General features: G+C 40.8%; 2 protein-coding genes and 1 long non-coding RNA gene across 6 annotated transcripts; 2 read left to right on the top strand and 1 right to left on the bottom strand.

Annotated features, from left to right (window-relative positions):
* Window positions 1-5,273: 5,273 nt before the first annotated feature.
* On the top strand, window positions 5,274-51,588 carry Fbxo38 (F-box protein 38). The gene is given in 23 exon segments (XM_028890130.2): window positions 5,274-5,377; window positions 12,283-12,461; window positions 15,379-15,512; window positions 18,149-18,312; window positions 18,517-18,682; window positions 21,871-22,008; window positions 23,039-23,176; window positions 25,457-25,550; window positions 26,787-26,917; window positions 31,009-31,179; window positions 32,759-32,901; window positions 33,736-33,949; window positions 36,751-36,870; window positions 38,257-38,436; window positions 39,392-39,690; window positions 39,692-40,124; window positions 44,383-44,483; window positions 44,619-44,721; window positions 47,417-47,583; window positions 48,620-48,765; window positions 49,357-49,460; window positions 49,773-49,886; window positions 50,771-51,588. Coding segments are annotated over 22 exon segments (3,567 nt in total). The 5' UTR covers window positions 5,274-5,377; window positions 12,283-12,333; the 3' UTR covers window positions 50,950-51,588.
* LOC119086283 lies at window positions 34,490-35,661 on the top strand. Its single transcript, XR_005089532.1, has 2 exons — window positions 34,490-34,673; window positions 34,865-35,661. It is a non-coding gene; the product is annotated as an uncharacterized LOC119086283 (long non-coding RNA).
* A 5,878-nt stretch (window positions 51,589-57,466) lies between the features above and the next one.
* Htr4 (5-hydroxytryptamine receptor 4) lies at window positions 57,467-262,326 on the bottom strand. Of its 4 annotated transcripts, none has more exons than XM_028890136.2 (7): window positions 261,459-261,603; window positions 239,738-239,810; window positions 153,664-153,789; window positions 152,209-152,409; window positions 136,745-136,898; window positions 124,737-125,302; window positions 57,467-59,131 (listed from the first exon to the last, which is right to left on the bottom strand). In XM_028890136.2, exons 2-7 carry the CDS (start codon window positions 239,761-239,763, stop codon window positions 59,044-59,046), a joined length of 1,161 nt encoding a protein of 386 aa, XP_028745969.1. In that variant the 5' UTR covers window positions 239,764-239,810; window positions 261,459-261,603; the 3' UTR covers window positions 57,467-59,043. The 4 variants fall into 4 exon arrangements, with proteins under 4 accessions (XP_028745969.1, XP_028745967.1, XP_028745966.1 ...); XM_028890134.2 differs by lacking the exons at window positions 57,467-59,131; window positions 261,459-261,603 and adding exons at window positions 89,939-93,714; window positions 261,746-262,326; XM_028890133.2 differs by lacking the exon at window positions 57,467-59,131 and adding an exon at window positions 89,939-93,714.
* Between the last annotated feature and the right edge of the window lie 26,032 nt (window positions 262,327-288,358).

Raw genomic sequence — 288,358 nt, 5'->3', positions numbered from 1 at the left:
AGGCCAGTTGGGACTACTTGACAAGTCCTTACAAAAAATAATTGCTGGCTGCAATGGGAGTAGATTAAGGCACAGTCACTGTGGTGAAGTCTAAACAATAGGACACCTTGCAGGAGTCAGTTCTGTCCTTCTATTATGTGGGCCCTGGAGACTGAACTAGGTTATCAGAGTTGGAGTCACATGCCTTTACCCACTGAGCCATCCTGCCAGCCCTTTTCATAATAGGTTTTTCACAGTAATGAGAAAAGTAACTACGACATAATTTGTATTTCTATTTTTTCCCCTTAGAAATTCCAGCTTAATATACATCTTGCCAATTTGCTTTCAAGTAATCCAGACGGACCCAGTGACCTTCCTGTCGGTTTTCCCCCTCATCTTTTTGTGATTGCTTTAGCACTGTATGAACATGATTTACATGTCAGTCAAAAGCATTCAGATCTGCCTGAATCTCTCTTACCTTGTAAACATTATGTCCCAACCATAGGGCTCAGCACACCACTAAAGCGCCACGCCAGCCCTAAGATCCCCGTAAAGTGAATCGGCCCTTTAACTCTTCTGTGAAAATGGTCTTATCTGGCCTGGTGAACTGTCCCTCATGGCTGAGGTCCAGACAAACATCAGAGGCTTGTGGAAGATACTAGAGGAAGGGCGGGCGTTGCTGAGACCTCAGCCAGTGATAACCAAGTGTAGCTAATGGCTCACTTAAGTCAGTCTTCCAGAGAATAATTTCCCTCATGGGTATTTAGATTATACAGCGTTGGTCTCAAGGGGTTCTGAGTATTTACTTTCTCTGCTTCCACAGTACTCAGACTGAACTCAACTGCCTCTATGTGCCACAGCCTCATAAGTCAAGCTGTGAGAAGCTGTCACACTTCTTGTTTAGAAGTGTTTCCCTACTCAAAAGCACAATTCAAAGGCAGAGTACTCTCTGACCATCATCGTTTCCTGTATTGGCTATTACTAGGGTCCCCATCTGCATTCTGTACCATGTGTTTTCTCTTCTTTTATTAAACTTAAGTCCTGATGGTTTTCTATCAGTTGAATGTAACTCCCAATCTTTCCTTCTTTGCAGCTTAGTCTTCCCATGTGTTCCAAATTTTGGATCCCAGGAGGGCTGTTTAGCTAATCATTGTTTCTTTTACCCTGCCTCCCCATGCTCACCATAAGAAATGGCAAGCCAAAGCTTGAGTGCTCCACAGTTCACCCTGGGGTCACAATGAGTTTATTAGGCTTATATACACACCAGGGATGAGGGATATGGACAGAAGCGTGAGTGAGCCTAAAGCAATGAAAGTCAGCATCCAGCACAGATGATCATTCCTCCATGGATACATAAAGCCATCTTTCCCCAGCCTGTATACTCTAGCATTTCTGAAAACCCTGAGGCTAGGTGCAAGAATGGCTGAAAGAGGTGTCTGGATACCCAGGTGACGGTTCAATGTCCTTTCCCACACCCTATACGAAAAAGGAGTATCAACAGTAAAGAAGCCTGCATGTGGTGACTGCAAGTAGAAACAGCTGGTTGCATGAGGGTGGCATCTGTTTTGGTAAAATAATAGTACAGAGCAAGGCTAGTGCAGAGGACAGCATCCACATGCTGTCCTTGTAATTCTGCCTCTCCATTGCCTCTGTGAACAAGAGTTCCAGGGAGTAAGCTAGGTCCGCAAGGCTGGCTGACTGATTCAAACTTCAGTGATGTGGAGAAGCTGGAATGTTGCAGATCTTAGACCCTAGTTACAGTTTATCTGGGGCTATCTTTATGTTGCTAAATAGTTATTTCTTGCTCCTTTCTGTATCAGACCTAACATTTTAACAGACAAAACAAAAACAAAAACAAAACAAAACAAAACAAAACAAAACAAAAAAACAAACCTTTTGGAATCTATTAACAAAACCCTAGTTTTCCACCAATCAAAGAGCTAAAAGTGTTGTCAGATAGCATCTAAGACCTATAGCGAAGTCTCCCCTGTCTTGCTTTAGCCAACCATCCTGTGTACCCACCAATGTATTTGAAAGGTGCCTTGATTTATGGCTTTTCTTTTTCATGTTACTGTAAAAAAATTCACGAAATGTCTTCCTATTGGAACAGAGAATCTGGGACAACCAAAATCTATGTTCTCTGGGCCAGCCATCACCACTCATATTTGGCTCCAGAATAAATTCTCGCTTTTCTTTGAGGTGAGGACCGTCTTTGTATTGGTAGTTATGACTCCCAGTGTGGGCCTCCAAAGGTACACTTTTCACAGCAGGAGTAACCTATTGGAAACAAAGTATCTGCTACTGCTTGGAAGACACTGGGTGCTCTTTCCTCAGATAGACTGTGGTTGAGTGTTCTCTGGGGGCTTTCTCAGCTCTTGATTTGTACTAACGTCAATTTGATTATTCTGAGTTGGTTATTTAAAGAACTTGTTTAGTAGACTTTTTTTTTAAAAAAAAATTGCTTCCAAAGTATTTGGTTTAAGGCATCTATTTTGCTTTGAAAGAATTTTGACTCAACATTCAGTTTTTTGTTTGCTTTCAGATCTCTGAGGTTATTTTGAATGTTTATTTGTGAAACTGGCTAATAGCCTCCTCCTTCTTGTCCCCCTCCTCTTCTCTTTTTTCATTTCCTCTGGACACTTTTCCCATGTGGAATCTAAGCAATGAGGGCATGTTTGGGGTGATTTTGTGTTTGATTGGTATGTTAATTCAACTTGCAATTTTAAAAAAAGTAGAAAAATATGGTTAAAAGTACAATTCCTCTCAATGGGAAACATCTAGTACCTCCAAATTGGTTTATTTTGTACACAATTAAAAATCCTGGGCAATATTTTTTTCCAACCACAAATTGCGGCCTCCTTTAATTGGAATGTAAAATGATCTTTAAAAGAAATGATATAATTACTAATTCATCATAATAGCTCGAAAAACTACAAGTGTAAAGGAGAAATTAAAAATTAGAAAATTTAGATATTAAAACTATAGATGCATACATATGTAAGTTCTGAAAGTAATAATGCTTTACTCTCATCTTCTCTGACTTTATTTCTTCTTTCTTCATTTCCTAACAGCAAATTATATATGAAAGGAAAGGACTATGGCCCATTTTAAGATACTAAAAATCCCCATTGTAAAGGCCACACTACTTTGGTAAGCTATACTCACACTTGGATCTGTCTTATATTTTTCCTTGAGTGGGTTTTTCTTTTAATCCTCATCCTTAAGCCTCCATTTAAAATGTCTTTATTATTTAAGCTAATCCTAAAATTCCTATCATCATTGAAGTCACAAATCCTGGTTTGGCCTGCACTAAGTTCTCTAGTGTTGAGAGGAACTCCTCAGGCTGCTAAGGATGACCACATAAAGCTACGTCTCTGCCCCCTCATTGCTAACATCCCTGAGGGTTTATGCTGAGATCCATCTTCAAACATCATTTGCGAGTTTCTGTCTGATGCTCAGCTGATCTACCCTGCTAAGAATGGCTGCATATTACCTTGTGTTTCTTTGTTTCTGTTTTCCTGACTATTAAATATATACTAATATTTGGTTAAAAATAAAATTCTGATTTCTAACAGGTCTAATGTCATTTCTGCTGGTGTTATTAACAGTTGGTACATAAAAAGACACTCATTAAAGTTTTGAAAAATAGTACATTGTCATCCATTTTCTTTCATAATGTGGCTTTCCATTTGGTTTTTCAAACTAAATCAGGTATAATACCAATATAATAAAACAGATGAAGATAATGTCCACAGATGGGAGCTATTAAAGGCTCATCTTTCCTAGAGTTAGAACTAGCCATTCTACATGAAGTAATAGCTATATTATCAAATCACTTTGGAATGTACATACACACCACTGTCTTCCACCAACCAAAGGGTAAAAATGTCATGAGCTAACATCTGAGGTTTATAAAAGCTTTATTCTAACTCACCTACCTAATGTTTCTGCCAGTGTATTTTAAAAGTTTCAATTTATGATTTTCTTTTTTCTGTTACTACAAAAACTTCATGAAACCATTACACATTGTCATGTTGCTTGGGGATGACCTGGATATGTGTTCCCAGGTCATGGTCACTACCACTTGGCTCCAGAATAAACTATCATTTATTTCCTATGAAGTGATAGCTGTGTTTTTGGAGGCACAGAAAGGCCATCAAATGAAAGAATATATCCAACTGAATTAAAGATGCAACTCAAGTTGTATAAAATAAACTTTACTGTCTTCAGTAGTATGCCAGGCCCTATATGCTTTATTATCTCATTCCTATTTATTATTCAGAACAACCTGAGAAATGAGGGCAGGAGGAGCTTACTCTTATTTACTAGAAGTCCAAATATATTGACAAGAAATAAGTAACATGAGTATACATATTTATTCACTGAGAGGAAGCATGAAAGTTACCATGAACATATATGAAGCTTTGTTTTTTTCTACCAGAGCTCCAAATTGGGATACATAGAATCCTGAGTGTGAAAGAAAAGCTACAGCTCAGGGTGCTAATCCTTAGTAAGGGAAAGAGAAGATCTAAGACGGTGTCCCATAAGCCATATTTAGTTCTCTAACAACACAGATACCTCATTCCCTCCACCCCCGTATCTTATCAAATTAAGTGTTAAAATGTTCCTGTGTACATGAACTCTGTACCCATGGAGTACCTAGAGAGAGCTAGGTGCCATTCATGTTAGTTACAGGCGTGTAAGCGCATTGACAAAGGGATCTATCTGTACGTTAAAAATCGATTTCAGTCCAGTTTTGTGATATTGCCACAGCTATCCTCTCTGAAGACAATTTAGCTATAAAACAAACAAACAAACAAAAACATTGATCAAGCTGACTTCTGCTCATAAGTCAAAGGCCCAGTGTCTCGTTTATTAATGAAAACACTGATCGAAAACCTTTATACACGCAAAGACAATGCTCAAAAATCACACAAGCAGTAATAGTATCTTGCGCTCCTCCACTCATCCAACCCCTCGAAAACGAGGGTCCTATTTTAGTTAAATAAGTTTGGGCGGGAAATATCTTTATTGCACCTATTCATTTTGCAGATGACGACGAGAGGACCCAGAGCATAGCTAGGATCCCGGGGTATCAGCTCCACAGAAGCGAAGTCCAAAGATCGCCGGCATTTCCGGCGAGGAACTTCTACGTCACCGGAAGAAGGGCCGGTTGATCCGCTTCAGGAAATGCCACATTGAACATGGCTGCCCCGCCGGGACGTCGCCACACTCAATAGGGACACAGTGGGTCCCGCCCAGGCCCATCCCCCCGACGACACTATTTCCGAAGGCTCTAGAGCCGGCGGAAGCGGAAGCGCTGCAGAGGTGGGGGCGGCAGGAAGAGTCTGTCGCGTTTCTGGTCCCTCTCAACCACAAAAACAGACGGAGGGCCGGCGTAAGTGAGCCGCGGCCAGGGAGGCTGTCGCGAAGGTGGAGGTGCGCGGTTGTGGGCAGGTGGAGGGGTCCGGGGCTCCCACCGCCCAGACCCTCACTCTCGGGCTCTGGAGCTCTTGGGGCCTAGAGCGACTGAGGAAGGAGCGTCTGAATATGCAGTTCTGGCCTTGCAGGCCTTACTTGTAAGGCGTCCAGCCCTCTATTCCGCCATGCAGAACCTTCTCTGGGTCTCGGTGTCATCAACCAAGTGGGAGGTTTGCCCGGGCTTTGGGCCCCCTCCCCCAGCGCACACTCTGGGCGTCACAAATTCAACGATTTTAATGTTGAGTCGTTTAGGCCAGTAAACTGAGGGACGCCTGCTCTCAGCCCGCTGAGGAAGTTGCTCTTAGTTTGATGCGGTTAATTCATCGTGTCACAGATGGGAGACGCTGGGTTTTTTGTTTGTTTGTTTGTTTGTTTTGTTTTGTTTTGTTTTGTCCCAATGTTGCGGTTTACTTGGTGGATATTTTAGGCAGATCCCCTCATTGTTTTGAACCTGGAATCTTCTCATCTGTCAGAGCAAAATGTTGGCTGAGACACTGGCTTGCAATCGCCTTTCCCACCCCCACCTCCCCACCCCCCGTCACAAATGGGAGATGAGATAGGGCTTCTGTAAAGCTAAGATTTTTTTCTGGAGTTGGGAGAAATTGGGAACATGGAAAGCACATACTATGCAGTACAGACTGAGAAATATCTGTTCTTGTAATTTTAACTTTTGTTTGAGAATTCCATTTTTTAGGTGACTGGAAAGACTCCATCCCTCTCCTCAGAATTTGTCATGTTGCAGTTGTACTGTGTTTGGGAGAAGGGTGTTGTAGTGCCTGTTGTAGAGCGCTGTCCTCTAAGCTAAACAGCCTCCAGTCCTTGTCAGGGCAGCTAGGGCTTCCTGCAGAAGACCCTGCAATTGGGCCTGCTGTCTGTTGACATGCCTTCACGATGGGGGTCCTCATCTGAGATTCAGGACTCTGCCTCCTGTACCTCGTGGCCATTTGTATGTAATTCTGCCCTAATCAATCGCACACGGTCTCTTAGTAGGGAGGAACTAAAGTATATAGTCTGGAAAGGTTAGCTGTGAGAAAGCTGTCATCCATGCCCGGTGAAGACTTGCCAGTCTGGCTGCTTTTGAGTATACCAGGCTTCTGTAAGTAGCACCTCAGTCATGCTCTGTATGTAAGCCTAATAAATACATTAGTTCCCTAGGGTAAACTTCGGTGGAATGGTATCTTAGTGTGTCACTGGGGCCTCCTAAGAGAGATTTATGTCTCCCCAGGGGCAGAATTCAGACAACACTGTGTGTGTTTAAATGGTTGTGTGCCTGAGGTACACATTTTATCTTTTGAGAAAGGGACATAACAGAAGAGAAAAACTAGTTTTCATTAAAGTTAGGTGATATAAAAATTGGTCTTGAATTGAAATTGAAGGCCTAGATCTGTGCTTCAGAAATGGTACATTCTGCCTCAGTGACAAGACAGTATATCATAATTTTCATTATTTGTAGAATAAAGGGTTGAACTAGATAGATTCCTTGCCCTTTTCATTAGTGTAGGTTTGTCCCCCCCCCCTCTTTTAGATCAGACAAGTATGGTGGATGGATGACACTTTTGTGGCAAGAAAGTATATCCTAGATATATAAAATGCTCTGTGAATATTAATTAGGTGATTTGCAAGGTAATGTAAACTGAAGCCAACAGAAAATAAAGAGGCATTAGAAACCTCACAGGCAGGAAAGACCTTGGCAATGTAAGACCATTGGGATGTTGAAAGGAGATCATTGTTCTGTGTTTATGTTTGTTTTTTAGGGCGATGATCTGTCATTTGATCTTAGTAAATGGGAATGATTGAAGTAAGAATTATCTCTGAGGGTAAGCCACTCAGGAAGACTTTGCTGCCACCTTGTACTTACCAAACAGTAAATAAATGAGGGGATGGAGGAGTAGGTAGATGCTAGTAATCAAGAGAAAGGATTCATTTCAAGAGAATTACCATCGATTAGATACAGACCGAGATGTTGATTCAGATCCCTCCATTTTTGGCTAATTTCATGATAAGTTACTTTAGCCCTCCTCTGTGAAGTACTAGTATGAAACGACTATGTGTTTCAGAGTCCTTGAGTGAGATGAGGAAAAGGAGTAATTACTCCTTCCTGATTAGTAGCCTGTGATAAAGATGCTGACAAGATAGATCAGGTAGAGGAAGATTGTCAGTTCAAAGGGCTTGAAGGAGTCCAGGAGGTAAGATATTTGTAGGCACAGGTGATTTCAGAATTATGCACCATAGTTTTCAGTAAAATTTATGATGGGAATACACATTTAAAAGAACTTAATTACAGGCATAGAACTGTTTGAATATTAAAGCTTAAGCCAGGCACAATTTGGGGAGCAACCCAAACGAATCTGTCAGGTTATTATAGTGTCCTTTTAGCTGAGGACATGGCTGAAGGCCTTAGAGAAAATATATTCTAGAAAGAACTGGTTTCAAGGGCACTGGCAAAGAACTCAGGCTTAAGACTGTGCTTGGGGTGCCCAAACAATATGGAAGCTTCCTGTGCTTAAGCTCTGGTAAACAGGTTTCTGTGGCATGCTAATGGACTACCCAGGTGGCAGTGGGCTACTGTGTGGAAGCCTAGCTTTGTGAAGGGTGGTATGGTCAGAATTCTAATAGGAGCATCCTGAAGCCCAATCTTTAGGCAATGGTGTAGTTCTGGAATGTGGAGAGACAGCTGTAGTGGCTGAGGACTGCCAATCACAAGGTATATTATGTAGGCTGGGAAGTTTGAGTCTTCTGTGCTGTGACAAGTGACTTCCCGATTGACACTCTGGTTCTTTATTCATCTGAAAGAGCCTCTGGAATTTTATTTGTAACTCTCTTGCATGGGAGTGGAAGAGAAGTGCCACTGCTTGGTATTTCAAAATACCATCTCCACATATTTCTGTTTATGTGTTGTTAATAGTCACCTGTCCCTCACCCTCATGACTCGGCTAGGTCTCCTCCAACTCATCTCTTCTGCTGCTGGTAACTAGACTCTCTCTTTTAACCTGCTATTCCTTAAGGAAAATAAAGGCTGGTCATGGCTAGTTTCCTTCCTTCTTTACTTGCTTTTTAATCCCTCTTACCGTGAAGGCAAAAACATGATAGTCTGCTTTTGTATCATGAATTGCTTGTTTTCTTCACATGCAGGAGATGCTCAGCATAGCTCAGCCTGATATTTGATGTAAATGAGACAATGCCCAGTTGAGTTCAACGATTCTGTTATCTTTTGTCAATATGCATTGGGCTAAGGAAAAATAGAGGAGTCCTTTAGTGAGGAAGATTTTTTTTTTTCTCACGAATGTTTCCAGAGGTACCTGCTTGTATTGGAGAGGGCTTCCCCTTGGCTATGGGCCCTCCCCTCTTAACCTCCTGATGTAAAGATGTCCCTTATCCTGGCATCATCTCAAGTCTTCCCTTCACCAAAGGCTTACAGCCTTTCTTACCTGAAAAGTATGTAATTAGAAGAACACATGTTTAATTGTAGGCCTAATGTCAGAGCTGTGAATACCCTGTGAGTCTTGATAATTTGGATATTTTTTTCTTTTGTGTCACTAGTTTTTGGTTTTGATACAGATTATAGACTAAGTAGACTTTCATCGGCTTGTCAGACACACCTATCTTCCGTATGATATATCTCTGTAGTTTTGAGTTCTAAACAAATGAATTTTGTAAACTTCAAGATGAATTGATTTAAAATTTTAAGCATACATGGGACAAATATGTAGTCGAATCCTAATTGGTCTTAATAATAAAAACCTGGAATCGGGGTGAAAGCTGAAAGATCAGAGATGCAGAGCAGCCAGCCACTAGAGAGACTTCTCACCTCTATGGAATTCTCAGCCTGAAGGGAGCTGGGCTCCTGCTTCCTCCCCCCTTATAGTCCTCTCTCTGCCCTGCCATATTCCTTCCTGTCTCCACCTCTCTAGTGTGGATTTTAAAGACCTGAGATCCCAAGTGCTGGGATCAAAGGTGTGAGCCACTACTGCCCGGCTCTGTTTCTCTTTTAGACTGGATCAATCTTGTGTAGCCCAAGTGGCCTTGAACTTCTGATCTTTCTGCTTCCTCCTCCCAAGTGCTGGGATTAAAGATGTGAGCCACCACTGCCTGGCCTCTATGGTTAACTAGTGGCTAGCTCTGCCTTCTGATCTCCAGGCAAGCTTTATTTGTGAGAGCACAAACAAAATATTACCACACAAATATCTGGGACACTGGGGATTACTAAATATGGCTCAGAAAGAGCACTGCAAAATAAGAGTGCACAATCAGAGATACAGTCTTAAGAGGAAGGGGCTATTAAGTGCCGGATGCAGTGGGGGAAAGGAGGAAGGGCCGGAGCGTGTCATCTGAGGGCTGTCAAAACACTTCAACCTAGAGCATGTGTTCAGTACCTGGAGGATTGTTCTGAACATCTGGGCAGCCCCCAGGTAAACTGGGCTCTGCAAGTTAACAGTATTTTAGAGCTTTTGAATGCTGGAGATAGGTGTTACATGTATTTTTATTGGGCTAACCTCTAGTAGTATTTACTGATGTCATTCTTGGATGTTGTGGTAACAAGCTGCTCATAGGAGTGTGAAATGATTAGTGGATGCATATGGAATAGTGGATTTATTATGAGTGAAGACTTGTTGCCTGGAGGTGAGATAAAGACTCTTTCCTGGCAAAACAACAAGTGTGATCATTAGATCATTACACAAGTAGCTGTGGAGTTTTGTTATGTTCCATAGAGTGCAGATGAAAGGAGACGTTTTCACAAAACCACTAAAATTTAAATTGGATTTTGAAGGCTAATTAATGGTTTTCTAGACTAGGAAGAAGGGGTAATAGGAAGGGCTGGGGGAGGCTAAAGGAATATTAACATACAAAGAAAATTCCATGTTTAGAAAGCTGTCTAGATGGATGACGGTCTTACTGAAGTGTACCAGGGGTCACAGGTAAGGGTTGGAAGATGAGATTAGACAAGTAGCTGAGGCTGGATTCAAAAGATCCTTACTCTTTAGGAGCCACGGTTCCTTGGACACTGATTCTTTCCTTTTCTTTTTTCTTTTTTAAAGAACTTCCATAAGCACAGTGAATCTGAAAATCTGAAATAATTGAGGTGAATATGAGATAAAAAATAAGTTCCTTTTTCATGTTCAAATCAGCTCTCATTTCCTAGAAGTAACCATTGTTAATATTTTGTCAAAACAGGCATATATGTCATTTACTCTTATCTAGATAAAATTACACTTGAGACTTAGTCTACACCTTGCTTTTGATTTTAATTTTTAACTTAGTAAGAAATGAGAAATGTATTGAAAAGGTAGCTGTAGCTTTGGTGTTAAATGTGGTATGATAAGCATTTATTCAACGAATTGCCCACTGCAAGCCTGAGCTGTGGTTGGCTTTTTGCTGTAGGCTCTGATGGTACAGTGCTGGGTCCCCATAGAAAGCTGTTAGTCACCGTAGCCTAGATGAGGATTGCTAGAGTCCCAGAAGCCAGTGGGAATGCATGTAAGAATAGTATTGTGGAACAATGGGTGATAGCTCATGAGTAGTCAGGGAACATGAGAGATCTGGGTGTGTTTAGGATGGTCAAGGTTTATAATTTAGGAATTTAGTGGCCCACAGTAAAGGACAATGTGTCTTGTATGTTGTGTTTGCTTTGTGGTAGCTGAAGCCTTAGGAATGGGTACAGTTGGTCAGTGAGAAGCTGGCTTCCAGGGCAACTGGCAGAGGAGACAAGAGTGGTCATAGAAGAGAAGGACACTTGTGGAAATTAGACAAGAGTGATCATAGAGCAGAGGATCTCTTCAGAACCCAAGGAGGAGAAGCAGGTTCAGGAGCTACGGTGAATGGGAAGTTTCAATTGGGGAGGAGAGACAGTAAGCAGGAAAATAATGGGTGTGATATAGTTAGAAACTGGTTTGTATAATTTTTAAGGTGGTTATAGGTTCTATCACCAGTGGTCAGGTAGCCATAATAAAGTGGATAACATAAATCAGCCATCAAGAAGCCAACATAGATGTCACAGACTCACTGTACTCTAGCTTTTAAAATAAAGCAAAATGTATATGCTTTATAGAAGTGAATTTTCCCTTCAGAATTACAAGTTCTGTATGTTTTTTTTTTTTTTTTTTTTTTTTTTTATGAGAGTGTCGATAGTTTGATGTTATTCTATTCACAGAAGGTACAGTTTCATTTCCTCACTTTGTATGTAGGAGAATGAAGAATTCAAAAGGCTGAATCCTGTTCTGAAAATAATGATTTGTGGCAGTCAAAAATGAGAGTCAGAGTCTCTGCTGTGTTGTGGGTAGCCTATATGAAATGTTGAATTCCTCGGAGTTAATGGCACACAGATGAGGGACAACTTAAGTTGATAGCTGAAAAGTTCACTTCTCTGACTTCAGACATCCCTTTACACATTAATTTTGGATTTGTGTTTAGAATCATAAGCTCTTAGCCAGAAGCAGTTTGTTACCTAGTTTAATTATCTTACTTTACAAACTGAGGAAATTGATGCCTGAAGAAACAGAGTGAACCAGTTGGGTAGGAAGTCCCAGAATACAAATGAGAAAATAGAACTTTATTCTGTTAAATGTTAAATAATTAAATAATGTTAAATAATTCATATGTATAATCTCAACTGTTCTTTGGGAAAGATATTCTGTGTCTTTAGAATAGAACAAATTAATACTTTTCTAACTTTGAACATGGTGTGTGTTGTAGCAACATCAGTACTCAAATCCTTTGGTCATCAGTAGTTCTAAGTGAGCGTGGTCTTGACTCACTTGTAATAGGGACGGTTGGGCTGGAGTCTGGTGTGCATCCTTAGACTCCTCTACTCTGTTTGCCTTTCAGGTCTTGTGAACTAAAATCAGGAGAGATTTGTTCCTGGGCACTCAGGGCATCATGGGGCCACGGAAGAAAAGCGTTAAAATGTGTCCGATGGACAGTGAGGTCCCAGAGGAAACGATAGCAGATGAAATGAAGGACTATATGAATCAGCTGTCACATGAAGTGCTTTGTCATATTTTTAGGTGAGATTTTTATTTGGTTCACTTTTATGTACCTAAAATGTAAAAACCAAGAGCAAACTTGTTTTATAAAGCTTTTGCTTTTCCTTTAGATTTATTTATTTTTACTGTATATGTATTAGTGTTTTGTTGGCATGTCTCTCTGTGTGCTATGTGGCATGTGTGTCTGTGTAGCACATGTGTGCCTGGTGCCCAGGAAATCTGAAGAGATTGTTGGATCCTCTAAGTCAAACCTGGGTCTTGCAAGAACAGCAGGTACTCTTAACTGTTGAGTCATTTCCCAGCCTCCAAATAATTTTTAAATTGTATTTTTTACTAAGCTGCATTATTAAAACCATTAATTAATGCAAGAAAAAAAATGTTTTCTTTTCTTTTCACTCTTTGTCCTTTCTTTTCATTCTTTTCTTTGATTCATTATCTTTATCCATACCACTCAGAGACAGAGTGGAGACCCAAGTCAGCATCCTTGGTCCACCAGTCTCTACCTATGGACCAATGATGGGAACAGAGGTGTTTTAGGATTCAGTGGAGAAACAGTGCTTTCAGAGCATTCATTACATTGTAAGGCATAGGTATGTGGTTTAATGATCATGTACTCTGTTCTCCCCTTTTTATATCACAACATATTTTCATAGTTACGTGTTGGTCTTTGTTTTCTAGTCTGTTAATGGTACACATGGCTCATTTTTGGGTTTTTTCTTTCTTCTGTACTTATAATTGTAATTAAATTTCCTAAGCCCCTAGGTTTTCCATTATTTTAGATTGTTTACCTAGAAAAAATTCCTACCTATAAAGTTTTCAGAAGTGTGTTGAATAACTAGTTAAGTTTTATTTGTAGGCTTCTAGAATTTTTCTCTGAGGACTCCTGTGATGTTGTAGTGATTCCTTCACGTGATTCCTTCACGTATCCTTGAGACAAAAAAAAAGTTGGTCTCCCTTAAAAGAAACCTTTGTTGATGCAAAATGTACTTACATACTTTTATAATACGGTTTTTATTAACTTATGAAAAATTAGGTTCCATTATGCTATTTTTCAAATAAATGTTTTTGGTATGCACCCATTCCTTTCCTCTCCCCGCCCTACTTTCTGTGTGCCCCTTCAACTCTAGACTTTAACCACATCTATCACAGAAAAACATACATTTCTTCTTCCTAGGGAAAGTTTGATAAACAATAATCTTGATTTATTTTTTTAAAGTTACTCAGAGCTTATAAAACTAACTCAGGAAAATACTTTGGATAACAGTAAAAATATTGGAATGGTGTAAGACTTGATTTAAAAAGCAAATTCAGTGTTTTTCATTGTATATATAATGTGTAGTCATGTATTGTCTGAAAATTGTTGGAGTTCTAGAGAGTTAATTAGGTTATGGCTAGCAAGAATGGTTTTGGGTGGAAATTTAATTTGATTTTATTCTCTTTATTTAAATAGCTTTGAAGAAGGGCCAGTGGTAGGAGAACAGTACAATGGAAGAATATTCAACATACACACATCGACTTTTCGTAGAATAGCATGGTTCTTTGGAATTAGAGTCAGCTGTGATGTGTTGTGATTGTTATTCTTCCCACCAGACTGGCTGTAGGGATTTTTGTAGCCTTAGCTTTTCTGAGGCAGTTTGACTACTTTTAAAATGGCATGATGGTAGCACCTAGCGGATGAGTGAGGAGTCCAGCAGAGAAGGGAAGATACGCTCAGCTGGACTTGGAGGATAATTTAGTTAGGGAGCTTGTTACATAGGCGGAGGTGAAGGAACCAGCGAAGGATGTTGAGGATTCATCTAGGAGATGGTGGCAGCAGAAAGCAGCCCTGCAGCTGGTGCCTCCTTGGCACAGCAGCTGTTAGCTAGAGGACCAGGGACAGGGTGGCGGCGGCGAAGGAAGAAACGGCAAGGGCTGCATGGCAGAAAGAGCGCCAGGCACATACCTTTGGTGCAGTTGTGACTGCACGGTCTCCACTGAGGACAAGGAAGCTCTCTCCAGTCCCGGGTGTGTGTGTGTATGTGTGTGTGTGTGTGTGTAGGCTTTAGGAGACAAAGTGAGCATCGCTGCTCTTTAAAGGTGCCTGTTGGTGTTACTGGAAACGAGCGAGAAGCAGGCTGGCTGTGAGTTCCAGGAAGGAGCTGAGAAGATTGGGAAGAGAGAGGACATCACAGGAGAGACTCCAACTGCACTGTTGTAACGCAGTGCATATGTGCTTGTGGGCGGAGAGGAAGGCGTTTGAAGGAGCAGGCATGGTTGGGCGGGCTCCAGGACCAGATGCTGGGACAGTGACACCCCATGTGGCTGTGTTCAAGGCTCCATCTCTGTTGTCACCTCTCTTTCCTCGGTGGTGTGCCTTGACACGCGCTGAGCTTTCTTCTGTTCGTCCTCTCTCTTCTTTGCCTCGTTTTTGCCTTTTGGGATGTTCATTTCTAAATTTTCTTTTGTTCATGAAAACTTACAGACAAAAGTGTTGCAGGTTTTCTCCGCTATCTCATGGAAAGAGCTCAGCACTTTACTTGGGTACTTGAGTATTTGCTGACTTGCCTATATTTACTCAAAAGCCAAACGGGGACTGCAGAGTTGATTCAGTGGTCAAGAGCACTTGTGGCTCTTGCAGAGGGTGCAGATTTGATTCCGAGCACCCATATGGTATCTCACAACCATCTGTAAGTCCAGTCCCAAGAGATCTAATACCCTCTTCTGAACTCCAAGGTCACCAGGGTGCATGCTGTGCACATATATACATGCAGGCAAACATTTATACACATAAAATAATAAAATAAATAATCTAAAAATTTATAAGCTGAATGACCTTACATACGTTTGCTTTAAAGTGCTGCGGATTGTTCCTAATACCTTGCATCATTTGAAGGGTGGGACATGGTAGAGGGAGAGGAACTGCATGCATCCTTGATTAATATTTCTTTCCATTACAAAGGTACCTCCCCCTGCAGGATATCATGTGCATGGAATGTCTCTCTCGGAAGCTAAAGGAAGCAGTTACTCTGTACCTGAGAGTTGTCAGAGTTGTGGATCTTTGTGCAGGGCGGTGGTGGGAATATATGCCAAGTGGTAAGTAGAGAGAGCTTCGAGGGACATTTGCACCCTATCAGAATGTAATAAAAATGGTCCCATAGAATGTGATTCCTTTATTTATTTATTTATTTGGTAACCAATTTATGACATGAAAACATGAGGGACTGTTCGGAGGGAGAGCATGAGTAGGTGTACCTGGAGAAAGAGGACACAGATGATGGGGAAATCTATGATATACATGGATGAATATGTCGTAAAGAAGTCCTTAGTTTGTATCCTTAGTAAAATAACAATAAAAAGGGCTGCCTTTCATTTAGCAGGAGTCTGTTAATTACTATGCTCTGCTATTGCTACTTATTAGAGCCTTTTAAAATCATGCTTTTAAAAAATAATATTCAGACTATAAGACTTTGAACCAGGGATTGAGTCTGAGGCAGACAAACTCATTAACACAAGGAAGTCTTACCAAAAGCACAGAAATGGAAGGCTGCAGGTACTGTGTTGCATTCTCCTGGACAGACAGAACAGCTTCATCTAGAGTGCCTTCGCGTCGATGTGGTGTTGTCCTTTGAGGAGTCTCGGAACTCATCCATATACAGTAGTTGCCAACATGTACATTCTTGAAAAGAACGTTGTAATGCCAGGCTAAAACTCAGCTTAACGGAAACGAAACACAGTTGTCTGTAGTTCCTTAGGAAGCAGTATGAAGGGAAAGTGTTCATCTAATTCTAGACAGTGGTGGTTTGTAGTAGGCAGGAAATCAGTCAAGGCAGCATGAGAATAGTTAGGTCATTCTGTGTTAGATCTGCTTTACCAGATCTGAAAGCAGGATTCTGGAGGACAGCACAGCTCCTGCGTGCTCCAAGCTTAGCATTAAATTAACATCATGGCTCTCACCATATTAGGGAAGAATCTGTGTGCACATGGCCAATTTTCAAACTGTAATAAATACCTGAGAGCCCAAAGCTTTTCATTTCTGCAGCGAATATAAAAGAAAATGGAAGCGTACAATCTGTAGCCTAGGAGAAGATCACATTAAATGTGTGTAATGCTACACTGGCCTATTCTTTGGAGTTTAAGCCCTGAATCCTGGTTTTAAGACTGGCTCTCACTGTGTAGCCTTGGCTAGTAGGACTCACTGTATAGATGACTGACCTTAAATTCAGAGATTCAGCTATGTCTGCCCCAGGTGCTGAGATTAAAAGCATGTGCTACCATGCCCAACCAAAGCCCTGAATCTTGCTAGAAGTACCCCAATGGCTCATATATGTGATCTCTTTGGAGTCACATCCCATCTCAGTCAACTTTCCTCCCCATTTATGGTATAGTCTGTGTAAAAAGAGGCTAACATTTGTAGTGCTCACATTAGATTTTGAATTCTAGCATTGCTAGTTACTTCTTTAGTTTTTCCATTTGTACATGAGGTGATAACCTACCTTATCCATTATGTTGATAGAAAATGAGAAAACATATAAAATAGTTAACTTTTAATGGTTCATCCAGTAAACACTACAAGAGAATAATAGGACCCATTGTAATAATAGAGAGCAAGGAATATCTGTGGTCATGTCTTATTATTCACTTTGTTGTTGAAACAGGCTTGCTTGTAGGCCAGGCTGACTTTAAACTTACTAGTACGTGGGCTGAAGTTAGCCTTGAATTCTTGACCCTTCTGTCTCTACCTCCCAAGTGCTGAGGGTTGCAGGCTTCACCACCATGCCTGCCTCTTACTATTTACCTTTGTGATTCTATAGTCAGCCACTCCAGATTAGCCCCATACAAATAGAACATTTTTGTTTTTTAAATCTTCAGTACTTTGGTTTAGTTGGAAAGTTAATCTTTTGTTATCAGTGAGCAGACTGTTGACATTGTCACATACCTTCCAAGGCTCCAGTAATAGAAAATATGTCATGCCTGTGACTTGTCTCCATATGTTCATCCAATAGCTCCTGCCCGTCTCTGTTTGCATCTTGTTAATTCCTGCTACAAGGTACAACTGGCCTCCCAGATACACAGTTTCTCACCATCTCAGCATCTGCTCACATTTGATTGTTCTTGTTTTCTTAGCCAGTTCCTCTGTCTTTTTTTTTTTTTTTTTTTTAATCAACTGTCTGAAATAATGGAAAGTAACCTAAACATAGAAGAGGGTGATTGCAAGGAAATGGTTAGAATGAGTGAACTTAGTTTGGGATGGTAATTAGGTGAAATGTTGAATTTCTTAAAAATGAGGACCGTATCCTCTTTGTACTTTTAGTGTTCTGCAGAACCCTGGAGGTTTTCGGATAGGAGACTGTGTGGTAATGTGATTAGTAGTCCCTTCCCATCCTCTAGTCCATAAAGCCACATTATCTAGGTTAAATATATGTTGTTAGGTGAAGGTTGAAATGCCCTGACAGTACCCAGAACTTAAAAGGACATAGTAGATGAACAACCTTAGTTGTGGAGTATGCTAAACATGCAGTGGAATCTTGAGCAAGCAGTAGATGTGACACATTTTCCATGTAATGAGACTAGCATGTCATCTGTCGTGCCGCTTATGCAGCTGTAGCATTTGCTTTATAGAACTTTCAAAGGGACCCTTTTCTGTTTGAGTTTTATTAAATCTTACAAGTACTTAGTAAATATTTATAAATGAACAATGTCCCTGTTCTAAATGCTTCTGATCTTCTCAGGCTTCACAGATTCCAGTTTCCTCACACTTTTGAAGAAGATGCCAGATGTTGAACAGCTGTATGGCCTTCACCCTAGATATCTCGAGAGGCGAAGAGTGAGGGGCCATGAGGCTTTCAGCATTCCAGGAGTCCTGGAAGCTTTGCAAGCATGCCCAAACTTGGTGGTAAGTGCACCGGGTGGGGCATTTTAACATCAGCTGGTTGATGAACTAGTGGATCAGAGGACCATGAGGCTTACTCACATGCAGACTGCACACTTAACAAACTTTTCTTGAGTTCTACTGCATGGTCAGCATCTTGTACAGAAAGATACACGTTGGATACGAAATGAAAGCCTTCCTTATGCTTGCCATGGTGCTATTTTCTAGGGTGTAGAAACATCTCATTTGGAATTGGTAGAATCCATTTGGACATATATGCCGCATGTTCATATTTTGGGGAAATTTCGTAATCGTAACGGAGCATTTCCAATTCCTCCTGAAAATAAACTGAAAATCCCCATAGGAGCCAAAATCCAAACTTTGCATTTAGTTGGTGAGTACCTGCTTTCTGGTTCACTTATCATACATTAAAACACTGTGTAAGTGAATATTCACTGAAACAGGAAATTTTAAGGATCATGTTATTGACTGGTTGTAGAAAAAGTCGTGCTTGTGAGATTTGTATGAAAGCTCAGATTTTCCATTAGCTGAAGATCTCTCAAGGGGAAATGTTGCTTTTCAAGCAGTCTGTTGCCACGTGGAAGGAAGGCAGTTTGGAAGGTTTTTTTGTGTGTGTGTGATTTTCCAAGAAGCTAGAATCCTGCCCTTACTCTGATTTTGCCTTTTAGAGGAGGAATCTCCAATTCAACTTTCTGAGAGGAGGAATTTTATTTAGTTGTGTTTGTATGTGTTGTGTGTGTGCCATGGTGCGCACATGGAGGTTAAAGGACAAGTGTATGTAGTTAGTTCTGTCTTCCCATCTGGACCTTAGGTCACCAAGTCTGCATGGCAAGTGCGTTTACAGCAAGACAAGTGCCTTTCCACTCTACACCATGGGCTGTGTTTACTCTGCTGCTCGCACTCATCCTCGCTACTGAAACTAAGAAACTACACTTCCAAATTTATTTCAGTTCCTTCTGATTAATCGAGTCAGGATCTTCTATGTAGCTCAGGTTGGCCAGGAGCGCTCTACCCATCTTTGTCTTTTCAGGTCCTGAGTGTTGGCATTACAGGGGCACACCACCATGCCCAGTTAACTTACTTAAATTTAAACAGGCAGACATAGCTAGTGCCTTGAAACCTCAATCTAGAACATTATAAAACCCTAGATACTTGTTAGAAATTACCATGTTCTTCAGTCTAGAGTCATTAGAGTGAACATTCTGCCTCTTACCTTTTTCCTCTAAAAAATGGTGATGGAAGCCGGGCAGTAGTAGCACACACCTTTAATCTCAGCACTCGGGAGGCAGAGGCAGGTGGATCTCTGAGAGTTCGAGGCCAGCCTGGTCTACAGAGTGAGTTCCAGGACAGCAGCCAGGGCTGTTACACAAAGAAACCCTGTCTTGAGATGAATGAATGAATGAATGAATGAATGAATGAATGAATGAATGAATGAATGTGATGGAGTGGTCTTTTTCAGAAATTCTTTATTTGCATCATTGCGTTGTGCTTTCTCCATGTGCATGCTCTTTAAAATTAATTCACCTTATTTTCAACAAGGGCAGGTATTTTATCAAGTTTAACTTTTCATCTTTGACTTCGTCTGCTAAGAGACTTTTGAGGGCTCTTTATTAATACTGTCTGACATTTTTTTTTTATTATTTTTTTATTTTATTTTGAGACAGAGTGTTATGTAACTCAAGCTGGCCTCAAACTCATTAGATAGCTAAGGGTAACCCTGAATTATGATCCTCCTGCCTCTACTTCCCAATTACTTGGATTATGCATACACTAATCCTCAGTTTTATGTGGTGTCGGACAAAGATGAAATCTGGTTAGGTCTTTGTGCATGCTAGGCAAGTACTTTTATCAGCTGAGCCATATCCTCAGCCAAAATATTTTGTTTCATATTTTATGAATATTTTAAGTTTATATTTTACTTTCTAAGTTTATATTTTATTATTAATGTTTGTATTGAATATATGCTATATTCCAAAAATAACTCCAGATATTGGGGATCTTCTGAGGATATAGAAATTTCTAAAATCGGGTTAGATAATCGCAGGAGGACCTGAGGGATGATATGAGATAGACTGAAGTCTGTGTGCATGAGTAGAGAAGGACAGTAGAGACCCTCTTCATTGTAATATTGTTGAGTGAGTCTGAGGAAGGATTTGAATATTTGGATTTTTAGGTGGTAAAGAGGTTCTGCTTCTGTAATTTCCGAAGCTTACCATATAACTGTTAGGTGGTACATTTTTATATCTTCACATTCTCCATAGTGCCTGCACCAGTTAACTGCTAATATAAGTATGTGGCAAGTTTCACTGAAATGAATGAACGATGTGATTGACTCTTAGCTTTGTACTAACTGTATGGTGGGAATGTGAAGAAGTACACATTATCCTTTGTTTATACGCTAAATTTGGTGGGAAATAGGACTGAACATCAGATAACTGTCTTTGGATCTCGGTGGCCTTGCCATTGACTCTCATCACAGCCAGCAGTGGTGCCTTTGGTGGACACTGAGTTTAATTGTGGATTCTTTGCTTCGTGGTCTGAGTTTCTTCATTTGGTCTTATCCCCATTTTTATTTCCCATTCGTTGCTGTATAGTGTGTTTACATAGTCAAAACTAAAGTACTCTGCAGTTTGGAGAAGACAGCTTAAGAAGTAATCCATGGAAGTGTTAGTAGGGGCATTCTTCAGAATTATCTTTTAAAGAGCCAACCGGCTTGAAATTCTGTGATTTCGCTTTCTTTAGCTGTTCTTATTAGCAGTCTTGAGAAGAACAGTGGCATCATGTTCATTTTTCAGCTACTGGTTAAGTACCATCCCCATGGACCCTTAGGTTTTTCTCAGGCTTTGTCTAACACACAGGGTTTTGATGGTGGGAGCACATTTCTGAAGCCACCTCCTTCCATTTAGGATTCATGAGTTATCAGTCTTTTTCTTCCACAGCTGCTGACACCTCCCCATTGCATACCCTTCCCCTCTTCCAAATTGAGTTCTCTGTGGATATGATTCATCAGAGGCATAAAATATCCTTAACATTTTGTGGTATTAAAATAAATAGCTGTCAGATTTTGTTCTCAAAGCCGTGCTGGCTTATTCCACATATTTACAAATGCTCAAGAGTCATATAATTGTAGAAATGACTTCAAGGTATATCTTGAATGTGTTGTCTACTACAGACCATAATATTAAAACAGCTGGCATTAGCCGAGAAATTCATCTTTCTTACGGATGGGGCAGTAGTGGCCAGTGGCGGCCGTGCAGTATTTGTGCCACTCATCTCCATCTTCACAATTGCGCTTTCAGAAACTTACTTTTACTTCGCATCCTATAAGATATGGCTATGAGTTGTGTGTTTTAAATACAGAAATAGATTGGAGGTCCCATTCTTTATAATATGGTTTCCATAAAAGTTCTTTACTAGCCTGTTTACTTAAACCAAACTTGGTGGATTTTAATTATGTCATAGATCTCCTTGAAGGATAGATTGTCAATTGAAAACTAGACTCTTGGACATACTATATAGAAAGTGCTGAGTGTTTTTGTCATGATCTGTTCTTTTGTTCAGGGGTCAATGTTCCTGAAATCCCCTGCATCCCGATGCTAAGGCACCTATACATGAAGTGGGTGAGACTCACTAAGCCACAGCCGTTTAAAGATTTCCTTTGCATCAGCTTGAGAACCTTTGTCATGAGGAACTGTGCAGGTAATGCTATATAGTTGTGCTTGAATTAAGCATCCGCTGTTCTGAAAATGTCCTGGCAAGCTCTGCATTTGTACTGAAAATATGTTGTTGCTGTCTACATTTGTGAATGAAGCATATCTTTTGTTTTGTGGACAGTAGAAACTAAATCAACCTTAGCGAAAAACAAAAAACCATAGACTAGCTTTTATGAAAGCTCAGGTTTCAGTCCATTGGATTGTTTTAACAGATTTCAGTTTTTTTAGTCTGTGGTTTCCTAAGCATTGGTAAAGTTATTCCACCTTAAGCTGTTTTTTATGATGTTACTCAACTGAACAGAGCCCTTAGTAGTACCCAGTCTGCTGTTGGCATTTGAGGTGTGTTTACCCTTCCACAGACTCCTTTCTGACCCTCTTTGCGGGTTTACTGCCTCCACAGACATGCAGTTTCCTCTGAGGTCACCTTATATTACTCTTTTCTTACCTCAAGACACATGTGTCTTTTCGGCTTATGCATGTTCTTCAGGGTCCACTTTTCCTGACATACCTCTCTTCTCTTTCTTCCTTTTTATTGAGTGTAGTATGCCTTACTTTGGTACTTTATATCTTTAACCTTTTCATTCTTTTGGAATTATTTATTTGCTGTCTCTCCTTTGGAAATCTTTTAATAGATAAGTCTGTTGCTTTTGGGGGTCTTTCCTAGGGTCCAACACACTACTGGACACAAAGAGATGCTGAAATGATAGACGCTCATTTGAGTGAAGGAACAAATTTTCCTCTTGAAATTTTTTCCCATTTTTTATTTTGAAATGAAAATTGAGAATTAAGTGTATTTACAAAACATACTGTAGATCTTCACATTGTTTTTGAAAGATTCTTGTGCTCGATAAGTGTATGGTTAGCAGACTAGCCCTTTAGTAAAGCATGGAGCACTGACAGCCACCAATAGTCTGTTTATCACTTTTTAACATAGAAGGCTTATAGGTTACTCATTTTACTTGCTGGTTTGAAAAGAATTTATTACATTAAGATTTGCTGTTGTTTACTTTTTCCAGGACCGACAAATTCCTTGAAATATGTGCCCTTGGTAACAGGTCTGGCATCTGCCCGGAACTTGGAACACTTGGAAATGGTTCGAGTTCCTTTCCTAGGTGGTCTCATCCAACATGTGGTTGAAGACAGTTGGAGATCAGGTATTCATTTCCCTTAGTTAGAAAGCAGTTTTGAAAATTAGCTTTTATTTCTTTTAGGCTTTATTTAGTACCCTCTTAGTTTAAAAAAAAGTAATGCTTACATAATTGTCTTTGCTTTCTTTATGGTATGTTTGATGGTGATACATGTCTATGAGCATAGGCTAATATTCTTTGCCTTTTTATGCATGTTAAACCCTGAGAGAAAGAGAAGGGTGATAAGGCTGGTTTTCTGGTTTGTTATTTGTTACTTGGTAACTAGATATTTGAGCCCTTTCTTAGAACTGCTGACCCAATTCCAGTGCCCTTTGAGGAGAGATACTCTAGGATGTGGACATCTCAGGCCTCTAAAAGAGCTCAGGCTATGTGATGCTGGTGTGTCTGGTATTTATTATTTAGTGTATAGAAGTTTTCATGTCGGGACCTGGACATTAGATTCATCTGTCAGATGACAAGTCTTGAAAGCAGAAATACTTGCTCTTAACATCCCTTAGCTGCAGGACAGAAGGAACTAACAGAATGCTAACCATTTCACTGCTAAGGAAAAAATTGACCTAGATAATTAGTAACTAAAAGTAGAAATGTAGTTAATATAAATTATTAATAAAGATGGAAAAGAAGGTAAAATGAAAAAAATACTAAAGTGGAAAATCCTCCAGTAACATTGATAACATATAGAAGTGGTTAATACTGCTAAAGCATATTGAAGACATTTTGTCACCTAGTCAAGTCTGTGATGAGTTCCCTGCATTGCAATAAATCCTAGATGGGAATAGGCTCCCTCCAGTTCACCATCATTGCTTTCTTTTTATTTATTTTAATGAGTAAAGAAGATCACAGTGTCCATCCATTAGAGAGAAGGCCTGAAGAGTGGACAGGCATGATCTCAAAAGGCTTGATTAAGAGTGAAAAGGCAATCTGTATGCAGAGTGGAAAGAACTCTTGAGTATAGATCTCTAACAGTTTGCTTCCAGTAAGAATACATAAGGAATTCTTGAAATTAAGAAAAAAGCAGGCATTCTAGTTGAAAAAATAGGAAAGGACTAATAACAAAAGCTTCCACATAGGAGTTTATGCATTCGACTGATCAACATGAAAAAAAGGATAAAATTTCACAAGACTTAGGATGCACAAATTAAAGCTATAGTGTGACATGGCACACAAGCACTGAGATGACTAATATGGAACACAGTAGTATTGGTCAGGTTGTGCTCCAGCAAGACAGTGCTGAGAGTGGAAGTTAATCGAAGCACGTAGAAATGTTGATAGACATCATCTGTTAACATTGACCATACCTATAAGCTTTAAACCCAAGAGAAAAGAATACATGTTACTCAGAAATACATGTGAGATTGTTTATAGAAGCACTGTTGCTAATAGACCCCCAAATGGGATAGCCCAGACACTGATCATCCATAGGATAGATAATTAAAATATGACAGTCACATACTGTTCTGTACAATGCAAAGGAGCAAACTGAGAGCCACCAACAGCAATGTGGATGAGTCACATGGCAGAGTCAAAGAGGCCAGATGCAAAAGTGTATATGCTTGGTGATTTCGTGTTCAAGAAAAATTCATTATCTACACATTAATAATTTTTGTCTGCAGCCCTTACCTTTTGGTATGTAATAAACCTTTTAGAAACAAAATATAGGAGAGCTGTCTCTGTGGGTAAAGTGTTTGCTACGTGAACAAGCTGGACCTGCCCCAATATGCAGGCTTATGTCACACAAGCAACATGTATCTGTAACCCCACTACTAGGAGGCAGAGTGGATGGCCAGCCCATTGAGCCACAATGGTAAATTGTAGTTTCACTGAGAGATTTTTGTCTTAAAGCATAAGATGAGGAGAAATAAAGGAATCTCTGGCTACCACATGGCTGTGTGCACCAGTGCAAACACATACACAATTAATTAACTACAACAAAATTTGAAAAGACATGAAAATGAATTGAAGTAGTGCTGTCATATTCCATGATACCCTGGAGGTTCAGGATTTGGCCAGGAAACATCAGTCCTTCTTTACTTCTGTCATGGGTTTCCAGCATTTTCTTTGTCTTAAGGCTTGAATTGTCAGATGCTCAAAGTGTGTTTTCAGAATGAGTATCTGTTTGGGGGAAATAGCTACTAGGAATAATTCACCTTGAGGTGATTTGGTTGCAGAAACAAAGCATTTACTTTTATAAACAAGTAATTATTTTTAAGGCATGTATAAGTCCTTTACCAAAAGTACTGAGGTAAAAGAGAAATGCTCATTTTTGTTCTTTTTTTCTTTACCCAGGTGGTTTTAGGAATCTTCACACTATTGTTTTAGGGGCGTGCAAGAATGCCCTTGAAGTGGACCTCGGTTACCTCATCATCACGGCCGCCCGTAGGTGTGTTTTGTCTTCATCTTAGGGTTGCTGTTCTAGAATTAGAAGCTTTAGAAAGCTTCGGGGCTAATGTAGCTGTGAATAGTCGTATATAAAATTCAATCATGCTCATTTAGATTTAAAATACAAAGGGACCACTTATGTAGCAGATGGTTTGTCTTCCCGTTTGTCTGATTTTAGAACTGGAGACATTTGAACTGCATTCTAGGGAGGTCAGCCCTAGAAGGGCATATGATAACATTGGGCAGGAGAGCAGTGCCTGAGTGTAGCATCAATAAAAGTTGGTGACCCTCTCTGGAACCATTCCCCATTTGTACTTGGTTTCCCGAATTGTTTAGTTGATGATTAACTTTCTATTCAGAAACCTCTCTTAGCTTTTGCAATGTTGAACCACCATAACTTTTAATGGGTCTTCATATCACTTCATATCACCTTTGCTATTTCCCACCTCTCAGAGGTCTACCTCTACTAACATTTTTATATTTTCCTTGAGTTTCAGCTTATTAAAAGTTGTTTTTACCAGTAGAATGTTAATTATGAATAAAATAAAACAAAGCTGTTTAAGTTAGTTTTTTTATGTACCACAGAAGTGTATCTTTATTAAAATGAAGCATTAACACTAGCATAAGATATTTTTGTCTGATGCCAAATATATTCTATAATACTTTTGTTTTTATTACACTCGTGTGTGTGTGTATGTGTGTGTGTGTGTGTGTGTGTGTGTGTGTGTGAGAGAGAGAGAGAGAGAGAGAGAGAGAGAGAGAGAGAGAGAGAGAGAGAGAGAGAGATGTGAAAGTCAGAGGACAAAAGGATAGTCAGTTCCTACCTTCCATTATGGGTTCTTGAGATTTTAACTCGGGTAACTCAGGTCTTTATGGGGCCTGCATAACAAATGCTCCCCACTGAGCCATCCACCAGCTCGATATTCTCTCCAGGAAGTTCTCAGGGAAGAAATGAAAGGTTCTTGGGCAGGTTCTAGGATTCTTACTATATGGTTTATTGTTACTAATCCCATAGCTATATTGTACTGCCTAATGTAAGGCTGCACTTGAAAAGAGAAATCTCAGGGGCTTTGTTTGGTTGATTTTTGTTTGTTTTTGTCATCGTTTATTTTTTTAATGGAAGGGGGGAAAAGCTCTTAATATCTACAATAACTTTAGTAAAATTATAAACTTGTTTCCAAGCTCTGTTATCAGGAGGAATCTAATTTGGTGTTTTAACATGTTTTTCTGTTTGTAGGTTGCATGAAGTTCGCATCCAGCCTTCTTTAACCAAAGATGGTGTCTTTTCTGCCCTAAAAATGGCAGAATTGGAGTTCCCCCAGTTTGAAACCCTTCATCTGGGATACGTAGACGAGTTCTTGCTGCAGAGTAAGCCATCCTGTTTTCTTCCTGGATTTGCTGTGGAAACATGCTTGATAGACTGAGCTCGGAGTATTGTGTGCCTTTGTTCTCTTGTGTAAGCTAACCTGATGTCTAAGTGCCTGCATGTCCCGGAGCAGAAGTGTCTCATTTAGACTTCGGTTTATTGACTTCCTCTCCCCTATGGCCTCTTGGGTTAGCATGCTGTTGGGAATGCAGTGGTTAACACTAAGCCAAGAAAATCATTATCTGGGTTTGCAGTTGATTCCACTCCACTGTCCACATTTCTTCTCTACTTCCGCTTCATTTTTTCACAGATTGTCACTCTTAGTTCTATTTGTTGAATGTGATCTATCACATTTCTTGAAGCTTTTGATGGTCTCCTCAGATGAGGTCCCATTCTTTGCTCATATTGTTCATTTCCATGATAAGCCTGCTGAGATTCTGAACTTTGCAGATACTGTGAGCACATAGTGGTTAGTATCCATTTGATGGTAATTGCTGCTGGCTTGATAACATTTGGGTATGCATTTACAATTAGGAACTCATCTCTTGGGGTTGAATTTAAGTCAGTCAGATTCATTTTTCAAACTGTTTTCCCATGAGACATTTGTAAGATAGTGAAGAAAATTTCCACCAACATATTTTTATTTTATTAAGAATTAATTTGGCCGGGCGGTGGTGGCGCACACCTTTAATCCCAGCACTCGGGAGGCAGAGGCAGAGCGAGATCGTTTGTGAGTTCGAGTGCGCAGAGCCTGGACTACAGAGCGAGATCCAGGACAGGCATCAAAACTGCACAGAGAAGCCTTGTTTTGAACCCCCCCCCCAAAAAAAAAAAGAATTAATTTGTTTCTCATTTTTGAACATCTTGCACTAGATGGGTTTTTTTGTTTGTTTGTTTATTTGTTTCCTTTGGATCTACTTTTCATTGCAGAACATAGTTATAAATACTGTGGATCAAGACAGCCTAGGTCAAACCATAGGACAGCCCTGGGCAAAAAAAAAAACCAAAAACGTGACTCCCTTCCTTGTTCATTTCAGTGTATGTGAAATGTGGACAGTGGAGTGGAATCAACTGCAATCACAGCAGTACCAGTTGAGCTTTTGATTATTTCTTTTCTTTCTTCATCATTGAGGTTCGTTCTCACTAGTATGAGTGCAAGGTTCTTTTTAAAAAATCAAAACACCCATTTCTAGACAATGCTGGAACTGCTTTTAATCTGTGTAGCTTGGAAACTCGCAGGTTTTATCAGCATAGCATTAGAAGGTTAAGAATGGTTTCATAGAAAATGAATTCTTTCCTTGTCCAGCTTTTCTGGTTATGAAAGAGGCTGCTATCCTCTATTTTTGCAGCATCTGTATCCAGATGCCCTCACCTCAGAATCTGGTCTTTTTAAAAGCCCGTAACTTAGCAGCTTCCCTGCCTTCCAGTGGCCACTTTTAGCTCTACTGAAGGATTGGGTTAAAATCCCCTCACCAGGGATATGCGGGTATTTCCTGTGGCTATACCAGTTACTCTCCTCTGTGTTTCTCCCCCCCCACACACACATTTTCAGTAGGATGTAAATATGACTTCACTACCATTAGTTCATACTTTCAAAGCAATTTGTTTCAGTTTTTTTCATATTTAATAGGCTCTTGGTGTTGGCCTTTTCACAAGGCAATCCCTTGGACTGTTCAACCTGTCCATATATGGACTCTGCTTCTCCAAAGATTGCTAGGGATTCTGTTTCAGGATAAGTGTTAGGTTCCCTTTGAGAGACCATCTTAAAGTGGGATCAAAACTAGTCAGGCATGAGGACTTGAGTTCAGATTCCGAGAACCCACATAAAGCTGGATGTGGTAACACGCATCTTGGAATCCCTGCTATAATGCCAGCTTTGCTTTGGCAAGGTGGGAGCTGAAGACAGGAGAGTCCCTGGATGTTCTTAGAACAGCTCCCTGACCCTGCATCAGGGAACAAGAGACCTGTCTTAAATAATGTGGAAGACAAGGACCTAGAGCAGGGATTGAGCACATGAGCACATGGCACACAAGGGTCACTGCCTTTTTTTTTTTTTTTTTTTTTTGGTTTTTCGAGACAGGGTTTCTCTGTGTAGCTTTGCGCTTTTCCTGGAACTCACTTGGTAGCCTAGGCTGGCCTCGAACTCACAGAGATCCGCTTGGCTCTGCCTCCCGAGTGCTGGGATTAAAGGCGTGCGCAACCAACACCCGGCTTGGTCTGCCTTTTTAATAATTCACATCTGGAAGCAGGAAGGTGAAGGAGTAGTACCCTCGTGGAAAACCGGAGTTATTTTCTTTGGCAAAATAGATTAATAGAAACATCACCTTTGTCCTCTCTCACTTATTAAAATTGGTAGTACCAGATCTGGGTGATGAATGTACTAAAAAGCTGATGTTGTGTATTAGGAATAAAGATGGCTGGATCCAGTGACCCAAGGAATACTCGGAGAAGGATTCTTTGTTTACATGGATTTGTTATCTCAGAGCTTTATGCGAAGGTGATCAGGATGTAACAGTCAGTAATATAGACTTAAATTTTAGAACTCTAGCGAGAGATGCAATTGAGAATTGCCTGTTGTTAGCCATGAAATTTTATAGGATACTTAAATACCTCCCCTACTTTTCTCTTGAATGGCTCTGAGGAGATGTTGAAAAAAATGATAGATACAGCCAAGTTTGGTGGTACACACCTGTAATCCTTGCATTTGGAAGCTGGAGGAAGGATAATCAGGAATTTAAGGTCATCCTTGCTACATTCAAGTTAGACACCACCCTAGGCAACATGAGACTGTCTCAAAAAAAAAAAAAAGCAAAAAGTTAAATACATTTATAGCAATCTCTAATACTTGAGGTGTTTATTTAGAAAGTAGTTTTTAACCTTTAGCTGCCCTGTAAGCTTAAAAGAAGAAGAAGAAGAGGAGGAGGAGGAGAAAAGGGACAGAAATTAATTCCTGGTGATGTCATGAGGATTTTAAGAATCTTGGCTAGTAGAAAAACTTAAGAGTAATAGGTTGCACTAAAGGCCGAACATGCATTTGTCACTATGTGGACAGCACTTAGAAACAGGATGAGTTCAAGATTTCGTTCGTCATACAAGAATAAGCAGTCTTGAAAAAGTCCAAAGAGCAGCAAGGAGGTTGAAGTTTAGGATGGTGTAAGATGACTTCTGCAAGAAAGAGCAGCAGGTCCTCAAGTTGCACAGTAATAGAAACTGTGAAGTATATGGAAAATAAAGTTGGTAGAAGTTGAGTAGATTGATTGGTTAACACACATTCCAAGCAAAATAATATACATTGCACTATTGTTCAAAACCAGTTTGACCAAGAGCAACTGATTTTTTTTTTTATTTTTTTGTAGGGTTGTTCAGTTAATTTAAAAGACTATAGGGTATGTGTCTGTGTGTCTGTTGTCTGTGTATGTGTCTCTTAGATCCCTAGTACTACCTTACACACTGATGATACAATTTAATTAACCAGAACATCCTTCAGAGAGCTCTTATGTTTAAGTTAACTGTCCTGGAGAGTGAGGACCAGCTATATGGAGGAGAGAATGATGATATGCAAGAGATGGAGTGTGGTTGCCAGTGGCATGATGTAGGATAACTTAACAACCCCCAAACCCCACCTCAGATTGTGACCTGGCCAGTGGCATGTGTCTGAGTTAGAATCCAATTCTGGGTAGACATCTCTTCACCTATGTTATGGGCTCCAAAGTAAAATCTGATCCTAGTTTTCCATGGCCACACCAGACTTCAAAAACTTGTTCCTTATACCACAAGAGTTCCGTTTTGTGATTTTTCATTGTAAAAAAGTAAAATGTTATAATTGTATGAATCAATACATCTCTTAAGTTAGTCTATTTCCTCTTTCTAAACAGTTGAATATTATTTACTTCCTATCAGCTGTCCCTTGACTTTTAACATAAATTTTTGTTTGGATGAGAATGTTCCCATACATTCAGAACACTGACTTTGAACTTGAAGCCAGCTTGCTGATGACCATAGATGGAACAGAACAATTTAATCACACAGAATGATACAGAATTGGCAACTCTCTGTGACACTGAGACTTTCTTTGAAATTGATTTCTTTCTAGGCAGAATGGCTAATGCAGATTTGGTGAAGTATGGTTTGGCTGACGTGGTAGAAAATCCTGGTATCATCACTGATATAGGAATGAAGGCAGTCAATGAAGTTTTTTCCTGTATCAAATATCTAGCAATTTATAACTGTCCTCATCTACACAACCCATACAATTGGATCTCAGGTACTATAAACTTGGAAATAGCACTGTGTTTTCTGGTAGTAAAATATGTCTTTTTATGTGATATTATATTCTTAATGTAGATATTTTATATACATAGATTTTTAGGTGGATTGTTCATACAAGTTTTGAGAACCGTTAATTCAATGTGAGTTGGAAATATATTCAGTCCCTCTTTCAATTTTTAAAGCTCTTAGCTTAGAAATTTGCACTGTCCCAGTTAGAGATTTAAGTGCCCTGCTCTTCACATGTACTAAGAGTCACTGCCCAGAACCTAGGATATTACTGTTATTTCCTCTGAGAATTTCCTTCTAGGTGCACATCATCTGAAAGGGAAAAATGGGGGCATAGTTCTAAAAGCCTTGCTTATGTGACTCATTAGACACTAAACCTGAAGTGAAAGCTTTTGTTGCCCAGAAGTCCTATTCTGTTTCAACCTCTCCTGCCTACTACCCCATTTCAAACATAGAAGTGACTTTGTACTTGGTGTTTGTCCTTACGGCACAAGTTCATCTTCTCCTCTGAAAAAGTAATGCTGCTTGTGTATTTGAAAAGCCTTTCTCTGTCTGTATTCATGAGGCTTTAGTAGAGTACCAGTTAGAGGATGAGTTTTGTTTGTGATATCTGCTTTGACCAAACACCCTTGCAAATACCTACTGAACCCTTGACCTCTACTGTCAGAACAGTTGCCAAGGATCTGTACCTCCTTGCAGAACTGCCCTCAGGATTGTTCAGTGCTCTCGAGCCTCTTCTGAGATGGCTTGCCAGAATGGCCATACCTCACCTATCAGTGGCCCAGATGAACCAACGTGTTACTGGAAATTAGGAATTTTAGGATATAGCAGGTATAGCTCACTTTTAAAAAATAACATTTATTGGGTTTTTGGTTTGTTTTTCTTAAATACAGAAGAGTATAAAGAAGAAAACAAAAAATGGCTTATAATCCCATCACTCAGAACTCCTGTTAACACTTAAATTAAAGTAATACATGCACTTGATAAATTTCAGACAGTACAGAAAGGTACAAAATGAAAAGTCTCCTCTTCTCAAGGTAACCATCATCAACAGTTTCTTATATATTCTTCTGGACAAATTATTTTGTGCATATTACAGCCTATACCTATATAGCATTTAAAGTAATTTCTATTCGGAAGGATCTTCCTATGTGTACACTGTCCTGTGCCTACTAGTTTTCATACTAAGTATGTTCAGGAGAGCGCTCCATCTCAGTAAACCTTAGTTCTCCTCATTCTGTCAAAGTAGGTGCATCTGTTTGGCTAAGTGAATGTGCCATGCTTGCTCCCAGTGTCCTGTTGCTGAAAGGCATGTAGGCTAATGAGAGACATTTCCATCAGGGCCACCTTAGTGTGACATCAGTGTTTCCTGGGCCATGTGTTTCTCACAGGGAAATCGGCTGTGGAAGCATCATAATAGGGAGTCGTCAAGTCTTAAAGATCATGAAATAAAGGAAAAGTTACTCAAAGAAAAAGGATTGGAAAGACTTTTGTCATCTGTAGCAGAAATTCATCAGTTACATGGTGGACAGTGCTGAATAAACACTCTGCCGTGTCCTTTTCAACAGACCACTCTAGATGGACCCGACTAGTTGATATCAACCTCGTTCGGTGCCATGCTTTGAAGCTGGATTCTTTTGGCCAGTTTGTTGAATTATTGCCCAGCCTGGAGTTCATTTCCCTGGACCAGATGTTCCGTGAGCCACCCAAGGTAAACCACAGTTGAGAGAAATTTTTAGGTGTTTTTTGTTTTGTTGTTTTTTTCAATCTGTCTTGATACGGGGAAGAAAGCAAAACAAGCTGTGATGTTTCTTTCTTCTTAGTGAATATGCCTTTATGCTGTTAGAGTTGTAGTTTTACAACTTCATCTTCATCGAAGGCATAACATTTGTAACTGTGGGTGGCCTCTTGTTTTTATCGGTGAGGAGTAAGGGTCTTCAGAGAAGGGAAGGGAAAACCAAGGATGCTTCCTGTTTTGTAGAGTAAAGGTAAGGCGGAGGAGAAGCTAGCTAGACCAGAGGCTAGCTTTCCCAGAGCACTTAGAAATTGGTCTGCAGGAGCTCAAGTCTAAGGAGTAGGAATTCACTTTGGAAATGTTTTCCTTGTTGCCATCTCCTAATAAGTTATATCATGAACAATCTGAGATTGCCCAGTTGTACAAAATGTTGTTTTAAAACTGCCTCACCAGTCGAAGTCTCCTCAGGGCAGTCTGCTGCTGTGCTTTTCTTCTCACTGTTGAAACAGTCGTTACAGTGGGTAAAACTTAGGACTTGAGGTCACAGACTCTGTTTTCAGTCCCAGCTAACCCACTTAGCAGTCATGTGCTGTCACACATCCCCAGAATGCCCCACACGTGTAAATCGGGCTAGTGATGCTTTATCTTGCTTGAAGTGTTGTGAGCCTTGAATGAGATCTTTTATACGTATTTGAAAGCATTTCTTAAGGTGCACTTCTAAATATCAGTCCTTATGTAAAGATGAAATGAAAGGTTATTAATGAGGTATTCTTTACCAACCCAAATAACATATGGTTTGTTTTTGCCTAGGGCTGTGCTCGAGTTGGTCTGAGTGCAGGAACTGGAATTGGGGTTTCCTCAGCACTTGTTAGCAACCAGAATTCCAACAATGACAATGACAATAATGCTCAAAACAATAATGCCAACATCCATGACAATAATCACCATCCCGCAGACGACTCGGATGAGGAGAATGACTTCCGTCCAGATCTGCAGCCAGGAGAGCAGCAGTTTGCCGCTGATGGTAACGCAGACCTCTCATGAGCTCCAGACACAAAGGAGTTTGCTCTGCTCTCTCTGATCCTGTCCTGTTCTTTTTGTCTTGTTTGAGCTTGTCACTCCTTGTCCACACAGAATTCAGAGTCGGGGAAGGATTGGTAGATACTGGGAATTAGGGCACATTGATAGTATTAGAGGATTTATCTCTGAAACTTCTAGCAAAATAGCCTCTCAAACTACTTAAATTAAAAAGGAAATGAGTACCAAGTACATGCATGGACAAGTTTCACATACTTTTAATCTGTAAATCAATCTTGACAACTTTCTAGCAGATAAAGTACATGAGCTAATTTCAACCTTTGAAATTTCAGCTCTGTAATTACCCGCAAAGTTCTTTACTAGTTGTTGAACCCATGTACTAACAGGGTCCACTCCGTACCCTCTGCTAACCCATGTACTAACAGGGTCCACTCCATACCCTCTGCTAACCCATGTACTAACAGGGTCCACTCCGTACCCTCTGCTACCCCCCCCCCCCCCCCCATGTACTAACAGTCCACTCCATACCCTCTGCTAACCCATGTACTAACAGGGTCCACTCTGTACCCTCTGCTAACCCATGTACTAACAGGGTCCACTCCATACCCTCTGCTAACCCATGTACTAACAGGGTCCACTCCATACCCTCTGCTAACCCATGTACTAACAGGGTCCACTCCGTACCCTCTGCTAACCCATGTACTAACAGGGTCCACTCCATACCCTCTGCTAACCCATGTACTAACAGGCCACTCCGTACCCTCTGCTAACCCATGTACTAACAGGGTCCACTCCGTACCCTCTGCTAACCCATGTACTAACAGGGTCCACTCCGTACCCTCTGCTAACCCATGTACTAACAGGGTCCACTCCGTACCCTCTGCTAACCCATTACTAACAGGTCCACTCCGTACCCTCTGCTAACCCATGTACTAACAGGGTCCACTCCGTACCCTCTGCTAACCCATGTACTAACAGGTTCCACTCCGTACCCTCTGCTAACCCATGTACTAACAGGGTCCACTCCGTACCCTCTGCTACTGAGTAAGAAGGAGCTGAGGTGCTTTCCTTACCAGGTTCTCTAGTTTCTCAGTTGATCCCTCAAAACTAGAAAAACAATTCCTCTAGCCATCTTCATTGTCATTGTTTGGTCTACTCCCTTCAACGTTGTAACTGATAAGAAATAGGCTGTCCTGATCCAGTGGACTGTAATTAAAGGCATGCTGTGAACATAGGTGTCCTGAACAGAGTCACCTCTAAGCTTTTTTTTTTTTTTTTTTTGTCTCAGCAGAGTCAGCAGACCGACTCTGAATCCTGGTGGTCATCTTACTTGACAGCTCAGCTGTACTTGATAGTTGTCTACCTTCTTGAGATACTTTCTTCTCTTGGTGACTCTGTAGCCATTTTCCTGGTTTGACCCTAACCTCAGAGCATTCCTCCTCAGTTTCTTCTCTCCTTCTTTCCCTCCCTCTCTCCTCCACCCTTCCCTCCTATCTTTCCTTATTCATTGTCATTTAGAATAATGGCACTAGTACCAACTATATTTTGAGCTCTAGATTTTTTCCTAGGCTTGAACTTTGCACTTTTTAAAGTAAATGAGACAATATATGGCTCTAAACTTTGTTACTGTCATATACAAACTCCTAGACACTGCAAACTTAGAATCCAATCCGTCCCCTGAACCCCAAAAGATACAAAGAAGTGTAGAGCCGCAGATAGTGTAGATGAAGAAAGGAAGTGTGAAGTCGAATATTGTCGCTTTGATGTGGCCAAGAGAGGAGTCGCGTTCCAGGAGTCATACCATGTACAGGTCACAGGCATCATGAAAACACAGACTGGAAAGACATAAACCATGTCTGGGAAGTTATCACGACCACTGTAACACAAAACACTGCAAACCCTGTAAACCCAGTGGTGACAGATGGATTGAGTGAATGGAAGATTAAGTGCCACAGCTCAGTACAAAGGAGAGAATGCCTTTTGTTGCAAAATCTCATTCGATGTATTCAGTACTGGTACTGTTCTGACTCAAACTGAGATCAGTCAATGATTTGGGGGAAGTAGAATGTTGCTTGATTAAATTTCTTGAATATTGCCTTGAGAGATTTTGCACTTAATTTTGTAAACATCTAATGAAGTCAGCTATTAGTAGCAGTAAGTTGAAGCTTACTGGTCTTTAAGTTTTCACGGGCCTTATCCTTTGGAATAATGTGACAATAAAACCACATGTTCTCATTCATTGTTAGGCACTGGGTATAGTAAATACTGAAAAACATCAGGCATTTAAATGTCATTAAAGACTTATAAACTGTGCAGCTTATTAATGGTCCTTGCCATATATTAGCCAGTAAATGACAACCTAACCTCTAGAAAGTACATGAAAAAGGTGGAATTTGAGTTTGCATGCTCAATACAGCCTGGTTAAGATAGCAGGTACCACAAGGCTCATTGTTCATAAGATGACCGTCATCATCCAGCAAATAGTGTAGAGGGGCGTCATCTAGCCATCCTTGGGAATACTTTAGGGATGAAAAGGGCTTTCTCTCAACCATGACCATTCCCCCGCTTTTGTCTTACACTGATTGATGAAATAATCTTTTCTTGTCTGTGTTTTCCTTTTCTGTGGATTAACTGGACCCTTCTTTGTCTCTCTACTGAAGCGGTTACAAGCTACTCTTCTAAGAGTGGGCCTCACAGTGACTGAGTGTTCTGTTCTCAGAACTGCCAGTTTTCCATGCATTGTAGATTTTTGTGTTTCCTTTAGTTTTCACTTTATTTTTATTTAAGCACTGAATGAGATGGAAGACATGGTGCAGGAAGATGGAGAGGTGGGAGCGGAGAGTGGAAGTGATATGCCGGCTCCCAATCAGGGAATCCTTCCTATGGATGCTGATGAGGAACAAGCAGGTAATCATGTCATGTCCACATCCATCATTCTGGAAATTAGCCTGGGGGTAAGGGATAATAGAAAGTACTGAGAACAAGTACTGATGTGTTATCTGCTACTCCCTATGAGACTTGTTATAAATCATCAATATTTTCCTTGCCTCCTGCGTCTGTATCTTAAGAGGTTTTTGTTTTGTTTGTAGCTGCAGCCAACAACTGCTTTTTTTATTTCACGGTATGTCTTGTGTATGGATATAGAAAAAGAAAGCACTCAGACTTTGATGGAAAATAACCTGATTAAATACTCTTATGTTTGTATGGCAATGTTCAGTGGACACAGCAAGGTGTGTGTGTGTGTGTGTGTGTGTGTGTGTGTGTGTGTGTGTGTGTAACAGTAATTAAGAGGTCATAAATGTGAGAGGTCAGAAGAGAGGAGTGTAAATGAAGTGTAATGGAGTGTAAATAAAGTGCTCATTTATGAAAGTCTCAAAACTTTTTATTTAAATTAAGAAAAATGTATTTGTACTCTGAGTTCACTTCAGAGGGGAAGAGGAACAAAACAGAGGCTGTTCTAGGTTAGTAAGTAGACCAAAACCTAGTCTCTGACACCAGTGGCAGGCTAGTGTCATCGGCCTTGAAATGACCTTGACTGGCTCTTTGCTTTGTGATGGGAGACAGTTTTTCCGAGGTGAGTGACGTGCTCAGCACTACTTGAGAGTGACAGCAGCAGCTTGAGATTAGAACATAGCACTGTCCTTCCTGGCTCACCTGAACGATGCCTTGTTCGAAGTGTCTTCCGAATGCAGTCACTTACGCAGCAGACTTACTGAGTGGCAGCTTGGCCAGGTTCTGAACAGGGTGACAGACAAGGGCAGGCAAAATGCCTTGCAGCTTGTGTTTTGTCAGGATCGATGGGAAGAACTGAAGGGCTGGAGCTGTTCTCTGAGCAAGTGATCCCGCCTTACACAAGTGCCCGTTCTCTACCCAAGTACAGCGTGTGGTCCTCCAGAGAGGCTGCACGGCCCCTGAGCTGCATCTTCTTTGCTTTGGCTTATAGATTTGCAAAATTGAGAAATTGTGTAGCTTAATTTTGAAAATATTAGAACTGTTACTTTGATTACTTTAGGATGATTTCTTGTGCTTTTGAAATAGTGGAATTGAGAAAGGTGTTTTAATTTGCCTCTAGATATGATAGCAGTTGCCATTCCCATCACACTTAATGTTATCATAGTGACTTTAGCTTGCTTAAATGCTTTCACAGAGTCTCATACAGTATTTGTTTCGCTAAAGTAAGTGACCGAAGCTGCTTTCCCAAAAGCATGTCTCTGAGCCTAGATCTCGGAAATAGTACTTTTTGTGAGTTCATCTTGAGCAACAGGTGTCCTTTGTCTTGTGGTTTTGTTTTAGGACCTAGTGGTCTACAGCGAGTGGTCAAACCGACCCCAATTACAGTTCACGATTCAGAGAGTGATGACGAAGAAGATAGTCTAGAACTCCAAGAAGTCTGGATTCCTAAGAACGGTGCCCGGCGTTATTCGGAACGGGAAGACAAAAACGGAGAGCCAGTACAATCCAGGGAGCTGGCAGGTGAGCGAGCAGCCAGCTCTGGATCGTCAGTGGGAGGGGTCACAGCTGCTTCCCTCGGTCTTCATGGTGTGTCGTACTGCAGTGTGCAGGGCACCTTACACCTCAGGACGTGTCCTGGGGAGCAGGAGAGTGGGCGGTACTGTGTGGGTGAGCAGCAGAGCAGACGTGGGAGGAATCTTTGAGTGGGGCTTTAGGGAGCTGTGCTATCAGCTGGTCAGTGGTCAGCGAGAGGCTGTGGTTTACGTGCATGGCATGGGCGGTGAGTATCCAGTGGAGAGAGAGGAAACACTCAAACACCGACTGTTCATTCAGTTTTTACCTCTCTCCTTTTTAAATTCAGGTATATACTGGGGTTGAAAAGAAGCTTCATGGAAATTAAAATTTAAGAAAAATGTGACCAGCTGACTAACCTATAATTTTTCCTAGAAAATTCAGTTTCATGATCAGGCAGCTAAATCTGTGCTGGCCGGAAACCAGCCTTATTTCTTTATTCTGTTCTCTATCATTGAGCCTTGCTGTGCCGTAGGGGCTTTTGTGAGGTGCTGTGAAGGATCATGGGATGCATTAAGTTATGCTCTGTCCTTACAGAACGTGTAGTGCAGCTGAAGTCAGATAGACACCATGGCTTCCAGTGTTGCAGGTGCTACTATAGTGGCTCTAGGCTGGGGCCATATCCAGGGACTGCCCAGAGCTCCAGGCCCTGGGTGGTGAGGTGGTTGTTGAGGGAAACGTTGGGGCTGAAGGGAAAGGGAGTTTAGGATCTGATCATGATGGGCTTACTGGACCAGCTGGAGAGAGCTCATGAGGGAGGCGCTAGGGATGCTTGCTGAGTGAAGTCTACAGTTAGGAAACCGAGGGAACGTTATCTCCTGTCCAGACTTACTCTTGCCTTCATCCAGAATCTGTACTGAAATCTCTTCTTTCCCTCGGGCCATTCTTCTTTTTCTTTAAACAGTAAGTGGAAAGGGCAAGACTCCACTTCGAAAGAGGCACACCTCCCACCAGCTGGGCCCACCGAAACAGTGTCCCCTCGAGGAGAGCAGCTGTGAGAAAGGCTGCCAGGTCACCAGTGAGCAGATCAAAGCTGATATGAAAGCAGCTCGGGAGATTCCTGAAAAGAAGAAGAACAAGGATGTTTATCCCAGCTCCAGCAGCACCTCCGCCAGCACAGTGGGAAACTCGAGCTCATCCAGCACTGCTTCTCAGAGCCCCGACTTCAGAAGGACGGTGACCAGCGGTGGCTCTCCGAGCCTAGCCCTCAGAGGTGGATGTGTCGAGGCAGTGCGTCTGCTCCCCCAGTGGGTCAGAGGACTCTGAGGCCATGGAGGAGGGAGACGCAGAGAGTTCTGTCTGCCCCAGATGCTGCTGTCACAGGCCCCAGGAGTCCCAAAGGAGAACTAGCAGGTGTTCTGATGAGGAACGGCCTTCAACCAGCCGAGCCTGTGTTGTGAATGGCCCGGATGGTACGAGATCCGCCTTTTCCTTTAGGACTCTGCCACAAGGGGGGTCTTCAGGCCCAGCACATGCTGAGAGGACTAATGGGAGTGGCTGTGGGGCTACAGGTGAGGACAGGAGGGGGAGCCCCCAGCCTGAGAGTTGTGACGTGCAGTCTAATGAAGACTACCCTCGGAGGCCCCTTACCAGGGCCCGGAGCAGACTGTCCCATGTACCGCTGATATCTGAGTCAGGTATGACAAATGCTCCCAGGATTAGCCACTGCAGGCCAGGGCTGGAGAGTGGCCCGAGCTGGTTTCATGAGTTTTCTTAGAAAAAGCTAACTTACGGTAAATTATACTCTATTTGGGAGTTCTGTGGATCATAGAAACTTAAATAATTTTCGAGAATGTTTTGGTGGAAGGGGGTGTAAACCGGTTTCGATCCAGAAAACTCAGAATCATTTCACCTTTAGAAAAGTTAAACTGTGTGTATTTGCCCTGAATGCAATCCTGATTCTGATGCCCCATAGATGAATGCTGCTCCCACCCCACACTTAGTGGAAATGCTCGGGGACAGGCAGGAGTGTGGGCTGGTACAGTTCCCTGTGTGTTCCTGGTTCTGCTTCTGTGACTTGTAGTGATACTTTTTGCTTTTTTGTGTTTTTGTTTTGTTTTTCCTGAAATTTATTTTGTTTCCAGCTAGGTTTGGCAGGAGATAAGCAGGTAAGTAATTAGTTTTCCTCGGATTATTTGGATGAAGGTGTACACACACACACTCAATTTCATTGATATTTGTAGTGTATACGCTTGTCATTGGGTTGAACTGAACTGAACTGGTCTTTTAACCTTAATTATATTTCAGTTCTAAGGTGAGCCCTTTATTAAATTACTAATATTTATCAGTAGATAGTAATGGATTTCAATGTTCTCTAAGCATCTCAGTCTTAGAATCTTAAAACAAGTCCCACAACGGGCAGAGTCCTCTTTTTCATGTACTAAATGAGCTTTAGTAAGTGCGAGACTCAGCTGTGCAGACAGTCGTGAGACGTCATACTCATAAAAGTGAGCTTTTGTAAGTGCAAGACTCAGCTGTGCAGACAGTCGTGGTGACATTAGTCATGGAGTGTCAATTGTGTTGAAGATGCACTGTGTTTTGTAAACTCTAGTTCTGTTGCATAAAAAATACTTTTCCCAGCTTGAATTCTAAAGGGTTTGTGATTTTCAAAACCTGTGGAAAGGTACATATAACATGAGACGGTATCGTTTTGAAGTATGCAGCTCAGTAACGTTAAGAATAGTCCCGTTTGCACCTGCCGCCAACATTCAGCTTCTCTATCGTCTTGCCCTGGGCTCGCTGTGAGACTTTCGGTTGCCTAGTCCTCATCTCTTCACAGTCCTCATGAGACTTTCGGTTGCCTAGTCCTCATCTCTTCACAGTCGGTGGACACGGTTTCCTTACGTGCTTTAGAGAAACGTTCTCATCCTCTCATTTTATTAAATGCCTGTTTATTTCCTCTTTAGTTCTGTCAGAGTTGGGACTAACTTGAAGTTGACTGATGGAAACATTGTCTTTCCAGCTCTGAGTCCTATTTAAGAACTATTATGTATGTCCAGGTATTTGGCGTCTGTCTTGGTGAAATTTTACAAGTTGGTTTTAGATGGTTTTTTTAAACATGAGCCGTTTATATTTGCTGCTTGCTTTTGAGGTTCTTCATTGTTGCCTTGAGTTCTCCTGATCCCTTTCACTGTTTCAATCTTACTGTCCCACGGCCTGAGTTTTTCATAGGTAAAGTAATTCCCTGGAATAAACACAAGAAAACCTCAGTAAACTGTCCACTATTATGCCTGTTGCTTCCCTTTTTTCCTTTTTCAGTTGGAGATAACTTTATGTTTTAGTGCATAAATTAGTTCCCAATATATTTATAACATCATGCAAATGTCCATTTACTTTCAGTAAATTTTTCTAGGGGAAATGCCAAAGTATTGATTTCAGTATTATCTATGTCTCTTGGCAAGAACAAATTATTTGAATGGTTTACAGATTATTTGAAAGCTAACATGTTTTTTTTTTTTTAATCTGTTAAAGCCATTCTGTTTTAACAGTATTAAAGAAATACACCTAATACAGGAATAAATATGGTTTATTTACCTTTTTAATCAGTTGAGAAGTAACATGTGAATTGTTTAGTTTTTACCTTAGGGTCTTGTGGCATATTAAAGCCATGTTAGAAGTTCACAGAGTTAACTTTTGTGTGATATCCCGTTTTTTGAAATTAATACATTTAAGGTTTTTTTATGCTCACTTTATTTATGAAGCAAGTATCACAGCCGCCTAATGTGGTTGTGGAAGACTGGCATTGGTTAAAGGAGCGCTCTCAGTCGCAGGGCTTTCCCGGGCACTGAGGCTGCTCCGCTCTGCTTTCATTTCTGCGGTGCCCTTGATGTCCACCCCTGTAATGCTGTGTTCCATCACCTGTCTGCCCACCAGACCAGGAGCCCACACGGCAGGGACGGCCCGGTGCTTTTGCCCTTCCGTTCCCAGCCTCTGGCACCAGGTCTTATGCACAGTGTGAGACTTAGTGGATGCCGTGAACTTAGGAAGTGTAGCCACCATAAGGTATGTTGATGCGAGAGGGTGTACAAGATCATTAGAAATTGTCCCTGGACAGGGAGGAGACGTGAAAGAATAACAAAAGAGGTAGCAAATTCCCTTTTCCGTGTACATCTGGAAACATCTATTCAAGATCATCAACAAACAATTCGTTGTTTCATTGTATAGCTTTTTGTAGAAAACACAAACCAGTTTAGACCCAGTGGAGAGCAGGGAACATAATCCAAACCCCATGTTAGAGAGAGTAAAGAGGAGGGAGAGAGCAGCCTAAGAAGGGAGAAGTTTGAAATCAGACTATAGGAGAATGCTGAAGACCCTTACAGATGTTGCTGGAGCAGTGGAACAGATGTTCGCTGTTTTCATGTTGAAGGTGTGGTGAGGGAGGAAATTCAAACAGCTGTGTGAACCTTGGTGGCAGAGTAAACGTGCTGCCTTTGGCTCTTGGGCACGGAGACAGATTTGCGAGAATTCCTTCAAGAAACTGTTTGATGAATAGACTAGAACTCCCCCTTGTCTGCCTTCAGCCAAAGCAGCTACTTGCAGTTGTTTGGCGTAGTAGAATTTCACAGGTTCCCACCCAGGCAAACATTCTGGTGGGTTAAAAAGAATGTGTTGACTAATTCTAAGCTGTCAAATCCTGAGCCTTTTGCTATTGGCAGGATCTGTACCTCATTTCCTTTTGTAGTCTTGTTGGAGGTTACAAAATTCTGCAGTGGAATGTTGGCACTTAACAGTAATCTAGGAGTGCAAGTTCAGGAGTTCACACAGCTGGCCTGTATCCACTGGTATGCTGCGATCATGCCGTGATGTGTCAAAAATGAGGGCACGACTTTGAATAGCTTAATAGATTGTGTGAGTTTCAGCCTAGATACAAATTTAGAACTTGTTTTTTAAATAAAATCCTACTTGTTCTTATTATTAAATTGTAACATTCTAATAAAGTACTAGTAAATTCAGTTAAAACCTTACTGGAAAATATATAGGCCTGGTAACCTAGTGACGAGAGCCAAGTCGAGTATGTTTAACTCTTGGTACCAGTTAACATCTTTGCAAGTTATTTTACCTTTCTGTGACTCAGTTTCCTAGTATATTTGGTGAGGAAAATTTTAAAAATAACCCATATTAGAGTGCTGTTATAAGGATTAAATGAGTTAATACAAATAAAACCCTTAGCAGTGTACGACACACAATAAGCACTCAGTGAATATTTATTTTGGGCATGTACCTGCAGTGTTGAATGCCAGGTTTTTCAGTCAATATTCATTTTAATACATAGTGGCTAACACTGAAAGAAAAATTGTTGCCTTGAAGGAACTTTTAGTTTAAATATGGAGACAGGTATACAGGGAATTACAGAACAATAAGTATTTTAGAGGTCTAAATAAATTTGTTAGAATCAAATGATGATTGAGTAGGGCCGAGATGGGTCATCTTTCAAACCCGGAAGGCATAAAGATGTTCTGAGCAGAAAGAGCTCGAGTGATTAATGACTTCAGACATAGGTACTGGGAGATAATTGAGGTCTACAGAATGGAATGATACTGAGAACCGGTGCAGTGGAGGCCTTTACCCACAGGGTCAGGAATGGAAACGTGCACACTAAGCAGCAGTCATTGAAAGATTTTTTTAGTAGGGGAGTCTTCAGTTAATCCACCAAGTGTACCTAGAATGAGCTTAAAGCCAGGAATATGGATGAGATTTGTGAGTCGCTTGCAGGGTGGGCTGCTTCAGGTGGGAGGGTGATTGTGACTTGGAGTGGTCTTTGAGAAACACCACCTGACGATTTCACCAGCTGAGTTGAGATTTTGGAGTTGTGATGGACTTTTCATATGTGACTGAATATTCTGTGGGAGGAAACAAAGAAGGATACAATTTGAGGTTTTATTTTTCCTTTTATAGAAGTTGCCAAAACAAAGCCATGTCATGCCATGAAGCGCAAGCGAACTGCAGATAAGTCTACCAGTACCAGTGATCCTGTGATTGAGGATGACCACGTACAGGTGAAGAAGAAAGCTCTCCTTTTCAATGCCCAGCCCAGCTCCGGAAAGAAACTAAAGTTAACAGCTGCTAGGTTCTAACAATGAAAGCTCTGGGGAAGGTACTCTCACTTGTAACTTTAACTTTTATCATTGTAGGTTCTTGTGTTAAAATCCAAAAATCTTGTTGGCGTCACAATGACCAATTGTGGAATCACAGATCTAGTGCTGAAAGACTGCCCCAAGATGATGTTCATCCATGGTATGTATTTGGGGTTGTATCATAGAAGAGCATTTTGCATCCTTTATAGAATTAAAGCAGACCAGTTGGCACTGGCTGCAACCCCAGCTACTCAAACTGAGGCTGGAGGATTGTAAATTTAAGGTGAACTTGTGCCACACGGTGAGATGTAATCACAAAATAAAAAGATGAATAGTTTAAGAAGAATTAAAATGAGAGAGAGAGAAAGAGAGAGAATGCAGCAGTTGGGGTTATAGCTCAGTTTAGAATCCTTGCTAGCACTTGACATCCTAGATTCAGATCTCAGTAGTGCCAAAGTTAATTCCCATATGCAACAGTCACATTATTATTTTTCACAGGAATGTTTTGGGCTGTCTCTAATTTTGTCTCAGTTGTATGATCTTATATAATTAATTACTCCATAGTGAGGGTCCACTTGCTGAAGCTTGATTCCTTTTGTAAGGAGCCTCTCCTTGAAGGTTAATTGCTCCCTGACTTGGGTGGCTTCACAGCGTGATCAGGCTGCCGTCAGTTACCCCTCAGCTTAACTGGGGGCATGAGTGCTGCGTGAAGGTGTGGGGAGAGTCGTAACTGGGTCTCCAGTGCTTTGCTGCTCCGTGCTTGGTTAGGTGCCCAAGCATACCCTTAGTTCCTAGCACACTGTCACTAGTCCAAGCCCATTCTCTAGCCCCACTGCACATGCCTTCTCTGTCATCTCCACTCGCTTATTTAGTACACTCTGTATACCTTCCGTGTCCTTCCTTCCATGTCTGTCTAAAGTACAGGCTGTTCTCTGTAAGGTCTTAAAGTTTTAAGTGTATATTTATACCCATTTGTAGTGGGTTTTGTTTCCTATTATATTTTGCTTCCCATTATATTCCTATTTGAAGGGGAAAAAAATCTAGGTTGTATGTGGTGTCATACACCTTTGATCCAAAACACCCAGGATGCAAAAGTAGGCAGTACTCTGAGTTTGAAGCCAGCCTAGTCTACATAGCAAGCTCTAGGCCAGCCAAGGCTACATAATGAGACCCTGTATTAAAAAAAAAAAATCAAAATCAATATCTGCCTTGTTCTTGCCCTGAGCGAGTTACATGTTGTGTGTTCATTTTCTTCAGTGTGTAAAATGTACATAATTTTGATTAAGTCATGGCATTTGGCCTTTGTTGTAGTTAAATGCAGTGGGGTGTGTATGTGTGTTGTGTGTGTGTGCATGTGCATGCCTATATACATGCATGTAGGTACACGGTACAGGGTATGATTGCTACAAGACACCTCATACAACTGAGCACTTAAGAGGCTGCAGCAGGAGGATTGCCATGAAACCAATGCCAGGCTGGGCCAAGATGTCAGACTCTGTTCATGCTGCAAAAATGTAAATGTTTTGCTATTATAACAGCCAACAAGGTTTATGCCATAAAATATCTGATCAAGTCACTGCCTCCTCTTGGAGTTTCTTCTTGAAACAGGAAGCCCTGAGGCATACAGCAGGGCTGACCTTCCTAACTTCCTCTGGGCATCTAAAACAACCCCAGATGCTCCCCTTTGCGATCTATCTTCTCACAGCAATGCAGCACTTCTTAGAGAGTGCCACTGGCTTTCCTGCTGTGCTTTACCCCGTGGCTCCCCTGTGTTGTCCTCAGCCTGCTGATAGAGCCTACGGCCTCGGTTCACCTTCTGTGAACCAAGCCGTTTAGTTCAGCATGTCCTAGACAACAGCTAAGTTAATGACAGGTGGGATGTCTAGAGGAGATGAGAGCTAGCCTTAACTACGTCTGATTTTATAGCAGAGAGCCATCAGGTTCATATCACCATCTGATTCTCTTTTCTTTATTTCTGTCCAATTCCTCCTCTTCCTATGTGACAGAGGAGAGAGTGAGCCTGAAGGCAGGCAGAGTGCTGGCAGTGTTTAAACATGGAAGTTAGTTACAGGGCAGAGCACTCTGGAAGATGATGGTGCTTGTGTTGAAAATCTCATAGAAGATTTCTTTATGAAAGGTTTAAAAAGTCAGGCAAATCAGCTTTGTGGTGTTATAATTGTATCCATATAATTGCATCCATTTCATCCTTTCTACAGTTGAACTAGGTGAGTTAGAACAAGGAAGGATGTTGCTGGGACGTAGTTGCTATACCAGTGTAGTGAAGTTTGTGTCGTGAGTAGCAGATACCGCTCTCTCTGACTTCATGTTTGCCGTGTCGAACAAGAAGAATCATGTTGTAGGTAACGTCAGTAGATCTTTCCACAGTGCTAAAATGCCTAGCCAAAGACTTCAGAATCCACAGATACTGTGCCTTATCACAAGATCTGTTTCTGTATTTGTGGCAGGAATTAAAATTAACTCAGTTCCATTTCTATCATTAAATTCAAGGTAATATTTGTGAATTAATCCAGGTATGACCTTTAACTGTATAGTTATGTCATTCAATAATTCTTTAGTGTTAAATGTATCCCCTAGACAGGTCAACTTCTAGGATTTAATTTCTTTCACAGGCGACATTAGAAGGAAGGGCCTTGATATCTCTCTGGCATGAGAACAGCCGGCTTCTGAACTCAGTCATGTTGTCAACTCTTACCTGTTATTTGTGCTTGACCAGTGTGGTGCCTCTATTCATAAACACAGTGCCTGTGCCAGAGTTTTCCAGAAAAGGTTCCAGGACTCTATAGTTTGCACTCTTGTATAAACTGTTTGTAGAGCTTATTGTTTTTATTTTATAGCTACCAGGTGCAGGGTACTGAAACATTTAAAGGTAGAAAATGCACCAATTGTAAACCGATTTGACTATGCACAGTGCAAGAAACTAAATATGGATCAGGTACTAGACCAAATCCTGAAGATGCCGCCAGAGAGGAACCGCATCATCTACCTGCGTCCAATGCAGCAGGTACGGAGCTCTGCTTTTTTGTGATCACATACACATTGTGCTAATATTTGTTTATTTAATCTGTTTTGTTCAACCCTCGATAATGATTCTTTAAAATCTGTGGAGTTTTTTATAACCAAGCGAGATTGTCTTGCCAGTATTGCTTGATAATGCTTTTCTCCCAGCTCTTAGGGATTCTTAGCAGTTACAGTGAACTCCTTCCACAGGCTAGAAGTTGCCTGTTGACTAAGAACATGCACTCAGATCACAGCCTTCCTGTTCAGAGTCTCCTTTAACAAAGAGCAAGCTCTTTTTCCTCTTAATTTCTTAAGTGTAAAATTAGAATCATAGTATACTTAAATTTTTGTGCTGTTTTAACTAATATGTATGATATACTAGGACAGTTGCTGGTATACCTTAAGCAATAGTAGGATAGCTGTAATTATTATTGAAAGTTAAGTGCATATGTAGGATGATGCTTGTTGCTAAAACAAAATATTAAATAATACCTGGACTCTGAAGTAAGTTCATCAAATTCGTAAATGTATTAATACTCAAAACTGGCTACATGCTTAAAACTAGACAATGTTTTTCTTCCTTAAGGAAGTTCTCCTTTTCATGAAGGAGTTAAACTCATGTTCCCCTGAAAGCAGGAAGACCTGCAAAGCTCGAGATGGGGAAGGGCACCCACGAGAATGTACTCTCAATCCAGAATCTACAAGGAGGAGAGAAACGCATTGCACATAAAACTTAGCAACTGTTCTCATACAACAGTTCTGGGCACTCAGTTCTGTAGTGCAGCCTGTAGCGAACGAAACCTCTGAGGGACATCCTCGGAGAAGTGGAGTTGACGGAGATCCTGAATCAACCTGAACCCTCTGACTTAACGGGAGCTTGGAGAGCAGTGCGGAGAAAATGCTGAGTCTGCTGTGCTCTGGGACAGAGCTAGAATTTGATTTCCAAATCAGCCAAGCATTTCAAAACTGAAGCTTTCTAAGGTCCTCAGATGTCTCAGACCTGCTATAGTCCAAAGATGTTTTTCTGATGTCTTCCACAGGTAGATACACTAACTCTGGAGCAGAAGCTGTTTAGTGGCCCCTACCCCTATCACATTTGTATCATCCACGAGTTCAGTAATCCTCCCAATGTTCGGAACAAGGTGCGCATTCGGAACTGGATGGACACAATAGCCAATATCAATCAGTAAGTAACTCCGTGGCCCCGAAAGTCCTTTGTCATATTCCTCCTATTGAGTGCTCCTAGGAGCAAATCCTAATTATTTTAAATGATTCCAATTGAGCTTTTAGGTAGACTTAACTTGTCATGACATAAACATGTAAAAAAAAAAAATGATGAAAGAACATTTCAAACTTAAGATCACACATGGATTTATGTAGCATTTTATTCAAACTTAGAGAAAAAAAATCACAAAGAATTGCATAAGTGTGTTACTTCTTCAGACATGGAAGATGGAAACACAATGACAGTCTTGAGGCTATTGCTTCACTTTACAGAAAATTATGTTTGTTTTTAATCTTACAAACACTGTACTAATTACCCTCAATATAGAAGATATTTGCTCAGAGATTTCCTTTTTCTTCCCTCAGCATGATTTGAAAGCTACTAAAGAATGTAGCTTAGACCAGGTTAGACTCTGATGGAGTGACTGGTGAAGTCAGAGTTGTCGCTCTGCTTGAGATGGTCGCTGCACTCTAAGCTTGAGTAGTCACGGTTGCTTTCTGCCCAGCAGTCCTTTCCATTGTGTATTTATTTGAGTTTTCCTCTTGCCCCCAGAGAACTCATTAAATATGAATTCTTCCTGGAAGCCACTCGAACTGAAGAGGATTTAAAGAAGTACCCTAAGTACCCCTGGGGGAGAGAAATCTACACGTTAGAGGGTAAGAATTGACCTAGATGAGGGCGGGGCATGCCTTAGGGGAGATATGGGGATCATCAGATTAGTGAGAGGTTTGAATCTCCACAAGAGGCAGAAGCTGGGTGAATAGTGGTCTGGCTGTCTTTACCATCCCTACAATAATCACAACTGTTGACACACAGAAGGTAGATAACAATGGAGACTTGGGGTGGTTAGAGGTGACTCCGAAGGCCGCTGGCCCCGTCCCTGTACCCAGCTGGGAGTGCTTAGGTAGAGTGTGCTGCTGCCAGCTTCTCCACACTAACAGGACTGTCCCACGGCCCGCTTATTTCAGGTGTTGTGGATGGAGCACCGTATTCCATGATTTCTGACTTCCCCTGGCTGAGGTCACTGCGGGCAGCAGAGCCCAACAGCTTCGCCAGATACGATTTTGAAGACGACGAAGAGAGTAATTATGACCTGATTTGACTTGATTTTCTAGCCTGAGTCTGCCTTACGACGTTAGATCGTTAATATCTTGTTTGCAAATTAGGGACACTACAGAGTTTGGTTTGTTTCCCATAAATGTTTTTAGCACCTCTTCTGAAAAGGTCGTAGCTCTGAGTTGGTGCAGCAGATGCACAGTGCACCTAATGTGTCCACACGATGGGAATTCCTTCCGTTTCCTACTCATCTGATTGTTTTGTTTTCTGGTACATATGTATATATGCTGGAGATTTAACTCAGGACCTAATGGAAAACGTGACAGCCAGTTACAAAACCATTTCGAATTTTGCTTTTTGAGAAAGATTCTCATGGAGCCCAGCTTGCCTCCAGATGTCTATGTAGCAAGTCTGGCCCTGCGTGCCTAATCCAAGTTGCCAGGATTCCATTTGGCATGTGCCACCATGCCTGGCAAACCCATGCATCTTTACTGAAGAATTTCCAGACATGTATGCCAGTTTAGACTCGTTCAGTTGTACCACTTAGTTGCCTGCTTCTTAGAAGTATTGTTGTGAGACTGTAGCTTAATTGTGATTTAAGTGTAGAAATTTCAGGGGAAGTTTTTAATGAAAGTTTTCTAAGTTTTAGCATATTTGTATGTTCACTTATAAGTAAAACTGAAATATTTATAAAGAAGTGAATTTTCTTAACTACTTATACTTAGCATAATTTACTCCTTGGTACATTATTTTCACCTGGGGATTTTGATCTTGTCTGCTATCTTAGACATCATATCTGATATAAAACGAAGACAGATTCTAGGAGCCGTCCTTGCATCGGCTACATTGTGGTCTAGGAAATGGACCACGTGGTTCATTCTAAGTATCTCTGGTCTCTCTCCTTTCCCAGGTACCATCTATGCTCCTCGAAGGAAAGGACAGCTGTCTGCAGACATTTGTATGGAAACAATAGGAGAGGAGATCTCAGAGATGCGCCAGATGAAAAGGGGTGTGTTTCAGCGAGTGGTGGCGATTTTTATCCACTACTGCGATGTCAACGGAGAGCCAGTAGAAGACGACTACATTTAAAGAGACCTTCCCTGGCTCTTCTGGCCCAGAGCGGCCAAGAGGCTACACAGGAACTTTGGGCTTAGAATTGGGAGGCCCTGGCTCAGTTTGTTATATAGGAAATAAATAAGGAACATGGAAATTGTATACAAAGATTTATATATAGAAGAAATATACAAAGACACTTCCAAAAGCAACGTCTTTATATCCTATGTTTGTACATCTTAATTTAAAGAAGTCATTTGAATGAAGGCAAATCATTCGAGCATCGATTTTGTTCACTTTTCCTCAGTTCTCAGTGTCATGTGACTGAGCCCATTTACTCTGCTACTCACCTTGTCCCTTCGGTCTGTGCCTTTTTCTTCCCCAGCAGAGCTGTCCGAGTCAGTGCTAAAGAGTGCTGTGTCTTGTGTGTGTGTGTTAGTATAGTGCCAGCTAACCCTCAGTCAGAGAAGACTGGTCTGTACTGTGACGGGCCTCTTGTTTGCTTAGTGTCATTATTTGGCGTATTTCTTTAAATGAAAAGATTCACAAACTTAAGAAAATGAATTTGAAGGGCAAATAGAAAGTTTTCAGAGCATTTCTAGTTATTTATTTCCTCACTCAATTGTGTATATGCTTTATCTTGAACATAAAAATAAACATTTAGTAAAAACTTTATTCTTGCCATGGACTCAACCATATTTTACAGCGGCACGTACTTCACAGACAAGCAGTGCGTGGCTGCGTCTGACTTAGCGCCAGTGTCCACTTGCTGATCCCTTTTGAAAATGAGGCCAGGAGATTCATGCCTAGTGCATGCAGACTGCAACAGGGTGCTGGGAAGATGAGTGTGGGCTATTTCAGAGGAGCTGCCTTTCTCTCAGGGCTAAAGCTGCCCGACGTGATCGTGACGGTGCTCTTCACTCTTGGGGGCATCACCAAATGGCTCTGCTGTGTGGTAAATAAGTGACCTTAACAGGCTTCGGAAGCCAGTCTAAAGACAAAAGGAATTATGGTCTGTAGAAAGTGTCAGGTCGTTAAGGATTTATACAGCCCCTTCCCTTTTCTGGGAATTAATAGAGGCCGAGAAAAGAAACACCAGTCATCCTTGATGAGGACTTGGTATTCACTGGGTAGGACATGAATTTGTGGCTTTGATCCCAGCTGTATTGACTTAGTAAAGACAGGCAGGCAGGGGTGCCCGCGAGGTTCCCTAGCACCGGACTCTTGGATGATAGGTCCCTGTATCTACCGTCTTTACTTCACAGCTTTTAAAATTCTTGACACATAAGAGTTTTAAAAATCTTAAATATGATGAGTTCATTTTTTCCTTGTATTATTTTTAGTTTACTGTCCAGGTTATAACTGCTCAGTAACAGGCGGAAACAAATGCAGAATAATAACCTCCAGTTCTCAGCAAGAATCAGCCTGTCTGTAGTCTTCCCCTGTCACTCCAGCAAGGACCTCATCTAAATAATGCTCATACTGGCCACAGGAGGCCACTGCTCTTTAACTTTACTCAGTTTACCGACCTTAGTCATTAAATAGAACGGGGGCCCTCAGATCATTTGTAAAGGTGCTGGAGGTAGACAGCCAAAGACACAAGGGGGAAGCCGCGCACTCTCCTGGACACTTAGTAAATGTAGATGAAAAAGCCAGGAGTGGTGCCTTAGAGCAAGGCCAGCAGCCTGTGTGGGCTGTAAATAATTCGTGCTCAGTGGGCCATAGACATCCTCGGATGTGTGAAAGCCATGAACAGTACACAAAGATGGCCATATTACGACAAAACTTTATTGATAGACGGAAACTTGAATTCCACATAGTATTCACATCACAAAATAATACTCTTGGATTTCAACCCAGACATTAAAAAAGCAGAAACCATTTTGAAGGCGTACAGACCACATCTTGGCCAGTTGAGTAACGCCTGATGGAGAATGGAGTTTTCCATCCATTCTGTTATGCCAACAGCTGTGTGTACAATGGCCTGTTTCTACAAGGCCTTAAATAGTTCACAGACGACCTCTGACTGAGTGTCAGAATCAGAAAGAACCATGTATCACATGCTGCCAGGCATACGGGGCTGATAGCTGACACTATGATTCTTGAAGTGACTCTGTACATGGAGGCAGAAGTCCTGGGTTCAAATCTAACTTCCTCAGACAACAGCTCTGACCAGGAGACAGTGGTCTGTGGTGGAGGGCCCTGTGCTGGAGCCTCAACTTTCCTCATTTGTAAGGTGGTAACAGTTACCCACCCCCACCAGGCAGTGGTGAGGGTCCAGTGGGAGCACCCAGTATAAAACCCAGGTTTATTATAGAAGTGTTTGGTTTGGTTTTCTGGTTGTTTGTGTGTGTGTGTGTGTGTGTGTGTGTGTGTGTGTGTGTGTGTGTGTGTGTGTGTGTTGTAATTTATTTTCCTGTTTTTTTTTTCTTAATATTTCCATAATGTCCCTTAGACTATATCCTAGGGCAGCGATCTTTGAGAACTAACCAGGCCTTGGAAAGGAGGTCACACTTGACATTATCGTTTGGAGGAGTTGCTTATCATACCTCCTAAGCTTGCTAAACATCCAGTTTAGCAGTTTAGGTAACTTGGTCAAAGGCAGGTGTTTGGGGATTACTGGAAGCAGAGTTTTATCAGTCTGACTCCAAACAGTCCCTCAAGGCGGAAGGAAGTCAGGTGAGACCCACTTTGGGGCGGGCTCCTGCCAACAGGACAACCCCTACATCTGAGCTGCCACTTCATCCTGAAACCAGTCCCGCTGACCTTGTGGAAGACACAGGATACGCTCAGCTATTGAATTGCCTGCTCTCCCAGGCTGACAGCATGAAGCACACATGAATTGATGTGAGGTGATGTGCGGGGTTGACAATTGCAAGGCCAGTAGCAGAGTACATACAGCATCACCTTAGTCATAAACAACAGCAAACAAAACCACAAGTTACTGAACCACATATGCCAAGTGATAACCTCCACCCCCCACCTGCCTTGGGAATGGAGTGGGACTAAGCTGGGGTCAAGAGTATTTACTTTTATCTGTGTTGTGGGACTTTTTATAATGGGAATAGTTGCATAAATGCATCATTTATATAAACCATAATTTATGTAGGAGGGAAAAAAATCACTGTGCTAGGTTAGGAAACCTAATATGTTTTCCATCCATCTTCTGCCACACGTCCTTGGGCAAGTCACGTGCTGTGACAAAGTCTTGTCTATAAAATTGAACCGATAATCTCTCACCGCTAGCTATTGTGAGGCTGAGACCTTGTGAAAGGGCAGATCAGTTGTAAAGTGCCTATGGTGGTGGATAGATACCAGGAAAATCGGACTGGTGCCAAATAGTTTAAATTCAACCAAGAAGTATGGCAATTTCAGATTGCCTTCTGCAGGGCGCCTTGATGGTGGTTTGCAATATTCAGGGATCATCCACTTGCCTGTCAGTCTGCTGCTGACTATCAGTAGCCTCAGGCTCCCCTGGTACTAGAGAGCCTTCCTGCTGGACCATCCACGGACCAGAATACCCCCATCATTGAATTAATGGAAATGACATTCAGAGGAAAAAAAAAAAAAACAAGAGGGCAAGTGAATGACAGAGCTCAGACCAGAACAGGCACAGCTCCGGCTTCCAAGGTGGTAAGAGAGGGGAAATGCTTAGGCCATGTAATCGAGGGGCCTGGGCCTACATCCCACATCCATACTTGTCAGGTCAGTCACCAGATGATGTCTCTGCTGAGGTCTGCTCATTTTTAGTGGGAGTAATTTTGCCACTCGTGAAGGTTTTTTTTTTATGAGAAAATCCACGGAAAGCACTTAACCGAATGTCCAGCGGAAAGGCGTTTGTTAGTTAGCTTCTCGTTCTATTACTGCTCACGAAGTTCAGAAGGAGCTAAAGTAAAAGGCAGCAGAGGAGACACAATCTGGATTAAGTATAATACTAATAAAAATAGTAAGCAGTTTGTTTCCCTTCTTTGTTTCCAAAAACATGGAACGTAACTTGTATTAAATTGATGAATTCCTATAGTTTGGAATTCATTCTCTAAATTCTCCCAGAGAGGAGATAGGGGGACTCCACTGACATGTTTGTCTTCCTGGGACATGCAGAGGCAGGGGACACGCTCTGAGTGTTGACATCTGGTTAGAATTTAGTAGTTTGGTTTTATTTTTTATTAGTTTATCTCTATGGCTGCTTTCTATTTACAGCAAATAAAACTCATTTTTCCATTTGGGATCTGATAAACCGTTTCCTTCTAAACTGAATTTCTGTAAGTGAAATGAAGATATTATGTAAATAACAGTGCAGGCAAAGCATGTATTTAGCCAAACTTGTAACAGTGGCCCTTGGCTATCCATGTTGGAACAGTCACACAGATCCAGCCAGCTCAGTGACCATCTGCATTTTGTAGAAGAATAGAGTGAGGCAAGTTCTGCTCAGGGCCAGAGCAAGAGTGAGCCTTGAACCCAGCTCTTCAAGTTCATCCCTGCATTGTTCACATTCAAATCAATACTTAGTTTTCTAGACTGTGTGCAAAGAGGACACTTTTGGCCAAAAGGGGCAAATGCACTGATTTTTGATTTCCTCCTAGACCACCCTGTATTTTGGGGCAGATTTTGACCACAGCCAATCGAAGTAATAGAGGAAAAGAAAAGCACTTTCCATCTCTCACCTAAGAGAGCCAAAATACCAAAGAGAAATAGCTAGATTGCACAGCACCAAGAAGACACTTTCTCCTCACTTGAAGACTGTATTACAGATGATTTGGTTGTCTCTATTCTCTGGCATCTCAGTGAGTCTCCTCTGTCACCTACCCACAATGCCCTACCCTACCCCATTTCCCAGATGGTTCTTTGTTTCAGGACAGAGCAAGTTGACAGCAGGAAGTGGAAATGTTAGTGAGTGGCGAAGCTGAAATCTCCGAGTTGGCTTTGTTAGTTTGTTTTAACCAATACCTTGTAGGTTTTTATTTCTTTTACTCTCTAGTTGCTAATGGAAAGTGTTCGTGACCTGGACCAGCAGTTGTTCTTCAGTTCCAGCATTCTAAGAGGGATGGCCAGAGGAGGAGGTAGGAAGCTGGGGTTGACAGGTCTTGCACAAGCTACGTCTTATGCCGAGCAAGCTTATTAAGAAGTAGAGCATTTTATATATCCTATTTGCTGAGGGAGAATGGCCAAGGTCAGCAGAAAGCTAAATCAGACAATGTTGGCAAGAGAACACAGGATATCTCAGACACAGCTGCCTTAGGACTGATAACCACAGCCCTTCAGAGGGGAAAGCTGGGTTCCCAGGAACTGAAACCTTAATCCTTTGATGCCCAGGCCAAGACTGGCCCTTGCCAAGTCTGCCCCTCGGCAAGGGCAAAGAACTAGCATTCCCTTTTTTCTTTCATTGGGACCTCTGAGCCTTGGATCATTCTGGCTTCCAGCAAGATGAGGTGGGATCCTCAGAACTGGGCATTCCTATGGACTGCAAAGTCAAATGGAGAGAAAGCACAGTGAATCCTTTATCCCTGGCATGGAAACAGACTTCATTAAGCATCCAAGTGGTTGCCAGTGTTCATCTGGCCAGATTAGCTGGACCACAGCCTCCTCTTCCCTAGTAACATCTCATCTTAACACAGCAGGCTTCCTGACAGAGGAGCTTCTTAGGAAGAAGTTTAGGTCTCCTTGAAGCCGGGACTGCTGTGTATCTTCCACACTCAAGCTGTGTTGTCTGGATTCCTGGAAGCCATGGGTGGAACTAATGCTGTGTAGCAGCTCTCCAGATAGAATGAATCCACTCTTGTCTCATGGATTTGTATTTGGCTTATCACCATGTCTTCTTGTCCCTAGCCCCTTTCTTGAGTTTTTCATGAAAAGACAGAAAGGGACTCAGATCCAAGGAGTTTACTGGTTTTCAATAGAGAAGGGTCCCGTAAGTATGGTGAGTCCTTAATTTGCCAAGGGCTGCGGACTGCCTTGGGATATGAGACTTTCAATGTTAAACCTAGACGGTTGGTCACTTCATTCCTTTGTGGGGGATGATCATTCCTTCTCACCGTATCTGAAGATGGGGAAAAGGAGGATGGCCAGTGAGTTCTTCCTTCAGAGATTAAACAGGGACAAAGAGGCCAGTGTGACCTGTCATCAGAGGAGAAGAAGGAACGACGCAGGGAGTAGAAAGGTAAGGGAAACTTGTAGGGTGACTCAAGCCTGTGGCCCCAACACTTGGAAGATGGAGGTAGGAGGATCAGGAGCTCAGTTCAGCCTCAGCTACACAGTGAGTTTGAGGCCAGCCTGGGCTATGAAAAACCCTGTCTCAAAAAAGCATAAGAGGGAGAAGAAGGGAGGAGGGTGGAAGAGCAGGAGAGAGAAGAAGGAGAAAGATGAGGAGTTAAAACAGGGCAGGGATGCTGGGCCATGTCCTGCTTTCCTGCTCCCTCTGTTTCACAGCAGTGAACTGAACTGGTCTTTGTCAACAGAAAAAAAGAAAATGCTTGTGAGTCTCAAGTCTCTCTCTCTCTCTCTCTCTCTCTCTCTCTCTCTCTCTCTCTCTCTCTCTCTCTCCTCTCCCTCTCCCTCTCCCTCTCCCTCTCTCTCTCTCTCTCTCTCTCTCTCACCCAAGACAAAGAAGGTGGTGACAGCTTTAGCATAGGAGAGAAAACATATCTTGGGGTTTGGAACAAACGACACTCTACAAAAATGTGTGTAAAATGGAACCATAGTAGCTTCAAGGCAGGGTTCAATAATGACAGTTCCCAGTACAGAAAGATGGATTTGTTCTCTGCTCAAAACAGAAAATGGCCTAGGACTAGACCATTGGCTTGTTCAACACAGGACCCTGCTCATCCTTAAAAGGCAGTCTCCGTGGGAGCAAGTCAGTTTCCCTCCTTAACGTTTTATTTTATTTTATTTTAGTCTGTGAGTGTGTATGTGTGTGTGTGCCTAAGTGTGTGTGTATGTGCACCGTGTGTGTGCAGGAGCCTGTGGCAGTCAGAAGTGGTGCCGGATCCCTTGGAACTGGAGTAACAAATGGTTGTGAGCCACCACGTGGATGCTGGGAGCCAAACCTGGGTCTTCTGCCCGAGCAACAAGTGTGCTTCCCTTAAACACCGAGCCATTTCTCTAGCTCCTCCCCGACTTCCACTCCTGAATTCTTGAGTTGTGAGACTGTTCTCTGTCAACGTTCATAGCAATCAGGGTCCCAGTCCACTGTCCTGGAGGGGAAGCAATCACTAGTATGCCAGTGGGAAAATGGCAACTTTACACACACATGCATGCACGTGTGAACACACACACAAACACACACACACACACACACACACACACACACAACTAACTGTATAGAGGTCTCTTAGTAATGGGTCCAAAGGCAAAACCTAAGCAGAATCTTTAAAATTTATCCTCAAGGGGGAACTGATACCTCAAGTAGTATGCTTTGATCAAGAAAGAAAAAAGGAAGGAAGGAAAGAAGGAAGGGAGGGAAGGAGGGAAAGAGGGAAGGAAGGAAACGAAAATGTTCATGGCTGTAAGCTAAAATTCCTGACGCCTTCCATGTCAGTACTTGAGAGCTTCTAGACAGACATCCGGAGCCCACCAAAGCATGTCCAGAAGATGGCCAGAGCGAAGAGGAAACTGGAGATGCTCCATTGAGAGAGAAGACTGAGAGGGGTGGGCAGGTGGCAGGTCATTTTCTTCCAATGTCTAAGGCTTTCTGAGAGGAAGAGGAGACCAACATCGCTGCCCTGACAGAGGCTAGAGCAACCACAGACTTGGGTGCTGATGAACGACAGAACTTCCACACAATTAGCTCATTCCCACCACAGAAGGGGCTGTGTTCAGAGGTAGTGAGCTCCTGTCCCTGGAGAGGTGTGAGCAGAGACCGACCTTGTGTCAGTAGGCAATGAGTGGTGACACTTGGGCTCTGGGTAGGACGCTGGGTCTGATGATATCTGAAGTCCCCACACAATTCTGAAATCTTTGATGTGCTGGGTCCAGGTTCCACTGAACACCGTCTTCTGTGTACCTTCACTGGGCCCTGGTGCCTCATACTTCAAGCTTCACTGGTGATGACCAGGGTCAGGAGTGTTTCCAGGGTGTCCTGTTCATGCAGACATGAATGGGAATGAATGGCTAAATGGCAAGCCAGGTCTTCAATTAAAAGCATGATTCCAGGGACTCTGGGTCATTGTGTATGGGCAATTTCTCCAGTTCCTGGTGATGCCCACTGTGCAAAACTGTATACCTAAGGAGGAAGAAAAGAAGGCATGAGAATTCAACAGGCATCCTTCAAAGGCTTCAGAAGCACTCTGTCTATTCTCTACTCCCCTTTCTTGAATGTATTTGAGGGCATAGAGAGGTGGGAGTGGAATGGGATGGAACTTCACAGAGAAGATAAAGCAAAGGACTCACCTAGATTGTCTAAGTTAAAGGTGGGAAAATTGCATCTTTGGGGAACCAGGCTAGGGTACAGAGAGTGAACGACAGAGCTGGGGCGAGAACCCAGATTCCTTTTTCCAAAGCAGTTCCTGTGCACTTGTCAGAACAACTCCAAACTGGACGTGAATAAGCCCTTCCAGTAGCTTTCTGGTGACGCACTAACATGCTGTTCAACTTTCTACTGTGGTTTCTAATTCCAGACTACACCCTGTGACCTAGATAGAGGAAGGAAGATGGATACAGCCGGTGTTGTGAGTGACTGTCCTCCACAGCAAGCAACTGCCATTCATTTGTGCCCCCTTTGGAAAAAAAATCATCCCATGTGGGATTGTTTATAACTTACACCACCTCCTGAGTATCCAACTGCCTCCATACCAACGGACAACTCTGCCCATAGTCTGGAGGAGGAACTAGTGTGTGTGTGTGTGTGTGTGTGTGTGTGTGTGTGTGTGTGTGTGTGTGTGTTTTGTATATATGTATACTGCATTTTTGTGGTCATGGGGAAGCCCTCATGCCTGCTGGGCAAAGACCTCCAGTTGTGGCCAGTTGGGGGACACTTGCCCACACTCCTGTAAGTAACTCCTCACCTATGCTCTGTAAGGAAATCCAATATATTCATTGGTTCCCCAGAATGAACTCTGGTAGAATTCTGCCTCAGTTTGTCATTGGGACCTTAGGAGAAGAGGTAGACATTGCTATGTCTCCCACTGGGAAGTAATTTTAGCAACTACTGGAAGGGAGCCATTTCAGGTAGAGGAGGCAGCCACACATATGGTGTCAGTGGTCCTATAGTAGACTACAATCAGCTGAGCATTCCTCCCATGTATGTAGCTAGAGTTTTTCTCTCCGGTCCTGCCAAGCCCCAGCAGTCCAGTAGCCCACTTATAAAATAAACATGCAAACGCTTATATTATTTAAACTGTTTGGCCATTAGCTCAGGCCTACCATTGTCTAGCTCTTACTCTTACACTCAGCACATTTCTGTTAATCTGTATGTCACCACGTGTCCCATGGCTTTATCTGCTGCCTCTACATGATGCTCCCTGGACGGCAGGCTGGTGTCTCCTCTACCTTCCTGTTCTCTTAATTCTCCTCTCTGCTAGTCCCACCTATACTTTCTGCCTGGCTACTGGACAATCAGTGTTTTATTTATCAATTAATCATCCACAGCAAATGTACTCACTATTGTGCTACAACGCCATGCCCTGCAGTATTCAGAGCCTGCTGTTGTGCAGATTTATGCAAATGTTCCTAAGCTAGATCTTGGCTGGAATTTGGAAGAATAGCAAGGATTAGGGCAGGGGTGGGACAAGGGAACAGAAAGAATAGGAGAAGTGGAAGGAGTAGATATCTGCAAGATATCCAGGACCAATGTTGGCATGAGGCAATCTTGAAGATCCCTATGGTATTCTTTGGCTTTTTACTGCCCAGGAGGAGTTTGAGCAAAGCAATGGTCCGAATGACCTTGAAATAAGCTTCCTCTGGCTGGATGCTCTGTTGAGAGGATAGTCATACTTTGCTTAATGACAAGAATGCATCCTGGAAAATGTAACATTAAGCGGTGCAATCATTGTACAAACATCATAGAGGGCATCCATTTAAGCTAGAGAGTGTATCCCACTACACTCCAAGTTCTGTGATACAGCCATTGACTAGGCTAAAATCCTGTGTAGAATGCAGTGAACACTATCGCACACAGGAAATACAAGGTCATCAGGAAACGAGAATTTTCCAGTTTCAGTCAAATCTGTGGGAGTACTGTGTCATATATGACTCATCGGTAACTGAAATGCCATCATACAGCTCATGACAACTGATAAAAAGGGGGTGGGCAAGAGAGCGAGATGACTGATGTTTTCCATCAGTGACTCGGGGGAGAGAAGAAAGTTGGTGCTATGGCCCAGGCAACAATAAGCATTCAGATTCTCCATAGAAAGTCATCGCCCTCGGTCGTACGTTATTTTCCACTTTATGAGATTTACCCTTGAAGCTTCGCTCAGGCCGCCCTGTGTTTGTGCCTCTCATTATCTAGAATACTGTGCTGTGCAACAGGCTGACTAAGACCTTCCAGTGGATCCTGACAGACTTGGCATCCCATCCGGCTCTGCCAGTCACTGACGATGTGATAGTTGGTGAATTGTTCCACCTCGCTATGCCTTTCCTTTCTCTTGTGCAGCCGAGGGCACGAAGTATTCCTCACAGTACCACTGCACAGAGAAGGAAGCACAGAGCAAGCACAGGAGTGGCCTGTTTCAGAGGCTCAACATGCACAGCTTACGCTGTTCCAGATCTATCTTCTCCATGGCTCCTAGAGTGAAGAGTGAGTTGTGTTGATGATCATACAGGCAGAGCTCTGAACTGCTAAAGTATTTTCTTCTTTTATTTATTTATTTTTTGGTTGGGAACACCTAGAAGACCCCAAGGCCTAGAAGATTCCTTATTTTCTCTCCCTGCTTTGCGAGCACACACTCCTGTAAGGACACTGCCTACCTGTTCCTTTCACAATCACTGCAGCTTGGCAGGTCATGCCAGGCAACCAAAAAGACCAAAGCTATACACAGAAGAAAAGTGAGGTCCAGAGATGCTGAGAGAGGATCCAGAGATGAATGGTAAGTAAGACATGGGCCTGGACTAGACTCATGTCAGACCTACACCTGTTGGCCTAGCTCCTGAGCAACATTGCTTACTGGGCTAACCTGCCCATAGCTCAGAACCAAGCAGTCCTGAAAACTGGGCTGTGCTGCTACCCAAGGCATAAGGATCTCCCTGACATAGATTCATGTGCAGAAAAAGAAAAACCTAATAGTAATAAGAAGAAATCATCTACAGCTCAATTTATTGAAGGATGAAGGTGACAGGGACCATTTTTAGTCATGACATAACTGACTTCATTTTTATAATTATTTTTCCCAATTGTAAGTGTTGGCTACTCAGATTTATTTCACAGATGAAAAGACTGAAGCTCAGAGCTACTGATCTGGCTGTCACAGTGTGTGCAATGCCCCCTGCACTAAACCCAAAGCACAGTCCCAAATTCTGCCAAGCTCTACAGTAATAAAACATTCACATTGGCAATAAATGGCACTTCCTCTATGGAGCTCATATAAAAAACATGTCCTGATGAGAAGGAGAACCAGTATTTTGATCATGTGAAAAGTCATGTGTTGGGGAATATTATTTTAAGATGTGTTACTTTTGTTTATGTTGCATTTGTTTAACTCTGTGAAGCTGTGTTACTGTGCCTGTCTAACACACCTGATGGTCTAATAAAGAGCTGAATGGCCAATAGCAAGGCAGGAGAAAGAGATAGGTAGGGCTGGCAGGCAGAGAGGATGAATAAAAGGAGAAATCCAGGAGGAGAGGAGAAGGAGAAAGGAGGAAGTAGGAAGTAGCCAGAGAAGAAGGAGGACTCCAGGGGCCATTCACCCAACTACACAGCAAGCTATGGAGTAAGATTTATAGAAGTAAGAGAACAGGAAAATCCCAGAAGCAAAAGGTAGATGGGATAATTTAAGTTAAGGAAAGTTGGCAAGAAATAAGCCAAGCTAAGGATGGGCAATCATAATTAAGAATAAGCCTCCATGTGTGATTTATTTGGGAGCTGGGTGGCAGGCCCCTTAAAAGAGCAAAAACAACCAACAATAGTTGTGTCATGAAGTGGAAATAGGTTCATGAACCCCCATCCCTAACTGTGGAGATATGAACAACTTAATACAGCTGCCTTACCAGACTATGGTGGGTTATAAGCACTGAGAGAAGGGAGGAGAGTTAGCTTCCTTGGCCAACCAGGAACAAGGTCTCCTATGCATTTTAGCCTATAGAGGTCCTGGCTTGCAAATTCCCAAGTCTCTGTGATTTACACCTTTTTAATTTAGGAGTTTTCATTTTGATGGAAAGGAAACAGTATGAACACATTTACAACACTTTGAATGGCTACCCTGCAAACAATCACCCTGCCTGAATTCAAGAATCCTATTTGTGTATAGATCCATAAGGATGTCACAGAGTCCATGACGTTTCTACAGTGTTTCTCTAAATAGAGGGCCCAAATGGTAGCTGCCTGCAGACATACTTGTGAACATCCATACATCCTCAAATTTAACAAGTATTGAGAGAAAAAGAAACCTGCCACCTACTAGTTGTGTGTGAGCTGACCAAGTAAGCTATTCCTGTGTATCTGAAACTTTTGAATTAAGAGTCCAATTAACATCTTTCAAGATGCTGGGCACATCCCGGATGGGAGAATCTTCACTGGTAAAGAAAACCGAGCTCAGGAAATGTGGCTTTCCTAAGGTTCAAGTAGGATATGGGGTAGTTAAGAAGTTGATATATGGGACTGGAAAGATAGCTCAGTGGTTAAGAACACTAACTGCTCTTCCAGAGGACCCGGGTTCAATTCCTAGCACCCACGTGGCAGCTCACAACTGTCTGTAACTCCAAGATCTGACACCCTCACACAGATCACACAGACATGCATGCAGGCAAAACACCAATGTACATAAAATAAGAATAAATGAATTATAAATAAAAAAGAAGAAGTTGATATGTGTGGGATAGTTAAGAATTCTTGGGGCAGAATGCTTCGGTCCAAATCCTGATTGTGCCTCTTCCTTGCTGTGTGAATTGTTGCAAGTTTCCTGGAGAGTTACAGCCATTAAATGACATAATTCCTATCAAGCTCTTATTAATAACAGCCAGATACTGAATAATAAGTAACAATGATATCCTGCTTATAAGATATCTAAGGGCAGGGCTTGAACCTCTTGACCTCAGTACTTAATTCCTGGTTTAGTGCAGAATCCATTCCTTAGTAATTAATGCGTGTTTGCCTGATGCCTGCTGTAAACTAATCACATGGATGAAAGAAACCTTCAAGATGTCACAACAGCTACAGGAGCACACTGAGGGAGGGGTCTTCATCCCTCAGCATGACCAAGGCCTCCAAGCTCTGCTGTGAGATCTAACCACCAGGCTGAACCACCAGGTCCAACCCTGTGAGAGAGTGGTTGTATCTGATAAGTTTCATGACCTGGGAGAAGTCACTGCTGTTTCTCAAGCAACACAGAAGCAGCTGTCTGCTTTGATTTAATTAATTCAAGCATGACAGGAGCCACATTAAGTCTGGTGATTACCTGAATCTCCAATTTGTTCACTCAGCAATTAGTATCAAACTTGGAGCAGCCTGGAAAGAGCAATAATTAATAGCATATCAGTGCCGCGTCTCCCTGCCTAGAGCTGGCATCACTGGGAACTGCATAGACTTTAGAACATAGGGCCTCAGGCCTCCTCTGGGCAACACCACTTGCTCGCTCTCACTGAAGATGCTGGCAAAATAAGAGGCAGCTCCATCTATATAGATCAAACCCTCAAGCAGATTGGAGCCCTGTCACTTGGTATCCGAGATGCCTCGGGGGCAAGCGGGGTATTTTTTTTTTTCCCCAGTGTTTATGAAGGAACAAGATTTCCAAATGCTAGGCAAGTATGAATCCAGCTACTCATCATTTTAACATGCACACCTGCTGTGGCTCAGGCCCCGTGCCAGGCCTGGAAGAACCTGGAGTGGAGAACTGGTACAGCTGTTGCCCAGCAGAGCTCCCAGGATCCCGTGAGACCCGCCAACAGGTGGAAATTTGTAAACGTGTGAAGCATTAGGGGTAGGGAGTAACTGGGGGTGCTGAGAACACAGGAGGAGGATATGAACCCAGTTAGTGCACCAGGGCAGTGTGGCCGAGAACGTGGCAGGAGATGAAAACTGAAGGGGTGGAGGTGGGGTTAAGGGGTCACCAGGCCAAGGGGAAGAGAATGCAGATCCAAACAACAGCAAGTGGCAAACCCCACAGTGATGGAGCAGGGGAGGGGCATTCATTGACTGAGGGTGTGCTGTTGGCATCGTCCCACGATGCTAACGACCGTCGTCCTCATTCTAAGAGCAATCAGGAGACAGACCAGGGTGTAAGTAGAGAGGAGGACCTCATGTCTTGTAGGATAATTAGGCTGTGGGATAAGGGAGGCTGGACTGGGACACAATAGCACATTGGGAGCTCTATTAGCTTTCTGTTGCGGCTGTAACAAATTACCCCAAACACAGACGCTTCAAATAATATAAACGTAAAGTCTTACAGTTCTAGAGCTCATCAATCCAAAATGGGTCTTAATGGGGCTAAAAAGAAGGTGTCGGCAGATCTGCCTCCTTTCAGAAGGCTCTTTGAAATAATTCATTCCTTGACATTTCCATCTTCCAGAAGCTGCCCACATTCCTGGGCTTACAGTGCCACTTTTCTAATTTGTTAATTTTTATGCGCTCCTTCTCTGGTTGGGTCACCTTGCCCCTTTTCTTTTATTTTTATTAAGAAATTTTTTATTCATTTTACATACCAATGACAGATATCATTCTTCCCTCCTGTAAGAAGATAAGGCCTCCCATGGGGAGTTAGCAGAGCCTGGTACTAAGAAAACTTGTACCTAGTGAGTTCATCCACACTGTCTTGAGAACCTTGCCCATCTCAAGACAACACAGAGCTCAAACATGTCATAATCAGCCTCTTGTCACATGATAAAACATATTCACAGGCACTGGGGAACAGGATGTGGACCTCATTGGATGACATTATTTTACCCAACACAGGTGATTTTGAACTGTCCCCAGACCAGTCTGTGGCTCAAGAGATGTAGAGTGGCTATCGTAGAGGGTTAGGAAGAATTCTCATTCTGGATATGCAGTGAGAAAAAAAATCTATAGGTCCTGATAATGATTTGCCGTTGAAACAGTGGGGGCACTCTAGACCCAGGAGCAGGCAGGAAAAAAGACATGGAAGCAAGGACTTTCACAGAGCACAGGCTTCAGGTAAGGAGATGTGAGTGTCCCAAGAGCACCCTCTACAATGAGGCTGGGAGTGCTGATGTGTCCACTCTATAAACTCAGATTCACCTTAGACACTCAACTCAGCCCCTTCCTGGAACCAATGACGGCATCTGGCCGCATCGTCCTGTGAAAGTTCTTTTCTCTGTCATCACCTCTGCTGATCTTATTGCTCATGTCCTTGTCTTTCAAGAGACTGGTCTGAGCTTCTGATGTCAGCCCCCCTCCCTTCCCAAGGCAGCTACTGCTCAGTTCACTGTCCATCACCTAAGCATTCCATCCAGCCTCAGTCCAGCTTTGAAGGCTCTTCGTGCTCTTGCTGGACGTTGAGCCTCACATCTCAGTCACTCTTCCTCACCATTTCCTGTCTGCTTTATCTTATCTGCTTTATCTGCATTATTGGATGTTTATTCCAGTATATACATGGCCTCCTGAGGTTCTTGAGGGATGGAATAAACATCTCATCATGTCCTAAGAGATAACCCGCATCCACTCTTCCCTTGACCCTGCACTAAATTCTCTCTATATTGCATTTCTTATATTGACCATAATGTCAGGGATATTTTTAAATGTCCACATTTTGAAGACTTCAACTCGAGGAGGGAAAGATGTACCAAAGGTCACCCAATTGATTAATCAATGAGCCACAGAGCCAAGAGTTAGATGTAGGCCTTCTGGAATTCAGACCACTTTGCATTTAATAGCGTGCCCCAACCTCATTCTCAACATTTAGTATACAGCTCTTGATACCTCGTGAAGTATGAAAACTCTTAGAATCTATGGAAATATTTACTAGATGCATAATAGCATTGCCTGGCATTTTAACTGGTTACAAAGGGTAGTGGCAATTAGTCCTACTGGTCCTCCCCCAGGCTTTAGGTGCTGCACCATCCCCACAGTTCCACATCTGGAGCATCTGCATCAGTTCCTCTATGGGCAGTTCTGTGTGGTTCTGGGTTGGGGCTGGGTAGAACAATCTATTTTCATGCCTGTCTCCTTCAGAAATACTTTCGGATGTGCTATTTCTGGGTTTTGGCCTTTCTCTGAAAAGAAACTGGAAAATCTTCTTAGCACCAAGAATCAACCTATTCCATATTTGTAGGATATGCCTTTGGAAAACTTCTAAAAGAAATTCTGGGGAGTGTGTTCTGTAGATTTCTACCCATCATTTACTACCTATGATCCCTATAGACAAAGGTGAGTTATCTGGGATGTAACTGAGTGGTAGAGTCTTGCCTAGCTTGAAGAAGGCTCTAGTGTCAACCCCCAGTCCTGAAAAACAACAACAAAAACCAACAATTAGTGATTTCTGCTATCCAGAAACTAGAACCGACTGGACAATCAGAGTAGTTCTCAAAAAGTTGTAGAATTTTCCTGCCTTCCTCAGCTTTTCCCCTCTGGAAGTACATAGGCTTGGTTTGCATGCTCCTTTAGAAATCCTTAACACACCATAACAGAGAGTGAAGACTCTCCTCGGGAAGGGGGTGTGCAGTGGTGGAAGTCGCTGCGTTGACTGCATGAAATAATGGCCGATGTGACAAAAATATAAACTTCAAGCCAACAGTAAACCAACTCGGGCCAATTAGCACATTTCAGAAAAACATTTCAAATATCTCCCTAGGCCATTATTTTAGAATATGATAATTTAACTGAAATGTAAAACGACTACTTAGAACAAAGTTGTTTTCAAACTGATTTAGTACTAGGTAAATAAAAATAAAGTCTAGAGTGCCATTGAAAGTACTGGTCAAGCCATGTAGTGGTGGCACATGCCTTTTATCCCAGCATTCAGGAGGTGGAGACAGGAGTATCTCTGTGAGTTCGAGTCCAGCCTAGTCTACAGAGTGAGTTCCAGGACAATCAGAGCTACACAGAGAAATTGTGTCTTGAATAACCAAAAGAAAAAAAAAGTACTGGTCAATTATCTAGTTTTGATAAATGTACCACGTTTATATGAAATGTTAACTTAGGAGGCAATGGACCAAAGGAAGACAACTTTCTAAACTATTTGTATCTTCTATGGATATAAAGTTGTTTTAAATTAAGAAAAAAAAAACAGTGTTTATAAAATTGGGGGAAAAATGTTCTACCCAGCTTCCATGTTGAGGCTCTATTCTAACAAATGAAAAGTTTCACAAATTTAAATAAATACACAATAGGACTCTCAACTCTTCCTAGACATATAACTGAACTGAGGTCACTGGGCCAAACCCCAAATGCATAAGACAGAGGTGTAGAACGTACAGGAAAAGCATCCTCCAAGGACACATCATGGGTGGGAAGGCCTGACTATAGTCACCAGATTGATGGAGGCTCAGAGTGTCATCTGAGAGAAAAACTCCAGGAGACTCAGCAGTGGGGGCTGCCACAGTTTTGTGAGTTTTACTTCCTAGAGATTTGGCCAGGTTCTCACAGTAAGATAGAAAAATCTTACTCTATTTCAGAAAGGGGAAGAGATGGGGTGGGGGGATGAGAGGGGATCTGTAGTTGATATGTAAAATGAATTTCAAAAAGGAGAGAAAGAGAGCTCAAATGCATTTTTATTTGTTTTCTTGGTTTGTTTGTTTGTTTGGGTTTTTGTTGTTATTTGAACAAGGTTGACCATGAGGAAAAATCGAGCCTGACTGATAGCGCATGGGATGCCCGACTTCGGTCAGTTCCAGCCATTAGTTCCACGGAAAATATTTAGGGAGGGCTGAGAAATGCTTGTGAAGTTCACTTTCCAGAAGTACAGTCTCCCAAATGATGGACTGTAGACAAACACTTTCTGACTCTAATAGCACAGGAAATAATCCAAGAAACCAGAAAAGTTGGGTTATGTGAAATTATGATGCAGTGCATAGGAAACAAACAATTCCCAGAGTCAAGAGACAGACCATAAAATGGGGAAAAATTCATCACTGGCTACACATTAAGCAAGATGTTGCTATAAAGAACCACAACGATTAAACACTGATACCCCCAAATTATCCAGCCAGCAAATGGGTTGATGAATCCTTAGGCATCTCTCGGAAAAAAAGAAACTATGTGATCTATAAACACTCGAAAAGATGTTTAACATCTTTAGCTATCAGGGAACTGGAAATTAAAAGTGCTTTGAGATTCCATGTCACTTCAACATGAATGATGGTTATCAAGTAAACAAATAACAAACACTAGTGAAGATGTGGAGAAAGAGAAACTATCATCCACGACTGCTGTGAGTGTAGAATTGTGCAGCCACTATGGAAGTTATTAGAGAGTTCCTTAGAAACTGCAAGAAAACAGAATTACCATATGGCCCAGATATTCCAGTCCTGGGTGTATACACAAAGAAAGCCCAAGAAATCTAAGTCAGCATGTGGTAGAGATACTGGAATATCCATGTGTATTGCTGCATAGGTATGATAGCTAAGGAATGGGACCTGCTTAGATTCCTAATCAACAGAGGAATAAAATACCACACACACACACACACACACACACACACACACACACACTGTAATTTTACAGTTATAAAAGTGAAATTTACAGAAAAATGGAGAAATTTACAGAAAAATGGAGACAGAAATATTATGTTAATCTAAACAAGTCAGCCTCAAAAAGACAGATACCTCATTTCTTTCATATATAGAACACAAATTTAAGTTATATATGTGTAAAACAACTAAATCCAATGTAAGTATAACATACGAAATGTCAAAGCCCAATTCAATGAAACTGAGAATAAGAGATCAACAGAGAAAATTGAATAAAACCAAAAGTCAGTGTTTTGAAAAGGTGAATAAAAAGTGATAAACTAAACATCATTGTAAGAAACAGAACACAAACAACTACATCAAACATTAAAGAGATGCACATCACTCCAGACCCCATAGATGTTGAAAGGATAATCAAACACTCAATGCCCACAAACTTGATAATCAACATTAAAAAGACTATTTGAAATACATAATAGACCAAAACTTACAGAAAAGAAATTGATATGAAATACTTCACATGTATCTAACTTAACAGACCAGGCCTGTATCTATTAATGAGATCTACTAACTCATAACCTTCTGAAACAGTGGTACAAGCTCAGAAGTGTTGACTAGTTGGTTCAATCAAACAGTGAAGAAAGGAAATTGTATTATTTATCTACAGTATCCATCCAAAGACAGAAACAGAGAGACGACCTCATGAATGAGCCTCTTCAGGAGGGCAGCATTACTTTAATACCAGGACCAAAGACATAGCCAAAAGAAAATGTCTTCATCCACTTTGCTTTGCTCTAAGAAAATATTTGAGAGTGGGTTGACCTCGAAAACTATGGAATTGACTTATGTTCCCAGTAGCTAGAAAGTCCAGATTCCATGATACTGGTATTGAGGAAGCCACTGCCCACCCCAGGCCTCCATCACTACAAGGTGAGTAGGGTATGTGAAATAACTGTGTGAGAAAAGGTGGAGGAAGAGCAGCCATGAAAGCTGAAACCAATTTATAACAATTGGTTCTCCTGGGAATGAAACGGTGACAGGGGATCTGACATATCCCCTGTAAGTAGTAGTCAACCCTTTTTGAGGACGGTGCCTTACCTATTCCCCCAATTTAGGTCCCACTTTATCCATTCCCTTCCAATACTATTATATTGAGGACCAAGCTCCCAGCACGTGACCTTTAGTGTACAAACCTTATTGAGAACATAGCCATCATTCATGAACACAGATGCAACAATCCTCAACAAAGTCTTAAATAAAACCTAGCAATGTACAAAAAGAACTTGTATAGCCCCCACATTTATTTACTTAGGGTGTGCAAGGGACATTTAGCTTGAAAATTCAATTAGGCTGGGGACATGGATCAGGGGTAGAATGCTTTGCCTGGAATGAATAAGACCCCGAGTCCAATCTTCAGCATGAAGCAAAAATAAGTAAAGTTGGTATAGTCTAACACATCAACAGACTAAACAAGAAAAAGCAGATGATCATGTTAATAATATACAAAGGGCATTTGACATAATTCAATACCCATTCTAAGTAAATGTTTTCAGTAAACTAGGAATAAAGGGAACTTCCTCAATTTGACAAAGAACATCCATAAACACATTCAACCAGTGTTTTCCTGCTAAGATCAGAAATGATACTAGCATATACTCTTTCTGTTACTTTTCAACACTGTGCTGGAAGTTTTGGGAAATGCAATATGACAAGAGGGAATAAAGGTTATACAGATAAAGAATAAAAAATAACTGTCCTTGCAGATGATGTGATAATGTCAAGTATGTAAGAATATGAAAAGTTCTGAAGCTCGTAAGCTATTATATTAAAATTTGCAGAAATCTGTATGTATTTGCAGAAATATATAGGTATTTATATCAGATTTGCTTGAAATTGTTAAAGCTTTAAGTTACCTTAGCTATCCTTAAGTCAGAGAGTAAACAAAAATGTAGCACATCTGACATTGGAATATTATTCAGAGGTAGAAGAATAAGCTATCAAGTCATAAAGCATATGAAAAGAATTTTAATATGAATTACTAAGTTAAAGAAGCCCATCTTTATGGGGTAGGGGGTTATTCTAACTCCATGAAATTCTGGGAAATGAAAAAGTATGGACATAGAAAGATCTGGGTCTGCCAGGTGTAAAGCTCAAAGTAAGAGCTGAAAGGCAGAGCACAGGGATTTTAGTACAGTGATGAAATAATTCTATAAAATGCCACAGTGGTAGATACACATCATTATACACTTGTCCAAACCCAGGCTGTACACCGCCAATGTGAGGGATATTGACAGTGGCAGATGGCATATATGAAATTTCTGTACCTTTCAGTATTTTATGTGAAAATAAAAATGTTCCATAATGCCAACGTATACCTAAAACATCTCGAAACATCACCTTGATTTAGTCACAATGATTTGTTGAGGAACATAGGGAGGGCCCCATTACAGTCAAGGTGATAAAAAAATGAGTTGGTATGAGAGGTAATCTAGATAAGAAAACATCCAAGGACTATGGTTATATTGGAGCTCAGCTCCGCCACAATGTATGTTTTCCATAAGGTTTGCGAAATAAAGAAACAAAAAACTCCATTGAGAAGTTAATAGATGAAAAACAAACTTTTCATACTACATGAACCTTGGCCTTCAGGTTAATAGCTATCAAGGTGCAGGAGGCATCTTGGGCTTAGCAGGCCTCCCTCTTCTTGAGAGAGGCCAGAGGATGAACACAGATGGGTTGTGTTTTACATGAAGAAATGGATGGACAGATCCAGACAGACTCACACAGCCTTGCAGAGCACGCTCAGAGTTAGACGGGAACAGGTCTATTGCAGAAGAGCAGAGGGAAACTTGACACAGATGAACAGCCACAGATGAGAAAGAGCCAAGCATAAGTTGGGAGAGAAAAAAGAGAAAAGAAAAAAAACAGAAAGGTTAGATGCTTGGTTTAACCTACATCAACACCCACTTGTTCCCATTGGAGAGTAGGGAAGGAAGCATGATCATTGTGCAACATTGTTATGCCGTATTGTGTATTTAACAGCCCAGCTTTATAGAAGTTGGCAATGGATTTTGAACATGTAAATGTAGCATAAGTTTATTTGATATCCTTTGAATTTCTAATTACATTACTTAAAACTTAGGTAGTAAGATATGTATGTATATTATTTGCCCAGCCTAAGCAATTAAAAATTTTAAATATTGGGCGCCAAACTGCTACACTTTCCCAGTAAAATCGTGCAAAATTTTTAACCGTAAATTTTAAAATAGAGAAGCACTGAGCAAGGGTCTCTAGGAGGACGTAGAGACCTTTGAGAATATGCTCAAATGGTATAGCTGGATCATGTGGTAGGCTTATTTTCAAGTGTTTTGTTTTGTTTTTGAGGAGCTTTCACACTGATTTCCATAATGACTCCACCAGTTTGAAATCCCACCAACAGTGAATATGTTTTCCCCTTTCCACAATCATGCCAGCATTTATTGTCTTTTTTTAAAAAAAAATTCTTAAAGTAGTTTTAATTTGCATTTCCCTTATGGCCAAGGATGTTGAACAAAAGAGACTGCTTAGACATTTTTGTTTCCTCTTTTGAGAACTGATTAGTCCCATGGCCTGTTTTTTTAATTGGGTGATTTATTTTCTTGGTGTTTGGTTTTTTTGTTTGTATGTTTGTTTTTTATATTCTAGCTATTACCCCTCTGTCCAGATGGCAAATTTTTTTCTGGTCCTATAAACTTCCTCTTTACTTGATTGATGGTGTCCTTTACTGTACAGAAGCTTTTAAGTTTTATGAGATCCCATTTGTCAATTGACAGTTTGAATTCCTGTACCATTGGAGTCCTACTCAGAAAGTCTTTTTTGTGTCTATAAATTAAAGCATATTCCCAACTTTCTAATTTAACCAATCCAGGGTATTTGCTTTTCCCTTGAGGTTCTTGATCTATTTAGAGTCAAATTTTGTGCAGGGTGAGAGATAAGGATCTAGTTTCATTTACATGTAGCTATCCAGTTTTCCATCACCATTTGTGAAAATGCTATCTTTTCTTCAATGTGTATTTGGTGCCTGTTTGTTAAAAACCAGGTGGCTGTAGAATCCTGGGTTAGTATTTAGACCTTCAATTCTGTTTCACTGGTCTATATGTCTAATTTTTATGACAGTACCATGCTGTTTTGATTTCTGTGGCTCTGTAGTATAACTTGAAATCAAGGGTGATAATACTTTCAGCAGTGTTTTTAATGACCAAGATTATTTGGATATCCAGGGGTCTTTTGTGTTTCCACATGAAATTTTATTTGTTTTTTTTCAATATTTGTGAAGAACTGCAATAGAAATTTGATGGGGATTGTATTGAATTTTTGTTAGGATGGCCATTTTCACAATATTAATCTTACCAATACATGATCATGAGCAGTCTTTCTACCTTCTTGTGTCTTCTTCAGGGTCTTTCTTCAAGTCCTGAAGTTTTCACTGTAAAGATCTTTTAGACTTTATTTATGTTTTTGAGACTATTATAAATGGGATTGTGTCTTTTCTTTCTTTCTTTCTATGCTTCTGGTTAGTATTTTAAAAAAAGCTGCTGACTTTTGTGTGTCAATTTTACATCCTGATTCTTTGCTGAATTCGTTCATCAGATGAAAGAGTTTTCTGGGGGAAACTCTAAAATTTTGTATAAGTATAATAATACCATCTGCAAATAAAGATACTTTGACTTTTTCCATTCCTATTTATGTCTTCTGTATTTCCTCTTGTCTCATTGCTACAGCTGAGACTTCGAGCACTATATTACACAAGAATAGAAAGAGTAGACATCCTTTTCTTGTTTTTCATTTTAACAGAAATATTTCAAGTTTTTCTGATGTTGGTTTGTTGACTGCCCTCATTTTGTTGATCTATGTTTCTTTTTTTTTTTTAAATTTTTTTAAAGATTTATTTATTATGTATACAGTGTGTTCTGCTTCTGCTTGCACATATCCCTTCAGACCAGAAGAGAGCACCAAATCACATTCTAGATGGTTGTGAGCCACCATGTGGTTGCTGGGAATTGAACTCAGGTCCTCTGGAAGAACAGCCAGTGCTCTTAACCTCTGAGCCATCTCTCCAGCCTGAGCTATGTTTCTTGTAGCTGCAATTTCTCCAGGAATTCTATCATGGACAGATGCTGAATGCCAGAGACCTTTTTTGCATCTAATGAGATAATCATGTGGTTTCTGTCCTTGAGTCTGTATATGTAGTAGATTATATTTATTAATTACACTGAACCATCCTTGCATATCTGGGTTGAAACTGAACTGATCAGTGGTGGATTGTTTTCTTTTTTGCGGGGGAGGGGGGAACTAGTTTTGTTTTACTGTTGTTGTTGTTTAATTTGGCTTACAAGTAGTTTAGTAACAATTTCTGCATCTATGTCATCACAGAGATTGGTATATAATTTTCTTTTTTTGTTTGTGTCTTGATCTGATTTAGATATCAGTATAACACTGGTTTCATAAAGAAGAATCTGTACCTTTCCTCTTCTAGTTTACAGAAGACTTTGAGGAGTATTGGCTTTAATCTTTCTTTAAAGATCTGGTAGAATTCTGCAGTAAATATATCAGGTCTAGGGATTTTTGTTTGGTTGTTTGGTTTTGGTTTGTAAGTTTTTTAGTTTTTATTATAGATTCAATACATGGTCTTCTGAGATTGTGTACTATCTAGCATTTTGAGGGAATGTTCTATAGAGATTCATAGGTCATTTTGCCTATGACATCAGTTAGCTCTATTTCTCTGTATTTTGGCTGGAGGATCTGTTCATTGGTTAAGATGGATTATTGAAGTCACCTGCTATTAATGGGTTGGTTAGAATAATCTGTTGCTTTGCTTCAGCAGCGTTTGCTTAATGAAGTTGGCTGCATATATGTGTAGGATTTTAATGTCTTCTTGATAGATTTTTTTCCCTTGATCTACATGAAGTAACATCTCTTATTTTTATTTAAAGTCTGTTTCATCAGATATTAGAATAGAAGCTCTTGCTCTTTCCTGGTTCTTTTTTTATTTTAATTTGTTTGTATTTTATGTATCAGTGCTCTGCATGTATACTTGCATGCCAGAGGAGGGCATCATATCCTGTTATGGGTGGTTGTGAGCCACCATGTGGTTGCTGGGAATTGAGCCAAGGACCTCTGGAAGAGCAGCCAGTGCTCTTAACTGCTGAGCCATCTCTCCAGCCCCCTCTTTCCTGGTTAGATTTGATAGGAATATCTTTGCGCATCATCTCACTCTCAGGTGAATTCTATCTTTAATAGTGAGGTTTTCTTGGAGGTAGCAGAAAGATGGATCTTGTTTTGTAATCCAGTCTATTAATCTGTGTCTTTTGACTAGGAAGTTGTAACATTGATGTTCAAGGTTATTATTGAAAGATGTGTGTTGATTTATACCATTTTGTTGATTCTGTGGTCTTTGTTTTCTTAGTTTTCCTTTGTTTAATCACTGACTGAAGGTTGATATTTTTCTCCACTATCAGGTTTTGGTGATATGTTTATCTCTTACTTCAGTCTGAAGTATTCCTTCCAGTATCCTCTTTAGATCTGACTTGGTGGTCATGGATTCCTTTAACCTGCCTTTACCCTTTGTTAATAACTTATAGTTTGATAAATATAAAATCTGGACTGGCATCTGTAGTCTTTCAGAACTTGTAGAATGTCAGTCTAAATCCCTCTTTCTTTAAAAGTTTCTCTTGATGTTATTTTGATGGGCCTGACTCTATATATATGTGACTTGGCTTTTATATATATATATTTTATATTTTTCAGATTTCAATGCCTTTTATTTGTTCTATACATTTAGTATTTTGACCATTATATACCATGAGGTATTTCTTTGTTGATCCTGTCTATGCAGTGTGCTGTAAGCTGCTTATACCTTGTTAGAAATTTTTTTCCTTATGTTTGGGGATTTTTCTTCTACTGTTCTGCCAAAAATATTTTCTGTGCATTTGACCTGCATTTCTTCTTCTAGAGTTATGATTCCCTGGTGGAAATGCATGATATTCTACATGGTCCTCACGCTACAGGGCTGGGGTGTCTATGGGGACTGGATGAGGATCACTACATCAGCATATTTTCTTGAAAATTCACCTAATACATTTTTCTTAGATATAACATTAATCAGTCATATGACTAAGCATTTGAGAGATATTGTGGAAAATAATACTCCTTTATGAAAAGAAAACTTGGAAGATGATATAATGTTCATAAATACCTTTTTAAAACTACACACCGATATGGGCTATATTTACCATTACATTTTGAAGAAATGTTAAGATGAGACTTAAATGCTAGTATAACAAAAGCTTAGATTTTCAAAAGTTATACATTTTAAGTATACAGCTTACCTATAGACCATGTAAACCTTCCCAAATTAACAGTGTAGTTTTCCTAATATCCCTGGTTGTTTGAGTTTTGGGTGAAAAGACAGTCATGTTAAAACCACATCAAGTCGAATCTGCAATTTACCTGTTGAGATTGCCATTGATATTTGTATTTTAAGGTATTATGCTATAAACCCTTGAATATCCAACATCTTATTTTCTCAATACCACAAACTCAGGGCGTTTGTGGTTTTAGTGTTTGAGCAGGAGAGAGTCACAAATCCTAGGCCTATCCCTGCCCAGACGTCATAGAAAACTTTAAACGACCACAGGAACAGATGTTAACTGGTCAGTGTTACCTTTTGTGTGCTGAAACATGTTTATTACAGACAGGTGCAAGCCTATCAATTTGAGACAGAATTGTGGCAGATCCCAGACAAACATGATGCTGACAGCTGTCGTGGACATTATTTTGTGATGTTATATGCCTAAGAACTGGGTTTGGCAGCAGGTGTGAGGAAGACTCAATGCCAGAAAGCCAAAGTTTACAGAGTAGGTCGGTTAGAGGGAGGAAGTCAGATGAAGACCTGGAGTACTAGACTACCAGCTCACAGTACTTCAAATGTCACACCCTTTTAGGAGGAACTCACAGAAACATAAAAAAGTGTCTTGTTCACAAATATTAACACTTTACATTGGCTTGCCTCAGAAGAGAAGACTAACTTGGCCACTGGGTTTAGCTACTTGCATTGGTTTCTTCTTTGATAGAGAGAGACCATCATCTTCTTTCTCACACTGAGAACTCCATGTCCTCCAGACAAATGTTGGAGTACAAGTCTCAGAGCCATTTCTAAGCAAAATTCATCACATTCTTCTGTAGTAGATCTGGTTGCTTAGCCTTGCACAGTCAATCCCCACAGAATATATTTCATCTATTTTGTCCTTTACATAGGATATGCTTCTAAAGATTCATATGGGTAATTTTAATGATTGGCTCAGCCACCTCATTGATGCAGGAGCTGGCTGTCTCCAGGTAGTAAAGGAAGAAGATCCATGGTGAAAACTGTAAGTTGATCACATATGTTGTAATGAGAGCAGATCCTGAGGTTAAAAGGAAGATTAAGGGTCCAGATAGAATATTGGAGCACCGAGGAAGGCTAATAAAAGGGCTTGTAGTTGGGGAATGGGATAATCAAACTAATCAGTTAAGAGATGGGACACTAAAGCCCTAGAGGGCCTTGCTGGTCAACAGTGGCACTTTCAATTCCTCCTGCTCCATATTCCCCTCACCCTGTTTCTGATCTCTTTCTCTCTGCCTGTCTCTGTCTCTCTGTCTCTGTCTGTCTGTCTCTCTGTCTCTGTCTCTGTCTTTCTCTGTCTCTGTCTCTCTCTCTGTCTCTCTGTCTCTCTCTTTCTCTCTCTCCAATAAAATGAATAGACTGTTGGCACCATGACATTAGCAAATGCTGGCTCCATTTATATAAAAACCTCACTTTCTTTAACCATCATTCCCTCCCAAATAGTGCTTCTCATTTGGATCCAGCTCACTCTCCTGTGTAGTCGCAAGCACAAAGGGTCCATGCATCCCAGTAACTGTTATCCCCAGACTAACCTATTACACTGTGTGGGAATTCTTCCTGCTCCTGAACTCTTTAACACCCTCAAAGAGGGCTGTTTGCCTCCCTGTGGTGGTGAGCATCACCTGGAATTCTCTGTGACCAGCTCTTGGTGGAACTAATAACAGCAACCAAGAACTCAGCTAGGGCCTCTGAATGTTACAGGAACAGCTCTCTTCTCTGGCTTAAGATAGCCTTCAAAAATCAGTGAGCCTTTGACCTCCCGACAGCAGAAAAGGGAGAATCCTGTCTCTTCCTCAATGAAGAATGCTGCTGTTATATCAACCAATCAGGTCAGGTAGAAGTAGAAACTAAAACACTCCAAACCAAAGCCAGCTCAATGGAGACTCATAGCTTTCTGGACCATGGAATGTCTTCAGTAGCTTGGTAGCATCTGGCCATGATTCCTGCCTCTTCTGAGACCCTTATTTAGATCCTCCTCCTTCTTCTCCTAGCCCCATGCCTCCTCAAATGCATTCAAAACCAGGTAAACAAATCACTGGCCATACTTCTAACCAACTCCTCCTAGTTTGTCCATCTCCTTCTCATATCTGTCCCAAGGCTCTCCTGAAGCATAGGCCACTGTATGACTTGAACTGACCATTCCCTGCCTTTCTGCCCCTGTATTCAGTTCCCCTATCCAGCAGGAAGTAGCTAGAAGAGGCAACCTTCCATCATCAATAAAAGGTTGGGATGTTAGGCTGGCCCAAGTCCCTGGCCGTGACAGAGCCACATAAGCCATCAAGATGGACAACCCATGTGAGAACCTACCCCTTTGTGGAAATGGAAAGCACATGTTCCACGCATGGCAGGAATCCGACCTTTATCTCAGCGAGAGCAGCATGACCACCACATCCTGTTATCTTAACAACCAGAGGTCCTCTGGGAACACTCTGCTATGACAGTTCCTTCGTTCACGGCCATTCCCTCTCCCACCGCTCTTCCGTCCGACGTACACCATCCTACAGAATCTCACACTCCCTTCTGGAGGGGCGGCCCTCCCTGCTCTCGGAGACAGCCTGACAGTGAGTACTTCAATAAAGCTTTGTTCTTTGGCCTCAGTCTGGCTCCAATGGTCTTCCTCTCTCATAAACCTTATGCTATCTTTAAAACGCCTCCCACTTTTATAATCATCAACTCACGCCATTGCTCTATCACTTGTTCTTAATTGTTTTGTTTAAGCACCAGTCTGAGAGTGCTTCAAAGTCTGTCACTGTCTTTGGTCCAAGCCAAATTAGGAAAACAAAACAAAACAACAACAACAACAACAACAACAACAACAACAACAACAAACCCTTCTGATCTACTGCAGCAGCTATGCTGTCAAATACTTTCTGGCTCCTCACTGAATGCTCCAGGAACCTCTGCTTGTTCCTGGTGGTGGGTTGGGACCTGGCAGGTTGTGAAGCCCATTCTTTGCTGGGCAGGAACCATTAGAAAGCTGTTGGCTATTGTTAACGGACCACTCACAGCAGCATAAACAATGAGCCTCTATCCAACGCTGGTGTTTGTGTGATCAGGGTTTTTTTTCACCAGGCTTGGCCATCAGCAGTTAGCTAGTTACAAATGCAGTCCCCAGGCCAAATGACTGGAATGCAATTATCCAAGCTTCCTGGGTGTGTAGCGCCCTGCCAAGGAGGATGCTCGTGTTTGTCTACCTCATCAAGCTTCTAGGATTCAACAGATAATGTTGGAAGAAAACTATCAATAGACAGACCATCAGACATGTTGATGAAGCAGCAGTGCAGCTTGGGAAAGGACTTCCTAATACAGAATGCAAAAGTCCTGCTGTGAGCCCGTATTCTGCCTCTTTGAGCTTTGGCATCTACCTCTACTACTCTTAAGTGTCAATCTCTTATTCCTTGGACTGAGATCATGACACCAGCCATCGGACTGCTGTGCCTTTCTAATGAGATGGGGTGTGTGGAAGTTCTGAAAACTATGATAGTGTCATTGATGGTGGTGACAGAATGAAAGATAAATGATAGTTGTTGGTGAAATGCCATGCCAGGGTACCATACCAAGTATTTGATGTGAGGTATGCACAATATCATTTAATTCAAATTCCTTTTGAAGAAGAAGAAAGTGATGATGTGATGATGATGATGATGAAGAGAAGAGCTAACAGGACATAGTAATGCATGCCTATAATCTTGGCACTTGGAAGACTAAAGCAGGAGGATTGCCCTGAGATCAAGACCAGCCTGGGTCATATACTGAGTGCCAGACCATTTAGAGCTACATAGCAAGGGTTACAATAAAGGGCACCCTTGCATTTCATAAATGCTTCTCATACACCAAGTTCCAGGCTTCTATTATATATATATAACTATCTACTTGGCACATGAAAAAACTGATATCTAACTTAAATAATTACTCAAGATCACTGGAGGAAGCCACATGGACCTATACACAGGCATTCTATCCTAGGACAGAGTTTGCCAAACTCTCTAGCATCAGCAAAGCTTTCCAATAAGGCTGGGCATCTGTATCTAGTAGCCTTTTGCATTTATTTTCAAATTTGGTTTAATTCTGTCATTATCCTCTTTGGTTTTTTTTGTTTTTTGTTTTTGGCAAACAACTGCTGTGGACAGTCTATATGTCAATTGCTCTGATTGGTCAATAAAAAACACTGGTTGGCTAGTGGCCAGGCAGGAAGTAGGTGGGGCAAGGAGAGAGGAGAATGCTGGGAAGCAGAAGGCTGAGGCGGAGAGACACTGCAGCCGCACCATGACAGCAGCATGTGAAGATGCGTAAGCACCAGCCACGTGCAAGTATAGATTTATGAAATGGATTAATTTAAGCTATAAGAACAGTTAGCAAGAAGCCTGCATGCCATACAGTTTGTAAGCAATATAAGTCTCTGTTTTACTTGTTGGTCTGAGCAGCTGTGGCTGGTGAGTGACAGAGATTTGTCCTGACTGTGGGCAAGGCAGGAAAACTCTAGCTACACACAACCATTTTTAGCTCAGGGTTGTGATCAAAAAGGCTAACTTAGTTTATCAACTACTATATATATCATATATACACTCTAGAAATAATACACACACACACACACACACACACACACACACACACACATATATATATATAATATTTCAGTTTTATAGATAAGGAGACTAAAGAGCAAGGACTCAAGTTACTTGCCTAAGATCATTTAGTAAGTGCTGAAATCAAGATTTTAATCCAATTTACCTGATTTTAGAAAATGTAGCAACACCTGTAGCATATGCTAAAATGTAAGCTCATCATTGAGAGCAAATCCTGTTCTTTCCCCAGTCAATTTCCAAATTAAGTATGCTTTTTAATCCCTGAAATTGGCTCATAAAGAAAACAGAAGGCTGGGTTAGTATTCCTGATGATGGCTATGATGCTTGATATTGGAGTCATATGATAAACATATTTCTGTTAGGTGAAATAATTGATTATTTACTTCGAGACAGGGCCTCACTAAGTAGCCCCTGGATGACCTGGAAATCACCATGTAGACCAAGTGTTGGTATCAAATTCACAGAAATCTGCCTGCTGTGCCTCCTAAGTACTGGGATCAAAAGTGTGCACCATATGCCCAGCTGAGATAATTGATTTTTGATTTAATGTTTGAGTGTGAACTAAAGTAATAATACTTCCCCAATATTTCCTAACTGAGATCATATATACTTGGTTGCAAATAATGGGATAGTTTCCATGAAGATATCTTGAGGAAAAGAAAATTTTATGTTAAGAAATATTGTTCCTGAAATGCATCATTCTGTTGACAGAAATGGCACCAGGAATATGTAGTATGACTTTGAAATCAATGTCACAAACTGGAAGACACAGGAATAGGAAAGATTTATGATTTTATCACAAATGAATGTTATTCAATCTCACATTAAGGCATGAATCTTTTAAGTTTTGTTTACTTTGGGATTTTGTTTTATAAATTAAATTCTCAAAAATATATTAAAAATTTTGTGCACATACCCAGAATTTTAAAGAAAAGGTCCATATTTTCCATGAGTCCCTCAAAAGGTTTTACTGTAATTTAATTGTAGGCTCTATTGTAAAGTTGATTCTGTGTAGTTTACATCTGCCTAGAAAAGGCAGAGGTGGGAGTCACAGGGTGTAGTAGTTAGTGAGTTCTCGGGTTCCCAGAGGTCCTGGTAGGTGTGATGTTTTTGTTAACCCCCAGGGCACCCACATAGAGTCTCACAGTCACTCACCAGGTCCCGGATGGCCTGGCTGGCTAACAGCATGTTCATCTACAAGAAAGATTGCCATTGGCTGCAATTACCAGTTAGGGGCTCCCCTGGGGAAGGCAGACACAGAAGGCATCAATGAAGAGTCTGTCCCATTGATGTATAGCTCCACAATCGGGCACACACACTGCCACAATGGATACTATTATTTTGCATCATTAGTATCTAATCTAATGCCCACCACACAGTGGATATTAAATAAAAAGTTTGTTTACATGGATATAAGCACAATTATCCCTTACATTCTTGAAGTGGTTAATGACAGTGTTCCATTTCCATTATCTCTTGTCCTCACTTGACAGACACTTTTACCTCATACTATTATTGGTAGTGAATGGTTCATGTTGAAATAGACAGATAATTTGGACACTTCTCTTCAGTATGGTATGAAGGTATAAGTATCCAGGAAGATCATGGTTGATGTCCGCAGAGAACTAGGTCATGTGGAAATGTATTAAAGAGATCAGAATAGCCTGGATTAGCTCTCACGGATGAGGCAGTCCATGAAATAGGTCATAGTGTTAATGGAAAGTAGTGGGAGAAGGAAGAAGGTGTGGTCAGTGGGCTTCAACAGAGCAGAAGGAAGTCACAGAAGGCCCAGAGAGCTGGGAAAGGAAGTGGGAATTGGTACAGCTTTATTTATCCTACTGTGCCCTGGGTTCTGTGCTGTCGATATAGACAACTTATCGATGAGCTATTGAGTATCACTTAGAAGCTTAGAAACTTTGACACAACATTGTTGAAAATGGAAAATATTAGAGTGGGATACTACTCTGTTTTTGTTCTTTTTGTTGTTATGTATGAATGGGCGGTTTAAAAAGCAGTGTACATGGCATGTGCAGATGTAGGCAGAAGAGAGCTGTAGATGGTAGAGGAAGTTGTCATAGTATGAAGTCATGGGGAGTGAGCTCTGAGAAGTGGTACATAGCTTGTCAAGGTTTATCCAGCTTCTAAATGGCAGAATACAAGGTGAAATCAGAATCCATGTTTTTCTATCATTCATTCTACCACAGTGAAAACATCAGCCTCGATAGCAATACATGAATAGCAATAAAATGTCAGGGTGTTGGAAAGTTAATAGACTATTCTCTACCAAGAGGGAAGCCACAAGACATAACAGAATTCTAGGATGAGTTTGACCCTTTTCAAGTTTTTTCAGCTTACTGTTACCAGAGGCTCCATGTTCAGGCAAGGGCAGGCAAGGAAAAGGGTGACCTTGGTAAGGCTGATAGTTCCTGGCTACTGACATTGACTTACACCTCTTCGACCTACTTTTTCCAGCTGGTTCGGATAGGAGTTTCTAGAAATGGTGCCTTAGCTCACTCAACCAGGAGCTTTTCACTTGACATTATGAAACCTTGGCTCAAATTCCCTTTCACAAAACCTGAGCAAGTGATGACTCAGTCCTCAGCCCACTGGCAAATAAATGCCAGAGGGTGATGGGAGAGATTGCTGTAAGGCTCTGGAGAAAGAATGTGGGTGAAGAGGGAGGGCCTGTGTTCTGGCCAAGAATTTGATCATTAAGCACTGGCATATGGGCCCCCATTTGGACCCTGTTGACAAGAAGACCATAAACCAATGCTGGCCATGAAATTCAGGGAACTGAAATGAAAATGGAATGACATGGCATAATCACTGAGAGAGACTGAACCAAAATGAAATTGTTTGCTTTTAGCCAAGTTTTGAGAAAGTACAGATCATATCTGCCCTTCTATTTAAGCGTCTAGGCCAATTTAAATGACTGTTCACCCAAGGTATTTAGTATATTCACATATACTATAGAGGGTCTTCTAATTTGGGAAGGAATGTTTCTTCAGCATTTGATTTTATTCCATCTATTGATAACCTGTGAAACAGATTAAAAAAAAAAAAAGATTCTTAAGACAGGCCCAACCAGGCTTTTCCTGGTCCTGCTTGTTATTTGTTGACAGTGGGTCACAAACTTAACCTTCTTTACTTTTAAATTTTAAATTCAATACCCCCCATTGTTTTTTCTTTTTTTTTTTTTTTTTTTTTTTGTTTTTTTTTTTTTTTTTTTTAGTTTTTCAAGACAGGGTTTGTTTGCCTTGGCTGTCCTGAAACTCACTCTGCAGACCAGGCTGGCCTCAAACTCACAGAGATCTGTCTGCCTCTGCCTCCCTAGTGCTGGGATTAAATGTGTGTGCCATCACCACCTAGCCTAACACCCTTACCTTTATTTTATTACATTTTATTTACTTTAGATAGATGGCAGCGGGCCGGCAACATGGAGTCCCAGTGGGAGGAGGACAACTTGAAGAGCCTGTTCTCCTTCCACAGTGTGGGCTCCAGGAACTGAATTCAGATCACCAGGCTTGGTAGCAAGCACCTCTCCCTAAAGCGTCTCTCCAGAGCTTCCTTTTATATTTCTCTCTCTCTCTCTCTCTCTCTCTCTCTCTCTCTCTCTCTCTCTCTCTGGGTGTGTGTGTGTGTTTATTAATGTCAAAGGACAATGCTCGGAAGCCTTCTATGCATCTTTTATTTTGGAGACAGAGCTTCTTACTGGCTTGGAATTTGTCAGGTAGGCTAAGCTCACTGACCAGTGAACCCCAGGAACCTGACTGTCTTGGCCACTTCAGCAATGCCTCCATGCCTTGCTTTTTAAAATTAAATGTGATTTTTTTAAACGTAGGTTCTAGGTATTGAATTCAAGTCTTCATTATTACAAGGTGAACACTTTACTGACTGTGCCATTTCCCTAGCCTCTGAAGAAGGCAGCCTCATTAGTCCTCATTTTTTTAATCTATAAAATGGGTATTATATAAAAGAATAATGAGAATAGAAACTACCAATTACCTGTCTGGTATTGTCCTAATAGTTGTGAAACACATCATCTTATTTAAATGATAAAACCTCATGAATTGCCCGTGTGCGCACGCCTTTAATCCAGACTCGGAGGCAGAGCAGCGGATCTCTGTATTCAAGCCAGTGCTACAATGATTCAGAAAGGCAAACAACAGAAAACCTGTCGAAAAAAAAAAAAAAAAAAAAACCTCATGAATTAACCAGTGTTAACAGTTCTGTTTTTGTCAGTGAAATGAACTGAAGCACAAAGAAATTAACTTGTCCAAAGGCACCCAAACTGGGAGGCTGGGTGTTCCGCTGGAAATCTCCAGCTCACTCCTGCTTGATCTGGAAAGCCCCACCCTCTCAGAAAATCCCCAACAAAGAAAAGACACTAAAACCCCAGTTTTACATTCTTGGTGGCTGCAGGTGGCTCCATCCCTGAAGTTGCCAGGGGCCTAAGACCCCACCTAAAAGTGTACCAGACTTGCGCACAAACTCAGCTTATGGAGGACGTAAGCTAATGGATCACCCCTTACCTACAGGATATTTAAGATCCCCTGCTTTAGTTTGGGCATGTGATTTCTCCTGCCTCTTCTCTCACATTGATCTCTAGGAGCTGGGGATCTCACCCGGGAGTTGCTTTGCTCAATCAAAATAAACCTTTTTTTTTTTTTTCTTCTTTAGTTCAGTTTGATCTGGCATACTGTGTGGGCAAAGAAACCTACTATTGATCTACAGAAAGCCTATTACTGGGGTTCAATTCACTTAAACCTTTTGAGAACTGATTTTCATGAGATGTGTAATAGAGCTAGGCAATATGACATATCATAGATGCTCGTTTAAGTTACATCCATTTACTCTTTTCAAAGAGGACATAATGAGTGCTGGTTTTGAGATACAGCAACTGGAGAACATTGTATTCAGTTTCAGATCTATAACGAGACACTAATGACAGCTGTACTCCATTTTTCATCCACATCTGCTATGTGTACATTTCTTTTCTGACTCCACAGTTGAATCCTTTCTATCTCCATGTTTTGCTAAATACCACCCTCGTCCTCTGTCCTGTTACACACCCAGCATAGAAAAGAAAAAAACAAAACAAAACAAAACCCAGCAGCTGTGTCCCAGCTCACGGTTTCTCAGTACTAGTTCCATATGATTCTACATGCTGTTTCTGAATTTTAAACATCTGGAATCCAAACTAATTGTAACAGCTGTAGGGAGTGGAGGAAGTCCCGAGTGAGTGACATCCTAAGTGTATGTGTATTGTTCATATGGACACAGCCATGGCTAAGACCAAGACCTTGAACCATGGGAAATTGGCAAGGCAATTCCCCATATGAGCCAAGTGGGATAGCAAATCCTTCCTTGGGGATCCAAATGCAAGTGAGTGACTGGTGTACAAAAACTAGCAGCTTCAACTTCCTCCTGCCTAGTGTTTACAGCCCGAGACTGCTCACCTCCAGAGTACTCCTATGGAAACTAGCCAACCCCACCTGTTGTGGGTACCCAATAAACACACCAAGCTTCCTGGTAGCCAGCAGAGGTAGGTGCCACTTCAACAGAGTGAGTACACACCTACCTGATACCAGCTTTCTTGGGTGTCTGTCTGCCTGTATTTTCTTCCTTCTTTTGCCATCCCTATTCAGGGTACCGGGACCCAAGCTGCAAGGGACATAGTAATCTGCTACATCTCAGTATGCCAGAGACTGGTCTGTTTAGTCCCTGAATCCTCATAACAACATTGTGAGGACATGCTGTCAGCCTCCCTATTGCTTTTGCTTCAAAGAAGAAACTGGAGCTGTGAGCATTAAAGAATTTGCCTACAAGCCCACATTCAGTATGTGGCAGAGTCTGGAGCTCAACCCAAGTCCAAATAATACTGAAGTTCAGGCTTTTAAAGAATGTCTCTTAATTTGTAGATGGTAAAACTCAAGGCAGAACAGGGCTACATGTGTCCAGTTGTAATAGCAATTTACTAGGGATTCTAGGCAGGAATCTAGAAACTGACACCATCTGAACATGTTCAATTATATCCTCACCTGAGTAATTCACTGTGTTCATCCTGTATCCTACCATTATAGCCAATTCTTTCTTCACGCCATGTTGTGTCAGTAAATGCTGCTGTCTGTAAAGTGTTGTCCGATGTCCCCCAGGCCAAGTAAGGTCAAGTAACTCACCTAAGTTCAGTCTGATTCATTACTGCTTCGTAAAAGTACAAAACTTCAAGATTAAGTTCCTTTTCAATAGACAGACTTGAACCCCAAAGAAAGAAGGCTGTGGCAGACCAGAGAAGTCATGGTATTTTAAAATGCTAATCCTTCGGCTACTTGCAAGAAATCTGATAAACATCTTGATTTTACTGTCACAGAAAGTAAAATTCCTTTTATCGGGAGGCTGTAGCTTTTGCGGCGGGTGGAGGATTAACAGTGAGAGCTACATTGAAGTTTAGTTAGGGCTGAAGGAATGGAGCAGGATGGTGCTGTGCAGATACCACAGTGAATGGTTCCGAATTCTTCTAACCATGCGGGTTTAGTTCAGTTACTGAGTAGCTTCAGTTTACAAGAACCTGCTCTGTGCTCTAGAAACACAGCTACTAGGGGATCCCAGAAATGGAATCATTAATAAGCACACAGAAAAGCATATAAAATTCCACAAGAGAATACATAAAGTGTTGGAGATTGAATGGAAAGGGTAAAAAAAAAAAAATGCTGTCTTGAATGCTGGAAAAGATTTGAAGTAGAAGGTGGGATCTGAGACATAGCACGTGAGAGATGGATATGGAAAAACGCCCGAGGGAAAGGGTGCCTAGAGCTTGATTGCAGAACTTGAAGGAAGAAGTGTGTAACCCAGAGCATCGCCAGGATAAAAAGGAGTAACTATAAGTGAAATCATAAATGCTAGGGTCAGGAAAACAGTAGGAGACCTAGGCCTGTGTGCAGTGAGGAATCCTTGAAGGGTTCTGATGGGGTGTTGGCAGCACAGCCTTGAATGTAGGGTCTGATGTCCCAGTCTAAATAAAAGGTAACACCAAATTGTGGAAGGACAGTGTCAATCAGGATGTATGCAAGGAGGTGCTGTGAAAAATATGTACTGATTACACATTTGATGGATTTCTCTTATTTCTGAAAACATGAATTGTCCTAGTAGGAAACCTCTTTCTGGTTGGTTATGAACTTTTTTCTCTTGAGTAGGATCCTACTTGGAAGCCACTAACTTAAAGTCAATGAAGAGCCACAGTGTAAGTGTCTGAATTAGCGTCAGATTTTACATATTTCTCTGAGCGCACCTTCTGCAACAGTCCCATTCTCCTTGAACTCCAGCCACCCATGTCGTGCTCACTCCAGCCCCAGGGAATTGGTAGCCGCTGTTCCATTTGTCCAACACACTATGTCCACCCATCCCTGGTCTCTGATCACAGAACTCTCTGCTCCTCTAAACCTTCCCCAAGGAGCCAGGCAATGGTGGCACATCATCCCTTGTAGACTATGCCTTTTATTTATGCTCTTTCCAGGACACACCAATATCTAAGCCTGTCTAATTCACATACATGTGTCTTCATGCTTGTTTTCTACTTTACAGAGCAGTGAGCTTGTCAACACTCATTGGCAGGCCTCTGGAGACAGACCCGATACACGGTGTGCTCAAAAACCGTTTCTTTGATCCCTGTAGTGCTGTTGGATGGAAACAGCCAAGTCAGTTCCTCCTGCAGGATATTTCTAGGGCCTAGCACTTCACCTGAATGTAGCAGATACTCCATATGTGGTACTGGCTTAAGTTTTCATTCCAGAAAGTTCCCGGTGGTAGAGTATGCAGGGAGAGGTTTTGTGAAGTTTTATGCTCATCTCCTTCAAGGGTTGACAGCTAGAAAATCGGCTTGCATCAGTTCTACAGATGCTGTTTTAGAAAACACCCAAGAATGACTGGAAAATGGGCACCGCCCCAGACCACCAAGCCCTGTTGTTTAGGCTTTAGCTCCCAAGAAGTGTCCTTCTAGTGTGTGGGTTGAAATGAACAGATATGGGAATTTCAGAATTACCAAACTCCTTGAATCTTTTATGCAATGGGACTCTGAAAACTTTTGTATAAAAGGATTCTGACTTGAAAACCTGATTATTGTCCCATTCCCAACATTCTAAGTCAGAAGGTGAAAGTCCCAAGAGTTGAAACTTGTCACTTTTTAGTCTGCCCTCATTTGTGGGATTCTTTCCAATGTCGCACACTCCAAAAAGATGGGACTGAGATTTTTTTTAAACATATAATCTGTCCTGAAGGGATTTGGAAAGGCCCCAAGGTGATTTTTTATATTAAAAAAATGCTCTAAGCAAGGAGGCACATGCTTAATAATTTCAATCCAGGATGTGAGCATATGTCCTGATCACACTGCTGTGAAAGACTCCCTATAGTTTATATCTTTAGTGTGTATGAGCTGTATCCCCACACTATGGCCACAGGATGACCAACCATGTCAGAGAGATCTATCCCAGTGCTTGAGGGCTTAATAAAGATGGCAGGCAGGCAGGTAGATTCACATTACTTAAGAGCCCAGGCTTTGGGATTTATTTTAAGAAGAACTGATATTGAAGACAGTAAATTTCCAGATCCATTTGACTGTAGCTTCTAGGGAATGCCCTGGCTGAGGGTTAAACAGATGCTCCACAGTTACTGACACACACGGGTTGACTTTGGCATTTTATTGCATAATCAAAACTCACTTATTTATTTTGGGACTTAAGATTTACTTTAATGTATATTTTATTTAAACATGTACAGATGAAATCATATAAACATGTGTAATACGTCAATATTTTGTCAATAAATATAATTAATCAATTTTAAAAAACCTGGGCAGGTCCCTGCCTTTTCCAAGAACATATTCTTGGAAACTGCATAAAAAGTAATCTAGCATAAAACCAAAGAAGCTTCTCATGGAAACAAGGTTATAATCAGGGCTCTTAATACCTTAAAAATATTAGCTTCAAATAAACCACAGATGTAATCAACAAGCTCATGAAACCTAAGATAACACCACTGTCAGAACTTGATACCCTCTAAAATTGTGAGATTTAAGCTTCATGTTCTCTACAACAGGCACACATGTATGTACTGTATTCATTACACTAGGGTCCTCAGTGCAGTTATAAACTGTACATGTGGCCCCATATGTAACAATACTTGGAAAAAATGTAAACAAAATTAAGATATCAAATAAAATGGAAGTATGCTGTAATCAACAGCTGCTTACATAAACTATCATTATTTCAGGAAATGTGAAAGTTTATTCTGGTTCAGTAACTTAGTGACCCTTTATGTAACATTCTTGTCAGCTGGTCATTCATAGATCAGACCACATTTAATTTTTTAATGCATAAATTACATATATACATGTATGTATGTATATATAATTTATAAGGTGGGAATTAATTTTATGGACAGGGAGCTTTTTTCTCCAGATATTTTTACATGAAAAACAGGTATATGAGCTTAGCTCATGAGACTATGACGTTACATATAGAATTAGAGCCATTCTTATCAAAATTTGCCCATAGTCTTTTTCTCTATTCACGTCTTTGAGAACAAAGAAGTCCCTTTAAATAGAGTGTGCTGAGCAACCTGGAGTGACTGAATGAGGAGGGGTAGATTAGGGTGTGTTGGCACCCAAAGGCTGCTCTTGGGTTTTGTTTCCAACACTGAAAGCTCATTCTAAACTGATCTCATTTCTTAGTGGAAAAAAGGCTTAGCTCCTGAGAGCTCAAGCACATCTACAGTAATTCAAAATACCCATAATAATAACAAGCACGCTGCCATTTTATGGTTTTTACAGAATGTTTCCATAAGTATCATTTGTCTCCAAATCAACTGTTATGAAGTAAGCAGAAGATATTCTGAGGCCCAAATCATCCAGCTTTCAGTTCCATCCACTCAGAATGTCAGTCATTGACTCGGTGTGTGCGACACTTTCTTACCACCATGACCATGGAAGGGGTGGGTAGATGGCCATCCAAGACAGGTTGGCTGCATCTCATCCTTTGTATGAGAAACCAATCAACCTCAAAATGATGCTTGCCTCCAAATGAATGCTGAGCCTAGTGATAGCCAGGGAGTAAGGGCTTACAAATTCAAGGCAGACTGATCCAGCTACAGAGTCAGCGTGCAAGTCAAAGCTTCCACTCTCTTCATGATTGACAAGAAGATGCCTCCATTTGGAACTGCTCCACTGGATCAGTCTTGGCATGAACCATCTCAGCACTCGATATTTCTTAGCATGGAGCATTTTTTTTTTCTCAGTAGCATTTAGGGGTTCTCTCTCAGGGTCTACTTCCTTTTGCTAAGGCATGACTTGTGCTCAAGAAAACTAAGTCTTCATGTAACAGATAATTCTTTTTGGTATTTGAATTTTTTTATTTTTTATTTTTTTTGGCAATCTTCTCTCCCTCATTTCAAAGTCTCTTTTCTGCCAAGTTCAATTTCAGAACTAAAGGCAATACAGACAGGAATGGTACTTCATGAACAACTCAAAAGAAGAGTGCAGTTAATAGTCCTGAGGTGGAATCAAACTACAGCCAAGATGAAAGCTAAAACATCACCCGGCTCTGGGAAGGTGCCCTTCCCTCACTGAGACCTTTGCTCTGGGGTATTTGGGACGAACCACGGACTCTGCTTTGAATGAAAGACACCGGGTTAACTGTAAGAGCATAGCTGACCGAGTCAGAAGTCTAGAAGGCTCAAATCAGAAGGGCAGTTCCTTTGAAACAAACCCAAAAGGTAGGCAGGCCATGAGTTTTCGAGGTAGCAGATGGCTGGCTATAGCAGCATCCTATTGTCCAAGAAATGGAAAGAAATCTTAAAGGCCCCCCTACTCCAAGCTTCATTTTGCAATGTAGAAAGTGAGTTTCATGGAGGGAAAGGCAATTGTTCATGGTCTCACAGCATTTTAGAAGCAGAGCCAGGGCTGGCATCTGCGTCCTCTGACCAGGAGTCAGATACTGTTGTTCTCATTCCTAAGTATGCCTGGACTCTGGACTTCTCCATCTAAAGATAGCAAGGGGAACAAGGCCCCACAGGGTGAACTTCTGTCAGTTCTGTCCACTGTAAGCAGCGAAGCCATATTCAGAGGTTTTGACCACAGCTCATAGAAAAAATGCCAGCATTTCTTAATAGACACCCATAATGCCACCAGCCCTACCTAAGACTCTTTAGGTGTTCTCTCCTAGCTGACAGGAAAGTAAATATCTCAGATGAGACAGATCTGATCCTGGTACTGAAGAAAACAGTCTTTGACTTCCCTCTAGGGTTCATGAAGAGACCATTTTCCACGGACAGATCTCTAGTCTGTGTCTCCAGTGGCAAATGAATCGAGCCTGTCCTGAACAGAACATTGACACCGAACACAGAAAAAAGAAGGCAGAGCTCAGTGACTGACATGGGGTTGGTCAAGAGGATACATACCAACACCTAGACACAAGAAAGAGAGTGTACAAGTGCCCAGCACAAAAGAGGGCAAAGGAAGGATAGTGGAGAGTTTGAACACAGCTACGGTAGATGTGACCAAGCAGGAACTATCACCAAGACAGGCACGTGTTTTGACAGGATCTGTGAGAAGACACTTCAAAGAAGGCGTATTTGGAAACTGAAAATAGAACACAGTGAATGCTTGTGAGACAGACTGGGAACAGCAAGGGGATTAGGTCACGAACTTCAGAGACCATTAAGCAAGAGTGGAGACTCCAGGAAGGGGAAATGTTGAGAAATGAAAAAAAAAAAAAAAAAAACGAAGAAGGACGCCCTTCCCTCTCTGACTCCCTCAAACGCCACCTGCTGGAATCCCGGTGGAAAAGTCCGAGGCGTGTTGCTGCATGCTGTTGGAAGGCCTCGGAGAAGAGTGCCGGGAGCAGCCCCACGCTCATAAGCAGCCGCTTAGGACTGGCCTCTTTTCGAGCCACAGCTGTCTTCTAGGTCATTGTCCCAAGGGCCTAAGTATCACTGGGCTGAGAAGCCACCAAAGGAGAAGCCGCTGTGAGGGGGCACCGACTCTCCCACTGGCCACCACATTCCACTGCATCCCTGGAGGAGGAGGAGAAGATTAGAAAGGCTGAAGGACTGGAACGGAGTCAAGGAACCGTGAAGAAGCACACCCAGCGCAGGCGCCCTGTATGAGCCATGCGGATGGGTTGTACCTGAGCCTCTAAGCTAAGAGGCCTCAACAGTAAACTAGCCAATCATTATTCCTGAACAGCTTTAACTCTTGAGAAGTAGTTCACTAATGTTTAGCCCAGTTTTTACCCTCCCCAAATTTCTTCCCCAGCAGGTCTACTGTACATTCCAGGCCCACCCAAAATCCCTATGCTTCCTTGATGATATCCTAGGTTTTCTCACCTGCGGGCCAATAGATTATTGTATGTTACATCTTCCAGATCGTATTACATAATGAGCATTATCCTATGAACAAAACACATATTGTGATGATCTCTCCTCTCTTAAAGGAAAGCCCAGCTCTTCATACACAGCAAACATGACACAGAGTGTTTTTTTAATTATGTGGAGGCTCTCACAATGATCTCATCCCTAGCAATGCAAATGTTCTATTGACTAATAATGAGTTTGTTATCAACATACATACGCATATGTTTTTTGTTCTTATCCTGTTACTTTTTTTCTCTTCTCTTATTGCTCTAGCTAGCGCTTCAAGTGCTGTGTTGCACAGGAGTGGGGGCAGTGGAAGCCCTTTCTTGTTCCTGACTTTAATGGGATACCTTTGAGGGTTTTTGTCCATTAGGATCATGTTGGCTATGTGTTTGCCATATACAGATTTCCTTATCTTGAGGTATATTTTGTCCAATCCAACCCTCTCTGGCACTTTAATTATGAAGGCATGTTAGACTTTTGTCAAAGTTCTTTTGTGCATAGATTGAGATGATTGAGTGATTGTTGTCTTTAAGTCCGTGTATATAGGACTGCCTTTTTTTTTTAAATTTATGTATGTTGAACCATAGCTGCATCTCCAGGATGAATCCAACTTGACTGTGGTGCACAATCTTTTTGATATATGCCTGTATTTGGTTTGCAGATACTTTTATTGAGTTTTTCCATCCATGTTAACCAGGAACATTGGCTTATAGATTTTGGTGTTATCGTAATAACAGAAAGCATTTTGAAGTTATTTTCTTTGTTTCTAGTTTTTCAATTTGAGAAATATTAGTTGTAATTCTTTACTGAAAGTCTGGCAGAATTCTGCTGTGAATCCATCAGGATCTGGGCTTTTTAAAGTAAGATCTTGCATTCCTGGTTTTTAATTTCCTTATTTGTTAGGATTCTGTTTAAGTTGTTGCTATCTTCTTGGTCTAGCTTCTGTGGTGGGCAAGTATAGATATTTATCCATTTCTTTTAAGTTTTCTAATTTAGTGGAGTATAGATTTTTAAAGCATTACCTGATAATGTCCTAAATTTCTTTGGCATCTATTATAATGTTTATCTCTAATTCTGTTAATTTGGGTCATCTCTTCTTTCTTTTGGTTAATTATCAATTTTGTTTATCTTTTCAGAGAACCAGGTCCTAGATTAGTTCATTCCTTGTATTGGTCTGTTTGTTTATATTGTATTAATTTCTGTCCTGCTTTTAGACTTTTTTCTTCTCATTTATATAATTTGGGTTTGGTTTGTTCTTAGTTTTCCAAATTCTTGAATTGCATCAGTTCTCTTTCTGATTTTATAATGAGGGTATTTGGAGTTATATATTGCCCTTTTAGGGCTGCTTTTCATATGTCCCAGATGTTTTGCTGTGTTTTGATTTCAGTTTCATTTATTTCCAGGAATTTTTATGTATCCATCTTAATTATTTCTTTGTCCCATTCATAATTCAGTGGTGTGTTGTTTAATCTCCACAAGTTCATGCAATTTCTAGAGATTCTTTTTCTTTGAATTTCAAGCTTTATTGCATTGTGTTCATATAGGTTACATAGTGTTACTTCAATTTTTCTATATTTGTTGAGATTTGTTTTGTGTCCCAATTAATTCTTATGCTTCTCTGTTCATTTTTGTCCAGATGATCTGGAGAAAGTGTGGTATTGAAATCACCCACCATAGCTGTGTTGGGGTAATTTACCTTGACAGTAGAATGCTTTTTATGAAATTGAGTGTATTGGAGTTTGCTGTATATGTGTGTAAGGTTTTAATGTCTTGTAGGTTAGTATCATCTGTCTCTTCTGATTAATTTTATGTTATTACATTATAATATATTATTATGTATTTGAGTCAAAACATAGAACATTTGTCTCTGTTAAACTTTATCTTATGGGCTTGGTAACAATTTTGCCACTTGAGTTCATACTTTACAAATTTCAACATTTCAAATGATTTTTGATACCTACCTACTAAACCATATTTCAAATGTTCTCTAAGAACATAGATAACCTGTGGTCACTACCTAGATATTTAGTGTTATCTCCCTTTTTGGTTTTCAGTCAAGGAAAAAAAGCTCAGCAGGGCAGAACAAAGTATAACAGTACACCATGCTATAAACACAAAAGCCTCAATGTGCTTAAGCATGGGCTTATCCTATAAGGCTTTGCCTGGGGATCTGTTAAATGTCTCACCGAACAATCATTCTGTCCTGTTAGATGATGATTTCATCTTGCATGGGTTACTTTCAGTCATTTGTATAATGAATGTCATAGAATTCTAGTAAAGCCTGTTTTAAGCCACAAGTTTGCAATTTCTAAGGTCTGGCTTTAGGTTTTGTTGAAGAATCAATATTGCTTACTGATAAGCAATAATAAGCTTCCATGCTTCATCCATGCTGCAAAAGAGCCATTTGGAGCCAAGCTTCAGGCCCAGAAGATCTTGTATATTTTGCACACAGACTTGCTTTTCAGTAATTCTAGACAGCAACTTGCCCCCTAATGTTCTCTTCCGTCAGAGTCTACTCTTATTGTAGCAGAATATGCAGAATTTCTTCCCTAACTAGTGAGATGAAAGTATTTCTGGGATTTCCACTTTCTCTGAACATACTTTGGATTCAGGTTCATTCTTGGTTATCCATTCTTCCTCCTGTAATTTTCGAATGCCATTACTTCTTTAGATCACTCAACAAGCGCCCTTGCGTCATTACATACTACCCTGTATCTTCACTTATCTCATGTATTGATGTATCTATGAAGATTTTTAAAAAGGTGTGAATGGAGAAAAGAAAGAAGGAAGAACTGCACATATGCCATTGCCTAAGCCTCTAACTCCATGGAAGATGCAACCGTCTCCTCCCAGCAATAGCAAAGGCAGTAGGGGGACTCTAGAATAATAAAAGCATGGTATGATGACATCATTAGCCTGGAATACTCTCGGGTTATGTTATTATACCAGCACAATTAACAGTTAATACTTTAGTGTGATTTGCCTGAAGGTTTTGATTCAAGATAAAAATTTATGAAAGATCACGCTATACTAGAAGAGACTGGTCTTTGGTGCAAAAGATGGCACTGAGTGTGCATGGCTTTACCGTCCCAGGAACCCCTTTGCTGCTGGCTCAAGGTCACTGTTCTACCCAGCAGGAGCAGCAGCAGAGTGTAAGAACAGGAAAAAGCAGAAGACAGGGAGTTCTAACACGGTGTTGGACTGCAGGATTAGTGTGTACCCAAATGCACAGGCCTATTCCTGTGCCTCACCCCCCCCCCCCATTTGTTAAGTGTGTGGGATGAGAATAATCCATACGATCCTTTGTAGTTCTGACATTCTGATTCTGTGAGTAGCAGGGATGGTGGGTGACAGACACAGGCCTTTTGATTGGGTGGCAGTTGTGTGTGGGACTGTTCTGCAAAGCTGTGTGGGTAATTGCTTCAAATTTGGCTTTTAATATCCTATTGTTAGTATCTGATACTTTATATTCCACATGGAGGGAAGAGGTTTCGCTGGAAACACAGGGAGGGTGATTTTTGCATTTGTGTTAAAGAATGGAAAAGTCCTCATTTCGTAGCTGTGAAATCACACTCCGAAGCTGTTAACTGTATCTAAGCAGAACGGTGTGGGGTAGGGTTCAAAATGCAATGAGGCCATAACTGACTCTCCTCAAACACAAACTTGATCACAAACACTGTCAGAGCTCTGCACAATCCCTGACACCAAACATCATTTAAAAAAAATTACTTTTTCTCCAACAATCTAGCAGGTAAGTTTGAAAATGTAAGTTTTTGCTTTATAAGTCTTGTGAAATACTTTAAAGTTAATGGCACATTTCTCCACATTTAATCTTCAGCACGAATTTATAAGGAAGGAATATACAGAATACTATTTTCATTTAATAGGAAGAGGGAAATGAAATACAAGGTAGATATTGATTGATTATTGATTGATTGATGGCATGGTGGTTTGAATGAGACATTCCCTATACTCATGTGTTAGGATGTTTGCTCTCCAGTTGATGGCTCTTTGTGGAGGACTAGGGGGTGTACACTTGCTGGAGGAAGAATGTCACTGGGGACATGCTTTGAGATTTTATAAGATGCATGCCATTTCAGGTCACCTTTCTCTGCTTCCTTTTTGTGGGCCAGGATGTGAGCTCTCAGCTGCTGCTCCAGTGCCATGCTTTCCTGACTGTTACCATGCTCCCTGCTATGATGGTGAGGGAGCCTGATCCCACTAGAGGTGAAAGTCATCCTCTCCCCACACACAAAAAAACCCTTTCCTTGTATAAGCTACCTTGGGTATGGTGTTTTTACCACTGCAATAGAAAAGTAGCTACTACAGAAATGGGTACAAGGGAGAGGGCTACTGCTATGACAGATATTACTATGAGGATTTTGGAGGATTATGGAACTTTGGACTAGAAAAGTAGTTGAATGCCATAAGCAGGGTTTAATGGGCCATCTGAATAGGAACCTGGAAGACAGTGCTAAGAGCTTTCTGGACTGTGGAGGTCCAGATCAAGAGGTTTCAGAGGAAAGTAGGGGTTTTAACAGCAACTGGGGTGGAGGTCATTGCTAGGATATTTTGGCTTCTTTTTTGCCCTTGTCCTAAGAATCTGCCTGAGCCTAAAGTGAAAAGAAATGGACTAATTTATGTTGTGAAGGATATTTCAAGACAGCCCAGTACTGACTCTGTTGCATAGTTATTGGTAATCACTCTTCCGTAGAGCTGCAATGAACAGAACAAGTGGGAGAAAAGGAACACAAAACACACAGTTGGAAGAGAAAAAGAACACCGGGAAATTTAATGTTGGAGTCAAGGCTTGTGCTGAAAGAGATAAGGAAACTAAGGGGAGATCCGAATTACCATGTAATAAAGGGAGGTGTGGCCTCAGGGAAAGACCCCACCCAGCTAAACTCCAACTTGTGAAAGAAAAGGGGTGAAGGAATTTTCTACTTCTGGCTAGGGTTCATCCCAAGTGGGCAGCCAAAACTGCCAGATATCCACATGGATCTGGCTTTAGAGTCATGAAGGATACTCAAGTAAAGGAGCTGTGGAATTTCCCTCTGTAGTTAAGGAAAGCCATTGATGCCCATCAAGGTGACTCAGGGCAGTGCCTACCTGACAACCCTGATGGGGAAAGAGGTCCTAAAAGGCATTTCACAAAGTTGTAAAATGAAGCCTGGATTGCATTGGAGACTCCAATACATTAGAGGTTCTAGAGTCATGGGATATCTGGCAAGGAGAGCTACGAACAGGGAGTGGACACAGCCCTGGAGAGCAATGTGTTTTGCAGGCAGGAAAGCTATGGACATAGAGCCATCACGGCCCTTCGATGCTTGTCTTGATGGTTTTTGGTCTTTGGCTCAGCATTTCTTCACTATGCCCCTTTCGCTCCTTTTGGAATGGAAAGGTGTATTCTATGCCATTGTATGTTAGAAGTATGTAATTCACTTTTTGATTTTACCGGGGGTTACAATGAAAAGACTTTAAAATGGTGTTGAGACTGTGAAAGCCTATGGGGACTCTTGAAGTTGGACTAAATGCATTTTGCCTTATGATGTGATCATGACCTTATGGTGACCACGGAGTGGAATGTGGTGGTTTGAACGCAATGGCCACCATAAGCTCATATGTTTGAATAACTGTTCTCCACTTGGTGGCTGTTTGGGGAGGATTAGAAGGTGTGTTCTTGCTTGAGGAAGTATGTCACTGGGGATGGGCTTTGATGTTTCAAGAGACACCATTTTTAGCTAGCTCTCTCTGCTTTCTGGGGGGAATCAAGAAGTGAATTTTCAGCTGCTGGTCCAGCATCATGCCTGCCTGTCTGCTCCCTGCCATGGTGGTGATGGAGTCTTATCTATCCCTCTGGATCCATCAACCCTTCCTTCTGTAAGTTGTCTTGGCCATGGCATTTTATTACAGCAGCAGAAAAGTAACTAATAGAGGGAGTTTGCAGTGGATCCCATGCCACAAACTGAGATTTCTCCCCAATTCTGCCTTTCAGTCTCCTCCCCAAAATAGAGTTCTTTCCATCTGGAAACACAGGGGTCATTTTGTGGTGGGCAGAAAGAGCTTTGTGATGAAGTTTGATATCAACAGTTAATAATCAGACTCATAGTACTCATGCCTTACAAAAGAGGAGGAGGAGGAGCAGGAAGAAGAGAAGGAGGAGGGGAAGAGGGTAAAGGAGAAATGTAATGCTAGTTCAGCCATATCTCCCAAAGGTCTCCAGACTATCTTATGATGGTTATATCATGTACCTGCAACATCAGAGTCCAAGGCTTCCCACAAGCCACCCCCCACACAGTAGAGGGTGGGATTTAGGTGAGAAGAGAAGAAACTTGCACTTGAAAAATTGCTTACAACTGTTTTTTATTTTGAGACAGGGTTTTTCTGTGTAGTTTTGGTGCCTGTCCTGGATCTCACTCTGTAGACCAGGCTTACGTACACAGGAGTACGAGGGTCTTTGAACAAGTGATTGCTAAAGTTTTCCATTAATACCCGAGAGACAGCTTAGAAACAGTCTTATGGGTCATAGAGAGAAAATACAAGCGAGTCACAGTGACCAGACCTGAATGTATGAGGCACTCAGGGATACTCTAAGACTAATCATAATGGAAGCAATGAAATGAGACACAAAATATCCCTGTAAGAAAAGCTGAAAGGGGACACTTATTGTTTTGATGACAAAAAGGCTTTGTGACCAAGTCATGCAAAGGAGAAAGCAAAAAGAAAAAAAAAAAAGAAAAAAAAAAAAAGAAGAAAGAAAGAAAAGGAAAGGAAAGAAAGAAAGAAAAAAATTAAGAAAATATACAAAAAGCACCAATGATGAAAATCCCATTTAATCTCTCCAATTGTCCACATCTATAGAAGACACCCCCCCCACACACACACACCAAGGATTCCTTTCCATTTTCCTGCTTCTGTGTATACTTCAGTTATATAATCAAATCTAAAGATTCAGAGCTTGGATCCATAAATAAGAAAGAACATGGGGGTTTGAATTTCTGAGCCTGGGAACCTCACTCGGTGTTAATATTTTCCAGTTCTGCCCATTTATCTTCCAATTTCATGATTTAATTTCTCTTTATGGCTGAAGAGAATTCCATTGTTCGTATGTGCCACATTTAGGTTGCCTCCATTTCCTACCTATTATGAGTAGAAAGGCCATGAACATGACAGAGCAAGCATCTCCACAGAATGATATTGATTCTCTGGGTAGACAGCAAGGGGTGACCTGACTGGGTGGTATGGAAGATCCACTTTTAGCTCCCTGAGAGTTCTCCACATTATTTCCAGGGTGACTGTACCAGTTTGTAAAACACAGAACAGTAAATGAGGGGTCTCTCCTTTCCCTGCGTTCTCATCAGCATTTGTTGCCAGTTGATTATTGTTTTGATCTTACTAAAGGGGGGGAGATAATGGGGGACTCCAACTGGGGAGTCGGGGAGTAAGGATAGTATTAGGGTAGTGGGAAGAAACAGAAATAAATAACATTAAGTATGCTTGAAAAAGGTATAGGGGAACATCCATTTATAAGCTTACATACATATTGTGGTGTGTATGTATCTCTGTGTGTGAGTGTGTGTGTGTGTATGAGTGCATGTGTGTGTGTGTGTGTTTGTGTATGTGTCTCTGTGTGTGTGTGTGTGTGTGTGTGTGTGTGTGTGTGTGTGTGTGTGTGTGCTTGAATGAATGGGATGATAATGCTCCTCTCAAGAACCACACACCATCTCACAAAAACATGCCTAGTGCCAGTCATGGGAACACAGTGTCTTGTTGGGACAGAGCAATGCACCTTCAGCGCAGATGTTTTCAGATCTCAGGCCAGAGCTGTCTCTACGGCAGCGACAGTAGATGTTGGGTTGCTTTCAGAAAGGGACCCTGGATATCTATTTGTACAGCTTTGAATACCTACCCCTGTGGTCTCTGAACAAAATGTATTTCAAGGGGCTCTGTAGTACTCCACCAACCCCAGTCAGATCAGGGCTCTGATGTGACAAAGCGCAAGACCATGTCAGACTTGGTTGGCTTTGACCCCAGTGTGTGTCTTTCCCCTTTCTCAATGTGCACATGTGGCTGAAAGAGTAAAGTTGTCTTGCAGGTTTTTTTGTTTGTTTGTTTTGTTTTTTTTTTAACCATTGCCTACTGATAAGTATTGGATCCTCTGTTATTGGGTAGCCTCTGTGGATACAATAAGCCAAATCCATCCAAATCAATAAGTCCAGGTTTAATAAACAGAGCAAAGCAACTCCCGGGTGACTCCCAGAAAGGCAGGGGAGAAATCACATGGCAGGTCTGGTGACCAGGTCTCAAATACCCTGTAGGCCCCAAGGGAGGAGCTGATCCTTGGCAGGCTTTCTTGGGGTGGGGTCTGGAGAGGGCAGCTCCAGGAAAAATCCCCAACATCTACCATGATTTATAAGTAGCAAAAGAATTAGAAATCTCAATCTTCGTGCAGGTCATGATATGCCTGGGCTTGTTTGTTTGTTTGCTTGTTTGTTTTGCTGAACCATTTCATATAGAAGAAAATCTCGACGTATCTAGAAGAACATGTCTTTAAAGAAATTCATAGTAAAAAGAGGCCTTATTTGATATCTTTATTATTGCATTAGATAAATCATAGATGCCTCACATAATTATCAAAAAGTTACATCATTTTGGTCTTCATTTTTTTAAATAAATGAATGAGGTCTGCTAACTATGCCCAGGCAGAACTGGAGAGCTTCATCAAGGCAACATCACTAAGTGTGCACCGTCATCCAAGAGACTCCCTACACCTCTAGACATTGCTCATGAGAAGCAGCACAGGTGGGTGAAGGTGTAAAAAAAAATGCACAAAGAACGCGTAAGATTCTGGGATAAGCTGCATTTCCACAAGAAGAGAGAAGCAGAAGGAAGAGAGACCATAGGAAGAAGCAATTCATTACCGCTCAGAGTTCAGGGGCTGGGAAAAGTGTAGACGAGCTCATATTGGAGCGGTGCCAGGAAGGACATCGAGACAACACTCAAGGTAGCCCAAGTGGTTCAGTGGCAGGAACACTCGCTGTTTATCTAGAGAAAGCCCACCAATCCTGTACACTTACCACACGAAGAGGAACATCGCTGCAGAGGGAGAAATGAGCAAGAAAACAAGACTGGGTCAGGCCCAGGGCTGATAGGCCTTTTCACCATCAGCTCAATGAAAGTCCCATCACACAGCTTAAGCTTGTTCTACCACAACCCAGGCCAGCTGGCGTTCGCAGTTTAAATCCCACATGTCTGGGTGACCTTTCCATCCTCCTAGATGATAATATGTGAAACCGAGTCTCTTTCCAGACTGTATTATACACTGGTCCAAAAGGGAAAAACGGCAGAAAAGCATATATAGTTGACTGTGTGTCAAGGGAAAAATCTCCTAAAATCGCCTAAACCTGAGATGAGCTTTGAGTTTAAGCATTTTGGAAAGTTGTGGAAACACTGGACTGAATACAGAGGCTGCCCCGGATGGTCGGAATCATTTGTATGTGCTTCTGTGTTGGCATCCAGAGGCAGGACTTAGACCATCAAAAAGAAGTGAGAAATTATGAACATCATATACAGTCCTTTCTGGAAGGTATCTTGTCTGTGTACATTTGTGCTGAATGTTTACCTACTAGGACATTGTCTTAACTCAGTGACAAATGTAATAGCAAGGTGGTGAATGAATGGAGAGACCAATGAGAGAAAAGCTGACCAGGAACTCTAAAACCTGAGTTCTGATCTTTATTTCCTTTATCAACTCCTAATGTTCTCTGAGACCCTATTTTCTTGTCTATAACATGTTGGGTTCAGAAGAATATCTCAGGTCATTTTATAGGAATTTCTCAAGCCTCCTTATGGGTCTGGCCATTGTAGACATTGGTGTGATGGAGCAATGGCCATGCTTATGTACATACACCCCTATACTAGTACGTCTTCTAATCTACACAGTTCTGTTTTGTGTTGCCACACTTTCGAATAAGATTCGATTTGAACCAAATGGATCCTAGGACGGAAAAACAAGTTTGAAAGGCACCAAGCTTGAGTTCTGGCACCAGTTTCACCTGTAAGAATCACAGCTTATGTTATGCTAAGACATAGGCAAGTAAAACTTAACCAAATTTGCAACAGTGAGGACTGTTCAAGCTGTGGGAATCCCTGCCTTCAATGCTACTGAGATGTTCCTTATTGGGAGTAGAGCTAGGCAGCTACCATAGAGCATTGTTGAAGAGATTCTGTTTGGTTTGGTGTCATAGTTTGCATGCTGGATGTCCCCCAAGGGCTTAGTTCCAAGAGTGGCAGTAGTTAATCTCTTTGAGTCCATTTCTCTCTCAGTAAATTGAGAAGAGTAATGGCTGCCCAGAGATGATTAAGAACTCAATGTGACAATACATGCTTTGCATATAAACCATTAGCTATTAGCTAGCTGGTAGCCAGCTGATGATGGCCATGAAGATGAAGCGAGCACAGAAACGCCTCCAGATCTGTGGATTTGACCAAGGTTTTCCTCAAAGGCAATTTCCGGCATCCGATAGCTGTATGCTATTGAACTCAGGAATGACTCTCCCCCTCAGAAAAATCTGAACATACTACTTCCTCATACTGCAAGAATGGTCACTAAGGAAAAACAGAAGAGCCCCTCGAGATTGACAGTATCATCTGCAATGCGTCTCTCCTCACTGAAAACGTCTCCAGCTTTAGCCAAGCACAACAGCTGAAGTGGGCTGCACTTTTCCTGCCTTTCATTGTATTGTAGGAGGAAAGTAGGGGTCCGAGACCATCTCACTCAGTCTCCCCTACTTCCTCAGACACTCTGACAAATGACCAGGCGATGGTCCTAGTGACTAAAACCCTCAACTGACACCGCTAAGTGGTCATCCAGTTGACTCCTTCTGTTTCACAGGAGCCCTCTAAGCAAGGCCATCCACCCCATTCTGTGCCGAAACACATATTCATAAAACCCCAAACCACAAAGAACAAGCCAGATGCCTCCTTTCCCCATAGTAGTCCTTTAAATATATAAAAACAAATCTTGTGATCCAGTCGTTTGCTCTACACACAACATGCTGTTCCTCCCACTGTTCTTCACACACCATGAATTATCCTATAGGGAAAATCATGGTATCTGCCCTCTTTTGAGCTCACTCTAGTTTGTCAACTCCCTGCATAAGATGAAGCTTCTACCGACTCCATGGACCAGAGACCTACACCATTCTACTGTGGGCTCAACACACATTTACACAAGAATATAGTTTGTCAGTGGGTTTCATAGTGTGCTTGGAGGCAATTCCTTCCTGAACAGCTGCTCTGACTAAATTGAGAGGGCTGTGTCCTTGCCAAGTACATGCTGTAAGGGAACAAGTGCATAGAGCCCGCCTTGTAGAAAGCTTCTCTGCAAGGTGGCTGCCAACACCTAACCACGGAAATTCAGGGTTCTTCCCAGCAGAAATATCAGCCACCTTCTACAGGGCTTCTTTTCCTTTGTCTTGAGACTGCATGGGTTGATAAATGTCAGAAGTACGGGTGCTGTACCTACTGTTATTCAAGAGATCTCCAGCTGTCTCCTGGCAAAGATGGAAAGTTTCTCTGTTGCAATCCCAAATGATTAGTTTAAAGAAGAACCTTCCATTTTAGGGCAACCTAGCACATTAGGGCCATACAATTCTTTCTGTAGGGGGCTTCCCTGTGTACTGTGAGAAGTTTAGCATCATCCCTAGCCTCGGCCCATGAACTGTGGATAGCAACTGCAGCTATAACTACATACTTATTGCCATTCCCCTGGTAAGCAGCATTATACCACTGAGATGTGATGGTTTAAATGTGCTTTAAATGTATTATCTCAGTATCTAAAAAAAGTGCATCTAGGCCTGATCTTAGGACATTTTCTAATTCTACCTTCTCATTTTACTGGTGTGAAGCGAGGGTAATGGATGAGTGGTGTCCAACAAAGGATTAAAAGGTCTCATAATTTTTCTAGTTCACAAATGGTTTTTCACCCCATTGCATGTTAGAATTCTTAAAAACTTTGGCTTTTTGGCCCCTAAAGGTCAGTCAGGCTAGCATCTTGCATATGTGGAACTCACTCTCAGGTATTGTTTAAAAGCTCTCAGGTATCTCTAATGTGCTGTCAGGATTCAAAGCTACAACATCATACCACACTGTGTCCATTTTTGACCTTGGATACTTGACATTGGGAACTTCAAGATGCCCAAGATGATGATTGTCTTGGGCTTGCCCTGCCAACAAGTGCCATGTACTATGCCTCTTGGGAGAAGGCATCAGCCTCAGAAGGCTGCTCCCAGAATTCTGGCACATAGAAGGCAAGTGCATATACAATGCAAAAGAGGAAAACCTGACACATACAGAACATGCTTGGCCTGTTTGACATGATTAACCTGCTTTATGTCAGCTCAATGAAATGCCAACAGGCGATTGAAAAGCCAAAAGGCAAGAGCCGGGCGTTGGTGGCGCACGCCTTTAATCCCAGCACTCGGGAGGCAGAGCCAGGTGGATCTCTGTGAGTTCGAGCCAGCTGGGCTACAAGTGAGCTCAGGAAAGGCGCAAAGCTACACAGAGAAACCTGTCTCGAAAAACAAAAAAAAAAAAAAAAAAAAAAAAAAAAAAAAAAAAAAAAAGCAAAAGCATATTCAAAATAATAGTTCCATTGTCCAGTCCAGGGCTTGATGTACCCAGGAATCAAGTCTTATCACATGTTGCTTAAACAGTTGCTTATAAGTTGTGTGATATTTAATTAATTTCTGGCTTTTGTTTTAGCAGAGGAGACTCTGCACTCCCTGTTTAAAGAGCAGTGTTTATTGATTCACTCTTTAGGAGACACTAATCAGAGAATTAGGCAAGGGAGTTTTATGAAGATGTAGATGTTGTATATACAATCATAATGATAATGCCCCCTCCCCAATTCATTGAATACTTTCTGTGTTAGGCTTAGCCCAGGTGAGGCTTAGTTCTGTACATGTGCAATGTTACCAAGTCATTTTCAGGAAGTTCTAATACCCCCACTTCACAAATGAAGAAACAAACCCAGAAATGTTTCGTGACATGTTCTAAGGTCATCTTGATACTTAATGGAAAATGGCATGTGACTGAAGCCATGGTCTACTAAACTTCAGCATATTCAACTACCATGTTATATTGAGTAGGGTATTCTGAGTTCTCTGTCAAAGCACACCTTCCACCTAGTCAGACATTCCATGTCTCAATAAAAAGAATAGGATTTCATCTCAGTGTATTGCTCCAAAAGTGGTTATCTTAGCAATAAGCTTTGCCCCCTTTATTAACAAATATCAGAAGGGTGGGCATATTCTGCAGCGAGCACTGACTTGATGAAGCCTCAACTTTTGACACAGTGAGTGGATGTCTTCAGAAGCTGCTTTCAGTGCTTTCCTGGTATGATCTCAACAGACCAGTATTTCCTGGGAAGTCACTTCATGTTGGGATTATGGTAGAGTCAGCTTTATGGTTTCAGGGACTAGTGAAACTCCAAAGAGATCCAGCACTGGGCTTAAAGCTCTGCCATCACAATCCTAATATGTTTAATAACTTTCTTTCTGTACTTATTGAGAATGTGCAAGTATCAAGAAGTGATTTTATAAAGAGTTGAGCTACTTTTGAGCTGTTTTCTGTTAAGAAAAATAATCATACATGAGCTATAAAATACAGTTTGTATAATTTCAGTGATTCTCCATATGTGATAACTGTTATTACATTTACATTTAAAACTAGTACAAAACAATATCAAGTGACTGCTAGCCAGGCATGATGGACTATATGAGTAATCCCAGGATGTGGGAACCAGAAATCAGAAGTTCAAGGTGATCCTTGGCTACCTAGTAAGCTTAAGGTCAACCTGAGCTATTGTATACCATTTTCCTCAGAAATTGAAACATTCTCTGGTACAAGGAAGGCTTTAAGTCAGATGATAAACGACTCAAAATAGTTTCGAGAAGTCACTGAGACTGACCAGATCAACTAGGTTCCTCCTTTCCAATAGTAGACATTAAAGACTGCTGGGAGTCACTCTTAGATAAGACAAGCTACAAAGACAACTCTAAGACCAGGCCAGCTGGAAGATGCAGAGAGCAGCAGAGCTGCCTAGAAGAGGATTATACCAACTGAATCACTTGGTAACTGAACTCTCCAACCTGTTGAGTTGCCTATTGGCTGTACAGTGGGCTATAGATTCCCAACTTTTGTGAGTTTTCACATGAGCTGCGGTGGGCTTTGGTGATGCAGCTGTCTTTGAGTCAATTGTGTTCCTGTAAGCAAGTAATCCCAATAAAATCATTGGTTCTCCATGTTGGACTTTGGTAGGATCCGTACTTTGGTTATCATGGTTGGTTGTCTAGGGTGAGTAGACATGTGTGGTGTCTTTCCCCAGGAAACATTTGGTCTTACCACAGCTATGTGAGATTCTGTCTCAAAAAAGGGTGAAATTTTAAGATAATAATTAATTATTTTGCTATATAAAGGTAGAAAATGAATAAATGAATAAAAATTAGAGCAACAATTAATGGAATAGAAACAAATAAAACAATACAAAGAATCAGTGAATCTAGGAGCTTCTCTTTGAGAAGATATACAAGATTGACAGACCCTTGGCTCAGTCAGCATCCACTGAGAAAAGGCAGCATTTTCACCAAACAGTGCCAGGAAAACTGGATGCCCGCATGGAGAAGAATGAAATTAGACCCATATCTATCACCTTTCATATAAGCCAACTCCATATAGATCAAAGATCTTAGTGTAAAGCCTGAAACCCTGAAACTGCTAAGAGAAAGCCTAGGCAGCACTTTACATAATGCAGATGCAGGAAAAGAGCTTCTGACTTGGGCTCCACTCAGAGAGTAAGGCCAACAACTGACAAGGGAGACCCCAAGAAAAGAAAATGCTTCTGGTCAGCAGGAGAAGCAAGTGAAGAGCAATCCCAGAGGGTGAGAGGACATGCTTGCCTGTCTATATCTGATAGAGGATTAGTGTCCAGAATGTGCAAAGAACATGCAAAGAATACAAAGAGTCAAAGGCACAAATCATCAAACTAAAAATGGCTATGAACCTGAACTGTGAGTTTTCCAAAGAAGAAATAAAAATGGCTAAAGAAATTTAGAAGGGAAAAATGATGTAATTATTATAATTTCAAACACAAACAAGAATAATTTCAAAAGTGTTCAATGTCCTTAGCAATCATGGAAATGCAAACTAAAACCACTTTGAGATTGTTAATCTTACTTCAACCAGAATGGCTAAGGTAAGAAAACACCCGAGGACAAATTCTGGTGACAATGTGGAGAAGAGGATACCTCATTCATAGTTGATGGTTTTTGCAAACTGGTTCAGAAACTATGGAAATCAGTGTGAAGACCTTTCAGAAACCTAGAAACAGGTCTAAGATATGGTGAAACCATACCAGCCCTTGCCATATGCATGAAGGACTGGACGTCCTACTCCACAGATACTTGGCAGTCAAGTTCATTGTTGCTCCACTCACAGGAGTCAGGAGGTAGAAACAACCTACGTATCAATCAACTGATGAATGGAGAGTGAAAATGTGGTATGGATGCACAATGGAAATATTGTTCAGCTGTAAAAAAATGAAAGCCCACAATTTTCAGGTAAATGAATGAAACTAGAAAGTATACCGAATGAGGTAACCTAGATCCAGAGAGATGGACGTCACATATTCTCTCTCATTTTCCTTGTTCTGAATCTTTAGATGCAAGAATATGACCTGGAATAACCAAACAAATCAAGAAAGTAAAAAGGGACCATGGGTGGGGACATAGAGAATCTTTAGAGAGGGGGTAGTTAGTAGGACACAGGGGCTATAAATGGGGAAATGAGAAAATTCAGGACAGACTTTAATGGGGAGGGAAGAGGAAGAGTAATACAAAGGAAGCCAGAAGGAGGAGGAATACAGAATCCCAAAGATGGTTGGAAAAGCTATAGGGAAACGTTTCATTATGGTTGTTTGAATGAGGATGGCCCCCAAAGGCTCAAGTATCTGAATACTTGGTCCTCAGCTTCTGGAATTGTTTGGGAAGAATTAGGAGGTGTGGCCTTGTTGGAGGAGGTTTATCCCTGGGCCAGACTTTGAGAAGTGCTCACAGCTTCTCCAGCCTCTTGGGAACTGAGAACTGGGTGAGTATTCTAGGTTTGAGTACCTGAACTTGGGGATCCATGATGTCTAAGCCTGGTGGGACAGCAGATTTTGAGGTTTCAAAGACTCTGCCATTCCCAGTGTGCCCTCTGCCTGTAGTTTTGAGATGTAAGCTCTCAGTTGTTCCCGTTGCCATGCATTCACCATGCCATCATTGACTCAAAGCCTTTGAAATCATAAGCTGAATTCACTGCTTTCATAATGGTGCTTTATTACAGCACTAGAAAAATAATGAATACATTGATGTTTATTTAAATATATATGTGTGTATGTATACAGTTTATATGCACACATACACACAGAGACACATATACACACAGTTTTGGGTCACTTGGGGGTGATAATGCTACCCCTGAAAGCCATTGACTAGCTAACAAAATACCTCAGCACTAAGTTTAAAACTTCTCTTCAAATTGTTGATCAAGAGAGTCTAAAAGACTTGCAAATCTAGGCTGTTACCATTGTCCCTGGTTGCCTTCCAGAACTTGAAGATAAGGTCTTATAGACAAAGACACTGCACACTTCAGACAAAGGGTGTGGAGGAACGGAGCTGGAACTGACCTGCAAACTCCTCCCCGAGGACTAACTCTCCCAATATCTGAAGGAGCTATGGAAGCCACCATGAGACAAAAGGAATGAACAGTCTCACCACGGTGTAAAGCCTATAAACCACAACAATAGTCAGCATGGTAAGATATTCTCAAGGGTGCAACCACAACACTTCACATCTTAAAGTTAAATGACAGCCATTTAGTTAGACTTGCAGCCTCTCGATAGGAAGAAATTCATGCCTAGCACTGCAATCCTAGCCAACACTCATGGCTGTTGGGTGTGGTCATGTACTGTCAAGGAGATTTGCGGCCACTTTGCCAAACCAATAAAATAACCAACTGCATTTTAAATACGTATCTTTATATCCACAGGTAAGTGTAGCTCCAATCTCTCATCAAAGAAGCTACTTTTTGCATCAGCTGGAGACCATCACAGGGTACCATAACTGGTTAAAATGAAGAAAATAAGTAACAACGGATGTCCAACTCCAACTGATACATCTACAATGCAGCTCCTACATCTAAGGCTCCAAAAATATCATAGAAGTGGGCACAGAAAGAAGGTAAGAGCCAGAGGAGCAGGCCAGCTGCTGTAAGACTGTGTCTTCTTACGTGACAGGGAAGCTGTATGCATAGAATCTGAACAATATGGTTGCCTAAATATAACCTGGATAATGACAACACTAGTTTGTGTTTCAACATAGGTGGTAGAAATTTTACAAGACCCCACTCCTCAACAAAGAGCTATAGTAATTTGTGGCTGCTAAGAGAGAGAAATACAGTCTTCTCCAGGGGCAAACCCCCTGATAGGTTAGCCAGTCCCAAATGGTCAAACCTAAACTCCATATAAGCAGTACTAAATAGACTCAGCAGATAGTACTCGTGTGTGTGTGTGTGTGTGTGTGTGTGTGTGTGTGTGTGTGTGTGTGATATGTAACAATAATAATTTAAGGAGAAGAGGTCATAAATCTGAGAGGGAGTTGTGAGGGAGATGTGAAGAGTTTGAGAAGAGGAAGGAAAGAATGGAAATGATGTAAATATAGTACTCATACATCAAATTATCAAAAATATAAGTTTTATGATAATAATTAAGTTTTCTTTTATATAAAGGTACACAATGAGCAATGACAATAACCTACCAGGTAACAGAGATAGATTGAAGGAAAAGACTATATTTTAGAACCTTTAATGGCAATTTTTCCTGCCCTTTGAACAAGTAGCCCAATATGTTCCTTTTGTATTTAGCTATAAATTACACTGATCCTGGAGAAGATTAAGGGAGATAAGCAAGGGCATCCACATCCATCCTCAATTTAACACAGATTAAATTGCTTCAGCTCAATCCAATGAGTAAATGTTGACTTCAATTGTAACCTCCAAAGTTCAAGGTAAGGCCATAAAAATGTTATTTAAATGTCAAACAACCTTCCAACATTACTAAAAAATCTCTCAGGATCCCAAAGAAACCAAATCTAAATTATTTGTTCATCTGTGGGGTTTGGGGTAAAATCTTCCAATTCAAACTGTGAAAAGCTTTATTTTTTTTTAAAAAAAGGAAGGCAAGGAATCTTGGTGGGTTGAAGTCAAATGTTGTTAAGTAGATTCATGGTGGAAAAAAAAAACAATGATTTTAGTAGCCGTGTGTGTGTTGTGTGTGTGTGTGTGTGTGTGTGTGTGTGTGTGTATGAAAAATTCATTCTAGCACACAATCCACCTACACCTTAGAATAATTCATTTATCCAGCAAACATACTAAGAAATGTCTAAATCCCAGGGAAACCTTAGGAAATTAAAGAGACAGTTACCTGTCCTCTTGTATTGACAGTCCAGTGTGGGAAAAAAAACAGCAAACTAGCAGAAAACACAATGTACATTCTGATAATTGTTGATAAAAGAAAGAAAAGGAGCAAAACTTCAAGGAATCAATTTCTTCTGCTTTGTGTGGGAGAAAGATAGGGTCCTCATTCTCTTTGTCCCTCCATTTTTACTTTCTTTCTGGCTTCATGTTTTCCTCTTTTGATATCCTACAAATTTTCATATACTAACCCCATGCTTAGAAACATAAAGGGTTGATACACATTATACACAACTGGTTTATTGAAGATTGAGCTCTGGCTGATATCATAAGTTGTTAAGGCTGAGAGAAAGGTATACTGTGTCTCCTTCGAGAGAAAACACTTGTCTGTCTCTAAAATTGTGTTATCTAATAGAGCTTTTCTACTCTTAGAAATAATCTACCATTGCATTGTTCAATGCAGAAACCACTCATGTGGCTAAACTGGGGCCACTGCCACCAGCAATATAAATTGTTGTTTTCTTTCATTTTATGTATATTCAAATGCTAATAGTCACACATGGCACATATTTACACCATTGTACAATATATTTGTAAAGGTAGATAGACAATGGAAACCTGTCTATCAGGAGTGTTGAGGCTAGATTATGGAGGATAAGAGTGAAGAACCAAGCTAGTTAGCAGTTCTTTGGAAAAGTTTCTTCACCTTTCTAGGAACTGAGAACCGAGTTAGTATGCTAGGTTTGAGTACCTGAAGCTGGGAATCCAAGAAAGATATCTAAGCTTGATGGGACAGGCGTCTCATCTCTAAATCTAAACTGTAGACAGTTCTGTTTGTGTTGCCTAACTCTGTCTACTCTTAGAGCTATATATCCCATGTAGACATGCATTATATTAACAGAATATAATTGCCAAGGAACCTCAGATCAAATCAATGTGATTTGTCTCTACCACCTGTTACCTAGTTATTGTAGTCACAAGGCAAAGGTATGTGATCATATCATGTCTCTCAAATACAGAGATGTCTGGCCTGAAGCATGACTATACCAAGGCAAATTTTCAAAAACAGTTTTCTAATACATTTTGTTAGTTAAAGTAAAATTAATATTTACCCTTACAGAGACTTTATTAGAACCTAAGAACTGAAATACGTGTCATAACCAGAAGCCCTGAAATACAAGCAATGCTATCAAGCACTGGGGATCCCCATCAATGCAAATTAATTATAAGCTCATGGATCTTACAGTTTATAATGCAGAAAATTTGTCTTGGTAGAAACATCATTTTGTTGGTCTGACCCTGATTTTCTGAGTATGGCCCAGGAATCTGTTTTACTAAGCCGCTGGATGATTCTAATACAAGTAAACTGATGATCATAATTGGTTCTTCTTTTAAAAATATGTAAGTCTGACCTCCAATACAGCAGTTCTCCTGAGTCACATAAAGCATCTGAATTTAGTAACAGGAAGCTGAGTCCATCATGGAGCTAGGGCAGAACCTAGGAATGTGGCTGGAAGCAGAAAAACATAGAACTGAGAATTTTATTTTGTTCTCTTAGACTTAAGGTTTCAAAGGCTGTCTATATGGGGTTATCCGGCAAGCAAATTTTGTCTTCCGGTCTAGAGCTCAGAGGAAGCTATGGCTAAAGATAAAGGTGGTAAAGATAAAGTAGGTGGTATGAAGATGGTGATGAAATTCGTGGAAGGGGCAACCCCACTAGTATTAAGAATAACTTCCTGAGAACGACTGAAGCCAGAGAGAAAGGGATGGGGATGTGGGAAAATTAACGGTGCGGTAGGAATTGGGAAGTAAATCAGGAAATTATAATGTTTAAAAATAATGAATGTGGGAAGTATTTGAAGAAAGAAGCTGAAATGATTATGAGAGATCAAGCAATGTTGTTTTCAAAACTTGAGACTTCTATTATTTTGTTAACTAAGGTCAAAAACCAAGCCAAAGACGAGAAGCTGCATTTGAAAATTATATAATGGTTAGTATCCAAAACATGACTAATGTCCAGGAATCAATAAGAAAATCACATGTACTTTAATGGCAGGACATAGAAACATCAGTCTCAAACTGACTAGGATACACTCCCTACTGGCTAGCTTTAATGGTGCCAGAAGGTACTGAGAAGGTTGCCAGGGGAGAAAAGACATAAATGGTTTAATTCAGCATTGGTCTCTGCATGCTGAAATACTGACCTACCAAGTAAGATGTACCCTCTGGTATAATAGTGGCAAAACCATTTATGGGGTAACCAACTGATTCCTGATTGTATTTGAGGCCAGCTCTACAGGAGAGAATATATTCCTGGTACTATAAATATAGTAAAAAAACAAACAAACAAAAAACATGGATAGGGATCTATAAGCCCCAAGGGTTAACATACTATTTTTGTTTATTTTTTTTTGTTTCCTAAATGGCCACATTGTCAAACTGTCTTCAAATAGTTATGCTTGTATCCATAGATCTGTGATGCCTTAATGTTAGCAAAAGAAATTTTTTATTTCGGTGGGTCGTGGTTAATGCAGACTTAGAACTACCCAAAATGCTGAGAATAAGCTACTAGGAGTGCTAGCTCTAGCTGGGTCATTGTTATCAACTCTCCTGTTCTAAAGTTCAGGGTATATCACGGCAGAAGAGGCGGGAAGAATGCAAGGGTTGGGAGATGGTGGAGAAATGCTGTCTTCTGCATAGGATATGATGTGGCCATTGCACTCATGACGTCACTGCAGTATGCTTGCCTGCATAAGACCTACACAAGATCGAGCCAGGAGGCTAAAGTAGAAGGAAAAGGAGGGACAAGGCACAGGTAAAACTAAGTTTGTTTGATAAAGCTTCAAGGAATCCTATTATTTCATATTTACCTAAATTTATAATATATATATATATATATATATATATATATATATATAGAGAGAGAGAGAGAGAGAGAAAGTTAAGCTACTGACAATGCTCCCCATGAGAACTATAGACTAAAAGAACCCAGTACCAGGAAAAAGAACCCTCCCTTTGAATGGTTGCCACAGGAATAAGTACCAGAAATGGTTGGCCTGGGTGGTCCAAGTAACTCCCACAACAGTATAGATTGGTCAATGCAGCTCTTGGTTGCCTCTCAGGAGTTAAGGGTGAGTCCCAGTTGCTAAAGACACCATACACTTAGGACACAGGACTCAGCTGATTGGAGCTGGATCTGACCTGAAAGTTTCTTTCCTGCAGTCTAGCTTTCAAGATTCCACAAAATACTATGGAATCTGCCAAGGGAGAGAAGCAATCAAACGGATCTACCAGCTGCGACACCTATGAACCATGGCAATTACCAGCATGGAAGGATATGCAAAAGGTTCAATAAGTGGCACTCGCGTGTGGATGACAACCAACAGCTGTCTAATTGGACTTCAGGCCCACTCAGCAGGAGAGCAATCATGTTTGACACTGGAAACCTAGTCAGCTTCTCCAAGCTAATGAGGTCACAGACCTTAGAAAAGAATCTACTGCCGTGACTTGCTAAACGAGCATGGTTCCCTAACACATTCTAAATCTTATCCTTATACTCACAGGTAAGTGTCGCTATCATCTCTCATCAAAGAAGCATCTCTTTACAGTGAATGGGAACCATCACAGAAAACCACAACTGGACACAATGAAAGGGTCATTGTGTGGAGGACAGATTGTGGGGAGCCCAGCCCCAACAGATACATGCACATCACAGCTCTTGTATATATGTCTCAGGGAACATCATTAATGTTGTTGGGTGGAAAGATTGTAAGAACCAGAAGTTAATTGTGAAACAGTCTCTCCTAGATGCGGCTGCATGAACAAAACCAGAACAGTAGCAACATTAATGGACATGATAATGTGGAATGAGGAAGAATTCGTTGGATCTCACCCTTAGGGAACTACAGGCAATTAATGACTTATGGGAAAAGGAGACTGAGCCTCTCTCAGGGATGAGCCTCCTTATTGGTTGTTCAATGCAGAGTGCTCAACATTGAAACAATATATACACCACCAACAAAAATGGACTCAGCAGGATACATACATACACACATACACACACACACACACACACACACACACACACACATACATACACACATATGTAACAATAATAATCAATGAAAAAGAGGCTTGACATGGGAAGATGAGAAGAATTTGGGGGAGGGGCTAGAGGAAGGAAAGAGAGGGGAAAAGTGCTGTAATCCTCTCTCAATGAAAGTAACTCTCCCTAGCTGAGGAGTGGAGGCTTTATTGGATCTGCTATGGGCAGATAGCTGCTGGGGAAAGGAGAGTTACTTTTCCTTGGGGATTTAGGCACTTGCAGGTTTCCCATGCTCCCGTGGGTGGCCCCACACCTATGAGCGCATAGGCAGAACTAATTGATCTCACTGGGTCAAAAATAAATAAATAAAATCAAAATGTTTAAAATGGAGGGCATGATGTTGGGAGAGGGATGTGTGTGGGGAGTTACATGCAGGTGTGAAGGTTGGATTTGATCAAGATACATGTTGCAGTCAACAAAGCTGAAAGGAGTTGGAGATCTGAAGAGCACTTTTGACACCAGGCATGGATCTGTAGAATTTGGAGTTTGCCCTGCTGGTTTTCAGTCTTGCTTTGGTCCAGTATTTCCCAACTGTGTTCCCTTTTCCTCCCCTTTGTATGGTAATGTATATCCTGTGCTATTATACGTTGGAAGTATATGATCTGCTTTTTTATTTTGATTTTACAGGGTATTACAGTTAAGACATTGCCATGAGTCTCAGAAGAGACTTTGAATTTTGGACTTTTATACATTGTTGAGACTATGATAGACTGTGGGAACTTTTGGAGTTAGACTGAATGTATTCTTGTATTATGATGTGGCTATAAGCCTATATGGGCCAGGAGGTGTGAGGTGGATTGAACAGGAACGACCCTCATAGGTTCATGTAATTGAATGCTTAGTCATTAGGGAAAGGTGCTACTTGATTAGGAGGTGTGGCTTTGTTGGAGTGGGTATGGCTTTGTTGGAGGAAGTGTGTCACTGGGGGTGGGCTTTGGAGTTTCAGGAGCCTGTGCCAGGCCCAGTGGCTCACTCTCTTCCGGATGTAGAACTCTCAGCAGCTTCCCCAGCACCATGTCTGCCTGCATGCCACCATACTTCCTGATATGCTGATAATGGACTAAACTTCTGAAATTGTAAGCAAGCACCAATTAAACGCTTTCTTTTTATAAGAGTTGCCATGGCCATGGTGTCTCTTAATAGAACATGGACTAAGACATGGTATACATTTATAAAATTTTCAAAGATTAAATAAAAATGTTATAAAAAAGAAAAATACGTAGAACTTGTCACCAAAAGAACCAAACTTAGAGTGATGTATGCTTCATATATATGGTTGATATAAATATAAATACAAATAATTAGAAATTAAAGAACTCTATATCGTACAACAGAGATACTTGCTCAACCATGTTCATAATGCTGCTCTATTTATTCATAATAGCCAGAAACTGAAAACAGTCTAGATGTCCATCAATGGGAAAATGGTTAAAGAAAATGTAGTACATTCACACAGTGAAATATTACTCAGTTGTAAAAAAATGAAATCATGCATTTCATAGGTAAAGGATGCAGATAGAAAATAAATCAACCTGAGTGAGATAACCTAGACCCAGGAAGAAAAATATGGTTGGTAGATACTCTCTCATATGTGGGTGTTAGCTGTTAAGTCTTTGGTAAACAGGTTATAATCCATATAGCCACAGAGGTTAGGTATAGAGTCAGGGCTAGGTAGGGAGGAATGGGTCTCACAAGGAAGAGGAAATAGAATAGATCACAATGAATGGAAGAGGAGGGGAGAGAAAGAAGGCTCAAATGAGGAGGAGGAGGAGGAGAGGGGATAAAGGAGGGACAGATAAAAAGTAAGGGTCATTTAAGGGGTCATATGGAAACACAATTCAGTAGAAGCTTCTCAAATATATATACATATAAGAAAGAGATATAAATGGAATCACCAAATAACAGAGCCCTGATTAGACATCTCTCATTACCAAAACCTCCAATTCTGGGAATGGGTTACATCTTATTAAATTGTTGATCAAGAGGGCCCCATCGATACCCCACAAAACCAAGGCTATTGCCAAGGCTATTGTTTGCTTTCTACAAACTAAGGGCAAGGCCCTATTCCTGAAGACAACACCTACATAACTCATTGAGCATGGAGAAATTGAGCTGGTGCGTACCTAGAGCCTTCACCCTACTGTATAGTGTTCACGGTACCAGAAGGTACTTTGCACATTACCAGGTGAGAAAGGTAAAGAACTCAGGTATAAACCTTTCCATCTACAAAGATGACTTGCCTGCAAGATATGCTGGTGTGATACTGGAACAATCTTGTGGGACTAGCCAAGCAATATCTGATTGGATTTAAGGCCCACCCCTTGAGGTGGAAATCATACCTGACACTGCTCAGATGGCCAAGAACCTGAAACCAGATAGGCCAGGGACCTGGGAGAAAACCAAACACTACTGTTCAGCTGAGGGAACATAGCAATAAAATAACTCTTAGTGCTGGGCGGCGGTGGCGCACGCCTTTAATCCCAGCACTCGGGAGGCAGAGTCAGGCGGATCTCTGTGAGTTCGAGGCCAGCCTGGTCTACAGAGCAAGATCCAGGACAGGCACCAAAACTACACAGGCAAACCATGTCTCAAACAACAACAACAACAAAAAAAAAACCATTCTGCTCTACTCATAGGCCAGGGTCTTGCTCAGCCATCATCAGAGAAGCTCCTTCCTGTAGTAGATGGGAACAAAAGCAGACCCACAATGGAACAAAGTGCAGAGAGTAGGAGAGAGACCTTGGAATGCTCATTCCTAAATGGGATATCTCCATCAAATCCCTCTCCTCAGAGCTCAGGGAACCCTGTGGAAGAGGAGGTGGAAAGACCGTAAGAGCCGGTGGGGATAGACGATACCAAGGAAACAAGGTCTTCCAGACACAACAGGACTAACACACATGTGAACTCACAGAGACTGTGGCAGCATGCACAGGGCCTACCTGTGTCTAAGTCAGATGGGGTCTCAGTGCTGAGAGGGGAAGTGGACACAAGACCCCATCCCTAACCCAGAAGCCATCTCCGGTTGATAACTGCTCACAAATGACAAATTAGTTTCTCATGGGATTGCTGTGTATGGGAATGTGTGTCTGTGTCTATATGTGTTCCTTGTGCATTTTCTTTGAATCTTTTCCTCCCAGATGTTTGCTTCATCCTATTTCAGTTTGTTTGTTTTTATTTTATCTTATTTATTATTATTATTTTTAAGATGTCTGTTTGTATTCGAGAGGGGGGGAGATATGATTTTGGTGGGAGTAGGGGATGATCTGGGAGGAGTTGAGGGAAGGGAAATCATAGTCAGATTACATTGTTTAAAAAAAAATCTATTTTCAGTTTTACCAAAGGGAAATAAGTGGCGTAAGTGTGTTAAGTGGAGTTATCACAGGAGAACCAGCTCTAAAGGCAGCATTTAGTTTAAGAAACAGCAGCTTTCTCATAGTGTCAATTGGACTGTGGCTCTCCTCTGAAATGCTTCCTTAGAAACGCATCATTAGGCAAACAGTCAGATCATAGCCACAGTTTTTCCTGGATGAGGATAACTTGGCTATCCCTACATTCAAATACATTCTGTTTAACATGGTTACTATTTGTGGACATCAGAAGTTCAATTTCTCTTTTATTAACAAATACATGATTAAATTATTTCAAACAATAGCTATGTGATGTGATGATCCATCAAGTGAATCCAAGCCCTTCTGAGTGCTTCAAGAGATAGACTATGGCTGTTTCCTGATAACTCTAGTTAACCTTTAATATCTGGGTTAGGATACTCCTTAAGAGTGTTTACTCCATGCTAAGCTGCAAATAGGACAGCTGTATCATACCTCCTCCCCAGTGCTTCAGGATCCATTGTGAAGAGGGGACAGAAAGGTTGTACAAACCAGAGGATCAGAGTGTAACAGCATCCTCTGGACACAATCAGACTGCTGCTCTCAGGAACTCACACGGTTGTGGTTGCTTACACAAGATCAGTAGTCAGTGTCCAGCTTCCAGGTGGGAAGGATTCACTAGTGCCCACTGTTTGCTGAGGAGCCATCAACAGTTGATGGATTTTAGGGGGAAGAGACATCAGTGTTCCTTAAGGGTGTGGTCCCTGGCAGGTGAAAGAAACTCCAGTAGATGGCCCTGCACACATGAGTATATGAGCAGCAAACTGTATCAGCAAATTGTTAAGAAAAAAAAGAGAACACAAAATTGGAAAGATATGAGGTCTATCAGAGGGTTCTTGAAGGTGGTGCAAGAAGAATTGGGGGCGAACAAGACAAAATGCATATGTGAGATGATTAAAGAATTAGTAAGAATACTACATAGCATCCTTTTGTATATTAAAATACATTTGATTTGAACTTTTACTCCTGTAATCATTTGTAGCTAATGGATACCATGCCACTCAATGAGAACTTCCTTTATTCCTCCTGTTTAGCATGAGTAAGGAGAGACTCAGGAAAGTTATCTATATAGTTCCTAAGAGGCAAAATCAAGACTAAAATTTAGACTTTGTGATTACTAAAACAATGCTGTCTGTGTGGTGTCCAGTGGTATTTCTATGTGTCTCTGTGCCTACTTAAAAGGGAGCTTAATTATATTTTAAAATGAGTAGTACATTTTTTAAAAGTACTAGTTTAAAAAAAGGTTCAGGCCGGGTGGTGGTGGCGCACGCCTTTAATCCCAGCACTTGGGAGGCAGAGGCAGGCGGATGTTTGTGAGTTCGAGGCCAGCCTGGGCTACCAAGTGAGTTCCAGGAAAGGCGCAAAGCTACACAGAGAAACCCTGTCTCAAAAAACCAAAAAATAAATAAATAAATAAATAAATAAATAAATAAATAAATAAATAAAAATAAATAAAAAAAATAAAAAAAGGTTCAACATAATAATTCATCTGGGAAACGTAAGTTAAACAGGTGATTTTAATTAACCAAATGATAATATTTGGTGTTGGTGAGTGAGATACTCTTTTCACATCCATTGAAAAGAATGATAATTATAATACAGTGTTGTAGGAAATCTATTTTATGGCAAACATGCTACTAAAACATTTCAGCTTTCTGAAATGCTAGTATATATGTAAAGAAATATGTTCAGGGGCACTAAAATAGTGTAGTGAAATCCTAGAAGCACCTACAGGTCTAGGAGTAGAAAATAAATGATAATTACCAAAAAAAAAAAAATGAATGAGTCTACATGTTCTCCAGTGGAATTATGTTCAAATACATTGTTGATAAGGAATAAAACATAAGATATAGAAAACAGAAAAGTGCATATATATAATAGTGTCATTTATATAAAATGATGCGGGAAAGTTAAGACTTCATATAGTTTTTTTAAGAACGTGTGTATAGATAATGGAAGAAAGTTAGGTGAAGATGGGGTGGCCAATAAAAGCTGACTTCTTTTTTGTGATTTTTGTTTCATATTTGTTGAATTTGTCTCCATTCACTGACATTCTACGTGTGAGATCCTCAAGGCAATGCTGATTTTTGAACATTACATTTAAGTTAAAACACTTGATCTGAAGAACTGATTTTATTTATGCAGTCATAAACAGCTTAAATTCCTATGTTCCTTAGACATTGGGTCCTTGGTATAAAGTAGTGAACCAAAAAGGTAGATTCTTGCACCTGCTAGACTTTCTCTACAGCAGATGCAGTTTAGAAATAAATGTGTTTTCTCTGTGTAGACCACTCCGACTTTCTTTCTTTTCCTTCCTTCCTTCCTTCCTTCCTTCCTTCCTTCCTTCCTTCCTTCCTTCCTTCCTTCCTTCCTTCCTTCCTTCCTTCCTTCCCTCCCTCCCTCCCTCCCTCCTTCCTTCCTTCCTCCCTCCCTCCCCCTCTCTCTCCCTCCTTCTCTCCCTTCCCTCTCTCTCTTTCTCTCTCCCTCCATCCCTCCCTCCCTCTCTCCCTCCTTCTCTCTTTCTCTTCTTTCTTTTTTTTGGGGGGGAGGGTTTTCAAGACAGGGTTTTGCTGTGTAGCTTTGACTGTCCTGGAACTTGCTCTGTAGACCAGACTGACCTCAAACCCATAGAGATCTGCCTGCCTCTGCCTCTGCCTCTGCTCTGCTCTGCCTCTGCCTCTGCCTCTGCCTCTGCTCTGCCTCTGCCTCTGCCTCTGCCTCTGCCTCTGCCTCTGCCTCTGCCTCTGCCTCTGCCTCTGCCTCTGCCTCTGCCTCTGCCTCTGCCTCTGCCTCTGCCTCACAAGTGCTGGGATTAAAGGTGGGCACCACCACCACTTGGCCCACTCTGCCTTTTATACTGTTCTCTTCCCCACAATTCTGATCAGCCTCCTGCTCTTCCTGACTCCATGAAGAAGTGTAGGAAGGACTGTACAGAGGGTACATGCATAGCCCTCTACTCCAGTCTCTTTGCTTCACAACCATACACAGGTGACCAAAGGATCAGGGACAGACAGTACAATATCAGCAAAACAGACCTTCTCCAGCTGTCCCAGAAGTGTCTAAATCTTTTCTATGACAGTACCTAAGGTAGAAAGCCACCAACTTCAGAAATGACCGACTTAGCAAATGTGTTGCTTAAAGCATATGCTGTTCTAAGTTGCCGACAGCCTATGCTTAGACAACAGTCAGCTTAAATAACTGAAGCTCACAAGCCCCCGATACAAGTTCTGTACATGATCTGTAGTTGGAATTTTTCCAGTGGCACTCCCTCTATAATAACGAAGAGAACGCCAGGCTGTTAGAATGTCCTTTGAGGTTCTTCCACCAGCTGCAACTCCAACACTGTGTTAGGGCTTCCACAGCAAGACTGCCCACACTGGTGGTTGTAGACTGAATTCACACTTCTGGGCAGCCTCTGAGAACCATTGTTTATAGTTCATAGCAGTTAAAGTCCAGTCCTAGTCTCTCAAGCCTACAAATGGAAAGCCCTCAAGGCTCAGCTGCTAGAACAACTTCATACTGTCATCATCAGGAAAGACAAATGCCTAACTCAAAGAAGGAAGTAGTCTTCAAAAATCCTGATGTATCTCAGAGCAAAGAACAATGCATTATTGATGATCTTTGCCACAGGGTGATGGTTCTCCACCTGTAACTTCTCACAGTTGAGAACAATTCTAGCTCACACCTAAATGCTCTCTGTGTATGGAACAATGCATCATGGCACTAAAATCCAATGTTACCCCCACCTCCACAAGCTTGTGTGACCTAAGTCCTTATTTTCTACTTTCTTTCCTATGCTCTATCTGCCTGGAATGGCTTCACTGGTCTTTCTTCCTTATCGCGACTTCTTACAAATTGCTGTTCTGTGACGTCTTCCCTGAGTTCCAAATCGGTGTCCTTTCTACTCACATCACCAATGGAGATCCCCATACTCTACCATATAACTTGTTACGTAGCATCACTATTGCACACTAATTATTCAATTTATTTTAGCTTTATCGTCTCATTTAGTTCGTCAGGCAACACATGATTGCTACTAGTTTAATTAATATTAATACTATGAGCATACTGTGTGTAAAGCTCTATAAATACATTATCTCTTATTGTTACAAAACCTTATTAGAATATTAGTAGTGTTGCTGACATTTTTATGGTTGACAAAAGTAAATGCAAGAAAGATAACAAATAGGGGTTAACTGGGGGAGTTAAAATCAAGTCCTTTCTACTTTAAGGACCATAATTTTAGCTGCTACCCTAAAATATTGCCTGTGAATAGTAGTGGACAGCTCTCTCTCTCTCTCTCTCTAAGTGCTTGCTGAACTCAAGCTCTGTACTATGAGTGCCACACACACTAAGCTCATTTGATGCTCCCCCCCCCTCGCAAACTGGGACCTACGTATAGTGGTTATAATACCAATTTTTTAAAAGTGCAATTAAGTCTTAGAACTGTTAGCGATCTCCCCAAGGTCAAAGGACTGTGGATATGAATGCAAGTGAATCTCCCTGCAAAGCCTGAGTCCTAACCCACTCGTTGATTCCCTGGCTAGATGGCAGAGTAGACCTGAATCTTTGAAAACACTATATACATTTTTAAGAATAACTCCCTAGAACAAAACTAAATCACAACCTCTTCTGAGCAATGCAAACCAACCAAACTGATCCCCTTCACCAGCACTCACCTTAGCACATGTGTGGATCCATTAATGGTTGTGGTTGAACATGGGACAGTCTGGCCCAGAATGGAGGGTCTCCTGTAGCGTTCATCATCACAGCAGAGGATGACGAGGAAGGCACGTCTAAAAGACTTATTCAGGAAGGCATAGAGAAAAGGGTTCAACCCTGAATTGATATAGCCAAGCCAGAGGAAAGCAGTCCACACCTGCTCAGGGACAGTGTAGTCTATGAAAGGGTCCACAACATTGGTGACAAAGAAGGGAGCCCAGCAGAAACAGAAGCAGCCCATGATGATGCATAAAGTCTTGGCTGCCTTGGTCTCTGTCCGCATGCGATGTGTGCTGTGCTGGTCAGCTGGCTGGGGTCTGCTTTCAGGGGTGGTTCCTGCTCGTTGTAACATCTGGATCTGCTGGGCATGCTCCTTAGCCGTGACATAGATGCGGTAATAGGCCAGCACCATGAGGAGAAACGGGATGTAGAAGGCCACCACGGAGCAGGTGATGGCGTAGGGCTTGTTGACCATGAAGACACATGTATCGTTAGAGTTGTGGTTGAGTTCCCTTTTCCTTATCTGAGAGTGGGAGGGAGAGAAAAAAATGAGGGTAGGAAGGTGAATGAGGAGAAAACAGTGAAGAACATAGAGAAAGTGAAAAAAAAACATGGGAAGAGAAATAATGGGAAAAGACAAGAAGAAGAAGAAGATAAAGGAACAATGCAAGAATGAGAGAAGGGGAAAGAGAAAAGAAAAAATAAGGTTTAACATCAAAATTTTTATTTTTCTTACAAATCTATAGCACATAGGACTTTCAAGGTAGAAAAAGAACGGGTCCCAGAGTTCAATGAGCTTGTCTGTGTGAGGTCTTGGGGGAAAAAGGAAGGAATAATCAGTAATCATTCTCAATTCCATCCACCCATTCTTTCTTCCTTGTCTGTGTATTACATATGAATATCCCTTAATAGTATGTCTTAGTTCACTACCATCAAGTATGTTTATGATACGTGCAGAATTTGACCTCTCATATAGATCAATTTCTCAATATCTTCATTTCGGCTGCCACATTTTTAAATAATAAGTTTGTTAATATTTGAAAACTTCCCCCTGCATCATTTGAAATCCAGATCTTTGGGGGGATGCTGGGATCTTTACTGTTTCTTTGCTTACTGGATACACTGATGAACATTTCCTCATTTAGGAAATATAGTACTCAAATCGACATAGAGAAATGATCAAGACAGACATAGGGCTTGAGAGAAAGAAAAGGTAGATATTTCACAACCGTGGAAGACATAACACAGTAGTTGACATTTTTATGCATAGTTTTACTTTTCAAGGTTTTTGTTACTTGTGGTCAACAAGTTCTAATTTTGGATAACTAAACAATCCCTAGTTTTTAAATTGTATGCCATTCTGTGTAACATTATGAAATTCTACACCATTCTCCTCTGTCTCAGGTAGGAAATGAGTCATCCCTTTGTCCAGCAATGTCTACATTATATATGTCACACAATCATTAACTACTTAATAGCTTTCTCAGTCATTAGAATGACTATTGAGGTACTTGTATTCAAGTAGCCCTTATTTTACTTAACAATGGCCCAAAACACAAGATTAGTGCAATTTTATGGCAACATGTAGTTGTAATTGCTCTACTTTATTTTAACTGTTGTTATTGATCTCTTTCAGTGCCTAATTTATAAGTTGAACTTTACCATACTTGTGTATGGGGAAAATATTGTATGTGTGTGTGTGTAGTAGCAGTAGTGGTAGTGGTAGTGGTAGTGGTAGTACTAGTACTAGTAGTACATGTAGTAGTTTCAGGAATCCCCAGGGGGTTTGGAATGTACTACCTAGTGGATAAAGGAATATTCATCCTTGCCTCCTATTTTTTACTGAATTCATTCCACTTAGGTTTCATTTCCAGTCATTCAATTCCAACTACCTTGGTCAAGACCTCCACAAATCTAATTCTTATTTTAAATCAGCTATTTAATGTATTGATGTATCTGAGCCTCAAAGTCTTCCTTACAGATCCATATTTTTATTGAAATAAAAGACATTATACAAAATATTAAATGTGTATGGTGAATTAATTTTACAAAGTAAAGGTACATATGTAGTCATACATGTACAAATCAAAGTATAGAATATTAGTGGCATCTCTAATACCTCACAAATTACCCTCTCAGTCATAACCATATATTTTGTTGTTACAGTCATATGGTTCCCAATGGGCTGTATCAATAAATGGTTCTGCCACTAGGCTAGGAGCACTCCAGTTATTCCACATCCTAATCAGCACTTGTTATTGTCTATACATAGCTATACCTAATTGTGGGCTTGTCTAATGTTTATTAAAAGTGTTATCCAGGCCGGGCGGTGGTGGCACACGCCTTTAGTCCCAGCACTCGGGAGGGAGAGCCAGGCGGATCTCTGTGAGTTCGAGGCCAGCCTGGGCTACCAAGTAAGTCCCAGGAAAGGCGCAAAGCTACACAGAGAAACCCTGTGTCGAAAAACCAAAAAGTGTTATTCATTTTCTTCCCTCTATCTCTTCCTTCCTTCCTTCCTTCCTTCTTTCCTTCCTTCCTTCCTTCCTTCCTTCCTTCCTTCCTTCCTTCCTTCCTTCCTCCCTCCCTCCCTCCCTCCCTCCCTCTCTCTCTCTCTCTCTTTCTTTCTTTCTTTCTCTCTTTCTCTCCCTCTCCCCTCTATCTCTCTCTGTCTCTCTCCTCTCTGTCTGTCTGTCCCTGCTTCTCTTACTCTCCTTCTCCCCCTCTCTCCCTTTCTCTGTCTCTCTCTGTCTCTCTGTCTCTGTCTCTCCCTGTCTCTGTCTCTCTCTCTCTGTTAGTTCTTTGAAAATTTTAAACAATATGCTTTGAAAATATTTACCCTTCTTCCCCCAAGTCTTTCCAGATCAGCTCTCTTCCCTTTTCACCCATTTGTGTCTTTTTATTTTCTGTCAAGGTCAGTTTGTGTTTCCCAAATATACTTGGATTGTGGCCTTCCTTTGGAGCTTGGTAGACTTATCAAAGGCTACACTTTTAGGGAAAATTGATCCTTCTTCTGCCAGCATCTAATAACTGCCAACAGCATCTCTGCCAGAGGCAAGACTTCATGCCTAACTCCCCAGTCAGTGCTGGGATTTGGTCTAGCTTGAGTTTGCATAGATCTTATGCATGCTATCATAACCAATGTGAATTTATATGTGCAGCTGCTCTGGTGTATTCAGAAGACACTATTTTGTTGTAGTCATCCAAAACATCTGACTCTTATATTCTTTATGCAATGATCCTTGAGTCTTTGGAGGGGGAAGTGTGGTACATGTGTTCTTTTTAGGACTGAACATTTTATAGTCTTTTATTCTCTGAACATTGATTAGGGATGGGTATCTGTGTTGGTCAGGGTCTACTACAAATAGAAGCTTCTCTGATGAGGGTTGAGAGATGCCTTAATCTATGTGTATAATGTCATTAGGAGATAGTTTAATGCTATATCCATTTAGCAGAATAATAGTAATAGGTTCTGTAGTGGGTAGCCATTCCATCTTTGGTCTGGAAGCTCCAACCCCAATTGAGGCTTCAGTAACTGTTACACCTACAAGGCGGGGCCAAGAGAGGGCCCTGAATACCTGAGATCCAGATGCACCACCCTCTCTTGTTTCCTTGACCCTGGACGCTGGAGGTAGTCCAAGCAGAGTTCACCGCCGGAATGCACTACGTCTTTCCCAGACCCTGCAACCTACCTATCCCTTCATTTGTAAGTTATGCCACTAAATAAATTTCCCTTTTAACTATGTGGAGTGGCCTTAATAATTTCACCAATATCTGGCACTCATGTGGGGCAAATTCCAAAGGCCTGGGTGGCTCCCGCCCTTAGCTTCCTCCCCCGCTGGCAGGTGCTTGAAGCTGCAGGTTACCGCCTGCAGAGTTCCGTAAAACCAGGAAAAACCTACACAGTTCCATTCCTGAAAAGGAGCTAATCCAGTCTCAGTTCCTCAGCAAGTTTATCCCCAGACCAGAGAGATTGCTGTGAGTGGGGCATTCCCTCTCTTCCCTGATTGCCGCTCCCTGTCCTAGCCTGAGGCTTCCACAGTTTTACCTAGTTAAAATAGACAGGGCATTATGCCTGCTGGCAGACCTATTGTCTATACAGGCAGAGAGAGGCTTAGAGCTTCCTGAAAGTCTCCACGCCCTGAAGCTCCAGGGGGTCACCGGAAAAACTGCCTGCTGCCTGTGTTCACTCTGCTGCCAGCCAAGGCATTCAACAGGACCTGCTTTAGCGCTATACTAACGCCTTCTTCTGGCTGAAAAGTGCTATAACACCCCCCAGAACTATGGAAAGGTAAGATAGGCAAAGTGGTGTCTTATTTCAAGTAAACACACTTGATAATTTTATACCTTAAAATTGACTAATAAATTTTGAGTAATTCTTGTAATATGGCCAACAACATTACCTCACAAGAGTTTAAAAACCTTTTTGCCTGTATGATGAATGACATTTTCCTATTATGAGCATACAACATCCCTATGCCGTACAGCAACTCTAAATGCTTGGGAAAAAATTCCAGAACCTGGAAAACCAACTGAGTTATACACAAAGATATTTCAGGGACCACATGAACCCTTCACTGATTTTTTACAAAGACTAAACACAGCTATAACAAAAGCTGTGTCATATAAAGTATTAAAAAAATATTAACTGAGTCCTTGGCATTTGACAATGCTAATGCAGAATACAGAAAAATACTTACACCATTAAAGATCAGACCAGCTCCTTTGAAGGAATAGATTAAGTATACTAATGGTGTTGAGTCTCTTAACTACAGTAATGAGGCTTGGATAGGAAAGACAAATCCCAGAGGTGGAAGAAGGCCCCGTGGTACCAAATGTTTTAAATGTGGTATACCAGGTCATATAAGTAAAAACTGTACATGGGGTACTAGAAGTAATATTCCTTTTAGGAATAGACTAAACAGAAGACCCCCAACCACCTCCTAGATTATTTAGAAGGTATGGCAAAGACCAACATTGGACCAATGAGTGCAGATCAAAAATAGATATACAAGGCAACCCTTTACTGACAGGAAATGCCTCAGGGGGCCTCTTGCAGGCCCCCAAATCAAACGTAGTATGAACATTCCCAGCCACTTTGGAAAAACTTCCTCTTCAGGACAACTGAATAAACCAATGCCTAATGTAAAAACCGATACTGCAATGGATGATAAAACAGCTTTGATAGATGGATCACAGTTTACAAAGAACACTATAAAACAAATATTTTGGCAGACTTCCATAAATGAACAAAGACCAAAGCTTAGAATTTGAGTTAATGGCCTGGTTCTGGAGGGCCTGGTAGACACAGGTGCGGATGTGACTATAATTACACCCAAATCATGGCATCCGAATTGGCCTCTTCAAGAGGTAGATGTCCAACTTTTAGGGATTGGCACCTGATCTCAGATAAAACAGAGTTCGAGATGGGTTGAATGCATAGGGCCAGAAGGACAGAGAGGAAGGTTGAAGCTATATGTAACAAATGTAGCAGTAAATCTTTGGGGCCGAGAGCTGTTACAACAGTGGAATACCCAGATTAAAATTCCTGCACTCTCAGAAAAAAATACAGGCCAATGCATGTTTCTAGGAATAATATAATAACATGCTATAAATCAGGAGACTTAAGTAAAGTGGTACAAAGTCCATACAGCTCTGTACAAAAGGCAGAACTGTATGCCATTCTTATGGTACTGATGGACTTCACAGAACCCCTCAGTATAGTCACTGACTCTCAATATGCAGAGAGAGTTGTTTTACATATTGAAACTGCTGAATTTATTCCTGATAATACAGAATTAACTTCATTATTCATACAATTGCAGGAAATCATCAGAAAAAGGAAACATCCTTTATATATATAACACCTACTTATTCCTTCATTTGTAAGTTATGCCACTAAATAAATCTCCATTTTAACTATGTGGAGTGGCCTTAATAATTTCACAAATAGGTTCTTTTTCAGGGTCTATGACCTGTCCATCCATAGGCTCTTTGCCTGATAATGAGGGAAGGTATGGGTTTCATCTTGTGAAGGTAGCCATACATTCAATCAGAAAGTGATTGGTTATTCCTACAAGATTCATGCCACTATTGCACCAGTGAGTATGTCTTTCTAGGCCAGTCATTATTATAGTTTACAGAATTCACAGCTGGGTATGACTAATGATTACTTTTCTCCTCTGGTAGCATGTATAACCTCTGCCAGTACTGTGAAAGCTAGCCAGTAGGGATGAAGCTTCCAAGTCAGTATTGGTTTGATTTTCCATGTTTTACGACTCAAGGATGTGGTGTCTTCAGCAATAGGGTCTTACTATGAAGTTCTGATGGGTAACAGGATGATTGCCAATAGCCTTTATTGTGTGAGCATCTTCGGGAAACCTACTGGCCAACAGGTCAATCCTGAATGGTATCTTGGGCTTCCTTGTCCATATGATATAAATGTACTGAAATGTATTTCTTGGAAAAGAAGGGATGAGTTTCTGCTTCTATTCCTGATTAGTGTTTTTGTTCCTCCTCTGAGACTAGATTAGAACAGTGAGCTACTTCCCAGCTTCTATTAGCCCACATTCTTGCAATTGTATCTTCAGGCTCAATCCATGCTAGTCTTCTTAGGCTCAATAATTGTAGAGAATGGGACTGAAACGTTTTTCTTTAAATAATATTTGGAATAAAAATTTTGCTGAAATTTTTCCTCATGTAAAAGCATCTTCAGCTAACATTCATTAAAAATGTATTGGTTTCTTTTACATTTTATCTGTTGTTGAGAGTTTCTAGTTACATGCAGCATGCTTTGCTCACATTCACCAATCCACCACCTATACTCTTTCCACATCCACCACCTTCTCTATCCACTCCTCTCCCCAACCCCTCCCCCAAAAAGAGCCTTCCAGATCAATTTGTGCTACCTAACATATTCTTGGATTTATGGTCTTCAACTGGAGCATAGTCAACTTCCCAGGAGTTACACTCTAAGAGAATCTGATCCTTCCTTTCCCAGCATCTAACAATGACCAATCACTCCAAAGCTAAGGGTGGGATTGTGTGTGCATCTTCCCACTCCATGCTGGGATTTGGTCTGGATTAGGCTTACACAGGGTTTTTATGGTGTAGCTTAAGTTGGCTTGGACCAGAATTTCTCATGCATCTGCTTCTCAAGTGTTATGGCTATAATGCATTTTATTCATCCTTATTGTTATGGTTGGGATAGTTGTTATCATACTCAGAAATAACATTCTCTGTCCTCACTTATGATGGGTTTTTTTTAAACAGCTTTCTAGAATTTTTCCCTCTTCTTTTGCTTCCTTCTTAGTTATACCTTCCAACCCTACATTTCTGGCTTTTCACTTCTTAGACATTTTCTCTTATATATCTTTATTTCCCTAGATGATTATGTCTACTTGTATGGGTTTAAATAGCATCTAGCTCTGAGAATGCCTTAACATGTAGTTTCTTTCTGATAGAGAATTCCCATAAATATCATGATTTGATATTAAGCTAATTTCTTGAGAGTTGCACTAAAACATCCAGCAGCCATTAAACACTTATATCATGTTTTCTGTAACCCACAAAACCTGTCCTACCTATGGTATTTTCAACCTGGAATTTCCAGCTGAAATCAAGAGTCATTCACTCCATTTTTCCAGTTGTGCTGACCGAAATCTTGATTGTATTGAACTAAGGTTTTCTTTTCACATTTCTGTTCTAACCATACAGAAGATCCTGTTCATATTAAAAATCCACCTATATTCTGAATCACAGTTGCAGTTGCTTCCACTGAAACTATAGCATCATTGTCTCTTACCATGACATCACTTTAGCAGACTTCCTTAATGTTTGCTTTTTAACAGAAAAATGAGGATTCTTAAAAAATGTTATAAATCATACTACTAATATACTCAGACCCTCTAGTGACTCCATATCACTCACAGTTAAATCTGATGCCTTAACTGTCCCACAGAACAATGCATTATCTCCTCCATTTATTTTATTTTATCATCTCTTAAGCTCCTTTCCTGTTTTATTACCTCCAAATTAACTTTGTAATGGCCTTCAGCAGGCACATCTTACCTCTGGACCTTTGTACCAGCTATTTTATGTCCACTGTGTGCGAATCCAAGATACCTACAAGTATAATTCCACCATCTCCTTAAAGTCTTTATTCAGATGTCACTTTCTCAATAGAGCCTACTCTAACTCCCTATTTAGAATTTCAATCTGCTAGCAACCCACCTTTTAAAGATTTAATATTTGAAAATTGTGTGTGTGGGTGGGTGCATGCGCCCACATGTGGGCACGTGCATGTGTGAACAGGTTGCCAAAAAAGCCAGAGGTGTTGGATTCCCTGGAGCTGGAGTTACAGGCAGTCATGAGTGGTGCAGGGCCTGTATACGTTCTTATTATGGAGCCATCCCTCCAGCCCCAAACTGAGGTAAAGTATAGCCATTGTTGCCCAACATTCTAGATGTCTTCTTATTTTCAGTGTAGCGCTTGTTGTGGGCATCTCCCTGGTTGGACATCAAGTTACAAGGATTTGGCCCATTACCAGCTCTGCTCAGTAATGCAGGCCCAACACCTAGATATGCACGGGCCCAATAAACACAGAGTGAGAGAACATCTAAACTCTCGAAACTTCTCACCACTTCAGGACACTGTCACCCTACTCCGTGTCACCCTCATCCCTTCGCAGGGCTGTTGCAGTCTTTCCTCAGTGCTTCCCCAGTTTCCTGTGGCCCTATCACTGTTTTCTGAAGACTAGCTATGATGGTTCTTCTGAATCCCCCAATTTCAAAGTTAAAAAAAAAACAAACCACCCTACTATTGTTCAAAGTAAACAAAACAAAACAAACATAATCTGGCCCAAGACTACCTCTCAACTTCTGTGTTTCAACTGAGCCAAGAATGTCCTTAATGAGGTTCACTGGAAGAGTGGTTAACATGGGACTTGATACACAGTAAGTATAAACATTTGTTGACCATTGTTATTACTGTTATTTGAATAATAGTATTTTTTTTTGAAAATTGACATTTCATTTCCCCTCCAGATGAAAAAACAAACAAACAGAAAAGCAAAACAAAACCCAACATTCTGAAAGAAAGAGTATGGGACTGAAGAAATTATCTACAGGTTCCCCCAGTAGAGAGTCCCTTCCACTAGTATATTTTCAGCAAGAATTCCTTGTTCTGAAATGTAAGTCCTGGCCATGGGATTCATTTGAATGTAGTTTCTTATTCAAAGAGGAAATTAAAACCGTTATGTGTAGAAAAGAAGGGGAATTCTCTCTTTTCTGGTCCTTTTGGGCCAGAATTCATTCTCAGCCTCTTCTTTTGGCTTCTTCCCCACATCTAGAGGACTGGCTTTATGTGACTACATGTCATCTTCCATAGCCCTGGCAATGGATCCAGACCGTCCGTTTTAATTGTCAATATGCTTCTTGTATGCCAGAGTAGAACTCTGGCAGATAAATTTTGACAGTGAGATGGTTAATGTTTTGTGTCAATATAACTAAGCCATGGGGTACCCAGATGTTTGGTAAAATCCTATTCTGAGTATGGCAACATTTTTGGTTGAGATGAAGCTCTGAATTGGCAGATTGTATAAATCAGTTCTCTTCCAATTCAGCACTGCATCCAACCTATTAAAGGCCTGAACAGAACAAGGAAGCTGATTGAAAGGGAGCTGCTCTATTATTGTCTTAATGAGGGCCATCAGTTTTTCCTATCTTTGGACTTGAACTGAAATATTGGCTTTCCTGAGTCTCTAGTTTGCTGAGACTTGTCAACTTCCACAACCATGTGGACCAGTTACAATATGTCTATTTATCTGTCTCTGCTACTTTTTCTTTCACTAAGAATATAGTGAATAGATGGACAGATATATGGCAAGGAACAAATAGATATCAGATAGATAGATAGATAGATAGATAGATAGATAGATAGATAGATAGATAATGCATATATACATACATACATACATCCTATTGCTTCTATTTCTCTGGAAAACCAATACCCAGGGTTTGGACAATGCATGGTATATGTAGCACATGTCCCCATCTCACTTATATTAGACACTATTTTCACTAAGCACCAACTTCCCTTCTTTTTTGTTTTTTTTTCGAGACAGGTTTCTCTGTGTAACAGCTCTAGCTATCCTGGAACTCACTTTGTAGATCAGGCTGGCCCCGGTCTCACAGAGATCTGCTTCCCAAGTGCTGTGATTAAAGGTGTGCACCACCATGCCGGGCCTCCAACTTCCCTCCTTAATATACTCCTTAAGGAAGTTGAACATTAACAGAGCTGGGCTCACAGATTAACTCTCTGACTTCCAGTGCAGGACTCTGTTCATTTCCTGGCAGACTCCATTCATCTGGCGAGTCTTTCTTCAGGCACTGCAGACCTTATTGACTCTGAACATGAAATAGGATGAAGGTGTCTCAGGACATATGATATACCTCAAGTTCTGAGAACTGATTGTTAAAATCAAATCCCTGTTCTCCTACAGAAAAACTACGTGGCATGGGGAATGCAGCTTAACCCACTCATCTTAAATGGGCATAATTATACTTTTCTTAAAAGGATTCTTTTGGGGTTACATGTAAAGTGCTCACTGTCCTGCCCAATATACAGAAATATTAAAAAATTATTTGAAACACTTGCTAAAGCAGCCTTTGTTCTACATTATTTTCATAAACAAGAGTAAATACTGCGATTTTGCAGAAAGAGATTAGCTTCAACTCTAAACAAAACAATGCAGGGATTTATAGCCAAGGATTTGGTTGGTGAGGATCAGTGGACAGAAAATTATGAAGCGTAAATGTGAGAAGCAGGTGGGATTCTAGCTAAGTCAACTTAGCAGGATTCTTGCTGAAGACAAGCCAGGACAATCAGGAACAGGGACGAGGAAGGATAAAGTGCCTGGTACTTTACTGAGGATGGGGGAGTCTAGTTAAACCAACTTACCAGCGTTCTTGCTGAAACTGGGCAATGTAAAGTTGGACATAGTGTTGATCAGAATTAATTGTCAACCTGACAGAATCTAGAATCACCATCAAGAAGGGCCTCTGGGTATATCTGTGGAGATTTATCTTGAGCATGTTAACTGATATGGGGAGACCCATCTTAGTTGTGGGTAGGACCATTCTCCAGGCAGGGGTTCTGGAATGTGGAAGCCAAAACAGCGCACTGAGCAGTAGTGAACATTCATTGTTCTCTTTTGACTGTGGACATTATAGGACTCGCTGCTTCAGGTTCCTCCTACTGCCTTGATTTCTCTGCCATGATGGACGATGGTATCAAACCATGAGCTAAAATAAGGCATTTCTCCCTTAACTTCTTTCTTTCAGGGTACTTCTATTCACAGATGATATGATAGTTTATATAAGGGACCCCAAAAATTCTATCAGGGAACTCCTAAGCTGATAAACACCTTTAGTCAAGTGACTGAATACAAGATTAACTCAGAAAAAATCAGTAGCCCTGCTATATACAAATGATAAAAGGGCTGAGAAAGAAATAAGAGAATCAATACCCTTTATAATGGCCTCAAATAATATAAAATATCTTGGTGTAACTCTAACCAAGCAAATGAAAAAACTGTATTATGAGAATTTCAAGTCTCTGAAGGTATTTTCTCATAGCACAGGAAAGAAATTAAGATAGATATAGAAATCCAAACTTTGGTGCCTAGGGGTTCATGTGATCTAAATATATTGTGTTAATGTATGAAATTCTCAAATAATAAATAAATAAACTTTCAAAGACACAAGGCCTAGTTGGGAAGATAATTCAGATGACCCTGGCTAACATTTTGCTGAGTTGAGACTGACAGTAGACATTTAGAAATGTGGCTCAGACCAGTATTGTAATATCTCCATTAAAATAGATAACAAATTTAGTATTATCTGCTTATCTAGAATGGCTGGCAAAGTTGACTGGCTAATATCCACATGGCATCTGCATGGATACTCACCGCATCATCAATGCCAATTTTGTTCCAGCCTTGCATGATGGGGAGAAAAGATATAAACATGGGAATGGACCAGCAGCCTCCCAACATTAGTGCGATGCGGACAGGGGTCATCTTGCTTCTATAAACCAAAGGTTGGCAGCAGATGGCATAATACCTGGAGAGACAATGAGGGGCGGACCACGGGCAAGGAGAAATGAGAGGGAGAAGGGAAAGATAATAGACGGGGGAGAGGAGGAAGAGACAGGAGCAGGAAGGGATGGAAAGAAGGGGCAGCATCAGAGAAAAAAAGAATTGGAGGAGGGGGTAGAGAGTAAAGTAAGGAAGGAAAATTGGGAATAAATGGAAGGAGGAGGAGAAAGAAAGGGAAGGGAATAGGAAAGAGAAAGGAAAGAGAAAAGACAATCATACAATAAGAATATTAGCACACAGCTTATATATTCTGTTAGTACATAAATATGTTTTAGATTGCATCTGAAGGTCATTGCCTTGAGTTGGCGCCACATGCCTCTTCATCTCCCAAAGTCTTGAGCAGCTTGATCTGCATGAAGGTCTATTCTACCTCAGACACAATTCCACTTTCAGAGATTGGAAAAACTTCTCCAGCCCTCCAGACCACTGGACCCTGGTACCTCTAGCCTCTGTGACTATAATTCGACCTATCTTGGATTTGTTCCCTTCCTCTTGATGGTTATGATAAGATGTTGTACTTCTGTGTTCCTTAAATTGTTGTCCAGGATTATCCCTTCTGCTTTCCCCTGCAACAGATTTATCTGAGAAGGCCAATGCAGATCTCAAGGACCTCCTGAATCAGCTTGCTAGAGAATCATCTGGAGTGTATATTTTCACTGGTGAGTCAATGCTACTTTCAGATAAGTACCCACCAATCCCCCTTAGAGGTGCATGCAATTCTGAGTTTCCCTACGTTAGCATGAGACCAAGTGATGGGCTCAAGCCAAGGAGTCACAAGTAGAATTCACATGCATTGTTTCTGACAGTGATCATTTAATTGTTTCTCCAAAGCTAGGCATATAATGTTGCAAACATCTCACTGTTAGTTATTGTCTACTTGTTGAAACTACACTCCCTTTATTTACTGCAGCCTGAGCCTTTCTTGGAATTCACTGCTCACTGTCTTTTGTGTTTATATTGTGCCTAAGGTATTAGACTTCCTCTGCTTCCACAAATGGTCTCCTCTCTAACTCCCAGACTCGCAATCCTGCATGTTATTCCACCCTGTTCAAATGTGCTGTGCCTTGATTAGCATTGCTCTAGATTAGTATGATTTGCTGCTACAGAGAAACAAATGTAAGTATCAAATTCCCTTTAAAATGTAACTTTGAGGGTGATGCTATAGATCAGTACACAGTTTTCCAAACCTTTATACAATTTGCAGATACAGTCAGTCCTGGAAAATGGATACCTGAAGTACAGTTGGGATAGTTCCATCCTCAGGGTCTAGGGTGGGATGCAGGGATGTACCTTGCACAGGCAGCTATGGAAACTTTCTCTTGCATAGACTTGGATTGTCGAGAAAGGTGACAAAAATTATTATTCTCTTTCTTTAAAATACTAACAATAGTAAAGAGGAGGAAATGACTTATTTTGTTTAATTTTAAACTAGGTTAGAGAAATTCTGAGTGCTAGGTTAGTATATACACAATAAAAACGTGTGATCATGCCCAGATTCATATTTGACTTAAACTTCTTTCTCTATCCTACAGTAAGCATAATATGATTTTTTGAATTTTTATCATAGGGCAAAAAACTATGAAATATGAGATTCTTAACTAAAACTCACAACATTGACATGAATGCTGAAGAGTCTTACTGGCAGAATCCTCAAAAAGCCACCTTATAGATTTTGAATATCTTTCCTCATATCATAAAATATTTTCTTTCAAGGAAAGAATTTAGAAAAGTTAAAAAAAAGAAGGAAACTGCCCTATTATGATCTTCCTCTACAGCATACCTGGTAGCACCATTAGTAAGAAGTTACTGTTCAAATTGACAAGTGTTCTTAGAACACCTATAAAGCACACTGGATGCATTAATCATAACAGTTACCACTGACTTCCTTACCAAAGGCCCTATTTATATAACATTATACAATGCTCATAACTAGTGTGTGAATGAGTGTGTGTATGTGCATGTGTACTGAATCTATTATGAAAAGAAAAAAGAGAGAATATGGATATGATAAGATAAAAAGGGAGATTATGGAATCTACTTTTAAAAAGGAACTACTTGTTTTAAATAAGATAACTAATAATTTTTTGGTCTGAGTTTACCAGATGTTACTGAACTGGACATTGTTAATATACATAATGGAGTTTTTGTCTGAATCTGTCAAATATTAATGGACTAGACAATGTTAATGTAATCTTGACTGTATATTGCATATACTTATTGGAGATAGTTTTTCTTGTATTAGTTATAAGCTTTTTTTAAATTTTAGACAAAAAGAGAGGAAATGTGGTGGTATTGTGTTCCCCAAAATATTGTGTACCCTAATAAATTTATCTTATTTTATCTTAATAAATTTATCTTATCTAAACCTGTGTGCATTTGTGTGCACAGGCCAGAGGTCAATCTTGGTTGCCATTCACCTGTTTTTTGAAAAAGAATTTTTTGTTGGCATGGAACTCACCAAGTATTCTCAGCTGGCTGGCTAGAAAGTCCCAGAGGTCTGCCTGTATCTCCCTCCCCAATCCTGAGATTACAAGCATGTGCCACCACACCCAAACTTTTTACATGTGCTCTAGGGGTTGAACTTAAGTTCCTCTGGTTGCATAGCAATGTACTTATATTGACTACGATATCTTTCTAGCCCCTCATGAGTTTTTAAAAAGAGGAAATACACAAATGTATCCAATGAAGGAATACAAGTAAAAAGTGTGTGTGGACAACACTCTGCATGGGTAAGAGTTGTTGGCATTGGGCTTAGACAGACTACCTGAAAAGCCAGTTGGACTATGACTGCTATCATTTCACTCTGATATCTCTCCAAAATCCCCAACAGATTTCTTTTAATTCCTTAAATACCTGCTTTAGAAATAAATGGAAAATATTCAGGATTTGAAGACCGCTATATTCCCAGGTTAGTTTTGTAGTTTTGTCAACTGAACACAAGCTAGAGTTACCTGGTAAGAAGAACCTTAGTTAAGAAAATGCCTGTAGGCACATCTGTGGGTACTTTTTGAACTGATGTTTGATTTGGGAGGGGCCCAGTCTAATGTGGATGACACTACCCCTAGTCCGGTGGTCCTAGGCAATATAAGAAAGCAGACCAAGCAAGCCACAAGGGGCAAGGCAGTGAGCAGGATTCTCTGGAGGGTTCTACTTCAGTTCCTCCATCTAGATCCCTGCCTGGGGTTCCTGCCTTGGCTTCCTCAGTGGATTATGCCCTGGGATATTTAAGTCAAATAAACCATTCCTCCGTGAGCTGCTTTTGGTCATGGTGTTTATCACAACAACAGAAAGCAAATGAAGACACTCAGAAATGCAAAATGCTTAAATCCCACTAACGTGAGGTATGTAGCCAAGCCTCCTGTAATTTACCAGGACCCGAGGATTCAATAAGTTCTACCAGAGGATGTTATAAAACTGAGTATCCTGAAGCTAATAAATTTCTGTCTAAAAATGATTTTCTATTTCTTCTAGTATTATCCCTCTGGCCTAATTTAACATTTTTGTTTAAATCTTAACATACATGATTGCCTTGTGGTCATCTAAAAAGAGTTGTTATATTCCTTTGAAGTCACACTTTATATATGCAAAAATAAACAAACAAAACAAATCTCAGTCGTTTTCAGCTAGGAGTGATTTTGCTTACTAGGGGACTTTTGGCAATCTAGAGACAACTTTTTGTTGTCACAGCCTCCCTTGAAGCAGACACTATTGGAATTGAGTTGATTGAGGTTTGCCACCAACCAATGCACAGAACAGCCTCCAACAACAACTATCTGATCTACAGTGTCAATGTGCTGATACTGAAAACCTCTAATTTATTCAATGTCTTTTTTCATCAATAGTAGGGGCTCCATAGCTTTGGTATGTTCTATAACATGTCATTTTCTTTTAAGAGTAGCATTCTACCAAAGAGCACAATACTCTTTTGCCTTTCTCCATGTCCACCATAGCTCAATATAGCCTGGCTTGGCACACTGAAGCAAGGGCACCTGTACCTCCTCAAAAAACAACCTAGGACAAAGAGTAAGAAAGTCTACTTTACTGGATTGTGAGCTTCATGAGGGCAGACACGCTTCAGAAGCAGCTTTGGAAGCTCCCAGGGGAGACAAACCATTACTAGTCCTACCTGGCTGTAAAACCTATGAACCACAAGGATAGGCATGGCGAGATATTCTGAGAGTGGCAACAGTGATACTGACATTTTGAGGGTAACCAACATCCATCCAGTTGTACTCAAGACCCCCTCAAACAAGGGAGAATTCCTGTCTGGGACTGTAAACATAGCCAACAAGGTGAGGTCATGGGACAGAGAAAAGAACCAATTACTGCCACTTTCTCAAAGCAGGATGATTGCTAACTGCATTCTAAATAATTATCCTATACCCACAGGTAAGTGCAGCTTTCGCTTTTATCAAAGAAGATGCTTTTTTCAGTAGATGGCGACCAGCACAGAAAACCACAACTGCTCAAAATGTAGGGACCAGCTGACCATGGGTGTCATCCCTGTCAGATGTATCTACAGCACAGCTCCTATGTGGAAGGCTCAGGGAATGCAGTGGAAGAGACAGCAGAAAGGTGGTAAGAGCCAGAGGATCAGGACATCTGTTTCGAGACAGCCTTCTTTCAAAACATAAAAAGACACAAAATTGAAGGGGGCAGGAAAGGAAGGAGAAGGTGGACCTGGGAGGAGTTTAGAGAAGATATGTGAATATTATCAAACTACGCTATATGTAATTCTCAAAGAATTGGCAAAATATACTTTTTTAAAAAAGAGTTTGGATGAAGAAGAGGTCACAAAACTTGGAAATGTCCATCCAGTTCAATCCTGCAGCATATTTTTCTAAGAAAGAATTACAACAAAGAGAAGGGGTGTCGATTCTCAGGCTGAATGGATGTTGTTTAGCAACCAGAATTGTGGTTCATCTCAGGAGTAGATTAATATACAAAACCTGCTCTTTTGCCTTTTAGAGGATATTTTCTATTTACCAAAAATTACTTTTACAAAGTGACTTAATAAATATTCTAATGATAAATTAGGTTCCAGATGGCCAGAATTAACTAGAATGTAGCAAAGGTATTTGCAAACTAAGTTCTTATGCAAAACATTTCAAACTTTGCTCATAAAACTCCATTAAAATCCCCATCGGTAGACAACCTGAAGCTTCTCCAACCACAGCCACATGCAAATGTGGGATCTGATTGCTTTTAAATGTCTCTAGAGACACAATTTATTTTGATAAGTCTTAGAAGACAGCAGTGTATTTTAAACTCCATGCTAATCGCTTTACCACTCCTGCCACTGAGGAAAAGCCTACCTCTTCATTCCTTGCACTTCAAACACAGGAAAGAGAGAAGTACTCAGACCAAACACGAATCCTGGATTTTCAGAATTAGCGGAGACCTTAGCAGTCAATTTTATGTCTCCTCACAGATGGGCACTGACTTCCTTTACCTTAACCTCTCATTCCCTCTAATCTCAGGGCTAACTATTGACCTTCTCCAAGATAGTTTCCTTATCTGTAAACTGGGATAAGGATGCTACACCATCCACTCACTGTGAGAACTAATGAAATAATATGTTGAAAACATAGGAAGTTCCCAGCACATAAGCATATGTATACACATGTGTATGTGTGTATTCTAAATAAATTCAGCTACATTTTGGAACTTGGGCTCTAAGCTATTTGCCATATCATATGAAAACACTTGGAACAGCATCTTTAACTATAGTAGAGTCTAAGACACAAATACTAAATGAGTTCTTCCCTACAGGTAGATGGCTGTGAATGATGGAGTTTATCACATATAAGATGTAATATATGCTGTTGCTTATGAGTTCTGGGGTCAATGTTCCATACTCACAACTAATCACAAGATAAACAGAAATATCCCCCCTCTCTGTCTATATATAAATAGACAGATAGATACTTTTATACTATGTAGGGTTAATGGCTGGGCAGTAGCCCTTCCTCCACAATCCAGCCATGCCTTAGAACAGATCTCTGAATGTGTCCTTTTCCTCCAATCAGAGATGGGCTCCCCATTTCTACATCATTTTTACCATTGCTGTTTTCACATGGTGTTTCTTTAACTGCACTGTGATTGCCACTCACTTCTCTAATACCCCAATTATCTGCAGCATATGCCACACTAATTGAAGCACATTGTGCGGCAAGAAGTAGGACACTGTTTTGTGTCCAATGTCAGTAATTTCATGGTGATGCTTTGCATCCTTTGATGTACCAAGTAGAAAAGATCATTAAGGTATGATGAGAATTTCCACTTTGAGCCTATTGGGTTTAAGAGAGACAGAAAGATGCTGAAGGTACCCTTCTGAACAGGCAGATAGAGAGAGAACCATGGAGCCCCGAAATAAACTAAGGAAAGAACAAAAAGAAAGGTACAAGTGAGCCACCAGCTAAACAAGGTCTTCAAAGGAAAGAGAGGAGCCACACAGGGCTGGGAAAATGTGTAACTCTTCAACAATAAGTGACTCTCTGGCCAAAGAGTAAAGGCTTATGAAGAAATCATGAGACCTTTGGATTTGGAAAATTTCTAAGGCAAATACTAATGTTAAAATAATTTCAACGATTAGCCGGGCGGTGGTGGCGCACGCCTTTAATCCCAGCACTCGGGAGGCAGAGGCAGGCGGATCTCTGTGAGTTCGAGGCCAGCCTGGGCTACCAAGTGAGTTCCAGGAAAGGCGCAAAGCTACACAGAGAAACCCTGTCTCGAAAAACCAAAAAAAAAAAAAAATAATAATAATTTCAACGATTCAGGCATGTGGTACCTGCTGATGCACTGTACATACACTCATTTATGTTGCACAACTGCCCGAGTCTCCTAAGGGAAGTTACTAACATCAACATAATTCTACAAATTAGATGAAATCCAGAAAATTCAAGTAGGTCCTCCAAGATGATGAAATTCATATTTGTTTAAGCTGGGATGCATCCGGGCAGTCTAATAAATACCCCAGGCCTCATTCTTACCCATTTTTTCTTATGCCAAATTCTTCAGAAGAAAAGAAAAATAACACCAAAATCATAACAAAAAACCAAGGCCCATTTCAGAGCACGCTATGTTCAGTCAAACATGTGTAGAACCGACACTCTATAAACCTGTAGCAAGAGCATAGGATTGATGAGACAGATGTGGTTCTTTCAGCATTCATTATTAGGGAGAAACTGATAAAAAAAAAAAGAGCAAGGTGAGCTGCCACGCTTATCTGTAATGGTCCACGCAAATGCTAAGGACGTATGAGGAAAATCAAAGGCTAAGATATGCAGTTAGCCCATAGTTAAGAAGGAGTCAGGACTTAGTTTCCATCTGACCATCTGAAGACACTTCCATGCCATGGAGGATGGCGCGCCTGCCCCAACAGCTTTGGGGATTTACTCATATTGCTCCTTAAATATCCGTAATTTTACCATAACCTATTTTCTATCACTATGTTCCCTCACTGCACTAAAAGCTCTGTGAGTCACATACAGCCTTTCCTGTCATTCAGCACCTAATTCCAGTGTCCAGAAGAGTTTACAGCAATTAGTAAGCACTCCAGAAATATGCGATGAAATGAATATAAAAATTACAGTTCATACCCTCCAGCATGAGATCCAACTGAACCAATGTGAAGGTTAGGTACAATGTGTGGACATGGTTGCAAAGAGCATATGAGAAGAAGAAACTATTGGGGGGGGGACATTTATTTGGCCTATACTTCCACAGCACTGTTCATTGTAGGAAGAAACCGGGACAGGAACTCAAACAGGGCAGGATCCTGGAGGCAGGACATGATGCAGAAGGCTATGGAGGGGTGCTGCTGCTTTCTGGCTTGCTTCCCATGGTCTTGCTCAGCCTGATTTCTTATAGAACCCAAGACCACAAACCCAGGGATGGAACCACCCACCATGGACTGGGCCTTCCCACACCAATCACTAATGAGAAAATGAGGAAAGAAGAAACTCTTACTCATTTTCCTTGCGGCGAAAAATAATCACTCAGCGATATTGGGCAAACAAATGGAACCATGTGACACACACGTTCTCAATGACTGACACATTTGATTTATACACTGCACAATTGAGTTAGGCTCCAGGGAGATCATTAAGCAACCCAGACAATTTATCTCTTGCACGAGATTAAATATGCAGCCCCAGAGTCAGAAGAACATGTTTTACAAGGAAACTTGTTTCAAAAAATAAAAAAAAAAAACCTAGGACTCAAAAATCTGTGGAAGGTTTTGCAGATAGATTGTTTCAAGTTTCTGGGTGGCAGAAGAAGACTGACAACAAAGAAAATACTGCCATTCTGACAGGTAATGGTCTCTTTAATAAATTAGACTTTTAGAAGTAATTGTATTTAAGGCCAAATAAAGGAAGAATTGCAAACATGTTAAAAAACAGAGGTACGACAGTTAAGTCTAAAATAAGATACGATTTAAGAATCCAATGGAAGGATGAAGGTATAACTGGTCGATACAGAGGAAACCAGTAGATAGCATTTTTTCCATCTGATTGTGAGTACTCTATAAGCTATCTCTAAGCCTTCAGCTAGCCTGAGAGAAGTTGGAATCTGATCTCCACACAGTGTCCCAGTTTCTGGGGGAAGTACCAAGCTTCCATACTACATGCTTTTAGTGAATATGGCAGTCACAGAGCTCCACCTTCGTCCATTCCCACATCACGGTGAGCAGGTGTTGAGGGAGGTGTGATTCGAACACTGAGACCTAGCATCTAGAGTTCTTTTCCTGTGGATTTCTATGTTTCAGACTTATATTGCCAGTGCCCCCAACTCCCAGGAAGAACTCAGCTTGAAGATAAATTCAACAAGAGTTCAGAGCTGAGGAATAGAATAAGAACAACGAGGAATGGGTATAAGTAGAGACAAAGGTATAGTGAACAGGAAAAATAAACATGAACACCAAGAGGAGAGAAGAGTTAGAAAGAGGCAGACAGGATGAAACTGTTGAAATCTTTGTAGAAAGCTGTGCTTAATGCCAGGTTTTTTCAGTCAAGTGGTCCGTCACTTCAGTTTCTGTCAGAAAGAGTGCTTCACTAATGGGTCATCCAAAAAGCAAGTTGGGAAGAACAGTCCCAATGTTCATTGGCATTTGTACAGACAAAGCCTTCTTCAAAAACCACTAAAACATAAATTCAAAGCAGCTACCAAAGCAAATATATTTATTACACATGATGTCACTATAGGTGGCTGTGTTCACAGTCGTTACTTCAAAGTGGTAGGCAGGCTGTGGGGCCATCTCTATGTTATCTGCTTGTGTATTGGTGACATATTATTTTTTGCAATGCTCAGGTACTACTGTTTTTAATCTTGTAATAAGAAAAGAAAGTGGCAGGATGGAGCAAGAATAAGGTCACAAACTAACCTGGGGCTAAGCAAGATCAGAATGAAGACAATCTGCTCATGGTTGGTCAATCAATCTCTCTCTCCTTCCCTCCTTCAATGATTTTTTCATATTGTATGTTCAGACATACTTATACATGCATTTATTTTATGAGTGTAATTGTGACTAACATTTAAGTCTGAAATTTTCTTTTTTCTCAGATAACAGTTACAACTCTTAGCACATCCTATTTGTCAGGAGTTTCAACGCTTCATTGTATTGTACTTTCAAAAGTAGCATTTTTTTTTATAGCTGGTTGGTTGTTTTTCATTCTCCATGGAACCTCACACAATACAGTGTTTGACCTCTCATGACTCATACTATACTGAACAGAGTAATTATAGTTTTGAAATTATTTTAAAAGTTCAGGAATATGTCATTTGTTAAAGTACCAAGAAGTATAAGAATTTCAGACATAAAAATGCATTTTTTAATATTAAAGGAATTATGTATTTTTACTGGACCCAGGAGTCAATAATCTGGGCAATAATTAAGAATCACAGTGAGGCTCCTTTTGTGAAAGGTACTACCCTTTCTTAAACTACTCACAACAGCTTGAGGTGGGAGGGCTGTGTGTCTTGCCAGGACCCTCACTCACATGATAAGGCCATCAAACCCTGACCCTCCAAGACACTCCTTCTCTGCCTTGATCCAGCTCAAATGTAAGACCAGGAGGAACACTGTAAAAGCAGAAGCTATATGATAAATAAAACCATGCTATTCCAGGCAAGGCATTATCTGTAATGCTCAGGATGGACCCTCTGGCTCAGTGAGGGTATCACCTGGGATAGGATCATGTTGGAGAGAAAGAAAAGGAAAACAAGACAAAAAACTGTCTAGTCCCATCTTCCTTGTGGAGTTCAAGTTTCTGATGTCCACTAGGGGAAAGAAAATAAAAATTTGCCAAATACCTAAATAAATATTTATGTGCAACTACTGTTTCATTGTCAAAATTGTCATTAAATGCAAATTTCACAGATTCCACAAACACTCTCTCATCCTTGTTCATATTGCGGAGCTTCTTCCCACAAGGGAGAAAAAAAAGACTTTGTGGGAGAAATTACAAAACTGCATTTAATAAAAAAATACAATGAGTTCTACAAAGAATGTGTGTCTGAGGAGGTCAGAGATGACTTCTGCTGCAGGAATATATGACTGAGCTAAAATCTGAAAGTCACACAGAGGGCAAAGGAGCTTTCCAGGCACAGAGAGGAGCCAATGCCTGGAAAACAACAGAAAAAAAAGGTCAAAGTGGTCAGAGCCAAGAGGCAGGACTGGTGAAGGGTCTGGAGGGAAGCTTGGTGCAGAGACAGGAAACAGACAGTGAAACCCATCTATACTCATCAATTATTGCCACTCTCATAACTCAACAGAAAAGTTCCTTTGTGCAGTGGATGGTGATTAGCACATAAACTCATAATTGGTCAAAGTGTGGAGAGTAAATGTCAGTGGTGTGCTCAGACACAAACGAAATATCTAGATTGCCCCCCCCCCCACACAGACAGACAGCAAGGGTCAGACACCGTAGCAAAGAGGAGGCAGAAAGACTGACCAGGGATAAGTCATATCTTCCAGACCTGACAGGACCAGTGCATTTGTGAACTCACAGCTGCTTGGTTTGCCTGCACAGGACACGTAGAGCATCAAGCCAATCCACATTCCAGCACTGAGTAGGACAATGTACCTCCACACTTAGCTGAGGAGCTATGGACAGTTGAGGACTCCTCAGGAAGAGGAGTCAGTTTTCTTTAAGGGCCTGGCTCCCGGTGGGTAGACTGTGCTCCAGTGCTCGGCCCTCACTTAGGAGTACATGAGCCCCACACATTGGAGGTGATAGGCTATTTTAAGGGAGGACATCAATGTGAGAGGTAAGGGTAGATCTAGGAGGAGCTGGGATGGAGATCAAAATACATGGTGTGAAATTCTTGAAGATTTGATGAAAATATTGTCCACAGAGGGATAGTAGGACACAGGTGTAATGAGGGGGAAATAGGAAAAATAGGGGGACATTTGAACTGTGGAGAGGAGAGGGATAAATAGCACAAAAATATTTGAAAAAGCTATAGAGAAGCATTATTTTATGTTAACTTCAAATTTATATGTAATACATGTAACACTTACCATTTAAATGAAGTTATACCATTAGCAGTAATAATGTTCTCCCCAAGAGCTACAGACTATCTAAGAAACCCAAGTGCAGACATGGAAAACTTCCCTTCAAGTTGTTGGTCAGGGTAGTCAAGAGACTACTAAAAACAGTACAAGCTATTACCATTGCCCTTGGTTTCATCCCAGAACTTGAAGGTAAAACCCTGTTGCTGAAAACACTGCCTACTTCAAACACAGGAGACAAAGTGGATATGATACAGAAGCTTCTTCCCTGAGGAATGACTCCCATGGTATCGGAAAGTGCTATGTATCTACCAAGACAGAACAACATTCCTACCCAATGTAAAGCCTACGTGCCACCACAGAGGCCAAAGGTCCAAGGGTGACACATCTCAGGGGTGAACAACAGGCATCTAATTGGACTTACAGCCTAGTCAATAAAAGAGAATCCATGCTAGGATTGTAAACGTACTCAACTACCCAGGGCTGGTCAACTACTGGACTCTAAGAGAGAACCTATGCTGCTACTTTCCTAAACCCTATAAAATATCTAACTGCATTCTAATTACTACCCTTATATCCACAGATAACTGGAGCTTTCACCCTTCATCAGAGAAGCTTCATTTTGCAGCAGGTAGGGAACATTAAGAAATCAACAACTGGGCCGGGCGGTGGTGGTGCACGCCTTTAATCCCAGCACTTGGGAGGCAGAGGCAGGTGGATCTCTGTGAGTTCAAGGCCAGCCTGGACTACCAAGTGAGTCCCAGGAAAAGCGCAAAGCTTCACAGAGAAACCCTGTCTCGAAAAACAAAACCAAAAAAAAACAAAAAAAAACAAAAGAAATCAACAACTGATTAAGATGTAGAGAACTCACAGGTCATGGGGATCCGACTCCAGTAGATAGATGTAAAATATAACCCTACACTTAAGGCTCCAGGTACATTGAGGAAGAGGGGGTGAAGAGACTGTAAGAGCCAGAAGACCAGGACATCTGCTACAAAATATTTTTTTCCTTATATGACAAGGAAGCTACTACACCTATGAAATCTCAATAATATTGTTGACTGAAGAAGACCTGCATAATGATAACACCAATTGCCAGGCCAACCCGAATGGGAAAATCTCAAGGCTCCCCCCTCAGAAGAGCTAGAGGCAGCCAAGATTGCAGAGAGAAGGAGAAATCTGTCTTCTCCAGGGATGAACCCCCTGATAGGTTATCCAGTGCCAAGTCTTTAGCCTTAAACACATATACATATGAGTGACACTAAATAGATTCAGTATGGTGTCGGGGGAGTGTGGAAGCAGGGCATGGGGGGTTGTTGAAGTAGGAAGATGGTTGGATATAAATACCATAAATACAATACTTACATTTATGAATTGCTAAATAAATTAAATTGAATTAAAAATTAATTGAATTAAATTTAAAAATTATCTACATCAAGCAATGTGGTTATATCTCGAAGCAAGCAGCTATTGAAAGTCCCAGACAAGCAGCAATGCTCAGAGTTGCTGTTAAAAGCTGACATTTGTTTGATCTTATAAGTGAGAATAGATGGATAAGTCAGTGTGAGGAGAACAATTAGAGGATGCTCTGGTGTCTTGAGAGAAGTAAAAAAGACAGATGGTGATTAGCTCGGGTAGCACTTTCCGCTCACAGCAGGACTGAGTCATAGTGGACAATGTTCCCCCTCAAGCAGCTGAGCTCATTTCTTCCTGACTACAATCCTGCAAGATCAGGTCTTTATCCTCCATTTTATTTTTTTGAGACAAAGAAAAGTGAGACTCAGAAAGTCTTATTAACTCACTGCCAATCTCAGTGGCAAAACCTGACAAAGCTGAAATTTAAAGTTAAATCTCTCACATTTAAAAACAGATGGCTTTTAGTGTCCAATCACTACAGTGTGAGCCTACTTGAAGAAATGTTCATGAGGGAGTGTAAGCTTAAATCTGGAAATCTAAAGCCAACCCCCCATGGGAGACCTTCAGCCCTGGTCTTGGGGTTGTCTGCTCTCTTCAGCAGTGAGATGAATTTTCTCTCATTTTTATTTTCTGCATGGATCATTTTCTTCCCATAGCTTTTGCCAAAAATCTCACTGACTTCCAGCTTCCCTTTATCCCCAGCCTTGCTTTTTTCTAAGTTCTTATATTATGTCTAGTCTCACAGACCATTGTAGCAATGATCATATGCAGGATGTCCCTGTATTTTCTCCTTTCTCATACTTTATTTTCTGTAATATGAAATTTCATATAGTAGCCAATGTCTTCAAAATGTCCTTCACACACTAATGTCTGCTTGTAAATGAGCTAAGATGCAGAAATGTCTAATTATGACTCATGGTAGGTCTTACTGTTGGCTACCAGCTCAACTGTGCACCTCTCTATCTATGCAGTAGAGTCTCATTATACATGCACAGAACCTAGGCAATTCAACTTTGTGTTCTTGTCAGAAAAAAAAAGTGATTTAAACAGAGGAGGCTTGCTGGCCGGGTTGTGGTGGGGAATGCTTTAATCCCAACATTTGGGAGGCAGAGGCAGGTGGATCTCTGTGAGTTCAAGGCCAGCCTGGTCTGCAAATTAAGTTCCAGGACAACCAGACCCATTACACAGAGAAACTCTGTCTTGAAAAACAAAACTAATGAACAAAAAGAATAGAAGGAGGAGGAGGAGGAGGAGGAGGAGGAGGAGGAGGAGGAGACTGTCACTGTCACATCTGCCATTCCAGTCAGTGCTCTCATAAGAAAAGAGGTGAATCTGTTGTTGTCACAGCAGATTTAAATTCTTAAGGACCCACCTCAGATGAGTAATTTTCAAAGAAATCATTATTATTGCTGTTTAAAGGTGACTATTTTAGAGACATAACATCCTCTAACTTGGCTGATTATTTTTCTAAATCCTCAACTTAAGAAATGCATCTCTCCCAAGCCAGGGGATATAGGTCTATGAACAGCTGGAGAGAAAGTGAGATGTTATCCCCGACAGTCTAAGCTCATGAAACTTTAACCCTACATTTTCTTCTGGGTTCTAGCCCCTAAGCCACATATGTTCTCAGAGTTGTATGATTTTTAAAGTATATTCTTTCGTTAGTTATTCCATGAACATGAACAGAAATCGGAGAATGGAAAGAGCTGATAAATATACATTCCCAACAAATGAGGCCAAGGTGGCAACCATTAGGCACCCTAAAGTATAAAAACAAACACACAAACAAACAAAAAACCCTACAATATATATTGGGATATTATAAGCTGAATTTTTAAGTCAGCAATTATTGGAGATTTTGTAATCAACTTTAACTTCAAAGGGAAAAAAACTCCCCCATGATCACATGCACTTTCCTAGATCTTACTTGTTATATGGGCATATTTTAGGAGAAGGTTATGTCTGAACACAGTGAGATGATTCAGAACTGGTCCATAGCCTCCTGGGCATGTGCACTAACTCTGGCCACCTGGCTCCCTTAGCATTTCGTCCCTGTCATCAATATAAAGTTGGAAATGAACTTGGCTGAAGATACCTATCTACACAGTTAACTCTATGCAAACAATTGCTAGACCGTGCAACCTTTAGCTCTTCAAAATCTCTAAGAGTGCCTGACTGAGAAGAAGTCCTCCACAAGCACTGCCCTGGTGCAAGAATCACTGAACTTCTACATCTGTGTCTGGGACCAATTTCGGGAGATGAGGTAGTAAGGAAAGAAAGGTAATATCTGCTAGGTCACACTGGTGTCAAGGGCATTCCATTCTGCACCTTGCCCTGCTCTTACCTATCCAGTGAGATGCAGCACAGGTGAAAAATCGATGCTGTTGTGAGTAGGACATCCAGAGAGGTCCGGACCAGGCAAAACGTACGCTCATAAATCAAGGTGTCTTGAACCAGCTCAATGGCACCAAAGGGCATCACCAGCACCGAAACCAGCAGATCAGCAAAGGCAAGGGACACAATAAAATAATTGGTTTTTATTTTCCTGTAAGTGAAAAGGTACAAGCAAGGTGGCCAGGGAAGGATGTGGAAAGGAATGGGGGGAAGAATTGGGGGAAATGGAAGGAAGGAAAGAAGGGAGGTAGAAAAGGAAAGAAAAGTCACACATTAAAAATAAGCCGCAAGACTCAGTTTCCCCTCGTGCACCACGGCCAAGGAGATTCTCTGTGGTCCAGCCTCTTCCGACTTCTCCAGACTCATTTCACACCCAAAGACATCTTTTCCTCAGCTTTCTGGCTCTTCTGGCCTTAGCAGAGACTGCCAGTGTGTTGAGAACCATTCCGAGGCTCCACACAGTAGAGTAGGCTCTTTCCCACCTACTCTAGTCACCGCCCACCCTGGCTCTGGTCCTGGCTTAGGCCCTCCCAGAGAGCCCTCTCAAGATGCTGTCCTCACAGACAGTGTCAAGCTACCACCTGCAGCTCCTAGGATGACCTCTTGTGTACCCCCTACATGTGTGACCCCAGGCAAAATTCTGCGTTGCACCTTCTCTGCCTCGTCCCTGGTTCAGGGCGTGTCCTGCTTAGAGAGGCACTACCTTTAGCTTATCTCTCCCTTCATGGGCTGATGCGCCTTAGTCCAGGCTACACACTGGAAATACCTGGTGGATTTTAGCAAACATCAGTGCCCAGGGTTCGACCCAGATCAGTTAGAAAAAAACATGGGTAGATAGCATTCTCCTCCACCGAAGATTGCTACATAAGGTACAGAATAGCCAATTAAACTTGGATTTTTAACAGTGAATTACTTTTTAAAATATAAATATTTCCACAGTATTGCACAGGACATACCAATATCATACATCAGTATTTTGAAAAATATCTCAGATGATTGTAAATATAGCCAGAGTTGACATTGGTGATGTACAAAATGTGGTAGATCCAGTATTTATTCCCTCATATTAATCATTAGTTTCTCATGCCTTCCCTGAACCATTGGTAGCAGGAGGAGATATATACTGACCACATATTGAATATATATATATATATATATATATATATTGACCACAGTTATTTAAACAAATGCAACATGGCACAGTTAAACAGACAGGATGGAATTAACCCAGGGTGCTCTTATGGTTATGTTAGTGTTGGGTTTGAAGGATTGTGTGATCCCTTTTCTATTTTTCAAAACCTATTCCCATGCATGTGATAAATCAAAATAGAAATTATTTAGAGCCAACTGAAGGAAGATCCCTCTGACACCCATGTTTCCTATGAGGGTCTCTTGTACTGCTCACCTGAGCTGCCTGTCCCTGCACACAGCCACCATCACCAGCAGGTTGCCCAGGATGGCCATCAGGATAACCACTGAGAGGAATGTTAGCAGCGTGACCTTCTTCACGGACTGGAAACCCTCCTTGGAACTGGAGGTTAAGAGGAAAACAAGACACAAAAATGTGAGGGAGCCTCAATGACACTGGAAAGGAATTCATTTGCTCCCCTTCAATATTCAGGAAGTTCACATTACCATCAATCGACAGTAGTAACCTGTTTGATGCACCTAAACTTGCCAAGGTCTGCCTCACTTGTTGGGCTTCTCCAGATGACTGAGCATATGAGAGGAGATCTGGGAAGGTGACTCACTAGCCTCGACTGCATGACTTTATTTTGTTTTGTTTTTTTTTTCCTTCAGAGATTCACCTTGTCGAGTACTCAGGTATGGACTTGGTTGATTTCTGTTTTGCATACCTGCCTCATCTACAGTGCAAGCACTATAACACAAGGACCTCGGTTGTTTTATTCATTGATGTGTGTTCAATGCATCATTGATCAGATGAAGGAGAAGATGGCCGATTCATGAATGGTAGTAACTGAAACCAAGGTCTGCATGAACACAAGGACCTACTCCTTTCTATATCCCAGTCTAGCTTAAGCAAAAGCCATGGTTTATAGATGAGTTGTCTAGGGAGGGACAGCCATACTCAAAAGGTGTTCTTGTGACAATTCACAAATGAACTCAGGTTCTGTGAAGCCCACAGGACAAGAAGCTCAGGGACATCTTCTACTTCATGACTATGCTGGCTTCACTGTCACCTTATGTCACTTTGACATTTCAAATCCATGGTCTTGTCCATTTCAGCACCTGATTAGACTCTACAAATTCTCTCTTGCCAGTGTAAGCTCAGAATTTTGTTTTATTAACTCCCTCTCGATGAAGGCACAATATTTGCAGGTTGCTCAGAAACTGCAGGAAACAATTATGTTCATGTCACAAAACATTCTTTTTAAGAAGTTTGAAAAGGTTTTTAAGCTGTTGGACATGAACTGTACACATCAGCACAGAAAACTGGAGGAAGAAAAGTTGTTGGGATAAGTTAGTGTCTGCTTTGAGAGAGGACACTTCTCAACACAACATATGGAACACAAGGTACCTAGAACCAAGAATATCCCATCTTTTTTTAAATTTTTATTTTATAATTTAATTTAATTTTACATATCAGCCATGAATTCCCTTGTTCTCCCCCTTCCCACACTCCCTGTCCCCACCTTCCCCCTCAGCCCACACCCCACTCCCATCTCCTCCAGGGCAAAGACTCCCCTGGGGATTGAGTTCAACCTGGTAGATTCAGTCCAGGCAAGTCCAGGCCCCTCCTCCTAGCTGAGCCAAGTATCCCTGTATAAGCCCCAGTTCCAAACAGCCAACTCATGCACTGAGGATAGGACCTGGTCCCACTGCCTGGATGCCTCCCAAACAGATCAAGCCAATCAACTGTCTCACTTATCCAGAGGGCCTGATCCAGTTGGGGGCTCCTCAGCTATTGGTTCATAGTTCATGTGTTTCCATTCATTTGGCTATTTGTCCCTGTGCTTTTTCCAACCTTGGTCTCAACAATTCTCACTTATACAAACCCTCCTCTTTCTCGCCAGTTGAACTCCTGGAACTCCACTTGGGTTCATGGGTCTCTGCATCTGGTTTCCTCCGTTGTTGGATGAGGTTTCTAGCACGACAATTAGGGTGTTTGGCCATCCTATCACCAGAGTAGGTCAGTTCAGGCTGTTTTTTGACCATTGCTAGTAGTCTATTGTGGGGGTATCTTTGTGGATTTCTGTGGACCTCTCTAGTACTTTGCTTCTTCCTATTGTCATGTGGTCTTCATTTATCCTTGTTCTCCCTCTCTGTTCTTGATCCAGCTGGGATCTCCTGCTCCTCTCTTTCCCATGACGTCCCACTCACGTCCAGGTTAGAACGTCCCATCTTTACTGCACTTCTTTGATGGGAAAATTAAGATGGGCATTGGCCCCTAATATTCAGAGTTAGCTTAGTTCTAACTTTGACCATGTTCACAACGTCTTCCTCTAGGCCAGTCCGGAAGAAAGTATGCCAATAGGGATAAGAAATGGTCCTTAGCCATCTGGGGACCATGGCAGCCCCTTTGCTCTGCTGAGAACTCTTTCTTTACATTGACTAGAATGTTGAAGGCTGGAGTTCACACAAAAAGGATTGTTCACCTAAATAATTCTTCCATTCTGAAGCTATGGCCTTCAAGAGCACAAACACTGGATAGGGAAGATTTAATTAAATAAAAACACAGTGATTTGCTCATGAAAAACTAATTTTATCTTAAGCCATGTTGATGGAGAGGTAAAGTGCCTAATGAAGAAAGTGATAATGTTTTATTTTCTATATACTCTTTTGAGGCTCTAAATCAAAGATTCAGAGACCCTCTGAATCATCTTCCTCCTCTAGGGCTTGTATTTTATGCTCATTCTTCTTTATAATTGAAAAATACTCATTCCGTTTATGTGCATGAGTACTTTGCCTGCATGTATATATGTACACATGTGTGTTTGGTGCCCATTGAGGTCAAAAGAGGGTGTCAGATCCCCTGGAACTGAAGTTACAGATGGTTTGTGAGCTATCATATATAGATGCTGGGAATCAAACCCGAGTCCTCTGGAAGAACAACAGTGCTTTTATCCACTGTGCCATCTCTTTAGTGCTGATACCCATTTTCTATAAAACGTGCTTTCGGTGTTTGGCTGATTCTTATCATTCTTGTCTGATTAAGTTCAACCCTTAGGCCATGTCCAGTAGCCAACAAACATTTCCCATCTTCACAGGGTTGACTACCTGAAATGACTTTTTAAGTTGTTTTGTAACTTGACCTTACAGATTGTCTTTGGTTCTATTTTCACTGTCATTTCCAGTGCCAGTGAAGTGTCTAGTCTACAGTGTGTGGTGTGTGGGTATGTGCAGTACATAACAAGTACTTGCTAACTTGCTGACTGAGTGACAGACATGTACTATTCCACATAGGGAGGCATATTCTTCACTGTATTTCAAAGCATTCTTTAAAAATATACAGGAGTATCTAAAGAAGAGAAGATCCAGGGACAAAATTTTTTAGAAGATATTTTTTAACTATCAAAAGGCATATGCCATTTGAAATAAGGGTAGATTAACACATTTATTCATTCAACTCTAGGATAGGCTTAGTGTGTCCACAAGAAAAACAGAACAGAAAGTAAACAAACCAACAGATACGTCAGAAAATACGTAGTGTTAGCTCCAAAAGGATAGGGAGATCAGGATTGTCTATGGGGGTTAGAATGCTTTGTGTTTGGGGATGTGTGTGGAGGCGCACTCTCCTATGTGGGCATGTGTGGAGCTCAGAGGTTGTTTCCCCATGTTATCTTCATTTTATTTTATTTCATTTATTTATTTTAATTTTTTGGCTGAGCCAGCCTGCAGCTTCCTTGGAACATGTCCTCACAGCACCACTTCCGGCTTCCAACATCACTTCCGGCTTCCAACTTCCAGTTTCAGGACCCGCCCTCTTCTGAGTAGGACCTCCTGAGTCTTATTTTATTTCTAAGACAGAGTCTAATGCTAACTTGGAGCTTGTCATTTGGCTAGATTGGTTGGCCAGGGAACCAAAGGAATCCACCTGTCTTTGTCCTCCAGTCATAGGTAATACCACCAACCCTAGCATTTACCAGGTGAGTGTGTGTGTGTGTGCTCCCACACCTATACCTGCTTGTATATAAACACACACACACACACACACACACACACACACACACACACACACACACCACACCACACCACACCACACCACACCACACCAAAAATATTTTTAAGATGTTGGTGGTACGGCTCCATCTTGTATGCAGCTGAATGTCAGAACTTTTGAAGCTCCCAAGTATAACTTATTTATAATCAAGGGCTCTCACTGAAGAAGACTGTTAAATATTAATAAGAACCTTCTCGTTGCCAGAGAGAATCTTCAATGACTTCCTGGAATTGTTTTGATTTTCTAATGCAAAAACTATTTAGGAATGCCTGGCTCCTATACAATAAAAGGAGTTCTGGATGTATTACGATACCTGATTTCCAGCTGTACTACAGAGCTATAGTAATAAAAACTGCATGGTATTGGCATAAAAACAGACACATTGATCACTGGGATCAAATCAAAGACCATGACATAAATCCATATACTTATGAATAGCCAATTTTTATAAAGAAGCCATAAATAAACAATGGGGGAAAAGAATCTTTAACAAATGGTCCTGGTATAACTGAATGTCAGTATGTAGACCCCTATCCATCACCCTGCACGAAACTCAAGTCCAAGTGGATTAAAGTGGACCTTAACATAAAACCAGATACAGTGAACCTGATAGAAGAGAAAGTGGGGAATAGCCTTGAATGCATTGGCACAGGAGACACCTTCCTGAACAGAACATCGGTAGCACAGGCACTAAGATCAATGATTAATAAATGGAACTTCTTGAAACTGAAAAGCTTCTGTAAGGTAAAGGGTACCACAATAGTGCAAAATGGCAGTCCACAGAATGGGAAAAGATTTTCACTGACTACACATCAAACAGGGGACTAATATACAAAATATATAAAGAACTCAAGAAACCAGACATCAACAAAACAAATAATTAGGTAAAAATGGGGTGCAGATGTAACAGAGAATTCTCAACAGAGGAATCTCAAATAGCTGAGAAACACTTAAAGAAGTGTTCAACACCCTTAACCATCAGGGAACTGCAAATCAAAACAACTTTGAGATTTCATCTTACACCTGCCAGAATGGCTATGATCAAAAACACAAGTGACAGCTCATGCTGTAAAGGATGTGGAGCAAGGGGAACACTCCTCCACTGCTGGTGTGAGTACAAACTTGTACAGCCACTTTGGAAATAAATATGGTGGTTTCTCAGAAAATTGGAAATTGATCTCAATCAAGACCCAGCTATACCACTCCTGGGTATATACCCAAATGATGCTCCATCCTGTCACAAGGATAGTTGCTTAATTGTGTTCATAGTATCTTTATCCATAATAACCAGAGACTAGAAACAACCTAGATAACCCTCAACCAAAGAATGGATAAAGAAAATGTGGTACAATTACACAATGGAGCACTAGTCAGCTGTTAAAAACAATGACAGCATGAAATTTTCAGACAAGTGGATGGAACTAGAAAACATCATCCCCAGTGAGGTAACCCAGACCCAGAAAGACAAAGATAGCATGCACTTACTTATAAGTGGATATTAGCCATAAAGTAAAAGATAATCATGCTACAATCCACAGACCCAGAGAGGCCAAGTAACAAGGAGGGCTTAAGGGGATCTCCCTGGGAAGGGGAAAAAGAATAATTTCATGAATGGACTGGGGGTGGGTAGAGTTGGAAAGAGGAGGAATCAGGTGTATGGGGGGAGAAAATTCCAGGAGAAATTACTGGAATTGGGGTTCATTTCAGGAGTGAGTTAGAAATCTAGTGCAATGGAAACTCCATATAGAATCTATGAGAATAACCCTAGCAAAGACTCCTAGTCATGGGGACACAGAGCCTGAACTGGCCAACTTCTGTAACCAGACAGGATCTCTAGTGAAGGGATTGGGACATCAACCTAGCCACAAAACCTTCAACCTACAGTTTGCCCTGCCTACAAAGTGTTCTGGGACCAGGGCTTAGCAGAAATGTCATCAAAGAGACCAGAGAGACTTCATTCAGGAACTGATGGGAGCAGATGCAGAGTCCCAAACATTAGAGAGAGCTCCGGGAGTCCTGCCAAGGAGAGGGAAAAAGGATGGAAGGAACCAGAAGGGTCAGGGACACCACAGAACAAGGCCTAGAGAATCAACTGACCAGGACTCGGGTGGGGGGGGGCTTGCAGAAATCAGGGAGCCTGTAGGGGTCCCACCTAGGTCTTCTGAATATGTGTTATGACTGGGTAGCTCAGGTTCCTGTGGGATTCCTAATAGTAGGAGCTGGGGGTGGGGCTGTCTCTGCCCTATCCTATTCCTCCTACTGGGTTGCCTTGTCCAGCCTTGATGTGATAATATGTAGCTGGTCTTATTGCGGTTTTGTTATGTCTCTGGAAGGCCTGCTCTTGTCTGAGGGGAGGTTGGGTTGGTGGATCTTGGGGACAGGGGGAGGTGGGGGGGAAGAGACTAGAGGGAGGGGAAGGAGGGGGAACTGCAGTGGATGTAATATATGAGAGAAGATTTTTTTTTTTAATTCTCATTAAAAATATACCTGGAGCTGGGTGGTGGTGGCACACACCTTTAATCCCAGCACTGGGGAGGCAGAGGCAGGCGGATCTCTGTGAGTTTGAGGCCAGTCTGGGCTACCAAGTGAGTTCCAGGAAAAGGCACAAAGCTACACAGAGAAATCCTGTCTCGAAAAACATATATATATATATATATACCTGGCTCTACTGAGAGACTTATTCATAGTTGTTAGGATAACTACAATCAAAACAGAACAAAATAAATTAAAACAAGTGTTATCATTAATATAGGTAATTTGGAATCTATGTGTATCTTTGTTGGGAATATAAACAGCTTGATGTCTCAGAATGACCACATGAACCCAGAAATTCAATTCTAAATATGTTTCTTAAAGAACTGAGAACAGGAATACAAATGGGTAATTTTATACCAATATTCCTGACAGCATTACTCATAAGAGTCTGTAGACATAATCCAGTGGTTTATACCCATGAACAGACAAATAATCAGAATGCAATAGATATGTAAATGTATATATGTATTGGAATATTATTTTGCCATAAAAGGCATGAAGGTGTAACATATGCTTCAACATTGATGTACCCTAAAGATATCATACTAGTTGAGATGCACCAGAAACAAAAGGACCACCACATGATTCTGCCTATATTAGAATCAGATAATAGATATATTCACAAGGAAAGAAAGTGGAATAAAAACTCCCCAGGTCTGGGGATGCAGGGGAGTGGGAAATTATTACTTAATAGGTGCAGAGTTATCCTTTGGAGTACTGGAAAAGTTCTGGAAATGGTGCTGATGATAATAGTTTCACACTATTATGGATGTACTTCTTAGTACTGAGATGTGTAATTATAGTCATTTAATACATTACTGGTAAATTGTCTATTTGTGCTTTAGTATAATAAAAAAAAGAATATACAGATGGGCATGCATCAGAATGTTACTGTACAAGACTTCATGCTGTTGGTGGGCTGAGTAATTTAGGTCCCTTTCTTACCTACAAGGGATGCTATGAATATACCCTTAGCAGGTAGATTCTCTACATTGCTCACTTTTCCCATCAGAACCACTCTCCCTGAGTTGATTTTCTCCTTTTAGGAAAAGAAAACACACATATTCAGAGTGTCTGTGACTAGCATCTCTAGCTGCAAAGAGTATGTACTTAAAGGACGTGGGCCAGAGGTTCAATGTCACGGGTCATCCATGGCATGCCACTTAGGAGCTGGAAGACGCTGAACACTAAATTCTGAGTGACAAGCACAACTCAACCGTAGAGAGAACTTTCCTAATTAGGCAAAAGGAAGTATAAATTCTAGTTGCAACAATTAAAATAAACCAGGAGCCATTTTTTCAAAATCTGTGTTAGATCCATGGGTGGCCTCTGACACCCAGGAATACCGTCAAGAACAATTAGGCAGTTCTCACCACCAAGCTGTGATCTACACCAAATGTGCTCCTTGACAGGTTTTCCTGTGAGAAATTTCTCTGCCATTTCTTTTTCTGAGATCTTTTGACCCATTAGTAAAGAAATACTACAAACTTGCCGTCTGTGTTTAACATTTTCTCTGTTCTTAGTGAAAGAAAAAGGGAAGATTAAACCTGGGTTCTCTATATAAGTTAGTTTATATAAAACCAAATGTCCCAGGGCAACGTTAGCAACAAATGATTGTTATCAATTGCAGAAGCCTATCCGCACAATAGCATGAGGTACATATTATGCTACAAATGTGTTTGTTTCTATCCTGGCTTTATTAATAACAAGCTATGTGACTTTAAAACATTCACTTATTTTCTCTGAGCCTCAGTTTCTTTATGGATCAACTGTGAAAGTTAGAGCAGGTGTCTTAACATCCATCTAATGCACACTGAGAGGCAACTATATGCCAAGTTCTGGGCTGGACATGAACCAAGTCCTTGTCCTTAAGGAGTTCATACTATGATGGGAGCAGAGAAGACGGACGTGGACAGTCAAAGAACAAATGCACTGTGGTCAGCACTTCAAAGTAGTTCTCTTGTGTTCATGTTTGGTATTCACTGAGTATCCTTTTCGATTATAGATTTTGGTTTTGAAAATCTCAAGCATGGGATTCTAGCTTTTCAACCCTATGGGCCACTGGTGCTCTTCCTGAACCACGTCTTTTTTCTATTTTGTGGAAGAAGAGTAAGGTGCATGTGGGTGTGGGTGCACACAGAAGCCAGAGGCTGACCTCAGATGTCTTCCTCAGTCACTTCTCCACCTTGTATGTTGAAACAGGTTCTCCTGCTAAACCTGGAGCTTATCAATTCAGCTGGACTAGCATACTACAAAAGCTCGGGTGTCTTCCTGTGTCTACTCCACCAGTGCTGCGGGTTACAGGGGCATGCTACAATGCCTGGCAGATGGTGGGGATTGGATTTGGATCCTTATAATTCATCTGTCCAGACTTCTGAATTACACCTGGATTATAAAACTCTAATGGGTATAAACAGGAAGGTGTGATATAGGACAATCAAATGAGAGGAAAATGTTAGGTAGTCCCGGGACACTGCAAATGATATTCAGGTGACCTTTGAGGAGGATTCAGACACAAAGGAAACAAGTAGAGCTCAAGTACAAATGCCCTGAGATGGGAAACACTTTTTGTGTTCTCAGAGAGGAAAGAACCTACAATGAGTTCACATAAGTAATAAGAAGTAGACTCTGAGGGCTGCTCCTCCCTGGTGAGGAGCTATGGTCCTACTGGGAGATGCAGGCATGTAGGAGAAGAACAATGCTGTGTATGAATGAACATGTGAGGAAGAAAATCAATAAAGCTGCCATGTGGGTCTTGAAGAGTCCGCCGAAGAGCACAGTGCTTGAAGCAGAATGAGAGCTGTAAGGAAAGGCTCATTTGGAGGTAGGAGAGGTGGCCTTCCCCATAGAAGAGCACACCAACTGGATGTCCAGTGCCAATTGGTCAGTCCAAAAAACATAATACAAGCAACATTATATGAATTGAGAAGATTATATTTAGGAATATATATGTACATATATATATATATATATATGAATACAATAACAATTAATGAAAGAAGAGGCCATGAATTTGAAAGAGAGTGGGAGGGAATATAGGAAGGTTTGGAGAGAGGAAAGGAAAGGGAGAAATGCTGTAATTATATTTTATATAATATACATATATTATAATTATATTATAACCTCAACAATAAAAAAGTATAAAAATTGACAGGTGCAAAGAAGGCAGGGCTTACCACAGAAGGGGTAGCATTCACATACATGTTATTTAATATCCAGTGTGCACAAAGAGTAATGGCATGGGTGGTGGTAAGTACAAACGAATCTGTATTTCTAATTTGTGTACATAGATACCTGGTATAATTTTACTCGCGAGAAAAATAAGGTGTGAAACATCTGTAAGAGCTTCAAGTATACGTGTTAAATAGACAGCTAGGTGTCTATGTCTACAACTGAGAAGAGTTATCCAGAGAGGAAATACACATGGTATGTGCCTTGGGGAAGAATGTTAACATCCAGGGAGCAGGTCAGAATCTTGACTTAAACATGCTGTAGAGATGCAGCAGCTGAAGATACTGAGAAAGTCCAAAACAGCTTCGGAACACCAGAGAAGTGTGGCATCATAGAAGAAAGTAGGAAAAAATGTCTTGATAGCATCCTGTGTTACTGTGGGTAACACACTTATTGTTGTGTGAGTGCACCACAGTTGTGAGGTGGGGATGGGTGAAGAAGGAGCTATATGGGAGCACTTGAGCAACCCAGGTTCCTCTGGGAATGCATAGTGTGTGTGTATTTTCAAAGATGCTTCCCTTGTATATGGCAATCCTGACATGTGAGATAGTAGGCCTTTCCTCTGGCAAAGACATTGGTCCAATGATGAAGTTCTCCTGTCAACATAATTTTATTGTGATGGTCAGTTTGTAAACACATAAAAGAATGACTCTGTTATCTCGTCTGAGCCAGCCTCAATTTTACCCCAGTGTTATTGTGCTCTGTTTTTCTCTATTCCTTTCTACATATTGTATGGAAGGGTTTTTCTGAAAAACATAGGCTAGCCTTGTTTTCAGGGTTTTAATGTAACAGCCTGCAGAGACCCGGGATTCTTTTAGATTATCTGGTTGCTTTTCTTTATCCATCTTTTCATCCTACTATTAGACAAAACTGCCTCACATCCAACCATTGTCCCCAGTGTCCCACCTTTCTATTTATCTTTCCCTCCATCAACCCAATAACAGTCACATCTTATCCCACTGTTTCCCTCTCCACCCATACCCAGAGTAACAAATATGTAAGTACATAGCATACTGTCAGCATCCCTTTGACTGTGTGTTATCTGACCATTATTGTATTCTCACAGTGGGACTGCACTTTGATAGTGATCACTTTTTCAGAGAGTATTCTGTTTTCAGAAGACTTCTGAGGACTGAACCTGATGCCCCAAGACCATTATAGCAGTGAGAAAAAAATAGACAACTCAACCCACTAAAACTTAGTCTCTCTTTAACATTGAAAACTGAAAGGATAATGGTGGGTTGGCAAAGTGGCTCCATGGGTAAGCACTTCCTGCAAAGTCTGACAACCTGAGTTCTATCTCAGATCCTCAGGACCCTCATGGGAGAGACTGACTTCCATATGTGTACCATGGCAAGTACATGCACCCCACTCACTACATAAAATAAATAAATACAATATTTCTAAATAAAAAAGAAAGATCAAGAGCGATTTTTTTAAAGCACACTCAGCAATTTAACACTAGATGTCCAAGTCTCAATGTAAAAAGTTAAGAAACATGAAAAACTTAGGCAGCATAGTCCTCCCAAAATTATTAATCACACAGTAGTGTCCTCCAGTGAGAATGAATTAGATGAAACCTTACAAAAAGAATTCAAAGTAGTGATTATAAGTGTATTTAAAGAAATAACAAAGGAAATACACTCCTGAATATATTCTCAGAAAATAAAAACTGAGCCAAATAAGAAAGTCAGTACAGACTTAGATAAAAACATAGAAATACTGGGGACAAAATCTAAAATAATAGAAATAAAAATTTCAACAAACCAGAGCTTCATGGAAAGTTTCACTAATAGAACGGAGGAAATATCAGAGTTTATAGGCAAGGTAATAGGACTGGATCACTCAAAGAATGAAAAAGAGAAATTGTAGATGTAACCAACCATCTTATTAAATAAGAAACACAGAACAAATGTAAAAGAAAGCAAGAGTCAGAGCTCAGAGCTAAAATCTCACCTTCCTCTGCAGTGTCTAGCTCTCTGAAAGAGCTATTTCTTGTGTATGTCTTTAAATATCTTTCTGTTCTGCTTCTCATTGGTTGTAAACCAAACACATGACTGCTCGTCATGCTGTAGTACAGCCTCTAGTCTTAAAGCATATGTCTCAATGCTGCTGTATCTGAACACACAGAGATCTATGGATTAAAGGCGTGCGCACCACCGCATGCTTTCTATGGTCTAATAGCTCTGACCCGGGCAACTTTATTTATTAACATACAATTAAAATCACATTTCAGTACAAATAGAATACCACCATAAGAAATTAATAAGTATAAATAGAACATTCAAGATCTATGTGACAATAAAAAAAGACTCAGTCTATGGATATTGGGCATAGAAAAGGGGAATTTAATTCTAAAGTCATAAAATATTTTCAACAAAATCACAGCAGTGAAAAATTCAAATCTAGGGAAAGATTTGCCAATATAAGGATAAGATATTTAGAACACCAAATGTATAAAACATTGTGTCAGTTTATAATCAAAACACTAGATATACAGAGCAAAGATAGTATATGGAAAGCTGTAAGTGAGAAATAAATCACATATAAAGGCAGACCCATCAGAACAACAGCTGAATTTTCAAACTTCAGAAGTGAGACAGGTCTGGCATATTACATTTCAAGTTTTGAGATAAGAACTGTCAACAAAGACTACTATATTCAACAAAATTGTTACCATTTCCCATGATAAAAACAGGCTAAAGGAACTAACTAAATCAGTTTTACAGAAAAGGACTCTTTCAGACAAAAAAAGAAAGATTAAATAGATGCACCAGGCTACTGATACAAATATACCACACAAAGAGACTGTCTGATGGTGACATACATTTCTTGGAGGCAATAAATATCAAGAACCTATTTTTAAATCAAAACTGCTAGTCTGTGTTTTATGACTGGGAAACTAAGACCACTGACATTTGGAATTAGTATTGAAAGGTGTGTATTAGTTCCTGTCATTTTGTGATCTTTGATATTTTCCAATTTCTCATTTGCTTAATCTCAAATAAATAATTTAATGATGTGCCTTAGGGCCTTGAAAAACAAAACAACAAAAATAAAACAAACCAACTCTTCAATCAGTGCATAGAAGGAGATACTTAATGGGTGGGCAGGGCTTAGTGAAATGAAAACATTAAGCAACATAGAGAAATTAAGAGTCAGTTCTTTGAAAAACAAATCTAGCCAAACAAATATGAGACCACTCTTGGTACAGAGTCACTGTCTCTTAGCTCCTTTATTCCAGTATCTCCAGACTTATTCTTAGTTCTTCAGGAGCTTCTCCTCCCAATCCAATCTCCAGACTGGGGAGTCTGCCTCTTGGTGCAGTCCTAAGGTCTCCATAGCTCTTTCTCATTGCCCATGCAATCTTTCCTCCTAACTCATATCCATTCCTTTGTATCACCAATAGAAACACCCATTAACATGGACAACACAGCACCACAGTTGCCTAGAGTCTAATGTGAGCAATAGCAAAAAAAGAATGGGATACCCACACAACAAAGACAAGACCAGATACATGCACCAAGAAACACTTCAGACACCCTAACTCCAGACACCAAGATCCCAGCATAAAAACACAAACGTGATCAGCCAAGACAACATGACTTCTCTGTAATCCAGAAACCCTATTGCAATAGGCCCTGTAACTAAAGCACAGGACAAGGACTTAGAAGTAGTAGTTATGAATATGTTCAAGGCACTTAAAGAGGATATGAATAAATGCCCAAAATGAAGACTATGAAGGCACAAACAAGCAGTTGAATGGAAAGTAAAAACAAACAGTTGAATGGAATCATAAAAACCTTTCAAGATATGAAAGTAGAATTTAGCAAAGAAATAGAATTACTAAAGAAAACTCAAACTGGGAATTAAAAATAGAGGATGCCAAACAGAAACCTCAAAGTTAAGCCTCACCAACAGGTTCTAAGCCATGCAAGAGAGATCTTGAAGACAAAGTAGAAGAAATGGATATCTTAGGAAAAAATGTTAAATATAATATAAAAAAATCTAGGCACAAAACATGAAATCTAAGATACTATGAAAAGGCCAAATCTGTGAATCATAGGTCTAAAGGAAGGAGAAAAAACCATGTCAAAAGTATAGAAAATATTTTTTTAAAAACCATAGAAGAAAATCTCCCCAATCTAAAGAAAGAGATGCCTCTCAAGTCATAAGAAGCATACCAAACACCAAATAGACAGGACTTGAAAATAAATTTCCCATGACACATAATAATAAAAAACCTAAATGTATAGAAGAAAGGATATTAAAAGCTGCAAAGGAAAATGACTAAGTAACATATAAAGGCACATCCATTAGAATAACACCTGTCTTCTCAATGGAGACTCTAAAAACTTGAAGGGTTTTTATATGGATGTTCTACAAATTCTAAGAGTTTGTTAAGGGACCACAGATGTCAGTCTACCTCACTATACCCAGCAAAACTATCACTCACAATTGATAGAGAAAGAAAAACATTCTGTAATAAAATCAAATTTAAGCAATTTCTATCCAGTTCTATAAAAGGCACTAGAAGAAAAACTTCAGTACGAAGAGGCTAAGTACACCCAAGAAGACACAGGAATAAATAATCCCAGAACAATATCTCAAAAGGGAAAATACCCACACCAATATAACAAAATAGCAAGAATCAATAAATACCAATCATCAATAAGAGAAGACCCAAATTAATAAATTATAGATGAAGAGGCATTGAATCATATTAATGACATCGTGAGATCATTAAGAATATTTTAAAGACTTATATTCTACTAAATTCGAAAAAATCTTTAAAAATATGTATGAATTTCTAGATGTATATGACCTGTCAGAAGATTTGGAAAGACCTCACATGCTTATGGATTGTTATGACTAATATTAGGGAAATATCCATCTTATTCAAAGCAATCTACAGATTCAGTGCAATCCCTACCAAAATCCCAACACAATTCTTCATGGCAATTTTTTAAAAATCTTAAATTTCATATAGAAACACAAAAGACCTAAGATAGTCCAAACCAATCATGAATAACAGCAACAAAATCCTGTGGGCAGTATCACTATTTCAGATTTCAAGTTACACTACATGGTATTTGGATTAATACACACACACACATTGATCAATAGAATACTGGCACCTGACTTTTGACAAAGAGGGCAAGAATATATGTTGGGGAAAGACAGAAAATAGTACTGGTGAGACTAGATAGCTACATATGGAAGAATAAAACACAATTCTTATCTCAAATCCTGTATAAAACTCAACTCCAGATGGATCAAGGAACATAAGACCTGATTTCCTGTCTCTGATAGATAGTTAGAGTAGGAAACCCATCTGAACTCACTGGCAAAGGAAAGGACTTTCTGAGTAGGACCTTGAAGTTACAGATATTAAAACCAACAATTAATAAATGAGACCTTATTAAACTAAAATGTTTCTGTACAGCAAGGCACCTTCACTTGAGTGAAGGACCAACCCATATAATGGGAAAAGTCTTTACTAGATATGCATCTCACAGACAGAAGGTTTGTACTTAGAATATATAAATAATTCAAAAAATATAATGCCTGAAACAAAACAAATAAAAAATTTAAATGGGGTATAGATCTAAACAGAATTCTCAGAAGATCAAATCCAAACAGGTAAGAAACAATTTTTAAATATTCAACATAATTACCCACCAGAGAAATGCAAATAAAAACTACTTTGAAACTTCATCTTATCCTAGTCAGAATGGCTAAGGTTAAAAATAAAAAATCCAGAAAGCAAAACAAACTTGACAATAAATACTTGCATGGACATGGATGGAAAAGGGAACACTCTTTCCCTGGTGGTGAGACTGCAAACTGGTACTTCCACTATGGAAATCAGTATGGAGATTCCTCCAAGATCTAAAAACAGATTTACCATATAACCCAGCTATACCACTCTTGAGTATATACCCAAAGGATTTTATATCTTATTATGGAGATACCTGCTCATCCATGTTCATTGCCACTCTATTCATAATAGCTCGGAAATGAAAACAGCCTTAATGTCAATCAACTAATGAAATGTGTAATAGAAATTTGGCATATTTACACAATAGAATATTATTCAGGTATTAAGAAAAATAAAATTTATAGGTAAATGGGCAGACCTGGAAACAATCATTCTGAATGAGGTAACCCAGAACCAGAAAGACAAATGTTGCATATTTTCTCTCATTTGTGATGGTTAGCTTTGAATCTTCAGACTTGGATTTCATTTAGAAAGCACATAAAGGCTAGGAAATTATTAAGGAGCCACAGGGGAGGGGCTTTGCAGGCAGAGGAGATAGAGCACAATGGAATAAAGGGCTAAATGAGTTAAATGGGAATAATGAAACAGGAAGGATTAAGTTGGTGTTGATGAGGGAAGGACATGATAGAGGTGGGAGTAAAGGGAGGGATAAATAATGCAAGATATTTCAAAAAAGGCAAATGGAAACCTACAACTGTAGAGTTTCCAGAGAGAGAGAGAGAGAGAGAGAGAGAGAGAGAGAGAGAGAGAGAGAGAGAGAGAGAGAGAGAGAGAGAAGGAGGGGACGGAGGGACGAAGGGAGGGACAGAGGGAGGGACAGAGGAAGGGACGGAGGGAGGATGGAGTTACTCTATAATAGGGCAACAATGCCCCTTCTGGACAGCAGAGGCTAACAAATAAAAAAGCTCAGTGTCAGAAATGGGGTACTTATTTTGGAGTTGGTAGTCAACAAGTTTCCAAAGACCCTCAGTCAGTATAGGGCAATGCTAATATTCCTGGTTACTGTCTTAGTTAGGGCTTCTGTTGCTGTAAAGAGAGAACATGACATGGCAACTCTTAAAAAGGAAAACATTCAATTGGGGCTGGCTTACAATCCAGGGGTTTAGTCCATGATCATTATGGCAGGAAGCATGACAGCATGCAGATAGACATGGTACTAGAGAAGTAGCTGAGAGTTCTACATCTGGTTCCACAGGCAGCAGGAAGAGATAATGAGCAATTAGGTCTGGCTTGAGCTGCTGAGATTCAAAGCCCACTTCCAGTGAGACATTTCTTCCAACAACATCAAACCACCTCCAACGAGGTCACATATATCAATGGTGGCAGTCCTTGTGAAGCTATGGGGCCATTTTCATTCAAACTATCATAGTTACCTCCCACCTAGAATGTGATGGTAAGACCCTACTGATAAAAGACACTATATACTTGAATGATAGATCATGGAGAAATCAAGCTGGTATTGACCTGGACTTACATCCCTACTAGCTATTTTTGCTAGAGCTGCAAGATAATACATATGCCACTGAAAGAGAAAAGTAATAATCACTACCAGCTGTGAAACATAAGTTACAATAATGACTGGTCCAGCAAGACATGCTCATCAGTGAAATAGCAGCATGAACATCATGGTAGTAGCCATGACTTTCTTATTGGATTTGAGTCCTACTCCCCAAGATGAAAACAATACCTAGCACCATTATCTAGCCAAGAACCTGTAGATAAACAGGTCATAGGTGCTAGAGGATAACCTATTACTAGTATTCTGCTATAGTATTAAACCAACCCCCAATGCCTTATCATTATACCCATGGATTAATTCATTTAACTACCGTCATCAGAGAAGCTTCTGTTTGCAGTAGATGGTGCACACAGACACACAACTGGCCAGAATGAAGACAATAAGAGACAGAAGGATGTCCAGCCCTAGATGAAACATATGAACCATACACCCTCCTTCCAAGGTGTAGCAATAATTGTGGAACATAGGTGTTCTGGATAGTTTAATGTCAACTTGACAAAAGCTGTAGTCATCTGAGAGAAAATAATATCACTTAAGAAAATGCCTCCATAATATCAGGCTGCAGGAAAACCTGTAGGGCATTTTCTTAAATAGAGATTTGTATGGGAGGGCTAAACCTATTGTGGGTAGTGCCATCCCCAGGCTGGTGGGCCTGGGTTCTATAAGAAAGTAGGTTGTGCAAGCCATGGTGAGCAAGCAAATAATCAGCACTCTTTCATGACTTCTACATCAGCTCATGCTTCCAGGTTCCTCCCCTGCTTTGATTTCCTGTCCTGACTTTCTCCAGTGGAAACAAAAGCCAAAAAATTCTCTCCTCTACAACTTGCTATTGGTAATGGTGTTTTACCACAGCAATAGTAACCAAACCAAGGTAATAGGGCAGGAAGATTTTAAGAGCCAGATATCATGGATGACTACAAGCAAACAGTGTCATTTGGACAAAGCAGGGCAGCTGAATGTATAAACTCACAGTGGTTGTGACAGTATGCACAAGACCTGTGAATGCCCAAGTCAGAACAAATCTTGCTTTGAAAATTGGAGATAGACATGGAGACTCACCCTTAGCCATGGAGCCATTGGCAACTGTTAACTTCCAGGAGAGGTGGAGTCTGTTCTCTCTAAGAGTATAGCCTCAAATAAGTTGACCACAGTCTGGTGGAAGACCACACATTCAAGAATATTTGGGAAGCACAAATTGGTCTTGATGCTTCATTTTATTTTTGACACAAAGTTAAGTGGTTAGGGAAAGACTATGTCTGGGACAAGTTTGTGGAGGGGAGTAAATATAATCCAAAAACACATTGTATGAAATTCTCAAAGGACTAATACAAATTTTTACAAGAAGAAATCAGGTAAATAATACCATTCAAATTTTCTCCAAAAGTATCATGGAATAAACAAAAGTAAGAAGATAAATGATTTCTACATTGAAAACTTTGAAACACTGAAGGAATTTAAGAAGATACCAGAAAATGTGCAGAGCACCCATATTCATGGATTAGAAGAATACTGTGAAGATTGCTAATCTACCAAAGACAATCAAAACATTCACTGCAATCCCCATCAAAGATTCCAGTGTCATTCTTTACAGAGTTAGAAATTTTTTCTTGAAATTCATATGATGTGATTCCATGAGGGATGTTATCTACTAATAGACCTGAGTTTTAAGTTAGTTTTTCATTGTTTGAATATTAAACTTGGGGAATTTTTTCCTTTAAACAAGAATTTTAGCTAACTAAATGATAATATAGTGAAGAATGTAGGTTTAACATAATTCTGAAGTTTTTGAGAATTCCTGTGAATACTGGTTTATTACCCTGAAATCTCAAAGAGTAACACTCCAGGAGTTTGAAAGTCCCGAGAAACTGCTCCCCCATTGTGTATTATAGTTATAAAATGCATCATTGTTGCTGAATGAACATACTTTGCTTTAAATTTTATTTTCAATTTATATGGAAGCAAAAAATATTTGAAATCGCCAAAATAGTCTTGTATAAAAAGAAAAATACTGGAGGTATCACTATAGAGTATTTTAAGTTTTAAAACAGACCCACAGCAATAAAGACAGCCTGGGAGTGGAACAAAAAAGACATGTGGATCAGTAAGAGTGAATAAAGGATCCAGGTAGGAACCCAAGCAGCTGTGCCCACTGATTTCCTGCAAAGATATCAAAATGTGCATGGGAAAAAGACAGCCAATTCAACAAATAGTACTGGGAAGACTAGATGTGTATACCTAGAAGAATGAAACTCGATCCTTATCTTCACTCTCTACAAATATCACTGCCAAATGTTTGAACCTTAATGTAGAACCTGAAACACTGAAGTTGTGGGAGGAAAAGTTAGGGAAGACAGTTCAAGATGTAGGCAGATATTCTGAACAAGACTCCAGCTCTGAATGAAATAATACCCATCGACAAATGGCACCTCATGAAATTAGAAAACTTTTGCACACCCTACAGAATGGGGAAAAGATATCACCAAAGTTGCAATACTGGCACGTACTTTGGAGGTCACCAATAGCTGTCTAGTTAGACCCAAAGGCCCCCTAAATAGGAAGAAAATCATGCCTAGTATTGTAAACCTAGCCAATTATCTATGGTTGGTGAGGTCATGGACTCTAGAAGAGATTTACTGCTACTTTCCCAAATCAGAAAAATTCCCAGCTGCATTCTTAATATTTATCCTTATGTCCGCAGTCGAATGTAGCTCCTACCCTCATCAACGTGCCTTGTTTTTTGCAACAGAAGCAGAGCATTGCAGAAAGCCACAACTCATCAAAATACACAGAACAATTGACTGTGGAGTTCTCAGCTTCAACAATGAAACCCATACACCTACAGGTCAGAGACTATTGTGAAATGGGCTGAGAGATTGTAAGAGACAGAGGACCACCATATCTGCTGTAAGATTGTGTCTCCTACATATTGCAAGGAGGCTGCCTCCATGAAATCTCAACACATGGCCACCTAAGCAAAACCTGGCTATGACAACAGGCAGGATGGGGGAATCTCACAAGATCCCCCTACAGTCCCTTGATGGCTGCTGAGAGAGGGAGACTCACTCTCCCCCCAGAAGGCTCCTGGTAGGTTATCCAGGCCCAAGTAGGCAGCCCTAATACAATGAATATATTTAAGCACTTTTTAAATGAATCTGTTAAGATTGCAAAAAACATTTTGATTTAAACCAGTCTGCTTAATCTAATAGAGATTTAGGATTTCATCTTTATCCCACTTTTAGTAACCTTTAGACAAGCTTTTTCTGACCTCCGGGCTCTCTATTATTAGATTACTGAAAGAAAAAAAAAAAACTTGTTATTAGAAATTCTTTCACTGACCCTTTTTGAGATGCAAGTTTTTTTTGTTAACTGGGATTAAACCAAGGCCTGACACTTTGGAAGGTAGGAGCTGCTAACCCTGACCCTGTGGGATGGCAGGGACTCAGGTCAGACAAGCATCTCAACGTTCTCTCAAGAAAACACTAGAAAGCTTACTTTTCCTTTGGCCGAAGTCAGTCAGTGGGCTCAGATAGCCTAAGATCTGCCGTCTTTTCACCGCATCACACATCATTCTATCTGTCTTTTTCTTTGTTTTTGTTTTTTGTTTTAAGATACCAAATACTTCATTTTTAAATGTCTTATTTTGTTTTTTGTTGTTCTTGTTTTTCTTTCTTTAATATTTTAAATATGTCACCTCACAATAACATACACGTATATAACATATTTCAGTCAAATTCACCTCTTCTCCGACTACCTTGCCTCAGCCCCTCCAACTTCTTCTGGAGTCCTTTGTCTTCCTAGGAAGTCCCCCTCATACTTCCATGTCTTTATAATTTTATGACCCACCAAGCTTTATTAGGGTTTTTTTTACTGGAACAGTTTACCAATGGTTATATTTACAGGCAACTTTCCAATGGTTATACCACTAAAGAAAACTGACTGCCCTCTGCCAGCAGCCATTACCTGCCAATAGTTCCTCAGGGAGGGGTGGGGCCTCTTGAGCCCCTTCTCATCCACACTGAAATACTGATGCTCAGTCTTGTGCAGACCTTGGGCAGGTAACCATGGCTTCTGTGAGTTTATGAGTTTGAGGGTCATGTCATGCTCAGAAGACACCATTTTGCAGCACTCCTTCCCATCCTCTGGCTTTCACATGCTTCCTTTCCCTTCTATGCTTTCCCTGGCTTGAGTGGCGGAGAATAGTATAAACATCTCACTTTTGTTCAAGCACACAATGGTCATTTATTGCTCACTGAAAAAAAAAAAAAACAAACAGCTCCTCTGACCAAGGCTGACAGTAGCTCAGTAGCTTCACCACTGGAGAAAAATAATCCGATCTCCCAGCGCAGCTACTAATCACCAATAGCTTCTCAGATAGGTGCACAGCCTCTGGAATAGACTTCATTAAAAATATTCTCCTCCTGCCTATGGAGCTGACTGGGCTCAATGCAAAATCCTGTCTGTACATATTTCAATAACTTTGGAAACATAATCCATACCCGTTTCATTTGATGTCCTCTGCATTTTGCTTTGAAAGTATTTATTGTTTTTATAGTTGTGCAATGTGTATTCTCTATTATTTCCCACCAATAAAATCTATGGCTGTTGGCACATACAGAAAAGAGAGATATTCATGTTTGCATTGGAAATATTTCTTATGTAAAATAGTTTTAAGAATACCATTTTTTAAAGTGGTAATAAGTAGATCCTATGAAGATGGTAATTGTTTTACTAATAACTTAAGCAATAATGTAGCTGTATCTTTACACAAACACACCTTTTCCCTGTGTCTTCTTGCGATACTGAAACTACAATAATCAGACTACATATAGCAATAAAATTCTGCCTGAAAATCTGCAGATTTCACATCTGAATGCATAGGACTTGTTTAAGTCCCACTTCCCTATTTCTCTTCTACTTACTAACAGCTCAAGATCAACCACAGATTGACAATGAGGTTCCCCAAGCCAATTACCAAAGATGCTCTGATTCCTGTAAATACATCTCCTGTTTCCCATCACGAGCATTCCCCACTCAGGGCACTTCTGAAGGCGTTGTTCACTTCATGGCTTTTCTGCTCCTAGGCTTATCTTTGAGTCTTTACTAAATGGAAGGCCCTGGGGCTAGCCCTCTTGTTAGAGTATTCTCAGAACAAATAGTTTCTGTGTGTTCTCATTTGTAAACTCTTGGTTTATTTTTCAAATTCTAGATAATGTTATAGTTGCTTGGAATTCTAAATTTTCAAATTAGCATTATTTTTCTGGAGGAGAGATTATTTATTATGCCTTTTGTTGCTTTGTATTGTTTCAGTAAATGTTGAGGTATCTTAGTTGATTTTCCAACAGACTGATTTTTTTCCCCCAAGTGCTTTTTTTAAATGAAGGAATGAGTAATATCGTGTGTGTAGAACCATTTCACAATGGGAGGCATCATGGTAGTTCTGCTTCTGACTCAGCAGCAATTACCCAGAGGTCTTGCTTAAAATTCAAATTGCTGGAACCACTCATATAGTTTCCAGTCCAATACATTAGGGCTAGAGGATAGTTCTAATCAGTTCTCAGGTGATGCTAATGCCCCTGGCTTGTAGAATAAACCCTGAGGACCATGACATGAGTGCTGGGAAGGGATGCCATTAGTCTGAACCTGCATCCTCCCATCTTTCCCAAGTGATTTGCTCCTCAGATAAGACTGTTGCTTGGAAACGAGTAGACCATTACAATGGCTGACTACATATATTCCACACCGAGAACGATGCATGAAGGGAAGGTCTATGTGTTATGCTGTCCTTTTTCATCTTCATAGTTATGCTATCCGGCATCACTATACTGACACATGGTCCAGAGGCAATGTTCTACATCTGTCACATGGTGGAGCTGGGATTTAAGCCCATGTCTCCTGATTGCAATGCTGTTCCGCTGACTTTGAAGCATGCTAATTTGGAACTGAGTGAATTTCCTTTAAAGAAAAGACATGCTGAAGTTTAACTTTTTGTCTAAAGAGCTTAAGAAAAATAGGCTGATGGTGACAGCTTAATATACTTAATAGCCAGAAAAAAAACATTCTGGCTATATAAAAAATGGTAGGAAAAAAATTAAGTAAGTCCTATGTGATAGAAATTATATATAATGGAATTTCTTTATAGAATTAAAATAACTCACACTGATTTTAAAGAGAAGTAGATAGTTGGTACACGTGTGGCGACAGTTAGGTAATTCAGAACTGGAACTGCACAGACTGACAGTCTCCTGGAAGCTCCTGATAGAGCATTTGAAACCAAAGATCATACACATGAGGCATGAGCAAAGCTTCCAAGTTCAAAGAGGTTTTGTCTATACAGAGCATTACAGAGTTAAAAGTCACAAAAGAAGAAAACACAAAGGATATCAAGATCAAAGGCACTGCTGTCGGAGCTGTGCATGAGTGTTGTAAGCCAAAGCCAGACAAGATTTGACGAAGTACCAACTACACGATGGAAGAACCTCTCCACTGCAGTGTGTTAGTTACTGTGGCTTCATTCTTTTGGGGAATGAAATGATTAACGAGAGTGTCTATAAATTAGACCATAAAAAAGGCTCCATTGCTTTAAGAAATTTCATTTTAACAAAATAGAAAGGGAGCAGTTAGAGATGCACTCATATTTATTGTGGGTTCCATATAGGAGGTCTGACTTATTTTGCCGATATTTCTTTACCTGCAGCTTTGTGGGAAAATGTCTACTCAATACAGAAATATCTTCCTTTGTGGGAACTGTGTGTAGCCTCTCTATTGTGGTCAATCATTTACTTCAGGAAGCACTCAAGTGAGAGCAGATTTTCCCATAGTCTGCTAATGACCTGCTCCCAGTCCATTTAAATGAAGGGAAAACAAAATAAAACAAACCCCTGTTTAATGTTGCTCTGCTGCAGGGATAGCCAAACAATAGTTGGTGGCCAAGGTCAGCCCACTGCATTTTTGCAAATATAGTTTTCACTGGAACACAAACATCATTCTTCACGGCTTTATGCATTTTTACGGTGACTTTCATATTACATAGACAGAGCCCAGCGATTATGGCAGGCCAGCTAAAATGAAACTACCTGCTCTATGGCCTTTTATGAAAAGAAGTTTGATGGCCCTTGATCTTTAGTAACCAGAGATAAATTTGATCTAAAGAAGAATACAGATGTCAGCGTGGTGGCACATGGCTATAATCTCAGAAGTTGGGAGGCTGAAACAGGAAAGCCAGTTGAAGTGTGATGCCAGCCTAGGCTACAGAGTGAGTTCTAGGCTACATAAGAAAGACCACAATTCAAAATAGTAAAATATAAATAAAAATTTCAAAAAACAGTGGTGCGGAAACAGTAAGATTAGTGGAGCCACTGAAGAGATCTTGTTTAATCTGGACTGTTCATCCACCTGGGGTCCCTCCGTAAGTGAAAGCGATGCCTTCCTATTGGCCAAGCCAGTGACAAAGAACCGCACCTCTGTCTCCCTCCTTTATCCTTTACTGAGTGTCTCCCCAGTCTCTCACATCTTGCTTTGGTCTCTGTCTAAACAGCCCTAAGCACCCATCCTCCTACCCATCCGGTCCTACAGCTTGTCAGACAGCTTAAATCTAACATGGCCTCAATTTAACGGTTGCTTTTCTTACCTCAGCCTGCTTTCCATCCTACTACATGGCAAATCTGCCTTTCCAGGTGATCAGGTGACAATCTAGAACCGTTCTTTACAGGGCTCCTTCTCTGCCGCTCACATAAGCCAGCAAACTGTCTTCTGGGTGTCACCCAGCCCTTTATCAGCTCCTGTTCTGATCTTGGTTCAGTGGCATCCAGCCTCATGATTCCATGGCCTCTCCTCCTCCCAAACTGGGGACCCCACTTCCACTTCTTTCCACACACAGCAGTCATCCATAGGGCTGGATAACAATTGCAAGGCATTTTGCCTGTGGCCTATCACTTCTGTGCTTACCACCCTTGACATGCCTGTCTCTCCCTGGATAGAAACACCCAAAGCCCTGGCCATGGCCTGAATGGTGATCTTAGAAAGCTGGCTCCTATTTGCTTCTGTGATTTCAACTCACTACTCCCTTTCCTCCACTGCCCCAGAGAGAGGGCTCCCAGGCTTCCTTAGAGTTCCCAGAGGAGCCCAGCACACTCTCACCTCCAGCTTTCTCTTCAGATGCTGCCCGCCCCTTGCAATTTCTATCCACCTGGAGCTCTCCATCTAGGATCTGATCAGCTCCCTCCTCACTTCATCCTGGTCTTCACTCAGATTCACCTCTGCCGAGAGAATGTTTCTGGCCACCCATATTTAAAATAGACCCCCTCACTCTCAATCCTTTTGTCGTGTATTATCTGATATGCCTCCCCACCACCACCAGAGACAGAGACAGACAGACAGACAGACAGAGGTTAGAATTTCAGTATAAGGTTAACAAAAGCAGAAACAGGTTTATTATGTTGATGTATTTCTTGTATCCAAAACACCAACCTGACCATATTATATCTGTGATAAAACAACTTGTGGAATGAGTGAAGGAATAAATGAATGAATGAGCTAGCTCTTAATTTGTTTTTCCACCTCCTTATTCTTTTACAATAAGTAAAACAATACTGAAATCAAAATTTGGGGAATTTTCACAGAAAAAAAATACTAATTGCCCTTTTACTGAAAATTCCGTAACATCTTTCCCATTATTATTTTGGTAAAATACCTGTTTGACCTGGATAACTCTCTAGTTTTATTTTGACACTGCAGCAGAACCAACTCCATCAGAGAGAAACACATAACCGCCATCAAGGAAGGCATCATACGCTTTTAACCACTCTTACTTTTTACCTTTACCTGGTGACCTGTCACATGTCCTTCAGTACAGGTTCAAACATCTTATTGCCTGGGAATTCATCCATGACTCCAGTATTGTCCACTTCCTCTACATTTCAGGAGTGCCCTATAATTGTGTATCATAACTAGCTGTAATTTTTAATTAATTTTAAAAGTTAGCATACAAAGCAAAGGGTACTTCCATGCATATTTTCTTCCTATCTATCCCTAACCCCTACTTCCCCCATACAGTGGCCCTTCTCCGGCTTGTTCACTTCTTATTAACAGGCTCCTTCCACTTTGATGATCTATAGCTATTCCAGTGCCCTCTCTGCCCCTGTCTCTGTCTTTCTCTGAATCTCTTTACTTCTATCATGGTGCCCCTTCTAGTTTCATGATCCCCCATGCGCGCACACACACACGTAAACCTAAGTCCCACAGATTAGGAAAAGCACGAGATATTTGTCTTTGTAAGTCTGGCTTATTCTGCTTAACATAATGACTCCTAACTCTTGAATTTTTCAGCAAGTGTCATGATGTCATTTTCCTTTACAACTCAGTAAAAAGTCCATTGTGTATAGTACATTTCCTTTATTCATCTGTTGATGGACACCAAAGCGGGCTCCATTTCTTAGCTATTGTGAATAATACAGCAATGAACCACCATGTGAGCATCACTGTGGTGGCACTGGAAGTCCTTTAGATATACCTGTGACATGTAGAGTTGGGTAAAATGGTGGTTTCACCTTCAGTTGTTTGAGAAATCCACATCCCGATTTCCACTTACACTATGCAAGTGTCCATGCTCACCAGTGGTATGCAATAGCTCCCCCTTTCCACTTCATCATCGTATTTGTTATTTCTGTTTTCTCCATGACTGCCATCCTGACTGATGTAATTCACATTTCCCTGATGGCTAACAAGGTTGAGCACTTGTAAAAATATTTGTCTGCCATTTATATTCTCCTTTTAAGATTAGCTATTCAGTTCACCAGCACATTTGGTGATTGGAAGCTATTTTGATGTTTAATTTTTGCAATTCTTCATTCAAATTAGGCGTATTTACCAAGATTACTGCATAGAGTGCTAAATTTCAGATTGACAGCCATAGCATGAGGGTCATACATTATTTTTACAATAAGAAATTTCCTGAAGCAGAAGGAAATATTATGTCCTTGGGGAATAGTGGCTACAGCAGGGTTAGTTCATCCAACAATAAACTGCCTGGGTTTCAGCTACTGATAATATACACTTTTTGAAGAAACACCAACCTATCTTTCATTATAGTAAGTAAAAAGAAGACGAACGTTTATGTATTCCTCTGTGATATTCTTTTGCAAACTTGAGTAAATCATGTTCCTGAAGTTATGTGAACATTTTTGCAGTTACTTACATGTTGCAGATACAGATCCTCTGATGTATAGCTGATAAAGACCCACAGCCAAGCCCCAGGTGGAGCTCCAGGAGTCCAGTTGGCAAGAGAGAGGAGGGATTGTATGAGCAAGAGATATTGAGACCATGATTGGAAAAAGCACAGAGACAAATAGACAAACTAGTGGAAACACATGAACTGTGAACCAATAGCTGAGGAGGCCCCATGGAACTGGACCAGGCCCTCTGGATAAGTGAGACAGTCAATTAGCTTGAACTGTTTGGGAGGCCCCCAGGCAGTGGGACCAGGACTTGTCCTTGGTGCATGAGCTGGCTTTTTGGAGCCTGGAGTCTATGCTGGGACACTTTGCTCAGCCTTGGTGTAGGGAGGAGGGGACTGGACCTGCCTTGGCTGAATCTACCAGGCTGGGCTGACTCCCTAGGGGAGACCTTGCCTTGGAGAATGTGGGAGTGGGGGATGGATTGGGGGGGGAGGCTGGGGGGGCGAGGAAGGAGGACGGGGGAATCCGTGGCTGATATGTGAAATTAAGTTAATTATAAAATTAAAAAATAAGCTTTCTCATAGGCTGTCTCTTTATGCTGCTGTTAGTTTTCTGTGCTTTGCAGAAGCTTTTTAATTTCTTGTAATTTTGTCAATTCTTTAGATTATTTCTTGTGATGCTGAGTCTTTTGCACAAAGTCCTTGCCTCTGCCCAGACTGTAAAGTGTTTTCCTTTTGCTCCTTCAAGTTTTTAGGTCTTATATTAGGGTCTTTAATTCATTTTGAATTAGCTTAGTACAGAATGAGAGATGTAGATCTACTTTTATTCTTCTAAATGCAAAGATCCAAGTTTCCCAGCACCATTTGTTAAGAAGGGTTTTCTCCAATGTGTTCTTGACAAACTTGTCATATTGCTGTGACAAAATATTTGACAAAGACAACTTAAGAGCTTCCTTTGGATTACAGTTTGAGGTTGCAGTCCATTATGATGGGGGTTGTCATGACAACAGAAGTGAGGGAGCTGGTCCCACTGTATCCCACAGTCAGGAATCAGAAAGAAAGAGATGCTGCAGTTCCTCCTTTCTGTTCAGAACCTCAGCCCAGGGGATGGTGCCACCCACTCTCAGGGTGGGTTTTCCCACCTCAGTTTAACCTTTCTGGAAGCATCCCCATGGACACATCCAGAGTTGTGTTTCCATGGTGATTCTAAATCCGGTCAAGTTGACGGTGAAGATTACTCACCACAACACCTTTGTCAAAATTATGTGACAAAAGCTCTGTGGGTTTATTTATGGATCCTCTATTCTATTCTGTTGGACCTACATATCTGTTTTTGTTTAGATAAAATGCTATTTTTGTTACTACAGACTTATAGTTTGAGATGAATTATTGTTGTGTCTTTCTGCCTGTCTAGGCTGCTATGTCTATTTAGGATTTGGGGATTGCTTTTTCTAGTTCTTTGAAGAATGTTATTGCAATCTTATGGGAATGATATTGCATGTATAGACTCTCTTTTGTAATGTTGATATTTTCACATTAATTTTGCCAACCCATGACCATGAGATATTGTTTCATCTTCTAGACTTCTGTTCAGTTTCACTGTGGAAATCTTCTATGTCCTTAGGTAGACTTCTTTATTAGTGTTGTTTGTTGTGAATGGTGTAGCTAGAGTTTTCCTGCCTTGCCCACAGTCAGGACAAATCTTTGTCACCTGCCAGTCCCACAGCTGCTCAGACCTGACCAAGTAAACACAAAGACTTATATTGCTTACACACTGTATGGCTGTGGCAGGCTTCTTGCTAACTGTTCTTATATCATAAATTAATCCATTTCCATAAATCTATACCTTGCCACATGGCTTGTGGCTTACCGGCGTCTTCACATGCTTCTTGTCATGGTGGTGGCTAGCAGTGTCTCCCTTTCCCTTCCTGTTCCCTTAATTCTCCTCTCTGTTAGTCCCGCCTATACTTCCTGCCTGGCCACTGGCCAATCAGTGTTTTATTTATTGACTAATCAGAGAATTTGACATACAGATCATCCCACAGCAGAATGGAGTATTTTTCCTAATTTGTTTCTCAATAAATTCATTATTAGTATATAGAAAAACTACTGATTTTTGTATGATACTGTGCTGAAAGTTATTATCAAAACTATGAGGTTTTACTTACTTATTTTTTAATTTCTTTATTCATTTTACATGCCAATCACAGATCCCCTTCTCATCTTCCCTCCCTCTCCTCCCCAGCTCCCACCCCACAGCCTACCCCCATCCCCTTCTCTAAAAGGGTAAGGCTTCCCATGGGTCATTCTCCCAAAGCATGGTACATTCAGTTGAGGAAGCCCCTCCCCACTGCATCAAAGCTGAGCAATGCATCCAGGCATAGGTAATGGGTTCCAAACAGACACCTCATGCACCAGGGACAGATTCTGGTCCCACTGCCAGTGGCCCCTCAAACAGACCAGCTACACAACTGTCTCCCGTATGCAGAGGGTCTAGTCCAGTCTCATGCAGGTTCCACAGTGTCAGTCTAAAGTTCATGAGTTCCTATGAGCTTGGTTCAGTTGTCTCTGTAGATTTCCCCATCATGATCTTGACCCTCCTTGCTCATAGAATCTATCCCTCTTCCCTCTTTTTGACTGGACTCCCGGAGCTTGGTCTGGTGCTTGGTTGTGGATCTCTGCATCTGTTTCCAACAGTTACTGGATAAAAGCTCTATGAAGACAGTTAGGGTAATCACCAATCTGATTACCAGGGTAGGTCAGTTTAGGCACCCTCTCCATTATTGCTAGTAGTCTAATCTGGGGTTGTCCTTGTGGATTCTGGGAATTTCCCTAGCACCTCTTACTCTCTAATGATTCCCTCTATCAAGATATCTCTTTCATTGTTTTCCCACTCCTTCCCTCCCCCAGCTCAACCATTCCATTCCCTCATGTTCTCATCCCCCATCCCCTAACCTCTATTGTCCACCCCTCATCCTCAGTTTGTTCATGGAGATCTTATCTATTTCCCCTTCCCAGGGCAATCCATGCATCCCTCTTTGGGTCTTCCTTGTTTCCTAGCTTCTCTGGAGCTTTGGATTGTAGTCTGATTATCTATTGCTTGATATCTAGTATCCACTTATGAATGAGTACATACCATGTTTATCTTTCTGATTCTGGGTTACCTCACTCAGGATTTCTAGTTCTATCCATTTGCCTGGAAATTTCATGATGTCATTGTTTTTGACAGGTGAATAATACTCCATTGTGTATATGTACCACATTTTCTTTATCCATTCTTTGGTGGAGGGGTTTCTAGGTTATTTCCAGGTTCTGGCTATTATGAATAATTCTGCTATGAACATAGTTGAGCAAGTGTCCTTGAAGTATGATTGAGCATCCCTTGGGTATACGTTCAAGAGTGGTATCATTGGTTGTTTTTTAGGTGGAGTTTTTTTTTTAATTATTTAAGTGTAGGTTCACATAATTTACAAATAATGACAATTTTATTTCTTTTCTATTTTATCTCTTTTCTTCCTTCCTTCCTTCCTTCCTTCCTTCCTTCCTTTCTTTCTTTCTTCCTTTCTTTCTTTCTTTCTAGCTCAAACTTTGAGCACTATATTGCATAAGAATAGAGAAAATTGGGGCAGAAGTGGCACACACCTTTAATCCCAGCACTTAGGATGCAGAGACAGGTGGAGCTCTATGAGTTTGAGGCCATCCTAAACTATAGAGAAAGTTCCAGGATAGGCTCCAAAGCTACACAGAGAAACCCTGTCTCAAAGAACAAAAGAAAGAAAGAAAGAAAGAAAGAAAGAGAGAGAGAGAGAGAGAGAGAGAGAGAGAGAGAGAGAGAGAGAGGAGGAAGGGAGGAAGGGAGGAAGGGAGGAAGGGAGGAAGGGAGGAAGGGAGGGAGAGAGGGGAGAGGGAGGGAGGGAAGAGAGGGAGGAAAGAAGGAAGGAAGGGAATGAATAGAAGAGTAGAGAAAGTGGAGACCCTTACTTTGCTGTAGATTATAGAGAAAATGCTTTGAGGCTTTCTCCAGTTAGTTTAATATTGGCTATAGCCTTATCATGTACAACTTTTATTATGTTAAGTAATGTTACTTCTACACCTAGCTTCTTCAGGACTTTTATGATGAAGGTATGCTAAGCCTTTTCAAATGCCTTTCTGTATTGATTCAGATGATCATGCAATTTCTGTCTTTACGTCTATTACATATATTGTAATAGGTCTATTCATTTGCATATGTTCAACTAGCCTTGTACCAAAGGCATCAGCTTGGTGGTTTATATGATTTTTTTCACATGTTCTTGAATTTGGCTTATAAATATTTTATTGAAAGGTTTTACAACTGTGTTCACCAGGTAAACAAGTCCATAGTTTTGGGTTTTAACTGTGTTTTTATTTGTTTTGAGTATCAACGTAATGTTGACATTGTAGAATGAGTTTGGTAGTGTTTTTCCATTTCTACGTTTTTAGAATAGTTGATGAAATACTAGTGTGATGCTTATCTGAAGATTTGATAGAATTCAAGAATCAATCCTCCTAGTCCTGGGCTTTTCCTTGTGGAGAGATGTTTATTACTGCTTCAATCTTATTGCTTGTTATTATATTTTGATTTAATTTTGGTAGGTAATACATGTTTAGAAATTTTTCCTTCTTTTAATTTTTTTAATGTAAGTTTTCAAAGAATTCCCTAATGAATCTCTGAATTTCACTGAAATATGTTGTGACAATCCCTATTTTCATCATTAATTTTATTAATTTTGAGACCTCTATTTCTTTTTTCCCTTAGTTTATATAGGGGATTGACCATCTTGTTTATTTTCTAATGAATAAGCATTTGCATGATTGATTGTATTATTATTATTTTTTGTTTTTTATTAATTTTATAATTTAATTTAATTTTACATATCAGCCACAGATTCCCTTGTTCTCCCCCCTCCCGCCCCCCATCCCACCTTCCCATCCCCCAGCCACCCCCCCATTCCCATCTCCTCCAGGGCAAAGATTCCCCTGAGGATTGAGTTCAACCTGGTAGATTCAGTCCAGGCAGGACCAATCTCCTCCTCCCAGGCTGAGCCAAGTGTCCCTGTATAAGCCCCAGGTTCCAAACAGCCAACTCATGCACTGAGGATAGAACCTGGCACCACTGCCTAGATGCCTCCTAAACAGATCAAGCCAATCAACTGTCTCACCCATTCAGAGGGCCTGATCCAGTTGGGGCCCCCTCAGCCATTGGTTCATAGTTCATGTGTTTCCATTCATTTGGCTATTTGTCCCTGTGCTTTTTCCAACCTTGGTCTCAACAATTCTCATTCATATAAACCCTCCTCTTTCTCGCCAACTGGACTCCTGGTGCTCCACCTGGGGCCTGGTCGTGGATCTCTGCATCTGGTTCCCTCAGTCATTGGATGGGGTTTCTAGCATGACAATTAGGGTGTTTGGCCATCCTATCACCAGAGTAGGTCAGTTCAGGCTGTCTCTCAACCATTGGCAGGAGTCTATTATGGGGGTATCTTTGTGGATTTCTGTGGGCCTCTCTAGCACTTTGCTTCTTCCTAGTCTCATGTAGTCTTCATTTATCATGGTCTTTTATTCCTTGTTCTCCCTCTCTGTTCTTGATCCAGCTGGGATCTCCTGCTCCCCTAAGCTCTCTTTCCCTTGACCTTTGCCCCTCACTACCCCCACTCACATCCAGGTTGTTCATGTAGATCTCATCCATTTCTTTGTCATTGGGCGATCCCTGTGTCTTTCTTAGGGTCCTGTTTTCTAGGTAGCCTCCCTGAAGTTGTGAGTAGCAGTCTAGTCATCTTTGTTTTACATCTAGTATTCTCCTATGAGTGAGTACATACCATGTTTGTCTTTCTGAGTCTGGGTTACCTCACTCAGGATGATTTTTTCTAGATCCATCCATTTGCCTACAAACCTCATGATGACATTGTTTTTCTCTGCTGAGTAGTATTCCATTGTGTATATGTATTATTATTGTTTCTATTTCATTAATCTATACCCTGATCTTTATTGTGTTCACTCTCTGCCATTTAGGTTTTGCTGGCTTGTTCTTCTTTTCTAAGACCCTGAGATGCATCATTATTTATTTTAGATATATCTGATTATTTTTACTCTAAGTATTAATAACTATATACTTTCTTCTTAGAACTTCTTGGATCCAAGAACTTTGATAAGTTGTATTGTCATTTTCTTTTGAGTCTAAGAATTTTTAAATCTCTATCTTGCTTTTTCAATGACTTTGTATTCATTTAAAAGTGTGTTGTAACATCTCCAAGTGTTTGTGGGGTCTCTGTGTTTTCGCTTACTGTTGGTTTCTAGTTTTCCTACACAAGGATCTAATACAAAGAAGTGTTTTGATTTTGTTGTGCAGGTTAAGGCTTGATTTATGGCCTGTAATATGATAGATTTTATAAAATGTTTCATGGGTTGGAAAAAGGAATGTGTACTCCAACTGTATTAGATAAAGTATTCTGTAGATACATATTTAATCCAATTGATCTGTGGTTTAGATTAACTCTGAAGTTAATTTGTTGATTTGTAGTTTGGATGACCTATTTTTACAAGACAGTCAGGTTAACTGTTCCTGAGTTAGACGCATTAGGGTCACTAATTATCTCTTTGAGGTATAACTTATGGTTATTGACATCATACACACTGGGGAAATAACTAGATTCTCCATAATAGACAAAGTCATTCTTGTGTTATACTCTGAAAAACAGGAATACTTTGAAGTATATTTCCTAGTCATTCCTGATCACATCCTGGACATTAAAATTATTATGAGTTTAAGGAAATGCATAGAAAAAGACTTAGAATATAGCTTGGTAAGAAGTATGTAATCTATAAATTCTAACTACTATCCTTCACACTTTTTGTCAATTTCAGATACAAATAAATGGCATTGACATTTGTCCTGGTTGTCTAGCTCACAGTATTGCAAAAAAAAAAACAACCTAAGCAATGACTGATCATTAAGGTAGAATGTTGCAATTTGACTAAGGACTGTTAAAATGACAAATATAAATAGCATTTACACAAAGAGCTGGCAATAATATATTGGAGATTTTCCAGACATAACTTGTATAAAAATAATGTGATCGAGTAGATTAAAAAAACTTGGCTGAAATTTCATAAGAGAGAAAATGGAGCTGGAAAGACTAGCATGCAATAAGAAAGTGTGTGACAGAAACAGAAAGTAGTCAATATCTTGTTGTGGTGTAAAGATGTAAAGAGAGTCACAAAACATCAGTTCAGTATCTACCTGTGTGTATTTCCTTACATCTACATGTCACTACCACACACACAACCATAACAGAAGGCAGAGAAGGAAACAGGGCAGAGGAAGATGAGGAGAGAATTATGGTAGTTCACCTAAGCATAGACAGATCCAGGTATAGATCTCTCCTTGAATCAGACTTTCCTCTCCTTCTTTATGAGTCAGAACTAGAATAATTTTAATGTTTTAAAATTATAATATAATTATATAATTTTCTTCCTTTCCTTTCCTTTCCTCTCCCTAACCCTTCCCATGTTCCCTCCTTGCTCTCTCTCAAATTTATGGCCACTTTTTCTTTAATTTTGGTAAATGTTTATATGCATAAATATATAACTACAATCTGTTCAGCCCATGGAATGTTACATGTATATGCATGTATGTTCATGATTTCACGGCTGACCACTTTGTATTGAATAAGCAATTGAGGTTCTACCGTAGGGAAGTCTACATCTCCCCCGTCAGCATTGCTTAGTTGCTGGCCGTCTAGGACTGAGGCCTCATAAGCTAAGCTTTCCTCCTTCCATGTTAGCATGTCTATTGGTGTTATCATTGTTCAGGTCTTGTTGGGTAACCATGGTGATGAGACTTCTTGGGTATGGCTTCTGTGACATCTCTAGGAGATACAGTCTCTCGACAAATTTCCTACTCCTTTGGTTCTTATACTCCTTCTGCCTCTTCTTCCTCAATCCCTGGGCCTTGGGTTCTGGAGTTGTATTGTAGGTGTGTCAGTTGTGACTAGACACCACAAATATTACAGTTTGATTGTGGTTTTCTGTAATGGACTCTGTCTGTTGAAAGAGAAGTTTCTTTGATGAGGGTTGAGAACTACACTCTTTTGGGTGCATAAGGATAAATACTAGAATATAATTAGGGATTGTGCTGATTTAGTAAAGTGGCAGGTGCAGGTTTTCCTACAATACCCATGAATTCTCTAGCCCCAGGTACTTGCCTATGATTTCTTTTTTAATTTGTTGTTTGTTTTGTTTTCAAGTTGGCAGGCTTTTATTATTGTTTAAATTTCCTGACTTATTTTGGGTCCAAGTTGTTAAGTTGTTCTCTTCTTGATTTAATTTTAGTGGTTTGGATGAACTTAGAAAATTGCCCATTTCTTTTAGATTTTATAAATTAATGAAGTGCAGGTTTATAAAGAACTTCTTTGTGATATTCTGATTTTCCTTCCTGTTTCTTGTAAAGTTTGCCTGTTCATGTCTGATGCTGTTGATTTGGGCTACCTTCTTCTTTCTGCTCTGATTTTTGTTATTTATTACCATCTACTTGATTTGTGTTTAATTTGTTTTTGTTTCTCCAAATTCTTGAGTTGTACCATTATGTATCTGTGGTTTCTGACCTTTCTTTTAATGAAGACACTGGAGCTATATATTTCCCTTTGGGGGCTGTTTTTGTTCTAATGTGCCCCAGAGATATTTTTGTGCTGTGCTCTCATTTATATTTCATTCCAGGATTTACAATTTTTTTTCTTGATTTGTTCTTTGACACACTGATCATTCAGTAATTGTGTTGGTTAATCTCCATGAGTTTGTGTACTTACTAGAGATTTGTTTGCTATTGATTTTAAGTTTTATTATCTGTGGTCAGATAGGCTACACAGAGTTATTGCAGTTTTTTTTTTTGAATTTGTTAAGATTCGTTTTGAGTGTCAATGTATAATCTATTCTAGAGAAACTTCCATGGGCTGCTGAGTAGAATGCATATTAATATTAATTTTCAAAATGACCATCCTATGAAAAACAATTTATAGATTCAGAGAAATCGTAATAAAAATTTATGTGGTATTTCTTCAAAGAAATAGGAAAAAATCCTAAATTTTATATGAACTACAAAAAATCTGTAGATAGTTGAACAATTCTGAGCAAAAAGAGTAAGACTGGAAGGATTACCATAGTGGATTGCAAACTATATTGCAAACCTATAGTAATAAAAACAGCATGACACTGGCACAAAAATAGTCATTCTGATCAATGGAACAAAGTAGAAGATCTAAATGTAAATGTACATGATTACACCCATCCCATATTTGACTTCGAACATGGGTCTTAAAGGAATCGAGTTGGAATCAGCCCACAAGCCTCTTCTCCGAGGACTAGCTTTCCTAGTATCTGAAGTTTCTGTACAAGCTACCAAGGGAGAAAAGCAATTAGCAGTCTACCCAGTTATAAAGCCTAGGACACACAATAATGATCAGCGATAGAAGGTATTCCCAATGGTGATAATGGCATTTACATCTTTGAAGTAACCAACAGCTGTCTATTTTCAGTTGTGCAAGGATAAGTTAACTTAATCACAGGCTTATTTCACTTAAGTCTGATAAAGAGATGTTTAAAATAATCATCTTGTGAAAGAGGAGGTCAGTGGTATTCTTAAAGGACTTAAGGCCCACTCTAGAAGGGAAATCATGCCTGGTACAGTAAAACTAGACATGTAAATACTACCCATGCTGGTAAGCACAGGGACCATAGAAGAGATCCTACCACTTCCCTGAACCAGTATAATCCCCAATGCATTCTAAATATCTATCCTTACACCCACTCATAAGTGTAACTATCACTCCTCATCAAAGACACTTCTTTTTCTTTCAGATAGAACATCACTGAAGTCTAGGATTGATGGAAATATGCAGAATAAATGACCACAGGGTATCTATCCCCAAATGATATGTATATAACGCAATAACTCAAAGAATATCACGGGGAAAATGGTCGAAAGTTTGTAAGAGCAAGCAGACTAGGAAGTCTGCAGCAAGGCTGTCTTCTATGTACTATGTGGAGCTACACTCGCAAATATGTAACAATATAGCTGTCTAAACAAGATAGCATAATGACAAAACTAGTCTAAATGCCGATGTGAATGGGAAAAATAGAACAGGGCTTCACTGCTAGATAAATAACTGCACGCAATTAATGGCTGCTAAGAGAGGGAAGTTTTCTCTGGGAATATACTTCCTGATAGGTTATCCAATGCTAAGTGGTCAGTCCTAAGGACATACACATACAAGCAAGTATTTATAGTATACATATATATATATATACACATATATGTGTGTTTAATTAACAATAATAAAGAAGAAGGCATGAATTAAAAGGGACGGAGGGCCACAGGGGATTGAAATAATGTAAATATAACGTATCATATATAAAATTTTCAAAAGTGCATTTTAAAGAGATATGAAGGTGATCTACACTTTAGCACATGTTTCCTTTATTCTATTGTCCTTTACTAAATGTGTTCAAGACATTTAAAAAAATGTCTGAGGCAGGAAAAATTAGTGACAAGAGTTTTTTTTCTTCCTTTTTTTTTGGAGATAGCATCTTATTGTGTAACCCTAGCTGGCTTGGAACTCACTGTAGACGAGGCTAGCCTCAAACTCAGAGATGATAGAAGTTTTTTGTTGTTGTTGATGTTTGTTGTTTTGTTTTTATGCATATGGGTGTTCTGTTTGCATGTATGTCTATATACTATTTGGGTGCCTTGAGCCGAGAAGGCAAGAAGACATCAGATCACCTGGGATTAGAGTTACAGACCATTATGAGCTCCCATCAAACCCGGGTGCTCTGGAAGAGCAGCCAGAGCCTTAACCACTGAGCCCTGACTCCAGCCCCAACAGGAAAGGTTTTAATTTGAGGAACTGTTGTAGCTTAAGGAATTGGTAGCTTTAAGAATGTGTATGTTAGCCGGGCGGTGGTGGCACACGCCTTTAATCCCAGCACTCGGGAGGCAGAGGCAGGCGGATCTCTGTGAGTTCGAGGCCAGCCTGGGCTACCAAGTGAGTTCCAGGGAAGGCGCAAAGCTACACAGAGAAACCCTGTCTCGGAAAACAAAAAAAAAAAACAACAAAAAAAAAATGTGTATGCTTATGCACTACTTGTTCAAGTGGAGATAAACGAAAGACTTCCTCTCTTGTGAAACCCATCCACTATTACAGTTTTGGCACACTCAAGAGTTGTTTCCTTTTTTTTAATCCATCAAACTAGATGGTTAACACATTGTTCTTGCCAAATAGGTCATACATTAAATCATTAATTTCTCTGGGTAGCTTGAGTGTAAGCTCTACTCCAAACAGAAAACAAACAAACTCACTGATTCAAAAAGAGGTTTGGCCACGGAATGCCAGGTTAGTCACAGGCATGTTGGTCCACTTGTTCATTCCATCATTTCTTGCCCACTCAGTCATTTGGGCATGCATCCAACAAAATATTTGAAAATATAGACTCTCGGGCACTAAGAAGAGGATAAAGCAGATACTTCGTTACTCAGAGAACTCAGAAGCCACTGGGGGAGGCAGATGAAAACCTGTAACTGCCTATGTATAAAAGTGGATGCTGTGAGCGAAGCATTGCCCTAGTGGGAGCTGTCCCAAGAGAGATTAGAAAACGTTTTTCCAAGAAGTGATCCTTGAGGTGAGATCGGAAGGAGAACGGGAGTGACTGAAAGGCAGGCAGGAAGCAGGAACAAGGCTGCTCGTGCAGTAGTGACAACCACATGGCTTGGTGCAGCAGGAGAGAAGACCAGGCTGGGGTGCAGGGAGTGGAGAGGGGTACCATGCTGGAATGAGGTACAAAAGGCAGATCTGAGGGGTGTAGGAGCTGTGCCTTATCAACTGTCCTATCAATTCAGTGAGGAGCCACAGACTGCCTTAGGAATATTGGCATTGGGGATGAGATGGTCATACATCCCTGTCTGGAGTATCAGGGTAGACAACAGTGCAGTGAGTACATGAGTCCGTGAGTTGGGTTTCGAGGTCTGACCTCGGTAAGTTAAAAGATTTCCCTTATGTGTATACCCATCTAAGTCATGGTTTTTAGTAGATGTAGTATAATCTCTGGGGACTGTTTGTGATGACTAATGGGGACATTTGGTCATGGTCATGACTAGAGAACATAGCAGGCCTTTATGGGCAGGGCAGGTGACATACTGCAATATGACAGAGAATCACTCTGCAGAAAGTACATCCTCCATTCTCATGAGACTAACAGGTATTCCCAAGCATTTATGTAAATAGAATAATTAATTGAGAATTCAACTTCTTCTACATGTAAATATGAAGAATTTTACATGGTTACTTGTTTTATTTATAGTAACTAGATGGAAGGACGACCATATTTTCATTCTATTCAAGCAAGCATTTGTTATATATCACTTGCAGCCAATCACAATATTGGTGCTGTTAGTTGGGCACACATGCTTTAGCCTATGGGAAGCTGTCACATCCATGGGCACTTAATGTTTACATACATATATGTCAGGCCTTTTATTGTTTCTACTTTAGATAAACTTGGGCATTTATATTCCATGTGCAATTTTATTATAAATTACTTAAAATTCTAAAATATTCTAGTTAGTGCCCTACGTTGAGTTTTTTTATTCGTGCATCAATAAATTAACTCACTGAAAGGCGTATGTCACTTCAGTACCATAAAGAGATTTAAAATATTGCCTTTTAAAAGAGGAAGTTTGTAGCTGATCTGAAATGAGGAGAAGTATTGAGATAAAAAAGTGTGAATTTCAAAAGCCTGGTAAGTTTTATTTCTTAAACATCAGGTGTATTGTTTGTATGCTTCAAATGCAGCCCAGTGAATCTGAAGTGTTGGAAAGTCTAGAAACAGAGGCAAAGACTGCTCACATATTCACTACCAACAAAATTAGAACGATCTGTTCTAGCTTCAAGATTTTCTCAGTCTTCAAGAATTTTGACAGCTGTGATAAACATTTTCCATAAAAGGCTACATTTCATTATCATCAGTTCAGTATTTGCAAACTGATTTGTGGAATCCTCAAATGTTTGCATGTGTTATTGTTGTCCTTTCTTAGAATAATCCATGGGGTAGAAACTCTCCCATGTACAAGTTATAGCTGAGATTGTAATATTGTGTGATAGTTTGACAATAAATGCTCAGCTGCAATACATGCTGTTACAGCATTTAGTCAGAGCATCCCATTGGGGTTTTGTGGGTTCTTTTGAATCCTTCATTGGCCTCCATGCTTTAGTGATGATGAAGTAAGGAAAAGTTATTCTCATTACTGAAAGCTGCTGTGTGCCAGGAAAAATGCTGTTAATACATTCACTATTTTTATTGTCACAACAAGCCTGTACAGATAGGCACTGTTACTATATCTGATTCACAGTAGAAAAAGCAGGATCAGAGAGTTGAACTACCAAGTCAAAGCCACAGAACAGAAAAGGGAAATTCAGGACATGAACACAGGATCTTCTAACTCAAGTGTCTGAGCTCTTTATTTCTATGATATCCTAACATAATATTCACTATTAGTTAAAAGAGAAAGATTTATATAGAAAAAAATCTGTTATATTAAGTGAAAGCATGTGTATTATCATATTAGACACATGTGCTTGAATACTTGCGTGTGTGGGGTGTGTGTGTGTGTGTGTGTGTGTGTGTGTGTGTCTGTCTGTCTGTCTGTCTGTCTGTCTGTCTGTCTGTGTGCATCTATTGACCAATAACAATAAACATCAAGCCTGGAATCAGTTGTTGGGTGGTGGTCAAGGTAAAGTACAGATTTCTTTAAAATGCTTACATGATTTTCATAGATCATTTACAGTCACATCTAAAGTAGGTCACATCATCCAGTTTGGAAAATAAGTTTTCTCCTTTCTATTTACATCTGCCCACTTTCTCAATAGAGGTAAATGCATCCCACACATGGAGGATATCTTATCCCTATGCATTTTTAATTCTTTTGAGCACATTAGGCATTACTCCAGGATGATATTCAATATTTTTAATGTTTTTAATTTTATATAAGCAAAATGTTACATTGGAACAATATTCAAAATATGTTCATTTTTAACTTTGGTAGAATATATGTATAATATATCAATATTGATATGTTTCTCACTTACTTGTGAGAGTTTACTCGATGACAGTGGTTTTTTATTCTCCTGTTAATGAACATACAGATACTTTCTAGTGTTTTGCAATTACAGAAACATCTCCATGATCGTATCACATTGGATCCATGTGTGAATTTCCTTGTGTTTCTGTGCCTAGCCTATTTTCTTTTTGTATTGAACTTTACTTAGTGGTAATGAAATCCTCTCCAGTGTCATGGTGCACATTCTTGAAGTTTGCAGAAGGGTTGGAGATGGACCCACTGGGGATGGGCACCCTGTGGCTGGTTGTTCTCTACATAGTGACCAGCTGTGGTCTTCTTTGATGGTCACTTTCTGCCGCAAAAAGAAGCTTCTTTGATGGGGGTGGGGGTAGGAGCTATACTTATCTGTGGATATAAGAATGGGTATTTAGTATGTAGCTGGAAATTATACTGGCTTAGAAAAGTGGTAGTAGTATGTTGGAACATGGCCCAAGAATGGAGTCATGTGAGGAGACTTCTGAGTGCTTGACAGAAAATGCCAAGAAACCAAGACAAGAGTCCTGTAACTTGAAAAGTCAGTTTCTTCAAAAGCATGGAATTGTTCTTGGATTTTGCTTTCATGCCCCTCCTTGGTATAGCAGAGAGGAGTGAGTTTACTCCAGATTATCCATGACCATTGGCTATTGTTATTTATTTATATGCATCTATGGAAAAACATGTTTTTGCAGTATGTGGATTATTCACCACATGTGGTTTGCCCTTGTGATTGTACACTTTACTCATATGACACCCCTTAACCCTCAGAGTATAAATTGTCTGATGCTCTGAAGAAAGTTGGCTATTGCATGAGTTTTTAGTTCACTTGGTTCACTGACTCCATTCTCCCAGGTTCCATTGCCTCAAGAGCAGTAATTAGCAGTAAATTCTTCTCAAGGGTCTTTGGATTCACCATCCACAAAAACACTAGAGTATGGAAAGTTTTCCCATGCTCATGGACTGATAGAATCAATACTATGAGAACAAGCATTCTGCCCAAACTAATTTACAGATTCAATAATCTCAATAAAAATACCTTGATGTTCTTCACAGAAACAGGGGGCAAAGTCCTAAATTTTATATGGACTCATAAAAGACTCAGGATAGCTAAAGCAATCCTTAGCAAAAAGAATAGTTCTAGGCAGATTTCAAACTATGTTACAGAGCTATAGTGATAGAAACAGAATAGTACCGGCACATACACACATTCAAAAAGAATGGTCATGTAGATTAATAGAACAAAATGCAAGACCCAAACTCAAGGGCATGTAACTACAGCCATCTCATATTTGACAAAGAAGTTAAGAGCCCACATCTTTAACAAATGGTTCTCAGGAAACTGGATTTCCACAAGAGACAATAACATTAGACTCATAACTAGCACTCTGTACAAAAATCAACTCCAAATGAACCAAAGACCTCAATGAGAAACCAGAAACACTAAGACTGATAGCAGGAAACAAGTGCAGTCCTGTACAAGAGCTAGACTTAGGAAAGGACTTCCTGAATAGAATTTCATTTGTCAGGAGTGAAGGTCAGCAACTGACAGGCGGGACCTCACAAAACGCAGAAGAAGGCCAGAGTGAGAGAGAATCTTTGTCTACTATACATCTGATAGAGGATTAATATCAACATATTAAATACAAAAAGAATATATAAAATATATTAAGAATATAAGAAGAACACAAAAAACAGAGTTAAAAAAGTGATTCAATTTAAAAAAAATAGGCTATAAGGAAAGTTCTCAAAAGAATAAATAAAAATGGCTAACACATTTTTTGAAGTGTGTTTGCAATAAAACCATTAGCAGTTGGGGAAATGTACACCAAAACCACTTTGAGATTTCACCTTAACCCCAATCAGAATGGCTAAGAACAAGCCAAGAGTTGATAACCAGTGCTGACAGGGAGGTGGGAAATGGGAACCCTCATTCACAGTTGGTAGGACTGCAAAAACAAATACCCCATGGCCCAGCTACCCCACTCCTTGGCATGTGCTCGAAGGACGTGACATCCTACTCCACAGGTGTCTACTCCATGTTCTTTCCTGCTCCATTCATAGTAGTTAGGAAATGGAAACAGCCTAAATGTCATATGTCATTCAACTGACAAATGGAGGATGAAAATTATATATATATATATATATATATATATATTGAATACTATTCAGCTGTAAAGAAAAGAAATTTACAGTTAATGGATGGAACTAGAAACTATTATGCTGAATGATATAATTCAGACCCAGAAGACAAACAATACATGTTTTCTCTTAGTTGTAGATCCTAGCTCTAAACTTTTAGATGCAAGTGTGTAGCCTGGTGTAACAGTAGATTCCAGGAAAGTAAAAAGTGACCATGGTGAGGACAGGGGTGCTCCAGAGAGGAGGATAGTAGAATACAGCTGATGTGAATGGGGAAATGGGAAATAGAGAAGGGAGAGGGAGACTTTACTTGGCTACTTTGGGAGCGGGAGAGAGAACAATACAGAGCAAGTGAAGATGTATAAATAACCCTAAAGGTATTTTAAAAGGTCATAGGGGATCATATTATTTTATGTGTGTGTGTGTGTGTGTGTGTGTGTGTGTGTGTGTGTGTGTGTGTGTAGTAATATATAAACCGGTGCCAGTCATGGGAAACACCCTTTCAAGCTGTTGATCAGAGGAGTTCAAGAGACCCACCCCCAATATAGGCTGTTGACAAGGCCCTTGGTTACTGACTAGAAATTGAAGATAAGACCCTATGGCTGAAGACAACACACTTTTTGAACAGAGTAGTTGGATAAATTGAGCTGGAACCAATCTGGAAGGCTCTTCCCTGAGTACTGCATCTCACAGTACCAGAAGGAGCTATGCAAACTGCCAAGAGAGAAAAAGTAATCAATAATCCTACCTGGTGTAAAGCATATAAGCCACAATGACCAGAATGGTGGGATGTTTTGCAAGGTACACTAGGTGGCACTTATATCCTGAGAGTAACCAACAGGTGTCTAATAAGGCCTGCTCAATGGGAAGGAATTCACACCTGATAGGCTAAAGTCAAATACAATTACATCATTTCCCCTTTTCTTGCTGGTCTCTAAATTCCCCTATATATTCTTCGTTGCTCTCTTTCATATCCATGGTTTCTTTTTTTCATTAATTGTGGTTACATATATACATACATACATACACGTTTTTGTATATACATATTTGTTCCTAAATACAACCTGCTCAGTCTGTATAGTATTACCTGTGTATATGTTCTCAGGGATGACCACTTGGTATTGGATAGACATTTGATGTGCTCTTTTCTACCTAAAGGAAGATTTTTTTAAATCATCCACAGCTATCAGTTGCTGCCAAGTTAATCTGAAAACTAGAAAAATACATTAAGTATTCATATATCTTCATTCTTTCTTTAAATTAAACCTGGGGGACAGAGCCAGCCTTCTACCCTTACTAGCTCTCCACTTCATTCTAATGATATTTTGTGTTGGATTTTACATAGAATATGTAACTTGCAGGAAATTTCTTTTCCTTAAGAGTTTTCAGGACTAATTCTAAATTCATATCTAAATGGTGACCTTGTTTTACTTGCACCTACTAACTTGAAATATCTATCACCTATCATCTATCTGTCTATCTATCTATCTATCTATCTATCTATCTGTCTATCTATCTATCATCTCTCATCTATATCTATCTATCCATAATCTATTCATCTATTATCTATCTATATATATCTTTCTACCTATCATCTAATCTAAGACCTGGAAACAGAAGGGTTGTTATTTTGAAGGAGGAAGGGTAAAGCAGAACTGGAAATGAGAGGTAATTAGGGGTTGTGAAAAAGAATAAAGTATAATGATAAATGCATGAAATGCCATAATGGCACCCAATATTGTGTATTCTTAAGATTAATTTAAAAGTTTTTAATTTATTTTTGCGTAATATAAAATTTGGCATTTGCTTAATTCTTCAGTATGAGAGGTTGTTTTTTTTTTTAAATAAACTTTAGAGTTGGCCAGAACTGAGTTCAGACTACAAGCTAACTATATACCCAAGGTAAGTGCATTCATTTCTTCTATTTACATAATACATTTCAGAAATGTGGTGGCCTAAGATAACACCCTTGCTTGGTTCAGTTGTGTGCTTCAGTGGATTCTCTGCTCAGGAATGAAGCCAGATTCCAGGCAAAGGCTTCAGTTCTTGGCTAGTTCACACCATCACTGGCCAGTTTCCTGCAGCTCTGAAATGAAGCCCCTCTTTCTTTTTTATCTTTACAGAACTCTTTTATTATTGAAACTATAACATAATTATATCATTTCCCCTCTACTTTTTCCTCCCACCTGCTTCTCCTATGTCCCTGATCCTGCTCTCTCTCAATTTGCCTCTCTTCATATATATATATATATATATATAATATATATATATATATGTGTGTGTGTGTGTGTGTGTGTGTGTGTGTGTAAAATTTTCATATATTAATATATAATATTATATATAATACAATATATTATATTATAGATAAAATATATATTCCTAAGTACACAAATACAACCTTCTTGGTCTGCATATATGTATGTATAAGATCTGAAAACTGACTACCTGGTATTGGTTAACCAAATGTGAAGCTCTTCTCTGAGGGAGACCTGTTCTCATCATTCCCCAGTTGCCATAGTTCTTTGGAGTTGTGGCCTCATGAGCTTTCCCCTTCCCATGTTAGCATGTCCATTAGTATGACCTGAAGCCTCTGGCTGCTGTCATCTGGACTGCCCATCCCCTTGAGTCTGTCCACAAACCCTGTCATGTGGCATATTCTATCTTAAAACCTGTGCTTCAAATGTCTGATTTACCCTGCCTTTCCTCTAGACCCAGACTAAAAATGCATGTGTGATTAAAATGTGTATGGCTGGATTATCCTGCTATACAAAAAACAATTGATTTGGAATCTTAATTATATATTTAAAAAATTCTTTCACCGAAGTACCCAGATCAGTGTTTGACTAAATGGCTAGGAAATTAATTAAGCATGAACCTCTGGGAACAGAAAAATCTAAGTAGACAGTTTTGAAGTCTTCCACTCACAACAATTCACTTTGGCTTCATGAGTCTGAGCTATGGGTGAGGGTGGGGTATCCTGGTTCTGGTTCTTTTGTATTGTCAACTTGATACTACCCAGCTGGAGAAACCTGGAAAGAGGGAACTTCAGTTGGCCCATAGCCATGTCTGTGAAAGATTGCCTTGAATGATGATCGACGTGAGAAGGCTCAGTACCATTTCTAGGTAGACTTGGACCATGTCAGAGAGCCAATGGAGTCATTCAGTGAGCAAGTCCTGTAGGCACCATTCCCTCATAGTCTCGGTCCTGATTCTCCTCAGTGATAGATTGTGACCTGAATGTTGTAAGATGAAATAAACACTTTCCCCATTAAGTGCTTTTGGTCTAAATGTTTTTGTTTTGTTTTGTTTTGGTTTTTCCCCAACAAGAGAAAAGAAACCAGAACAATGGGAAATGGTGCTCATCCTCGCAGGAAAAACTGAATAAGGTAAGCAACAGAAGTTGCTGGGCACTTCCAGATCAGCTCTCTGCTTCCATTATTTCATTACATTCTTCCAAAAAAAATAATTTATCCCCTGGCTTCACTGAGATATAATCTCAGCACAAAGTCTGCCAATAACTAATGTGCACCATTTCGTGGGTTTGGATACATGTTTATATTCGCATTACCTCACCACAAATCCTGGTAATAAATCCATCATCTTTAAAAGTTACCATTTTCTCTTCTAGCAAGATCTGTCTTCTTAATAAGCTTGTGAGTATAGTAGACTTTATTGCTAACTGTTGGTGGGTACCACTTTACAGCAGATGCACAGAACGCGATTGTCTTACAAACTCACTCACACTCACCAGAAAACTCCCCCTAGCAATTCTCCTGCCTACTTCTGTATCAGTGACTATTTTAGCTGTCACATAGGAAGGAATCACATGGGACTTACCCTGTGAGTGGCTTAGTTCATGCAACATAATTCTTCTAGAATCATCTATATTGTTGAATAATAGCAGCACTTTTTTCTTTTTAAAAATTAATTGAATAAAATGAATTGAAAAGTATCCTGCTGTATGTATATGCCAATATTGGTTTTTTTGCTCATTCTTCCATTGATGGATATTTGGCTTGGTTCCAAATGCAGACAGTCCCTCCAAGCTGCTAATTTCAATTCTTTAAGATGTCCACCCTGAAGCAAGATTATTGGACTCCACAACAGTCCTACTTTAAACTCACGAACTTCCACGCTCTTCATAGCTGCTGTGCCATTTTATATCCCCACCAATGGGGCTCATGGGTTCTGATTTCTCCATAAGCTCACCAGCGCTTGCTATCTTTAAAAACAAAACAGCCATCTAATGGTGGTTCTGATTTAATTTCCCTTTGAATAATGGTGTTTTCTTATGCCCATTGATTTTTTTTCAATTTTAGAAAAATTTTTATTTTGGTTCATTCATTTGGTTTTTATTAATTAATTCATTCATTTTTCTTATGTTTTTAAAATTTTTGCTTTTGAGATTATAATATATTCACAACATTTCTCCCTTCCCTTTCCTCCCTCCAAACCTTCCCATATACCCTTCCCCTCTATCCTTCAAATCTCAGCCTCTTTTTCACTAATGATTATTGCATGCATATGTACATATATATGCACATATTTCTAAATATAACCTGCTCAGTCAGTATATTGTTACACATATATATGTTTTCAGGGCTGAGAGTTTCATCTTTTATAACATGTATTTTGAGCATATTCACCTCCCAAATCTTCCCAAACCCACCCTCTTCCTTATCCACCCAACTTTGTTTCTTTGAGAAAACAAAGAAACAAACAAATTTCAAGGCCAGTATGTGCTGCCTGAAGTATTCTTGGGCTACACTCTTAGAGAAAACCGACCCATTCTTTCCTAGCAGCTAACAATCTCAATTCTCATCATGCCAAGGGGTAAGAGTGTATGCTCCTCTCCAAGTCCTATCCCCATGTTCACTTCATTTCCTGATACCCTCTCTCACCTAGCTTCTTGTCTAGAAAGCATGACCCTGATTTTACTTCCTCAAGCTGGACACTCTTGTTCCTGGCTACAGAGTTTTACACTAGACTGTTCTGATTGTTCTTCCTTTTTATTTTTCTGCTACTTTTCTGCTGCCCGCTTCTTTCTTTAGTTCACACAAGCCACTAGATCATGTTGTATGTTCTCACATACCTGTTGCTGCTGTGCAGGAGGGCAGGAGGCTTTCCTGCCCTGTTTGTTGCTGTGTTCCAGAGGTCACAACAATGCCTGGAGCCAGAGCTGGCACCTAATATTTGTCAAATAAATGTTGTGTAATTCTATTAGCTCCAGAATTCTAGGCTCCCAATATTTGTGAGCTATCCTTGGTGGATATTTTTTCACTTTTGCTTTTTGAGAATTAATGAATCCTGAACCACTTTATCTTTAGTTTCATAGAAATCAAAATGCAGAAGGGATGTCATAACCACACTACCAGGGTGCTTTCATATAGGAGGGGAGGGAAGTGGTGATGCAGATGCAGACTTAGCTCCAGAAACAAACAACTGAATCCCCTAATGTGTCTGGGGATGGGGACAGTAGCGAGATCCATCACAGGATGTATCTCTACAAAGTCAAGTGAATATTGTGGGAGCTAACAGGTGCTTTAATGTATGTCCCTACTATTGTCACCCTGTGGTCCTTGCTATTCCCTATCCTCTTAAACCGACTCTGATGGCTGCAGAAACTCATTAGATATGTTCATTTCTTGTGTAAGGTGTCCACTGGCAGTCCAGGATTGCTGAAACATTTTGATGTCCTATGCCTCTGGGAAATGCATGCACTGTGTAACTCACCCAAGTCCCCATTGCTGGCTACTCTGTCACACTTGGTTGCTTGTGCAGGAACTCATGTCACTCACTGCCTTGGTCCTTGGAAGCTAGCTTTGCATCAGGGTTAAAAAGTAGGATGACTTGAGGTACTCCCAGTACTACCAGTTCAGTAGATTATTATAACTGACCATGAGTAAATAAACCAAAGCTATTACTCTGTAGGATTACATAACGGCCTTGAAGATAACTGCATAGTACATCAGAAGCAGCAGAAATTTGAAATAGTTTGTGCCCATCGCCTTCACTTGAGGCTGGAAAAACTGACACTTAGAGGGACGATGTTTAAGGTCACAGAGTAAGCTAGTCGTACATCTGGGATTGGACTATACACCCAGGCATCTAACGCCAGCGGGAATTGGTGCAAGTCAGGGGTTCTTCGGAGTCCTGAGGATTGGAGGAAAGAGGAGCGATGGGATCTGCCTGAGCTGAGCCCGTCTTTCTCAGACATTTCCTTCCATCAGAACCTGGGGAGGTGGGAGGCCTGCTCCTCCCACATAATGCACATCTGCACCTCAGTTCTCCTTCGCTAATTTGTACCTGTGTCTTCCCTGTCACTTTATATAACTAATCACTGTTTATTCTTTCCAGGTAGGGTGAGTGGGAACCCAAGCTATAGGCGGCAACACTGCTCCTTTAAGGAAGCCTTAACCGAAATATGGTGACCCGGAGCAAAGGGGAGGTGAGGCTACATCACTTCTTTGTTGCCGTTCTTAGGCCTCATATCTTCACCTGAAGTCCTGGGGAAGTCCAGTTGGGCAGTAACAGTCAGCAACCCAGACTCCAGCTCTCAGAGCATATCAAGGTGGCATTCTAAAGGCTCCCAGCTCTTTGCCTCAGCACAGCCCCCCTCCCCAGGCTTCCTCTCCTGGTCTTGCTGGCCTCAGCCAGGGGATGACCGTCTTCAGCATTTTCCCCCCTTAACTTTTCTAGTAAGATTTGGGGAACTTTAATGTAATTTCAACCATGTAGAAAGGTGTCATGGAAAAGAGAAAAACAAAACATCAAGGCCAGAAGATTCGGATCTAGTCCTGACTCTGCCACTAAGTGTCTTAGAGTCTCCCGGCCTCAGTTGACCTGTGCTTACACAACCAACAGATATTTTTTTTTTGCACTATCAGCATGTAGGGTTGTTGGAGAAATGCTTCTGTAAAAAAATTTTTTTTAAAATAATTTCTAATTAGGAAATATCTCAGAGATCCCCCAAAGGTACAGCTAGGCCTGAGAAACGTGAACTGAGGACAAGCTTCGAAGTTCTTAGACTCTGAGAGTTGGGGAAGAACTGGATGTGACCAAGGGTCTTCCCTCCCTCATCTCCCTGCCTAGGAATTTCTGGCCCACTAAAGTCGGTTGTAGGTCAGTCCTATTATTACACATACACAGAAAGAAGATATGCTGTCTCCTGTGTCATGTTGCTCTTGTGCAAATCATGGCACAATACCAATAGCATTGTTGGCAGAGTTTGTCCTTTATTCACAGTCGTTCTCTGGAGAGACCTGTGGTCTGCAAATAGAACTGAGCTGGCTAATATTGACTGCTGTCCAACTACGTGACTAAGCTGCAGTCTCTTTATCTATTCTCTTGTTGGGGACAGATAATTCATTTCCAGTGCTTAGCTATCATAAGCAAGCTACAATGACATTTTTATACAAAGGTTCAAGAGATTATTTTAGGGGAAAAATCCAGAGAGAGAATTGCTGAGTTATTGGGTATCCACTTCTACATTCTACTGTTCTCCAAGACAGACATCAAAATTTTGCAAAGTACTTAGTGAAAAGTTTGCCAAAGTCATCTTCAAAATAATTAGACCATGTAACTTACTCCTGAGTAAGAGTCTTTTTTTCCCTCACATTCTACCAATTCTACTTGGTGGCTTTGATTGATCTATTTCTGATGGTAGATGGGTGTGAAATGGTTCCTCAATGTAAGAATTGGCATTTCTATAAACCTTTTTAATTTACCTATTGGTCATTCATTTTTTTCTTCCTTTAAGAATTATCATGTTTCTCATTTTCTGGTTGGATAGTTTTCATTTTTAAATGCTCTTATTGTTTTATACGAACTCTTATATATCCATGGTACTAACTCTTTGGTGTTTTCAGGTTTATAAACAATTTCTCCAGTTTGGTTAGTATCTTGTGCCTTCTTTTGGTGTGTTTTGTCATGTTAAAGCTTATTTTTCTCAAGCTTTATGGGGTTATAACGCAAATAAATGATGTATATTTATGAAATATAGCATGATGTTTTGGTTCATGTACTAAGAAATTATTGAGTCTAGCTAATCAGCATATTTGCTACCTTACTCATCATGTGTGTGATGAGTCTCAAGGATACACACATTCTTGCTAACTACAGTCATCATGCTGCACAACAGATCTCCAGTACGGCTTCCCTCTGGTCTGACTGAAACCTTGCTCCCGTAGCCAGCATCTCCTTACTCCACACTACTCCTCAGCCCCTGAAACTGTCTCACCCTATGACTCTGTATGCTTAACTTTCTGAACCTTCACTGTAAGATAGTCTTTAATTGCTGGGCTATGAATTTTATACCTCACTGAAGACATTTTTTTTCCGATCCCAGTACTATTTCAGGGCCTTGCAATACTCCTTGTGATGGTTATTATTGGTTCTCAACTTGACTGCACCTGGAATTAACTAAAACTCAAATGACTGGGCACACCTGCTGGGGATCTTTTTTCATCTAGATCCTTTGAGGTTGGAAAATCCAACCTTAATCTTGGCCACACCTTCTGGTGACTGCCTATGTAAAAGACATAGAAGGAAAAGCTTGCTCTCTTTGCCTGCTTGCTCTCACTCTACTGGCTCTCACTCTACTGGCTCTCACTCTTACCATTCCTTCACTGACATTAGAGTCTACATCTTTGGGATTCCAGAGTATACTGAAGACCAGCTGGGAATTCCAGCCTTGTGGACTGAACAAGTACTGGATTCTTGGATCTTCACTGGGGGACAACTATTGTTGGATTAGCTGGACGACAGCTTGTAAGCCATTCTAATAAACTTCATATATGTTATAATTCTAATAAATTATATACAATATATTTATTATATATTACATATATACATTATATATAATACACATTTATAATATATAAAGAGAGATTCATTCTATAAGTTCTGTTCCTCTAGAGAACTGAAATACACACCTAAACTTACCACTTCTCCAAGTCTGGTTCCATCATGTATTTTATTCTCTCAAATTATTAGTATTTCATTAGATCGTTAAAAAAACACAAGAACAAACACTTGCCTAACACTATTAATATGCTTATCAAATTCTTTAATATTGCCTCTGCCCTTTTACTCCTAAATGCTGCTTCAATTTTCATCTTCCTAAATTCTACCCTAACATTTTGGAGAGAAATCCCTGTATAAATGCTTTGTGTTACTTGGAAATGTCTTTGTTTCAGTGCTGATATTGAAACGTGTCCGTACAATAGCCCAATGGAAAAAGTGTCTCTTTTCAGCTCTGCTCCCTCCAGTGGCTCTTGCTGCCCTGCAGACCAATTGTCTCTTCCCTCTCATAGCACGTTATCTGCTATGTCTGCTCTGCCAGAGCTTTACACATGTGCTTAAATATGGGTTTGCTTTTATGTGTTTTACTTAGGAAACAATATTTCTACACATCATTATTAATCTCCCTTGTCAGTTCTGGCAAAGCTCCAGCCATCTTTTTTTTTCCTCCCTTTGGCATACTGATTTTTCACATGCTATTGTGGAGGGAGTGATGTGCATGCGTGCGTGCATGCGTGCATGCGTGCGTGCGTGCGTGCGTGCATGTGTGTGTGTGTGTGTGTGTGTGTGTGTGTGTACATGTGTGTACTCAATATTTTCTATATATTTTAAACTGTCAAATGCTTCCTATCTGTGTGCTATAACTTTCCTAATTTCTTCCCTTTTGTCCTTCAGTGAATTGATTCTCTCTGCTATACCTCACTAATATTTAGTCTTGCCTGGGGAATTTTTTTTTATCTTGATGACTTAACTATTCCCTTTAAAAGTTCTAGTTGTGGAAGGTCACTCAGTGGATAAAGCACTTTCTGTGAAAGCAAGTGAGCCCAAGCTCAAACTTCCGGCACTTACATAAAAGCCAGGCTTGTCCGTGTTGCCCGTACTATGGGCCCAATGTTGAGCAGCTAAGACAGGAAGATCCCAGAAGCTCACAAGCCAGTCACATAGCTGACACAGAGCTTCCAGTTCAGTGAGAGACCCTATCTCAAAAAATAAGGTGGGCAGTGACCAAGGAAGACACCTGAAATATTTCTTTGGCCTTCAGATGCATGGAGACAGGCATTTGCACCTGCACACACATGTGTACATAATACACATGCACACATGTACACACACACACACACTACAGACCATTTTTTTCATGTTCCATCTTGTTACATGATTTTATTTCTTATCACAGTGTTAGTAACACATAATCATCTTGTGCTTGCTATTTATTTTAATTCTTTATTAATTTTGAACACTTATTTTATAGTTATCAACTGGGGTAATAGCTGACATTCTTGTAAAAATCCTGATGACCCAAGGAGCTACTGACTCTCACTGGACGTAGCTCTTTCCATCCTTCACCTTTGCAATTCTGTGTTAAGAGTTCATTTTTATAGGCTGGAGAGACATCTCAGCATTTAAAAGCATTTATTGGTCTTCCAGAGGACATGGGTTTGGTTCCCAGTGTACACATGGAGGCTTATGACCATCTATAATTCCAATTACAGGGAATCCAATTTTGATCTCCTCAGGCACCAGGCATACATGGTATACACGCATATACATTCAAACAAAACACCCACACATATAAAATAACTCTTTTAAAAAAGAGTTCATGTTTGGCTTGGCAGGCATCCGTTTAAAATGCTTTAAATTCTCTTCAAGCAGGACACTTCCTCCATGCAATATCATAATGTGTTGTTTTCTCTTAAGCTTCTGGTCTATAAGAATAATATAAATTTGAACTTCAAATATATACTACAAAATAGGAATTTTCGTTATTCGCCCTCAAAACCTCCAGTCTTCCTGGTTTGGGCCCAGTCGGCTAATCCAAATGTATCATCACTTCAGGTACCTCACGTTGTCTTTACCTCCCACCATGTGCATCTCTCTGCCTCCTTCTCTTCACTCTGTCTTCCTCCCCCACCTTAAATGCTTCCAACTTCGTTTTTAAATTTCACACTTGAAATAAGCTTTCTGGTTGCTGACTCTGCTACAAACCTTGCCTCCCTGTAAATCATTACCTATACTGCAACCATGTTTTCTAAATCAATAAAAACGTTGCTTACTCTTAAAACGCTATTCTGTCCTCAGGAACTTCAAAATAAAGCCCCAAACTCAAAAATAAAAGGCACATTCACTGACAACATGACCTAGTTTGGGTTTATATCCCTTTCTAATCCACCCCACAATGCTTCCAGATGAACAATCTCTCAAACATTCTAAGTTTTTAATCTACAGAAATCAACCCAGATACTTTTATATGTCAGAAAAAAGTCAATAATCTGACTTTAAGATCCAGTGCCAACCTCTTAGCATGGATCATTTCCACATCTCTCCTGGCGCTAACACTGTTTCTCTTCATTATGATTAGTAGGGCAAATACACCAGGTGCCAGTCAACACAATATTCTGCTTTTAAGTGATGTGGGAATTACTTTCACTTTTAAATATTTCATCTAACAGAATAATAGGGTTGGGGGGTGGACCAGTAAGTAAGAATGATTTCTGTGTGAGCATCAGGACCTGAGTCCAAACCCCAAGACCTATGTAAAACATCAGGCATGGCAGGATGTGCCAGTAACCCTAGCACAATATCATGGTAAAGACAGAAGGATTTCTGGGACTTGTTGACTGCCTGCCTAGCTCCAAGTTTAGTGAAAGGTGCTGTATCAAGGAATAAGACAGAGAGTGGATGGAAAAGGGCACCCAGAATCCTCCTCTGGCTTCAGTGTGTACATGAGTGCACAAACACAATAAATTAATAAATAAAACATGAGATATATTTCTAACAATGATACATTTTATCTTTTAAGTTTACTGTCAGTGACAAATACAACAATAAAGATTCATGAACAGAGAAATCTTTTTCTTAAGAAAGGTACTCTCTAGAGCAGTGGTTCTCAACCTTCCTAATGCTGTGACCCTTTAATACCATTCCTCATGTTGTGGTGACCCCTAACCATAAAATTATTTTTGTTGCTACTTCATAACTGTAGTTTTGCTACTGTTATGAATCATAATATAAATTCCTTTTTTTTTCAAGAGTTTAGGTGACTTCTCTGAAAGGGTCATTCCACTCCCCAGAGGTTGAGAACCACTGCCCTTGAAGAAAAACTAGTATCCTAGATAATATGCTTAGAATTATAGAAACAAAAAATTAAGAAAAAATGTGTACCTCCAAGTTTAAGATTCTATAATCCTGTTTCTCCCCTCACTGTGTGTGTGTGTGTGTGTGTGTGTGTGTGTGTGTGTGTGTGTGTGTGTAGCTACCTGCCTAGTACAATAGCAATAATAACTCAGTGTGGAAAGTAATACAGTCAAAATATGAAGGTTCTTCAACAAAATGTAACTCAATAGCTCCTCAGATCTGTTAATAACCAAGAAACCACTTTTATGATTGGTTAGTTGATTGCTTAGCTTGAATTTTTTGAGAGAGAGTCTCATGTAGACCAACTGGCCTAAACTATTATAAATGTGTAGCCAAGGATATTAAACTCTTTATGTTCCAGCCTCTGACTACCAAGAAACTATTTTTTTGAAGAAAAATTCTGAAATACAGCATATGAGAAAGTGATATGTGACTTTCCCATTATTTAACTTAGGGTACAGGTTATTACAGTCCAGAAGACACACAGTTTTTCTCTTTCCACCAGTGGCTACATACAGCCAAATTTAAAAACCACTAGTCCACCCCTCCCCAGCTAATGTGCAAATAGAAGTCTGTGTGATCACAGAAATCTCGACATATTTAAGGTTGCACACTATCCTAGGAACCAAACCCAGGTCCTCTGCAAGAGCAGCAAGTGCTCTTACCCAACGCTGTAATTTGCATAATATTTTCAATTTTTCTGTCTAGGTCCTCTTCATAAACAGAAATATTTGTGAGCTCCAAAGAATGACATGGGAACTTGGCAAGACAAATCTATGGGTAAAATGTGTACCATGCCAGCCCAACAACTGAGTTTAATATCCAGAACCCACAGAAAGAAGAAAGCAGGAAATTGACTTCAGAGAGTTGTCCTCTGACCTCCACACTCACCCTGTATCGTACATACATAGTAAATAAATTTTAAAGGGTTAAAATATTACAATAATATAACAAGCAATCCACATTCCACTTGTATTTCTCTAAGCCACATTGAAATTTTAAAATGTGCTGCCTAGTTCCATCTGAAACCACACCCTCTACCCACCTGTTGCCAGTTCCTATCCTAAGAGCCCTGGAAAGCCTCTAGCCATTCAGCTGATATAAGGAAGCAGACTGAGCAAGCCAGTAAGCAGCACTCCTCCATGGCCTCTCCATCATCTCCTGTCTCCAGGTTCTTGCCTTGTTTGAGTTCCTACCCTGACTTCTTTTAACAAGGGGCTATGTGGAAGTGTAAGCCAAATAAACCCTCTCCTCCCCGACTTACTTTTGGTCATTTGGTTTCATCACAGCAATAGTGACCCTGAGTAAAACACACAGTCAGGAACAAAGCTGGCCTAAATCCTGATCCTGAAAGTTTCCATGAGGTATGACAGCTACAAAAATACCACTTTTACAATAATTGTAATTCAATTCCAAATGTCTATATGAGCTTTCATTTCCCATGTTTCATAACTAGATTGTCATAAAAGAACAGACTTTCTCATATATTTATTCTTTACTACTTTTAAAAACCAATTGCTTATGATAGAAAAAAATTGAAAGCAAATATATAAAAGACAGAGAGATCTTCAGAAATCCTACCTGGCATAACAGAACAATATTCTGTTTTTCTTTCATACAAATAATTTAAAAAATAGAAAACAGATGTGACCATGTAGGGGGATCAGATAGCATTTGTAACTTCTTTTTGCAGTATCAAAATGTATTTTGAGCTACCTTGATAGACAAGGCTCTCCCTGAAGGTAACTGAGCAGTTCTGGACTCTTTAGGAAGGTTAGTCATGGGTGCTAGGTGCCTAAAGACAAAACAGTGGAGCAGCACTGAATACCAACTCAGAGAAGATTCCAGCCCCATAGACAGCGATGGCACAGGTGCCAGAGTTCACGCTATGGTGTCTGTAGAAGGCACTAGAGCTGACATTTATCTTTATTTCTCCAAAACTCAGACACACCACTACCTGTTCAGACTATGAAACATGTTTCACAAGGCATGTGTATCACCATATTATTTTTCTTCCAAATGTATGCCTCCCTGAGGTGGATCTGATAGACAGACTCCAGGATGCAGGACTCACTCGATCCAGATAGAGTGAAATACCCCAAACATGGAAATGGAACTGAAAGATTCCATAATGTAATAATATAGTATTTTTTTTAACAGAAAACTTCAATTACTTTTGTAGCTCTGATGCATACTGCAGCCACCATCTGATTAGCCTGACAAGATTTACATAGTCCTTACTGTGTGCTCAAGACTGGTATAGATGGGTCCTATGGTAGTTCTAGTTTTAGCTTTTTGACAATCCTCCATATAGATTTCCACAGTGACTGCATTAGTTTCCATTCTCCCACAGAAGTGGGTTTATATGCAGAAGAAATAAAATAGGTCCATCTCTCTCACCCTGCATCAAAAAAAAGGTTTATATGGATCAAAAACCTTAATATAAAATGTAAAATGCTGAAACTTCTAAAAGAAAACTAAGGGGAAAATCTTCAAGACACATAAACAAGAGCTTTCTGGAAATAACTCCAATAGCATGGGAAACAATCCCTAGAAGTGACAAATACAATCACATGAAATTTAAAAGACTGCTGAGCACAAGACGCTATCAACAGAGTGAAGAGAGTCAACATAATGAGAGGACATCGCTGGAAGTCATAATTCAGACAAGGAATTAATACCAGAATATAAAATGAACTGAAAACAATTGACTTGTCTCCTTAAAACAAGACTGAATTTTCATTATTGCACAGCAGGTCCCATTGTGTATTGCCCAAGGTCCACAGTATTTACCTTGGTACTCAACCCATATTTACCAACCCGGAACTACTTTCCCACTCATGTCCCATCATCCTTGCCTCTAGCCCAGGGTTGCTCAACTTTACTAAGAGTAATTCAGCGTTACTAACAGTCAAGACAGAGTATATACTTTTACAGAGGATGTTGAACAGCATAACAGATGTCAGCCACTAGATGCCAACAATGCCAGGAGCTTCCTTCAGTGTTATAACTAAAACTATTACTAGATAGTGCCAAATATTCCCTGATAGTGGAAGGTGGGGTCTCCAATTTAGAAATGCTGCCATAAGGAAATCTTTGACACTATGAAAGGACCAAACCTATGAATAATAGTTATATATGATGAAGAAGAAGAAAAAAGCCAGAACAAAGGATTATGACCAATAGGTCATAATCAAAGGAGAAAGAAAAAAATCACAATAACTGGGCAGTGGTGGCACACGCCTTTAATCCCAGCACTTGGGAGGCAGAGCCAGGTAGATCTCTGTGAGTTCGAGGCCAGCCTGGAATACCAAGTGAGTTCCAGGAAAAGGCGCAAAGCTACACAGAGAAACCCTGTCTCAAAAAACCAAAAAAAAAAAAAAAAAAAAAAAAAAAAAAAAAAGAAAATCACAATAAAAGCGGATTTAAGGAATTTATGTCCACAAAACCAGCTCTATGAAGAAGCACATATTTTGATCTGAAGAGAATATTAAACATCTCCAAGAGGTCATCAGGAATAATATTCCCAGAAGAGTTAACATAAAAAGGTCTAAGAAAATAATACCACTGCACAAAAGAAACAGGAATTAATAAACATTATTCATAAGAACTCTCAATATGAATAGCTTTAATTTCCCCAACAAAAAGACAGACTAACAAAATGGATTAGTAAAATGGCTCCATCTTTTTGCCTACCTCCAATGGCGGGCGTATACTACTTTAGACTAAAAGGATGGAAAGTGGTTCTCCCAGTAAATGGAGTAAATAAACAAGCAGGCACAGCTAGTCTGATACCCTACAAAAGGGATTTCAAACCAAAATTAATCAGAAGAGAAAGGGAGGGACATTTCATACTCATTAAAGGAAAAATTTACTGAAAGGATGTTATAATTCAAAACATTTATGCACCAAAACCAAGGCATCTAGTGTCCTAAAATAAATATTGTATCTAAAAATGACACAATGACCCTAACACAGCAATGGCGGATGACTTCAATACCCCATTTTCACTGATAGACAGCTCATGCAGACAAAACGTAAATAGCACAACTCTGGTGCTAAATGATATCGCAACATCATTTTAAAAAATGGATCTAACAGACAACTACAGAACATTCCACCCAAACACTAAAGAAGACACTTTCTTCTCAGCAGCCCCTGGGACTTTCTCCAAAGCTAATCACAGATTAGGACACAAAGCAATTCTCAACCAATTTAGGAAAAAGAGAATGAATTTGGATGTCAGCAGCAATACTAATGGCAGGAAGCACACAAACTCAAGAAAAACTCAATGAACAGCTGAATAAAAAAACTGGATTTGGAGAGAAAAGAAGAAAAATTTAAAATTCCTAGAACTGAATGAAAATGAACACATAACATATCAAAATTTATGGGACACAGTTAAAGCAGTCCTAAGAGGGAAGTTTATAAAACTGGAGAGATCTCATTTTGCTAACTTAATGCTGTTCCTGGAGGCCTTGGAAACACAGGAACAAAACACACCTTAAAAGAGATCATTAATGTTAATATATTGCTTGAAATCTTAACTAAAGCAATAGAGCAAGTGAAGGAAAGAAAGGGAATGTAGATAGGGAAAGAAGCCGAAATGTTCTTATTTACAGATAACTTAGGATTCTATATGCCAAAGACTCTTAATGAGTTCACCAAAACTCCTGCATCATGCATCTAATAAATATATTCCACAAAGTAGCAGGATCCAAAATCAACACACAAAAATCAATAGCCTTCCTATATGCCAATGACAAACATAAAAAGAAAGAAATCAGGGAAGTGATCTAACTCACAATGGTCTCACAATGTGTCTTGGAATGACTAACCAAAAATGTAAAAGATTTACACAGTGAAAACTTTTAGACACTGAAGAAAAAAATTGAAGAGATACCAAATGGAAAGACCTGCCATGCTCACGGACTAGCAGAATTCCTATTGTGAAAATGAATATTCTACCACAGGCAATTTACAGATTCAACAAAATTTCAACTCAATTCTTCACAGAAATTGAAAAAGAAAACAATTTTAAAATGCATATGGCAACACAACAGATCCAGAATATTCAAAATAATTTGAAATTTTAAATAAATAAATAAATGAATGAATGAATGAATGCCTGGTGGAGGTATCACCATCCCCAATTTCAAGTTATACTATAGAGGTAGATTAATAACAACAGCCCTGTACTGGTGTCAAAGGGACACACTGATCAGTGAAATAGAATTGAAGACTGAGACATAAGTCCCTGTACCTACTACCATCTGATTTTTTATGAAGAGGTTAAATAATACACACTGGATAAAAACGACAGCATCTTCAACAAACTGTGTATATAAGGCCATTTTAGAACCAACAGTGAAAGTCTGGTTTACCTCCACAGTCACTAAATTAATATTTGCTGAGCATTTACTACAGTAAGAAATTGGGCAAAATAAGACAGCATTTATCTCTAAGTGCCATAAAGCTTTGCAGGAAAAACTTATCATAAAATCTCACAAGAACTAAAATGAGAGATATCGATAAAATATTTAAGAGGTATGTCAGAGTACAGACAGTTAATTGAGGCTTCCCCTTAGAAAGTGACATCTAATCTAAGGCTTGGTAAAGATGATGTAATAGTCACATGAAGAGATGGGGAAGGCTGCTCTCAGTAGCAAGACAAGACAATTCGTGGGAAAATGAAGGAACACACTAGACCCGGAATACATGTAGAAAGTGGTACAATACAGCTAACCAAAATGTACATTCTGTTATGGAGTCATATGTAATGTAGGGAGCTTGTTCACGTTGCTTAGGATTCAATTCAAGCCTAGTTTAGTTCTGAGTTGAAGAAATGTAATAACAATGAGTAATCATTTATTGACTGGTTTATTGAATGATAAAAGTAGGGCACTCTCCTGGCCTTAAAAAAAAATCAGTAAGATGCAGGAGAGAGCAGGCAGGGATCCTTATCATAGTGTTGCAAAGTATACTCAATTAATTGACTCCAAGAGAGGAGACCGTTATGCTGCAGGAAATTCTGTTCACTATACACTAATGAATCTCAGGTTCCCAGATAAACATGAGACAAAAGCTGGTATCTATTGTGTTTTTCTCCAGCCCAGTTCCCACTGTCATCACTGGATACAGACACTGGGACACTGCTTCTCAATCAAACATTCATGGAAGCAACATATATCCTCCAAACTAGCCAAGTGTTGCATACAGCTCACAAGAAAGCAAAGAGGATCTGTTTTGACACCAGAAAAATGGGGTGTGGACTTACTGAGAAAAAGGCATCTTTGTTTTCCTTTGCACAGACTATATACCTTGAGGGATCTTTTAGGGTGATTTTTGACTACATGGTAATTTACTTAGGTGTTACTCTAAGGAATGCGTTCATATGATTCTGGTCTAAAGGAAAGTGACAGAATTCACCGTCCTCCAAGTTATAGAATATGAAAATACAAATTGTGAGTTGTATGAGGATGAAAAGGGAAGCCATAGGGTCTAGAATCAACTGTAATAAGACGTCCTTCAAACAAATAGTTGAAATGAGCACATAAACAGACATTTCCTAAAGAAATAATTAGGAAGTTATTTGGGCAGGGGCATTCTTCCAGACTGCTCAATCAAATGCTGACTTGGGAACTTTCACTTGTCAATCAATTCCTCACTGGCACAAAAACAAAATTATTGACATTTGTTCACCTAGTTAAACTTAGACAGATGCTGTATTTTGCATCTGGAAGGCCAATTGGATCTCTTTTCCATTTTGTTTTCCATGGTCTTTTCCCCCCTCTCTCTCATGTTTATTTTTTTAATAGAAAATAAAGATCAGGACTCTATAGCTATTGAGAAGCACACATAGCAATTCCATTCCTGTTGCTAAGCAACAAGGGCCATGTACCAGCACAATGAATGGATTCTGGGCAGCTGTATTATACAAGCAGCTATCAAGAGCTGTCTTCATAACCACAGGGGTGAATACTCTTGGACACACATGCATCTGAATTTACCTGAGGAAAGCACAAGATACACTTATTTTAAACCTTTCTGGCATTCAATTTCTTTCCAAAATGTTTTTAAAATTCCCCTTGATGAAAACTTGACACAAAATGTTATAACAATAATCATCTCAAGAGATGGAAATAGGTGAGGTGGCCCTCAACTCCCCTGGTTCAGGCTGCATTTCACAGCCTGGGGTGCTTTATAACCTCCCTCCTGATCCCACTAAGCAGTCTTTCTTCCTGCTCTCCTACATCCACACAGGCGATTAATTCCAGGAGAATTTTGTCTCCTACTATGATCAGTACTTGCTCTCTTCAGTTGCTAGGAAGAAAAACACAATATTCTTGACTATACAGTGTCTGTATTACTTTATTTTTATTACAAAATAATAAGTGCTACTAAACAAAAGTAGTGCAATACAGATGGCTGTGTGAACAACTCCCGTGATCTCAATTATCAGTGACAAGCAGTGTAAATACCTGTGTACATAATATACCAGACTATTTTATGTATATAGGCATATCCTTTCCTTATATTACCCATATGTATAGTTGTACCTTGGTTTATAAATTGAACAATAGTCAATATAATTTTAATGACTCCTATACCATGTCATAATTATCTTTTTTTTTTTTTTTTTTTTTTTTTTTTTTTTTTTTTTTTTTTTTTTTTTTTTGGTTTTTCGAGACAGGGTTTCTCTGTGTAGCTTTGCGCCTCTCCTGGGACTCACTTGGTAGCCCAGGCTGGCCTCGAACTCACAGAGATCCACCTGGCTCTGCCTCCCGAGTGCTGGGATTAAAGGCATGCACTACCACCGCCTGGCAATAATTATCTATTACTATAAAACTTGGAAGAATGAATAACAGGTAAGTCATCTATGGCAAGACAGCTCTACTAATCTTACTACATCTTCCATCGAATCCAACCATAACTAACTAGTATTATTAATTTCCCAGTTCAACTAATTCCTCACTCCCTTTTCATTTCTGCTAATACTACCTGTATTCAAGTCTCCAGCCTGGCTTTTTACTTTTAACAACTGTAAGTAGACTCTGGTTTTAAATGTCACAAACCCAAACTCAAAGGGGCTTAAACCAAAGTGAACTTCCGGCTACATTGCTAAAATTTCCAGTAGGAGCAGATACACGCAAGCAAAGATGAGTCCAGCGGTATCCAGCTTTTCCCTTTACCTTATTGTAATTCCACCCCCATCGTTTGCTTAATTCTTGAGCAAACTCTCCTCCAAATGTGATGAAATGGCTACCTGTTTTTCCAGACTTAATCTCAAGAGAGGGCTTTGGAATGCCTCAGTGAGTAAAGTACCTGTTACACAAGTATGTGTGGATCCCTAGTACCCACGTAGATCAGGCATGTTGGTGTTCAATTGTGTGTGGTGGGGGAGACAGAAAGATCTCCACAACTCACTGGCCAGTCAGTGTAACCAATTAGTCATCTGTGGGTTCCCTGAGAGATCTCATTTTTAAAAAAAGTAGAGAAACCACACAGATCTGGGACCATGTGGAATCTGACCTGGAACTGCAGGCAGGAACCCTTTACCCAATCGGCTTGTCTACTCACCTATTAGCCACTCTAGGCCTGACACACCATTCTGAGACCTGATGAACACAGACTCAGAATATCTAGTAGGATTCCCCAGACCCAGTCTTCCCTCCCAGCCTGTCAGCTACCCCATCTCATCATGCTGCTCTGGTGTACAATGTGTTCTTTGGCCTTGAACTCAGAAAAGGAAATGCTAGTCTGCCTTCCAACCTATCCACTTTTACTTGAGAATGATGTAGCATCCTGTGCCCTTTCCCCATGGAGTATCACCTATGGCCACTGGGGCGCCAGCCTCTACCGCCCAAGGACCATCTATAGAACTCAGGGAGCCCTCCATCAACTTCTGAACATAGGCAGTAGAAGCCTACAAAAAAAATTTACTCCTAAGCCCGGAAGTTGCACCTACCCCTTCATTGAGCTGAGATTACTTCCAACAACTATTCACACACTAACACAGAGTGGACACAACCATTCAGCTGGCTCACACACTGACAAGTTGGGGAAAGAGCAAAGATCCAAACACCCACACAACAAAGGTGTGAGCAGATATCTGCACCAAGAAACACTAGAAATGACTTAACTCTACTCATTTTCTGTCTCATTGCAAAAACACAAACAGCATGAACAACCAAGATTGTATTTCTCCTCCAGAAATTAGCATTCCCATCAAAATATTCCCAAAGAAAAGCAGCTTAGCTGATGTACAAGGAAATTATTTCAAAATAACAATTATAAATATGTTCAAGGAACTCAAAGAAGACATGAATAAATGCCAGAATGAAGATTGTGAAAACACAAACAGTTGAATGAAACTGAAAAGCAAGAAAGGAGTTATAATTTGACAGAGTCACAAAAAAGAAACAGAAAAGCATGAACCATATCAGGTCCAAGTAAAGGAGTTTGGAAAATATAGCCTGATTAGTCTGCAATGAAGTAACTGATGATATTAAAAAGGATACAAAAGACAAAAAGAATTTGAGTGTTAATGTTTAAAAAATACCTACTAGAAATAGGCAATGTGGAAGGACAGGCAATGGATAAAATGAATTTAATAAACTAAGTATGCCAGAAGCAGGGCTCTGTCCTTGTGGGCTGATGGTCATCTGGGGCAAGCTAAGGCCTTGTACCCCACTCAGGGGTAGCTCAGCAGGTACAGACAGTGGGAGAACATTGGAGATTTTTCAGAGGTCAAACTGTGTTGACAAGATGGTTTGAAGTTACTCACCAGGTAATTGCTCAGTTGGTAGAGGCTGTCTCAGACACTCGGAAGAGCGGCAAGGGCCATTGTGATAAATATGGCTTTATAGTGGGTGTAAAGATGCTTTCTGTGTGTGCCTGAAAACATGCATTCCATCCCCAGGCTCCCCAGTACAGTCCTCTGACCGCCACACAGTTGTTATAGCATGCATGCTACCACTCATACGTACACATCATACACGCAGTAACAGTAAGTGAATTTTTTCTTAAAGATGGTGAAGCCACAATGGGATCAAAGAGGAGGAGGAATAGATTGGCAGTGTTTGCTGTAGTGGTGGAGTCTGGGTGAGGCTTTGGAAGGAGAGTGGTGGTCTACTTATGTGACTAGTCTGAGTTCAGCTCTGCCAGAAATGGAGAACACTACGTTTTGAAAACTAAGTAACCAACAATGTTAACTGCCTCAATAATTATATTGATATGTGATATCACATGCATAAACAATATCCTGGTTGTATTGAATTACATGTTATAAATCATTAAAATTAATTTCGACTGTCTTTTACTTATCTTTAAGTATAGTTACTAGACGATTTAAAATCACATTTGTGGTTTGCATCTGTGTGGTCTGATTATACTTCTGCTGATCGGAGTGATTCCACAAAGCCCTATTCTCTGTCTCCGGGCTTTGGTGACATTACAGTATTCAGGAAAACATGACCTAGTCCTCAATATTTCTCATCTCATACTGAGTCTGGCTTTTGACTAACAGAATGAAAATTATATCAAGACTCAACAGCTGCCGTGTCCACACAACTCACACCCACCCAGGAATGTACACTCACGTAGAAAAACAGTCACCACCGCCTCTTCACATGAATATCCACTTACCATATATGCACACAGCCATATCTCTATTGTGTCAGAACAATATCCATAAATAGAGGAGTATTAGCAGAAGCTCTTGTTACAGTGGTATTTACATTTTCGGTTGTCAACTCTAATCATTTATTGAAAGCAGGAATAGTCATTAGTGTTTGTTAATAAGTTCTTTGATATTCAAACAAATATTTGAACTTTGTAGCTTCCGTCTACTAATAAAAAAAACAATCAATGCGGTGCAAGCTTCCTACCCATGGTCGAGATGTCTGCCCATACACAATTGTAGGGAGAGAAGCAAAGGCCCGGAAGTTCGCTTTGGAATGAAGCCCTCTTTTGCCCTCTGATGAGCGGCACAACTGTACCCTAATCTTTCAGCACTCCTCTTTGGACATCTGCTCTTTTGAACTCTTAAGCACTGCCTGATCCCGCCCCCCCCCCCCCAGGCCTGCCAGTCCCATGGGAATCCACCACCTAGCTCACCCCTGTTGGCACCTGCTGACTGTGTCAGACTGCTGCTCTGGATTCTTTTATTTTTGTAAATATTTTCATCTTACAATTAATTTAATTTTACATATCAGCCACGAATTCCCCTGTCCTCCCTTCTCCCACCCCGAGCCCGCCCCCCCAAGCCATCCCTCATTCCCACCTCCTCCAAGGCAGGGTCTCCCCTGGGGAGTCAGCGCAGCCTGGTAGATTCAGTTGAGGCAGCAGGTCCAGTCCCCTCCTCCCTGCACCAAGGCTGAGCAAAGTCTCCCAGCATAGGCCCTAGGTTCCAAACAGCCAGCTCATGCACCAAGGACAGGTCCCGGTCCCACTGCCTGGGGGCCTCCCAAACAGTTCAAGCTAATCAATCAACTGTCTCACTTATCCAGAGGGCCTGATCCAGTTCCATGGGGGCTCCTCAGCTATTGGTTCACAGTTCATGTGTTTCCGCTAGTTTGGCTATTTGTCCCTGTGCTTTTTCCAGTCATGGTCTCTATATTTCTTGCTCATATAATCTCTCCTCTCTCGCGCTGATTGGACTCCTGGAGCTCCACCTGGGGCTTGGCTGCTTTGGATTCTTAACTCAGTGATAATAACACATCAATTACTCAGAATGATACAATGCAGGTCCTACTCATGAGAAGAAAGGATTTCCTTCAAAACTGAACTTCAAAGAAGTTCAAAAGCACATTGACTATTTAAGCTAGTCATGGAAGGATGTGGGGCTCAGCATTGAACACAACACTTCAGAGCAGTGAGTCTCAAGCTTCCTAATGCTGTGACCCTTTAATACAGTTCCTCATGCTGTTGTGATCCCAAACCATAAAATTATTCTCATTTCTACTTCGTAACTGTAATTTTGTTACTGTTATCAATCATAATGTAAATACCTGTTTTCCAAATGTCTTAGGCAACCCCTGTGACCCCCTTAGGACCCACAGGTTGAGAATCACTGTTTTAGACTATGAAGTATTTTTGCTCCCTCTTCATTCGGCAAAATAATTCCATTTTCCTTAGAAGAATTGTGTTCGCCCTTATTTTTAGTCCATATGGTCTGAATGGAGCTGAACTCATTCTTCCTATTTCATCTCCAGTTGGCAATTGTCTTAGCTAGCTACCATATTTCATATGCCTGGGAAATTCCAATGGAACTATCATATGAACTACATGGGTTTAGAGGTGAGTGTATTGTGCAATCTGTTCCCATGAGTTTAATTCTGGGGCTCTGTTAGAAATACTGGGAAGATTTGCATTTTCTCTGCAACAGAAGGTGGTTAAGATGTGAGTTGAGAACTTCAAGGTGTTATTACATGGGCAACCCTTCCCTAAGTGGATGGCAGAGTAAAAAGGGAAGGTAAATCCCAATGCCCTTGCTTTAGATCCTGCTCCAGCAAACTGCACATGCAAATTTTCAGTGAAGTGCGCTAATAAACTCCCATAGTTGCTTAACCTACATAGAATTCAGTTTCTCTCAGGAGAATCATAGCTAACAGAACTCTAAATACTTAGAAACCCCATGTGTAGATAAGCTATATTTCCTATGCCTTGGGAAGCAGTTTTTTATAGAGCCTCCCTTGATGATGTGAATTTCACTCGAAATCCCCAGTTTCCTTGTCCACAGGGCACGATCATCATCATTAGAACTTCCTTGGAGGTCTGGTCCATCTATAATGAGGAAATTCAAAGGTCAATTGGATACTTCATGTTCAATTGTTGGCAGCTTTCACCATCCAGTCATCCTTGCAGCTTCCTTGGAGTGGAGCCCAGCTCTAGGTTCTCCGCTTCGGTGTGGATCCAAGACCTAGACACCAATGGGCATTCCAGCTTCAGCTAGGATCCAAATGTATGCTAGATTTTTCACTGCCTCTTATAAAAAAAGTTCTCCCAACCCAGCGGCTTCAGGAGTTGTCCCTCCCAATCTAAGAACGTCAGAGAAATTTGATGTTCTGAGGAGTCCTTTTTTTAAAAAAAATTAAACTAATAAATATATCTATAATTTAAATTTTTCACCTTGCAAATTACCCTTTGATGTTGTAAATATTATCATTTTCTGACCTGGATAATACTAACTGCATATTATAATGGTACTGGATTATGCTGTGGCCTTTCTTATAACCAACCCTTTTTTCTTAAGCCACAATCAGAGGTTCTGTAGGTTGTTAGAGAATACTTGTAGTACTCAACTGTCCCTAGAAATGTATTTGTAAAGCAAAATAGCCTGTTTGCCAATAAGTTGGGGCTGGGAGATAAACAAATTTAAGGAGAAGAAAATGTGGGCCACAAATGGGAGTGAGCAAAGGAATGTTGGGCAGAGAAGAAAAGCAAGAGACAGCAAACCATGGGGAAATGGGCAAGTGGGATACAAGATGGCAGAAGCACAATGCAGGGGGAGAAGAGGAAGACAATGGAGAACAGGAAAGAGCCACAGAACAAGAGGCATCAGTCATTCTCCTCAGCCAGACGTCCATATTAGAAGCATCCCAGAAACGAGATGACTCTGGCTTTTTGTACACAAGGCTTTTAGTAGCATAACAATTGGCCATTTGAGTTTCTCTTTAAACAAGAAAAGTATTATTATTGTGTGCATATGTGTGTGTGCATGACATGTGTGTGAGAGAGTGTTGGCATGCACATGCCTGTGTGTGGAGGTCAGAAGGCAGTTTCCAGGAGTCATTTCTCTCCTTCAACCACAGGTTCAGGGCACTGAACTTGGGTCATCAATATTGCACAGCAAACACTTTCATCCTGTTGAGCCATCCTGGCAACCCTTGAGCTTGTCTTCAACCCAGCCAGGCCCTATAGAGAACTAGTGACTGACATTTGTGCAGGGACAGACAGTGCCCACTCTGTGGGAAGAGACAGGGACAGCAACAGGACCAACAAAACCTAAGGTGCTTTTCATTGCTGTTTGAGACAGAGTCTCACTGTGTTGCCCTGGCTGGCCTGGAACTCACTATGCAAACCAGGCTGGCCTTGGTTTCACAGAGACCTGCCTGCCTCTGCCTCCTGAGAACTGGGATTAAGGGTGTGTACCACCATGCCCAAACTAAACCTGGGATGTTTAAGAACATCACAGAAAAGGAACAGAAGGGTAAAAGAATCAGGGATCTTGGTCTACAAAATGAAGCCTGGCCAGTATGACATTGTATAACTGAACACAATCTCATTACTGTAGCTTTGCTTCACTAAGATGTCGATTAATCTGGATTTACTTGATTATTAAATCCAATTCAACCAATTATCTGGGCATACTAAAACAATTTAAAAACAAACAAACAAACTGGGATTCTCAAGCCTGAGCAGGATAGCTACTTTGAAGGACACTGCAGTGGGAGTTTTAATACACGGAAGGGAATTGGCCTCTCAAGGGTATTCCTGTCTGATTCTAGATCCCTGGCTGATTGCAGTGTCTCTGAAGACTCCAAAAGAACACAGAAGGAATAGCAACTAACAGACTCAAATGAAAGAAAGAAAAGAAAGAAGAGAAAGAAAGAGGGAGAGAGGGAGAGAGGAGGGAGGGAGGGAGGGAGAAGAGGGAGGGAGGGTGGGAGGGAGAGAGGACATGACTGCTCCTAGATATAATAGAGGAGAGGATTTATTGTAGACAAGATAAAAGGGAAATTACAGAAAGGGGCAGAGACTGAGACATCTGGGAGAGTCCAGAGTGTGTGTGGCCAGACTGAATCAGGCCATGTGAGGAGAGAGGGTGAGGCAGAGCAAGAGAGGAGTCACCAACCAAGAAGGGTGGCCTAGGTCAAGAGACCAAAAAGGCCAAAGAGGACCATGTAGCCAAAATGTCTGGATTATAGAGGGAAGAGAAGCTGGGGGAAGGGAAGCCTAGTCCCTAGGCTGGAGAGTTCAGAATAGGGAGTAGTGTATGCCAGTCAGGAGGATCCTCTAACAGGTAGAGACTGAAGGATGCTAGGGGAAGCTGGTGGCAACATCAGACTTGATATGTTAATAAGCACTGCAGTTAGACATTTGTTCCAGGTTTGAGACCTGGAACATCTGATCAAAATAAGCTGTTTAAGGAGCTAGTCTCCTCAGTACGTCTTGAGTCCCAGAGGCTACTGCCTTTCCTTTCTGAGATGTGTTGGGTCCAAAGGAAGCTCCATTTCCCCAAATTTCAAAAATTATCAGGGACAAGGGGCTATCTGTGGTGCCTATTAGTATACTAACATGCATGCTGGCCTCCAGGCTCCCTCAGTACCACAAGTAACTTTTATACACATCAAAGTCCATACTAGTTCTTCTCACCTCCTTCTCTACCCTGACCTCTTCTAGCTCATGAGCTTGCCTCCCACAGCTACTCATTTTCCCTATAACCCTGCTAATTTTGGCTGTGGTCACTTCTTTTGTCTTCCTCTCTCTGTTTCCCTCCTCCCTTTTCTCTCTGGCCCCTCTCTCCATGTTAGTCCTTCTCTGTCTCTTGGCTCTGCTCTCGCTTCTCATGGCCGGATCCAGTCTGCTGGCTGTGTGCAGTCTATTAATTTCTCTCTCTGCTCTGGACTCTCCTGATGCCTCTGGCTCTTCTCTCTCTCTTGTATCTGCAATATAAACCTTCCCTTCAACCACACCACATTGCATCCATATTGTCAGTCTGTATGTCACAAGCATTCTTTCTCCAAGTGGGCTCTTTACATTGCTAGCCCAGGGAAACAAAATACTGTCCATGAAGGTCTTACTTAGCACAATACCAAGACCAGAGAAAGATTCAGCAACTCACAGTCATGACAGTAGAGAGCAAGGCTTAGCAAAATAAATAGTTATAGTAGTAGTGGTAATGGTTGAAGCAAAATGAGTAATGGTGGTTTCAGGGCTTGGTGGAATTATGCTCAATGGAATATTGTATAACAAACACAACAGTGGTGATGTTGCAGCACAGTATTTAGAGGTCCGAGCTCTGTATTCAGACCTAGTAATTTTATATGGCTCCGTAGCATGCAAATAAGTAAGAGCGTCTCTCTTCATAAAGTTGTCATACAGAATAAACAAGACAACACTTATAAAAGATTAGCACAGATAAGGATCTATCATGACTCGGGTCCTGTTAGTCATGGCAGAGGTAGGGGTGAGGTGGCAGCCCAGGCAAAGGAATCAATCCCACAAGTGGCTAAAAACAAAGGGCACGGTGACCTTGTCACTAGAGGTCCCATGCCAGTAGATAACTCTCCAGGAGAGACATTTCACTTTCAGCCTGAGAACTCATATTCTGTTCACCTTTCCACCTCCCTAGCTTCAAAATCTATGGTCGCCATTGAGATTCAACGTGGATGCATGTGTGGTGGTGGTAGTCATTGCCATTAATAGTCCCTGGGCACAAATTTTTCTCTCATGGGGCTTTTGGTAATATGACATTGCCTAGAAAGTTGAGGGGTGAAAGAAAAGTCTTTCAAACTTAGTTAAGTTCTTCCAATAATCTACCATGTCAGGCAGTGTGCTTACTGCTGGACACATGATGCCAGGCAGTGTGCCAGGCAGTGTGCTTACTGCTGGACACATGATGCCAGGCAGTGTGCTTACTACTGGACACATGATGCCAGGCAGTGTGCTTACTACTGGACACATGATGCCAGGCAGTGTGCCGGGCAGTGTGCTTACTGCTGGACACATGATGCCAGGCAGTGTGCTTACTACTGGACACATGATGCTGGGCGGTGTGCCGGGCAGTGTGCTTACTGCTGGACACATGATGCCGGGCAGTGTGCTTACTACTGGATACATGATGCCGGGCAGTGTGCTTACTGCTGGACACATGATGCTGGGCAGTGTGCTTACTGCTGGACACATGATGCCAGGCAGTGTGCTTACTGCTGGACACATGATGCCAGGCAGTGTGCTTACTACTAGACACATGATGCTGGGTGGTGTGCCGGGCAGTGTGCTTACTGCTGGACACATGATGCCGGGCAGTGTGCTTACTACTGGACACATGATGCCCGACAGTGTGCTTACTGCTGGACACATGATGCTGGGCAGTGTGCCGGGCAGTGTGCTTACTGCTGGACACATGATGCCAGGCAGTGTGCTTACTACTAGACACATGATGCTGGGCGGTGTGCCGGGCAATGTGCTTACTGCTGGACACATGATGCCGGGCAGTGTACTTACTACTGGACACATGATGCCGGGCAGTGTACTTACTGCTGGACACATGATGCCGGGCAGTGTGCTTACCACTGGACACAGGAATCCCAGTAGGAAGAGGAAGTACACATGTTAAATAAATAATTGTAAACAACTCTGACAATTACAGCTGGTAACAGGAGTTTTTACAGAGCTCTGGGGAGTCAGTTGGTGGCAAATGAGTGCATATTGAGTGTGAGTAGGAGGCTGGCCTTACAAGAAAGATGTTCAGTCATCAGACTGCTGAAGGAACTGTGGACAGAAAGGAATATGGTCAGCATCGTCAGAACTTTTTTCAGAAGCTGGATGATGGAGCATAACAACAGCGGAGAAAGAGTAGAAAGTGAGTGGCAGAGTTAAGGTTATGTAATTTTAGAAAAAAAAACACAGCTAAATTAAGCTTGTCTAAAAAGGTTACTACTTTTTCCCCCCACAGAGTAAAAATCTCATCAGTTCAACATAATTGGATAGAAGCATGTCAAAATTAATCAAATATGAATTACAGATTTTTTAAAAATATGACTAAGTGCTTGGAATTTTTTTGACTAGATGAGCTATTTTAAATAACCTTTAACTTCCCTCTTCTTACTTAGCATCATCAATGTCCCTGTAACAATTAAAGTAAGGTTTTCTTTCCTAAATACCTTTTTTTTTTTTTGTTTTTTTAAGATAATATAATGACATCATTTCCTTTCCCCTTTCCTCCCTCCAAACCCTCCCAGGTACCCCCTCACCATCACCTTGCTCTCTTTCAAATTCAGGGCCACTTTCTCAGTTAGTGTGCATATGTGTGTGTGTGTGTGTGTGTGTGTGTGTGTGTGTGTGTGTGTGTGTGTGTACACGCACACACTTCTAAATCTTGGGAATAATTGCAAGAGAGGGGATAGAAAGATTGTAAGAAGCCAAGGAATAGGAAGTTTGCTGTGAGATTGTGTCTTCTAGAAATGCCGGAACCTTCACTCTGACCAATATTTCAGCCCAAACATGACCTAAACAAGGCTGACACCAACAGGAATGGTAATGTGTGTGTGTGTGTGTGTGTGTGTGTGTGTGTGTGTGTGTGTGTGTGTGTGTGTAGGGGGCTCACAAGGCTTCAACCCCAGACAAAGAACGACAGGCAAGGAAGGAACACTGAGAGGGGAGAGATAATCTTCCCCAGGGAGGAGCACACAGACTGGTTATCCCGTACCAAACGGTCTACCCTGGAAACATGCACACAAAACAAATGCCTTAAAAGATTGTTTTTGTTTTTGTTTTTCTGAAGTGGAGTAACCTTTGTTGTTGTTTTTTTTTTTGTTTGTTTGTTTTTCTGCTTCTATTCACACCTACGGGCTTAAAAGAAGAAGCCATTTCTATGGCTTCAGTCTGATTGTCCAGCCTATAAAATCTTTCAATTAAGGAGAACAGACTAGCCACCATTCCTTTTTCTCAAACTAAGCGATGTAACCCCTCTGCAATATCAACATAGAACAAGGCTGAAGCGGAAAGACTGCTACTGCTTTGAGGCTAGCCTGGGCCTCGGTGCTAATTCCTGTCTCAAAAACAAGCAAACAAACAAAAATATCAAATAAAGTGGAATAAAAATAAGAAAGCAGCATGCTTAAAGTTACGACAGAAATCAACCACACTTTTCCTGATTCTCAAGAGTCCTAGGGTGACATTATTGTTTTGTAGAACTTCTGTCAATACTGCAATGATAAATTTCAGTTCAGTCTCAGAGCAAGTCATCAAAAGATTCTCTGTGGAATAGGGACACTCTCTACTCAATATTAAGTTTGTTTAAGCTCTCAGTTATCATAGCTTGTCTAAAACTCACAATCACACACTATTTATTTTCCAAACATTTGTACATTTTTAACAAGATAGTCTTCATGAGTCATGAAGAAATTATTTGCTCTGGAAAGAACTATATTTGATTCTCACACTCAAACAGTATAGAAAGTGGAAGCGAGCCGGGCGGTGGTGGCGCACGCCTTTAATCCCAGCACTCAGGAGGCAGAGGCAGGCGAATCTCTGTGAGTTCGAGGCCAGCCTGGGCTACAGAGCGAGTTCCAGGACAGACACCAAAACTACACAGAGAAACCCTGTCTCGAAAAACCAAAAAAAAAAAAAAAAAAAAAAAAAAAGAAAGTGGAAGCTAAGAATTTCCGTAATTCTGATATTACCTATAGACTTGTTGTAGGTGGTTTGTTTCCATAAGTGTTCATAAGAGGCTAGCTGCTATCAGAAGGGTCAGGATCCTAATGTTTATATACTCCCTAATTATACAAAACATCCATAGGCTTTGCGAGTTACAACAGGAATGAGCTCTGAAACTTCTGGAAGGAAATGACTCCATAAAAGGACAGTCTCGTTGCTCTCAGTACCTAGAGAGTAGCATTCATCTTCCAGTAGCCAGAAAGACCATCAGTCCTTTTAGTAATTAATTTCTATTCCACTCAATTCATCATATAGCTTGTATGATCTGAATCTTACCAAAAACATTCACTACTGGGACCCATGCCAATACAGCCAGTTCTCAATTAGATTTTTTTTAACTAAATGTACCATTGGTTCCTCCATCTCAGGTGACTCCAAAAGCCTAAAAGTTTCTGTTCACTAGAAAAGCAGATCTCTTAAGACAGTGTCTGTTCACCAGAAACCTCCCTTAATCTACCCCAAAGGTCAACTACCCTGGGCAAGGACATTCAGTTCCCTAGTTCCACATCAATCTAAACAGCTTGTATCAACTCCAAGATGCCATTATGTTGATACAAACTCTGCTTGCTTCCACTCCATTGTGCTCTTCCCTCTACCAGGTCACTGGTGCCGAGGGGCTTGGCAGTTTGGTGCTCAGTAAACCTTTCTTTCTACCCATGGAGTGGTCTAGTTGGGTGGTTGTGCTGAAACCTCACTTATAGCTAGCAATATGGTTCAGTGCATAAGAGGACTCCCAAGTTGTCCTCTGACCTCCACCTGTGGCCTTGGAACACATGTATTACACACACACACACACACACACACACACACACACACACACATAAATAAAAAGTGCAATAAAAATCCCTCTGACTTTATACATCTTTTTACACACTTTTCCTGGAAGTTACTGAATAAATGAGCAAGTGTGGCACTTGAGACAAAGAGACTAGAAAATAAGAGCCTCACTTTCCATAGAGAGAGCGCTTAGAGTGCTTACAATAAGTATACACCTGTGTCATTGTGCTCATGGTATGATAGCACTGAGCAGTCAAAGATGAGTACTTTGTATAAAGGTTTTCACAAGCACTAAAGTGGATAAAGCCATTGTAAGCTAAGGAGCAGGAGAGTGGGCGGATGAGAAAGGGAAAGGTTATTCCTCCCATTCTTTAGAAATGCAAATAGAATGTGGCTTAAACATCACTAGCTGGATGATAAAATGGTAATCACTTACCAGGTGTTTATTCAGAAACCTGTTCCAATTCCTTACTTGAAAAAAAAGTCTTAAATTGAACAAAACCCTGTTTGTTAAACAGCAATACAACTAAATATCAAGGTGAAAACATATGTCATAGTATAGATCTGTAAGCTTAGAGGTAATTCTGACTATACTTTTCCAAATTTAAGTGATAAAGTGAAAAGCCCATGGCAGGTCACAGACCCTCTGGCCACTTGCATGCTGTGGAATGCCTTAGGTAAATGAACAGTTGCTGTGGCCATTGCTCTGTACGCTGTGAATGTGTTGCTCTGATTTGTTAATAAATAAAGTTCTGATTGGCCAGTAGCCAGGCAGGAAGTATAGGCGGGACAAAGAGAGAGGAGAATTCTGGGAACAGGAAGGCTGAGTCAGGAATTGCCAGCCAGACACAGAGGAAGCAAGATGAGAAGGCAGAACTGAGTAAAGGTATCAAGCCATGTGGCAAACATAAATAAAAATTATGGGTTAATTTAAGTGTACGAGCTAGTCAATGGTTAGTCTGAGCTAATGGCTGAGCAGTTTTAATTAATATAAGTTTCTGAGTGATTATTTTATAAGCAACTATGGGGTCCTTGGTGCTGGACAAGCACAAGAAAACCTTCAGCTACAAACAGTTCAAATGCTTTCTTTCAAAAGCAAGAGGGAAACATAGCTACTCAGGAAAACTGTTCCCCCAGTTTCCCTGCAGAGGGTTTTAATCACTTTGTAAAACCCCAGGAGCCAAACATTTTTGTTAAAACTTTGGTTTTGGAATCAAGTCTAAAACATCAAATGGTAGACCTTCCCCCAACGTAATGTCAACAGAGCCAACTGTGGCACTCTAAAGACTAGGCTGAGATCAATCTCTGGAATCCATGTGGTGGAAGGAAATAACCAGCTTCTACAAGTAGTCCTCTAGCCTACATACGTGGCCATGGTTATACACACACACACACGCACACACACACACACAAATGCAATAAAAATTCACAATGACCTTATACATCCAGGCATATACTTTTCTATCATCAAGCAAAGATGAGTGAAAATACTGACTTTGCACATCTTAGAAATGTGACTTTGGTGAAAGTGAAGATCCCAAAGGACTCGGTTGTTCCTTGTGTAATACTGCAATCCCTATTAATAAAGACCTTCCAGTATTTTCAGAAGTGAGTTTATATAAGTCACCTGCTTCACAGATGACTGAATCATGGCAATCTGTTCTTATCAAATGTTCAAAGCATCAAGGACAAACGGTTTTATATTTTACTGTTATTGTCTAGGACCCTTTTTTCAGATTTAGTTATGGTTATATAACATTTTAATCTAAATTTATACACACATTAGGAGATAGTTTGCGTTTGAACAGTTGGAGGTAATTTGAAATAAGCAGTGGTTTGGGAAGCAAAGACTTGTATCTTAGTCTTGGGTAAATCACTGTGTGTGTGTGTGTGTGTGTGTGTGTGTGTGTGTGTGTGTGTGTGTACGTGTGAACTGTGATATTAGGAAGAGTCCCTCACTCTTCTGAAACTCTCTTTATTTCTCTGTTGTTCTTTTGTGGAACTGCAAGGAACTATAAGACATAAGTAGAACTCTAATAATTCAAGTAATTCTGAGCATCAGTTATGTGCTTTATATTTATGGGTTGGTGTATTTGTGTGTGCACAAGCACATGCACATGTGTATAAAGTTTAAATCTTCATTTTAATTATACCACATGACAGCTTGGTACATGTGGACAGTATGCAATGGCTAGACAAGCTTGACATTTCCCTTTCTTTATTCTCTCACAACATTTTATTATCTTGTAATAAATAGGCATTTATGCCTATATGCACAAAGGTATAATAACAGCATTGAACAATGGATTGTGTGAGACACAGTGTAATACTTTAAGTTACATGTTTCCTGAATATCACAACATCTCAGTGTTACAATGAAGAAAAAAGAAAAAAAATGACCTAACATTTCTGTAATATAGATGATCCTTTGATATAGACCATATTTTAATCCTTTTAAGGACAGAGGTGACTTTTACTGGGTGAAAAGTGAGGATAATTGAGATATTGTCAATTTATTTATTTATTTATTTATTTGGTTTTTCGAGACAGGGTTTTCTCTGTGTAGCTTTGCGCCTTTCCTGGATCTCACTCTGTAGACCAGGCTGGCCTCGAATTCACAGAGATCTGCCTGTCTCTGCCTCCCGAGTGCTGGGATTAAAGTCGTGCGCCACCACTGCCCGGCAAGATATTGTATATTTTTTGGGCAAAATTAGGCATTACCTCTACCTCCCCAAGCTCTTTGCAGCCATTGATTTATGTAAGATCCTAAGAAACCATCTACAAACCTACTACCGGAATATGAGATTTCAGTTAGAGACTGGCAAGAGCTAGCTGTGCTTCCAAAGAACCCACGGAAGGGCAGTACGACATCCAGAGGCCAGGAGCCAGCTCTGCAGGTTGAACGACTGAGTTCTGCTCTGCAGTTCTGCAGACGTTTTTTCCTATCTACAACACAAGCCCCATGCCTAAGGCTCGGGGAACATCACAGAAGAGAAGGTTAAAGGATTTTAAGAGCAAGAGGACCAGAATGTCTGCTGTGAGACTGTGTCTTTTATATATGACAGGGAAGCAGCAGCCATGAAATCTCAACAACACGGTTGCCTAATCAAGACCTGAATGATGACACCAGTTGACATGCCAACATGGGTGGAGGAAATCTCACAGGGCCCCACTCCTAGATGAAGAGCTACAGCCAATGAATGACTGCTGAGAGAAGGAAAATGGGTCCTCCTGAGGGATAAGCCCTCTATTTGGTTACTTGGGTACCACGTGGTCAGTCTTAAAAATATACATATGAGGAACACTAAATGAACTCAATAGGATATATGTATTTATACACACACACACACACACACACACACACACACATATCTATCTATCTCTCTATGTCTCTATATCTCTATATATCTATATATATAGATAGATAGATATAATGATGAAGAAAAAGAGGTCATGAATTTGAGAAGGAATGGGAAGATATGGAAGGGGCTAGAGGAAGGACAGGGAAGGGAGGAAATGAAGTAAACACAGTATACACATCTGAAATTTAAAAAAATAATTCAAAATAATTTTCTGTTCTTTCAGAGTCAAGGTGCACTCCTACAGACATAAAGCACCTGGCCATTCATCAGCTGCAGTCAGAGTGTGCCTTGGTGGGGCGCACACCACAGGAGGCAACAAGAATTCAGCTGGCAAGCAAGACAAAATTCAAGATACTTAAAAGCACCACCTGTTAGTGATAATCCAGTTTCCTGCAACATGTCACAAAGTAAGCTGGGCGAGAGACTTTCTACAGTCAGAAAGACTGAGATTTAGATGATGATGTTTCTATCATCCTTGTCAACCTCAGACTCTACAGAGGAAGGACCAGAAGGATCCAGGTCACACAATGAACAGCTATACCTGTTCTTTGCCAGGCGTTCATGCCCTCATTTCAGTCATAGAGGGCTGGAGTACTGAAAACTGTATTTGTCAAGACTTCCCTGTCTACTGGTTTGTGGTTCTGTTTTCTAAACAAGAAGTTAAAAATGGGAAGCAAGACGGTATGAAAAAATAATTATTTTTCTCCTGTATTAGATGATGTTTTCTGCAGAAAAAAAAAAAAAACAGTGGTTTCAGAAGCAAGAACTGGTATAGCAGCAGCACTTCTAGATCCATGACAATGGGGGAAAACACCTGCAGAAGATCCGTGGCACTGGGGGACAGCACATGTAGAAGATCCATGGCACTGGGGGACAGCACATGCAGAAGATCCGTGGCACTGGGGGATAACACATGAAGATCCATGGCACTGGGGGATAACACATGAAGATCCATGGCACTGGGGGATAACACATGCAGAAGATCCATGGCACTGGGGGACAGCACACGCAGAAGATCCATGGCACTGGGGGACAGCACATGCAGATCCGTGGCACTGGGGGACAGCACACACACTGGTAGGGAGGGTGAAGCTTCCTGGCCCTGGGCTCACATCCTCTTGCCACTTTTCCAGACAGCCTTGTGATTAAGTTATGGAACAAAAGCTCCATTTTCTTGGAAAATGCACATCAGTTTCCATTATATTGCTTATATATCAATGAGAGATGACCATATTAAATACAGTATAAAACCAGGAGTCAAAAATAGGGATTTAATTCTAGGTCCTCTAATTCCCAGACAAGACTGTGCCCAGGTTTGTGCATACCTTACAGTAAAGCAGAAATGATGCTGGATAGTGAACCAAAGCCCAGTGCTTTCATTCCAAATAAATCAGTAACTATTGCAATATTGAAGATTATCTGTCCTCTTTGGCAGTCCTACTTTCCATACCAGAAAATGAATAGGCAAATATTCAAAAAAGTCAGCAATTTATTAGTAGGGTCATTCAGTTAAGTAGAAAGTAAATTTAAGCAATCAATGAATAATCAGTCCCAGGAATCACAAATATCCACTTTTCATAATACCTTTCATGACCCTGGGCAAAACTCAGACCCTTTATTCCAAGTATTCCATGTTTAAGATGTAAGAACTTTATGGGTTCTTTGTATAATTTTCACCAAAGCCCCATTTTCAAATGCCTAAACTGAAGGCTTAGAAACTAAATAAACCCATTCGGGGCCACGCATCCTGAATCCATATGTGGGCTGTTTCCATAAACCCTTGGCTCCAGCTGCTGCTACACTCTCCTGGTGATATAGCAGAAGCACTACACAACTATGTAATGCCCTCTGTATGTGGAGGTGTGCTTGCTGAAGTCCACAGCCAGTAAATGCACACACACGTTGTTGCCCTGCTGGTAGCCTGTGACATGCATTGCTTGAGGTTCCCTACATCCCTATTAGGCACAAAGATATTCAATGTGGGGTGAGTTTCAGCTCAAATTCACTGTGCCCCTGATCTAATCAAAAGAATTAATGGAAAACTCACCACTTGTCAGCTGGGCTATAAAGTTGAGTATTATTCCCATTTACATCTCTAAAGCAACATAAAAATAACTCCTTTGAAGCCGTACCCACTCACTTTCTCCTTATATGCTAATGAATGTCACAATTGCAGAGACAGAGGAATGATTTCCTGTAAAACATCTCCTTGTCTTATCATTGCACCTGTTCCCAACTCCAATTGCCAGGTTACAAACACAAATTCACCCTACTTCCAAATTGATTCCATATTGCTAAGTCTCTGGGGAGGGCAATTTATGTCTATGAATTATTTCAAGACTTTGAAATAGTTAGCATTAAAAATTCTAACTTCATCCCCAGATTTTTGTCAAACTTAAGATGCATTGTTACAAATACTAATAATCAAGCCCCAAACCAACTTCTCTATTGACACAATTGTTGCCCTTTTTTCTTTTGTAAAATTGGATAATTTCAATACATTTTTGTAGTCACACTGATAACTAATGCAATGTCATGAAGTAATGAATTGTAACTAAGCACACCACAATATTACAGCAACTGGGTAATTAATCCAAACCCAACCACTTACCTTTGTTACAGTTTTTAAGTAATGTCATATGTTGTTACGGTTTTTAATTAATGTCATATGCTGTATAAAGCAAAACACTATTTTTACATCAAGACAGTGTGTTTTGTTTTTTAAAATGTTTAATTTTTGGTCTTTCTTTCTCTCTCCCGTCTTTAAATCAGCCTACAAAGATGCAGGTGCATTATCAAGAAAGCAAATGAAGCCCAAGAGTCTAAAAGGAGTTGGGAGATAAAATAAATGCACATGAGAGCCCCACACCTATGCATCCTTGCTTTTACAGACTAAGTTTGGCTCTCAGTTTTTTTGGGCCCTAGCAAAAAGGAAATTTCCACCATTTATGATTTTTAACTGCATAGGATGCTTTGTCACTTGCTAATAAGAAACATTAATAAAAAAAAACACAGAAGCATTTTGAAGAGAAGAAACAGAATCCCAGATGAGGATGCTCTTATTGAAGAAGGAAGAAGCTCGGAGACTGCTGGGGTAGCAAAGAGAAAAGTTCAGAGATCCCAGCAGGAAAAGAGGTAAATCCAGGGTGGCAAGAAGCTACCAATACAAGGGAGCTAAATATAAAGGACGACTGCTTTTACTCAAGGTCTGGGGTCATTATCTCAAGACACGCCAAAGCTTTTTTCCATCTACTCAATGCTTCTTTGAACCCTGTACTTTCTGGAACTAAACGTTCACAGAACAAAGTCATAGAAAGCAGACATCTCTAATAAGCAATAGGAAGAAAAGAATGGAGACCTGGCTTGCTTTCAGGAGTTACACCTGAGCCAAGGAAAACCACGTATCAGTGGAAGCAAATGCAGTTATACAAACGGTAAGTTTGGCTCTCTGAAGTCAAGGAGCAATTAGAGATGCTTTGAATGTTTTCCCAGTCTTGCAGAAAAGGGAGAACTGGTGAGTTCCTCTCCCTAACTATAAGGAGATCTAGGAAGAGCAGCTGCTGTAAACTAGAGATATTGTTCTTCTCCAATCCTCCCCAGAAAAGAATACCACCATCTACTCCAAGCCCCACAAGAAACACAGGAGCCAAACCCCTTGGATTCTGTGGATGTCAGATTGTTTAGAAAAGGTGTCAGCTGACTGTAAAACTTGTCAGACACTAGTTATCAAAGGGAGAACTTGTCAGAACTCACTGTCCAGGTCCTAATTCCCTGTGGTGTTCCATCATAACTTGGGTCATCCTGCAGTCCTTGCTCTCTGTGTTGGAGAGTCTTCGGGAGAAGGTGTTTACGCTGCAGTTCGTGCCTCTACAAGCAAGATCTAGTGCTTCTTACTCTTTTTATAACACATGAAGAACAGGCTCACTGTATATCTCACTACCAGGGTTCCTCTACCATTCCTCAAGTCTTCGTCCATTTTTAAACATGGTCCTCTAACATTTTGGCCTTAACTTTTTAAAGCTTCATGATAGCTGGTCCCAAGTTACCTTTGCCAGGGTTAGTTCCTGATGCTTCTAGCCAAGAATTCTGGAAGATAGATAATAGCAAGGACCAAGCCATAGAAGCTAATTCAGTTCAATGAAGATAAATGAACAATATCTGAAATGGTCAATGTGGTTTGACAAACTGTAAGACATTATTATATTTAGCTCTAAATTCAACCATAGACTTCTTCACCCCTTCATGTTTTGTGAGACTTGATTAGAGTTCCTCAATCTTACCATAGCCCATGAAAGTGAAAATTATTTCTGAAATTTCCCCAAGATGTTTGTAGTCTCACACTTCTCCGTTCCTTTTGGGTGTCCATTATTGAATATTCACTCTTTTTTTCCAAACTATATTTCCATATTTACTCAGACAGAAATGTAACCTCGGCTGTCTCTTTAACTTACACACACACACACACACACACACACACACACACACACACCATATATTCATTTACGGAACAGTTATAGGATAAAAGAAGACAGAATAGTTCATGACTCTGCCATAAGTAACTTTTGTTTGTTAATTGCCATACACTGTGAAGTTGGTAATGATGATATATAACTTCTGGGATTACTTAAATGTATTAAATGTAGTGATATAAATCAACATTATAGCTCACAAATGATCTCACATGTCCAACAATGCAAACATTCAGCACCCAATTTTCATCAAGTTAATGTTGTTGAAAGACTGAGTCCTGTGAGACTTCAACACACATACCACTGTGGTGTGTGTGTGTGTGTGTGTGTGTGTGTGTGTGTGTGTGTGTGTGTGACATTAGTGAGGGTATACATATTCACTAATACATATAACGAATCTCAATGTCTGTTATAGCTGCAAGACCATCAGTTGCTAAGCTGCTTCCATCTGAGCCCAGTCACTTTTTCTCCAAATGTTCTTTTTCTTCTAACTTTCTCTCTCCCCTCACTGGTTTTCCTCTGTCTGCAGAGCAAATAAGAGAGTTCCTGTCTTGGGCCAGAGCCTTAGCTCTCACCTCATTATGTATTGACTTTCCATGGGAAGACAGCAACTGAAAAAGAAGGAACTCTGGCCTCTTTTCTCAAACGGGTAAAATTTACTCTATCTAGCTATACCTAGAACATTCTAGAACATCATCATTTATACTGAACCATTGTGATTGTTTATATTAATTTATTAATAATTATTTCTGGATTTCATTTTTCTTTACATAAACTCACTTTCAAAATTAAATGTTTCTATAAAAAGGAAATTTATTTTACTTGATAAATGACAAAATAATATTACTCTCTGTAATAATAAAAAGTTGTTGGTATACCACCTAAGTTCGTTGTAAATTACTAATGATATATGCATCACAAATTGGCAAATGTGAGCCAAAATGTCCTTTTTTATGGACACTCAGAGGCTGTACTGAGCAGGAAATGAATATAAAGTCCATGACATTTGCCTGTTACTAATATTGTGGGTAGTGAGAGGGAGTGGGTAAGGATGAACATATGTTGATAGGATCCGGTTAGAAAACGGACTGAAAGAACAGTCCACAGACAGCATTCTGGGGTGTGATATCATCTTGAATCCCACACCATTGTTCCACAGGATCCCAGGAGAACAGCTAATGTTCACTTAATAGAATCATGTTTTGCCATCCAAAGCTAATGCTGCTATAAATAAATGTCTAAAAGCTAGCAATGTAAGGGATCATAATGTCTGAATTATCACCCCCAGTGGTGCGTTTTAATCAACTAACCCTGTTTGATCCAAGGTTTAGAACTTAAAGCTGTTTTGTAATGTTGCATCATCAATATTGCTCACTCTGGATTTTGGTTAACAAATGAAAACTGAGGTTCTCTGGATCCCATTATGTATTCTCTGTATAAATAACCTCACAAGCTTTGAGAGGGAAGTAAAGCACATGCCAATAGGTTTAAAAGTCCACATGGAGTCTTATAACCACACTAAGTTATTTACTATTGGGTAAATAACAGAGTCCACTATGTCTTCTACTGAGGGCACAAGACATATTGCTAAATAGTCCTTTTTTATATCTAGGTGAACTGGAACACAACGCTGTTGAAATATGTATCGTACACTGATGACTAGCTGATCAACAGCTCTTTATCCAATACCCACCAGGTGCCAGCGATGCTGCGTTGTATCGTGAGACACACTCTGCCCTTTAGGGATCCTCTAACTTCATCAGATAGCACACTCAAGTCAGGCCAAGCCAGAGCTCCTGTCAAGCCAGCTGTCATAGGTTCTACCACATCAAACCAGACGACGGACCCCTGATTTATACCTTTCCCATCAGTCTCATGTGAAAGGAAAGAAATGGCTCCTGCAATTTCACAAGGCATGTGACTTTAGGATGCCTTCCATCTGGAGTTACTCGTAGATAATCCTCAGTGCTACAGAAGCAGACCACTTAAGCCTCCTTAAATACAACTTTCTTTGCACTGCTTGGTAATGCCAAATAAATCATAACAAGCCTCTAGGAAGAACACCCATCCCCAAGCTTTACAGAAAATTACAAGAATAGCAACAGCCAAACTATTTAGGGTAACATAACTCCATATACCATACTAACCACAGGTATCAGATAACCATGATCTGATGCCCTGGCTGAAAACGGAAGTGGGTAAACTAAAACACATCAGACAAAGCTACTTTTATATCTGAAGTTTAGGTGCAGACAGATTATCTTCAGCCATATTACTTCCATTCAAATGCATCATTTTTCTTATTGCAAAAATGAATATATACCTTTAAGTGGTGTCTATTGGTTCATGCAGCTAGAAATATTAACAGCTGGGTTTTTATCATTTAAGCATAGTAATGAAGCACTAATAATCCAACAGTATACCATACTTGTGGTTTATACAGCTAAGAACGTCCATTTTAGCTTTGTAATTCCACTACAACAGACTTGCAGAGGCCGTCTAGCACAAACTCCCACCGGCAGCAACACAATAGATCCAGAAATGTAGCATACCTCACATTAGCATCAAGTTTGTCCATTACAGGAAATGGGCATGAGTGTGTTGATTTTCAGTGCCCGCAGGATCCTGCAAGGAAAATAAGATGTTAAGTGGGAAAATAACACGGAAAAATAAAGGTCTTTGTTACAGGAAGAAAATGCCAAGTAAGTATTGCTTCCAATAGATTATCAGTAGATTGGGATTTTCATTTTGTAGAACAATTTAATAACCCATACTATATCAAAGAGCTACGAGCACACTGAGGTTGGGTGCATGAGGCACACTTTGCTGAGTGCCACAGAAAGATTCTGTTCCACTGATCTCCTGGTATGAAAACATTCAGGTACTTCTCTCTACTCTGTATTAATCCATTTACTTGTTTTTCTTCATTCTTCCCAGAAACATAGTTTATTTCCATGATCTGCCTTAATACACTAACTAATGAAAATAGGTAACTAAGCTGCTATAATCAAAATAGTGCATGGCCTAAAGTGACCATTTAGCTGTTTTTTATCTATAAAGTTTTTTCAGGTTTGTTAATTTTTATAAAGAACAAAAATTTAGTTGGGTATTTAATAATCTAGTAAATACTTACTCTCTGGCCTGAAACAGAAAATGTGTGCATGCACATACAAATATACTTTCTAGGAAGTCTAAGAATCAAACTCTCTATGTCTGTCTGTCTGCTGGCTGGTTGGCTGGCTGCCTATCATCTGGGTGTGTTAGTGCAGGCTCACATTCATGTGTACGCACTTGCACATGGAGGCCAGAGTTTGATGGTGTGCAGCCTCCTCTATCATTCTGATTCTTATGTTCTGAGGGTCTGTCACTGTGCCTGCAGCTCACCCGTTCCACTAGACTGGCTAGTAAGAAAACCTCTGGGATCCCCTCTCTGCCTGCCTCCAGCATTGGGCTTACAGACCAAGACTGGCTTTTACATGGGTGCCAGGGAGCTGAACTCAGGTCTTCGTGCTTGTACAGCAAGTGTTTTATGACCGAGCATCTCCGTAACCCCAGTCCAGGAATCTGGAGCCTAGATATTCGGGACTCCAAGGCTCGCTCGGAGATTCTAGGCTAAGTAATCCTAGCATCCACTGAAAGAAAGTTAAATTTCTAATTACTGGAAGATCCTTTAACGAAGACCCTCAGCAGTCCTAACACGACTTACTCTCTTCAATACCTCTCACTTCACTTAATCAAGTTGGCTCTGTTCAGCTCCTCTGCAAAAGAATCTTCAAGGTTTGTGTCACATCTGTTCCACCACATGTTGAACTAGAGAATGCAGGGGCAGAGCCCAGTGCCTCTCCAGGTTACCCTGGGCAAGCTCCCTTCTCTTCCAGGCATCATCACTCACTTCTCAGAGGATGGGAGAGATCATCGCAAGAGAGAGTCTCTGGGTTAGCTTCCAGCTCTGGTAGTCTATAATTCCATCTGTGGGTTTTCTAATTGAATCTTACCAAGAAAAATCTCTAAGTTTGTTTATCCACAGAAGAGAACCATGAAATTCAACCTGAGCCTTCTGATGCCTTGGCTAGCATCAGGAAAAAAAAGGTCAACCATGAGAGGAAGAGGGGACAGAGGACAGGCCTTCTGCTCTTAGTATTTGTTTTATTAGAATTTCTAAGTCTAACACAAACCTGGACCTTTTTAGGGCTGTGGCAAGTGAAGGGAAGGCTCCACCCGCAGGATCCTAGGGCCCCAAACCCACAAATATACACATATCCTGAAGCAACACAGCTCTGCCCACCACAATTTTCCATTTTGAATTCAAGTAATATTTTATTTAAAATATACAAGTGCAAAGCCCTGTCTATTGAGTAGCAGAGTTCCTCCTCTCCGTAAAATCATTCCTGAAGTGATCATATCTGTTCAGATGGCTTAGATATATAGTTGGTTCACTATAGACACCCAAAGTTAATCTCCAACTAGGACTTCTCCTAAATCCATATTGCCTACTTGACATCTCGTGCAAGACAATTAACAAGCATTTCCAATTGAACTCATCAGCTCACCATCAAACACTGTTACTCAAAGGGCATTTCTTTTCCTCCATCCTATAGTCAAATCATCCATTTTGTCCACCTGAAAACATCATCTTCATCCCACTTTTCCCATCCTACCTTGTTCAGAACCAGTATAACATGACCCAAATCTCCACCTCTCTCCTAGATCTCCACGCCCTTGATTTGGCTTCCTGACTGGCAACCACTGTCACTTCCTCTCCCCTCTAACATGGCAACAGTTTAAAAATATAAGTCACACCATTTCTAGTGCGCATGTTATAGTAGTGTGGTAGCTTAAATGGCTCCTATAGACTCATATGTTTGAATGTTTGGTTCCCAGTTAGTGGAACTGTTTGGGAAGGATTAGGAGTTGCGACCTTGTTAGAGGGAGTGTGTTACTGGGGGAGTGAGCTTTGAGTTTTTAGAAGCTGACACCAGGCCCAGTCTATCCCTCTCTGGCTGCAACTTATTGATCAGATGTGAGCTCTCAGCTACTGCTCCAGTGCCATGCCTGCCTGGCTGCCGCCATGCTCCTCACCATGACATTCATGGACTAACCCTCTGAAACTGTAAGCAAAGCCCCAGCTAAATTCTAAGTTGCCTTGGTTATGGCGTCTCCCACAGCAGCAGAACAGAAACTAAGATAAGTAGCTTCCAGTTACTCACAGTGAAACCCAATGTTCATCACGGCTAATCAGCCCATACATACATATAATCTGGCTTGAGCGTCCCTCCAAACTCAGCTTGACCCATGAGCACTTCTATTGCCCGCTCTCACTCACAGTTGTGCTAATTCTCTTAAACATCAAAAGCAGACTGTCCTGCATAAGCCCCAGGTTTCAAACAGCCAACTCATGCAATGAGCACAGGACCCGGTCCCACTGCCTGGATGCCTCCCAAACAGATCGAGCCGATCGACTGTCTCATGCATTCAGAGGGCCTGATCCAGTTGGGGACCCCTCAGCCATTGGTTCATTGTTCATGTGTTTCCATTCGTTTGGCTATTTTCCCTGTGCTTTATCCAACCTTGATATCAACAATTCTTGCTCATATAAACCCTCCTCTTTCTCGCTAATTGGACTCCCGGAGCTCCACCTGGGGCCTAGCAGTGGATCTCTGCATCCAGTTCCCTCAGTCATTGGATGGGGTTTCTAGCACGACAATTAGGTGTTTGGCCATCCCATCACCAGAGTAGGTCAGTTCAGGCTGTCTCTCAACCGTTGCCAGCAGTCTATTGTGGGGGTATCTTTGTGTATTTCTGTGGGCCTCTCTAGCACTTCTGCTTCCTGATTCTCATGTGGTCTTTATTTACCATGGTCTCCTATTCTTTGTATGCAGGGTTGCTTGGCTTGGCCTGGGAGGAGGGGACTGGACCTGCCTGGACTGAGTCTACCAGGTTGATCTCAGTCCTTAGGGAGGCTTTGCCCTGGAGGAGGTGGAAATGGGGGGTGTGCTGGGGGGGAAGGGGAGGGGGGCAGGGAGGGGGGGAGAACAAGGGAATCCATGGCTGATATGTAGAACTGAACTGTATTGTAAAATTAAATTAAATTATTTTTTTTTAAAAAAAAAAGAACCTAAAAAAAAAAAAAGCAGACTGCCTCCCTGCAGCTTGTTGAGAACTTTGCTTTAGTTTCCTCTTCCTGGATTCAATGAAAATTATTCTCTCACCTCAAATGTCACTTCCCCAATCTCAGACTTTGTTTCCAGAAAATTTCTGTCTTCTATGCTGCATTGTTTACTTTATGTACATGCATTTCTTCTAGTCAATTGCCTTTTGATTTGTGCCCTGTTTCTGTCATTCAATGTAAACTTCAATAAGCCATTATCTTAACTGCTCTAGTATCCTCAAAGCCTAGAAAACTTCCTAGCACATTGTGGTCTCTCTGTAGACATGTCAGTCAAATTAAGTAATGAATTCATTTTGCAAATGAGGAAATTTGAGTTTTGACAGTCTGCAACTTTCTCACTGGGAGGGATTTTATAGGAACATCCTAGAGTACAGCAATATAAGTAAAAAGTAGCCAAAACCCCTATTCTGGTGATCAGATGGCTGGGTACCCTCACTGTCATCATAGAGCCCTCATCCAGTGACTGATGGAAGCAAATGCAGAGATCCACGGCCAGGCTGAGCTCCAGGAGTCCATTCGATGAAAGATAGGAAGGATTCTATGAGCAAGGGACATCGAGATCATCATGGGAAATGTACAGAGATGGCCTGGTCAAACTAATGGAAACACATGAACTGTGGACCAATAGCTGAGGAGCCCCCATGGTACTAGTCTTGGCCTTCTGGATAGGCGAGACAGTTGTTTAGCTTCAACTGTTTAGGGGGCCCCCAGGCAGTGAGATCAGGACCTGTACTGGTGTATGAGCCAGCTTTTTGAAGCCTAGTGCCTATGGTAGGACACTTTGTGCAGCCTTGATACAGGGATGTGGGTCCTCGACCTGCCTCAACTGAAGGTACCAGGCTCTGCTGACTCCCCATAGGAGACCTTGCCTTGGAGGAGGTGGGAATGGGAGGGAAGGCTGAGGGGCAGGAGGAGGGAAGAGAGAAAAAAAGTAGCCAAAGACAAGATGGAGAGATTGCTTTTTAGTTAGGGGCATAGGCTGCTCTTTCAGAGGACCTGGTTCTGTTCCCAGAACCCACATGGCAGCTTACAATGATCTTTAATACCAGTCTTAGGAGCTTTCCGGCTTCCACAGGCACAGTCACACACACGGTATATAAACATATGTGTAGGCAAGCACTTATACACATAAAATATAGGCAATTTTTTAGTAGGTGAGTCTATTTGATCTTAATTAGCTGCCATTAACTAAATAGCTATGAATGTCACACACTGTTTTTCTTCCTCTCCCATCTCTGAATCTTTATCTCCAACCCATAGATGAGGAGACTAAGGGTCAGAGAGTTTAATTCACTTGCGAAGTTATGTAGCTAACACTTGGCAAAACTGGGAATAGAATGCAAAGCTGTGAACTCTGGAGCTCAAGGTTTATCTTGCATAACCATGTTGATGAGACGACATGGGTATAGCTTTTCTGACATTTCTAGATGTAACCTCACAGCAAACTTCCTGTTCCTCTAGCTCTTAGACTCTTCCTTAATGAGCCTTGGGTGCAGGAGTTTTGGTGTAGATGTGTTCATTTGGACTGGCCACCACAATGCTGCATTTTGATTGGTAGTGGTTTTCTGTAGTGGTCTCCATCAGATGGTAAGAGAAGTTTCTTTTATGAAGGATGAGGCCTACACTTGTCTGTGAGTATAAGGATAAATATTCATAATGTAGGTAGAGATTACGCTGGTTTAGTAAAGTGGCATTTGTAAGTTCTTCTCCAAGAGCCATGACTTCATTAGCCTCAGGGAGCTGGCTAGGTTTCCAGTACCAGGCTTGACTTCTTTCTTGTTGAGCATGTCTCAACTCCAATTAGAGAGCTGTTAGTTGTCACCAAGTTATGATTGCCACCACTGCACCCTTAGAGTCACTGTGCCATGTTGGTCATTGCTGTGGTTCACAGGCATCATAGCTGGGTAGGAATATTGGTTACTCCCTCCCTTTGGAAGCTTGCATGACCCTTCCTAGCGTGAGAACTAGTCCTCAGGATGAGGTTTTCAGTTTGGATCTAGCCCAGATCCCCTGGCTCCTGAATCCAAAGAGCATAGTATCATCAGCAAAAAGGACTTAACTTTTACCTCTGGGGGTCAACCAAAGGCGTATCTATAGCCTACGATGTTTTCTGAGTCTCTTGGACGGCCCTTATTAACAATTCAAAAGGGGGGGCTTCTTGTGCTTGGTGTTGGGTTTTTGTTAGTCTATGGTTCTTGTGGGGAATGTTGTTAACCCAGATGGGAAATTTTCATTTAAATTATATACATATAGATACACACACACACACACACACACACACACACACACACACACACACACACACACACATAGACTTACAAGTATTAGAAGTACTAGTACTTTTGTTAGATAGTTAGTAGTATGATTCTGTATGAGCTTTTCTTCACACCGTTAACTGTTATTTTAACCTCCTCACCCCTTCTTCTATATTTTTCTCGCTCCCCATCTCTAATTAAATCCCTTCCCTTCTTCAGAGACCTTACAACCTGCTATTACCCTAGCTATCACTACCCACCCCAACTCCTGGTCCCATAATGGTGCTTTTTTTACTTTTCCTGGTTTCAAAGTTTACTGCCTTCAGTCAGTTTGAGTTAGGTTTCTGCCACAACTCAAAGGATCCTGAATAATATTCAAGAAAATAAATATTGCACTGAGATGCAGATTAGAAGAGAAATTTGAGTAGTGAGAAAACCAATTTACAGCTAGATAAAATGGAAATCACATTTGAAAAGTGCTATAATGCAAGGTGAACCTCATATGTTCATAGCAGTGGACATTTTTGCATTTTGCTCATTGAAATTTAAAAGGATGGCCATTATACTAACCGGTGAGACAGTATACATTCTGGGAAGGCCACCAAAGCAAATGAAGGACAGAAGATCAGCACATGTTCTGGTTTGACTAATCAATTACACTCCACAGTATGCTGTACTGTTTACAGGGAAAATTTAATCAGAGATATGAGTGCACTAGTATCTCTTATTCAGAGAATTTCACTGTGTGTGTGTGTGTGTGTGTGTGTGTGTGTGTGTGTGTGTGTGTGTGTGATGGATTCTTTTCTTGCTATCCTTAGAATTCTTGCTTAATATATTTAATAACTTTAATTAGCTACCTAACTAATCAACAACACAAACAGCTCAGAGTACATGATATGGTCATACAAATTGCATCACTTCTACAAAGTTGTGTCAATTTGAGATTCAGTAAGTTTCATTCTCATTTTTCCCCCGAACCCCAAGCCAAGATGTGTTAATGACAGATACGTTACATACTATTACTTCATCTAAGAAAAAAGGAACTGTGTTCTTCATATGAATCTCCTTCAGAGAAACACTTTGAGATTCTTTCTACCAGAAAAAGAGTCTGGTAAGTTCTAGGGGAAAAGATGAATAGAAAGCCAAACAGCCCTTTCTATCATGTGAGGGACAATGAGTGTCTCGGTGTAGTAGGTAGCTGTTCCAGCTTTGACCGGGAAGTACTACCTCCAGTGAGGCTTCCGGTAATTGTCACACCTACCTATGACCTGCCCCTGAGGTGGGGCCAAAACAGGAGCTCTTAAGACCCAAGATCTGGATGTGCCGGCTCTTTTTGTTTCTTGTGATCCTGGACCTGGATGGTAGGCCAAGTGGAGTTCTCCAGAGAACCCAGCTGGATGGCATCTCACCTCTCCCGGGTCCTGTAACCAACCCCTTTACTAGCTGTAAGTTACCCCCCAAAATAAACCTCCTTTTTCACTACGTGGAGTTGCCTTGTTAAATCCTCCAATAGCTCAGTATTCACTCAGGGACCACAACAAGTCAGCTCAGAGATTACTCAAACATCACACATGTCCTAAAAGAAAATGACAGGAACGTACAACTCAGACTCTTCAGGGCTTATTTTCTGTGAAGGACATGTCCACACACAGTACTGTTCCTTAAAGAGTAAGAGGGGGAAAAGAAGAATTCATCTTTACAGCCCTTCACACTGTTGATCTGAGGCCTCGGTTTTCTGGCTTATAAGTTTTAAATGACTGAAGGGGTGAAAACCCACAAGGTAAGTGCACCTCAGAATGGTCTGAAATGCCACTATGAAACTGTCGTTAAAGGTTAACAGAAAGTGTGTGGTTGCATCTCTATTATAAGAAATATGCACACAGGACTCACCTGTAATGGTCTCCACCTATTGGAATGGAAGATCAATGTAGTTTGGTATGATGCCAACACCTGCCCACCTGGAGCTAAGTCATAACCTCAGCTTGCTTGGCTGTACCTTGTTTGCTTTCCCTGGGTTTGGTTGCATGGATGGATATCCATGCATAACTGTGCTTAGAGGGACCACATTTCTTTATAGAATATGCTACATGGGTTACATTTCTACATCAAAGGTCATACTCGATATCTTTGTTTTGGACAAGTGTCAGGAATAAGTAAAACATTATGTATCTTAATAGCCAAATCAAGGCTACCAGCCTGGCATGCTAACAGGCAGACTGGACAAAGGGGTTACAGGCTGTGTGTTCTCAGCCCTACCCTGCTGCTACTGACTCACTGTTCCTCTTAATCAAATCAATCAAAAGCTCAGTTTCCCCAAATATGGAATGGAAAGTCACAGAGTATTGGGTGGGGTGAGCACAGAAAAATTTCAGGGAATTACAGATTCTAAATGTTAAAGGAAACACACAAACAATATCAAACACCCATCTCATGTTGTAGGTAGAAGCAAAAATAAGAGTAGGTATTTATAAGAGTTAACTGTTTAAGCCAGGTGTGGTGGCACATGCCTTTAATCCCAGTAATCAGGAGGCAGAGGCAGTTGGATGTGAGTTCTGGGCCAGACTGGTCTACAGAGTGAGTTCCAGGACAGCCAGAGATACACAGGGAAACCCTGTCTCGAAAAAAAACAAAACAAAACAAAAAAAAGTTCACTGTCCACATGTGTGTTGCTTACCTCCTCCTCACCTCAATGGTCTAGCCTGCCACCAACTTTAAGCCACAACATACACAATCCCACCAGCACCACACTAACAACCTCGAAGCAGCCATAAATTTCATGTTGGCTGTGATGTCCACCAGCCCTAGCTCCTTGAAAGTGAAAAATTGGTTTAAAAGAAAAAGACTCATCTGAAGGTGCAATTGTGCAAAGTCTCACTAAAAAGAAAAATTCTTGCCGTGTGGCACGCTTAATCACACTTGGAGCAGAGCAGCGATTCTGTGAGTCGAGCAGCTGGCTACAATATTCAGAAATGAAAACAAAGAAAACCTGTCTCGAAAAAAAAAAAAAAAAAAAAAAAAAAAAAAGAAAAATTCTTCTCCTTAGCTATTTATTTGGGCTTCTTTCCCAGAGAACACTTGGAATTTGTAGGTATTGCTTCCAAAATCTTTCTAACCTTCATCAATTGATGTATTCATTCTAGAAAAAATTTATCTCTGTAAATACCCCATTCCCAAATCCATATTATGTGTTTATTTACGCATTTATGTTTCAGTGTACAGATGCAACTGCACACCATAAATGGAAAAAAAGTACCTGTGCTCCACAAGCTGGATCTACTCAGGTTGGTAGCCAAAATGCTACTTGGGCTAAGTGATCTAGGATAGTTAGTCCTAAGTGACAATCACATTTCCTTACGTATAAATCCACACAGGAACCAATTCAGTCATACTTGGGGTCTCAGTATGCTGGTGTGTGTGTGTGTGTGTGTGTGTGTGTGTGTGTGTGTGTGTGTGTATAAACACGAATTTTTTTTCAAAAATAACTAAGGGAAACATTCTTCCCGGGTAAATAACATATTACTCAGTGAAAGGTTTAGCATCGTTGCTAAACACTGCTGTTTTAAACCATGAAGCTCACAGAAGAGGCACACTTAGTCTATCTTGCAGGGAAAACAATGGAGAATAGGAAATCTCAAGAAGGAGCATGCTCTTCCTATGTAACTTCATGGAACAGAACTAGGATGTTTGTAGAAAACAGGCTTTTTACAAGGTGGGGATCCCAGCCATCAAAGGATATAATAAGTACAGAAGTCCTACCAGAGACAAACCAGGTCCAGTTAAGGATGGATCTTTGCATTTCAGAATGGAAAGGAGATTAAGAGGGTGGTGGTGGCGGCGGGTGGCGGTGGCGGCGGTGGCGGCGGCGGCGGCGGCGGCGGCGCACGCCTCTAATCCCAGCACTCAGGAGGCAGATGGATCTCTGTGATTTTGAGGCCAGCCTGATCTACAGAGCTAGTCCAGGACAGGCTCCAACGCTACAAAGAAACCTTGTCTCGAAACACCCCCCCCAAAAAAAGAGGGACTGAAAACAGATTTTGTGATCACTTGACAATGACTCCTTTTGACCACAGAGTCGATGAAGAGAGACAGGACATGATCACCAAGCATCTGTTAAATGAGCACCATGATTTCCACACTGGAGAAAGAATTACCCCATATTTGGGGCCCCAGAGGGATGGATAGAACTCAAGAACAGTTTGAAACTGGCTATTAGGTAGAGCATTCAAATCAGAGCTTTCCACTTACTGACCTGTGTGCCTTGGCAAGAATGCACCCCAATGGAGGCTCAAAATGAGGCCAGAAAACTGTCAGTCATGTCTGATGGGAGGAGGCAAGTCTGATGATTTTGAATTTCTGATGAAATCCAAGTGTGCAAAGAGAACAGAGCAGAGTAAGAGGCTGTTTGTGGTAGGCTGCAGTTTTCATGCGTGGGAATCATCTGCAGGGCCTGTTAAAGCAAAATGCCCCCTCGGACTCCTGATTGGTGAGGGGGAGTAGAGAATTAGCGAACCCATGTTGATAACCAGTTCACAGGTACTGGTGATGATGCTGCTCTAGAACCTCTTTCTGAACCAAGATGGTGCGCAGGCCAAACGATGATCCGACCACTTGAGAACCAACATGATGATAGGGAACAGGAGGCTCCGGCACTACACACTAGAACATTGTATGGTGGAAATGTGTTCTGTTTTCTGTTTCACGAAGTTTTTATTTTATAATTACGTGTGTGTGTGTGTGTGTGTGTGTGTGTGTGTGTGTTAGAGATAAATAGATGAGAGAGAGAGAGAGAGAGAGAGAGAGAGAGAGAGAGAGAGAGAGAGAGAATGGGTATATTGAATGTGGGATACAGGTGCCCTCAGAGTCCAGAAGAGTGGTAGATGCCCTGCAGCTGGAGTTGTAAGCCACCTGATGTGGATGGGTGCTGACAATCAAACTTGGATCCTCCAGAAGAACAGCAAACTCTTAACCATAAAGCCATCTCTGGAGTCCCTCATTTTCTATTTTAATCACAGTTGTTTATGTTGATGAGAAGGACTCAGATATGTGCTAATTTACCTTTGAAATCTCCCTGCTGTTTCAGGATCTCTCTCTCTCTCTCTCTCTCTCTCTCTCTCTCTCTCTCTCTCTCTTTCTCTGTGTGTGTGTGTGTGTGTGTGAGTAATAAAAAAAAGAGGCCATGAATTTGCAAAGAAATACATATAGGAGGGTTTAGATAAAGGAATGGGATAGATGATGTAATTAAATTATAACCTTAAAAATTTTAGAAGAGCGGGTGATGGGCACGCCTTAATCCAGCACTCGGGAGCAGAGCAGCGATTCTGTGAGTTCGAGCAGCCTGGCTACAAGTGAGTCCAGGAAAAGCGCAAATACACAGAAAACTGTCGAAAAAAAAAAAAAAAAAAAAAAAAAAACTTAGAAGAATCTTCCTGCTATTCACTAATCATCTTTATTGATAAAGAACAGTTACACCCCCTCACGTCCAGTTTGCTCATGTAGATCTCATCTATTTCTCTGTTGTTGGGTGATCCCTGTGTCTTTCTTAGGGTCCTCTTTACTAGGTAGCCTCCCTGGAGTTGTGAGTTGCAGTCTGGTTATCCTTTGCTTTACATTTAGTATCCACTTATGAGTGAGTATATACCATGTTTGTCTTTCTGAGTCTGGGTTACCTCACTCAGGATGATTTTTTTCTAGTTCCATCCATTTACCTGCAAACCTCATGATGTCATTGTTTTTCTCTGCTGAGTAGTACTCCATTGTGTTTATCAGGCCCTGTGGATAAGTGAGACAGTTGATTAGCTTGAACTATTTAGGAGGCCCTCAGGCAGTGGGACCCAGATCTGTCCTTGGTGCATGGGCTGACTTTTTGGAACCTAGGGCCTATGCTGAGACATTTTGCTCAGCCTTGGTGTAGGGAGGAGGGGACTGGACCTACCAGTCTGAGCTGAATCCCCAGAGGAGACCTTGCCTTGGAGGAGGTGGGAATGGGGAGGGTTGGGGGGAGGGAAGGAGGGAAGACAGGGGAATCCATGGCTGATATGTAAAATTAAATTAATTATAAAATAAAATTTAAAAAAAAGAACAAGCAGGTGGTGGTGGTGATGGTGGTGCATGCCTTTAATCCCAGCACTCAGGAGGCAGAGCCAGGTGGATCTCTGTGAGCTGAGGCCAGCCTGGTCTACAGAGCAAAATCCAGGATAGGCACCAAAACTATACAGAGAAACTCTGTCTCAAAAAAAATAACAAACAAACAAAAGTACAAGCCTCAGGTCTATAATCTTTAGCAAAAAGCACACAATTGTTTTAGTTAAGTGCCTTGGAAGCAGATCTGGATATGAAGATTAAGTACACATAGTTAATCGGGCAAGTGAGGGTACATTGGTGAAGGAGTGATGGTATTTCAAAGGGAATGGGAGGGGAGGGGAGGGGAAAGAAGGGGAGGGGAGGGAAAGAGGAAGGAAGAGGAAAGAGAAATGAAAGGCAGCCCATGAGAAATATGTTATTCAGACACTGAAACAAAACCCTACAGGGAAACTCTTGGAAACGAGGACATCATATGCCTCAGAGTTGCTTAAGAGTGGGTGGCAACTGGGGCATCAGTACTCCCACACCTGTAATGTGTTGGTTAGGGCTGGTTACAGAGGATCACAAGGATTCCCAGAACCAACTATGATGTCTATGCACAGCGGGAATCTAGCAGATTGAGGATAGATCGCCACCAACAACGCAGGTGCGTTCCTGGAAGTCAGGACAGTCTACGGGAAAATAGTGAAGGCATCAGCGGGAATGCAGGAGGGATATAGGCATTACCTGTTCCTGCCGCATTGTGTGTGTGCCGTGCACTGTTTTTATGGTGACTTCTATTTATTGCAAATGCTATTGACTTCCACTTATGCTTTTGATTCTTTAAGGATAAATTTATTTAAGGAAAATTAATTAACCTAAAAAAGATGCTGTGGAGATAATGTTCCAGATGGTATGCGTGTTGGCAGGATTCACAAAGGCGGAATTCAGATGACTGGAATCTGGGGCACATGGGCACAGTTGTTTAAAGCAGGGGGCCAGAATATTGTACCCTTCTATGAAGGGTCACTTAGCAGGTATTCTTGGTTTTTCAGAGCATAAAAACACATTCCTAACTATCAAACTCTGCAGATTGTGCAAAAGCAGCCACAGACAAACTAGGAATGAAATTGTGTGGCAGTGTTCCAATAAATCAACATGAAAATTTGAATTTCATAAAATTTTCACCTGATAATATTCCTAGCCATTTGAAAAGTAAAGTGGTTCTTGGCTTGCAGTCCACACAAAGAAAGGGCCAGAGAGCTTGCTAACCCCTGACTCAAAGTACAGCCCTGAAATCTGTTCTAGTCCTCTCAATTGCTGTATGACCTTAGCAAACTACTTAACCCTCCCTACCCTGATGGTGTCATCCACATAATAGGACATGGGTAATATCAACCTCACATGATCAGTGTAAAAATACACACCTATACATGAGATTCCCAGGGAGTTCTGTGATGTCGGCCTGCTTTCCTTGAAAGGTGCATGCCCGTCATTGGAGAATATTTCCTACTGTGAGTCTCCAAATGGAAGCAATGCACCAGATGACTTATGCCTCCCACCCTGGGTTGCGATGACAGAAACCATCCCTCTTGCCCACAAGGAAACTGAGCATGAGAATGCTTAATGTGTCCTTCACCATTGATTTCAGAGACCTGAAACTGGGAGCATAGAAACCAATGTTTTCATTATACCTAAATTAAGGCTTTAAAGCTGGTGGCTCTCAGGTATGAATGAATCTAAAAAATCTCTTTCAAAATTACAGGTTCAGAAAACCCAGGAATCTCTATCAAATACTGTGGTGTTATTGTGTTCCCCCAAAATATTGTGCACCCTAATAAACTTATCTGGGGTCAGAGAACAGAACAGCCACTAGATATAGAGGCCAGGAAATGGTGGCACACATGCCTTTAATCCTAGCATTCCAAGGGCAGAGATCCGTCTGGATCTCTGAGTTCAAGGTCACACTGGAAACAGCCAGGCATGGTGACTCACACCTTTAATGCCAGGAAGGATGGCTGGAAGCAGAAAGGTATATAAGGTGTGAGGACCAGGAACTAGGCTGGTTAAGCTTTTAGGCTTTGAGCAGCACAGTTCAGCTGAGAGCCATTTGGATAAGGACTCAGAAGCTTCCAGTCTGAGGAAATAGGATCAGCTGAGGAATTGGCAAGGTGAGGTGGCTGTGGCTTGTTCTGTCTATCTGATCTACCAGCATTCACCCCAATACCAGGCCCTGGGTTTGTTTTTATTAATAAGACCCTTTAGAGATTTGTGCTACAAAATACCCTGGTGGTTGTTCTGCTGCAGATAAATCGTGTGGTGATTCAGGAAAGGCTACAAGGATAGGAAGTATCCATCCAGGTGGGTATCCCTTCTGAAATCCTCCTCAATAACGTTCCTTCATCTGTTTTTACAGCTCAATGAGCAAGAGTCTTGGATCCCAGGATTTGCTGAACATGCCAGGAGCAAGTGCTGTGCTGTGTATTTGCCTCTTCTGCCCCTGTCCTTCCATCACTTCTGAGTCTCCCAGATAAGAAAATAGTTTATGCAGAATTCTATGTCCCAAATATAATATGTAAATTATCATATCCAATTAAATTTGCCAATGCAATCTCAATGGACAGAGGCTATTTACAATTTCTTACCTGGAAATGCTTGAGCAGAATCCAAACTTTTTTCAGATAAAATGTCACCAATAAAATGTCACCTCTAAAATGCTCCTATCTACACTCTCCTCCCAAAAGCATCTCCCCCACAAAAGAAAAATAAATAGGGAAAATGAAACTGTACCAACAGATTTTTTATAGAGCCTGTTTAACACAGTAAAAACTGTTTCAAGTGGACCTAGGACCAAATCCTTCTATGCATCATCTCCTTTTGTCTTCACAACACATTATGAAGCAGCACTACAATTACCCTCACTTCACCGATTTGTAAACTGAGGCATATTAAACAGGTGCTGTCCAAAGCTACACTGAAAAGTGGCTCTAAAGCCCAGATCTTTCACCGCTAAGGTATTCCACAAAAGGACACCATCTTAACGAACGAACCCCAAGCTCAACTTTCCCAGTGTAGTTTTACTTACTTAGTACATATGGACGTCTTCAAAACCTCCATGCCCCCTCAGCATCTACTAATGCTTGAAGCAGAATGCATTTTAAATCATGGTCCAAGCAAGGATCTCAGTATCCTATCACATTGAGTTCCTTGCTTTGTTCATATAAGCCACCGGTCTCTGGATGCTAGGTGTCCTTAGGATAGTCAGCCCATCTGTCTTGCAGGTCTACTGTTTCAAATCAAAAACCATGAGCAAAGGGTTCTTGGAATTATCTAAAATAGTAATTCCCCAGCCTGCCTTTTTCATAGGGAATTTACAATGTTGAGAAGAAATGAGACTATTAGTTCTATAAAAGCATGTGTGGTAAACTGTGCGGTGGGGAGGGAGCAAGGGACGACTACTTATTTGGAAGGTGAGCTGTTTATTAAGGTTGAAAGTAGTGGAAATTGTGAGTGCTTGTGAACCAATTGGCCTTGCTGCTGACCTTGAGCTCATCTTTTCCTCTCCCTTCTCAGAGGAGATACAGCTACTTGGTAGACAGGGAAGTTCTTTGCAGAGTTAGATGACCCAAGTTGAATTTCAACTCCATAGACTCTTCCACGTGTACCCTTGGATAAACCATGTTACCTGTGTTGATTTCAATTCCCCATTATAAAAATGCAGGGGGGCGGGGTAGGGGGGATGATAGCAACTTTTTAATCATTAAAAAATGGACTGATGGATGACAGAATTATGATAAAGCAACTCTAACAAAATATGAATTACAAAAGCTATCTGGTTTTTACTTACAGATGTTCATTACATAATTCCTTCAACTTTTCACTTCATGAATTCTCAAGATAAAATAGTGGGAAATAAACACAAAGTTAGCACCCTGAGTTATTAGAAAAGTTAAATAGGAGTTATCAGCAAAATCCACAGCAAGCGCAGGATGAGTATTAGCCTTAATTATTTTCTTTATAGGGGAATGGCTGGGACAAGCTGATCGCTCCCACCCACTCCTGGGATCTGTGAGTCAGAGGTGTGACATACATGAACAGAATGAGAGGCCAGGCCAAACGGCACAGAAAACAGAGGACAAAGATGTGCCAGAAAACCAGGAGATGCACACAGATGGGAGGATCAGGACTGTGTGCAGGGAATATTGGGGGGGGGGCTTGTGGGGAAACACAGGTGTGTTTATTATATGCCATATTAATGTTTCTTCCCCATCAGAAACCCCTTAAGGAAGAAAAAATGCACAGCTCTGGAGATAAGCCTGGCTTCCAGTTCTGCCTTTGTTACACTAGTTGTTTGAAAATAGGCAACATTTATTTGATTTTTCAAAAAAATCACCTGTCACTGGAAAAAAATCTACTAACACCACTAGCATGAGTTCCTGACAACTACCCTTACCCTTGACCTTGTGTTCACAGATGAGTGATCCAATAAGAGTCTGTTTCTGGAGAATTCTGATTGGCACAGACTTTAAAGGGTGTCACATTAATGAAGGCAACAAAGAACAGGTCATGAGCTCCTAGAGCTGAGCTCTCTGGGAATGACCTTTCGCCTTTCTGTCCTGGAGCCTGGTTCCTGAAATCCTTAAGAAAAGCCCCAGTGTCCTTCCAATAAATTCCAGCCTTTAGTTAAGTAAACCATTGTTAATTTTTGTGATGCAGAGCCAAAAAGTACGGCTAACCTCTGGACACAAGAATTCTTAAAATATCTAAGCCCTGCTTTCCAAATCTGGAAATCATGGAAACAGTATTTCTCTCAAGAGTTGACAGAAAAATCCAAAAATACCAGGTATATAAGAATCTACTTAAACTTTGATAACACAGGATAGATACTCATTAAACATTATTCTATTTAAGTTTCAAACTATCAAGCTCTTTCTGAGGTCTGGGGAGATGGTTCAGCAGTTAAGAGTGTCTACTGCTCTTGCAGGGGATCAGGTTTGATTTCCAGCACTCTAGTTGCTTACAACCTCCTGTAACTCCAGTTTTAGGAGATCCAGTGCCCTCTTCTGGTCTTGTCAGGCATCAGGCATGCACATGGTATACACCTGTCTTGCACATGCAGGCAAACACTCACACAAGTAAAATAAAAATAAGTAAATTATTTTTGTTTTGTTGTTGTTGTTGAGACAGAATTTCACTAAGTAGCTCTGGCTGTCCTAGAACTCATTATGTAGGCCAGGCTGGCCTCAAACTCACCAAAAAACTCATCTGCCTTTGCCTCTTGAATAAAGGTGTATGCCACTACACCCGGCAAATAAATCATTTTTTAAAAAGATCTTTCTGTGGGAGTTCTTAAAGGTCCATAGTTTGGACTCGAGCATGCCAAAACAAAAACACATGTTGGCACTTAGGAAGAATGGACGAGATGACTGAGTTTAAACTTCCATTTTTAAGGAAACTTTCTGATTGGTATTTAAATTTTCCATCAGTTACACATGTTGCTTTCCATGGAGTTTCTCCATCATTCTAATGTAGCTTTGAAAGGGAAAGATATGCAATGCAACTTACAGCTAAAGCTAGATAGATGAATAGTGTATCTTCTTAGTCTTACAGAGGCTTCCCACAATGTACTTGGGTCAAACAACGTACTAAAGGACTTTGGGTCTGGATTATTCTGTGAATAGGTATTTTATCATCCAAATTCAGGCAGAGGTGGGTGGAGACAGGAACAGGAAAAGATCCGAGGCAGATGCTTAATGAGAGATGTGAGTTCATCTCTCTTATTGTTTATGGATTTTGCTCCATCAATTCCTTCTCATTAATACAATGCTTAGTTATTTTTAAAATGTCATCTTCCCAATCAAAAGCTGTATTTGGGCTTTGTTTTAATTATCTAAGTCTTAACCCCAACTGTTGTTTCCAGAGAAGTAGCAATAGCATATAGACACCCATTAGAAGTGAAAATCCTTGGACCCTGACCCAGAAACATCAGAAACTGGGGAGGCTGCCCATTGATGTAGGCTCTAATGAGCCTGGTGGATTAGTCTGTTGCTCGTCAAAGACTAAAGGCCACACTTTCAACCAAACCACAGATGTGCAGGGTCAGAGCTGATGAATCTATGGGTTCAACAGGCAACCTTAGAAGGAAGTCAGCCTTCCTAGTCAACCTTGGATTCTCAAGCTTATCAATAATTGCTACAGGAATCATCCTCACTCCAACACTATTGTAGCAGGTCCTATCAATTACCCTGTTGAAGAGCCGTTTACACTTTATTTTTACCTCTGCCTCAATAGTAAAAAGTGAACAGCATGCAGAATGGAATGCTCAAAGAGCAGACCAAGAAGACTAGGGAGAGAGTTGATGAAAACACAGGAACTTTAACTTTGATGGCAGAGACTGACAGTGAGGTAGAGTTCATAGAAACAGAAATGCCCTCTTCACTATTTGGTCCCTTCCACCCCCTTCCATTTCCCTTCACACTCTCTCTTCCACGACCCTGCCCAGCTACTGCTCTCTCACCATACACATACCTTTGAGCTAATTCAGGATAACAGAAGGTTGTTTGGGGTTTGGCTATTGTTTTAATGAAGAATCACATAGGGCAACTGAACACACTTTACAACTTAGAGTCTTTAGCCTCCTTCCTAGAGGCAGACTTGATCCTACAACTCGGCTAAGTGACCTTTAAGCTCCTCCTATCTAGCCTGTAACACCAAATGTGTCATTCATGCAAGGCAGTGCAAGTGTGAAGGGACAAACAATGGACTGCAGCAAGACAGCACACCAGCCAACACCAGCTCCAACACCCAACAGCTGCGAGAACTGGACATGCTATTTTACCTTTGTGAGCTTGAGCCATTGTGTTTCTAAAATGAGGGCAGTAGAACACTCTCTCTCTCTCTCTCTCTCTCTCTCTCTCTCTCTCTCTCTCTCTCTCTCTCTCTCTCTCTCTCTCTCTCCAAGGATTCTTAATGAAGATTAAATGCAACCGTCCACATAAAGCATTTAGAACTGTGCCTGGCACGTATCAAGGGTTGGGTTAATGTGAGTTATTAAGACTATTAATGCCTCTGAAATGCTTCTCGGCCTTCAGCACATCTTGAGTACTTGCAGGCAGAGAAACAAGGCAGTGAAAATCCAGAAGGAATGAAGGAGAGCGTATGGGGGTAGCAGACTTGAGACAAGGCAGGAAGGCAGTCAGCAGCATAACAAGTGTCTGGTGGTAAGGTGTTGTTGTAGAAGGCTACCCGGCTTGTGGGTGAACTGCAGCGGTGAGGTGAGTCTCAACTAGCGTATGGGAAGACTGGGTCCCTCCATGAGCATAGTTAGCAATGCCTAGGTTTGCTTTTGTTTGTTGTAACTTTGTGGTGCTATTACAGGATACTAGGGATGTTGCTGAATATCCTACAATGCACAGGACAAGAATCATCTATCACAAATGCCAGTGCTGTGGAGGCTGGAGAAAATTATAATGTAACATGGCATTATATTAATAAGGTAGGCTCTGGCACTTCATAAAGATGAAAACTGAGTGACCTTTAAAACTCCTCTGATTCTAATGGTGTTTGCATTTAATCCTCAATCTCAAACTTAAGTCAACAGTACATCTCACTTTTCTTCTCTATCCACGTTCACCCCCCCAAAAACAAATACTATTTTTCAAACAAAGTTTACAAATTTTTATAGGTTCACATGAGACATTAGGTAAACATATTCTTGCTAGAATAACATCAATCTGAGTGTTTCAATGCTGAGAGAATCCTTCAAAAGGATCTAGTGACAAGACTCTAGTTGAAATTTTTTGTTTCCACTTTTACAAGTAAAGAAACGAAGACAGAGAGAGGCAGAAACCTGAGCTAAGTCACATAATGTGACACTCATCAAGAACTGACAATTTTTTAGTTGGACACACATTATCCCAAGGATCGCATCTTCCCGGCATTCACTCTTTTGCTTTGCATTTTCCCCATGATCAGAGTCTGTATCACTTCCCATCTTTGGAAATCCCCTAAATATTGGTTTCACCTGATAAAGTTGGCCATGGTGAGAATAAAAAGGGGGGAATTGGGTACGTGAAAACAGACAAACTGCCAATGGATTAAACTTTGGCAGCTCCTGGTGAAGGGAGAGGAGAAATGAAAGGTGACATCAGCACACTGTTTAGATGACTTGGGGAACAAATCAAGGATACATGCCGGGATGGGATGTTGTCTATGACAACTCCAGGTGCTGTCTTCGATCTGCGACAATGGGAAGGGAGTGAGAGGAGGAGCGGAATCTGGTGATGGTTGTGAGTTTGTTGGCCCAAGGAATCACGTTAGAAGTAAAACCCAGAAAACTTCGGGGAAACCAGGCATGTTATTGTTCTGAGACCCCTACCTGCTCAGAACAGGGGGACTAAAGGCTCCTTGACATTCTGGACAACTTGACTGTGCTCTAGTTCTCCTAGAGTTTAAAAACCAACTGTGACTCTATCACATAAAAATAATTATAACGAAGATATTTCCCAGAAGAGAAAATGATGCAAACACAACAGAGATTAGAATGGGGAGGCATGAGTGAAACATTTAAAAATTATTTGGGAATGTTGGAACATCTGGTTACTTTATGTAAAAATTTTTTTTCTACACAAAGGTATTTCCTAGATGGGAACTGCTTCTCAGAACTCTATGGGTCTTGTCCTTTCTCTGACTTTCTTGTTTCTGGGACACCAGTCACATCCATCACCGATAGTGTTTTCCTTCACTAGCTGTGCTCACAAGGAACGGTGAGCAACCTCTCCCCCTTTGGTCACTGATGCTGAAATCTCCGAGGACCAGACAAACCTCTATCAGCAACTACAAGCCAGGGTCACCTACAGCCTTATTTACCCAAAGAATCCATCCCGACAATATGAACACCAAGAGGGCAAACTTGCATCTGTGTCCCCTCATTGGAACACACTTTCAATTCATGTCAAATCTGTTCCTTAGGAAACATTTTGTGTTGTTTTCATGGATCAGATGGAAAGTCGCCAAGATTTTCTCTTAATATCGAACACTAAGAAGCCAAGCGCTTGCCATGACTTCCTCACCTTTGCCAATTAGCATTGCCCTGAATCAACAGCCGCTTCTTTCAAACGCAGCCAGCAGTGTGCCGGGGGCAAGGTGCAAGCCTGGACAAGACGCATGTTCCATTGAGATCGGATTCTCCGAAAGGCAAAGGCAGGGTGGCCCCTAGTACTGCCAGTGACTGAGATATCGTCATGCAGCACAGAATATCCACACACTCGTGCTACTACACACTCCTGCTGCTTATACACACAAGAAGCAGGTATCTCATTACACATAGAAGGCATACTCAGTCACACACTCACAATCGTCTACAGTTTACCGAGATACATCAAATTACACACCAATAAAGGTAAGATACACAACATAAGCTTCTCTCTATCCCTATCTATCTATCTATCTATCTATCTATCTATCTATCTATCTCCCCTTCCTTCCTTCCTCCTTATCTCTCTCCCTCTCTCTCTTCCTCCCTTTCCTTCTCTTCACATACAACCTCGTACAGTCAGTGATTACACATGCAGTTTCACAAGTACTTACCTACACAAGTGCAGGAGGGCAGCTGCTCAACCTTCAGTGGTCCCACGCTGCAGACAGGTCCTACCCAGACAGACAGTCCACCCACCCACACCAACACATAGCCCATCCCTGCGACAAAGACTGGTGGGTGTCGGAAGTACAGAACCCTGAAGCCCCCACCCCACCCCGACATCCCGCCCCGCCCCCTCTCGGCATCCCCACCTGCACACGTGGACTCCTGGGGTTCTGATCTCCTGGCGCACTCCCAGCACCACGCCGCTGCGGAAGGCTAGGGAGAGAGGCGCCTTGGCAGATCCGTTGCGGCTACCTTTAGCGCAGAGCCCCAGCTTCTGCCGCTGCTGCGCTGCGCTGTGCTGCGCTCCCCGCTACTGCCTGCGCCCTCGCCGCCGCCCCCCCCCCACGCCTGGATGCGGGCTTCAGCCCCCGCGCTGGGGAGCGGGCAGGCGTCTGGCACCGGCAGCAGGCTGGAGACCCCAGTCTGAACTCACCTGGGCATGCAGAGCATCCTTCTCCCCCTAGCAGAGCCGGCTTCGTGGGCTCCACAGTCCCCAGCCTGAGCGTCCCTGCGGTCCTGCTCGCTGCCGCCCCCACAGGGCACGGGGCGCCACCTGTGCAGAGGGGCGCACAGGGGAGTGGGCGCAGACGCTGCACAGATCCCACACCTTTAAGGGGACCAGCATGTGCGTCCCTGACCAGAATCGTACCCATTCGCTGGGGACAGGGAGCCCTCCCTGCACTGTAGACTCCTGGGTGACCTTGGGCCAATCCGTTCACCTTTTTGGGTGCCCACTTCCTCTATTCAGAGACAATAAACTCGAGAATGTCTCTGTGGTGTCTGTGCCAGGGGCAATCCCTCCTCGGTGCAGCCCTACTTCCTTCTTCTCATGCCTGACTCAGCCTGGCCCAGAGCAAGGTTTGTCTGGGAGCGGCATTCAAGAGAATTCTGGGCACTTTGGAAACAGGATGGCAAGTTCTCCAGAGCTAATGCGTTCATTTGTCTGCGGGCTCCCCAAGGGATCCGCTTTGCCTTGTTAGTCCACTCTTTGCCTCCCTGCCTGAAGTTAGTGGGTTCTCCCAGCTCTGACCACCTGTCACCTTGACCACGTGACGAGCCTGGAGCCAGCCTCAGCGCTCTCACGTGGAAAGCAGGGTGCAAACTGACAGTTGTGTTAAGGGTCTCCAAAAGGCCAGGCCTGGGTTCAAGGATGTGAGTATCTGTGAGGGACTATGACAGAGCAAAATCCATCTTCCTTCAACACATCTGATCAAAGCCCCCCAATTACAGGGAAGAAAAGATGCGAAGGTTAAATGAGACCTCGTTGCTAGGAGAGTTAGGAGAAGGGCGGGGCCTTTGTCACCCCGATGAGGAAAGAACCACAGACCTTGGGGTGAAGAATTCACCCTCAAGTACCACTGAGGCTGCCTGGAAGCCTGCCAAACAGAGACGCTGTGGGCAGTGATTAACTTCTGTGAGCAAAGAAATCTTCCAAGACAGTCTTCAAAATCACTAACCTACAACTGTACCGGAACCAAGGCGGGTGAACCAGGAGTTTGCACTGGATGGTTTGTGTTCGGTGCTGAGGAGATTGAGCCCAAGGCCTCACACATCCCAGGCTAGTCCCCTGCTCTTTTGTCCGATCATTTGTTTGTCTGCTTAGTTTTGAGACAGGATCCAGGCTGGAACTGGAGGTCATCATGTTTTAGCCTCCATAGTGCTGGGATTACAGGCACCCCCCCCCCACTGTCCTTGGCTGAAAAGTTTAAATTGACCACCCCCTTTTCACGAAAAGGCCTCTGAGTTCTGTTGGTCTTCCTCCTGGCCTATATCCCTTCCCCTCAGGAGAGTAAGACCACATGGCTTTGAAAATGCAATGAGTCAAAAACAAACAAACAAACAAACAAACAAAAAAAAAAACAGATTCTGGAAGTTGAAGACAGAACTGATTCTCACCCCAAATACAGAAACCTCGACATTAACACAGTGAGAGCTGTGTCGTATTAGTAATCCAAAGAATTTTGAGGTGACCCACGTCCTAAGCCATCAAGCAATTTGTTGCTGTGATAGATAATGTATACAATGCTTGTCTCTTGCTCGGTGACACCGTCTTACCTTGTGATCAACAGTCATCCATGTAGCCCAGATACCCAGCTGTTTGCTACACCCCAACCCTGTTGTGCTTCAAGCCATCTTCTCCATGCCAATGTCTCATGCCCTTTCCCCCTTTCCTCTAGAACGTCTATGAAAGGATGAAGCTTGGCAAGAATGGACTCAGGTGCAGAGGGGTTACAAGTATGACAAGTGGTTCCCATGTCACGATGCTGTGGGTCTGCAAGTGGGGACAGATGAGAAGACAGAGACAGACAAAGGCTGTGGGCTGTCTCCAGCCGGGAAACAGCTTCCCAGGACCAGTCTATCCCAAAAGAAGCGAGCAGACTTGAGAAAGCAAGCACGAGACCTCACCAAGCCAAGACACTCCATTCGTAATAAGTGCTATTGCCAACACTTGTGTTAATCCAGCGGGGTTGGAGGGCGGAGAAGCCAGCTGCCTGAAATAGAGAGAGCTGGGGCAATAAAGGGTAGCCAAGCAGTTACTACAGGCGAGATAAGGACGCCCTGGCCCTTCTGTTGTGTTCTTTGTCCTCCAGTTGTCCCGATATTGTTTGGATTAGTTATTTATGTTTGAAGGGGCAGTTAACTGATTCCTGTTTTATTACCAACAAAAATCAAATAAATGACTATTTAGTCAAGTCAAAGCATGGAGACAGGCATCAGGAGCATGACCCAGTGAAGAAAACCCTAACCAAACTTAAGGTTAATTTTTTTTTCATTTATATCCAGTAAACTTATTGTTTTTGATATGCAATTATATTAGCTTCTACAAACCCAAAATCAAATTTGTGTAAACAATAATGGTACGTGCAGTGCATAGCCACTGAGCTGTACCATGAACAAGCATATTTGGGATAAACTTTTAGTAATATATTTAATGGCACGAGTGCAGCTTTGGATGACAAGCATGGGCTTCTTCCCATAGAGCAGTTAGTCCCATTCAAAACCTTGCAGGGTTTTTGTCCTACAATAAGGAAATGAGGTCCTGAGGAGGGAAGAAAAGAAAAGTGGGCACGAAGGAAATGGCTTTTGACGCCAGAGGATGTCTGGGATGGTATAATCTGTACAAAGAAAGGAAGTAAAGCTCAAACAGGGCTTTAGGCAGTGGCCAGGACTGTCCAAGGCCAGGTAATGAAACCAGCCTCAGACTTGGCTCCAGCACTGTCTTTAGCATGTAGGGATGAATCATGCTCTTCACATCCTTAGCCCAGACACCAGCAACCTCATCAGTAGGGCATGGCAGCAGGTATCTATTTTCAAGCAGTGTTGCTGGCACTGGAAAGGGTCAGAGCAGAGATGTACACATGAGTATAACAGACATATTTGGATTGTTCATAATCTGGATGCTTTGAGACCTCCTACTAGTACTAATAAAACATTGTAATAGAAGAGTTAGTGGATTACTTGAGCTGTAATCTAACGTTTAAAGTAGGGCAACCTAGTAAGGCAGAGATCGGTAATATCCATTTTCTATAATGTCCTCTGTGTGTGTGTGTGTGTGTGAGTGTGTGTGTGTGTGTGTGTGTGTGTGTGTGTGTGTGTTATCTATGTGTGCAGAGATAGCGGAGAATGTGGCATGTCCTGTTTAACATTCTTCACCCTATTCCATTGAGACAGGTTCTTTCACTGAACCTAGACCTTCATTGGTGGCCAGCAAACCTCAGAAAACCTCTTATCTCCACCCCACAATGACACTGGGGCTGCAAGACCATGCAAAGCCATGCTCTGCTATTTACATCCATGCTAGGTTCTGAACTCAGGCCCTCACACTAGAACAACGAGCACTCTTACTTCATGAGCACTCTTACTTCATGAGCAATCTCCCAGCCTCATCCTTTTCTTAGACATGTGTTCAGCCTTAGGTAATGTGACTCTAAGAAGATAGGATCCCTCTTCTCAAATTACTCATAGTCAACTAGAAGAGACAGGATTGGGCAGAGAATCCCAACATACAGTGTGAAGACTCATAATGGAAATATGGGTGACAAGCCGGGATCATTGTTAGTGGTACCCTCATTTTATTTCTACTTAGCAAACATTCACTAAGCATCTACTGTTTGCTGGTTGCTACACTAACCACTTCATATACCTTCTTAAGTGTCTCCTAACATCTCTGAGAGATACTATTAGAGTTGTACAGAGTTAAAAGAGCAATCACACAAGGATGACGGAACTTGATATTGAGATGATGTGGGGGAGAAAGCAGAGTCCAGACTAATCTGGACTAGAAACCAAGTTGTCTCCCTCAAGCATGGAGTAAAAGTCTTAACAATAAAAACGATGCCAAACAACATTCATGATACATTGCATTCAGTGCACTGTACACTCTGCAGCTTGAGACTCTCGGGAGAACACGTATGCTGATAGAAACAAGAGTCAGGCTAGACTTTTACTATTTGAGAAAGAGGAGGATAGGCTGGGACATCACAAATAAAGTCACATCCAGATGTGAGCTCGGCATTTGGAACCATCTAGCACTGGAGGTACTAAAGTGCAAACAGGGTAACATCTGCCAGGAATGCTGAAGGAAGAAACCCCTGTCCTCGTGGCAACATTCAGTGTCACCTCTTGCTCTCCTCAAACGTGTCTGATGCTAAAATCTGAAAAGCTGAGTGTTACTTCTCTTCTTCAGCTAGCACTTAAATATCAAGGCTCTCCGTCTTCTTTTTCACTCGCTCCTGATCTTCTCTTTCATTGAAGGCTTGAAGTTGATTTTTCTTTTTGTTTTTTTAACTCTTTGCCCCCCCCTCAGCTCCCAAATAAACACACAGTATCCTATTCTTACTTATAAATGCCCAGCCTTAGCTTGGCTTATTTCTAGCCAACTTAAATTATCATGTCTACGTTTTGCTCTGGGCTTTTATCTTTCTCTACTCTATATATTTTTTCCCTTCTTACTCAGTGGCTGGTTGGGTGGCTGGGTGGCTGGCCCCTGGCATCCCCCTGTTCTCCTTTTCTCCATCCTCCCTCTTCTCTCTTCTTCTTCTTCTTCTTCCCTTATTCTCTCTGCCTGTCAGCCCCTATTTCTCTCTCCTGCCTAGCTATTGGCCATTCAGCTCTCTATTAGACCAATCAGGTGTTTTAGACAAAGTAACACAGCTATACAGATTTAAATAAATGCAACATAAAAGAATACAGCACATCTTTGCATCATTAAACAAATATTGCACAGCATAAACAAACGTAACACATTTTAAATTAATACTTCATAACAGATGCTGCTTTCATTATCATTTGTATGCTGACAAGCTCTACATTTGTACTGTAGCACAAGTTCATTGATGAGCTGTAGCTCTATCTCCAGATGTAAGATATCCAGGGATGTTGCTGATCTCAGGAGTACCTGGTCCCATTCAGCCTGGATGACTGGAAATAAAGTCTCTTGGAGAAAGAAAATATAGAGTTCTGCCAGATTAAGACCTTGAAAACTTAAAACAAGAAAACACTCTAATCACATAGTGAAGGTGTAAAAAGTGCAGTGTTTGAATTTGAGAGACACAAACAGGCTTGTGTTTGATTATCTGCAAGGGAAATGTAAATATCTGGACTTTCCAAAAACAGTACTTATGATAGCATAGCCATCTAAATCTCATTTTCCAATTTTAAACTCTCCCATCCAACTTACACATAGTTGAAAAGGTTTACCTGGAGTGGCAGAACAGAATGCATAACTCTTAATACTATATATATATATACCAATAGCGCAACTGGTAAACTAAATGGTGAATAGAGGCAGGAAGATGTATGAACGGAAGAAGGAACTTCAATGTCCCCATCACACAGAATAAAAGTCAAGAGATGTTGAGCCCTTTCTTAATAAAAGAGCAAATACCAGAAGATCTGTGCTACTTAGAGTTGCCAAGGTGACTGGAGGGGGGAATAATATACTGGAGGTCACTCAATAGCAAATAAAGAAATAGCTACATAAGCTCATTATATACAAAAAGAAAGATAATTTCTTCAAGAGCCACAGTGGACAATGATCTCCATGTAATTTCACCATTTCCTGTGCAGTAATAATATCTCCAATATCTAGACAATTCATGTTTTAGGGAAGCTAACCCATTGCCAGTCCTCAACATGACCTTAGTTGACCTAAGTCTATCAATATATTCTACCTGGTTGGTCTTAATCTTTGAGTTAGCAAGGAATTAATCTAGCTTGAGTCAATGACACACAAAATCTCAGCTCAGGATTCTGGGAAGTGATCTTCTTGCTTTTCTGTAAGAGGTCTTAGAAAGAATGTCTCCCGGAAAAGGCCCTCTGCATGTGGGAGACAGTTGTGTAGCTTGGTCTGTTTGAGGGGCCCCTGGCAGTGAGATTAGGATCTATCTCTGGTGCACAATCTGGCTTTTGGAGTCTCATTACCTATGATAAGACACCTTGCTCAGCCTTGATGCAGTTGGGAGGGGCTTGGTCCTACCTCAACTGAATGTACCAGGTTTTGTTGACTCTCCATGAGAGCCCCTACCCTTTTGGAGGCAGAGATGGGGCTGGGTCGGGGGAGAAGGCTGGCTGGGGGGAGCAGGAGGAGGGATGAGAGGGAGATCTGTAGTTGGTATGTAAAATGAATAAAAAATTCTCAAATAAAAAAAGAAATAGAAGAAAAAAAGAATGCCCTCTCCCTCACTGGACAGTGAGGTATAAGATGTTACTTCATGAAATGCTACAGATATTTTTTCTGTTTTGGAGAAGTTCAGTCTGGAGATAAAAAATCAACACATAAAGATTTTTTTTAAAACCCATAGAATCAAAGTCCTGATAATGTTTAGGTGGCTCAAACTGTTCCTGAAGCTATAGATTGGCAGTTCTCAACCTGTGGGTTGAAACCCTCTTGGGAGTCACATATCAGATATCCTGCATATCAGATATTTACATTACGATTGATAACAGTAGCAAAATTACAGTTATGAAGAAGCAATGAAATAACTTCATTGGGGTCACCACAGTATGAGGAATTATGTTAAAGGGTCACAGCATTAGGAAGGTTGAGAACCATGCCATAAATAATCATTTAACGCCTATGTAAGCAATGCATCTCTCAGATTGTCACTCATTCTTTATCTTACTGATGAGTAACTGTCTTGGGTTTCTATCACTGTGAAGAGACATCATGACCATGGCAAAGAAAACTCTTACAAAGAAAACATTCAATTAGGGTGGCTCACTTACAGTTCAGAGGTTCAGTCCATTATCATCATAGCGGGGGCATGGCAGTGGGCAGGCAGACATGGTGCTGGCTCCGTCTTCACCAGAAGGCAACAAGTTGATTGACTCACTGGATGGTATCTTGAGCATATATGGGACGTCAAGCCTGCCTCCACAGTGATATATTTCCTCCAACAAAACCACACCTACTCCAACAAGGCCACACCTCCTATAATGCCACTCCCAATGAAATTGTAGGGGCCATTATTATATTCAAATTACCACAGTAACCAAATCTCACTTTTATTCAGTGATAGATAACTCCATATTCAGCATCTTAGCACCGGCTGAGTTTTGATCAATGAAATGGAAATCGATGTGCTCTGTGGAACTCCAGGGGAAGATTTCTTAAAGTCTCCATCATGGCTCTATCGTGTGCAGGATGCATTTTGCTCCTGCTTCCTCCCACTGTGGAGGGTGAGCACACATGCAGAAATCTCTTGAAAATGTACGTCATGAGGGACAAAAGGAAATCTCAGGGTCTGGACTCCTCTGAGACTTTCCACTAACAAAGACTGCATGAAGACAGTGTTTTTCATCAAGGAGAATCCCTAAGCTATGGAGAAAAAAGTAGAAATACATTTTTTTTTGTAGAACCTCTAGTGCTCATATAAATGGGAAAGTGATGCTCTATGGAAATCCTGCATAGTTTTCTAGCTAAGTGCAATTTTGAATTATGGATGGGGACACTGGAAAGCATTATGTATATGAGCATGAATAATATATATATATCCAAATGCCTCTCAAAGAGGATCTAAATAATACAGGGGAATATTCACAAAACATTATTAAAAGAAAGAAGTGGAATGCCTAACAGCACACTTAATAGAAATGCCTTCAGTATCAGATTAAAAATGTATGAGTTATTTCAGAAAACACTGCCACGAATTTTCTCTGCATCACAACTCAGAAAACTTTATTTTAAATGGTTATTACATATTTTCATTGTAAAAAGCTGAACATTGATAATCTGAGAGAGTGGTAACAGCTCTTGATATCAGCTGTGTTGAGGGAAAATCGGAATGGAGGCTATGACCAAAGCAGATCCCAGAGCCATGGCCCTGCAGTTGCATCCCAAAGCCAAAGTAGGCTGGCTACAAAATCCTCTTAAGGCTCATCAGAGCAGGTACAGGCTGGAAAGAAACCTAGAAAAGCAGAAAGTACTCTAAGTAGATAGCCTGCCCTGGGAACATGATGTCTCACCTCTGCACAGGGAATCTCCACCTCAGGCACACACGTTTCCTTCAGGATTCTGCCATTTTCTACTCCAGGAGGGGCCTTGGAAAGTGGAGCAGAAGAAACAGGGAAACATGTAAAGGCCGCGAGGTGACACATGCTTGGGGACCGCGGTTTTCTACAAATCAGCTGATAACAAAGCTGGCTTTGTATGTGGTTTACAACTCTCAGTATCTTCTCTGTCGAGAAAGCTGCCTGGGTCATAAAGTCCCTTCAGTGGAGAAGATGGAAAGGGTACAGAGTCAATAAAATGTCTCTTAATGCTGGCACCAGGAAATATAATAAATACAGGAATAGGAGGATAAAAGAAAAGGGGAATTAGCCAATTAGGCAAAGTCATGACAGGAATGAAACAGCAAAATCAAGCAAAAGGTAAACATTTGTGTGGCGGATAAATGGAAAGTCTAATGGCTCTTCACTCAGCTTTAGTTTGTAGTATTTAAAAAGTGAGATAGCCTTTAAGATTATTGACTTAAAAACTTAGGGGAAATTCACTGTGAAACCGCCACAAGGGAGCATAATTCCAGGGTGATAGTCTCACTACTTCCTTAGTGCATGAGATCTCTGGTAGGTGTGTTTGTTGTTTTGTTTGTTTCTTTGTTTGTTTGCACTTCAAAACAGAAATGCTCTAGGAGACTAATACCAACCACTTGCCAACCCGGCCTCCTCCAATTCTTTGCCCCCCGACCCCCAGGTGTTCCAAGACTCTCCTGGCTTACCTCCTCAAAGTGCAAGTTTCACCTGTTCCCTCCTGTGCGAGCGGTCAGCTTTAGGAGTTCTGCAGCCATTCCTCAACCCTCCTGTGGCCCTTGAAATGAGACTATCCGCGCCCCCAGGCTCATGCATTTGAATACTCATCCCTGTTGATGGCGCTGTTTGGGGCCTTGATGGAGCTTTGCTGGAGAAAGTACTTCACTGGGGACAGACTGTGTGTTTATAGCCTCACCACACACTTCCAGTTCACACTCCCTGCTGCCCGGGTGAAGATGAGATGCGATCTCCCAGCTCGCTGCTCCGGTCACCATTATGAACTTGTAGACCTCTAGCCGGGCGAGCCACTCTTCTTTAAATTGCCTCTGCTCATGATGTTTTATTCCAGCAACAAAAATGTAACGAACACACTTCCTTTCTCCTGGGTCTTTTTTTCTTTTTTTTTTTTAAGTTGAAGAGGGAATTTACTTCTTTGGAGATATTTTCTTTGGCACAGCCAAAACATGAGAACAAATAAAGTCTTTCCTTTTAACTCTTTTATTCATGTCTTAACTATTCACGGTTCTTCTCGAGTAAATGCATTTCCTTGACCCCACCCTTTTTAGTTTGTTATTTTCCTTTTCTATTAGTGTATGTTCATTATTTTCATATGTGTATGTAAGGAGTGTCATATTTACTTCCCTTCCTCCACCCCCATCCTATCCCCTTCTTATTCCTTAATAGCCCCCCTTTCCTAATATCCTTTCTGGGTTGGACTTAGTTAACATCATGATGTCTAGTTCTATCTACTTTTGGGGGAGGAGGGCAAGTGGCAAATGGTTTTTCTTTTGCAAGGTGGAAGATTTATATATATTGTATATATATTATAACATATATATATATTATATATAACATATTTATATTCATTTTAATATATTTATATTTATTTTAATATATTTATTTTATAACCATATATAAATATATTATGTATTCATAATTATGATATATTTATATATTATATATAATTATATATGTGTATAATCAAAATCATGTGTGTGTGTGTGTGTGTGTGTGTGTGTGTGTGTGTTTAAGGCTGAACATTTGTGATTGGATAACCTGTGGGTGGGGTCGAGGCTTATCCCAGAGATAACTGATTCTCCCTCTCCCAGCAGCCCTTATGTACCAGTAGCTCTTCATCTAGAAATGAGGTCATGTGAGATATCCCTCATCCACAGTAGCATGTCAACTTGTGCTGCTATTTTTCAAGTCTCGTTTAGGCAACCAGAGTTTGGAGATTTCGTGGGTGCAGAGATACTACTACAAAGGACATCCTGGTCCTCTGGCACTTACAATCTTTTCTGTCCCCTCTTCTGCAATGTCCCCTTAATCTTAGGTACAGGAGATTTATCACAACAAGGAATCCTTTGGTCAGTTTTTCTCTGCATTTTAAGCCATTGTGGATATCTGTAATGGTCTTTGTCGGCTACAAAAGGAAGCTTCTTCGACGAAGAGTGTCTTAGTTACTTTCCTATTGCTGTGACAAAGCACTATGCTCAAAGAAACTTATAAAAGAAAGCATTTGATTGGGGGGCTTTCTTACAGTTCAGAGGGTGACTCCATGACCATCATTATGGGAGCATGGGAGCGGGCAGGCATGGTGCTAGAGCAGTGGCTGGGAGCCTACGTGTTCAGACAACAACCACAAGGCAGAGAAAGAGCGTTAACTGGGAATGGCATGGACTTTTAAAACTTCAAGGCTCACCCCCAGTGACATGCCTCTTCCAACAAGTCCACACTTCCTAATCCTTCCCAATCAGTTCTACCAACTGCAGACCAAGCGTTCAAACACATGATCTTAAAGGGACATTCTCATTCAATCCACTACCAAGGGTGAGAGTTACACTTCCCGTGAGCATAAGGGTAAGTATTTAGGATGTAGTTAGAAATTATGCTGGTTTGGAAGAGTGGTAGTAGTAGTGGCACAGGTAGCTGGCTAAGTTACAGTCCCAGGCATGAGTTCCTTTCTGTGACCAAGCCTTAAATCCAATTAGACAGCTTTTCATTACTCCCAAGATACAAATGCCACTATTACACCCTGGGAAATGTCCTGCCATGATGTTCATCGCTATGGTTCATAGCTTTTGCAGCTGGCTGGGACTATTGATTGATTGATTTTTTTCCCCTTTGGCAGCCTTTGGAGCATCTTCAGTTACTCAAAGAGTAAGCCTTGGAGAGGACCCTTCCAGGTCCCTTTCCAGCTCAAATCCCCCTAGTCATCTGTCTGATACATGGGTGTCCTCAACAATAAGGTCTTATCATCAAGCTCTTGGAGGCAACCAAGGACAGTAACAATCACCTATATTATATTGGGAGTCTCATTGGCTCCTTTGCCAAACACCTTAAAGAAAGATTTCCCAAGCCTAACACTGGTGTTTTCGTTAGTCTATGGCTTTCAGCGGGGAGCATTATCACCACGAGTGACATACCTTCATTCAAACTATGTATATATGTGCATACACATAGGAAATAAATGCTGTTATTTGTGGATAATAGCTTTGAGTGTGTGTGTGTGTGTGTGTGTGTGTGTGTGTGTGTGTGTGTGTGTGTTTGTGTGTTTGTCCTGAAATCACTGCAGAAACCAGGAAAGTGAAACGGGACCTTGCTCAGGGCAGAGGGGAAGAGATCTAGGGAGGGGATAGTAGGAAGCAAACGCTAAGGAAGAAGAAGTGGGAAAAACAGGGAGAGGTAACTGGGAAGGCGGTGATGGGAAATACTGGGGTGGAGGGAGGGCAGGAGAGAAGGAGGGAGGGAGAATGGAAAGAAACAAACAAACAAACACACCAACCAGAGATCTCATCCACTGACAAAGTCGTAAGACTGTCACACTGGAAGTATGCTCCCTTGTGGTTCCAGGCTATCTCATTTTTAAATACTACAAACTAAAGCTGAGTGAAGAGCCATTAGACTTTCCATTTATCCACCACACAAATGTTTACCTTTTGCTTGATTTTGCTGTTTCATTTCTGTCGTGACTTCGCCTTCAGAAGCTAATTGGCTAATTCACCTTTTCTTTTATCCTCCTATTCCTGTATTTATTATATTTCCTGGTACCAACATTAAGAGGCATTTTATCGACTTTGTGCTTTTTCCATTCACTAAGAATGTTTGGAAAAGCCATAGCAAAACACATTTTATTTTGCTTTAAAATTCATGTATAATCTTGTTTTTCTCAATAGCTAAGTAATTCTTCACTGTGGGGCCAGAAAGACAAGCCAAGTAGTAAAGTATTTGACACACAGGTGTGAGTTCCTGAATCTGGCCCCTGGAATCTATGTAGAAATGCCACATGAGGTGGTACACACACTAAAATTCCCAGAACTAGGGAGGCAGAGACAGCTCACTCTCCAGGCAGTCTTGCCTTCTTGGCAAGGACAGTGACAATCTCTGTTTTTTTTTTTTTTTTTTTTTTTTTTTAAGTAGATGACACTCCTGAGGAACCACATCTGAGGTCATCCTTTGGCTTCTACACAGACACACACAAACATGCACACACACACATGATTGTGCCACATTCATATACCACATCTTGATCTGGTCATCCATTAGTAAGTAGCTAAACTGGCTTTATTCTGCTCTTGTGAACAGTACTTTAATAAACAGAGATAGTTCAGGTATCACTATTCATGCTCCTTTGGGTCCTTTGAGTGTATATCCAAGATGGTCTAACCGGATCATGCTCTACTTTTGTGTTTTTGAGGGACATCCATGTTGATATCCACAGCAGATTCACTAATTTTCATTCCTGTCTACTGTGTATGAAGTCCCTCCACTAATATTTCATTGTTATTGTTTTGTTTTTCCTTACGGCAGCCATTTGGACTAGGTTAGAAGACTCTTGATGTAGTTTTGAATTGCATTTCCCTGGTTGCTAAAGATGTTGGACACTTTTTCATGTATTTTATTGGCCATTTCTATTTATTCACTCATCTCTTTACTGACTGTCCTGTTTGCTCTTTGGTGTGTACTTTTTAAAATGTTTTCTGTATTCTGGATGTTAATCCCTATTGGATGAATAGCTGCCAGAGACTCCCTCCCATTCTGTAGGAGGTCTCTTCAGTCTGTCAGTTGTTTCGCTGTTTCCCTACTTGGGTATTTACTTTTTATTTTTAATGAGCAGATCCTTTCAACTTTTTAAGTGTTATAAATATAGGAATAGTCTGTTAATTTCTATCTGGTTCCTAAGCACCTGAGAAATCGGTGACACACAGATAATCTGTTTAGTTAGTGTCCTAAAAAGAAGTGACTTGGCACATGAACTCAAGCTCATCAAAGACAAGTGCACCACGCCATACTGACAAACATCTCTTCCTTAAGGATCCAACTTACAACAGATTCATGAAGAAAAAAAATATCTACCAATGGGACTAGGAGATTGAGGCCATATGCATTTTCATGAAATTTGAATAAATTTAATTATGTATGTTCAAAATTCACATAGAAACAAAATCAGTTTAAATTATAGCAACAACTCTCTCCTCTACTTCATTCAGTGAATGTACGCCTGTGAGTGTGAGTTGGTAAATGGGATAAAGAATTTCCATTCCTTTCTTTGGTCCAGTTTTCACACACTTCTTTTAAAGTGAGTACTTCAAGACATGAGTGTGATTTGAGAGTCCCAGGTGATGTGCTTTCCATATAATATACCCTCAATGCAAACCAACAATATCAAGAATGATCAATCCCAGAAACAAGAACTTACCTCAGTTAGAAATCTGGCTTGGCTGGATTTATTCTGCAGTAGCATAATGGTTTTCAATGCTGTCCTTTATAAGGGGGTTTGAGGACACAGTACTATTTGTACATATGTGGTTTTGCCTTTCACTAAGATCATGTCCAAGATGGACTGTGTCTGTGAGGACTGGGTAGAGTGATTTGCTGCATGTGGTGACATGGCTGGCATGAAGCTTCAAGCAGAATGGAAATTCCTCTTCTATCACAGAATTTCACATTTTCCCACTTTCCTCTCACTTTGTAGTTAAGAAATTAGATTTTTGCTATAATGTTAGAGGCCCTTGTTCTAGGGAAATGGATTTTCTACTCAATTATGCCTAGTTTTATTTCAAAGTTGAGAGAGAGAGAGCCAGGGAAACATATACATAGCATCCATATCTAGGGAAATATTTGTGTATTGCATAGCTTTCTGGAATGAAGCTATCCAGAACATCTAAGTTACTACCTATGCAGCACTAAAGAGTCACAGGTCCTCTATATACCTCATCCCTAAAATGGCAGAACTGTAGTATCTCTCTCAGAGGATGTGGGGAAAACGTAAGTTCTACGGGCTTGGCATGCAGCTCAGCGGCATTGTGTTTTCCTCTCATGTACAAGTCCCTGAGTTCCACTCTGTCACCATAAAATTTTTAAATGGCATAAATTGCGGGAGAGTAGGACTCTTTTCCTTGCATTAACTCTTCAAAGTAGAGCATAATGCCTAATACGCCCATTGTGTATTAGACAAGTTTTATTCCTTGTACATTGTAACCACATGTGGCTGCTTGCCACCATTTTAAATAAGCTCAGCACTAGAAAAACCAGTTCAGTTTGAAGCACTCAGTTGTCTTTAACAAAACATATCTAAAAGGCATGCCTCACACTCTCTAAAGTGAAGCATTTGGAGCCAGGGTTAAAGATCTGGCTAGAAGTAAACACAAGGGCTGGAGGGTTGGCTCAGTAGTTAGGAGTGCATCTTGTTCTTGCAGAGGAATTTATGTGGGTTCCCAGTGCCCACCTTGGGCATCTCCCAGACTCCTGTGACTCTGGTTCCAGGGAATCTGGGGCCCTCTTCTGGCCTCCACAGGTACCTGTACTCATGTGCATATACCCATACATAGACGTAGACATATACATACATTAAATATAATAATGATGAGTCTTTAAGAAAAGAAATGGAGCCTGGTGGTGGTGCACGCCTTTAATTCCCAGCACTCGGAAGGCAGAGCCAGGTGGATCTTTGTGAGTTCGAGGCCAGCCTGGTCTACAGAGCGAGATCCAGGAAAGGTACAAAGCTACACAGAGAAACCCTTTCTCGAAAAAACAAAACAAAACAAAAAAAAGAAAAGAAAAGAAATGGAGATAAAGAGTATTTTGCAGTGTTGATGCAATGAGAATGTGTAAGCATCATTAAGCTCATAATCTTTCTAGGGAGCCATCATTGAGTTGTGTCCTCAAAGGAGTTCCAGGAAAACTACTTACTTCCCAAAAAAAAAAAAAATGGTTCTTGCAATTATTTTCTCCCCTGTGGGCCTATAAGAAAACTAGAAAAACTATGTTATGACTATATACTTTTAGGATTTCTATTACTATGATAAAATGCCATGACAAAAACAACTTGGGGAGAAAAGTGTTTATTTCAGCTTACAACTCTAGGGTCACACTTCATCACTAAAGGAAGTAAAGACAAGAACTCAAGAAGGTCAAGAACCTGGAGGCAGGAACTGAGGCACAGGCCATGGAGGGGTGCTGCTTACCAGATTGTTCCTTATGGCTTCCTCAGCCTGCTTTCTTTGAGCACCCAGGATCAGTGGCATTCCTCCAGGTGAGGTGGGCCTCCTACATCAACCATTAATCAAAATAACACCCCGCAGGCTTGTTCATGGGCCATTCTGGTAGAGACATTTTTTTCAACTGAGGATCCCTCTTGCAAAATAACTCTAGCTTGTGTCAGGTTGACATAAAACTAGCTGACAGATTGATAATGACTGTCATCTTATTTACAGGAACGCAAACAACACCAGAAATGAATTATGACGATAAAGAAGCAAATCCTGATGGTGGTGGTATAAAGACAAAGATATACAATGTAATAGATAGAGACAGAGAGGGGCAGAAAGGGACAGAGACAGAAACAGACAGATAGACAGACAGACAGACAGACAGACTGAGATCAGTGTAGCCACTAAGGAAGACTGAACTTAGCTTCTCTTGGCTCTACAAAGTCATGAAGATTCTAAGAAGACATACCGTGGGATAGGAAAACCTAGCAAAAATCCTAGACAGGAATAGATAGGTCATTAACCTGACATAGATGTTCATTGGTTGATCTTCCCTAGCTACGTTGCAGAACAACATCCCACCTCCCAGCCTGTAGGAAAACTTGGTAACATTAACTAACCCCTTGCTGGAGCTGTCTACCACTGTGGCAACTGCTCCTTCTAATCATATCTACCCATGAAACCTAGACCTTGGGGATGGAGTGTAAAATGGGTGCCCATCCTGATCCATTGGTTGTGGCTTTTGACAAGTATAACAGAGAGATGGAGAGCTCAGAGTCTCATTCTTCCACTGGGCTCAGATCCTGGCCACACCGTGTGTCCTGGAGCCTGACTTCTGTGAACCCCACTCACCTGGAAAGTGGAAGCAGAAGGCTACCTCACCCAGATCCTGCTGCCAGGCCCAAGCAAGATGATACATCATATCTGCAAGGCTCAGTGCCAGGCATCTAGTTATTAGGATTATTTCTTTTTAAACTCTCTCCCTATAGACTCAGCTTGGAAAATATAAGCTTTTAACTTGGCAGACTATTAGATGTTTCTGTACATCACACATTTGGGTAGTTATGGAATCAGTAAAAATATCAACAAGAAAGGCAATTTAAAAAAAATGTTACCCTATTTTAAACATAAACAGAGAAGGAGAAGATGTGTTCCGGCTTCCTAGAAAGAATGTGTAAGGTAGTGCTGTGGTGACTCCACTGAACACAGATTGTCTTGCCGACAAGAAGTCTGTAGTGGTACAAGAGGAAATGGCGTAGGTAAGAGTAATAAGGAGATGATTTGTGGAGTTATAGAGGAAAGAAACTATAGGAGACAGCTGCAGGTGGGGGCACAGGTGTGGGTAAGAAAAAAAAAAGGGAGAGTTTGAACGTCCCTGGAATGATTTCTCCCCAGCCCGTGTTGAGACACTCAAGGAGAATTTGGCTTATTTTGAAATGGTTGTAGGTTGCATGGCTTTGTTCTTTTTGCTTTGCTTTGCTTTTTTTGTTTGTTTGTTTGTTTTTTGTTTTTTGTTTTTTTGAGACAGAGTTTCTCTGTGTAGCCTGGTCTTTCCTGGAACTCTCTTTGTAGACCAGGGGGTCTTGAACTCACAGAGATCTGCCTGCCTCCTCTACTTCCTAAGTGCTGGGGTTAAAGGCGTGCGCCACCACACTCAACGCATGCCTTTGTTCTTTTTGTGGAAATGTCATTCCCGAAACAGCTGGTCAGACTGTGGCCCCACAGGGGTACCTATCAGTTGCAGATGCTGAAGCCCGAAGCCAGATTCTCTCCTTTCCTAATGACACAGTTCTTTCATCGTCTGCTGTGCCCAATGCATAACTCCCTGAGGAAGCTTTTGATGAGAACACCAAATGTGTCCCAAACATGTCAGTGTGACCCTTCTGCCTGGGAAACCAGAGTCAAGAAGCCATTGGAATCCTTTTCTTTCATTGTTCTCAGTGTTCTTTAGCTAGACCAGCATCCCTCCGCATTTGGACATAAACAATGGAGAAACTTCACATATGGTTTGTCTGGCCTTTTTTCCCCTAACTTTTCTGAGGCTTAATTTGTCTCTTGGGTTTGTTTCAGCTTCTCTTCATGCCTTTTCATTCAAACAAGAAGATAATTAACCTCTTCTCCAGCTAACCCCAGACAAATTTCAAGAACAGTGTAGGTAATATAGGTATTGCTCTCCCAAAGGCTTGCTTGACCGACCTCTCTCTGTTACTGCCCTCTAGCCTTTCTAGCTCGCTGTACAGGAATGAGCTGCTGATGTGACCCTCTCCTCCATGGCAAGATCTCTTATGTACCTGCTTCTCCGTGGTGTAGCGTACACATCTGATGGAGCACAAGTCCCCAATAAGCACCGTGGGGTAGATACTGATGTATCTCAACAGCAGCTCTTCTCGGGGTCCTTCTCTTCTGCTGAAGCCCAGAGGGGCCGGGAAACCATCCCTCTCTAGGTTCCCATGGGAACAGAAATAAATGCAGAAACAATTAGAGGAGTTGAACACACTAAAAATATCATTTTCACAAAGTAAAAAAAAAAAAATGTCACCATTTCAAACATTCACGTTATTCACATTGTACCTGCTGTCCTTTCTTGCTTTTAGGAAGATTTAAAAACAGTATATGAAATAATGGTCCTTTGTTAATTATGAAGCTTACTCATAGATACTAGACTACAATTAATGTGTGTGTGTGTGTGTGTGTGTGTGTGTGTGTGTAGGGGAGAGGAAGGAGGAAGGAAAGGAAATTGTAAAATCTGTCCAGGTATCAACTGTGATATTTTTCAATTTTTTTATTTATTCCTTTGGTTAGACTTTTTAATATACATTTTTTATTTTTTAAAGTAAAATATAGTGATACCATTTCCCCTTTCCTTTTCCTTCCTCCTACCCACTACTTGTATACTCCCATTCTCTCTCTAACTCATGACTTCTTTTTCTTTAATTGTTAATTGTTTCATGTATGTATAGATACATAAATAGATAAATACAACCTGCCAATTCTCTTTCGTGTTGCTTGTATGTGATTTCAGTACTGATCATTTGGAAATGGATAACCAGTTAGGAGCCTCATCCCTGAAGCTGACTAATTACCCCTCTCTCCGTGGTCCTTAGCTGCCTATAGTTATTTGTCTAGAGGTGAGGCCCCATGAGAGTTTCCCCTCTCACGTTAATTTGTCTATTGATATCGTCATTGCTCAGGTCCTGTTTAGGCAGCTTTATTGTTGAGGTGTCGTAGGTGTGGCCTCCCTGAGACTTCTAGGAGACACGGTCTCGCTGCAGACTGCTTCATCCTCTGGCTCTTACAGTTTTTCTGCTCGCTTCTTCCACAGTGTCCCTGAATCTTCAGTGACAGGGCTGTGTTGCTGGTGTAGCCACTGAGTCTGGCTCCCCAAGATCACTTGTTCTCTGCATTTTTGTCAGTTCTGTGTTTTTTTTGTCCTTGTTCGCTGAGAAGAGAAACTTTCTTTGATGAGGAATGACAGCTACAGTGATCTATGAGGATGTGGATAAGTCTTGAGGGTGCAGTTTGGAATTAGGAGGGTTTAGTAAAGTGGTGCTAGAAGATTCCCCTCTAAGATTCATGACCTCACTAGCTCCAGGAGATTAATGGTTTCCGGTACCAAGTGTGATTTCCCTCTGGTCGAGTGGGCTGTAAGTCCAACTAGAGGGCTGTTGATTACCACCAAAATACGAATGCTCCTGTTGCACCTGCAGGGGTATCTTGCCATGCTGGTCATTGCTGTGGTTCACAGGGAGCACAGCTGGCAGGACTATCAGTTGCTTCCCTCCATTAGCAGCTTGCCTAGCACCTTCTGGTACTATGATAACTAGTTGTCAGGCTTAGGTCATAGCCAGCTTTAATCCTCTGAGTTCTGTATCCATTGTGTGTGGTGTATTCAGAAACAGGGGCTTACCCTCCACCTCTAGCAGGTATCCAAGGGCAACAGCAAATGCCTCTATTGTTTTAGGAATTTTTTGAACTTTCTTGACCAGCAGTTCAAAAGGGGATTTCTCATGCCTAAAGCTGGAAGATTTGTTAGACAGTCTATGTATTTTGGTGTGTGGGGGGGGGAATCATTGAAAGCCCAAGTGGCTTAACTTCATAACTTCATTTAAACTATGTGTATGTACATACACAAACACACATACACACACACACATACACACAAACACACACATACATGTATAAATATTATACATATTTTTTTATTTAAAAAAATTATTCCTTGTGCTGGGGAGGGGAAACTGCAGTCAGGATGTAATATATGAGAGAATAATAATGGTTCCTTGTGGCTCTTTCAAACATCCTTAGTGTTATTCCCTTCCTCCCTCCCTTCCCCTCTGAATTGTTCTCCCTCCCCATTTCTCAATTAAGTGCCTCTGCCCTGCCCAATAAGTTTTTATTAAGTTCCAAGAGCAAAATGAAGGCACTATGCTAGTCCTTCAAAAAATTGGTGTACACAGTCTAGAAGGGGAAACAGAAAAATTGAAAAGCAAGCCAAAATAAATACAGCATACATAGAGTGCAGGTGAGCAGCAGGAAGTCACAAGGCTCATCGGAGCCAGCTCGGAAGGGTTTCACCTAGGAAGAAGCATCTGGGATAACAGATAGAGACTGAGCAGCATCTGGATTTCCAGGAGCCAGAGTACTCTCGGGCAGAGAGTCGGTGTTAGAGAAATGGGAAGGAGGCTTCACCACGCTGTGGAAAGATGAACAGGTCCTTTGTGATGCAGAAAAACTTAGCTAATACTCAAAATGCAATGGGAATTCGCTTATATGTGTAAGAAGGGATAAGCAGCAACCCAATTTATTTTTCAAAGATCATGATGCACCATGTTTTGAGAGTGTGGATGAAATAAATGTGAAAGCCAAGTATGACACTTGGAAAAAGTCAAGCAAGAGACGGTGATGGTTTAGACAGTCACGGGGATGGAGAAATGTGGAGGGACGGGCATGCTTGGGAATGTGTTGAAACGGACATGTTAGAATATCTTACGCCAGTTCCCTGCTTAAATCTCTTCTCACTTAGGTATCATCCCAAGGACTGTAGGATCCGCAACTTTCCTGCACTCTGCTCTCATGCTCTTCTGTACCCCATCCCATCATTGTCTCAACCACTCTGGTCCCCCCTGTTCCTGAAACACACAAGCTGCGCTCTCAGGTTTTCTTTCCCTTGGCCCGAGATAACTCCTGCCAGGATTTTAAACACCTTTAGAGTTTACCCTTCAACTCTTGGAATCTTTGCTCATACATATCAACAACCAAGTTCTTCTATGCTTCATGCCTTCCACGGCATGAAATCCCTTTCTGCCTTTGTGATCTATGTATCACCTGCTATTATGGTCTGTCATTTTCCATTGTCTGACTCTCAATACAAGGATGGCAAAAAAAATCACACAAATTTCTCAGTGTGGGGAAAAAAAGTGCAATACATGGGAAAGGAATTTAGTTTTAGGAATGAGGGTAGATCAGGAAGAATAAAAGCTGGTTCTCAGGCTTTACCTATAGTAATTGGGTAGATGTTTGTAATGACATCAGAAAATTTAAAGGAGAAAAAGTCCTACTCAAGAATAAAAATGAAACCACCCCACTTTGTTCTATGATTAAAGCCAGTATCCAGAAAGACCTGAGACTGGGTATCTTTTACTAAGGTGAGAAATACTCACGTTGGGAAAACTGAGAGTGACCTCAGTTGACCAGATAAAGGGATGAGTGCTCTCTGTTCTCTTCCTTCCCCTTCTCTCTGCCAAGTGCTCTCTTCAGATATATATCCAGAACCTTCCTCATTCTGGCGCCACCTCCCTTCTTGGTGAGCTCCGCATTCTATGTCTTTTCCTTGTGGCCTACCAAAACCTCTTGCGTTCGCTTATAGCTGTTGCTGTCAGCTGGGGTCTGAGTTCTCTACAACGTTACTATCACAGAATAAACTCTTCCCACCAGGTTTTCTCAGCCTGCACTTCCCAAGTATCAATGCACTTAAAATAATAACATGAGCCATTCGCTGGATAGATAAATCTAGAATAAACATCCCACTCTTCAGAGACCAGTCTGAGTCTTTCCCTCCCTTGGTAGTCTGCCTCATTTCCCCTCCACTGTCTTTATAATTAAACGAGGAATTAAAGCTTCAGTGGCATGAGATAGTGCGTGGCTTCCTGTGCACAGTGGTGAGGCTGCTAGAAAGACCTTAATGAACAAAATAAACACTCACATCTCATTGCAGAGCAGAGAACTAATAAGAACACATTCTTAATCGCTCCCTTTACACTCCGTCCTTACACTAAGCCTCCTGCTTTATGCTGGAGCATTAAGAAAGAACTCTTTTAATTTCTGTTTAAATATGATTACTGTTGGCGAGAAAAGTAACTGGGAAGACGCATGTGGAACAACTGGGGAGTCTTTAAGATCTGGTTGGTGCTCAAGAAGGCACTCACTCAACAAAAACTACCCCCAGGTGGTCCTCAGAAGCAGGAAGAAGCCTCCTCCTTTGGTAGAATTTCATTGCTGATTCACATTCCAAAGCCTAATAATCTTATTCTGTATTCAGCTACTGTTTAAGGGATTGAACTTAATTTCTAAAGAATCCAAAAGTCAAATTTCATAAACTAAGATTATTATTAGGTTGAAGATTCTAGATGCTGGTGTTGGTCATGCTCTCCCAACCAGAGGTATACTGTGGTGAAACTGTGAGAAGATAAGCCTGGAAGGGCTTACAAATAATCTTCCTTTCTCTTTTTAATTTCTTTTTCTTATGGTAGTTTGGGATGTAGTGAGAGGAAAGCAATTTGCCTCAGGTCATGTAGAGATGTTTTCTCCAAGCTAGAATAGCAGCAAGGTTTCCAGGCCCGCTGCTGTCAAGGTGCATTAGCCTTTCCAGGCCAGGTTCACTCTCACAAGCTGCAGCCAAAATCTTACCATTGGGACATCCCTGTCTAATGCCACAGAGAAGAAAGAACTTCCAGCTTCGAAGAAAGAAAGTGCTGACAGAGCCTCTAACTTCTCCACTTCTTGTTGATCTTTGGTTCTTTGGTATAGTCCAGAGTTGACCCCAACCAATCGCCAGTCTACAGAATCAAGAACCAAGTCTGAGAAAATAATCAGAACAGGAAGTGGGAGACGTACTCCACATTGCACTTCTTTCCATCAAGGATTGTGTTTTTAAACAAACAAATGGATTCTCAGCATATCTCTGGCATTGTCCTTAAATAAATGCTAATATACAGAGATTCCTCACACTTAAATTAATCTGAAAGAATATGAGAACTAGACAAAATTAAGAGCTTAAAAAGTAAACTATCCCAAATGTGGGTAGACCTCAAATAAATGTGTCTAGTGCATTCATTTTTTTCCAGCTCATTTCTCTTTGCTGATACAACTTTGTAGTCCTATGTCTGTTACAAAAGTCTTATTCTGATAATTTTTATATAAAATGTACAAATCCCATCCTCCAATCAGGGAAGAAAGATAATCAATAAAGAAATCATCATATAAATAAAGCTATAACTGTAGGTGATAGTACTATGCTGGGGATGTCTTTCTGTATGCTATGAATGTGTTGCTCTAATTGATTGATAAATAAAATACTAACTAGTCAGTAGCCAGACAGGAAGTATAGTATAGGTGGGATAAACAGAGAGGAGAATTCTGGGAAGGGGGAGTTTGAGTCTGGAGACACTGCCAGCTGCCACCGCCATGAGAAGTAAGATGTAAAGTACTGGTAAGCCACAAGCCACGTGGCAACTTATAGATTAATAGAAATGGGTTAGCTTAAGATATAAGAACTAGATAGCAAGAAGCCTACCATCCAAACAGTTTAAAATAATATAAGCCTCTGGTGTTTACTTGGGTTTGAGTGACTGCGGGACTGGTGGGTGAGAGAGATTTGTCCTGACCACTGACAGGCTGGAACACAGGAAAAATTCAGCTACAGTGGTATGTTAATTATTTACATGCATCTATCATCTCCAGAATGTAGGAACTAGTTTGTTACAACTCATGTTCTTTCCTACACTAAAGTTCCATTCTCATTACTGGAGTTCTAAGACTGCCCAGAGATTCACTGTCCCTGTGTGAGGCTGACAAGTTTTCCGTGTTTAGAGCAGTAGGATCTTATCAGCTCCATAAAATGTACCTTCACCACCCTTGGTATGATCGGCTGTTCCTCTAACTCCAGGTATACCTACAAGATAAGCAAGGTGTCCTTAGACACATCCACATCACTTTGTTCTTACTAGCATAGGACAGTCACTAGCAAGTGTGGAGGCATTGAGTTCCAGTTGCCCTTCTATTTTAAATATAGGACAAAGAACAGTTTAGGGGGCCTCTCATCTCTGGTATCAGTGGTGAATACTCAACATCTCATAACATGGGAACTTCTAGGGACCAAACGAGTTTAATCTCCTCTCGCTGGACAACCATAAGAAAATCAAAATGGAATTCTCTTGCTCAGCCTTTAGAAATTCTCCCTACCCTTCTATAGGGATCCATAGTTCAGATACAGAGTATAAACAATGATACAATTATTCTGAGATCTCATCTCTCCCCAGTCAGAATGGCCAAAAGGAAAAAAACAAATGACAGCAAATGCTGGCATGGATGTGAGGAAAGATGAACACTTCCTTACTGCTGTTGGGAATTCAGATTGGTACATCTACCATGGAAAACAGTGTAGGAGTTCTTCAAAAGGCTAAAATTAAATTGACCATATGATCCAGTTGTATTGTTCTTGAACATGTGCACAATAGTATCCTACTCTAGAGACAACTGTTCCTACATGTACATTGATTCCCTATTGACAATAGCCAGGAAATGAAAACAACCTATATGTCTGCTAACTGATGACCAGCTAATAAAAATGTGGTGTATTTGCACAGAGGAATATTATCTCGCTGTTTAGAAAAATGAAAGTATAAAAATTCTCAGATAAATTCTGGAAGCTATCCTCTTGAGGGAGGTAACCCAGACCCAGAAAACCAAGTATCTCATGTTGTCTCATTTATGGATGTCAGTTTTAAATCTTCAGATATGCATGTTTCATTTGGAATACTCAGAGGTCAGGAACTTACTAAAGGGCCATGGAAAGGGGCTTTCATGGGAAAAGAGATAGCATGGATTGATATCAATGATTGAAGGATAATAATGAAACAGGAATGGTTAATTTGGGATGGGTGAGAAGAAGGTGGGGTAGAAATAACAAGCATTAAAGACTTTTGAAAAGTTGTATGGAAACTCATTGCTGTAGAAGCGTACAAAAAAAATAGAGAGAGAGAGAGAGAGAGAGAGAGAGAGAGAGAGAGAGAGAGAGAGAGAGAGACATAGAAAAGTTAAATGAAGTTTCCCTATAATGGAGCCACAATGTCCATGCTAGACACCAGAGGCTCAGTTCTAGCAATAGATTACTTCTTTTGGAGTTGTTGGTCAGTGAGTTTCCATCAAAGCCTCAAACATTGCAGGTTATTGTCACTATTCTTGATTATCCTCCAGAACTTGACAGTAAGACCATATTGCTGAAGACATCAGCTTTCACAGTACTAGAAAGTGCTCTGCCTGCTACTAGAGGAGAAATGTAATCATCACTCATATCCAACTGAGAAACCTGTAAACCCTTCAAGATAAAATGATGACTGGCCTGGCAAAACATAACCACTGCTATAATAGCGACACATATTGTAGAAATAAACAACCACTTTCTGAACTGACTTAAGTCCTACCCTTCAAGCTGAAACCTGTACCTGATACCATTATAGATCAAGAACCTAGGAGTAGTCAGGTCATAGGCTCTAGGGGATATCCCATTACTATTACTATGCTAAGTGGGTATAGTATTAAGCCGTATCCTACATAGGTTAATGTACCTCTCAACCCAAATCTGAGAAGCTTCTATTTGTAGTAGATGGTGATTATCCCAGAGACCCACAACTGGGTCAAGTGCAGAGAATAAGATACTACAGAATGCTCAGCCCTAAAGGGAACATATATACCACCTCCCCTCCTCCCAAGACTCACAGGTCACTGCAGAAGAGAGGGCGGGAAGTGTGTAAGAGCAAGAGGTAGTGGATTATTATAAGGAAACAGTATTTTGTAGACACAACATGGCAACTACATACATGAACTCACGGTGATTGTGACAGCATGCAAAAGACTTGTGCAAGCCCGAGCCAGACAAAATTGCATCATGGAGTAGATAGATAATTGGACACAAAATTCTACTCCTAACCATGGAGTTATTGGTAGTTGTTAGTTGCTAGGAGAGAGAGAAATGCTCTTCTCTAAAAGTGTAGCCTCTGGTAAGTTGACCACACTCTAGTGGAAGACCGTACATCCAAGAATATTTTGACAACATAAATAGATTTCAATGGGTTAAAAACAAAGACATCAAGTTGGGATATGGAAGAGGGATGAATCTGGAAAGAGTTAAAGGGGGTGGGGAATATAATCAAAACACATAGGGGACTCTCAAAGAACAATAGAACATGAAAAATCAAAGATCAAAATTATTAAGTGGTAAATTAAAAGAAAAGTATATAATATGTTTTAAATTTATCAATATTTGTATTAGTCAGTATTCTCTAGAACTTACAGAATGAATACACACACACACACACACACACACACACACACACACACACACACACACATGAATTTGTTGGAATGATTTACAAACTGCTGTCCAACAATGGCTAGCTGTGAATGGAAAATCCAAGAATCTAGTGATTGCTCAGTCTCATGAGACTGGATGTCTCAGCTGGTCTTCTTTACATGCTGGAATCCCAAAGAAGTAAGCTTCAATGCCAGTGAAGGAATAGATGTGCTGACAAGGTGAGGGCAAGGAGGTGAGAACAAACAACCCCTTCCTTCTTATATTGTCCTTCCAGCAGAAGATGTAGCCCAGATTAAAGGTGTGCCTTCTCACCTCAAGATCTGACTTAAAGGCATGAGTCATCCAGCCTCAAGATCTGGATCACAAGTGTGCCCTCCATTTCTGGATTGTAGTTCATTCCAGATATAGTCAAGTTGACAACCAAGAATAGCCATCACAATATTCCAATGAACTTCCTAATCTAATAAAAACATACATGCATGATTGTTCAGTTTCCTCTTTACAGATCTGGTGGCTTTCAGACCTGGGAGAGGAAGTTTCCAACAGGAAATAATCCTTTGTCATTCATTCTTTGGAAGATGGAGGAGTAGGTTGTGTGCTTAAAGACTCCAAAGACAGAAAAATGATTCAAGTATTCAAGAAGAGACTCGTGAGCTGTATCTCAAAGAGTAAAGGGAAGAATGGAGCTCAAAGAAGCAGACGCTGTTTGGCCACA

This window comes from Peromyscus leucopus, chromosome 19, assembly GCF_004664715.2.
Source record: "Peromyscus leucopus breed LL Stock chromosome 19, UCI_PerLeu_2.1, whole genome shotgun sequence".
In the NCBI taxonomy this organism is placed as follows: domain Eukaryota; kingdom Metazoa; phylum Chordata; class Mammalia; order Rodentia; family Cricetidae; genus Peromyscus; species Peromyscus leucopus.
The sequence above is the reverse complement of the archived record's forward strand: the minus strand, read 5'-3'. Positions and strand labels throughout refer to the sequence as shown.

Bases quoted from the DNA above. Each gene is read 5' to 3' on its own strand.
- Htr4 (XM_028890134.2), bottom strand. From the start codon at position 239,763: ATGGACAAACTTGATGCTAATGTGAG. The intron at 125,303-136,744 runs GTGAGTATCCAT...TCCCACTCTCAG, and splicing joins AAATTGGCATTGATGATGCG to ATAAGGAAAAGGGAACTCAA. The intron at 93,715-124,736 runs GTGAGTGCTGGT...CTCCTCCTCCAG, and splicing joins GGATCCACACATGTGCTAAG to GGATGCAGTGGAATGTGGTG.